The sequence below is a fragment of the Ammodytes marinus genome (genome assembly GCF_949987685.1).
Source record: "Ammodytes marinus genome assembly, chromosome: 11".
Taxonomy (NCBI): domain Eukaryota; kingdom Metazoa; phylum Chordata; class Actinopteri; order Uranoscopiformes; family Ammodytidae; genus Ammodytes; species Ammodytes marinus.
The window spans coordinates 6,818,799-7,046,298 of NC_137215.1; the positions used below are offsets into that span (position 1 = coordinate 6,818,799).

The 227,500-nt window shown below is 41.3% G+C and overlaps 14 protein-coding genes across 17 annotated transcripts; 6 read left to right on the plus strand and 8 right to left on the minus strand.

Annotated features, from left to right (window-relative positions):
• Positions 1-8,170: 8,170 nt before the first annotated feature.
• Positions 8,171-38,629, plus strand: pax2a (paired box 2a; the record flags this gene model as incomplete). Its single annotated transcript, XM_080036921.1, has 10 exons — positions 8,171-8,219; positions 9,790-9,955; positions 11,094-11,291; positions 14,882-14,967; positions 15,415-15,534; positions 24,408-24,589; positions 27,954-28,074; positions 36,030-36,131; positions 38,208-38,294; positions 38,559-38,629. The coding sequence occupies exons 1-10, from the start codon at positions 8,177-8,179 to the stop codon at positions 38,627-38,629; spliced, it is 1,176 nt and encodes a 391-aa protein (XP_079893047.1). The 5' UTR covers positions 8,171-8,176.
• A 49,383-nt stretch (positions 38,630-88,012) lies between these two features.
• Positions 88,013-92,461, plus strand: cuedc2 (CUE domain containing 2). Its single transcript, XM_080036473.1, has 9 exons — positions 88,013-88,114; positions 88,943-89,028; positions 89,132-89,275; positions 89,395-89,456; positions 89,619-89,752; positions 89,894-90,061; positions 90,242-90,306; positions 90,396-90,456; positions 90,579-92,461. Exons 2-9 carry the CDS (start codon positions 88,955-88,957, stop codon positions 90,726-90,728), a joined length of 858 nt encoding a protein of 285 aa, XP_079892599.1. The 5' UTR covers positions 88,013-88,114; positions 88,943-88,954; the 3' UTR covers positions 90,729-92,461.
• Positions 92,462-92,681: 220 nt separating this feature from the next.
• Positions 92,682-101,945, minus strand: hif1an (hypoxia inducible factor 1 subunit alpha inhibitor). 2 transcript variants are annotated; one of them, XM_080036611.1, is made up of 8 exons: positions 101,567-101,945; positions 98,306-98,556; positions 97,207-97,355; positions 96,460-96,605; positions 96,033-96,139; positions 95,400-95,463; positions 95,191-95,301; positions 92,682-94,584 (listed from the first exon to the last, which is right to left on the minus strand). In XM_080036611.1, exons 1-8 carry the CDS (start codon positions 101,744-101,746, stop codon positions 94,528-94,530), a joined length of 1,065 nt encoding a protein of 354 aa, XP_079892737.1. In that variant the 5' UTR covers positions 101,747-101,945; the 3' UTR covers positions 92,682-94,527. The 2 variants fall into 2 exon arrangements, with proteins under 2 accessions (XP_079892737.1, XP_079892736.1); XM_080036610.1 differs by having other exon boundaries at positions 95,391-95,463.
• A 6,296-nt stretch (positions 101,946-108,241) lies between these two features.
• wnt8b (wingless-type MMTV integration site family, member 8b) lies at positions 108,242-113,293 on the minus strand (the record flags this gene model as incomplete). The annotated part of the gene is made up of 6 exons (XM_080037230.1): positions 108,242-108,811; positions 110,196-110,338; positions 110,480-110,605; positions 111,174-111,312; positions 112,380-112,413; positions 113,223-113,293. The coding sequence occupies 6 exons, from the start codon at positions 113,291-113,293 to the stop codon at positions 108,242-108,244; spliced, it is 1,083 nt and encodes a 360-aa protein (XP_079893356.1).
• Positions 113,294-117,956: 4,663 nt separating this feature from the next.
• scdb (stearoyl-CoA desaturase b) lies at positions 117,957-125,438 on the minus strand. 3 transcript variants are annotated; one of them, XM_080036916.1, is made up of 6 exons: positions 125,263-125,438; positions 124,036-124,299; positions 122,421-122,551; positions 121,698-121,903; positions 120,024-120,256; positions 117,957-118,244 (listed from the first exon to the last, which is right to left on the minus strand). In XM_080036916.1, the coding sequence occupies exons 2-6, from the start codon at positions 124,277-124,279 to the stop codon at positions 118,045-118,047; spliced, it is 1,014 nt and encodes a 337-aa protein (XP_079893042.1). In that variant the 5' UTR covers positions 124,280-124,299; positions 125,263-125,438; the 3' UTR covers positions 117,957-118,044. The 3 variants fall into 3 exon arrangements, with proteins under 3 accessions (XP_079893042.1, XP_079893041.1, XP_079893043.1); XM_080036915.1 differs by lacking the exon at positions 125,263-125,438 and adding an exon at positions 124,668-124,767; XM_080036917.1 differs by lacking the exon at positions 125,263-125,438 and adding an exon at positions 124,453-124,518.
• Positions 125,439-129,166: 3,728 nt separating this feature from the next.
• Positions 129,167-131,484, minus strand: trmt2b (tRNA methyltransferase 2 homolog B). The gene is made up of 2 exons (XM_080036458.1): positions 130,554-131,484; positions 129,167-129,928 (listed from the first exon to the last, which is right to left on the minus strand). Exons 1-2 carry the CDS (start codon positions 131,430-131,432, stop codon positions 129,311-129,313), a joined length of 1,497 nt encoding a protein of 498 aa, XP_079892584.1. The 5' UTR covers positions 131,433-131,484; the 3' UTR covers positions 129,167-129,310.
• Positions 131,485-131,694: 210 nt separating this feature from the next.
• On the plus strand, positions 131,695-139,875 carry dnajb12a (DnaJ heat shock protein family (Hsp40) member B12a). Its single transcript, XM_080036636.1, has 9 exons — positions 131,695-131,832; positions 132,212-132,389; positions 133,062-133,207; positions 133,325-133,495; positions 134,414-134,493; positions 134,600-134,709; positions 134,839-135,011; positions 135,678-135,822; positions 139,253-139,875. The coding sequence occupies exons 1-8, from the start codon at positions 131,700-131,702 to the stop codon at positions 135,797-135,799; spliced, it is 1,113 nt and encodes a 370-aa protein (XP_079892762.1). The 5' UTR covers positions 131,695-131,699; the 3' UTR covers positions 135,800-135,822; positions 139,253-139,875.
• A 1,133-nt stretch (positions 139,876-141,008) lies between these two features.
• Positions 141,009-142,512, minus strand: LOC307257996 (DNA damage-inducible transcript 4 protein-like; the record flags this gene model as incomplete). The annotated part of the gene is made up of 2 exons (XM_080037372.1): positions 141,009-141,657; positions 142,347-142,512. 2 exons carry the CDS (start codon positions 142,510-142,512, stop codon positions 141,128-141,130), a joined length of 696 nt encoding a protein of 231 aa, XP_079893498.1. The 3' UTR covers positions 141,009-141,127.
• Positions 142,513-150,299: 7,787 nt separating this feature from the next.
• On the plus strand, positions 150,300-177,560 carry spock2 (SPARC (osteonectin), cwcv and kazal like domains proteoglycan 2; the record flags this gene model as incomplete). The annotated part of the gene is made up of 10 exons (XM_080036531.1): positions 150,300-150,491; positions 163,592-163,637; positions 171,076-171,190; positions 171,631-171,736; positions 172,839-172,947; positions 173,466-173,600; positions 174,209-174,427; positions 175,475-175,537; positions 176,507-176,638; positions 177,415-177,560. The coding sequence occupies 10 exons, from the start codon at positions 150,300-150,302 to the stop codon at positions 177,558-177,560; spliced, it is 1,263 nt and encodes a 420-aa protein (XP_079892657.1).
• A 1,968-nt stretch (positions 177,561-179,528) lies between these two features.
• tysnd1 (trypsin like peroxisomal matrix peptidase 1) lies at positions 179,529-183,616 on the minus strand. Its single transcript, XM_080036311.1, has 5 exons — positions 182,790-183,616; positions 181,722-182,181; positions 181,206-181,336; positions 180,540-180,725; positions 179,529-180,020 (listed from the first exon to the last, which is right to left on the minus strand). Exons 1-5 carry the CDS (start codon positions 183,400-183,402, stop codon positions 179,818-179,820), a joined length of 1,593 nt encoding a protein of 530 aa, XP_079892437.1. The 5' UTR covers positions 183,403-183,616; the 3' UTR covers positions 179,529-179,817.
• Positions 183,617-184,780: 1,164 nt separating this feature from the next.
• sar1ab (secretion associated, Ras related GTPase 1Ab) lies at positions 184,781-188,862 on the minus strand. The gene is made up of 7 exons (XM_080037323.1): positions 188,824-188,862; positions 187,786-187,852; positions 187,189-187,308; positions 187,028-187,093; positions 186,645-186,748; positions 186,409-186,540; positions 184,781-185,684 (listed from the first exon to the last, which is right to left on the minus strand). The coding sequence occupies exons 2-7, from the start codon at positions 187,841-187,843 to the stop codon at positions 185,568-185,570; spliced, it is 597 nt and encodes a 198-aa protein (XP_079893449.1). The 5' UTR covers positions 187,844-187,852; positions 188,824-188,862; the 3' UTR covers positions 184,781-185,567.
• Positions 188,863-189,634: 772 nt separating this feature from the next.
• ppa1b (inorganic pyrophosphatase 1b) lies at positions 189,635-194,706 on the minus strand. The gene is made up of 11 exons (XM_080036433.1): positions 194,438-194,706; positions 193,338-193,402; positions 192,294-192,347; positions 191,506-191,625; positions 191,277-191,363; positions 191,046-191,172; positions 190,808-190,935; positions 190,474-190,559; positions 190,278-190,353; positions 190,111-190,150; positions 189,635-190,005 (listed from the first exon to the last, which is right to left on the minus strand). The coding sequence occupies exons 1-11, from the start codon at positions 194,496-194,498 to the stop codon at positions 189,974-189,976; spliced, it is 876 nt and encodes a 291-aa protein (XP_079892559.1). The 5' UTR covers positions 194,499-194,706; the 3' UTR covers positions 189,635-189,973.
• A 581-nt stretch (positions 194,707-195,287) lies between these two features.
• On the plus strand, positions 195,288-199,557 carry eif4ebp2 (eukaryotic translation initiation factor 4E binding protein 2). The gene is made up of 3 exons (XM_080036236.1): positions 195,288-195,636; positions 197,078-197,245; positions 197,441-199,557. The coding sequence occupies exons 1-3, from the start codon at positions 195,504-195,506 to the stop codon at positions 197,470-197,472; spliced, it is 333 nt and encodes a 110-aa protein (XP_079892362.1). The 5' UTR covers positions 195,288-195,503; the 3' UTR covers positions 197,473-199,557.
• Positions 199,558-200,453: 896 nt separating this feature from the next.
• On the plus strand, positions 200,454-205,508 carry rps24 (ribosomal protein S24). The gene is made up of 5 exons (XM_080036542.1): positions 200,454-200,522; positions 201,217-201,282; positions 201,379-201,588; positions 201,879-201,992; positions 205,422-205,508. Exons 1-5 carry the CDS (start codon positions 200,520-200,522, stop codon positions 205,422-205,424), a joined length of 396 nt encoding a protein of 131 aa, XP_079892668.1. The 5' UTR covers positions 200,454-200,519; the 3' UTR covers positions 205,425-205,508.
• The last annotated feature ends 21,992 nt before the right edge of the window (positions 205,509-227,500 follow it).

The window sequence follows — 227,500 nt, forward strand, 5'->3', positions numbered from 1 at the left end:
CACACACACACACACACACACACACACACACACACACACACACACACACACACACACACACACACACACACACACACACACACACACACACACACACACACACACACACACACACACATTACACACCCTCATTCTGTGCCATCACGGTGCCATATGACACTGTCATCATTTGGTAATTAAACCCTTGCTGGCTTTAAATATGAAAAGCTGGCAAGAGTTGATGATGATGATCCTGGCTGTCGCTCAGCCCAGATTTCCAGCAAACCATCCAGACGTCAGGCAGGAAACATATTGTCCTGTTGTTGTCTCGGTGTCGGCCGGCCATGGCCCTCCAGATGAAAAGAAATGGGATTTTGGAAGAAATAACTATTCAACCATTCATATACTGTAATTGCATGAATGTTTAGGGGTGACCCCAAATGGTCGACTATTCGACAATGCGATTTAAGGTGCCCGATTCGACTGACAATCTCACAGTACAATAGTCGCACAATTTGATTATGAAACAAGGACCATGCTATTCTGACTATGTGGGGGTGTCGTCCTGAATGTCTGGATTGAACATGGAATTGCTTGGTTTCTCCCAATAAATCACGATACATAGCCTAATGTGGTATCAATATCAGCCTATCATAGTATACTATTAATACAAATTTGAAAGTAACTCATGAGCTTTTAGTCAACCTCCTTAGGGTGCATGAAAGGTACACTAAGTCGCAATAAAATAAATTCTTATGCTAAGTCAAAAAGACAAGCTGTAATTGGGTGTTTCAGCCCCTTTGTCTGCTGTAAAAAATGGGAGCCAATGTCGCAAATGAGTATATGGATGAATGAGCAAGGGGGGAAAAAACATTATTTGACGATTAGTCGACTGTAGGCAAGATTCGACCAATCAGATTCGACTATGTAAATTCTTAGTCAGTGACACCCCTTAGTAAGGTTATATGTAAGATGTAGTGATTTATAAAAATGTGTCTGAAAAAGGCTCACAACAGACTTGTGTGTGCCGGTGTAAGGTGTGTGATAAATGACGGGCACAGCCTGGTGCGTAGAGTTACAGTGGCCTCGGAGTGAGGAGAAGGAGGTGGTGCCAGGGAGAGATCTGTGTGTGTGTGTGTGCATGCGTGTGCGTGCGTGCGTGCGTGTGTGTGTGTGCGTGTCTGTTGGGGGAAGGGGGACATGAAGGGTGAGGGAGGGAGGTTTATTTAATGTTCAGCCCCTGAGCAAGTGGGACACTATTTTTAAAAAGGGGGAGAGGAGGAGTGGGGGCATTTTGGGGGATGTAGGAGGGAAGTGCAGGTGAGAACTTTAGCTGTCCGTGGAGAGGAGACAGGAAGAGACGGCTTGAAGATACATACTTAAACATTAAACACTCGAAACCCACACCACACACTCACTCACACACGCACACACACACACACACACACACTTCCTCCCTCTTAGCCCCTCTGGCAATCTTGGAACGAGTAGATACCATTGACCAGTCTAATGGACTATGCCATAAGATCTCTCTCTCTCCCCCCACACACACCCCACTCTCCACACACACACACACACACACACACACACACACACACACACACACACACACACACACACACACACACACACACACACACAACACCATCCAAACAAAATCACTCCTCTCCCTCAATTTTCAATCTGCCTCTCCTGCGGACGCCGGTCATAACCCGTAAATGTGGTGCGCGGCTCTGGAAGGAGCTTAGGTTCCATTACCGGCAGCCCACACAGCTTTATGGCCGTTTAAGCTCCTCGATTTGGGTTCCTCCCATTCCAATGGTCCCGCAGACCCCCAGTGTGCCAGTGTGATAGAGGGGGGGTGAAAAAACACTTATTAAGATCATTAATGTCCAGATTACCCAGGCAGATTCTGCTCTTATACTGTTGGAAATGTATTTTTAATACCCACATCAATAAACAATTGCACTGTAAAAGCAACACCATAGTGTGTCTGTGAGTCCGAGGGTGGAGATTAGCATAAATTAACATGTTGGCTGTTTGCTGTATATGGTTATGCAGCAATAAGGAGTGATTACATATAAATTACCTTTATAAAAAAGGGAAATTGTGTACTACGTATTTGAATTACTAGTTCATAATTCCATGAATTGACAAGTCACAAAGGCCATTTGTGCTACATAATCATATGTGTAATACTTGGAAATATATTGGTTTTACAGTCACGTTTTTGGTGAAAAGATATGTTTTTTTTAGATAACATTATAGATGTATTTAACTTTTATAATGGTTATAAATGTCCATCCCATAATAAAGATCTGATGTTTGCACTGGGAGTGGCAGTGTATGAGGCACTGTTGAAATGACACTTCAAGTAAAAGAGCGGATCCTTTTTTAAGCTGAGTGTCTGAGATATAAAGAGCTTCCATAATATCCATTACTGGTCCGTGGTCCAGTGGCACTCTTATTGCCGTTTCTGAACTTCAAGCACTGTAAAGAGACTTATAATACAAAATGTTTGTTAAATAGCCGATAGAGAAGCTATAATCTTTTAATGTTGAATTTTATGGCTTTACCACGCTCTGCCGTTCTTGTGGATATTGTAATATTGCATTTTTACTGGTTATTCATCTGTTAATGTTCCAGTTACTAAGTTTTATACTCTCCCTTATACTTTCTTCTTTTTTTTTTTTTGTATTCCCTCACACTGTTAAACACACACAGAGAAAGTTTCCTCTGCAAAGTTTATGTGCGATATCTGACTGGAGTGAATCTCTAGAGGAGAGCACTTTGAGATAACTGCAGTGTGGAGCCAAGGTGTGAAAAGCACGTTTGATAAGACAAAATAAATACTGGGTCTGAAGCAATACAACTGTAAAATAGCTCAAAATAAAAAGTGGGATCGGACCTTTAAATGACAAACTTGAGGCCTATTTGAATCAACATCTGAACCCACCCAACAAACAGGTATGCAAGCACACACATTATAGTGTGTGTGTGTGTGTGTGTGTGTGTGTGTGTGTGTGTGTGTGTGTGTGTGTGTGTGTGTGTGTGTGTGTGTGTGAGTGAGTGAGCAAGAGAGAGAGACAGACAGTGTGTGAGAGAGAGAAACAGTGTCTTAATGTAATTTTGTAAATGTGTATCAGTTATCAGTGTTATAAGCCTTCACATGAGAGCGTCAAACAAATTAATCTCGTTTAAAAAAAACATTAATATCGATATTATATATTTCCTTGATCATTACCATGCATCTCTTATTTCTGTAAGAAAAAATATATATGATTTCAAAATGTTTGATTAATTCATTGATTATTAGGTTAAATATGTTCACACTGGAAACGCTGCTCAACCACAAACCAACTAATTACATGTCCACAGCCTAAATGAAGTTTGGGGTTTTCAAAAGAAAATAGCAAGTAGGCTAGTAGGCTAAAACGTTTTTAAATAAATAAACAGTATTTATAAAAATATGGGCCTGCCACTGATGCAAAATATTATGTTTTTAAAACATAAATATCCATGGTATGAGTCAACGTGCTGACAAGGCTACTAAAATCCAGTTCCTAAACACAATATTCTGTCCGTTTTAATTCAGCATCGTCAACGCTGTGTTCTTTGATTTATTTATTTTTCTTTCTTTATCAATGCTTTGGACCAGGGTTGCTTCCTCTTTTTTCTTTCGTCGCCTAAACCGTTTAGTTTTGGATGATCGGTCAAAGATTCTGACAACCAGCCGAGAGAAGCAGCGACGCCCAGCCGGGGAGGGAGCGCAGGAGGCCGGACAGATCTACTGGGCTGCATCGGGGAGACGCACCATTAGACAGGGGAGAGCCATGCCTCACAGCGCTGGTCGATCAGGTAAGGATTTCTCTCCCTCTGCCTCACACCAATGTCAGTGTTTGTTTGCAGGTATGTTGGTTTGCACGGCGTGGGACAAAACTGCGAGGAGGCTCCATGCAGCTCGAGTAGTATAGCCTACATCTGGATTTTTTTTATTTTTGTATATTCCTTTTTTCTTTAAAGATCAAACAAGATCCAGAAAAGTTTGCTTTTCCTTCCATATTGTGCATTGACTTCTTATATTTCAACTTTATTTTGTGTCATGTGTAGGCTATAATGTCAGAAATTAGGGTCAAGAATTGATATTTCGATGTTGTCATAATTATTAATAATATTATTGTTCTTGCGAATAATAGCCTAATAGTCTATCAACATCACCTAACATGCTTGGGGGCTGTAATTGAAAAACATAGATCACAATCTAATTCACCTCTCAATTTTGGGTTTAGATGGGAAGATCAATGGAAAACAGTTGTAATGATCTAATTAATTATGGGCAAAATTAAAAGCAAGTACAAAATCAATCTGTGCTGGTGTCGAGGATAGAGAGTCAAATTGATATCCATCTGCTCCCGTTCTAAAGCACATGAATAAGCAATCTGAGGACGCAGCTGATATCCTGCAGTTTGGCATAGCCTACCCATATGGCTTTGGGTGTCGGGAGACAGCGAATCATGGTGGGATATTACAAGTGACTCTCGATATGATGAGTATTTTTTTTATTATGGAGAGAGAGAAAAAAAATAGATCCAAGGGCAAATTTGTCAAATTAGCTTTTAAATATAGCAAATGCAAGGGTAGGGAATATAAGATGCATCGCAGTGGTAACTTCACTGACAGCCTGGATGGCCTTTGTGAGATTTATAAAGGGCATATACTACAGCTATAAGGAATCAAGATCAGAATTGCTTATATTTTTAAAAGGCTCACATGAAAAGTTATCTAATCAAAATAACTCCTCAATGAGCAACACAATTAGCAACACACTCAAACTTAGAACGTGCAGTGGTCAGGATGTCTGAGGGGGTCATAACAATGTAGGCCTATTTGAAAGTTCCTCCCTATAGTAAAACAAAATGCAATATTGTTACATTTCTATTCTGCTTTCATTTGACTCTCTTCTTGCAACTCCAACGTCTAAAGACACATAGGCCTATTATTCACATGAAATATTAGTTTTAATCAGTGATCAAAGGAGCCTGACACGAGCCCCTGCGTCGTCTCCAAACACGCAGCAAAGACACACAACAGGAGGTGTGATGAAAACAGCAATATTATCGATTGCTGACGTAGACGCGCGTTACAGGCCATATGTTTCCCGAAACGGAAGGAAAGGATTTGTTTTGTCCTCCGTGGAGATTCATCATCCTCTCCCATCCCTCGTTGTCGCCTCTTGTCTTTTCCACTTCAACATCCCCATTAAAAATAGCAATAACAACGCATTTATCATTATTATTTTTTAGCTCATTTGTATCACGAAATATTTGTACTATTTACAATGGGGCTGGTTTATTTATTTAATGGAAATGTATTTATTTTTTTTACTTCAACTGATATAAATTAAAACACACTTTGGTTTAAAAAGCTGGGTCATTTTTGTGATTATTTTAAGTGCCTTGAATATATTGTAACCAATTGTTCTTATTGTGTGTGGAGGTTATTTGTTGTATAGGCCTAAAGCAAGCAAAGGAAGAGAGAGAAAAAAATCGAAAACAATAATCGCATTAGGTCCTCGGTGGCCGGGGTGAAGTCAGGACTAACAGTTTCTTAATTATCACGCCGTTTGTTTTGCTGTAGCGACGTGACACGGGGACGTCTCACGTCATAGTGGCGGTGCAGAGAGAGAGAGAGGTATACGGGGGGCAAATCGGGCTGTTGTGGGGGAAATAGCAGCAGCTTTAGGGCAAAAGTGCACTGACGTGTGAAATTACAGCCCATGGTGCTACATATTGTACCAGAAGCTCCCTCTCCTCTCCAAAAAAAAAGAAAATGAAAAAAAACGACAAAAACAAAAAGAGGAATCGTCCTCAAAGTTGTCCAGAGGGCAGCTGGACGCAACACGGAGTCCAGTGTCCATAAACCCTTTAAATAACATAGTATTATACATTATTAAAATGAAATTAAAATTATATATATTATTATTATTATTATTATATATATTATTATTATTATTATTATTATTATTATTATTATTATTATTATTATTATTATTATGCTGTGTCTTTATTCAAGAAATGGACAACAATTTAAGCATATGCATTGCAGGTCATTGCATTACAATGTAGGCCTAAAAACTTTGCCACAAAACAACACAAACTGTACATACAGAAATAATTTTGAGAACATGACTATGGGGAAAAGCTTACTTTACTTAAATAGCAGTCAGTTCGGTTACAGACATGGCATAAGTTATTGTTAACATCCCATGCTACAGACCATTGCAATGATTAACCTACTTTTTAAATCTATGGGAATCGTCTGTGATTGAGGGTGTTTTTCTCTTTGTTTCCCCATTCGCACTGAGTCCTACCGGAAGAGATTAAGAGCATAATTCAGCTACAGTGGGTTTACCCCCAACCTTTGACCCGGCCCCAGCCTCAGCAGCCCCAGCCTATACCCGCCTATACACCGCCTGCCCTGTCTGCATGAGAACCGTGGGCTGTGTGTGTAAAGCTACTGTATGAGCGCCATCTACAGAGCGAAGCAGCACACAGGCGCTGAGTGAGTAGATATATAGTGATGGCGATGGTGATGATGATGATGATGATGATGACGGCCTACTGACTGTCTCTCCCTCTGCAGGCTCGCGCTCACCTTGCACACATCCGGTCTGACCACACACAGATACAGTCAGAGCGGGAAGCAAGGTAGCGTTTTAGGAACTGAAAAATGGTTTGGTTTTGTGAGGTTTTTTCTTATCTCAAATGTCTTAGAAAGTTTATTTATTTATTTTTATAAATGTGATAACAGGAAGCTTAGGGTTACATGCTGTTAACACACATTATGTTTTTTTTAAAGATTGTATTGCAAACGCACATTATAAATAAGCCATGCTACTATAACTATATTTTTCATGTTTGCAACTTAGCTGTGATATTGAGATTTCACACTTTGAACAAAAAAGTGAGTAATTGGGAATGAGGAGTAATATTTGATTTACTATGAAAAAAGTACATATACGATTATGATTTCTTTGAGTGTACTGTTTTATGATCTTCAATATCACTTTACAAAAACATGTAGCACCAACAACAAAAATCTCCCCATGTGGGCACCACTGAGTGAAAGTCTCCTCGTGCGTTTCTATTGGGGAGAGTCCTCCATATGAAAACAGTTGCTTTTTAAACACCATGAGCGGCCGCTTGACAGTGCTTTACCCCCCCTGCCTTTTAATTTCCTTGATTCTTCACCCCAAAGTCTCATCATTTCCCATTCCGTCTCCCTCCCCTTCCCGGCCTGTCGGATGCAGGGACCTCCTCATCTGAGCTGCAGGTTTTTCTTACGTGGGCGAATCACAAAGTGTTGGAATCTATTGCCTTTGTCTGACAAGTCATCCATCTCTATGCGAGGGGATCTGGAGGTAGAAGGGGTGTGTGTGTGTGTGTGTGTGTGTGTGTGTGTGTGTGTGTGTGTGTGTGTGTGTGTGTGTGTGTGTGTGTGTGTGTGTGTGTGTGTGTGTGTGTGTGTGTGTGTGTGTAAGGGGGGGGGGGGCGAAGAGGGGGGGGGGGCTGATCTGTGGGACTGCAGCTTTTAGAAACAGACACACAGGGAGAGGGGTTTCATTCTCAGCCCAAAGCTTCGCCCAGGCACAGCCCATTGTGGAGGAGAGGGGGACGCACCAAAGCTCCGTATACTATACGCCGTGTCCATGTTGTTGTCATCTCCGCCCCTATCTGATTAAAGCACCGAGAGAGCCCGCCGCTGCTGCTCCTACACGCCGACAGAGGAGAGGGATTTTTCGGCCGTGAGGAACCCTTGGAACACCCAGCTATATATACGCTATAACACTTTCGTTTTTTTCTCACGATGTCCTTTAAAGACGAACAACTGTGACCCGATTTGAGTCAATGTTGTTGCCGCGACTGGTGCGCTCTGGCACAAGCGTGGGTCACGCTCTGCACCTGACAGCCGATTCTGCTGCAGACTTTTTCACTTCAGACACTTTGAGCTCGAGGAAAACTTACTTAGAATCGCCCCGGAGAAGTTGTTGACTGCGGACTCTTCCCACACGGACACTGGACTGTTTTACGCCAAAATAGAAATCCTCTATTTTGCTTTTTTTTTATCCCTTTAAAAGCTGCACCACCAAGGCGAAACGGCGACCTCAGTCGATTACCTTTCTTTCCTTTGCTATCCCATGGATATTCACTGCAAAGCCGACCCCTTCTCTGCGATGCACCGTGAGTATAGTGAATGTGAGTTTATAGCCCAAAACATTTCTATGGTGAGATTTGTCATTCCTGCACGAATTAGATGTTCGCAAAGACTGTGGCTACATTTACAAAGGAAACATGCGGTTAGAAATTTAAAAAATGTAGAAAAGTTTTCTACTGTAATTCTTTTCATTTTAATTCCATTGAGGCACGTTATGTGCCAACGTTTTATCATTGTACCTTTAAATATAGTTAGTCTCAATGACTAAATGTGTCAGTATATGTAGTCTTAAATAAATGACAGTAAAATAGATTTATTAGAGAAAATGTTGATAGATTGATCGTAAAATGTTTTAAAACAGGAATATTTCCCCTTTATTTTTCAGAGCACATGTGCCACTGGGGAGGTTTGTTGTCATTCATATTTTCTCAGGATTATACTGTGTAAATCTTTTATTGAGGTGGATTCATGAGAAAACGTGGGCTGGCTTGAGCTACATTCCCCTTCTAAGTGTCAAAATAGAAAACTCCCCAATTTAAATACAAAGCTTTTATTGCCTGTGAAATAACTCTAGAGACAGGAGCACGTTGTGTGCAAATGGACGTAAAAACGTGTCACTTCGTTTAAACATCTCTCACTTTAGATTTTTAGCAGTTCGGAATTAAACTAGTGGGGGGGTCGAAAAATGAAACAAATTTGCTCTAAATGTTATTTTATTCCATGATTTCCTTCCCATACGATATGGGTAAAGGAGACCCGGACTGTGTGTAAATTATTTACTCCTACCCATTCGCACCATCCGCGTTTGTAATATGAGTTATCAAAGCTCGTTTTAATTATTTACAATAATTGTGCGAGGAAAATTAAACAGGTTGAAACGTAATATCTGCGACATGTGTTAGGCTGCTGCAGTGGAGGGGATGCTCCTGGAAAATACTGTCAAGCCAATGTTACAGGGAGAGAGGAGTTTTATATTGTATTATTATTGGCTGTCAAAAGAACTAGGGCTACTTATTCTATTTTTCAATATTGCTTGTTTTATTTGGTTTATATAGGCATATTTTATAAATTTGTAAAACAACACAGTCCTACTTGAAATTGACTCCCGGGACGATTCAATGTGTTTTAAATAACAATTATTGTTTTTATTAAATATTATTATTATCATTTCGAATTCCACTGATTAAATAAAATATAGGTTTTAGAATTCATTCAGCAAAAAAAGGCTGTTGGACAAAATAAAAATATGTCTGTGCTTAGGCGATAAGTGTGTGTATTATTACACTATACTTGAAACTGTAGGCTAAATGTGTGTATTAACAGCAATTTGATTGAACCTTTTAGATAAGAATAAGAACACAGACTAGATCTCTGCCCACACGAATAAAATAACAAGCATGTATGTTAACAGCAATGTGATTTCCCCGTTTAAATTTAAAAAATAAACACTTAGCCTAGAATCTAGATGTCCCCCACATAAATAAAAAATAGCCCCAAGACGAGTCCACTTCCAGTCCACGTGCATGTCCGCCCTACATGTCAGCTTCAGGTATGTAATGTTATGCTCCTCCTGTGCTGCTGTTGTTTCCCACGCAGGGCACGGCGGGGTGAACCAGCTCGGCGGGGTCTTTGTGAACGGCAGACCCCTCCCGGACGTGGTGAGGCAGCGGATCGTGGAGCTGGCGCACCAGGGCGTGCGGCCGTGCGACATCTCCAGACAGCTACGGGTCAGTCACGGCTGTGTCAGCAAAATACTCGGCAGGTAAAAGGAGGGGGATCCACATCCACTATATACCAAAACAGTCAAGAGCCCTACTGCTGCTGTGTGTCAAACATCAATCTTCGATAGCTCCGTATATATGCCGCACCAAGCTCTATTTCAGCCTCAGTCATCGGTTATATATAGGCAGGTCATTTTTTTTATTTTTTATTTTTTTGCTTGAACACAGCAGTTCTGCGTCCGAGATTTTTTCTATCCATCAAATGCCTTTGCAAGAGGAAATGCGTCATATTCATGAAATACATTTTTGAAAGAAATTGTACAGCTAAAAAACATTCAGGATAAAATAAAAAAAATATCCCAGAAGAATATGAGGCTGTAGTAATATATTATAGGAAAAGATAAAGTGCATACAGCAGGCTACCGTGATCATGTCATCTGAAAACTGAGTTTTTAGACACACATTTAGAGCATTACTCGCAGATTAACAAAAACACCCCCCTCACGTTTTTTACGGCCACTATAAAGTCACCTTTGAGTGACATAAAACATTAGAAAATGCCATAAATAGGAGAACATATACTTTACGTTCCTATATATTTTTTTCCATCAGTGAAAAGTTTATTTTGAAACCTGTAAAAAAAAAATAGGTCTACATCATTTTACTTCAGAGCAAAAATGCTGTGAGATAATATTTTGAAATATATTTTTTTCAGCTATCAGAAGGCATTTCAGAGGTATTTCATTTCACACACACTGAATGTTTTTGTCGCCAACATTTTAATTTGTAACCAATAGGTCATGGTGGCATGTCGTGCATGCTGCTGTATAAGCTCATGGAAACTGGAAATGATGAGGTCCAAACTGTGCTTTGTTCTGTCCGTCTCACTGCTTCAATATTGTGTGATTTTAATTACACTGCTTTTCGTTAAAAAAAAAATCCGCCCTTGTTCACCTACCAGTTGACACTCAATTAAGGCCATATAGAACAGCACACAACCAGACCAATTAATACATTATAGCCGCCATCATATTGTTTAGGTGATAGTTTGCCCCACCCGTATCTGCAGAAGAACGGCGGAAAAAAAATGTAGGACACTTTTTTCCCCCATCAATCAGACTGGATTGTTGAAATGAAGGAAGTATCCATTCAGGAACACTCGCTCTGTCCCCCATGCAGGTACTACGAAACCGGCAGTATTAAACCAGGAGTCATTGGAGGCTCCAAACCAAAGGTCGCGACTCCCAAAGTGGTGGATAAAATTGCTGATTACAAGCGCCAGAATCCAACCATGTTTGCCTGGGAGATAAGGGACCGACTACTGGCCGAGGCCGTCTGCGACAATGACACAGTCCCCAGCGTTTCATCCATCAACAGGTAGGAAGAAATAACACTTTTTAAATTGTAGGCTACTTTGTTATTTTAAAAACGCGTGCGTAATTGTTCCAATGCGCGTAAATGCATTCTAAATTCTAAATGCATTCTAAAAACTAGCTTTAAAAAGAATACTACTATCTAAATATGTGCATTCATGTTATAAGAGGAAATGTTAGGGTAATACAAATACAAAAGAAGAGTCTCAAAAAAGTGGAACCATCCTTGCCATTTGCTGTGCGTAAATCAGCTCCGTAAAAGAGCAGGTAGCTTCTTTTTTTTCTATCATCACATACAAGGCTGAACTATAGTCAGTTGTTCCTGCCGAGTCTATCCGGGGTGGTCTCACAAGGTGCAATTCAATCCCCCCCTCTCGCGGCCCTCCACAACACAGGCAGCGCGGGAGCCACGGAGAATCACATCTGTCTCGATAAAAACCGATCGATACCGCGTAACCAGATCCAGAGCGAGAGGGAAATACCCAACACAGTCGTTCAATACGCGGACCACCACACTGCGACAGAGGCGGCAGCAGCAGCAGCCTCTTTATTGCCAAGCAATTGCTCTGTTTTCCAACACCGGAGGAGCATGTGGAGCGACAGCATATCACACATTTACTCGGCTTGTAGTGGGATTGGACAATTCTGTATTATTCCGGGTTTAATCACATATGCTATTTATAATGAAAATAATAAATCATAATATAATTAGTTTTAATGACGCAGAAAAAAATCTAGAAATCTATAGACTATTCCCGTTTTAAAATAATGTATGTCTGAGTATAAATGGACTATAAAAGAGTTTCTGTTGAAGCAGCTAAAGCAGTAGATAGACATCCTACACCTTCCCTTTTCCTCGTGCAGTGGACAAAGTCTCTTTAGAGGACAGAGGGACGCCGATGCAAAAGTGAAGGAAAAAAATAGTCCCATAGTGGCAGCGAGTGATGAACTTTGGTTAGGAGGCACTGTTCCAGAGAGCTGGTCATCGGCATTACATTTTAATGAGCTGAGGAGAGAGTCTCATAACACATCCAGCTAAATGCGCGAGATGGATAGATCTTTACAAAAACAACAATATTGAACTAGATATTTAAAAAAATATGCCGTGGTGGAATTTTTTGGGCGCAGTCCTCCGTTTTCACCTGTTGCTCATGAAGTCAATATAAATATCTTCAGTGGTGCATTGAGGCAATGTTTTATGTGTTTATTTTAGAAAACAATTTCTGATGATCCACCTGGTTTTGTTGGAAGGGGAAATTGTCCTTTGAAACTAAGTTGGACAACTTATTAATGATTAACTTATTAATCAGGCCTTGTTACAATACCCAAAGCTGCATTTTTCTCTCTCTCTCCAAGCATGGCCTTATCAATCACAACATAACAATATAAAGAATTCACGTTTGAATTGTATTATAGTTGCATTGAAGAAAAGTTTTATTCATATTTTTTTTTCAGTAGCCTATGAAAAAATTGTACAAAGTGTTTTGAGATCTGTATAAAAAGCAACAAACAGTCAAAGTTGCCTGTGCTTTTAAATGGCTTATGTTGTTTTTGTGTCTTACTACCGACCTTAAAGGGAGGATTGGGAAAGATGTGGAGGAGGTAGAGAGTTGTGGAAGAGAAGTTTAGAGAAAGAGAGAGTGGACCCCCTGGTGGTGTGTGCGGTTAAGGGGCTGACCTCTTGCCCCGTTGACTAAAGAGGATGTCCTGGCTTTAAACACATTTTTCCTGCATGAATTATTAAAGATTACACAGAGACTGGGTTGCACTTTGTCTTTGTTGAGAGGAGCACCTCATCCAGTGGACACACACAGGCGTAGTATGACCTCATGCGTTATAAGGTCCCCTATAAGCGTCTTTCAAATCATATTGATCCACATTTTAATCTTTTCTTTGGAGTTTATTTTTTTCTTCTTCTCACAACATTCAAACACCCAAAGTCGTTAATTCACCCATCCGAATTGCTTATTCAATATCAACAACGCAGACTTGAAACAAAGTCCTTGAATTTATGAGGCTCCCTCGAGTCATGAGGTCAGATAACTGTTGTGGTGAGATGTTAGAAATTCAAATAAAATATTGATGTGTGTGTTCTGGAGATGCCTTTGTTGCCCTGCCTGAAGGGGAGAGAGAGAGAGTATGGAGGACACATGAGATAGCGAGGAGAATGAAAACAGTCTGATGTACATTTTTTTTTATTTAGCCCCTGAGGAAGTTAACCCTATGAAGGCCTGATTCAGAGTGTCTTACTGGATGCTGCGAGTACACACACATGTGAGCGTCGCTTTGCCTCATCTGCAGTCTGTAAAAGTCTGTTTTTGTCACACCTCTCTCTCCAGTGAGAAGGAGCTGCCATGTGGGATTTCTTGTCTGTACACACAACGCTGCCTGTTATTCAATGATCTCATGTTCGTCCGTCAATCAAAAGATTACCATAGTCATGGTTTAATAATGTAATGCGATCACGTCCCATAAGAGGCAAAGTTGGGCATGTGTGCAAATCCCACTGTACCGTTCTGTTTTGCTACAATCATTTTAGCAATCATGATGCTTATAAATGTAACCCAAAACTCTGAGGACTCCAATTTCAAGTGTTATGATTATTTTGAGTATTGCCTTTGTATATTTACAGTATATGTATTAAGTGCACCACTGAATTAAATTTACATTGGTCTCAGTTTGGCCCAATAAGACACTATTGCTTTGACTGTCACATGTAATTTGTGGATCACCATTCACATTGGCTGTTCCATGATGCCATTTCGTTCTCAACTTTTTCCTATTCCGGAGTCCAAATCAATAAACTCTGATCTTCAGTGGGTCTGGAGGATAACTACAGTATGTGCTACACTGAGCAACAACAAAAACAACAACAAAAACCAAAACCTACAACAGACTCCAGAGAGGGCGAGCGGGGAGAGAATACAGGGAGAGAGAAAAAATTGAAGAAAATGAAGAGTGAAGAGAGAAAGCGGTGAAAGAAGTGATGGGGGATTTGAAAGACAGACGTTGTAAAGTACAGTAAAAGAGAGAAATGAGAAACAGGGGTTGGGGTTGGGAGAGAGAGAGAGAGAGAGAGAGAGAGAGAGAGAGAGCAAGGCGTGTGGAGCCGGAGAGGGGGATTATTAGAGTTGGCCAGGTAGAGCCAGTGAAGCCCATCATTGAGGTGAATTGATGTGATTTCATGCTTTGTTTGCAAGATCATTCAGACCAAAGTGCAATGAAGACTTTCCCGCCACATCACATCTTTACTGGCTGTGCTGGGGACTTTATCATATTTCTAACCTCCAGAAATCCAGCTAGATTGAATTCACAATCTCAGGGGGCAGCCACCTATTCAGCCTCAACACAGGAGCAGAGAGATTGGCCCTAAAGCCCTGGGATTGGCTATTTGTGACAGAGGGGGCCTGAATATGAGGATACATACAAGCGGCCCCCAAAACGATGGGAGCACTTGTACATGCACGGGCGCAAAGTGGACCTGATGTGCTGATGTGTTTAGTGTCCCTGGGTTGGCTTGGGCTATGGTGTGAAATCTCCATCGCTCTTGAAGCGGTGTATTGATTGATCCGTGTCTGTTGTTCACTTTGCCAGGATTATCCGCACCAAAGTCCAGCAGCAGTTCCACCCGTCCCCTGACGGATCCATCACAACCCTCTCCCCGCCCGGACACACCATAGGTGAGCGAGAATGAGGCCACACACACACACACACACACACACACACACACATACACACACACATACACACACACACAGGTTTCAGAACAGTCAATTGAGCCAATCGAGGCAAGTACACATACAAGGCATGCATATTTCCACAAAAGGAACATTATGCACCTGTTATGAACACAACAATGAGTCAGACACTTGCATACTGTACCGACACACACACACACACACACACACTTGCGCCTTACCCTAACCATCAAAGCTAAAACCTCACATTAACCCTCTTTATAAACCTAATTCATACCTTAGTGTTAACTATCAAACAGTTTTTAAAGGCCTGTCCCAAAAGTGAGAAACAGCCAAAATGTCCACATTAAAACTCAAATTGGTTTCACAAAAATAGTTGTACAAATATATACACACAGACACAGTCTAACCCGATGCTTTCTCCATCAGTGCCCAACACAGCCTCACCCCCAGTGTCCAGCGCCTCTAACGATCCCGTAGGATCCTACTCCATCAACGGCATTCTGGGTATCCCTCGCTCCAACGGCGAGAAGAGGAAACGAGACGAAGGTAAGGGAGACACACAAGATCCCTTTGTTTTCCATCCTTTTAATTCTCTACCACTCGTCTCCTACTTTTTCTGTGTGTGTGTGTGTGTGTGTGTGTGTGTGTGTGTGTGTGTGTGTGTGTGTGTGTGTGTGTGTGTGTGTGTGTGCGTGTGAGGAAGACAGGGTTTATGACAGCGCTGCAGCCAAGAGTGTTTCTGTGTGATGTCTCCAGTGACTTGTTATGTTGTATACCGAGTGTTGAGAGAGTGTTGCAATTCAATCAGTTTTTCGGATGCCCTAACTTTTACCATATACTCTTACAGGGCTGCATCTCAATTGTATACCAGCTTTAGACATGTACTATAGATGTCCCATTTAGCTTTCATACAACAGTAATCCCCCCTGGCAAGGTATCAGCTTTTATTTTTATAAGGTAACAAATGGCAGAAAAAGTAGCTCTGTAGTGAATCTCTAGCATGATATCTCTACCAGTGAGTCATGGAATACACAGTGCTATATACAGAACATATATAAATACATCATGACTGAATAACATGTCATTATGTGGCGCTGAACTAGCATTTAAACATTAAATAACAAGAGTATATTTTTTGTGGGACTGTTTACTAGACTATTCACTACCAGGGGACTGGCAAGAAAATAGAGCTATACATGCTCAAAGATTAAGTGGAAGCCTAGCCGGTCCAAGCCAGAATTTCTCATTCCTAGGCAAGGCAAGGCAAGAGAGTGGACACACACTGCCTGAGGGCTAATAGATTATCGGTTTTGCAAACAATTGGCTTTTTTAATGCCTATGAATTAACATGTCCCTGGTGGAGGCCTGAACAGGTGTAGGAACAGACCGGTGGCGGCAGGGAGGGGGACTGCGCGTGTGTGCATGTGTGCCCGTGTGCTTGCGTGTGTGTGCGTCACTGTGTGTGTGTGTGCATAAGTGTTTCTGTGTATGCGAGCCTGTTTTTTTTGTGTCAGCAACTGTGTGTGTTTCTGTGTCGCCGACTGTGTATGACCATGTATGTGTGTGTGTGTGTGTGTGTGTGTGTGTGTGTGTGTGTGTGTGTGTGTGTGTGTGTGTGTGTGTGTGTGTGTGTGTGTGTGTGTGTGTGTGTGTGTGTATGACTGTGTGTCCGAGCGTGTGTGTGTTTCTGTGCGTGTGCTTGTGCGTAGGTGTGTGCGTGTGTGTGGCACTGTGGCTGATGGGATGATATGGTTGAAAATGATTTCAAAGAGCACTGATCAAAACAGGCCACTTCCTTCTTTTCTGTTTCTGTCTCTTTAGTTCTCTGGACTGGAAACCACATGGATGGAAGGAAAATAGGACATTGTAAGTTGAAGTATTTAGACAACCGTCTTTTTTTTCTTTGGTCAATAAGATCACAAAACTATCCCTTTCAATTACTGTTTTTTCTGCTATTGTGGTGGGTTGTGGGTTTATGGGGGGTGAGGCGGGGAAGATTTTTTCCGATAAATAATCTCCTGGGAAAATTAAAAATAAATGAAGCTAAAGTGACTGTAGAAAATCCTATTTTCCATGTAATGACATTCAGTTCAATATACAGTAATGCACAGTGTAGCCGATTTAGAATCGTTATTGGGCAAAAAGTCACCTGTGGATTTTCAATTACAAGGTGCAATTTTATTGTAAACTAAATGATATTTTTCGTTTAGAATTTCCCCTTAAGTTGTGCTGTTAAGAAACCACCCGCAGTTCTTGTGTTTGGTTATTAAAGGTACAGTTCTATGGCCCACATTTATATGCGGGCCGTTATTATTTCGCAAAACAAAAGTGAAGCTAAAGTGATGGCCTCAGCTGCAGGCAGACCATCTATTGCACCAAAGCTAGTTATGACCGTCTCAGCAGAAAGTAACCTGCTAATATGTTTAAATGATTACTGTTATGTAGATACAGTAAATAACACCTAGATTGTGTTGCATGTCACCTGATTGTGCGTCCATTGTTCCTATGATGTAAATGACAAAAACGTTGCAAATTCCTTGTCTGGTGTTGCGATGTTGATGGTGTGTGTGTGTGTGTGTGTGTGTGTGTGTGTGTGTGTGTGTGTGTGTGTGATCCTGCTGTGGCTGAAGTCAGCAGCGGTTTGCCCTTTGAGGAAGAGAAAGGTCCCCATTACTGGAGGGCTGTAGAGATAATGTAGTGTGACACGCGTTATGTACACCGGGCCCGGGGAAGACGAGCTTCAGGGACACAGGTGCCATAAGAGCCATTAATCTGTCCTTGTCATGTGTTACTGCAAATTAAAAGTAGCATGTTACACTGGCCGGCCTAGAGTGAAGACAGGATGAGGAAAAAGAGAGATACAGGAGCAGGGGAATGAAGGGGGAAAAAAGTGTCTTTGTGAGGGGAAGGAGGGAAGCTTTGGCAGGCTCAATGATAGTTGAGCAAGGATTAGTTTTAGGGATTGTGCATGCGTATACACACACACACACACACACACACACCTATGTGCGGTGATGTGCCTGTGTGTGTTTGTAACTCTTTGGCTTCAGATGCTCCTCACACAGTATAGTGAACATAGTGACATTTAAAAAGAATTTGCAATTCTGCAGAGGAAAGCTATTAATTCACAAATTAACATCTCCCCTCCTTCCCCTCCCCTCTATCTTGGATGTGCAAGCTATCGAAAAGACAAAAGAAATAGCCTTAAGGGGGAGGAAGAGAGAGAGAGAGTCTCACAGCCCTATCTGCGGAGAGATTGGTTCGCATGTCTGCAAGCGGCGATACCAATTATGCCAGTGCTGGGAGAATGCGTCTCAATGCACTCTCCTCCTTTGCCCCCCCCGCCGCCCCCCCCAAACCCACACACACCTCCAAACATCACCACAGCCACCACCCAACCCTGAATCTATCCATAGCCAGATTTATTTGTGTATCTCATTACAGGAAATGGAATGTTGTTCCTGCCAAATGCATTAATAGTGTAGGGGGGAAATTAGCCTGTTGTACAGCATGCTCTCACTCACTCACTCCAGTCATTTAAAGCTATGGCGGAAGTGGAAGCCAAGACAGAAAAGGCAGAGAGGGTTTGGTGACAATTGCTGTGTGATTGTCAAATGAGTTTTTTTTGTAAGTGCTAGAAGTCCACTTGCTCATTTGAAAAGTTTTGGGCCTCTCAGTCGAATTCTCTAACTAGATGTTTTAGCTACAGTAAATATCATGTGACTTACATGCTGTTACTGGTTGTCTATTTTGGATGAAATGCTAATACATCCAATTGTGTTTTGCAGTATGGGAACCTGCATTTTTTTTTAGTATGCAGTATAGTAGAAAAGAATGTGTTTGGAAAGCAGGGTCAGTGTTTTGTCTATATTCAAGTCTTGAACAGAGTGACAGGTTGCTGCTGACCTAGCTGCTGTATAGCGAGTCAGGTTGATGTGACCTGTGTGTTTCTCTCATCGCTGGACAGAGCTGTGGGGAGGACAGGCAGTAGGGAGCACACAGTGATAAATTAGCCATAGAAAGCAAAGGTCATAACTTGTGATTGTAGCGTGGGTGTGTGGGATGAGTGTCGAAAGAGCTGATGAGTGTGTGAGTGGGGAGAGAAAAAAATAATGCCTAGCAGGTTGTTCATTCATGACATAAAAAAAAAAAAACGATCGCACACAGCAGCCGAAAGTCATATCAACCTCGCTCAATAGGTCCAGGAAAAATAAATACAGCCGCTGTTTTGATTTGTTCATATTTGATATTTGGCCCCTTTCGGGAGATTGTCCAGTGTGTGTGTGTGTGTGTGTGTGTGTGTGTGTGTGTGTGTGTGTGTGTAGATCTTTGAACACACCACATGACCCATTTTGTGGAGTTTAAATCAGTTAGTCGTATGGATCTGAACCTGGGCACCACACACTGGTTGGCTAGTCAAGCCAGTCCATGACAATGAGTCAATAGAGGATCACTTTAGAAAATAAATGCATCCAGAAGCGGAGGCAGAAATAAATGGAATCATGAGCGGTGCCATGATGGCCCTGATGCTGTGTGTGTGTGTGTGTGTGTGTGTGTGTGTGTGTGTGTGTGTGTGTGTGTGTGTGTGTGTGTGTGTGTGTCTGTGTGTCTGTGTGTCTGTGTGTGTGTGTAAGAGAGAGAAAAGCCCAGGTTTGAGAGGGGCCACAGAGCGTAACATAGAGACAAGAAGCTGTTAGGGTTCCCGACAGTAGAGCAGGACACAAAAGGGGCGACATAGCATTTCTACCCCTCCTCTTTCTCTCCTCTATCTCTGTCGTTCTTTCTCTTCAAACATTACATTTCTTATCGAATCCCAGTCTTGTGGGTTCACCGTTTGCATTCGGCAACATGGCCGCCGAGACCCCACACATATAGTTGTCAACAATATACAATGAGGTTCGTCACAGAAATATATATACACTGTATATAAGGAGAGGGTATTCACTCAACAGAGAAGAATCATGTCGGAGAAGAAAGTCAATTACGGGCAGCGATGGCGAGAATTAATGGAGCGATGCATTACTCAGCTCGAGGAGGGAGAAAACGGCAAGAGAAAAGAGGGGATACGTTAATTGCATTTCCACAAATACTCGCCACGCGGTGTTGGGCAACGCTAAACGACAGACTGGTCCAGAGGAGGGTATATAGGGATGAAAGCAAAAGGAGGACAAAGAAGAATAAGAGATGGGAATGGAGCTGAAGAGGAGCAAAAATATTCTTCTTATGAAGTCATTTGTGTCTATATAGGCTAGTTGAGTCCTGAAAACATTATTTGATTAAAACAAAGCGACAAGAAGAGTGTTTAAGCTTGTTTCCAAAGTAAATTAAAGCATTTAAGTATTGAAAAAAAATTAAGTTAGATTTTTCTTGTTTATAATGCAGCAATCTGCTCTATATTTCTGGTTCGTTGGCATATTTTGATTTGATCAAATTGAGTTTTTTGCCGTTTGAAAAATGTACCATCAGTTCAATAAAACAGTTTTGACGGATGAAATTGACCAAATTGTCCAAATTGACCTTTTTTACCCCAAGCAAACACACATCAGGAGCAGTTTAACAGCACAATCTGACATGAGGAAAGGAGCAGCCACTCAACTTCATTTACTCTACCACCTAATATACAGCCCCCCCCCTCTTACTAATATTAAAGTCTCACAAACTGCATCCAAAATAGTACAGGCCTGGATCTAACCATTAGAATCAAAGTAAATAAAATAACTAGAGTGCTTTAGAAACACTATCGACGCACCCTCAGTGCTGGCAGTGAATGCAAATATCAAATAAGCATGGCCGTGCCTGCTGACAGTTGGTACACTGGTTGGTGGTGCTAAATCGAATTAATAAAGCTCTTAAACACGCCACAACATAACAGGATCTTAACAGCCATGGCAGTATTGCTGCCTCTCTCTCTCTTTCTCTCTCTCTCTCTCTCTCCCTCTCCTTCTCTCCCCCACCCCACCTCTCTCCTTTCCGCTTCAGAGCTTTCATAAATATAGCTAGCTTACAGGGGAGGAGTGTTCACCCCCTCTGGGTATACCAGTTTGTTTGTGCTCCGTTTTTTTTTTTCCTTATTTTTTTTTCTCAAGCATAACTGCATTTTTTTTAAATATCAACAAATGATGCACAATTTGCGATAGCATCATTTCACCTATCAGCAGAGGACTCACAGCCTCTGATCTCAGGGAAACCCCGTGCCACTGATTTACGGGGAGAGTCAGGCAGTGTGTAGGAATTAATTTGCCTTTCAAACGAGCCCCCCACCTCCACTCACCTCTTGAGTTTATCTTATCAGAGGAGCAGGGGGAGATGAAAGAAGGACATAAAGTGCCAACATGCCACCGCAGGACGTTAACATCCCCCTCGGAGACAAAGACAAACAGAGCAGCGTTTGATACCATTGTGGTCTGTCTCACAGTAGCTGCTGTCATTGGTTAACTAACTCTGTACATGTTAGGGCGTACAAATGGTTAAGAGCGACTGAGTGTGAATATCACTTTAGTCAAAATCTGAACCAACTTTTAAATTTTTATTTTCCACCATATTTTAAGTGTTGTCTTAATCAGAAGAGCTTGTCTCTGGCGCTGGTACAAGGCAGTGCAGTCCAATTAAAATGTTTGAAAACATCATAATGGAATACATGACTTAATGAGGTCAAACGGTCTAGTCAGTGGAAGCTGATGTAAAAAAGGTATTTAACACAGCGTAGGCTACATTGCTTTAGGGTTGGTGTGTGAATGTCATCGCTGGAGAGTCTTGTTCTTATCTCGGTGTGTCTCCTCACACTTTGGTGCTAAAACAAACAGACGCAGTCAGCTGGGGCTGTGGGAGCGATAAGAGAATACCTGCTGAGACACCCAAAGGGGTTGAAGAAACACTGAGAAAATGAAACAAGCCAGTCAATGAGGCGCACACACACACACACACACACACACACACACACACACGATCTGACAGTCGGGCTTCACACTCCACTTGACACACTGACTGTCAAAGGATGAATCTGATTTATTGCAGCTATTTTATGATATATGTCAAACAGGAACCTCTAATGGCAAATTCGGAAAATAAACGCTTTACTAGAATTTCTATTTAAAGGCCAGATCTGTAATTTTTTGACCGGCATAAATGTGAAATTTATGCACATATTTTTTTTATGATTTTTTTATGATTACTCATTGAGTTAGAGATGGAAATAAATGTGTGTATTTTTCTTGCATTTGCATTTGACAAAGTCATTAAGTGTTGTAAATACAGATTGAGTTGTTTGTTGCTTGTTAGTCCCTGTTAAAAATGCCTCCCGGTCAATTAGCAGGTTCGGAAATTGGGTTTTTGATTTAGGTACCGACGCTTTTGTTTACATTCAGATCACAGAAACTGCGCCAAAATGCATCCTATGATGGGAATCTATTTATGTCCTTTTTGAAGCCAGTTCAGAAGGCCTGATTAAGTGTGTGAAGGGCTGTTGAGTATATAAGCATTCTCCTCCATAGTGAATGACAAACAGTTGCTATTGATCTAGCTTGCCTCTTCCTCAGACCAGCTGATACAAGGTAATTAATGACTCCATTTTCTTCTGTACCACAGACAACAATTGAGTTTCATACAGCATCATCACCACCACAAAGCAACCTCAACCCTCCACCCTAGGGAGCAGTTTAAAAAAAAGAAGAAGAAAAAAGAAACAGAAGCCAGTGCTAAAATGTAGTTAACTGATGGTAGGAGAAACACATGTGGCAGGAGAAAAAAACTGATTCCTTTATAACTGTTAGACAAAGCTAAAGTCGATATATTTTAACAGTGAAACACACACACACACACACACACACACACACACACACTGGTACCCAATTGCAATTCTCCCCATGGATCTATTTCTTGGTGCGAGTCGGGGCCGGGTTCATCCCGTGGCCTCAGCCATTGAAAAAAGGTCAAGCAGCCGAGCAGAATGGCAATAACGCCCTCTGAAATGGTACCATCAGTGGAACATGATTGATCAATTGAATTCCATAGCACAGAAAAATGTGGGATTAAGTAGAGTATTATACGCACAATGAGTTGAGGCATGATGTTCATTCCAAGTTCATTTCGCCTCCCCTCCTCTGCCGGCGGATCAGGCAATCAATAGCGGCCTTGCATATCATATATCACCGCCGGCTCGCCCAGGAGAGAACATAATCTGCTGCAAATTTAGAATGACAGATTTGTATGGGGAGCTAAAGCCCTCATCCGCTGGTATAGGGAAGGGAAGGGAAGAGAGGGAGGTATAGGCAGTGGAGTGGAGCTTCCTGGGATGCTGGCTGGAGATTTTTGCCTGCAAATTATTTTTCTTATTTCTCTCTCTCTCTCTCTCTGTCTGTGTTTAGGACTTGATGTGTGAGCAAAGGTAGAGCTGCATTGGTGGCAGTTGTGGTGGTGGTTGGCTACCCGGGCCTGAGTTGATAGGGTCAGAGATCGGGCGAACGAGGGAAGCACAGGCTCATTTGTTTATATAGAGTGTGACCGACTGAGGAAATGCATACGCTTGCCCCTATACGACCCATACTCATTCGGCCCTCAGTATACCCAACCATTCAGTTTTTTTCCAGGAGACAGAAGGCAATATGTAGGGGGGATGGAGGGAGAGAGGGAGAGAGAGAGAGAGAGAGGGATAGACAGAGAGAGACAGAGAGAGAGAGAGAGAGAGGGAAGGCAGGGTAATACGTTCAGGGGGAAATAGTGCAGTTAAATAATGGCTCTCCATTTCCCAGCCCGGCAGAATGAGGAGGCTCTGTATGTAATCGCCCAGCCCTACTTTCTCTTCCGGAAGCACACACACACACTCTCTCCCTTTACAAGTATATATTTGCACTGAAGGTAATCCATCAATTACCATAGACCTATCACATGATGACCGCGCTGATGGTGGCCACGAGGAGAGGTGTGTGTGGGGGGGAGCGGCTTGAGTGAGTGTATGCATGTGAGAAGCAGGGGAAGAGAGGGAGAGACAGTGAAAGACAGAGAGAGATAGATGATAAAAGCCATACATGCTGGTGGTGGGTCTACCTGAATTTATTGCTGTTCCTTGTGCCATCACTATCAGGGCCGTTGAGCTTAAAGAAGAAACCATTCCTGTGTTCCAAAACACATACTTTTTTATTTTTCACTATACTACATACTAACTCGTGGTTGTTTGGATAGTGCACACCCAAAATGCAGTTGTATATATTAAGACATCTGGGTATTGTTTTACATACTACATTTGACATGCATGTATTGGGTCATCCTAAATATTTGTCTGACATAAGTATGGAAGTATGGGTACTGGGACGCAGAGATCTCACATTACTAGCCTCCTAGTATAATATAATACAGTATGAGTAAGAAGACTGTGAACTGATGTAGAATGTTGTTGCCCTCCATCCCTCTCCCTCTCTCTCTAGATGGCTCAGATGGCTCAGGCCCGGGCAGTGACTCTCAGGGCAGTGTGGAGAGTTTAAGGAAGCACCTGCGAGCGGACGCCTTCACCCAGCAGCAGCTGGAGGCCCTGGACCGAGTGTTTGAACGCCCCTCTTACCCCGATGTCTTCCCCACTTCCCACACAGAACACGTCAAACCAGAACAGGTCAGCTTGGACAGATTCCCTTCAACCCCCTGACATTTACAGCTCAATGACACTTTGGTGTCTGGCTTATAAATTATTTCACTGTTCATCACTATGACTTAAAGCTCCCATATTATACACTTTTCGGTTCTATTATACACCATATTATATGGTCTTAGTGGTCCCTAATAGGTTTTTCTTTAATTGTTTGCTGAAAAAAACTTTCAGATAATTTATTGTACTATGCTGATGTTCAGCTAATCTCACAATGGCCTATTTTTTAAAAAGAGCTGCAGCTCCCCTCGTAACTATACAATCTTTGAGCTCCCCCCGCCCCCTGTCCAGAAGCGAAGCCAGATACGCCTCGCCCTCTGTCTGTCAGGGCCGTGGACCAATAAGAAATAGGGGTGTGGGCTGCACAGTGGAAGCTTCTGGCTTTCCAGTTTTTGAGGTCAGAAACGAGGAGAATTCTGACTGGAGTATATTGGGGGGAGGGGTGGGGGTTTCAGAAAGGGGGAGAGTGAGAAAAGGAGAGATTGTTATTTTCTTTAATATTTTGGCAGTCTCTAGGCACACCGTGGACCCATGGATATGTTAGAACACATTTAAAAAGTGCATTTAGCATAATATGTGACCTTTAAAGGTGGAGTCAGTGGTTCTGAAAGAACGCTTCTTGTCAAAATCACTTTTTGTAAAAAAGCTGGTTTTACTACACAGCCTTGGATGTGTAAAAAGGTATGTAAACAAAGGGTATGTAAAAAAAGAAGGCTCACCACAGCTGGCAACATGCCCGCATTCTCCAGAATCGCTGACTCCACCTTTAAGTCCTAGTAGTCAACAATCAAATAATTGAGATCGATTTCTAGCGTTAAATAGTGAATTAACTTGGTAGTGGAATGAACTGGTACATGCACTGATTCAAGTGACAAAAAGCTCGGCGCAACTTCTTGCTCAAAGCAACCTACAAGCCTACAGCCTATTACAGCGGATAACCTTTATTTACATTCATTAGACTGTTAAACAACAAGAGGACTATTAATTTCTACATTGGAGCTGTATGCGGGTGCCCGTTCAGCCTGTGCAGTGCCCTAATTGAGTTCATTTTCATCTCTGCGCGATCGCGGCGAATTACAGCGGCGATAAATCAGAGGGACAGCCCCTCAGCCTGCTATACAGGCCCTAATGCAGCTAATTACCAAAGTGATTTCTATGGCAAGATCAATACCAAAACCAATTGGAAATGACTTGCAATCACAAAGAGTGGAGGAGAAGGTATTAAAAAAAGGCGAGAGGAAGGTGGAGGAGAAGGGGGGGGGAGAAAAACGGCATCAGAATGGTCCAGAAAAATCAGTTTTAATTTAATGTAATATTAATCAGGGCTGCTTTCCACTCGTTCTGTGTGCACCTCCTTCTTTTTCACCCCGTTTCCAACAACCCCCCTCCTTTTGGTAAACTGGTGAAAAGGTGGGGATATTAGGCTATTAGGGGCTTGTCTGGTGTCTGCGTCGGGTGCATTAAAAAGCCATTTTGAAGAGGCCTTTGCTGAATAGGGCCTCATCCCTCCCACACTTCTGGCAGCCATGTGGTCAGGTCATTCAGGGCCCTCTGTGCTTGCCACTCGCCCTCTCCGCCCAGCCCCGGCCCTGCCCACAAGCCCATCTGCATGACAAAATGGCCCTTGTGCTGCGGAGGCCCCGCGGAATAGAAGCGAACATCCAGCCCAGTGCCAGGGAACAGTTGTAAGCAGACAATTAGAGTTTATCTGGGATAGAGGCAGACAAGACTGGGGTCACCAGCTTCGCCCCCTGTGGGACCCCCAGACCATTGAGACAAACAGATGCACATGCACACACACACACACACAGACACGCAGCACTTTGATAGAAAACACAAATGTGTGCACACACACTTATCCTTTCAAAGAAGAACAGTCAGGTCAAGAAGTGTCATCTCATTAACAAAGATTCAAGATTCAATCACAGCTGCTAGAACAGCCTTGATATGAGATTAAAGAGGATAAAGACTGAAGTAGTCCTGTACGGTACACAGGTACTGAAAAAGTACAGTGGTACTTAAGTATTAAAAAATTAACTATACAGCATTTTTATTTTTATTTTATTATTAACCTATAACATAACATAGTCCTATGATAATAAGTCTCTTAAATATAATAAATATTATCTAATATATATTAACCCAAAATATATATTAACCCAAAATAATTAGGGCTTCTGCTAGTATGAAAAATGCATCACTATATTTTGGTTCTACTTAAAAATAAAGAACAATAATTACATTTGACAGTGCTTCGCCTTTTTTGGGGGAAAAGTATCGAAACCCATATCGGAAAAAAAAAATTGGTATCATGACAACACTGTACTCAAAAGTCAACTCGGTTGCTGATCCTTACATGAAGTCTTCAGGAGCAGTACAGCAGAGCACGGCTTCTTTTCATGAGAAATTGCAAAACATGAAAGATGGCTGCAGCGCCACACTAGTGAAAACAAATCCAGGGAAAACCTAAGTTAAAAAAAAATACCAATAAATGCATAAAAGGTATAAAACAACATACACTGTTGTATCATTGTATCACCATAGTTGCATGTGTTCATCCTAAAGTAAATGCACAAAGGTTGATTTTTGAGGTTGTACTCCCCTTTAAAAAAAAATGAAAAAAACAGACCACATGTCTCTCCTGTAACAAAGCCCTGAATGTCTCCTCCCTTGACTGGTCACAGGGATGACTGCAGTGGAGCACAAAGAGCCAGCTGACACCCTGTCCTTTCACTCCTCTCCCCAATCCCTCTCTCATCCCTCTCTCCCTCTCCTGCCTTCTCCTCAGACAAGCCCTAATGCATGCATACATCATAGGTCCTGGTAGAGCATATAGGGAGCATATAGGGAGTCCGTGTGTGTGTGTGTGTGTGTGTGTGTGTGTGTGTGTGTGTGTGTGTGTGTGTGTGTGTGTGTGTGTGTGTGTGTGTGTGTGTGTGTGTGTGTGTGTGTGTGTGTGTGTGTGTGTGTGTGTGTGTGTGTGTGTGTGTGTGTTACTCACAGAATTCACAGGAATTATTCACAAGGTAACACGGTGAGAGGATCACAGACAGCTTCCGTCAGATACACCAGGGGTTTCATATCCATACCTACAGTATATCACACATTGTCTACTAAACTGGGGGATCTGCTCTAAATCTACAGCACCTAAAGTGGGCTTGAATGTAGCGATATCATGACCCAATATGGTGGAATTTGAAATAACTTTATAAAGGAAAGAGTGATACTTTACTCACATGTTCCCGTCTCTGTTGACATATTTTAGCATTTGTTGTGTAGCTCTGTGATTGAAATAAACTAAACTAAACATATGTGTATTTTTCTCAAACAGGCGAATGAGTACTCGCTCCCATCTCTGAACGGTGGCATAGAAGACGTGAAGCCGAGCCTTGCCAGCAGCGCCAGCTCCGACCTCGCCTCCAGCGTCTCCCAGAGCTACTCTGTTGTGACAGGTACAATCTGACTCACGCTACATTCATCCCTAAAAGGCTGATAGTACATCAAGCAGCAAGGCGGTCAAACCCAGGGCCCCGGAAACACAAGCATGTATAGCGAGTATGTACAGTAGCTATGCTCTCAGCCTTTCCATATTGTTTCAATGGAATATCCCCCAACTGCTCTCCTAAAGTTTTGGAGCTTAAATCAAGACCAAGCATAACACTCTACGTTTCTTTCTTCTTTAACTTTCAACTCACTGTAGCAAAAATTCACCTTTGTTTTCCAAATGTTTCCCACATTTTTGTTATATCTCCCTGATATATAAAAATAAATTAGTTTAATTCAATACCATCATCAACAGAGGCTCCATATGAACTATGTTGTAGTTGTGAGCTTTTTATTCAACTATAATGCACCTGACCAAACACAAAAATACCTTCTAGACTTCCCTCAAGCATCAAAGCACTACACCCATTCAAATTAACTTTGAAAAAAATGTGCTATTTGTCCCAAGTACTGGAATCAACCCTCTTGATGATATGGCATCATCATTACCTCAGGATTTTGACCACCACTTCCTTACGCCGCACACATTTGTCCAGCGATATGAAACACTCATCATCAAATGAAAAAAGCTCTTTCGGGGGCCACTTTTCTTTCTTTTTGAGGCACTCAGAACTGTGTGTTTATTTCTGAACGTGAGAGAATGAGAGAGAGAGAGAGAATGAGAGAGAGAGAGAGAGGGCGATATATCATCTGAGCCCATTAAATCCTACAGGCCTTTCACACGGCGCTCCTAACTGGCTATTGTGTTAGCCTGGATTGGCCCGCTAACAGATTGACTAGGGAGCACTTCTCATAAGAGACAGCTGCTGTTCTCGCCCGCGACACGACGTTGTCATCAAAGGGCCATGATAGCCTGTTGATTGACAGCGGCTGGAACGGCACCGGGGCTGGCTGGCTGCCTCACGCTGTGTGTGTGTGGAGAGAGAGAGAGAGAGAGAGAGAGAGAGAGAGAGACCCAGACTGTGAAAGAACCACTGAAATTACAGTTTTGTTCTTTTTCCAACCTATGAATTGGCTTGCTGTTTTCAATAGCAACTCCCACTGAGAGCCAACAGGTAATGGCAGGTGCGGTGTATTGAATATCTTGTAGTATATTAACTATCTGTATCATCATGTAACCCCATATGAACCCGCCACTGTATTGCACTATGGCTTCTTTTGCTCTGCTGTCGAGGTTGATGGGCCAGGAGAGGTTATAGGCTTACTACTGATGGCCACGAGAATAATAAACTAGCTTTTTAATAAAACACCCATAATTATGTAGCGTGCATCAAAGTCAAAGAGTCCAGTGTGTGTGTGTGTGTGTGTGTGTGTGTGTGTGTGTAAGAGAGTGTGTGTGATAGAGAGGGAGAGAGAGAGAGAGTAAGTAAAGAGGAGGACAGCATGATTGAAAACTGCGGTGCGGCCCTTCTCAAATGATCCCTATAGTCCAGGCATAGCGACGGGGAAAAGAAAGACCCCTTCTTTAGTCCTGAATATGTGGGAGGTAGATTTTGCCCCCCAGAAATGGTTGGGCCTCAGGAGAAGAAAGGTGTGTTTTTGTCTTTTTATGCTGGGGCTCCTCCTATGAAAGCGGTCTCGCTCCGGGGAGCACACTCATAGCAGGTGGGCCTTCAAGCCACCTGGGGGAATGGGGGGAGGGGGGGCCTCCTAAAGCGCTACACTTTTATAATGAGGAAACAACTTTTTAAAGTGGAATATAGCTGGGTTTCCAATCACACTAAAGAAAAATCCTCTAATTCACATTAAAGTGTATACGCTCACTTGAGGATGTGTTTGACTTATATTATAAGAAAAATGTGCTTAATGGGAGATGGAAACAACATTTGTAGGATGTTTCGGAAGAAGCAAACATAGGACTCACATGACTACTGCCATTAGTGCAGCTGCGTGCATCATAATCTCTGTGTAAGGCCTTGGATAGCAGTAAGCATGGCTATCTATTGAATTACTTTTTACCATGATACAGAACATTGCCTATAGTGCCTTCTTCAGACCAGACTAGTTAAATTTATCCGCTCTAACAACTTAAAGGAAACGCATCTAATTCCCCATTACTTTTTTTTCTTGTTTGCGAACTTTCAAATGATTAGCTTCACATTTAGATGGAGCCCTGACTTATGACGACACACTTTGGCGCATGCATTAAAAACCGTGTCTCAAATTGAACTCAGAAGTCATCTCCAATAAACTTTTATGGCTTAATATTTAACGACTATGCAGAGTAATGCATGAGGCATTTGATTGGGTGTAGGTTTTCAGCGCATAATATTATTTTTTTCTGCCATTAGCAAACCCTGTAAATAGGAATGTGTGCCAAGGCTGAAAAAAATGCTAAATTACCTTCCTCACTTAGGCTGGGATCCAATTATCAATAAATTATGCTCTCTGGATGGAGCTGCGAGATTATATTCACTCTTTAAATGTTTTCTGCTCCCAATTAAAATGCATACAGTTATTGATCTTGTTGATTTTTATGTCCTGAAATTTGCATAATCTATTAAAGATGAATGATTAATGAAGTGCTCAGTTTTGCGTTCCAAGGGCACTATAGCGAAAGCAATGTCGGCCATTTTCGTGTCCTCTGTAATGTGTGAAAGAGACGGTAACCTAGGAAAAGCAAAATCTGAGAGAGTTTTAGGGCACTGAAACGCACCGCTGGCTTTAACCCATTGATGACTATGGCAATCTAGGATGCATGTCCTTAATGCCTGAGGGTTTTCTGAAAAAATAGTACGAATTGTCAAGTCTACCAAAACCTTAATATCTAAGCCTGTGTAGCACATAGAAACATGAAATAAAATACATTTAAAAGTTAAGGTTCACAGGTTTTATTTATGCTCCCTTAGCGCTTACAAACCAACAAATATTTCTAAAAATCGTCAAAATTAGATGAATTAGAAAATTATTAAATATTGTTAATAAATAGATGCAATGTGTTGTGTGATTTTCGTCAGTAGTCTATAGTAGACCTTGATTCTGCGCACCAAACGCCACTAACTGTTCTGTCGCCGACATAGCTGGCGTATTTTTTTTATTATTTTGTTTTATTTTTTTATTTTTTATTTTTTTGATTGACATGATTTTCGGCAAACCGCACAACTTTTGGGTGGTCACGTGGTCTTAAAAAATCAACAAAACCCACCTCATGTGTATTTGAACCAATGACAGTGCATTCTATGCTGGGAATGCCATGAAAATTAGATAAAGTAATAATGCTGTGCGACGCAGCATCAGGCAGGAGAGCCAATGTGGCATCGCGCAGCAGCCGTCATCAATGGGTTAACAAAGATTCACCAAATAACAACAAACGATTGCCATTACCGCGCAATGACTTTTTCTATTGATAATTAAATTGATTATTGAGTAACCAACATGCTTTATCCAGTGCATATTGACTATGGTTATCCTACTCCTGAAAAAAAGCATGTTTCTTGACTCAATAGCTAAATAGGGTTATGCCCAGTGAGAGTAGAGTAGTCTCTGTGCAGGCTGGACTCGATAATCACTACCACCAGAGCCTGCGGGTTGGCACGGTGTAAATGGCCATCCCTCTGACCTACTACAACTCCAGCAGATCTGAAGAACCAATTCTTTTCCACCTGTCTTTATATCTAACCACCCTCTTTTTTTATAGATTTCCTTCTCCCCCTATGAGTGGAAAAACTATACAGATAAGAGAGCAAAGTTGAGGGGAAAAAACACCTTTATTTTTAGATAAAATGTTACCTGAAATCTACACCACAATGGGCTCAGTCTATGACTTGGCAGTGGCAGCTCCTCTCTGCTGGATGGCACACAACGATCTGCCACCTAACCTGCGGTGCCTGGTGTGTGGCCTGGTGACAAACGGCTTGTCTCAGCTCAGTTAACGCCCGCAGCCACGCGCTCGACAACGCATGTTTATATTACCCCCCCGCAACAATAGCACACTGCTAACCTTTGAGCACACATCTGATAATGAATGACTTTAAACTTGTGGATGGGGAATTCAAGCTATTTTGCCTTGCAGATATTCTCTCAATTGGACAGTTTAGGCCCTTTGACGGCCACTCTTTTTTTTTGCTTTGTAGTGTAAGTGGTTATAAATGCCCACGGCTACAATGCAGGAGAGTGAAGGCAGAGGTTTAACTGGCTGCACTTGAGGCAAACACAGCAAGACATGACGTTGAATGAAAAAGTTCTCCGTGGATTGAATGTCAGCGTTTTGAAAACAAGAGTTCTGCCAGTAATTTGGTTTTGCGCACCGCCCAAAGTTCCTCGGTGTACGTTTAAAAAAACTGAAATGTTCACTTGAGAGAAGGCTGTTGCAGCTATATCTGGACGCAATCACTCCAAGGACTGTTGTAGGTTCTTAACAGTTCATTTTCTATGGTTGATGGGCTCGGTAGACGTGGGGTATCGGTGGTGGAGAAGAGACAGATGTTGGGAGAACTCTATAGCGTCTCTCCACTCTTTTCAGAGATGTGTTTGCTGGCAAGAGGAGTCCCCCAGGACCCTGAGTTTATCTTCCATCTCCATCATCAGGGCCTGCGATTTGACAGGGCTCCCTTTGCCCGGTGCTCTGCCTCGTCTCCAGGACAATAAGCAACACCATGTCTGATTAGTTTCAGAGTTCAGTGGTCTTGAACGTTTTGCAGCGTTCTGTATCGGTTTGTTGTTGCGTCGTAACCCCCTTGTCTGTTTGACAACGCTTTCTCCCGGGGCGCTGAGACAAACACAAGCCTACAGTAACAGATACAGTGTAAACAGACGTGCCCTGGGCTTCGTGTTTGGAACCATCCGTCTTAAAGTATAAATTCAGATTAAAGTCCCAAGGTTAGGTGGGCCATGCAGTGTGTAGCTTTGATTTCTTTTCCCTCATGGGTTAGGCTTGCTGTGATCGTGAACTTGAGTAGTATTTCCTATATTGTCTTCTACCAATGAATGCTATTCTCTGGCCATGGATGGGGGTTGGTGTGGAGACATCCAATCAACCTTGGGTAACAAAACTTTTTAGAACCCTTTAAAACTTCTTAGGCTTTAACAGACTACATGTTAGAAATAATGAACTGAAAAACAGAACTGAGTGCTAGCTATTTGCAGTCTAGTTTTGATATCTGGATAGATTTATGACATACTTGTACAGCGCATGTGACAAACTTTAAATCCCAACCAATTAAATGCGTAGCCCACTCATTAGACTATTTCTGTTCATGCCAGTGATTTACGTCAACCATTCCTTTTTAACGATTTGATCATAAGTTAAAAAAAATGTACATTGTTACACGTTGTGTTGTTCCCTCTCACGGCATTTGTCTCAATTCAGACCAAAGTAGTCGGTGTAATTGCATTTACAGCTGTCACAAAGACAAAGAGATTTAGAGAGCGCCCTGCTATATACTTCTATGGGAAAGCAAGTCAAGTTACGTTACCCGATTCTCTCGACAGGGTTGTACCCCCCCACCCCCTTATATAGAACAACCCTTATCTTAATGAGGAATCAACCAACACACAGTCCTGTTGTAAAATAACAATGATGTGGGAAGCAGCTAATGAGGCTATCATGGTGTCGGGAAAGAGCCATCTCTTCCCCACAGGCCCCTCCCCGCGGCAGACGTGGAGACAGAGCTCACATTGATTGCATAGGTTCAAGAGGCAGTGCCGGGTTGAAATGAAAGATGCCAGGACTCATCAGGCAAATTAGATCAAAGTGTAGAGTTTCGAACTGTCCGCGAGGGCCGATTGTTTGCTTTTATTTGTAGTGGGTTGATTTTTTTGTTTTTTTTTGCAGCGATAGAGAAAAGCAGCCGTCAGATAATGTTGTTTGTTTTCCCCTATAAACCTTGGGGAAATTTTTCAAGCATTTGAGCTTGATTGATCAGGCGCATCGGTGTTGTTGCGTCATTTCACCGGTGTGTGTTTCCACTTAGTTGGAATGAATTACTACCGGGTGCATATGAGATTATTATTATGAGCTATGTAAATGAACAAATCAAGCCGCTTATCTGTTCAGAATTCATGTGAAATGTCGGCTCTGGAGTTAATGTTTGGTAGAAATTGTACCAATCTGCTAGGGAGTTTGAGTCCAGTCACTGGTCATTGTTGATTTATTGTCCTGAAGTAATGTTCGGCTATGTCCCAAGCCAAACTTATTCTGCGACAAATACGATTTTTTTTCACTTATTTGTAGCCGTTTGTTACCATTTGCACATTAAGAAATATTTACCATACATCTCCATTTCACCAACCGTCTGAATGACTGAAGTGAATGCATGAACAGTATAGTATGTGTGGAGTTGCATGTCTACATCATATCAGGTTTTTTTTGTTTTGTTTGTTTTTTCCACCTGGCAGACTCCCACCCATCATATCCACCCTCCATGTGTGTAAAGCGAGAGCCCCATGAGGCGTCCTTTGCCCCCTTCACCCCCTCCTCCTCCTCCTCCTCCTCTGTTGGGGACTCTGCTGACATCTTGTCCCAGCAGTCGAGCCTCTCTCCCAGATACCCCGCACATGCCCACGGCCCCTGCTACAGCCAGTATGCCAGCCAGCCCTTTATAGCAGGTACAACTTGCCCAGTAACCAAATCAGATACAGATACAAATTAGTTAATTTAATATAATAATAATACTCTATTCGGTTCATTTGTTCTTAATTGTCTGAACTGTTAAAATATGTGGAAAATGCATTCGCAAGACCTGCACATAGTATTATTTGGGCTGTATGCAAAATATGTTCAGTTAAAACCTTGGTCACTAATAAGTTGCAAAAAATTAAATTAAGATTGAAGCTCTGGCTTTATCCAACATTTCGATTTTGGGTATTTAAAGAGATGCAAATGCCTGCATGATAAGTTAGATATTGCCAAATTTGAATATTTGTTTAAACATTTCTGAAAAAATTATAAATAGAAGAAAAATGTAATGTAAGTAATCAACTGGCAAATATGATGGATATTCTCTATGCATAATACCCTATCCCCCTGCAGTGGTTCGCCTTGACACACCTGAAATCAGCTTATTAACCTGTGTGTTTATTGTTCACAATTAAGTAAATCCCAACATACACCAAATTAAAGCGTCTGCCGCTCACGTTGCAAAGCCATCTATCCCATCATGCTTTGTGGCCCTGCCGTTGTCTCTATTGAGTGTTTGCCCCTCATTAACAGCGACTGCTTTCTCCCCCTTTCCACCCTGCTTTTCTCCAGCTCTGACCCCTTGTGCGTCTCTCGGGTTAACAATAGGCCGCAGGTCCCTCCAGCCTCGTGACAGGCCCAAGGTCTGAGGGGCCAGAGGAGGCCAAAAAGAGGGGTGTGGGGGAGAGGTATATAGGGGCTGATGCTGGGGCCTGCTTCCCTCAGCTGTGAGCCCTTTCATCCAGCCGGGCCTGACACTGTCACTGTTAATTACAGAATACTGAATGTGGAGCAGAGGGAGCTTCTGATGCTCCTGTCAGTTTAAGCCGCTTACAACGTTGGTATATTAATGTTACAGCAATTCTACTCTAATCATTTCAGTAAGTTACTTTCTTCAATATAACCAAAATCTCAAGCCCCCTTGTAACCACAGGCAGTTCAGAAAACCGATGGACAACATGCAACTAGCAGCATATTTGAACTGTTTTTATTTTGATTATTGCTGTACGAAATGATGCATTGAGTGGGGGGACGGTGACTTTGCTTTTTGACCATATGTGTCCCTTCACTGTTGGTGACTTGTTTATGAAACATCATGTGCAGCCTTTAGGGTGCAGAGGAGGAATATTGGTTTTCCTACCAAAAAAAGTGGAAAAAAACACAAATAAACACAATGAAACTTTTACTTTAATGAAATATATAAAAATGCCTCGCTTTACCAACTTATATTTAAGATGTCTGTATTTCAAACATCCTTGTAAGCATTTCCCTCCTGTGTGCCTGCAGGTCGAGACATGGCCAGCACCACCTTACCCGGCTACCCGCCTCATGTCCCCCCCACAGGACAGGGCAGCTACCCCACCTCCACACTGGCTGGAATGGTTCCTGGTAAGTGACATAACATCTCATTTGACTTTGTACAGATATCATTTTCACAAGACCTTACCCTTCTCTGGATTTTATTTGAAGATTTTGAAGTCAAAGGTGGAGTCAGCGATTTTGGAGCAGACTTGTTGTCAGAATCAGTCAATATCTCCCCACGATCCTCTACCTGTACGTACTTTGTGTGTACTGTACACTGTAAGAATCCAGTGTTAATACACAGCCCAAGCTCTTTGAAAGGGTATGTAAACATAGGGTATGCAAACAAAGGACACCCACCATACCTAGCAACATACCCGTTTACAGAGCCTAGGCAGTGTATTAACATACCATATAATAGGTAGCGGATCGTGAGGAGATTTACACTGATTTTGACAAAAAGTGATTTTGATCACAAGCATTCTCCAGAATCACTGACTCCACTTTTAACAAGTGTTTATTCTTTTCCGTGGCGCCTTTGACACTACACACTCTCTATTGAGAGACTCAAGAAAAGCTTAAAGCAATGCTCTTGACCCAAAAGGATTGAGGCGAGCTTGTTATAGCAGTTGTTAGACTGCGGTTAGCGTGTGGTTAGCGTCTGCGTGCTAGGACATTAGATGAACTCGATAAGGCGATCACCCACAATCAGTGGCCGTGAGATAGGACAGTTCCTCTCAGTTACACTCCAGCTCCCAGCGCTCATTACCCCCGCCCGTGTCCACAAGGCGCACTCTCAACCAGCCCCATCGATAAACACTGCTTTCTGCTCCTCTCCTCTCCCCGGACACCCAGGGCTGCAGAGCGTATCTCTTTCCCCTCTACTTAACCTGCAGTTCAGGTTCACAGCAAACAGTTAAGGGTCAAAACACAGCGGCGTGGAGGGCCTGTAAATATTTAAATCACTATCTCTCTCCGGGATGAGCTCCAGTTACACCAGCAGCAGCAGCAGTAGTAGTAGTAGTGAGGATGCTATATAGCTGCCAGTGTGTGTAGATCTGCACACCCACAACAACTGAAGACAGAAATCACTTTGTTTGTAAGGACTCGGAGACATGTAGCTTTCACACTGACACCAGTAATCAAAGCAGGTGTAAAGCGATCACAAAGGAGCTCAGTTTGCATGAGTCCTGAATTCAACTTATACTGTAGATATCATGTTGATAACTTACATTAAAACAATAATTTTTCCAGAAAAGTTTGAATAAATATACAATCTTGGCAACATGAACAAATCCTTCTGTAATAACCTTCAGAATAGTTATATGATTATGAAACATGAAGTTGATGTGAGTGCTTTAGAATTTGTGATTTGTGATTAGTATTGAAGAAATAATAACTAATTTGAGATAATGGCCATTGAAGATGGTTTTGCAGTAACGCAACAGACAGACAGGATCTAGTCAAATGTACATTTTGGACCTTTTTTACTAATATGAAAGAAGATGTGTTATGGAAGCAAAATAGACAAATCTCAAATTTGACCAGTGCTTGAAAAAACAATGCTTTTGCCTTCAGTGTCTCGCCTTACGAAAATGACTTGCGCTTTTTTCGATAATATGCAACTGGAGAGGGCACACACACACAAGCACAGCCTCCTTCTTAATCCAGAGGGCTGTCGTTTCTTTCTTTTTTTCATCTGTTGGTGAATGACTTAGATTTAGTGACTGGCCCCAAACACTGTTAAAGCAAAGGCCATTCTTCAGCAGCTCCATATAAAACCCGGGCTTTATAGTCTCATAAAAAGAAAGAAACCTGTGTGTGGACCCACAGCATTGCTCTCCTACATCCCCCCTCTTCCACCGCGGCCAGCCCAGGGACCACAAAGAGCCAATGAAAGTCTCACACAACCTATTAAGGAGTTTTGAAGTGAAGAATCATCACCTAAAAGCACACTGAAATTCTCACTTAAGGAAAAGAATGGCGGAAATCCCTTAAGACCAACAGAGGATTAATAAAACAATCGAGTTCACCTGAAGGGACTGTGCAGACAAGCTGTACAAGCAGCCAGGATCAAAATGCCCAAGACTCATTGTTGTGTGTCATTTGAGTTTGTTAACTCTTTGCTAATGTAAGTGGTGTTTTTATCGATTTGTTCCATAGGAGGGGACTTTTCTGGAAACCCTTACTCTCATCCGCAATACTCCAGCTACAACGAAGCATGGCGGTTCAGCAATCCAGCATTATTAAGTAAGTGACTTTCTCTCATATAACAAAATCTGTAAAATATACTGTTACATTAATGGACTTTCATTTCTAGACATGTATATATTAAAAGATGGGGTCAGCGATTCTGGACCCTTGTCAAAATCAAAAATCCAATTTAAAAAGGATGATAAAAAAACTCTAGGCACAAAGTATTCTCTGTCTATGGAGTTTTTTTACACACTTGTCTTAATGACATGATGTTTGACCTCGTGGTTTCCAACGGCTCGTTCTTCTGTTAACTTCCAGGTTCCCCTTATTATTATAGTGCCGCGTCCCGTGGCTCGGCACCTCCCACTGCCGCCTACGACCGCCACTAGTTACCATGGAGACCAGCAGCTCAACATGCAGGGCCAGGGCTACGGCCTCCATATTGTCCCCGTCTGAGAAACTCTGAGGATACGAATGGGAAGGAGGAGAAAAGGTGGACTCCTAAAGGAAAAGCCCCAGGATGTTACTACGTGATGTGGAGGAATAAAGATGCTGGTGCATCTACAACCCAGCTGAGGCGTTACACACACACACACACACACACACACACTTGTGGGTCAAAATGGGGCCCTTGTTCAGGGCATTCAGAACTTACCCATCATGCCCTCGAATCTCTCACAGGCCCTGACCATGTCCAGAATGACTTTTAAGAGATTATATAAATAAATATATTATAAAATATAAAATTGAAGAAAAACCAAGTGTGAAGAATACCATGTGGAAAAAAAATGTTGTGGGTTTTTTTTTTCTTTTGTTGATGTTGTTGTTGTTGTTGTTATTTTATTCACGGATCTTCACATTCCTTTCATGTGATGAACTGCAGTATTTTTCTGCTCTAAAGAGAGAAGTCCAAGGGAGATGATAACGGTCCCATAGCTGGATTGGTGCAGTGACTTGAACCAGTGTTGTGGAGGGCTGAGGCCATATTTGACACTTAAATAAGATCCTGGCTCCACACTGTATAGGACGGGCTTGACTCTGGTGCTTTGACTACTTTGTCTCCTGCTACCCATTCCTCCCAGTCCCACCTACATCATCAGATAAACACAGCATGTCCTACAAACGTTTACTGACCCTATATAGACCAATGGCAACATCAACGCTCCCTGTGGCAAACAATCAGATGTAAAAAAAAAAATGAAAAAATGTAAATTGTTTTACAAAGTATGAAGAAAACATGGCGGCCACAAAATGGTCTCGCTGGAATTTTGAAATACTTTAAATTATTTTTCCCCTGTTTTTATTTTTCAATGTAAAAATAAAAAACGCTATCAAAGATTTCTTGAGAGTTAGACGTCACATTTCCCTCATTGTCCAGTCATGTCCAAGGCCATGTACGATGTTGCTCTTTTTTTTTGCACTATACCCTCAGCTAACTTTATTTATTCGGTACATTCACAAAAGATTACGTTTGATAAACCTACCAATTTTGAACTGTTTATGTTGCATACTGTGAGTGTGAAAAACACAAAGCATACAGACAGACAGACAGAGACATGTTTTTGTGTGGACATCTTTTCATGAGTAAAAGCGATGCTTTCACATTTGGGGAGTTTGTAAGCCATAGCCCTACGGCTACACAAACAAATTCAATCCTCCTGGGTTATACTTCATTCAGCTTCTTAGTCATACCACTAGATGCCTACACAGTTTCGAAAGCTGTTACGCAGTTTGGGAGAACCAACTGTAAATTAGCTTAAAAAATTGCCTTACAAACCTGTTTTTTCAACGTAAATCCATCCATGCCTGTTCAGTGGAATTAATTGCCTTTACACACACGCATACTCCCCACCCTCCTTCATTTACTCTCCATAGGGACTGAAAGGAAATACTGATTCAGTTTGCGTTTTGGAAGATATTTTGTGAATGTACTTTTAACTACATTTGCCAAAGACTTAGTTTGATATTTAATATTTTATTTACAGTATATGTATGCATAAATAAAGCAGTATTATCTTTTGAAATAAGTAGTCAACACTGAACATTGTATGTTGTAACTTTTCAAATGGCGGACAACATCACACTTATGACCAGTGACTCAATATTCCATCAGTTGCAACAAAATGCTGCTTTGTAGGATGATTTGTGAATAATGTGAAGACAATTCTTCTCTGTAAATAATATCACACGCACCATTGCAGTATCATACTAATGTACTGGCTCCCTTTGTAGATATACAGACCGTTAAAAGAAAAAAAAAACATGCATTACGCATTACATTTGTGTCTTAATGTAATGTTGTGCTCTGAGTTAAGGCACAACTACCTGTATAACCTGTGGCTACGCATACTGGCAGTGGCAGGTTTCAGATGCTAACATCATCACATAGCTTGTCTTTGTCTTTTGTTTTGTTTTCATGATACTGTCATTATGATGTTTTATGTCACTATGCAATGAGTTAAATGGCTTTCTGTATCATCTTTTGTTGTTGGGCTCAAAACAAGTAAATCCCCCCCGATGGAGAACAACATAAAAAAAAGTTCAGACGTACAAAAGACTTCCAGTGTGAAATGGTTTCTCTTATGGGTTTTTTTTCCGCTTTTGCTCCATAAAACCGAAGATGTGATCAAACTGAAGTCCTTGGCAACAATCAAAGATATTGTCCTGTTTGCTGTTAGTAGATGTTGTGACCATTGTGTTAATCCAAACTACCTTCATCTGTGTACTTAAAAAACACATCTACACTTACTCCCAGTCACCCATCTCTCCCTCCCTCCCTCCCTCTACTCTCTCAACCCTGCTACAAATCTAGCATGAGTCAACCAAGATGAAGTTTACTTTAATTTAACACAAGCAAATCTGGTTCCAGGGTTAACGGTCATTGCTGAGGGGCACAGGATGCCAGAGAAACAAGACTGCGGTCCTTGCTTTTTCGGGAGAAGCTATCCACTACAAATTGCACTTGGGATTTGCTTATTTTCTGTAGCGCGACACACATTTCAAAAAAACGAAACACACTGGCTCAGAGTGCAAGCCACCCAGTCATTCTTAGGAAGCGGAGCACCTTCTAAAGGAATGGGTCTTCTTGCTGTTGTAAAAGATGATACAGGAGATGTGTCATGGACATAAAAAGGATTTCTGATGAAAATCTATACGGAAAGCCTTGTGGCCTCAATCATTGTTCTGTTTCAGTTCTGTTCCAATTCTTTTTGTGCACATGAGAAATAAATTCTTTTATATGTCAGTCGTTGACTCTGTGTCCCCCTCATTATTAACCCCATAAGAAAATGATTCAGAGTTCAAGGTTTTTTCCGGGGAGGGCGTTCCCATTCCCGCAGCTGGTGTGTATTGATGTTTGAGTTTTTTTATGAACAGCCAGGATTACAGAAGGCACTCATATGGGTTACAGCCCTCAAATAAGAATAAAATGATAGCTGGGGAGCACAATGTTTGTGTGCATCAGTGTGTGGAATCCAGCGGAAATCAGATCATTTATTATAAAATGATTCTTGATATAAAGGTAGCGAAAGTCTAAAATGTGTAAAAAATAAAAAAGGAACAATTGCATTATGTTTATGAATGCCTGCGTGAGTGCAGGACAGAAGGACAGATGAAAAAATGCATAAAGCCATCGTGCGTAGCTTTTTCATATAAATGAATGTCGGTTACATTCAAAGCCATGGCCAAACAAGTTGACACAAGGTTGATTAAGGCTATCAGCTCCACAAAATTATCTCTGTATTTCTCAGTGTGGCAGCATTTATAAACTGGCGCTGCTCCCCGACACTGGCGCAGGAGCTCAGAAAAATCCCAAGAAATGTTTGAGTTGTTGATTCTTCTGCTAAGAAAATAATCTGTACGAACAGCAGATGGATTAAAATCCATGCGCGATCACTTTAGGCTTACCTCATGTAGATGCTCCGACAGTGTTGTTGTAATTACTCAGAATTTCTCATGGGGGCAACAGAAGTTACACACCATAGCTTTAAAAAATAAGTAATAGATGGAGAGAGAAGAGGGTTAAACAAAGATGCAGTGCAGGACAGTGTGGGGCAGGAGAGCAATGGCCCAGATTCTGACTCCAGTATATTTAATGATGCATTGGTTTCATCCTGCTATACCACACTGCTACTGCCTCACCTCCTCACTACACACTCTACACTCTGAAACACACAAGCCCAGCCAGCTGTAATTCAATTTCCCTGCTTCCTCCTCTGCCTATTGTTTATTTCATGGATCCCCTGTGAAGCATCAAAAGCCGCTGTTTCTGTCAGCCCCCTAACTGTCCTATGTGTTTGTCATTCAGGCCTTGTTAAAAGATGGTAAAAAAATACGCACACACTCACTCACACACACACACTCACATACACACTAACACTCCTCCCTCCTCCCCAGCTGAGAATTCCCAGTGGTAAAATTATTCCATTTAGATGGGAACTTTTTTTGTCACTACCCAGTCTAAATTGGCATATCTGGCTCTCTCGTAGAAACCAATAAACTGTGAACCCCGGATGCATCTGTCAGTCAAGCTCATCTTTACTTTAGCGGGCCAGATGACAACAACAGGAGAGGAGACACACACACACCAGCAGAATGGGGCGCACTGATTGGCTCTCATCAGATAGGCATTACGAAAAGCACCTGTCATCCACAGGGCTTCTCAAAACTACACACACACACACACACACACACAGAGAGAGAGAGCGGGGGGCCCTGCCACGGGGGCCAATGGGCCTCGTTGTCAACGTGGCTTGGTGATGCCCTATACAGCCAGGCCTCTTTGCCATGATCCATGTCTGTCACTGGTAATGTATACAGTGGAATAAGCCCATTTTAAAAGGGCTTCTATAGATGGACACAGTCTGAAGCAATCCCTGGCAAAGTTAAAGCTTCAGCTAAATAGCTAAAAAAAATATATATAATCTTTAACCGTGACAACTCAAGCATCTTATTGGTGGTGTATAAGGGGTGGAAAGTAACTAAGTTATGTGTACTTGAAGGTCCAATATTTATTGATTTGGCATCAAATCTCATAAAATGTCATAAAAAAATATATTTGATGAGTTGAAAAGGAAGTATTAGCTTCATAGCGTTGTTTTGTTGTTGTTTTTATTGTATTGTTTGCGGCATCGTGATGGACCAGGATTATGCCTTACCCTCCTCTGTACATTCTCTCCCTGAATGTGTTCCCATGATCCCGTGCAACTTCATGACCTCATCAAACTCCGTATTTTCTTACTGTATTGATTGTGAGCCCCCTAGCGTCGGAATATTACATATTGTGCGTTCAAGTACAATTGTGAGATAGGCCTACTTAAATTTTTTCTATTTTATGCAACTTTAGACTTCTACTCCACTATGTATGAGTTTGAACACCCACAATTCTACATTTAATAATTTCTCTTTGTTTGAAGATCTGAGAGCAAGACTTGATGAATCTGGAGTGCTGTATTGTTGTGAGACGAGGAGTGGTGGTGGTCTCTAGCAGTGATGTGCTGTCATCTGCCTGCATGGGAGCCTGTCATCAGCCTCATCATGTGGCTGTCAGAGTTGATGGTGGCGAGGGGAGAGGCCAACCCCACCGTGTCAATCAAGCCTCCCTCATTAGAACAGGCTTTAATTAGTGGCTGCACGGGCGCTGTATTGTTCACGACGCCGCCTTCGTTAACTCTGTTAATCCCAAATGGATTTGGGTTGAGGAGAGGCAGCAGTACAGCAGTACAGCGGTATAATGTGAAGCCACCTCATGTGTTGCTGGTTGACAAGAGTTGTTTTCGTATGTTGCAGGTATCTTGAAATAGAAGGTCTTGAGGTGTGACACAACAGGCAAAATCATGGACTGGTCAATTTTCAGATGTTGGCTATTTTACTTCCATAACATGTCTTCTTTCATATAAATTGTATGTGGTAAAAGTACATTTAGGTGTTTATTTGATTAAATCTCATCTGTGTGCATCTGTATATTTCTTTCATAATACCATTTTAACGGCCAATATCTCAACATAATTTTTTTTCAATACTCTCAAACAATATCCTCAACTTCTAAAGCACTGACATCCACTTAACTTTTCCATAATCATCTTTAGCCTTAGCACTATTCTGAAGGTTATTCCAGAATGATTTGTTCATATGTTGTTTATTGTTTGATAAAGAATGAAATATTTTCTTCTTTAAAAAAAAATGTCAAAAAGGCCTTTTTAAGACCTATTCACAGTATTTCTGTAATATTCTGTTCAAATCTGTATCCAAAATCTGTTATGTAAAAACTTTGGACACTAATGTGAAAATGTCTTTGTGGAAATAATATAATATATATATAATAATAATATATTATCCTACATTTATTTCAGCAGCCAGGCAATCAGTCAGTCAGTTGGAGCCCCGTCTCTGAACCTGACAGAAGGAAGATTATAAGGTTATTTTCACTGTCGACGGGTGAGACCATCCAGGCGACAAGAACACGACTTTGTGATGTTTGTAATGAGTGAACATTGATTGACTCAACACAGGCCTAAAGAGCTTTCCCTACCCATACTCACACTCAAAGGGGATGCTAGGGCTCTGTGTGCATCTTCCACTGTACCATATAGTTCGCAATTAGAATAATGAGCAGTCTCGGAGCTGTCTGGAATAAATGCAATTGCTGTGTTTCTCAAACCTGGGCCTCATCTGCCAACTATAGGCTATTACTATACCGCTCCTGTTAGATCAAGTCAGCAGTGCAGAGCAGTTTCCCCTTCAGGAGCTAAATTATCGTTTTGAATGGCCATTGTGCGACACATTGTGTAATTAAGCACTAAATATGCCTCTGCTACCTGATTATGTCACTCTTGTAAAAGGGCTGAGGAGCTGTGGGGCGAGGGATGGTGTGTTTTTGTGTTTTGCGTGTGTACGTCAAGTGTCGGGGAGGGATTTGAAGATGGAGAGAAAGTGTGTACGGTCCCAATAAAAGGCCAAAATGTGTAAAAATGGGGTAGCAATGACCTGCGTGGGCCCCTTTAAGCTGAGAGAGAGGGTCTTCTGTCTGTCAGAAGCACAGCCTGATGGGGTGGGGGGCTTGATTTGTTTGAGTCCCAAATGAGTTTAGGTAAAAACAGTGCAACAAGAGCATCCAGCCCTTTGCAGAGGAGATGAGAAAAGAAAAAGTGGGAGTTCACAATCAACCAACCCCCACCACCTCTGACTGGCTCCCCACACACCACTTCACCCCCAAACACACACACACACACACACGCGCGCTCACCCTCCCCTACCCAACACCCAGTCACTGTCAGGCCAAACACATGATGAATTGCCCTGTCAACAGTATTCATTCAGGGACCAATTAATTCAGCAGAAATGAACTAGAGCCATCAGTCGCTGAAAAACTCAGTGCAAAGAGAGCAAAGTAGCCCCACTTCAGGAGAGGAGGAAGCGAGGGAGGGAACGAGGGAGAGAGAGAGAGAGAGAGAGAGAGGGGTGAGCGCGGTGGAGACAAGAGGGCAAGCTAAAGAGAGAGGGAGAGAGGGAGCGTGGTGGAAGTTAGTCTGACAGAAATTGGTCATTTAATGCTTTAGCGCACTGGAGACAGCCCCTGTCATAGACGAAGGCATGGCAGGGGCTCCCCTGGTATTTTATTTATTAATTATCCTATGCAGCGAGGGGGCCTTTAACTGTCTCTGGCCGGCCCCGTCAGACTGTCATTTTCTCTCCACAAACAGATCCTTTAACACCGTGCTCCAGGTTAATGGAGACAAAGCCAATATCCAACCAACCTTGCCTTCTCCACCCAAATACAGTATTCATCTGTTACTTTATCCAGGTAATTATGCCTCAGACGATCTCCTGAATATGTCGTTGGGATGCTAATAAAGCGCTTTGGAGACGGCGTGCAGAACACGTCTGACCTTTTCAACTCACTGCTTCGTGCGGTTTGGCGGCAATTACTTACACCTTATTGGGAGCGCCGTGTCATTGGGAATAAACACACATACACTCCCAAATAATTTGATAATGGCTGCAATTACGATTCAAGAAAAAATAACGAGACAAACTCACGCTTAGCTCCTCATAATTGGCTGTTGATACATAACATGATTCACTGTGAAATCTTTGTTGATGAAAGGAAATGCTTTGCTAAGTAGAGCTACCTGTTGGAGGGTGGGGATGAGAGGGGGGGGGGGGAAGTGGGGTTCCACTCGACTAATTCAAATATTTGTCACCTCCAAAATTTCTCCTCCACCTCTGCTTCCTTCACAGCGTCGACACAATCCCAACAGAAAGGCGTTTTGCCAGAAGCTGTTTTTTTTTTTGTCGGCGTTGACGAATTAGCGGTCGGTGTGAAGGGCGATATCAACACCAGCTAATTAAGGTGTCGTGTGATTTTGGGCTCCAGATCAAGAATCTGCTGATTCATCCCACGGGTGATTACGACGTCCATATGGTCAACGTACAGCTGAGGCTACGCGCACAGGGAAACACTATCGGCCCCTCTGCGTGCACAAGGGGCTTTGCCAAAAGTTTGATCTTGTCTATTGTGGCGGTGTTGGGTGGTGTTCACGGAGCCTCTGAATTATTAAAGCCACCTTTTCTTCAGGCCCTGGGATCCTCTAGTGGAAAAACAGGGGATGAGGGGCAGCTGGGAGGCTTGCCTGCAAACCCGGCTACCCTCTTCACCTGACATCAGGAAGTGAAATCCAACTCCGTTTCCACTGTCGTTCCATTGATGGGCTCGTGTACCTTGGATGCCCCCTTCTTAGTGTCACTTGGTCATTAAAGGTGCACTATGTAACTTTGGCTGTGTCAGAGAAGTGAACATGTACTATAAGGTATATTCTCATAACTGAATAAAGAATCTTTCGTCACACGAAAATTGGATCGCTGGGACACTGAACATATGTGTTGTAAACTAAATGCAGGCTCTGCAAATGTAAACAAATCCCCTTGAAACTGCATAGTTCACCTTTAAGGAAGCATCACTTATCATGCAACAAAAGCAGGATTTCGGGATAGGTGTTGAGGTGCTTTCAGTGTCAGATATTGCAGTGTATTTATATAATTAAAACTAAAAATAGTCCTTACATTTCTCGCGGCCAAATGATGAGTAATTACTCCAGGGCCTCAGGGGGCTAATAAACTAATTTCTTTTCCTTTCTCTTTTCTCTCTCTCTCTATCCATTTCTTCTCAATTCAGACCTTTACTGTAGTGCTAAGCACAGTGAAAATACACCTAATAGACAACAGTGGCACACGGGCCAAGTGAAGCTGACAAATGGAACAGAAAAGCTAACAGAGAAGAAAGAGGTGCTTAGGCCGACTGTCACAGGTAAAGTGCTTCCCTGATTTCTGTTTACTCACCGTGCCTCCAAACTTGACTTGTTTTCCTGCAGCTTACTGGAGGGATTCTGTGTGTGAGTCAGCTGGTTGTCAGCGTGCGAGAAAAAAAACAAAAACAACAATAACATCAATTTCACTTGGACTGATGAAAAAGTTACCAAGTGCAGGGTTAGGGTTGATATTATGATAACATGGTAGGCTAAAGGAAACATTTTTATCCAATGTATCTTGTTTCATTTAAAGGTGCACTATGTTACTTTGAGGGTGTCAGAGAAGTTCAAAATATTCTCAGGTTTATTCTCAAGACTGAATAAAAAAAAAACATACTCTGAAAATTGGATCACTGGAACACCATTTGAAGATAGAAATCTACCTTTAAAGATACTGTTTCACTGTTGCATCAGGGCCCACAGTTTTCTTTACAAACATATTCTAGACTCTAGACTTTTGTTTTGTCTGATCTATGATGATATAATTATGCAATACCAAGAATTATATGTAGAGTAAATACAACTGCAGGCTCAGCAAATGTAAACAAATCCCCCTCCTCTGAAACCGCATAGTGCACCTTCAATCTAAAAAGCTGGTATTGTTATGAGTACTTGATTCAACCAGAGGACAGCTTATTAACTTCTACTGTATAGCTCTAATACAAACTCCTATGCCTTTCACAAAAAAAAAAAAAATCCCATATTACCACATACTGCACTGTAACACATGGAAAGCCTCTTATATTTTGTGCATATAAAGTGTAAGGAATTAAACTGCATATGAACAGAGTGGAGATGTGCTGTAGAATATAATTAATTAAATGAGACTAATTAGGAACATGAGAGCAGGTGCCAGGCTATGAGCTGACAGGGAAGACAGCGAGACAACATGCCAGCACAAAAAAGAAAAAAAAAAAGCACAGCCACAGACACACACACACACAAAACACACACACACACACACATCCGAGTACACAACTAAACACACACACGTACGCACACATATGCACACAAACACACAGCTGCGGTTATGAGGGTGTATCGTGACAGGCACAGGGACAAAACAACTTTCTGCGTTTTGTCATGTGAAACCCCGTAGGAATACTCCTGACAGGAAGCAGAGACCCAGGCACTGTGGGGGTCTCTTGCCTTTGTCTCAAACGCGTTTGCTTTATTATTTTGTTCTGCTGCCGCGGCGGTGGTGGAAGGAAGTTTGCACCAAGCCAAAGATTTCTCTCTCCCCCCTAATTATTTCTACACTTGCTCAAGACTGCGAGCAGGGTAAATTCACACACTTCTTTTTTTACTCCTCTAAAACATCTGGGAATGCATTTAAAAAAGGGATGGATTTGGATTTGATATCGTGGAAATTGATTGGAAAAAGTTTTTTCCTGTACTCTCAGCTATAATACATTGAATCCTTTCCTATGGAATTATTTTGCTAATACAGCTAAATGTGGACACATGAGGCATCAAGAATTGTGAACTTGATGTAACAGGGAAATTGACTCTTTAATTAAAAAAATCTATATTTATTACTGTGGTACTCAAGGTGTTAAGACATTGAATGGAGCGAACATTGACAAAGACCTTACCCAGTTTTAACCCTATAACCTTAACCCCTAATCATAAAGTAAGTAGATATGTCATAGACTGGCAGTAAATATCAATGTTATATAGCACAAAAAGCAATTTGAATCATTGTTATGAATCTACCATTCATCAAAAATAGTATTGGTTAATTTCTATTTCTGAACAGTATACAGGAATTCAACTTGGCATGAATTGGAGTAGAGCTGGTAATGGATGCTATTACAGGTCATTCATTTATAATCAGAGAAAAAATTAGACTGTTTCATTAACATTTACAAGTTCCTCATAGGAGGGTTTATATATATGATAGATGTCCAACTGGTAAGCAATAATGTCTATGACTGATGATTTTACACACTTAATAATGGCACAGAAGTGGTTGTTTTAGTTTTGAGTGAGACAAAGGTGGTAAAACTATTTTGACAGAAAGAACATGATGAAAACTTAAGACTTTTTGTTGTCAATCACGGCCAAACGCCAAGGATCTATAGCTAACTTTCTCTCTGGAAAACTCACAACACAACAGCATTTAGAAGGCTTTAAACATGGCCCTGCAGCCAAGACTCTGCCAAGCGGACAGCTCAATATCCAGTCTTACTGCGGCCTGTCAATGCAACACCAAACTCAAGACAGAGAGAGGGAGAGATGGGGGGGTTGGGGGTGTGGAGAAGGCTTTTTTAATTATCTGTGGTTGGGTCGGACTGTGCATCATCATTAGAGAGACTAAATAGCAGTGGTCACTGACTCAGGTAGTGGTAAACGGCACAATTAACAAGCTGAGGAGGGAGAACTGTATTCAATTTGAAAGCCTTCTCTCCTAATCCATCTCCAGTGATCAGCAATGCTGCTGAGCTACGCCCTTTTACATTCAATTACATTAATCAGGTTATTACCCAGCAAAAAGTCAACATTTTAATCAAGAACTGGCAAAGTAGGCCAGGACATTATACAGAGACAGTTCCCTAAGTGACAGTCCGAAGGGAGGAGTGATGATATTTCTACTGAAGATCATCTTTTTTACGCGTGGAAAAAGGCACAGCATGGAAAGGGTTGTATGTTCTGGATGCATATATTTCGTTCTTTATACGAGTTTAAAATGCACTTTTGTCAGGAATAACCAGTGTAGCTTGTATCACGTCTACATTTGTACAAGTTTGAATTAATCTCATCTTTTAGGGCGGAACTTCATGAATGTGTATACAGCACACACATAAAGAATCCTGGCCCTTTCTCAGGCTGCAAATCCTCTTGGCTATAATCCTTGCAGCGGTGTTGTTGGCAAGGCAGGTGTGTAAGAAATGCGAGAAAAAAAAAAAAAAAAAAAAAGGGTCTCAAAATCCCTTGATGCGCTTTATGGAAACTCTGGAAATGTATTCTCTAACACAAGCCATTATTCATATATGGATGGAAACAACTTGTCTAAATGTATGTAGAGCTAGTAGTCACACTGTGGTCAGGTAGTCTAGGGGATTATTTCATTCACAGCAGAAAAGAAGAAAAAAAAGGCCAATTTATATGAATATGTGCTTACTTCTTCACAAGCGGTTCGAGATGACTTTGCTGACTGACTGCTGACTGCACACACAAAGTGAATCTAATTTAGTAGAACCTCTGGCTAAGCAGTAGTTTTCTCGCCCGTTTTCTCCAACTAACAGGGGGAAAAAATCAATTCTCTGGCATCTACTGTATGACATTCAGTAGATGCTTTTCTTGTTTATATTTTTTAGTATAAGTATTGTTTTTTTATAGTTTTTTCGTCAGTTCTTTTTGCATATTGGCTCGTTAGGACTTCTGTGATGGCTGACCCTGGAATCGGGATCTGATTAACGGAGGGAAATTTGTGTTGTCCACCTCGTAATGAGAGAAGACAGAGGTGAGAACAGCTCAATAGGAGAGATAACCACTCTTTGATCCGAACGCTCATGCAGAACCCTCACTCGCTGCATCGTCAGAAAGTGTAAAGTCCAACGCCTGGCTTTGAAATCTCTCATCAGAAACTTTGAAAAGGACTGGGGGCAACTGCGCTTTTCATATAGATAAGTTTGTTTTGACAAATTATAACGTAAAAACCGAACCAATTTGAATTGAAGTTTGTCTTTTTTTTTTGTTAATGACATAGTTTGCAAATGATAGCAAAACTGTCTTCCCCTTTGAGCGTATTGTTTCCAGATCACAGCCCTGTAGACATTTTCCAAAATAATAATTGTCTCCTTACACTCAGTTACACACAAACAGCGATACGGCATCTTCACACACCATTTTCAAAATATTAAAACTGTCTGAGTGCCATTTCTGAACCCCCTCACTAACAAGACCCATCTCAACTTAAGATGTCTTGTTAAATTGAGACCTTGTTCCCCAGTGGACATAAATGTAAAACATATCTCTACCCTTGACAAGCAATGTTAATCCATTTAGTGTAACGAACTAACATGTCCCTAATTAAAATATGCCTTTTAATGATACTTACTGACACCCTGGAAAACACTGTCACGCTTCCCTCCTTTAATACAGAAATATGCTAATTTCTTCAGTAACACTGGTGCTCAAAATCCCGAGGCTACCACCACCACATCCTGGGGGAGTTGGTGTGTTGTTGGGGTTCTGAAACCTCAGATCAGTCACGAGAGCCTTCAATGGTGCATTGTTTAGAATGTATTGAGCAATTTAGAAATGTATTTTAGAAATTAAATATAATATTCATAAGTATGTTTTAATTAGTGTATAATGGCTTGAAAATAACAGTTGTTGTTTACCTTACGACCTTAGAATGAGCCTTTTATACGCATCTCTACGTAATATGAGCGGGTCACCTTACATGGAGGCCGCCAATTTACACCGCCATGTTTCTACAGTAGCACAGAATGGACAAACGGCCTTATGTGTTTTTATATAGTGGTTGTGCTAGGGAAATGCACCTGATGAAAGAAGTATTATTATAGAAAAAATAACTAAATACACCTTAACCTCATCACTCGATATTGTGGAAAGACTTGAGGCAGTGTTGGATGATGCCATCTTTAGTAACTAGCTTCTTGTCCTTGAAGGCCACCGTAGCGTCTGTAAATTCTCCCAAAGAGGAGTAAGCCAGGGAGCTTTGCAATCTAGAATTTTCCCCACTAGATGACGCTGAATACTCCAATTACACACTGCACTTTTAACGTACTATTTCTCTAGAACAGTTCTGCCCATCAGGAAAACGTAAGGGAGGTTGCAGGGACACAGCGTGTTGATTTCCATTCATTTACAGACAGTCAATTTGCTCTCCAGGAACCTCCCGGCCCCTCACTCTACTCTACACACCACTTTCAGTCCACCACTTCACCCTTAGGCGCTGGAGGACATACAGGGCATCAAGCTTTCCATCCCCGTCCCATGGCAGCTCATTTAAAACAAATCAGGCTGATTGCTGAGTTGCCGCGCTCTCACACAGCCCAGGTGATAAAGCAATTAAAGTCCCCTAATGCTTCGGTTTCGGAAAGGGCCAGTAGGTAATTAACTATATACAATGAAATCCTTTTGTTGCCCGGTCGTTTTCTACCGCGTTTGATTTTTTATTTATTTTTTTGCCTTCCTGATGTGCGAGGCTGTTTCGTTTGATGGACAGTATAGGGACAGACAGGTTCATGTGGGTGGGGTCTCCTGCCCTCTGTGGCAGGGACCCTGGATGAAGAGTATAGGGCTTTAGTTAATAGGCTCTCTCTGGACAGATGAGGTCTATTAGGAGGTTAATTTAAAAATTAATAGAGGACGTAGAGAGAGAAAAAGAGAAGAGAGAGCTGAGTGCAAACAACAGAGCACAGAAAAAAAAAGCAAAATACATCGTCGAAATTGAGATTTTTCTCTGAAGCTATGCTGCTAATTAGGCGTGTAATAATTAAATAATCGCTAATATTACAAAGGTAACATTTTAGCAAATTCTCACAAATAACCAAATGAAGACAAGGAAAGCCTGCCGCAGTCCAGACCAAACACAACAGAACCCTATATCACTTCCTATCCATGAGGCCATTTCTTTAAACATTGAGGCATTGTTCAGATGCATGGACTGCAGCCCTTTGCCTCCCCAATTTCCATTTCTCTTCCCCCCCTCATACAGAAAGACTGAATCTGATCCGGACCCATTGGTGTGTGGATAATGAAGGGGTTACCGGGCGCTGGGAGAGGCCCAGTAATTCCCCGCACCAGGGGAGTGGGTTTTTGGGTGGGGTTTGGATGAGTAGCCCTGCTCCGTGATGCATGCACTCATGTGAGCTTGTGACAGCCTTTACCCAAATCCAAGGCCAGACATAGACGCTGCATGTATTATATAGAGATATACAGTACAGAACTCGGCTTCAAACATTTTCTTGCTGCAGAAATTATTTTTTGTCCATACAAATTGGAGCCCATGCTGCAGCATTTGTAAAACTTTCATCTATATAAGAAGGGGAGTTCCTCAGAAATCATTGCATGTATTTCGGCTACATTGTAAATGTTGGCAATATGTGTTGCAGGATGGATTTTCCTGATGACTTAAAGTAGCTACAAGGAACTTTTAGTTTTTGTTGATTCTAGCAGTCCCTTTGGACAAAGGCGGTAGTGTTTTTACAAATTAATTTGTTAAGAAGTGAGTGAAAAAGAGACCGCAGGATGCATTGTGATTAGGTAATGTATTTATATTTGACTACGTCATATTAATAATGGTAATATGATGATGGTGTAGCAAACTTTGATTTAGTACCATTCGGGAAACACAGAATGTTTCACCATGAATGGTTTTGTCTATGTTCCCGAGTCATTGTACCCCCAGCAAAGTAATTAATATACAGTAACTATAAACAAATAGCTTTATATTTGCCAATGGTCTCTGTTTGTTACATGTCAATTATGATCATCACAAGAAAATGATGGTGGTTATGTTTCATTCATAACAATTTTAAAAGTTCCTTTAAACAACTGAGAACAGAAACATGAAATTCACATGAAAGATGTGTAAATAAACTCTAAGTCCCTTCATATGTCGTGCTGAGTTCATCATCCTCTTTTTTTTCAGTAGACGTGGGAGGAACCCAGCTCGATCTAAGGTCACAGAAATTTGCATATCATCTGGCAAAAGGGTTAGCCAATGTGTGGGCGTCTCCCCGAGGGGGGTCACCTTAAACATCAGCGTGAGGCACCCGGAGACCCCCACCTTCTCCAGGGTTAAGTATCTCCACTTCATTATGATAAAGATGTTAACAACTGCTCAACCTACCAATGCTGTCAATAGACATCCAGTGCTGGCGCTATCCAGCCTGAATAGCCCTCTCTCAGGAGCCTCCATCCATCATCTGAATACCCCAGCCCCGAATCATTGCTGATCATTATGGTAACAGAGAGAGTCCCCATGATTGGCCCTGATTGTTAGATCAGGGGGATCTGAAGGGTGATCCATCACGCGGGGTGGCACACTTACACCTCTGTGTGATGGGGTTCACCTCAGGGGGTCAGGGCCAGGTCAGCCAGAAGAGACAAGAGCCCCGTCACCAGAGAATACCTCCAACACACACGCCTACCGACTACAGCCTGACTGATATAGCTTTGTTGGGGGCAGATGCCAATTGCGATATTAGGGAGGAAAAATTTTCAATAAGCGATATAGAGTCTCTTTTTCCAAAAAATATATATTATTTACTGATTCCTTAAATAAACTGTTCTTACCGTTTGTGTGCTTAAAAACACTTTGTTAACAGAGCCAAAGCTGTGTATTAACACAAGATTTTTTTGGACAGGCAGCGGATCGAGAGCAGATTAACTGATTTCGCCAAAAAGTGATTTTGACAATAAGCATTCCCCAAAAATCGCTGACTACACCTTTAATCGCTCAGGCTCTACTACCTACAGAATGCTCCTGAAGTGCAAGGTTAATCATTACTATTTACCATTTGTTCCGTCTTGTTGCATTAGAAATCATAGACAATATATTTCAATTTCAATCCTGACACAAACTAAATCCTTCACTTGTAAATTAGAAGTGCTCTCTCTCTGCCTCGCAACAAGATGAGCCACTGACCCCATCCGACTTGTTCTTCTAAATCTGGTGCAGACAACAACACAGTTACCCGAGGCTATGTGTTGTCATCCAAATGAGATAAGTTTATTTTCCCTCAGCCCAGCATTTGTTCCATCAGCCTGTAGGGTCGCAGGCTCGCAGTAGGAAGCAGTGGGGAGTCCCGCTCAGCACCTGCAGCTCCAGTGAGGTGGCCCGCTAGCGACGGAAAGACTTTGGCCGCAGCCCAAATATCTGCCTGTGCCTTCTGTGCAAACGCAGCAGCCTTAGGAGAACCAGGAGGCAGCAATATTGTGGAACAAATGTCCTCTAATCTGAGCCTGCTGGTCTGGGGGTCCGGGGTGGGGCCTCCTTAGTTGTCCCATCTAAACACTTAAAAGTCTGATTCTGAACGGTGATCACACAGGCTTTGGTGAGTTAACAGAACACAGAAGGGCCACAGCAGCAACAAGAACCACCACCTTTAATAGTGACCAAAGAAGATGTATAAATATTTTCTGGTCCTACCCCCTCTTACTTTTTTAAAGTTTTCAGAAAAATTAAGTTCAATTGACAGCCATCGGTGTCCTTAATATTCAACCCGGTCAACTCAAACACATCAACCCTTCTATGTTTAAACTACAAGACAAGGAATGTAAAAACTAAAAACACTTCAAATAAACTAATGAATAAACACAAGCATGCCAAATTGACAGCAGTAATAAATTGTGCTTTTTAACTTGATGTAATATTGGATACTTTACAAAGAATAAATATATTTGCACATTTTTGCCATAAAGATACACAGTGTTGACTTCCGAGCTACATTCTGTAATTTATCATATTCCCCCATGGTATTAACATTATTTTCAGGAAATATATACACAGCCTTCAGGCTTCAAAATAGCATAACACAGTTGGTTTTCATGTCTACATTCACCCTGACAGAGAGATGCATGCTGGGTAAGCAAGGCCACCCGGCGACTCCAGGCGTGTGATATTGACACCTCTTCATAAATCTCCAGGTAATTTCTCATATCTTCATTAGCATGCTCTTTTAAATGCATCATGCTGAGTCTTTTTTATTTGAAGTTAAAAAAATATATAAGAAATGTGTCTACACTCTAAACACATTTTGAGAAGTCTCTTAAGCTTTAGTGAAAAATAAAATGCAATAAAATAATATCATAATTTTGCACCACTACTGTCTCATGTGTATAAAACTGTATACTACACTACGACTAATGGTTAACATATTAAGGTTAACATATATTGATGCCACGTGCCTTGATCTGCCTATATGTTTATTCATCAGGCTATTCAGCTACTTTCATTACTTCCATGTGCTTGTTCCTTTATAATTATGAACTGCATGCCAAATAGTTCATTTTTCATCACATAAAAAGAAACATTTTAACTAGAGCATTGTGTGAACAAATAAAAATGTGCGATAGAAAATCAGCACAAGAATAACATCTTCTGAGCTAAATTTGGTAACTAATACATTTACAGTTATTAAGAATACTGCTTTTAAATGGGAGATTAGCAATATGCTGATGATGCCCAGTGAGGCAGAGTGGCCTTTTAAGCCTTTGTCCTCATTAGTTTCTAGAAGAATAAAAATGAAAATATAACATATGCTGCAATATTACCTCAAGATATGAACAGGTTCACCTTTGTAAAAATATATATTTTTCTTTTTTGAAAAAATTGAATTTATCAGTAATGATTATACAACATTTCTTAATTCAAGCTAAGATGCTGGTGTGTTTTTAACTTTCACTTTTAACAATCTTGGTCCGTTATTTAAGGATTAACAGATGGCTTAAATTCTGTCTGACTTTTCTCATGTTCAGTTCCTGGGTCTTTTGATTTCTCACTGAATGGTTTTCTGTGTTCCATCTTTTATAATCTAAGTGATTAGATATATTTGATACAGTTGAAGATATGCATGAACTATTAGTGGATATGGAAATAAATGATCCTATAGTCTGCATATGTTTCCAAACTTTAGAGTTTATCGCTCAGAGAAGGTTTCGCATATAAAGCAAAAATCCCGGTCCCTTCAATCAGTGAACAAGACCTGTGTCTCCTGTAGCCTGGCACACACAAGAAGTTGCCCCGCGGAGTGTGTTATTGGAAAATAATATTTGAAAATTATTTTCCTGATCACTGGTTTATCTCTTGGAATTCTTCCACCTTCCAGTGGAAAAAGTTCTGCAATTTGAGCAAAACAAACAGAAAACGCAGTCATCTCTAAAGTGACTGAAATTTATATTTACTGTTCCAAAAACTGACTTTCCAATTTTTCATAATCATTTGTAATAGATAACAATTAAACCTTGGAGTGCATGAAAAGGAATAGAAGTTTTCTTTCAAATGTGTTATCCGTGTGTGTTGTTCAATGTTCACTTTTTATTGCAGTTGCCGAGTGAAGAATTTAAAAGACAGACAATTGGTCAAAAAGGGCCAAAAAAAAATAATCATCCACCCCTGTTGGCCTTCAGCATATGATCTATATGTATGTATATATATATGTGTGTGTGTGTGTGTGTGTGTGTGTGTGTGTGTGTGTGTGTGTGTGTTTACTTCAAATGAGCAGTCGACTGGTGTGTGTGGGGGGGGGGGGTGTATCTATGGCAACGGCCTGGTCCCCAGCTGTCACAGTGTAGAAGAAGATGGGTGCCATGAGCAGAGGAGACCACTTAACCTCAGCTGCTCCTCAGCTTAGGGGAGTCAAGATGCTGCCCAAACCCTCACAGAACCTCACTTAATATGGAGACAATAAGCCCTCCACTCACACACACACACACACACACACACACACACACACACACAGCAACACACACACAACCAGACAAAAGATGACTTCAAACCAGCCAGTTAAAAGAAAAATACACACAGTGGAAGAGAGAGAGACAGAGAGACAGACAGACAGACAGAGAGAGAGAGAGAGAGAGAGAGAGACAGGAGCTGGAGTTCACAATCATGATTTCCAATACAACAGATGGAATGTTTAGGGGTACAAGAGAGAGGGGGAAATTGGAAAAAGCTAATTAGATCCGGTTTAACTGGAGAGTCGCCTTAATTGTTAACTGTTAATATCTGATAGAGGGAGGCCATTTTGCAGCAGATTTTGTAACTCTGCTGCTGTAACCATCTGCTAGAGTTACATAGGCTGAAAGTACACAAAATGATTAAGCTACAAAACGAACCACAGCTATTATTTATGTCATCTATGGAGCCGTCTTGAAATAAATGAATAAGCTATACTTCATGCAGCTGAGAAAAAAATCTCGCAGGAATAACATTGGGTACAGATTTGAAGGCCAACTAGCACAGTAACACACACACACACACACACACGCACACACACGCACACACACACACACACACACACACACACACACAAGTCTATCAGTAATTTGAGAGAAAGTAATGCTGTCTGAATGATGGTTTTTGTCAAACATAAAGTAAATACTTGTAGTGAGTGTAACTGCCCAGTAACACATGTTCATTCAGTGACATTGTGTTTATTTCCCCCTATGTTTTGACTGATTTGTTTAGGTTCTCACAGCCCGAGCTTTTCGTACACGACAAAAAACTGCGCAGCTTTATTGATTACCTAAAAACTTTTGACAGTAAAAAGCATGTATAACAGTAAATAGCAGATTCTTACCGTTTGGTTTTAGGCTCCTGAAAGCTAACAGCTGTGCAGTTCCCATGCCTTCTTCAGTGTAATTGCCCTTACAGAACCTTCTCTATCCAGCCTGGAACTCCTGCTTCTTTTCAAGGACTTGTGCAACAATGTATCCATACTCTTAATTGCAAGATTGACAGTCTTTATGTCCATATTTAATCCATTATCAATCGTTTCTTGCTGTTAGCTTTGATGCCTGACTTGGTTTCCCATGATGCTCTGGGAGAGTCTTTCACCCAATCAGCATTTTTTTTTCACCTGTCCGTTTTTGTGTATACTTCAAGGCCCATGAAAAAAAGTTGGGCAACTTAAATTTGACCGAATAAATGTACTTCTGTGGCCTGTGCATTGTGGAAAAGCATAAACAGTTTATGGGAATGGCATAAGGAGAAGCAATAAGGGAAGAAACGTTTGAACTTCTTTTTGAAGTAGTGTAAATCTGTCTGTATAGCTTATAGGCCTATTAGTTGTGAAGTTTTTTTTTCACTTTCTGACTCCCAAAAAAACAGCAATAGCCTACTCGTATTTTTAAAGAAAATGTTAAACTCCTCTGTACTAGTTTGGAGGGTTAACATATTCCCTATACCTCTCCTTACCAACACTGAGGAGTTTTTCAGCAACATTGTACTTTATCTTTAGTAATCAAAATATAAAAATCGAATCAAAAAGCTCTTTTCACACTTGCTGTTCAAAAAGTGAATAATTTGGGGTTGGTAAGCTGACACAGTTGGACTGACAGACTTGAGGTAGGAGAGAGAGAGAGAGAGAGAGAGAGAGAGAGAGAGAGAGAGAGAGAGAGAGAGAGAGAGAGAGGGAGGGAGAGAGAGGGATGGAGGGAGGCAGGGAGAGAGAGAGAGGTGTCTCTGACAGGGTGTCGTCGCGGCTGTGACACGTATTGCCGGTGACAGAGGTTAGGGGGTCAGACAGGAAGGTCTGTTGTTATGAAGGGGAAGCTCACTGCATTGTTCCCTCCCTCACTGTGTGGCGATGGCCCTAATCAGGCATTGTCGCCGAGCGCTGCCCGACACAGACAGCACAAGCTCAGTCTGTGTTTTATTCTTTATCTGCTATTGTCTCTTTGTCTGTCGCTGTCTGTCTCTCAAGCAATTTGTCTTCCTTTCTTGCCTTCCTTACATGTTTTCACTATTTTTCTCTCTCTCCACATCTCTCCATCCCTCTGGCGTACACACATCGCTCCCTCTGGATATCTTCATGTGCATGCATTTTTGTGTGTATGTGTGTATGTGTGTGTGTGTGTGTGTGTGTGTGTGTGTGTGTGTGTGTGTGTGTGTGTGTGTGTGTGTGTGTGTGTGTGTGTGTGTGTGTGTGCGCGTGTGTGTGTGCGCGTGTGTGTGTGTGTGTGTGTGTGTGTGTGTGTGTGTGTGTGTGTGTGTGAGCGAGTGTGTGTGTTTGTCTCTTGCCTCAGGCCATCCCATGGGAGGCTTCACAGGCTTTAGAGGCCAAATGAGGTGTAAGTCTATTAAAGGGGCCGAGCCAATGTGCAGATTCCCCCTCACGGCATGTCATTCAGGTGCAGTTAATTTCCACTTGATCAACAGTAGATGTGTTGCCGGGGTGAGTGACAGCTCACCATCAGTATGTCCACCATCTTTCTTTTTCCTGCCAGCCTCAGGTGAACCATTGAGGCCCGTTCTACTCTGCATTTTACGGTTTATGTTGCAAAAAACATGGTTCTGGTCTAATTCCAAACACTGTCAAAGTTTTCCCATAAATTCCGAGAATGACGGATTGGTACCGCATCTCTTTTGCAGTTCATTTGCAATGGAGATCCTGTTGATAACCATTCAGTGGAAACAGGGCAAAGCAAGCATGTTTGTAGGCTACACATTTAGCGCGCTGTTAGTGTATATGTGCCACGAAAAAAAACGAGAGATTAAATAGGCCTGTTTATTAATATGAAGATGACAAATGTGTATAGTAAGCTGGAGGAAAACGAAAAGCTCAGAAGATAGTACTCTATTCATTATGATAGCGCCTGTGGGTCATGGTATTTTTTTTATCTAAATCAGTTCCCAGACCATTTTTCCAAACCGTACCACCAGGCTAGACCTAACCTACTTCAGGTGTTCGGTTAGTGTTTTGAATACATGTGTGCTTTGTCTGAGCCCATAAAGAACATAGGAAAGGAGCATGGATGACATTTTTAATTGTAATCAGCAGCTGCTGTGCACAGGTCTATAGGCGGTGTGAGGACTGGGAGCAAAGTGACATGAGCGCTGTGTAACCAGAGTCTGTCAAAGCTAATTACAGGTGATTCTGAGCGTCGCTTGCACTGCTAAAAAATTTAATTTGCTATTGATTTGATTCTTAAATGGGCTATGTCTATTCCTATCAATACAGCATGGAAGCACGGCTGCCAATACACAAAGACCACCGACTCTTCTCAGGGTGACTCCCAAATGCTGTGAGGGAGTTTTTATTTACTGAATTCCGAGTCACATATGCAGGTCCTTTGCTTAAATACGATGTGATGTGGAACAAAAAGGCGTGGGAACTGTAGAATTTTGTATTTATTTATTCGGCATACTGAAAACTATAGAATTGAAACACAGGCCTAAAAAAACAAAAGCATACTTGTATTCAGATACCAGCTTTATATACTTCCTGATCATAACCTGGAATAATAATATCCATCTAAATGCCCTCCTTGTCCACATGCATACTGCCAATACAGACATCAGCTCACTCACTGAACTGCCAAATCTATGCTGCCATGTGAATGTAAAATGTACATTAGCAGATAAGTAGACCAGCCAGGATTAGTCTGGCTGCTTTTTCACTTAACTTGAGTCTGACTTGTGCTTCTCATGCATTGGAATCATGTTTCTAAATAGGAAGATGATTCATACATAGAGTACCTATATAAATCCCCCCACCCTCCAAGAAATTAAAATGAGTTCATGAATTTTAAAGCCTCATTTTACATGACACTAAACAAGATGGCAAGATTTGTCGGACCGTGCGGCGATGATGAGTTGGATGTGGAGGTTTTACTGACACGACTGCTGAAGGTAAATTAATTCCAGAAAGTCCGTGCGTTGGCATGTTTTGATGAAAGGCGGGGGTGGACACCAAAAGCAGACACCTGCCATCAAACGGAGTATTTCGCCGTGGTGTGCGTATATAGCCTGCTCTATATCTATCTGTATGCGGTGGCTGAGGTCAGTAGCCCAGCTCTGACCTCTCTGGGCCCCATTTCTTTGACAGACATTTGTCACTGCGGAGGGCTGTGTGCCGTAATAGATTATTGACCACCTCAGCAAGTCCCATCACTCCACACACAGCTCAGATCCCCAACACAGCCGCAAAACCACCTTTATCGCCCCCCACACACAAGACTGCTATAGAAGACAGGGAGCATAGGCATGAGGAACCCATGTTATGATGAATGAAGGGCTGACAATTTAAACTGAAAAACTCAGTGTTGAATTATATGCATGTGAAGTATGGTGTCCGTACCAATCAGAGCAAGCTGACATCAAAACCTCACCAAATAGCCTACAGTGGAATTAGTTGGCTTTTCAGAATTAAAGGTGGAGTCAGCGATTCTGGCGAATGCTTGTGTCAAAATCACTTTTTGTCAAAATCAGTGAATCAAGATCCGCTACCATTGTGCACTGAAAAAAATATGGTGTTAATACACAGCCTGCAAACTATAAATTGATCCACCATAGCTAGCAACATGCCAGTTTACAGAGCCTAGATTTTCTAGTCTGACAAAAAGTGATTTTGACGACAAGCGTTCTCCAGAATTTAATCCAGAATCAAAATGATCTGTAACACAATATGGACAGAAATCAGCACACACTAAACAAGCGTGGGTCTAAATGGGCAGGAAAGCCAAAGCCTGTTCCTTTAACAGAGAATGGAGCACTGCTCTCTCTCTGAGGAATTAAGGGGAAAGTAGGTCTGTGCTCCATATTGTGTGTTTTGTGTTTTGGCACATTCTGGGGTCCTTAATTGTATGATAATTCATCTCGAAGCACTAATTTACCCCCTGCCAGTTGCTTTAAATGTTGGAGCATTTTGTGAACCAGCACTCAGAATTAGCAATGAGCCGATGGCTCAAAGAAGCAAAGGAACTTACTTGTTTCCCAATTTTTCAGTGTTTTTTTAACATCAGGGCTTTGGGCCTATGAATTACCATATATGGTATTCTTTTTATAGAAAGGCAATGTTTCAATGTGTCATGATTTGCCTCTCTTCCTTCTTCCTAAAAAGGTTTAACAATAATCATATGATGGGAAGTAATGTTCTGGCCCTTAATAGTTAGGCGTACTGTATACTCTGTGAAATAATTAGTTGTAATATTTCAAAACACTGCCACACATAAAGCAAGAAATAGCAGGAAGCATTGTGCAGCAAATGTGCTTTGTCTCGCCACTGAAATGTATCACGTGCACACAATGAATTAACTCCAGTGCAGTGTAATGGTTTTGATGTGGCATGTTGGGTCTGCAATATGTCCCTCTCCAGCAATTCATATAATAACTACCTGCTGTTCATATTCTTGGGCCCCTGTCTGTCACGCGATCGGGGGACATTTAGGCTTATTTCGCCATTGCTTATTTAGCCACGGGAGGCCTATTAATTTCAGCAGGGCCTGTCCTCTCCAGGGGCGATCCCTACCCGCAGCACGCGCGTCCCATTGTTTAGATCCATTTACATCTGTGGTCAATGAATAATGACAGCTCCGGCACACAGCATAGCAAAACATACTTGCACTGAAATGCATGGGGACACAAATATACACAGATTTCCCAAATGAAGGGTTAACAAAATAAAAGGAAAATGAAATATCCGCCATTTCTACACTTTATCTGTGGTGAATTATGATTTAAAAGCTGCACAATGCCAAGCGGAGCCGTAACTTTCCCTTTGTGATTCCCTCGGCCCCTGTTAGAAATGCTGCTGGTACGGCTGTTATTTTGGCACCCTCCCAACCGTATTTGACCCATTAAATTAGCCCACATTGGTTGATATGGCGCCATGCTAATGTTGAGGGGTTTCTCTCCATCGGGCGCACAGACTCCTGGCACCCGGTATGCCTCACTCTGGCTGTGCAAAAGAGGCTGTGCCACTGCTACCACACATCATAGAATATTAACCCTTCTCTGTTCCCTGGCAAGCGCAGCAGATGGCACAGCACAATAACAGCTGTCAATTTCAAGGCGGTTCCTCTTTGGTGGATTTTTCTCTCCCCCCTTTTGCTCTATGGGACGCTGGGAGGGTTTTTTAAGACATAATAAGTGAACTGATGTGCTGTTTCAGATCGTAATGAATCAAATGTTACAGCGGAGCAAGAAGCGTGATTCCTCAATGGGGAAGCACAGAGGTGTGAGTGTGCAACAGTCAGCTGCATCAGAAAAACATGTGCACAAAGACAACCATAGACATTTGTGCAGCTATACTTGTGAGGACATTCATTGACATAATGCATTCCCTAGCCCCTTACCCTAACAGTCAAAAATAATTCCCTAACCCTAACCGTAACCTAAACCTAATTCTTACCTTAACCTTAAAACCTAGTGTTAAGCCTCAAACAGACCTTTGAAGGAGTGCGGACCGGGCAAAATGTCCTCACTTTCCAAAAATGTCCTCACTCCAATGGTTAAGCATATAGTCCACACAAAGGTACCTGTACAAGTACACACACACACACACACACACACACACACACACACACACACACACACAAACAACCTGTGATGGAGAGCTGTGGTGGCAGCGAGATCTCGCACATTGAAATGTACGACACCACCAGGTTGAGGTTTTCCCCTCCTTCCAGCCAGAGCGACAGTAGCAGTCATGAGACGAGGTCCCTGGTGCCCCCTCAGCTGCCACTCCGGTTAAATTAAAAGTGAGGCCTCCAAATACATTCCTCATTGTGGGCCTAAAGCGCAGGGAAAGTTGTATTTGGCTCAAGTGGCGGCTGGGGAATTGTCCCTCCTAACCCAAGTCCCGTTCGCCGCCTTATTTACATGATAAAAGCTGGAGTCAGGGAAGAGCCACAGGGCAGAGGGTTTTTTTCTTTTTCATTTTTTTTTTCATTTATTCATTTCTTTACCAATGTCACTTCTCCTTCATCAGAGGCAGAGTGACGAAATCATACTGGCAATTTAGATTTAGTTTAACACACAGTCCCTTCTGGAAAACAAGGGCTGGGAATTGCCTCTGTGTGCCGGTCACGTGCCTATAACTCCATCTCTCTGAGGAGGAGGGAGAAGGGGTTTAACATACCTCTGCCTGTCCTTATCATTTTGTGAGTTTTGCTAACAGCAGCATGGCTTTTCCAAGTCATCTCTTGAATGGGGTCCACTTTTTCTGGTACTTCTTATTCTCAAGAGGACTCCACCTGCTTCGAGATGACAAGAGTACGAAAAGAGTATTATGGATTTTTTTTTTACCTTAAAGTCTATACTTTTCAGTTCAATCATCTGACTTTCTTCAGATGGACTTATGAAAGGCAATACAGACCCATACTGCATAACTGTCATAAGAGGTCATCTGTCCCCTCTCACGCTTTTTTGCTTTGTGACTCAATTTCCCACCTGGCTTGAGCTGCGGGCGACAGACACACAGCAGTCAATTCCAATAGCGACTCTCTTCCACAAAGTGCGTGTTTCCAATCGAGAAGAACTCTTCGGTTTAACCTGAACGGACTTCATCAATCGCAAGAGTTGAGGTAAATCAATTTAGAATTGACCCGAGTACCCCCCCCCCCCCCCCCCCCCCCCCCCCGCGCGCTCTCTGTCTTGGTTGACACTGCACTGTCTATAACGTGCTGGCTGTCCGCACCTGACTCTGCTAAATGAATCTGACTTAATGACATAACACTGGAGCGTATAACTACACAGTGCTTGCTTGCATGCCAGACATTCTTTCATTTATTTTCACGGAGAGTCTTGTGTGTTGTGAGGTGCCACAGGTTTTTCAGGCCCGAGGCTAAAGAGGAGAGAAGTGCAGTCAGCAGGAGGGGGTAAAAAAAAAAAAAAAATCCATACACATCTCCCGAGATCTCATCACACTCATCAGTGTAAGAACTCATATAATCCTGCTAATGTCTGCGTGGCTGTCAATAGCAACTGTGAGCGCTGAGACAATAGTGTTCCTAATTACAAAAGCAAAGTGCAAACACACTTTATCTGTCCGTGTGCGCGTGACGGAGAGAAAAAGGGAGATGATGAAATGCCAGTTAGGTGAAGGGAACACTGGCAAAGACACACTTCATCGTCGAATTAGCATGAGTCAATCGTCTGTTTGTAATTTTCATAATTAGCAGTATACCTTTCACATCTAAGAAAAACGCCCACTTCGTATCCACCCCCCCTGCCATTCCTCCCGAATGGTATCCTCCCCCTTAAAGATTAATTGAAGCCGGGATAAAACAAAATGGTTCCCAGGGGGTGGCCCACTGTTTGTTATTCATGTGGGCCCTGAAAACAGCAACAGTAAATCCTCTAAATTGTTGTTAAGCTGGTGGATATTACCATATGTGTGCCATTTCCATAGACTGACAGCTCCCTCTGGATCAACTGGGGACTATTGATCTCGCAGCACTTCATTTCAAGTTAATTGTGCTTGAAATGAGGTCCACACTCCCAGGCATATACCTTTGTTTGAGAGGTGGATATTCAGTTTTTTATTTGGCAGGATGTTGATATGAAAGGTATATATTCTATATTTAGTTTATGTTTATCCTGCAGAAACAGTTTCTTCTCAGAGCGATTGGTCAAAACAGTCAGACGCTCATATTAGGCTGAAGACTGCCAGCCAGCGCTCGCTTTAAGCCCTGGGTTTTTTCCTCAATTGTGATTGGACAGAGACGTCACTGATGGAAGTGGCCAATAGGAAAGAGGAGAACATTGCTTTCATCACAGCAGCAGAAAATGTTGTGTAACTAATGAAGTGAAAGTTATGATTTCTCATTGATTTCAGTGATGGAGGAGAGGATGAGATGGTATATCTTTGATGTTTTCAGACAGAAACGTGCATTATTAGAGATAATTTCTATGGCCCTTATATCTAAAGGTGCAGTTAGCGATTCTGGGGAATGCTTTTTTTCAGCGCACACACAGTACGGACAGGTAAATATTCACAGATTTTGACAAAAAGTGATTTTGACAAGAAGCATTTTTCAGAATCCCTGACTGCACCTTTAAAACACTTCATTAATTAAACATTTATGAGGATGCATGTATAGATAATTACAGGGTTAATTAATTGTTGTGTTTGAAGGAAATGCCTGAGCCAGAAGGAATTAGTTGTATCCGCTCACACACTGTTCCAAGTAAAGAGAGCAGATACTTTTCCCAGAGACTGGCCAGTGCACAAACAAACAAACAAACACTTGAGCAAGTATTTCATCTACTCATTTGCGGCGATTATGAAAAGGCAAATCCTAAACAGGGAACCATTACTAAAGCTACTTATCCAGGAGCTATTAGGATTGTCTGCCCCTTTCTAACTTGTGGCCGGCCTCACGGAAAAGGTGAACTATATGCCGCGGGAAAACACCGAAAAGAACGCTGGAAGTTTCACAGCTTTGTGGCTACTGTACGCACAGTATAATCCCTGTCATGATTAGGGCGCAAATCGGATTAGGATATGTGACACATGTGTGTTTTTCAACGGTTACTTTTGACGGGTCAGGCAGGAACAGAGTGTGAGAGGTGGACTCCCAAGGGAATAAAAAAGCAAAGTACAGCCAAAGATTACAGCCATTAATACATAAGAGAAAAAACGGCGAGGTAAGCTCTGTTACGGCCCCAAATACTGCCACGTCTCAACTGCATCATAATCCTGCCTGGAACTTGTGAAGGAGAATTCGGGAGGAGAGAAAAACAAACATGCAGATAGGATATACTACACAAGTGTCAGTCCCAATCTGAAGAACCATAGTGGAATATTCCCTTCACTCGTTCCTCCGAGGGGCAGAGCACTTTGTCGGCATGATAAAAGAGGCAAATTCCATCTTCCCCAGTAATCACTCCCATACCAGTCTGATGTCCCCTGACTGTCGCTAGAATGTGTTTGCAAAATATCAGATCACAACAAATAAAAGGTGTGTAATGGAGGACATTAGAGGGCCCAGTGCATAGAGACAGGATTTAATTTGCATGGCAGATTAGCCTCCTTGTTCCACCGGTGGGGACACAGCCTTGGGGGGTAAAAGTCACCCCCCCCCCCCCCCCCTTACCTTGTTTCCTCAGTCCCTTTTATTCCTTTATTAATAGGATCTAGCCCTTTCAAATCCATTAAGTCAATTGAGCAGGCCCGTATATAATCTGATTTCAAATCCAGCATGAAAAATGCTTAACCAGTGGCGCTGGCTACATGCTGGTTCTTACTCTGAGGGCTATGGAAGGTCCTCTGAGGGGAGAAGGCAAGGCAGAGTGAGGAAATACAAATATATGTCTACTGAGAAGATGTAAGGAAGAGGGAACAGAGCAGCAAATGCACAACAACAGCTTGCTTTACGTTCAACAAACAAAGCCCTCTAGCGGCTATGACTATAGTCCATCATGAGCCTAATTTCATAGCCACAGAAGGAAGAGGTCAGGGCTGTTTCCTTCCAATAATTTTGTATCAAGTCATTAATGCATTTGAACGGGTCCGATTCTTCCCAGGAACCATCGTCGTACCACAACTAATCTTGCATAGTCACATATAAATACATTACCTCAGCACGGCCTCATAAACTCATTATTTTATTATTTATTTAAAATCTTTATTTAAAAGGGACAATGTACAGTTAGAACATAAATGTTGCCATTTGATGCACTATACCAGATTATAGCTTTAAGCTAATTTGCATTCATAACGATACACACGCTTTTGCCCTGCCGCTTTTGTCCAAAGGGGCCGCTAAAATCAACAAAAACTGAAAGTTCCTCGTAGCTACTTTACACTTGCTGTTTAAGACAAAAACATGTTTGTGACTTGTAACATACCAATATCATCAATCTGCTGATGCATGTTGGATCATAAAATGCCTCTGTGTCTTCTGAAAGGCATTTTAAAAACCTAGCATTTTGCCGTTTGATATAAAGAGTAAAGAGTATATAAAAAGTAGGATGCTTCCTTGAGTATTATGAAATTGGCTAATCTTATTGAATCATTCACAAAGTTAAGTTTTTTTTTTTTTTTTTTCCTGCCAACCACTGCACGGTCAGTAAAATGTACTGCATGTGCATTTACAAAAAGCCAAAGAATCCCTGAGTGTTGTGTACAAAATAAATACATGTTACATCTTCTGGGCTACATATTCCAAATCCCAGTGGAAAAGAGAGAGACTGAAAAAGAGAGAGAGAGAGAGAGAGAGAGAGAGAGAGAGAGAGAGAGAGAGAGAGAGAGAGAGAGAGAGAGAGAGCACGGCTGGAGGCTTTTTGGTCTCTGCCCCCTGCGCATTGACCTGACTGGGGCCAAGTTTCGCCTCAGTGCCCCGCGAGCCTCAGCTTTACACAAGCAGACAAATACACACACACACACGCACACACACGCACGCACACACACACACACACACACACACACGCGCTCACAGCTGGGGTTACCAGTTATTAGACGGCAAGAGGAGAGAGCCAAGTACACACTTTCACAAAATCATGCATTCATAAATACATTTACACTCCCTGAACTCTTCTCTCGACAACACGTAACTGTGAGTGACACGGAGGCGAGCGGCTTGACAGCTGCATAAAAGGTGCAGCCATTACAAGCACAGAGGGCTTGTAATGAGCTCGCAGGGCTTTCCGTGTCAAAATGTTATCGAATATATGTTTTTTATGAAAATAATTTGATATCCAAAATGTCATGCTTAGTAATAAAACTTGAAATATCTCATCTGAAATCATACTGTCATTATTCACGCGGGCTGCCTCATGTACAAATCATCATCTGCCTCTGACGGCAGGTGTGCCTTTTCTATTGACTTTGAAAGTTGGCCTGAGGTGTGCCAAGAAAAAATGCACGATATGTCCCCCCTCACTGTAGACGCATTATGAATCTGGTGATGTCAACCTTGAATTACATCTGTGCACCTCCCGACACCCTCCACCCCAATCCGCGTCCCATTAACATAGCAGCGGCAACAATGTTTTGCCAACAGTTCATGCATTACTACTCAGGGGAGGGTTAGCACCATGCATCCCTGCATCTCAAACACTCAAACACACACACACACACACACACACACACACACACACAGAGAGAGACACATTCCCCAGTGTGATTCAATGTGAAAAAGAAAAAGAAATCACACAACACTGCTGATCAGAGCTGCCTAGCACTTTGGGCCCCTGACAGAAGCAGTGATGTTTGAGATGCAGGGAGCCCTCAGTTTGTCTATCGCTGATTAGTAAAAACCCCAGCTCCTCTGGCCCTGCTACAGCTGATATGTGCGTCTGTTAGATCTTCGACATAACAACTCTGAGCAAGCTTTCTTTCTTCTTACAATAAGACATAAGTGGACACACAACGGCACACATAAACAAAGGCACATTAACACACACACACACACACACGCACGAGCCGGCGTGCACACACAGACAAATGCTGTGCAGTGTTGTTTAATTTGTAAAACACTGTTAGGGGAAGCTGGAGCAAAGCAGGCAATTAGAGGCTCTTCTTCCTGAGCACTTGACTGTATTCCTTTAACCTTTTTTTTACACAATGATTTATGTCAAAGGGATTTGTCACCTTCGCAGTGGGGCCTTCGCACACAGCTTTTCAAAAACACACAATAGGGAAACGGGAGGTTGGGGGGAAAAAAACTTAAAATCCTCCTGTGAGGATTTTAGAAACTTATATAACTCCCAATTATCAAAAACTTCTTGCAGCCCTTTCCGCGGGGCCTTCCCCCTTCTGTTTGTAAGACTCAGAAAAATATCTACAGTGCCACTGAAGAGTGTATAATGCCTGTGTGCCCACATGACTGGCGAAAACACTCCTGCTCTTTCTGCCCCGCTGAGTCCTGCTGCATAATGGGGGTCTTGAAGGCTGTGGGCTCAGAGCTGGGGCCTGCCTAACAAAGCCTTGGTGGCTTGCAAGCAGACAGGAGAGAGTGTGTTTGCAAGCCCGGATGCCAAAAAAACTAATTTTCAGGATATTTTTTTTTTCCTTTCTGAGGGATGCTAGTGGCAGCGGCATGACATAGTGTGAGGTTTAGATATGTGCTGAGCTGAGGGAGGGCTGGCGTTGAGATATGTAGGTCTTTTGTGAAGGTCCAGAGACTTGGTTCAAGAAGAGGAAGTTCACAAATTGGCGGTTCGGAATACATTTCAGAAGTGAGTTGGGTTTGGATTTATTTTTCGTCTGTTTGTTTTTTTGTACTTTCTTGTTTGTTTCGTTGCCATTTGTACATCTTCGACCAATTCACAAAGTCATTTTTGGAATTAATTTCAGATTAACCGCACTGGGTAATCCAATTCCACCAGTCTGCCAGTATTGTATTTATTTCACTCAATCTGTATCCATCTCTCATGAGTATTTTTTTGTTAAATCCTTTATCCCCCTAACCATTCCCTTTCCCCTTTTTTGCTCCACCACAGTAGCGTACCTGTTTACCTGTTGGGTGGTCCTGAGCTGGGCTAAACCAAAGCCCCCAGTCCCTGCAATGTAAGTGTAGAGTAGCTGCTAATCCGATTTCAGGAAACAGCCAGGCCCCCCTCCCTCCCTACCCTCCAGACCCCCCCTTGCCTGAACCCTCTCTCCTCAGAGAAGGGAACAAATGAAAGAAAAATGAAGGAGCAGTGTTTACTATACCAAATTACATCATAGTTATAATGAATAGATGTCCGTGCAAAACAATAATAATTCAAAAAACTTTTGATTTGAAAATATATATTTTTTTTTTTTCTAAATTAACAGAAACATTATAAACACATACTGCTTAACCAAGGAGTGAAAATCAATGAAGGAGTCTTAGCGAGTAATATCTAACCTAAAAGTGTGTTTATTTCTTCAGTACAAGCTGTATGAAACTATATGTAACTGTCCCTTTAATAAGGTGTGACACTGAGGACATATTACCTGCTCACTGACTGGTTTCTCCACTCTGGCCTCTCTGGGACGTTACCGAGGCCCAAACATAAAGCGTTGTTTCATGGTGCTGGGGCTTATCTGGCCGAGGAAAGTATGTGAGGGCGCACTCACACTAGTGCCGTTTGCCTGTTCCGTGCTCAGCACGATTCAGCACGATTCCCCCCCCTCCCCACTCCCCCCGCAGGCCCGTGCTCACACTGCTCGTGGCCTGGGCATACTTGCACCGTGCGCGTTTAGGATTTGGAGCGTAGTCTACTTGTAGGCTACGACTGTTTGTGAATATTTTCATCCGGCCAAATTTGCATCAAATATTCCACTTCCACATTAGAGCAACGAGAATCCTTAAGCTATTGTTTTTTTTAATGTAGCCTTGACGTAATAGGTCGCGGTGGACAGTCTCATATTTGTGCAGCACGCTGTTTATTATTAATATAACGGCCCGTCATCAGACCATACGTACCGGATGGTTTTATACACATCGATCGCTCCATCAAATCCAAGTCAGAACTTTTTGTATGGGCAGAGATCGTTTTTTTAAGTGTCTTTATAAAGTTTCTTGTTAAACCTTAGCGTAGGCTACTGTTTCCTTATCACCGGGCCGCGGTGTGTTGTTTTGGGTGCGTCTCCACCGCCATGCGTAAATGCAGTTATGACAGCTGACGGGAGGAAAAAGAAAAAAAATCATCTGACGAACGTGAGTAAACACGAAAACATTTTTGCTTTGCTTTCTGAGCCGACCTAATTAGCTCTCTCCCTCTTTTATTAGCCCACACCTAGGCTTACACACACGTCAATTCTCACACATTATAGCTACAAGTCCAAGTGGTGGGCAATTCTGGTGCCGACTAGTAAGGCAGCGGACGTTAACGGACAATGCATCCTTAATAAATTCACGTCAGGAACGCCGCCTGTGCGCTTGCTTGTGCGCGTGTCATCTCATTAGCATCTGTACTTTGGCCACGGCACACCTCTCCCAGGTGTGCCGTGGCCAAGGGGCTGTTCCGTGCTGGAATACAGTTGGCGTGGTCACACTAGCCAAACGTTCTAGACTTTAGTATGCTAATGAGCTTTGGCACGGGGCCGCGGCCCTAGTGTGAGTGGGCCCTGAGACATGCCAGGAAACAAAGGAGCGTCTCTGCGCCCGCTAGCAGGGTGAGCATATCCCTTTCCCGGGCCACACATCTACCTGCCTCGTACTTATTTGACAGGCTCACAGTGGCTTTACAGAGAAGAAGGTAGGACCTACTGCACCTGGAGACTGACCACAACAGTAAGGCAGAGAGGCACACACCAGAGCCTGCAACAAATTGGTGGTGTTTTGTGTGTTATGTGTGGATATGTGAAGTTCGTAGGGTGTTTATTTGAAGCTGCATACATTGTTAATACTTATAACTCAATCGGCTTTGAGACATTTATAAATTCAAACACATATTTAACTTCTCAAACACTTCAATGGTCCTGGTCTTAAAATCTGTGCTAAAATCTTAATTTTGTTTGGTTTATTTCTTCATTTTATTTAACCTTCATTCAACTTGGCATGGTCATAAGAACACATTCTTATGTTGAAAACAATATTTAAAAAAATAACAAATCATGAAATCTATAGTTCTGGCTAAAATGTGAAGATTATTCAGATTTCTAAGTATCTGTTAAAGGTGATTTCATCAGGGCGTGTTTGTTGTAATGACTGCTTTACTTATCAAAGGAAATATGTCTAAAATCGTGAGTCAAATTAACAATACAATAATAGGAATAGTCCAACTGACCTGTATTCAAAACTCAACTTGAGTAAAAGTATAAACATATTTGCATTCACGTCTAAGTAAAAGTACACTTTCAGACAAATGGCCCCTTATGGCTTGTTTTTTTTAATAATCAATGCGCTGACCTGCAAAATTATTTTAAGGTGCAAAGCATCTTATTTCCTGAGCCTAGCATATGTTTTGCAGATAAAACCTTATTCAACCGAGTAACTTGTCGTAACTATAAACACAGTAGACGCATATAAAGAAAAAAAAATAAGTTGAATGTAATGGAGCAAAAGAAAATACTGTGCTGAGAAACTGTACTTTTTTTTTCTTTCTTACTACTTACTTACTCCACTGCTAACCAAAGAAGAGAGATTGTGAGAAGATTTTGCAAATGCCTACAATTGCATGACCCATATATCCAGCTTGGTTGTAAGGGGAGGAAGTGGGCCACAGTGACAGTAGCTATACACACTGAGGCTGTAGTCTCACCCTGAGGAAAGCATGGCCTCAACTGGCCAAACATGGGCAGTACAACAAACAGCTCTCCCCCAGCTTCCCTCCTCTTTGTACAGACAGACACTGACCACAGAGTATGAAACATCACAAATAATACAACGACAAAAAAAAAAATCTTTGGTGCATGGATTTCTCAAAACCCTATTTTTTTAAAGCAATGGAATAAGATATTAGGTTGGCAGACGTGTTGTTAAGGTGCAAAAAGGCGGATGGGGAAATGCCTTACCACTGACATGAATAAATCTGCTCTCGTGTATTTGACATGATTAAATCCCACAACACACACACACACACACACACAGTGGTGTTAGGACAGCATTGTGTGTGACATGAGGGGATCGGTGTCACCGTGTCACAGCTGATCCCTGGTGTACTGTCAGACAGCAGAGACCCTCAGGGGCCCTCCTTTACTGCTGAGAATACAACAGTCCATACGGCATCTGTCGTACCCACTGAAACACAAGCAAGGGTGGGTGGGTGGGTGGTTGGTTGTGTGTGTGTATTTGTGCGTTTGTGTGTGTGTGTGTGTGTGTGTGTGTGTGTGTGTGTGTGTGTGTGTGTGTGTGTGTGTGTGTGTGTGTGTATTTTGCATGTCTATGTGAGCACATTTGTATGTCTTCTTGTCCAGGCATGAATGTGTGTCAGGGTATACATTTTGTTGTGTGTTCCATGAAACAGTCATATTTTTCCTGTGATGATAATAAATGACCTGTAACAGCAAACGAGACCATCGGCGAAAACAATGCTATTCTCATGTAGTTACTACTACTAATGCCTTTGTTAGAGTCTGATTTTTAGGAACGATTTACGGCAGGCAGACGGGAACGACCTGTGTTTATGAATGGTACTAAGTCAAAGTCATATTCTGATTATCATACTCATCTGCGGTCTCTCTTTATGGATGTATTCATTCGCTTCCTAAACAAATGCACACGCTGCCGGCACGCTTGGGGGCTGGTGTCGTAAAAACACTACTGCCTTTGTCGGACCTAAGGTGCCATTACATTGAACAAAAACTGAGAGTTTCTCGTAGCTACTTTCATCATCTTGTTGCAGTGCTTGCATTTCACTAAAATACTTTTCCCATCCGTTCTTCCGACCTCCTGTACCCGCTTTATACATTCTTTTTGTTTTCTTGCTCATCCTAACCATCCAGCCACCTGCCATTACGGCTCCCTACCTGATAAGCCCCCATTGTCCTCTTGTGTTTATTGGGCCCATCTTTAACGACAAGTAACTCTGGTTGCAGCCACTGATGACCTTGGTCTAGCCCTGCTGCCACAGTAGGATTGAGACCATAAACGGTGAGTAAAGACTGAGTGTCTGAGGGTTAAAGGGCTTCACTGTGACAAACAATGGTTAGTAACAGTGACTAGGTTGTGATAGTGGTAGCGCTTCTGTTCCTACTGTTTCCTCAGGTTCCTTTTAAAGGCGCACTAAATTTCAGGGGAGGGGGGTTTGTTTACATGGCGGCAGTGGCGAAGTGGTTAAGGAGGTCGCCTCTGAAGTGCAGGGTCGGAGGTTCCATCCCACGCCTACCCGCCACATGTTGAAGTGTCCTTGGGCAAGACATTGAACCCCAAATTGCTCTCGATAGTTAGCTTGCACCCTGCGTGGTAGCTGCTGCTGTGTGTGTGATTGGGTGAATGTGTACGAAACAATGTAAAGCGCTTTGAGTCTGTGAAAAACCAGGGAAAAGTGCTAAATAAGTGGAGTCCATTTGCAGAGCCTGCAGTTATTTACTATACAATGCTTAGTATTGAATAATTCTTTGATCATAAATTGTTTAAAATTATATCTGCACACCCTGACCTTTCATATTTATTTTGAGGCACCTGGGACCAAAGGTAAGGGTAAAATATGTTTGTAAATAAATAAATAATGATAATAATAAAAACATGGGCAGTCAACGTCAACAGTGTAACAGTAACTTATCAGGTCGTTTTCTAACTTCAAACAGTGTTCCAGGGATTTTAATGTGAGGAAAGTTTGTTTATTCAATTCAGAGAAAATACATAAGATATTTTCCACTTCTCTGACACACTCAAAGTTACATAGTGCACCTTTAACATGATGCACATGTTGTAGTACATTGTTAGCATCATTACTGTGAGCATTCTCTCTTCAAATTTGAAAAGTAATATGATAAGGCCTTGGCATATGACTGAAAGGGCATATAGTGATAAACGCAAACTATTACAGTAAATAGTGAATTTTGTGTACTTAAATAATTATATCTGCAACATTTTCAACAAAGCCTTCAAACTCTCGAAACAATGACCCAAAAAAAAAGGCTAGACACGTATTTGTTTAGCCACTGTGTCTTCATCAGTGTGACTGAGAAGAAAGTGCTGATCAAACACTTCTCTAGTTGCTGGTGAGGAGAAACCCTCTTGAGAAGGCACCAAGGAGCTGGGCCCACTCCCCGCGTGTAGACAGACAGAATGCTCCAGATTAACTGGTTTTCTTAATGTCTCCTCTCTGGCGAAGTTTTTTTTTTCTTTCAGAGAGGCTGAGAGGCAAAAGAAAGACTATAGCTCCCCCCATTAGTGAAAAGGTAAAAGGCTCTTCTGTGAGCGACCGGTTAAAGCAGGGCCGGATAAAGGGCCACTCCACGCACTTCTCCAGACGGATTAGAGAGGTGACCCTTATCTGGAGGATGTAAATGTTTATACGCGCCCATGGGAGCACTCTACCGTAAGAAGCACTGCAGCAGTGACAGTGTTATACGCTCGTCATCGGGAATTCAAGAGGCTCTGGTCCTCAGCAGTGATACAGCTCATTATAATGAATTTTCTGCTTTTTATTAAAGGTGGAGTCAGCGATTTTGGAGAATGCTTGTTGTCAAAATCCCTTTTGGTCAAAAGCAGTGATTATCTCCTCACGATCCACTACCTGTCAGTACCAAATCTGGTATAATTCCCAGCTTAGGCTCTGTAAACTGGTATGCAAACAAAGGGTATGTAAACAAAGGAGGCACTCCGTAGCTAGCAACATGCCCATTCAAAGCAAGGAGATATTCACAGATTTTGACAAAAAGTAGTTTTGACAACAAGCATTCTCTATTCTCAAGTTTTGTGTGAGTTGCCAGACTATACAGTAACAAAACAAATGTTCCCCCTCCCAGTTTCTCAACTCAAACTCTTCCTTAGTTCTTGAGTCGAGGGGAGAGAAAAAAAAACAGCACCTTATCTCAGGCTCATTGCCTGCTTGCCAGCTACCAGCCCCTGATTGCATTTCAGCCGAGAAGTAAATACTACATGCTCAGTTACCAGGTGAAATCAAGCAGGCAGATGTGTCTGCAGCCTCAGTAGACACCCGCTGGACCCTGCTTCTGTCTACCTGTGCCACAGAGATTCTAGCCAAGTCAGCTGCTGCCGATCCATGGCTGCTGAGTAGGTCTGTGTGTGTGTGTGTGTGTGTGTGTGTGTGTGTGTGTGTGTGTGTGTGTGTGTGTGTGTGTGTGTGTGTGTGTGTGTGTGTGTGTGTGTGTGTGTGTGTGTGTGTGTGTGTGTGTGTGTGTGTGTGTGTGTGACATACAGAGAGAGCGACAGAGTGAGTGAGAGAGAGAAAACTATGCGAGAGAAAGAAAAACTAAGTAAAATGTTGGAGTGAATTAGCTGACTTTTTAAGAAATAACTTAAACAAATACAACAAACAGGTAAGGGGCATCAAATTTGTCAGCTTCCCTGAACCTCTTTTTAGTCACTAAAATGATTGCTCAAAGTTATACTGATAACTTTTTTAACTTATTATTTTCCGCAGAAATCCCATGAGATCTGTTTTGTTATGAAGAGTGCACTATAAGGAAGAGAGCAGCGGAGGTATGTTTGCCAGAGAAGTGGTGAGAATACAATAGCGCTCCTTCCAAGGGTTCTGTAACCGTAGACTCTAATAAAGTCACTGCCTGCTGCTAATAAAGAGCCACTGCGCAGCTCGCGTTACAACAACAAGGACGGCATTATACAACTCGACTCTGTTTTGAAGTTAACCACCAAATGTTAGAGGGCGACAAACAGAGCACAGTGCACACTATGTAATATTAATGATCCAGTAATATCCTGTTGTTCTCATTTGTAGAACAGCTGATGATGAATTTATATTATTGATGCCACTGCCTGGTGTGAGGATACTTAGAGCATCATTGTGTGTAGTTCTAACCTTTTTTCAAATACATTGTTTTTTGAGTGATTCATGCACTAAAAGGATTACTATAATAATAACTTTCACACAGCTGTCAGATCTGAATCATGGGATATAATCTGTACTAGAAAAATACTAACATTAACATTTACTCACCAACAGATAGTCATAGTGTGTTTCATAGTTAGTATATGACTTATCCACCTACAATGTTTAACCTTTAACATTTTTGAAAAATTAATAGATCTGACTGCGATAGACTGACTAAATGGATGGTTCATCTCTTTTAACAACAACCTGCCAGGGCCTTGATAAGAAATTGATTACTATATCACAAAGCTGAATGTTGAATTAATACAACTTACAAACAGTTGAACACTACCTAGAAGCTTATAATGAACCTGCAGTGCATTTTAAAATTCAATTATAAAAATGATGTAATGTAATCGGGTGTTGTGTTTCAAAGATAACTGATTTCATCTCATATGAAGTACTAATGCTAATAGATCGATGTGAGACAAAAACAAACAACTGTGAAATTGGCGGGATCTTCCTTTAAATGATAACGTTCCCATACAAACACTTGTCTGTATTGTGTCAATAGTTGCATCCAGACCAAAGTTTGGAGGAGCCTCTATTTGCAAATTTCGAGGCCTCCCCGTTGCTAAAAGGTTGTGACCCCACTTTTTATTTTCCCGGGGCTGTTGGGTTAATGAAGTAACAACAAACCTGGCCTACGGCTAATTTGGAGTGGCACTTCCTGGCCCCTTCTGTCTCCCCACCTAGACGTATTTCATTTTCTCTTATCTCCTCCTGCCGCGGTCATGTGGCTTTCCGCATGGACGCCCATGTCTCCCCCTGTTGCAGCACTAATGGAAACTTCGTTAATGTCATTAATCTGCAGAGCAGGACAAGAACCAAACACGTTTAACCTTTGTGGGCTCCGGCCCTCTTGCCACGGAAGCTGTGGTGACTGTCCCACACACTCTGTACTTGTGCTTCAGTGTGAAATGTGACAATATGAGATACTCTTTTCCACATCGATTTTAGCCACCACTTAAATCAGGGTTGTTGTTTTGTTTTTTGTTTTTTATCTATTCATTCTTAGTCTGCTCATTGTTATGCCTTTATGTTGAACAAATTTCAATTTCTTTAGTTTTCGATAGCATTTGGTTTTGCCTTACTTTTTGCACTTTGTACTTATTGCACCATGGGTCGGAGAGAAACACATATTTTAAATTCCTCTGTATGTCTGGCACTTATTGCAGAAATGGACAATAAAGTAGTAGACATGACTTGACTTGAACTAACATGGAGCGTACGTCCAACCTATTGGAGCCCCTTAAGAAAATGAACTTTTAAAAATGATTTTAATTGGTCCACTGATACCAAAGTTTCACCCTGAAAAAGAAGATGTTGTTTTCTGATGAGATTCCTGCAGTTTACACTGAATATCTATCACTTCTAATCAGCCTCACTTGAGTGAACGAGTGTTTAAACACGACAGCACTCTCCCTTCCACTATGCACATTTAAACAATGGTAACGTCAAAAGACTGCTGCTTAATGACTAATCAGGTGGCTGTGGTTCGAGCCTCATTCAAAGCCCTTATTCACACATTCCACCAGCGCCATGAATGGACACTGTCAGCCCCACATGTCATATACTTTCATTCATAAAGAAGAAAACAGGAGAGGGGGAGCGAGGTCGAAAAAAAAAGAAAAAAAATGAATCTCTCTGGTAAGGATGGGTAACCCAGGGGACATTTTCTTTTGTGTGGCGCTCAGCTTATGGGGCCAAATGCCAGCAGGCTTACCTTCACACTGTCTGTCTCTGTGTGTCCCCCTTTTCCTTTGCACACAGTAATTAGGAGGATCTTAATGGAGAGGGGGTTTATTAGTGTCTGAGGAAGGCTTTAAAAGTCACTTTAATTAAGGGGGATTCTGCAGACAGCTTGTGTGGCGATGTCACCCGTTTTATAAAATCCTTGTTTGGGCACAACAGGAAAATAGAAATGGTTCTTTAAAAGGAAGTAGGGGGGGAGAGAGAAAGGCTTTCCAGAGAGGAAGGCCGTCTAGACCTGTGGTGGTCGAAGACAAAATAGATACTCTGACCCTGGGTGAGCATTAAGATGACGGTCATTATCTGCCAAGAAATTCCACATGTGTGCATGGTGGGAGCAACCCTCCCACATCCAGAAGAAAGATCAGCTAAACAAACCGCCCGCCCCCTTTGAAACTGTTTCATTCAAAAGATAACATCACCGCTCAAAATTTTTGGGGGGGATTAATTTATTCTCGGCATATCCTATGACCATTCATGCAGGATATAAAATCCTAGATTATTTCCTGCTTGGTTAACCCGCATCCGGCCAGTCCCCTCTCACAAAGCCATTCTAATGTTGCCATTAGTTATGCTCCTCTGGTGGCCAAAAGATTGATCCCGGAGACTCCGAATCCAATAAATGTGTACATGAATGGCGGAGGGAGATAACACGTTTCCCACAGATAGTGCGAGGGACCGATCAGTGCCCAAACATGATTGGAAAAAGATGACTGATGATATAATATTTGAAAAAAATCCAAAACTTATTTTTTCAAAATCAGAGTAAATCTCTTCACGATCCACTACCTGCACATACTGTGTAAACTGAAAGAAAATCCAGTTTTAATACACACCCTAGGCACTGTAAATGGGCATGTTTCTAGCTATGGTGGGCACCCTTTGTTTACATACCCGCCGTTAACAGAGCCTAGCCTAAGTATTAACACCGGATTTATTTTTCAGCACACACACACACAGTACGGACATATGATTTTGTCAACAAGCGTTCTCCAGAATCACTGACTCCACCTTGAAATTCCTCAATAGGCCTTTCTTTATTCGATTGTATTAGATTATGTGGGAGGAAGCTACTCAGCCAAACACACACACACACAAAGTACTATCATCCGAACGACCAAAAAGACAACAAGCACTCACTTCTAAAAAAGCTAGTGTTGTCACAGACATCATGGGGCTATAAAAGCAGAGTCTTCCACAATAACTGCAGCTGCTTGTGAGCCTACAGAGGGGATCTGATAATGGGCCCGAGGGGAAACGACAGCGCGCTCAGGGACCTGTGATTGTCAGGAAGACAGATAAGAAGACACAGGAACAGGTTATCAGCTGCTTTATGAGGTGTCACTCCGCTCAAACACTCACCTGTTCTGCAAGGCAACATCACAGCATCACAAACAGGCATCCCGCTAATGCATGCAGGGATCTCGCTGTTATGGATCATATCAAATCTTTTACACCTCTTAAAACCAAGTGTCGTACATAATGTTTGGACTCTTTCGTGTAGAATTTGTTCTATTTTATAAATAATAATAATTTTTTTCAACTTTATTTACATGATTATAATGATGTCAAAATGGAAAATTGTTGCTACATTCAGTCACATCCTTGACATAATTCTGAGAGTAAATATATTTGGATTTGAACTGTGAAACCCATGTGAAATTCTGGTTTCAGACATTGTGTGTGCATAATTATAATGATATAGACACAAACACACACACACACACACACACACACACACACACACACACACACACACACACATACACACACAATTATATTCAAAGCAGTGAATTATTTTGGAAGGACATTTCTTTCAGGGTTTTTTTGTGGACAATATTGGTGTTGCATTGAAATCAATAGCTGAAAGAGCAGCTTGACTGAGATGAATAGCATCTGACCCGGGAGCTGTGATGTGCCTTGTGGCGCTATACTGGACAGGTGAACTCAAAACACTTCCTGTATAGGTGGAGAACCAGGTTTTCACACACACCCTGGGCCATTCTCTAACAAAGTCGCAGCGCAGAGCTTTTGTTTGACGATCAATTTCAAGGAGCACAACAGCACTTTGTTATAGGTATCCCTTCCAATGAGCGGGTAAGCATTTAGTTTGAGTTACTTTGTATTAAATTACACTGACTTTTTCATTCACTCATATTATATATAACCCCACTACGGTGGGTATTTTGTTGCAAGCACAAAAGAGAAATTGCCTTTTCCACATTGAAATCGTTCACAAGAGACAATGAAAAATGCCTCTTTTTCCAGTGACTTCTTCCATTCATGATAACCATCTCCACATCATGAATAATTATGGAGTATTTTTTCTTATCATCTTCAAGCAGCTTGTCCATAATGCTAACATACAGTGAGTGTACGCTTACAGATATGGTTAATTGCAAAATATTTCTAAAAAAAACTTCACTTTGTCATTTGTGTATTGTAGTTTACTTTAACATTAAATAGTGGCAATGCATAGTTACATGACATGCATCAAAGCGCAGACCGTCGAAGCCACTCAAATAAGAGAGAAGTGTTCCTTTTCCTTTTAAAAACAAAACAAATAAAACACTGTAGACTGCTCAACTGCATGGCTACGTTTTTATCAATATCCTCTCACCCACATTAATGATCAAAAACAAAATGACAATCTCTGTGCAAAGAAAGAGACGGAGCTCCACAAAAGGGGGAGTCTGACAGCCATTTCCACAACAGATGTTTTTACAGAGGGGTGTCTTCTCTCCGCTGAGCAGTCTCACACATGAGGGACCCCCAAAAGCGCCAGAGAAACGTCCAGAAAACCAACATGTAAATTTGTAACTGCCATGCTTAGGACTCGCAGGGCCCACACCAATTGTATTGGATAAAAGAACTAGGGAAAAAAATAAGGCGAGAGAGTTATAAAGGCATATCCAAATATACACATCAGTATGGACGATTTTTTTTAAAAGGCGGGGGGACGGAATTAAAGCTTCAATACAAGAAAAAAAACAGACAACAGACAACATCGTTATGTGTTATCATGAAAAGATAAGTCCCTATTGATCCGGGTTGGTGGGCAAAAGGCTGCACTATTGACAGGAAGACGGACTATGTCGGAGGGGGCCATATTTCATACATTTGGCCTGTTCACTCCATCACGGTGAGAGGGTGTTTTTCCTTGGCTGTATATAATAACACGTGTGCTCTTTATTTCCCTCAGATCAATGGTAATGTGAGGGGGGGCCACACAAGATGGATGCCACAGGGCAGGTTAACCTATCGACTGCTCAACAGAGACACACAGAGAGCAAGACAAGGGGACACCGGTGCAGTTACTGAAATGAACATAAGCAAGTCGTTTTTTTGATTTGCCCTACTTATTGAACCCATCGGTTGTATCTTATTAATCCTAATGAAACTCTTTTTGTCCTGCAACTAAAATATCTAACCTCTTACATTGTATTATATTATGTGGTTCATTGGTTGTTTGGTTGGTTGGGGTTGAGTGGGAGGAGTTAAAAAGAGTGTCAACTGGCTGCCTTGGTGACCAATTCCTGGGGACAGACGGGAGGGCAGGCTAGCCCACACAGGTGGCCCGGATCTGGATCAGGTCAGTCGCACACCCTCGGACAACCAGCCAGCCAATATCATGCTCATGCTCCAAGCCCCCCTCCAGTCACTAGAACAGACAGATCTAGATGAAGACAAATGACATTTGTTTTGGGATTTTTTTAACACTTGAAAAGATGAAGGCACTTGCAAATGACAAAGTACGATGAAATGTAAACACTACTTAGGTGTTTAATTCTCACCTCTTTACATGAGATCTCAATAAATGATCAATATTATTATTTTAAAATAGGACAAATGCGATACTCTCCTATATCAGGGCCTGTGCAATCTCCTCTAGGCATTATTTAAAGAATGTCCTTGTCCTAAAATACATTGGTTGTCATGTACTGTCATGCATCGTACTGTCTAATGTTACGGAATTATTGATTGATATTTAATGTATTGTTTGTTTGCAGCTTTGTTTAGCACTTTTTCCCAAAACAAATGTCCTTCTGGACAATAAAGTTTATCTTAGTAAATCTAAGATATCTTTGTAAAAGTGCAATGGTAAAAATGTAATTAAAAATATCTGCCAACTTTGATTTCAGAAGTGTAGTTAATAATGTACTTTTGAAGAAGAAAAAAAAATCTACACAACTGAATAACACAACCTTCAAAACCAAGCAGCGAGAGGTGAAATGATTAGTTAATCTGATTGAAGAAGGTTTATGATTGTGAAGGAGGCCTTACAATGTAAAAGTTTCCACTAATTAAACTGCACTGTGCTTGAATTCACTCTGTAAATGCACCTTTTGTGATGCTTTGGAACAGATAAGTTCAATTTTTATTTAATTTTTTGCACAGGTAATTCAACTGTACCGATAACTAATAATTCCGTGCCGTTCTATTGTGGATGCTACAGTGCTACACATTCCACTAAGAAAATACAATCAAATCTAAATATGAAGTCACTCTGGCTGAACTGCAAATCTATAACGTTAATAGAATGAGTCTGTTCCGACAGACAAGCTCTGAGCATTATTGTCTAAAGTTGGGTTAAAGGGTAATTAATTTGGCAGGAAATTATTCAGTGTTTTGGTAACTCTGATGAGAATTGTAAAATCTTTTTTTTTCTCGCTCAGACTTCCCCCAAGCCAACCCCCAGAGTCCCCATTGTCTGTGTGAAAATGGAAATCTGTGCCACCAGTACAATATCCACATTATGTGCCCTGCCTAGACATTGTTGCATGACATGCTTGATTGTACCCAGGCATATAGGAACAGAAATAAGTCGACATACCATTAGCACATATTACCGTTAGTTTTCCACTTACATTAATGTGTAATGTATGAGTTTGGCAAGTTTTTTTTAATGATTTCTACCATTCTTCAAGTCAAATACCAGATATTTGTAAAACTGTCTTGTTGTTAACCCTAAGAGCAAAAGAAAAAAATAATTCACTCTTCCCTCTTCATGTATGTCGTGTATGTTTTGGTTCAAACTGACACAGTCTATTTCAAACTTTCATTGATTACATTTTAATAAAAGTATACAAATATATTGTATGTATTTATCTATTGTATTGGCATACACATGCGAATAACAATCGCAAAGATAAAGCTCTGTCACACCATTTTAACTCAACCATTCTATTCGTATCAGTGGCGATTTTATAGCTTGAGGTGCAATTTGTTCCTTGTTCTTATTGGAGGTATATGACATTTGTATGTATTGATTTATCTTATTGTGTGTACGTGTGTTTGTGTGTGTGTGTGTGTGTGTGTGTGTGTGTGTGTGTGTGTGTGTGTGTGTGTGTGTGTGTGTGTGTGTGTGTGTGTGTGTGTGTGTGTGTGTGTGTGTGTGTGTGTGTGTGTGTGTGTGTGTGTGTTGACGGTTGGATGGGGGGCGGATTATACATTATACACACTGTCTTTTTCTTGCAATAGAGTAGACCAACACAAATAGTCCGAAAGAATATTAAAAACAGTTATTGTTAAATGGTTGTATCCTTCAACTGAGGCTAATTTCCCCTTGACAGCAGTATTATTATGCCCTAATGTAAACATTGAATTTCTGATGGATAAGTGCATCACTGGCTAAGGATGCTTCAGTACAGTGAGTGCATGCATGCTCAGTATGTCTCCCTCTCTCCCTCAAATACACAAATGCATAATGTAATCCAGGAAAGGTTAATAGGCCCTAGCAATGAAACTTAAAAAATGGTTAACTGCAGTTTGTTAAATAGGAGCTAATCCCAAGATGCTTTAACATACTGTTGGTTAAACATTAACAATTAATATTTGGTTGTTTTGTTTCTACTGGCTCTAGATGGTGGCAAGAGCAAGCCGTCTCTCAGAGATTGTGGATGATGTCCTGCTGTCACTATTGACTCAATGCTGCCACCTAGTGTTCAGACACCTGTTACAGCCTTAGCAGGTCTGTCAGCATGAGTCCATATCCACTACTGAATTCTGAATTGAAAATGACAATTGCTGTTGTTATTTTGTTTGGGGTGTGACATTGCAGTTAAGATCTTGTTTTGTATGTATAAAAGCAAATGTTGGAGGAAGCGCAAATGGGTACAATTTGAATGCAAAGTCTGAATTAGGGGTGTCCTCAACGAAGAGTTTACTTAGTCGAATTTGATTGGTTGATGTTTCCCTATAGTTGGGAGAAACCAAGTAATTCCATGTAAAATCAGACATTCAGCACAGCATCCCAATATAGCCAGAATGGAAGGATCCTTTTTTCATAACCAAATTTTGCGACCATTCGACTGTGAGATCGTCAGTCGAATCTGGATGGTTCAATCGAATCGACGACTATTTGGGGTCTACTAGTCTGAATATATATATAATATTATTATAATAAATAGATGCAACTCAATGTGTGCAAGTGTATCACTGTGTGGTGTATGGCTTGCAGCAGGCTACTTTCGACGTCAGCTGTTGACGAGAAAACCGAGACGCTCTCCTTTGCAGTAGATTTTACACGCTCTGCCCTGATACCTCAGCCCCACCTGTCTAGCCATGAGCTCAGAGTTGAAACAGAGTTCAGCCAAGTTTAGAGAATTGTTCTTGGTTGTTTTATCAGTGGCGTGTACCATATTTCCCCCATGAAATACTACAGCCCAGCAAGGGATACTGCCAAGGGAGCAGGAAACAATTGAATGGGCATTAAAGATTTACAGGTACATATCTGCTATAATACCAACACAGGCGGTGGTAACTGAGAGCAGGATCTCATGACATCATGGATGTTGCCTCAGATAACACCCCGATCATCAACTATGTATGGATCTAAGATAATGTCCAAGTGAGAGTAGACTATTTACTGGGGTAATGTAGGCTAGACCACGGGGTTAGGGAACCAAACATGGTTCACCAAAAGCTTCACATTTACTGAGCAGAACGTTAGAAACAAATGTGTTATTAAGTAAAGTAAAGGCCTTGGTTTTCAGGTTTTTCAACACGAGAAAAAATGACAGGTGTTTTTATAACAAAAAAGTGCCTTTTATACGTCACACATTATTGTAGATTCCCTTGATTATAATACGTTGAGGGCCTATAGATATGACACAGTGTTGTGACAACTTCTATCATGTGGACAATTATTAACTGAAAAGCTGCATTTTTAGTACGTTTAGTAGGCTAAGGATAAAACTGAAGAAGAACGGAATTTTGGGATGTAAAATGGTTTTCAATAATTCGAACATGTCTTGAACATTTGTTTAATCACATAGGCTAGCTGTTCAGCCAAAAAAAAAGAAAATTATGAAAAACGCCTACAACGGTTTCCCATAGGCCTAGTTGATGCCTTCAACTGTCAAAACCCATACACATTCGTTTGCAATGCTATAAAACAGAGCAAATAGGAAATCCTCACAGAGGAACAGGAACAAGTCATTTCTGGGTATTTTCTAGAAAAAATACTCAATGAAATTGTATTTTTGTTAACTTATGTGTAATACCTGAATAACAAAATGGCACTTATGTGACTTTATTAGCCTTTATAATATTTTTGTATAAGTTCATGTCAAATGTAGCCTAGGCCTACCTATCTACACATTGTCAAAAACAAAATATTACAAAGTAGTTTGAACAACGTTTCTAAGTAGCTTTAGTTACCCAAACTGGATTGTGTCCCTATGGTAGCTTTGGTGTTAAACTTCTTCCACCGTGAATTAGTGATAGTTTACAAATAATGCTAAAAGAAGCTTCCTCACACTGCCTCCACCTTCATCCACCAAAAGCTGCATTGATTGTAACCACGCTCGGAGGAAATGACGTACTAATGTTTTGAATCGTGCGGGGCTAACAACAGCACGGATAGAAATCCTGTAACCACCGACGACCTGCCTCCCCCTGTTATATTTGGGGAACGCATTGAGCTTCATGTCCCGCTAATATCTGCCACAGTAAGTTTTCACTCCCTTAAAAGTATCTTGCATAAATGTCCGAAGCTGGTTGGGCATTTAGCGTTAATCGTTAGCTAGCAGTTGTTTGTTGTTAGCTCACACCATCCCACTTCGCTCGCGTTATACATTCCGTTATTTCTCCTCGAGGATACAAACATTAATGGTAACCTCGTAGATGAATGAACACTGACATTGCTGAGAAAATATGACAGAAAGTGGGACAGTTTACTGTTATTTGACGGCTGTCATGTAACGGGTTAGCTAGCATTAGTAATTAACCATTAGCTTAGCTGATAATGTCCAATCAAATGCAATGCTAGCTCTGGGTACCAAAACAAATGCTAGCAAGGATATTATATTGTTCGTAAATGTATTGATGTAATTACATAATATGGTTACATTGCATATACCTTTACCTACTATGTTTGGAAAGGAAGTAAAGTTGCTTTCTCGACGAGGTTAATGTTAGTTAACGTTGCATCCTGACAAACTTGACTGGCGACTTGTGATGAACTGAAGTCTGATAAATTCATGTAACGTAGTACGAGCATAAAACTGAACACTTATTTATACACCACCAGCGCCCTTCCGTAACAGCGTTCACATTTCTCTCATAACCCAAGCTTTCATAAGAAATGCTTTTGTAACATCTCCATGTACGGTTTAAGTTGACGGTGTTCCATATTTGGTGCAAAGATGACAACTGTTTCGCTTGGTTATTTAAGGTTTGCAGACACGCCCTGCTGCTCATTTCATAACTGCCTTCACCATCTGCTATCCTCCTGCAAGTCCTGTACATTGACTCATTATTTTTTCTCTACTGCACAGTAGGAGAACGCAATGGAGCTCCACAAAATAATCCACAATGCACTGCAGGAATTTATTCAGGCATACATTCCTCATGCAGACCTCAGGTAAAAAAAATTACCTTATTTTTTTTTAAATTGGTATCCTTACAAAAAAAGTCAAGTTGAGCCGGTTGTCTAACAAAGTATTTCTTCTCACCAATCAATGCAGCATTCTGGATGAGGTTCTTCTGTCCTACATCACTGGAGTCCTGGAGGATCTTGGTTCCCAGCAGAGCGTTGAGGAGAACTTTGATGTGGAGGTGTTCACCGAGATGCTAGAAGCTTACATACCGGGCTTTGCAGAAATTGACAGGTGAACACTCTTTTCAGTTAGGATTGTACAGTGTGTTGGTACAGTATGGACAAAACAAGAGTGGATTAATTTGTCATTTGTTTTTACAAGTGTTTTTCTTTGTTTTTTTTATTTTGCAGTGTCAAAATCTGTGAACTGATGTTCAGCCTGGCCTCAAAACTAGCCACCGCTCGGACCTCAGGTAATGAGTTTATTGTTATTTCATATTATTGTCTAGCCTTACCCCTTTCTAAAAAAAAAAAATCCAATACATCACCTTCTTTATTCTACAAATGTTGCCAAATGATTTAACAGAATACTGGGCAGTGACACTGATGATCATCAAAAACTCTTCTTTTTTTAGCTGATGAAGAAAACAGTGTGCCCAAAGCAAGGACAGAAGAGATCTCACTGAAACTCAGCAGCCTGCCCATTGAACCTCCAGCTGAAAAAGAAACGCAGTGCCTTAAAAGTCCTACAGAGGGAGCCACTGCCAAGGTTTTCATTTTAACACGTTTGGCACATTCTTTCCATTTGACTTGATGCATTTGATTTGTTGAATGACTTTGGATGTCCCACCCATGATATTGTCGACATCCATCCACATTAATGTAATAATATAATTATGTTTGTTTCCAGCCACCAGTGTCAGAGTGGGATTCCCTGGAGCAGCACCTGCTAGAGATGTTTCCAAAGTGTAGTCTGTCGGAGGCTCGCAGTGCGCTGTGTATCGCCAAGGGAGACATAGAGGAAGCTGTACGTCTTATCATAGAGGGTGATATCCAACTCAACCAGTCTCCTCTTAATGTGAGTCTGAGCTACAAACAGAAACACTGCCACTGTGTTTTTACCTTGTCATTTATTAGCAGTCTGATTGGATGAAATTACTACAGAGGGACATATGCTTATAGCTAACTCTGGTACTGCTAAAGATCTGTGCATTGTCCCTGTCAAATAATCAAATCAAATAAAATTCTGTTTCCTCAGGCAAACCATGGGAAGAGTGTGTCATCACAGCCAGACCACAAACTCAAAGAGAGCATCCTTGAGAAGTGAGTAAGATTACTATTATCCTGTGGAAAGCATGACTGGCCTCACTTCTCGCTATACTATACTACTTTATTGTGTTTCATCTCCATAGGTACATGCACGTGGACAGGGAGGAAGATAAAAAGACACACCGGCCCGTCACCCCTAAAGATGTAAGCTTCTTGTTTTACTCCGTATTGCCAATGTAGCGTTATCCAATTGAATTCAAATGTATATGCTTTATCAAGTCTCTAACATGCAATACAACTTGTGCATGGCGGTGTGGTTTATGCAGGCTCCAAAGAAGCTAGTTCGTTACCACAGTAACCGTGTGGTGACCACCAAAGGAGAGCGATTTCAGCTTGTGAAGAAAGACGAGGAGGAGGAGGACATGAAGAAGACATATGTCAACCTCAAGCCGGCACGGAAGTACAGATTCCATTGATGACGATTACAACACTGTAAGAGCAGCTACTGACATTATTGTTTACTCTTTTTATTGTATTTATTATGTTCGTATAGCTGGTGGCATTTGTCGGATTTTAAAAGGAAAACATTTTTTAGTGTCAGTGACTTATTTTTTTTAAACATTTTATGCCTTGGTTATAACTTATTCACATTGTTTCAGTTTCATCACTTCCTTGGGGAGATTTAAATTTTTTTGTGTCATATTTTGGTGGGGTTCTTGCTTGTGTAACATCCTAAACCCGTCTACGTTTTTGCTATCTCAGCAGGTCTGATGTTGCTGTGACATTATTTTCTTTTTTATAACATCTCAATTTTCTCTTCTTTTTTTTTCTCTTATTAAACTTCTTTAACAATATATAATTATAATCGTGACATGTAGTTAAAGAGATGAATCCGTAGTATTTTCTGTAAATATTTTCTCGTGGTGCTGCTGTTTATTCTGGACATTAGAGGTCTCAACTGCTTTTTTATGAACGTATTTAATCATCGATGGCCAGTTTCATTTATAGCTCTATTTTTACAGTATACAGGACTACAGTGGTGTGTTTGGTAAAGCCTTGTGTTGTGAACAATCTGTTACTAAATGGTTTTCAAATGGATTTTTTTTTATTTTCATGAACATTTGTATGGCAGATATCCACAGAGGCCCTCACCTTGAGTGAATGGAGTATTCCCTGTCACATGTTTCATGAAGGACAGGAAGTTAGTTGCTTCAGGAATTAGAACACATTTTCATTCACAGTGTTCATTTTGTTTATTTTAGGATACCTTTGGTGTGCTACAGATGTCCTGTGTATACGACTTATGATACAGCCACTGCACTGAAAGTTGACTCGACAGATGACGGATGCTTAACAGTTTTTCCGCTCCATGTTCAAAATTTTAGTAAAATTATCCAAAAAAAAAATTGATAACAAAGGAAGTTTAATGCTTTTCAGGAATAGGTTTTTTTTAAATACTTGGTGAGACAACAAAACCCTGAGAAAACGAGGAGTTCCCTTATTTTCCCACACCCTGAAAAAAGTTTATTCAATTGTAATGAAAACCGCAATAACTTATCAATGAACAAACTGGTAATACATTTTCTATTACAAGAAATGTAATTATTTTAGGCTGCAGTGCACTATAATTTTTAACATAATGAAGGACTGTGTTTGCCCCCTAAATGGTAAACTAATTATGCTGCTGGAGGACTTGATTTAAAAATAATCTCAACAGCATTGTCTTTATATTTTGTATAGATTTGTCCCCGGTCATGTACATGTTGTGAAGAGGCCCCTTGCTTTTCAGGGTCTGTTTACATGGTTACCAAAGTGGTCCTCTGTCACGACTCCTTTTTATCTCGTTTGTGCTGTGGGAATTTTGTTTTGCTTACGATTGTTCAGTTTGGATTTTTTGGATTATGATTGGATTCATCTTTGGTTCCTACTTATTGGTGATTTTTATTTTATTTTTATTATTTCCTTTTTTTAAACTGGTATATAACTGCTGTATTTGTGTTTACCTCTGCATCCATATGGAGCAACTATAAGCAATTGTTCTTTGGTAGAATCATTTAGTTTTGCTGAGAGCTACACACTTGAGTGTTACTGAAAAGATGTTACTGACACTTGAGCAGCAATGTTGTACTTACTGTGTGGCAGTGTAACTGTAGTGCATAGAATGGTTTTACTGGAGCTGTTTAGTCACAACCCTGCGCTTTGACGAACCGCTAACGCACAATTTATAGTAAATAAATACTCATTTTTGTAGATCAATCACTGTATTTTTTTGTATTATTCACTCATGTTACAAAGCTTAAAATATTAATTGCGCCGCGTGTGAGAAAAGCATAACATCTCGCCATTCAGAGGGTAAATCTTTGCCATCAAACTTTATTCAAAACAATGAGAGCACATACTTAATATCAAACAAGAAACTGGCAACCATCAATAAAAACACGCCTCTATTTCTATTAACCCTGTCAGTCCCACCTTTAAAGCTGTTTAACGCCAAAGTGAGCATTACACATAAATCAAGTCCTTGCAATGTTTAGTGCCATGTCATTGTTAAGCAAGGCACATATAGTAAACAGGGATACCCTTAGCAACAGAAGAGAGAGATGAAACATTAATATTATATTATGTCAATTGTTTTTACAGGGGACATAGCCCTGTTCCATCATTGTGCAATGTAGAAATGCACATTATCAGCAATTAAAAGGTTGAACCTTTATCAGACGGAACAAAACCAGTTTGTTCTTGGTAAATGACATACTGTGGTATTCTTGCTTAGCAGATTACCATTGGATAACCATCTACTGATTTGTATGTTGGTTTGGCACATTCAGCACAACAATGATCTTCCCCCTTTTTAAATGTACATTTTTACAGTAGTTCCAGAAATCACTTCTAAGTTACAACATTGTTAAAGGTCTTCAGAATATGGCTGTGTGGAAGCAAAAAAATAAGTGCATTTCTGAATCACAAGAGCAAGTGCAATTTTTCAACTGGAAACCCTTTGCAGTGTTATTTCATCTCAGATCTGCTGCAACATATTGAACATTTCATCTGCATGATAGCAGTATAGTGCATGGACCGGGTATCAATACATCAAGCTTACCATGCAGCTGCAAACTTGACCACTAGATGGTACAATATGGTTGCACTGCAATGTCTGGTACATCAGCTTCATCCCAGCATTCAACATATTTATATAAATGTATCATATATATAAGCAGTTCACTTTTAAAAGAATTTCAACTATAACATTCCCAAATGATCATGACCTGTAATCACGTTTTTCCCGAAACAGTAACTTACATTCATTTAAATTCTTAAAGTTAACTGTATTTGCAACAACAATTTCTGAAAGTCATTTATTTTCAGTGTCCTCTCACCTATAACTGGTATATAGAATAGCAAATCCAAGAAAGTCCTTGAAATATAAATCAAAACAAGCTAGAGCATAAATAAAACCCAAAGCAATCACACAGCTAAAACAATTTAGCTGCAAGCAATCACGTATTCCTTCAGCTGAATATATGGGACCTCTTTTCACACCCACACATATTTTTGTTCATATTTCACCACAGTTTTTAAAATCACTGTACTTTTTTTGTTTTATTTCCAGGCCAAGGCTATCTTTCTTTGCAACAGAACATTCTTTCTGATCACTCCCTAAAACCATGTAGGTAGGCGTAGAGATAATGCAGATAACATAAATATTTCCAAAATACTTGTATACCATCTTTAGATATATGAACCATATTAGTTTTATAGCTGTCTTTGTGATAAAAATGGAACATGCAGTATGGTCATTCTACATTTAGGATTCAACCCAAAACTGTTATCACATGTATATAAGAAATGTCCTGTATTTTACTGGTACCGATCGCAGAAACTTACCACTAAGGTGATGAGTGAATGCACCCAGATATCCATTGTTTTGAATTAAGCTATTGTTGAGAGAGCAGTGATACACATAAATAATATATATAGACTTATACCAAATAAGTCCTCCTTTTTCGAGACATAAGAAAGAAAAAAAGTCTTCTTTAAGTAGGGCGAATTCCCATGGGTGAGTGAGGTGTCTCTTCCATAATTGATGCATTTGCAATGACCATGGCACTCGCAGACGACTGAAGCAGGATGATTTTCAAGATGGCCGCTTATTGCCATGCAGAGATATGAAGCTCCAAAAGTCAAAATGCGCATTACACACGCAGAAGTCTCACATTCACGCACATACAGTTTTTTTCCCAAGCAGTCTGATTGAAAGTTTTAAGGGTCGGTGCTCTAACTGAGACCTTGGTCATATCGCCCAGTCATCATGGTTTTCAATAAGGGTCCAACCTATGGAAAAAAACAAAAGGGATTAGGATAAGCTACTACAGACATAGTGTCATATATAATACACTGTCCTGGACTGCGTGTATCTTTCCTTTGCACTAAATCAGGTAAGCCAAAAATATTCACAGTAATTGGGTCGCTGGAAGGGGTCAGCATGCCCCGGGGATTTTCCTGCAACAGGTGACCTAAATGTGGATCTCCTTTGATGTTCCAGAAAATGGCAGTGTGACTTTCATGTGTGACTTCTGCAGAATGTATCCTGTAAGGCTGCGCGATATCAGGAAAACATGCAATGTGCGATAACATTGTTGAATATTGCGATTATGATATCCATTTAAAATGATATTCAAATACTTAAATATACAGTGTTAATGTCTTTCTGCTTTCAGTTCACTAACAACATAAACCCCAGACAGTGAGTAGCCTAGCATACGCATATTATTTGCTCTAGGACAGGTGTAACAAAGCAGTTTTTTAGTATGACCCAGTTGTTGAGTTCGGTGGCCTTCAAGCAGTATTTAAGATACAGTATGTATACCTCGATATCAACATTTTCAATAACGATAAATTAAATCAAAGAGGATTTCTTTTAAGGCGAATGATTTTTACCTCTTGTGGGTCTCCAAGTGCTTCTCCGAGCATCTTCTCAATATTCCTCATGATGGCCACCTTCTGATGCGCTCTCAGGGGGTATTCTATCCTCTTGGGTGTGGGGGCACCCTGAACAAATTAAGCAAATGGGTGAGTAAGCATACAGACACACATAATCCAAGAATGAATGTTAAAAGTAATGCTTGTAGTGACTCAACTATGCCTACTTTGTACCAGAAGTTTACAGTGATCGTCACTCCGCCGTTCAACACTGATTCAATGTGATGCCACCTGAAGAAAATGGAAAAAATACATAACTAAATTAATCAAACTCTGGCGGTCAATGAGAAACTTTCTATAGTCTCTTCACATGGGAACTGTTAAGTTAGAGAACACCATTTTCTGTCACCAAAGCAAAATAAGTCTAGTTTACTTTAGAACTAAAGCTTGTACAAGGAAGGTTTCAGTTTTATTTTTTTCTCCCAATTTTTTTTTCTTACTTAGTATTTTATGCTCCAACACATCTACTTAATCACTAACAGTTACCACCGCATTATACAGTAGCTACTTTTGACAGCACATATGTCTGTCTACCCAATTCTGGGCCAGTCAATAAGGTCTCGTAAACGCGCAATAATAAAACAATTATATAATAATAATTAATCATTTTCTAACAGTATGTTGAGCAGTTACATCAAATAATAGCACACGGAAATGCAGAGAGCATAATAACAAAACAAAAACGACTCAATTTCTGAGAGATAATTACCATATTCAGTGTTGGAGCTGATTTTTCTACATAAGTAATGTTAGCAATGATTATGTCTACAAGGAGCAGGCCAAAGAGAAGTACTTCTTACCAATACATCGGGATGTAAAGCACATCTCCTGGGCCCACAACAGCCTCATAGCCAACAACATTTTTAAAATTGGGGAACTTCTCATAATCAGGGTTATCAAAATCAACCTATGAATGAAAAATATGAATTCATTACCAAACATAAACAAACCTTGTACATCTGTCATTATTAGCTGTAAGAAATGTAAGTCCTTAATACTGTCAACATTTGTTTGAAAATAAGTCTTACACAAAATGTTTATCGGTATTTCAAGTTATCCTCATAACAATATCTTTGTAATAATAAATAACTTTAATACGTAGACCTCATTGTATAGGGAGAGCGCTGTACTGTGAATTATTTCTACTAATATAATAGATACAAAGTTAACTAAACTAAATGACAAATAGTCTAAGTTAGAAGTTAACATTATAGGAGGATTTCTTACTTGGCTTTGTCTGTCACAGGGGTGATGCACAGGATATGGATAGAGACACTCAAACTGGTCTGGAGGGAAGAGGATGCACCGCTTATGGCCTTTGATTTGTGCAAAGAAGTTCTGCTGCTCGTCATAATGTGCCGGTGTTACATTGCCTGTGTAAGACACATTGTGATAAGTGATGTATGAAAAACATTGTGTAGGATGACAAATGAGGAACTACTATACAATATACAGTCACCAGCCACTTTGTTAGGTACAGCGGTTCATTTTCTTGTTAACACATATAACCTATCAGCCAATCACATGGCAGAAACTCAATGCATTTAGGCATGTAGACCTGGACAGGACAACTTATTGAAGTTAAAACCGAGCAACAGAATGGGTAAGAAAGGGGTTTTAAGTGACTTTGAACATGGCAATGTTGAAGGTGCTAGAAGGGCTGGTATGAGTATTTCAGAAACTGCTGATCTACTGGGATTTTCACTCTAAACCATCTCTAGGGTTTACAGAGAATGGTCCGAAAAAGAAAAAATATCCAGTGAGCGGCATTTGCGTGGACGTAAAATGCCTTGTTGAAGGCAGAGGTCAATGGAGGATGGGCATACTGGTTCGAGATGATAGAAAGGCAACAGTAACTCAAATAACCCCTCGTTACAACCAAGGTATGCAGAACACCATCTCTGAACGCAAAACACGGCCAACCTTGAAGCAGATGGGCAACAGCAACAGAAGACCCTACCAGAAGTCTCTTACCCTCCATGCCTACGAGCAGCAGGTTGGATGTCAGCTGTCCCCAGTTCCTCTTGGCTTGCTGCTTGTTGATCCAGTTCCAGTTGAAACCGAGGAAGTCCACGACAATCTTCTTGCCCACTGTGTCATTCAGGGTCTGCTGCAGATAGACCCTGTAGAAATGCACCAGAAAACACACAGGCAATATGAATAAGCCAAGTATTATGTATCCTAAAGGGCCATTCAGTTTTAGCAGTCCACCCAGACCATACATACATTTACAAACAACAGACATATTTATATGCCAGAGACCATAAATAAAAACAATCAGTAAGATGACAGATGCTCACTGGCACTACACCTTTTGAAATAATAAATAAATAAATATATATAAAGCCTTGTTGATGAGATTAGGCGTATAAAGATGCATTGCACAACTTGGACTACATCCAGAGAACGTCTGAACAACAAACAAATAAATGACAATCAGGCCGCTGATAAATGTGTCTGCAGGACAGTAACTTGTTTACAAGGTACTTCTATTTCAGCAGACTGTATTTTCTCCTCATAGCCATGAAAGCAATAATATGACACTGGAGGAAGCGGAAGGTGTAAATCCAGATGGATATCCGTCACTGTGTGAGTTATGTGATCTATGTTTCAGCCTCCGGGACAAGTGAGGTCACACAGTAACAGGCTTCTCCCCTGAATCTCCCGAATGCTTAGTCATTGGCTCCACTTTCCTGTTCTGATGCATTACATATAGCGTGAAGAAACAATGGCAAGCACACCTGCAGCACAGTCACTTGTTCCTGACACTTGTTCTTACTTGACTGTTTGAGCTTTCAAGGAATAGTTTTAGCTTGTTGCCTATTTTCCCTTTAATTGTGCATGCATTCTTGAAGAAGAAATGGCTAAAGGTTGCTCATTCATTGGGAGCGACCTTAGCTCAAATACTGTTAGTCTATGGCTAATATGAGCTGAGGGCAAAAAAAATAAATGTTGTACTTTTCCTTTAAAGAGAGGATTTTGTTTAGGTTGAACATCAGCCCAAGCAGAGTATAATATAAGCAAGTTTGACTAATTATTACTGAAATACGCTTATAAATACTGTATGTCTTACCTCTCCTCTCCTCCCATTTCCTCCGTCGCATGCATTTTATCCACAAACTCAGAGAATTTCATTTCCATCCGTTGTGACTTGGGGACGAACTGATCAAAATTAGACATTTTCTTCTCGTCGTAGTAGAGGAATTTGTGGTTATCAGCGGTGTAAACAGAAAAGTCTCCATTTCCAATGTTCTCCTGAAGGTACGCGATGTCCCATTTGAGAGCAGGATACACCAGGTTTGTGTCTGTTAGAACCACCGGCTCCTGGAAACAGACAAAGGACATTTCAATACAAGAATAAAACAGGAATGTATATTATTGAGCCCAGATCTCTCAAAGGGATGATGCACTAAGGAATACACTGCTCGACTGCTAAAAGGTGTAGGGTAGATTTTTTTTTAAAGAAAAGGGTATTTTAAAATGATTTATCAGTTTATAGGCTACTGTAGGATTTGCATGGGCTACATGCATGCAACTGTAATGACTAGTTTGCCTTTATCATTTTATCTAATATGTGGTGCATAAAATGGGTTACATTCATTTAAAAATGCAACAACAACAAAAAGTGTCCTTTACATTAATATATTTTTTAATAATAGTAGACGTTACATGAAAACATTAACAGCTGTTGCACATTATCTTGATTGCATCACATTGTTCTTAAACCAGAAACTAGTATAACTCATTAACTATAGAATGACATCTGAAACAAAACGGGAAACATAAATCCCAGCCGCACACACCAGCGCTTTGCACCGGCAGTGCAGTGTATAGCATCGCATCGGACACACTGAGCTCCGTGGGCTACGTGACAAACTGAACGTAGACGGCTGTGCGCGCTCCCGCTGCATCTCTCGCTCACACACTGCACAGGCTCTGGGTTTCACTTTCGCAGCAGACCTCTGGCAGTGTGCGCTCCCGAAGGCTTAAAGTGATGCTGTGAAGAATCCTTTATATTTATATATCTTAATATGTATGGTTTTCTATAGAAAATGCAGTTTTTGACCATTTCTGCTTCTTTGCAGCTTCCAGCACAGAAACATCCGGCCACATCCGATGCGCTGACACTCATATATCTTTGTGGCTTTCAAGTTTTGTTTTGATAGTAAAATCGGCCTTGTGCGTAGTTTTTAATATTAAAAATGTATCTCAACATCTTAAATTCCGACTTGACACGACTAGCAGGCATAGGACGTGCCCTATGTGTGCACACTGGTTTTAGAGGGATGTTTTCTTAACATTACTCAACATTGTGTAATGTAGGAAGGAGCCTTCTGTGGACATATCAACGCTATTCTTATAACACTCGCACGCGCACGTGTGTGATTGGCCGTTGGGGGCGTTCTAGATTAGGCTCGTAAACATTGTGAATGCCAATTTTTTTTATGCTTCGAGGGAAAACATAGACGGTCACTCCTACTCCATGACTGTTTTATAGGTGAATCGTGCATCTACTCATGCATTCATCAGGGTTAACGTGTGAAACTAACAGATGAGATGGTCTGAACAGCTCCGGATGCAAATAACCCCATGACCTCATCAACCAATGTCCTTGTTCCAAACTAAATAGCGTTCACGTTTGGCCTGTTTTGAATGATTCAAAGTCAAGCCATGCCTAGCCTAAAGTGAATAGGCTAAATGCTACGTGATGCATACATGCACGTGATTTTATCTTTCACTTTTAAGTTCCTCAATAAAAATGTTGTTCATTGAACTGTACAATGACACATAATAGAACACCATTATTATTTCCTTATCTCTGACTGATTGTGTTATGTTGTGCCCATCATAACCTTTTTCTGCATATTCCAGCTCACACACCATTTTTTTTATTGGTGACTTCTTGGAAGCACACTTAATATTAAAGTAAGTATTAAAGTAAAACTAAATGACATTTGTAGATCTCACAGTAAACTTTTTAGTGCAAATCATGCATCTCATTGTTAACAAAGAAGCACTTCTCAGGGTTTCACATTATGGAGGAATCAAATAAGCATTTGTTAAGAGCATTTCTACATAAAATGTAAATATGGGAGATTTCTTTTTTTGTATGTTCTTTTTTCCATAACATGTTAAACTAAGAATCTGCCAGTTCAAAGGCATGTGTAAAGGTAACTCACTTTGACAACACTGTTACTGTTCTTGTGAACCATTTCTAAAGAGCTGAAATGTTTTTCAGCATGCAATACAGTCAACTAAAGCTGCATAGAGAAAGGGAAACCGGGTCAATTTTGAGAGGTATGAAGGGCGACACACATTTCTATTCCCGTCTACACTAACACTTGCTAGATAAAAGAGTGAGGTTCAGTTCTGATGATTCACAACATAATGTGTTATGTTAACAAATATTCTGTCATTTTGGTCTATATCTAAACGAGACACACCCACACACTGTACTGCTGAATGTGTCCATTCTGCCAGGGACTGCTAACATCAATAATTAAACCCAGGAAAATAGGTTTCCTCATGAAAACAACCTCAACTAAGACTGTACATGTACAGTATATAGATGTGATCTTCAGTCAGCCATCACCAACCAAATGTCAAAGGCACACAACGTGATGTGCCACACCGCTGATTGGATTACTGTTGAACCTGAATCCCAATGGGCTGTGAAGAGTCATTATGCAGCTGTCATTCTTAAAACTACGAAACCTCCACTGATGGCAAGAAAAGTCACATGATTGCATTTTACCATTGGTCTGTTTACTTTAAAGTAGGCCTGCATTTTCTCCAATGGATGACAGATATACCCATACTTTGTAACTGGATGTAGCCTAATGTATTGTCTCTGCTGCAGGTTTAAAGGGCTAGATCCTTATGACTGGGAATTTGGAGATATTTTTGCTTGAAAATTGACTTGAAATAAATCAATTAGCTGCACTTATGTTCTAGTCAATCGACACATATCTTATAATTTAATAATTAATTTGACTGTTTGTTTCATGTCTACATAGCATAGCCTACTCCTAAAATAAGTTTAAGTGTGATCTCACCATTGCAAATTGAGCAACTTGATACTCATATTAGCCTTATTAGGTTACATCTCTGACATATTTCCCTGGAATCACTTATAATTAAATCTCACTCGAGACCAAGCTAAGAAGAACGTGCACAATTCACTCATTTTCAGCACCTCACTATTCCTTAATAATACAGCTTCAGGAGCCAAAACATGGTTTGTGTGGATTGTCTTCCTTCCATCTCTCACCTGACAGGTCAAGTAAGTTGTGTCAAAAGTTTCATCTAGCTAACTTAACTTTAGCCGGTTTACCTCGTTGTGTATTAGCATCTCTGCTCTGGGGTCCGCGTGAGACAATCTGGGAATTGTCTTGGTGGGGAAAGTGTAGTTCCGGAGCTGAGACGCATCCCAACCCGGGTACTGGACGCCTGCGGAAGCCGAGCTGTCCTCACTCGTCTCCGGGTCAGCCTCCACAACTGTAGCCGCTTCCATGGTCCTCAACTAGCTGCAGATTTAGCTGCCTCCTTTCCCCGTACAATGAAACCACCACACACGGGCTTTTCTTCCGCACTCTAACCCTGATATGCTTTAGGGGCAGCAGCGGGAATATCATACAATCTTTCCCATTCACGCGTGAGTGAATTATTGAAGGGGAAATGTGCACTGTGCTGCCGTCGGCAACCGCTCTCCCCGGCTCTGTTTCATGGAAGTGTTTACACACCGTGTTGACAGCATAAAAGCAAACGACACCAACTGAAACAGTCAAGGAAACGTTTATATACGTTTAAATGCCTGAAATAACGGACAGCGACACCTAGTGCAGTGGGTAACCAAATGCTCATGTTGTAATAATTCGTCTCTACCGCTAGATGGTGGTATCGTACCTGATTGTGTTGCAACTTTGCAGAATATCTGATGTATTTGTATTACAGAAACTTTTACAGCTCTCTAATTGGGAATATTACATCGCTCTTCTTGGCCAATGGCAATGATACAATTATTAGAATTATTTCAGAAGATTTTGACTACCCAAATAATGTAGGCTAGGTGAATAGGGTAAACATTTTAACTAATGGATAATATCATGACACTTTGCCAGCTGATTACTTACATTAAAACAGTATTTTTGGTATGAATTTTTTTCAAAAATGTTTGAATAAACATGCAAAATTTGCATTATTCAACTAATCATGCCCTTAGCCTAATTTTCATCTATTAAAAAATCTAAATGCTGGATAAAGCGAGAGTTAAAATCTTTTTTCATTTTTACCACATAATCGTGTCCAAAGTAGTGTTGAAAAAACTAATGTTGAGATAATGGCCGTTAGAGATGGTTGTATAGGAGAAATATGCATATGCAAACAGACACATTTGAGTCAAATAAACATCTATGAATATTTAATTTCTTGTTGTATTAAAGCTGGGGTATGTGATTTCTGATTAGTCAAAATTAACATGAGCTGTACACCTTGACCAACCAGAGCGAGGCTCCGATTCTCTGTTCTTATTGGCTGTTGGGACTGTCCATTCACTTTGGCACAACTTTGTTGGTGTAGAGCGAGTCAGGGAGGGACCATAGGGGAGGGACCAAAGAGAACAAGTGGAGCGGTTGAGGTATTTGGATTCGAATCTCTATCCCAACTGCCATTTTCTCCCCAAATCCTCCACCCCAGCTTTAATACAAATATGAAAGAAGACATGTTATGGAAGATAACAAAATAACCAAAATGTTATCAGTGCTTGAAAAAAAAATTTGATTGTATGTCAAATTTAGAGGTAGGCCTACTCATGTATTTTCTATTCTATGCTATATATATATACTATTCTCCACAACATTTCAGTGGGAAATATTGTACATTTTACTGCACCATAATTATTCCACATTTATAGTAACAAGTTACTTCGAAGTAAAGCAGTAAGAACAAACTTCTCTTCACTAACTACATTTTTTATTTTTATTTTATTTCCATAGTTAAAGTATAACATCAATATAAAACAGAAGTATGACAATGGGAGTGCAGTATTGCTACTTTTGCTCAAGTAAACAATCTTAATCTGCATAAGCCTACTTCTTCCAACAGTGCTGTTCAAAGCCATTTTCTGTATAGTAGGAAGCAATGCAATGTTTGCAGAGTCATGTCACTGATGCAGAACTCAAGCCAGTACTTTCTTTCATCAGACAGGTTGAGAAGTCCATTTATCTTTCCCTCTAGGAAAGATATGGCATTGATAGGCTAAGTAAACACTTTTGAAATCATGTGCTAATATTTGACTATCATTGCTAAAGCATTGCTGTATTGATCAGTGGGCGATCGTTCTTCATGAGATAGCCTTTCACACTGTACCTTGCCCAGTGGACTGATCAGCTGATGGAACCATGGCTCTGTTCTGTCAATGTCAGAACTGAAGATGAAGCACACGTTATCAACCATCTTTGATCATCTGTGTGAGGGAATTCTAGGTCTTTAGGACAGCTAATATTAACAACATTTGAAGCCTGTATGCTTGACGCCCACGCCTGTATACCTTTACAGATAACACAAAGTTAAAACACTGATCTCAGGAAGTGTTTGGCAGCATTGGGTGGCAATACGATTTGTTCATTCACTTGTATTTACCAGGGAAATTCCCATTGAGATTTATTATGTATTAAAAGTGTGTCCTGGCCACAATAGGAGCATACAAACTAAAAAAGTTTACATTCAAAACATGATTTCACATTTAAAAATAAATCACAATAAGACAAATCAAAATTTAAAAAATTCAATTTTAAACAAGTCAATGTTCAGTAACAGGACTTGTGCTGTGTTGTCCTCATTCTAGCTTAAAAAAAAACATTGCTGCATAACTCATCCCATTCTCCTGAAACCTCCGTCCACCTGAGCTGACCTCTGACCCCTGAAGAATTTCCACCACAAATGGCATTTTTTTTTTACCATTTGTTACAGCTTTTTAAAGGCCCCCATACTGGTGCAATCTTAGCTTTAAAAAAAAAAGTAGGTCCTACAAAAGCATTTTCTGACTTTCCTGTAAAAAAGCCGTCGCATCCTGTATGTTTTTCTGTTGCGTGGGGCTTAATCAGCAGATTTCCACTGCGGGGCCTATGGTTGTGGCTCCCCGGAGTGTTCCCATGCTCTGTGCTTCCTGTGCAGATCAGTGAGCTGAGCTGAGCTGATCCCTCTGATGCTCCTGTCTCTCACCATTCACGGCAGATGTATGCGTAGCCGGGAGACTGACCACCCCGGGGTGAGCCTCAAGAAGCTTGTATATATCTCAATTCTGCTGATAGCGGCAAACACATGCACACCAATGCTGTCTTCTCCAAAAAACGTATGGACTACTGTCAAATCACAATCACAGACTTTCTCGAAGAGCTACAGTTACAATGACACGTTTTCCTGGTCAGTGAAAGCATGTGATTACTGCTGTAAACATCTAGTTTCTTGAGTATTGGTTTCTTTGGTCAGTGATTTTAAGCACGCACCTCTGTATGTATATATATAAGTGTGTGTGTGTGTGTGTGTGTGTGTGTGTGTGTGTGTGTGTGTGTGTGTGTGTGTGTGTGTGTGTGTGTGTGTGTGTGCGCGTGTGTGCGCGTGTGTGCGTTAACCTCATTTCCACCTTTTTGCTCAACAGACGTTTGAATTAATTACTCAAGCTCTATGAGAAAGAATCTGCCTGAAAGCCCCTCTCCTCCTCTGTGGTGTCGGCTCTCTCTCTCCGCCACCTCGGGCTCTTGTGACGTGGCAAATTGAAGGTGGCAGGGCCCGTCCGGGAGACGGAAGTTCAGACCCCTCGGTCGGAGGTCGCGTCACTCTCTGGGTGGGGGCAAATTGTGTTGCCTAATTCACGAATATGTCTTGTTTCACATGCCACGTTGTAATGCATCAGTGCATCTCTCTTTCTCCATTGGGTGTGTGTGTTATTTGTTTATTTGAGGTGATTGGGCTGATAATGTTAAAGGTGCTGTCTGGAGAATGCTTGTTGTCAAAATCACTCTTTGTCAAAATCAGTGAATATCTACCTCACTATACCGCTACCTGTAGCCTATGGACTGTTATTGCGCTGAAAAAAAGTGGTGTTAATACAAAGCCTAGGCTCTGTAAACAGGTATGTAAACAAAGTGGGCCCACCGAAGCTAGCAACATGCTCGATCCTATGCTGTCTACATGGATTATCTTTTAAGCGCACACACAGTATATGGACAGGTAGCGGATCATGAGGAGATATTCATTGATTTTGAGGAAAACTGATTTTGTCAACAAACGTTCTCAAGAATTGCTGACTCCACCTTTAAAAGAGAAAAGGTGAGAGTAACAGAGACAAAAGAGAGGCATATTTATGCTTACAAATGGTTCCCTAGTTGTTATGTCGACAAGAACACAGACAAATACAAAAAATAGAGTACTTTTTCCCAGTCGAACCTGCAGTCCAGCACCTGACATTAGGTCTCCAGGTTAAGGTTAGCATTATCTTCACATAACATACTGCCCACTAGACCAGAGGCCTTCTCTCTTTCATCTGGGCTGCTGGAGCACAACTGATCTTGACTTGAGAAGCCAACAGCATCACAGGCGTGTCAAACTATTGCATGTTAAAAATGGCCAAACGTGTTTTTCTGCCCTGTGTTCCCACACATTAGCTGATTACTGTGTCAACAGGCTTTCCGTACCGCGATTATCTTTACATGTCGATTTAAGTGGAACATTTTTCTCCTGGCAGTAAGCCATCGCATGACAGCGTGACTCACACAATTAACCAAAATAAATCAAATAGTCCAAATAAGGAGCAATGCATTCTGCACACCATGTTTAAAGCAACTTTTACTCTGAAATGTGTGTGCAAGTTATGATTTTGTTGTGCATTTTGAAATGAGGTGAATGAACAATTTCTGTCTTTTTGTTGATTGATTGACGGATTTTAATTTATTTCCCGCATGTACAACAAAATCAAAAAATTTCATATAGAAAATAATGACATTTCACAAAATGGTATAATGAGATATATATATGAATGAAACATACTTCATGATATGAGTTGCATGTTTGCAAAGGAGTGGGAAGAGGACATTGCGTGTGTGTTTTTGGTGTACTTCCCCTATCACAGTAAATTGCAGAACCTCCACACATACCCGCAGGGAAAAAGCTTGGTATGCTGGTTCTTTTGTTGGCAAGAGGGTTTTACTGCAAACCAGCCGGCCCACAGGGGGTCATCTGGGGAGGGAGGAGTTTTGATTATGATCATTATTTGTTAAATAAGATGTCAACAAGGTGTTTCCTTGACACTTTATTGAATAGAAGGAGGAAGGTGCAGAAATGAACGCCCCCTTCTCAATGGGACCTTGCTAATCTGCTCTTTCATGTCCCATCTCGTCTTGAAGGGGTATGGGGGCTTGGGGGCTGCCATGTGCTAGTCTGTCCTGGGCCCTGGCACCTCTCACTCGCAGGTGGGGTGAGTATCCTGGCAAAGCATGTGTTTATAAAACCCACTTGTTTGGGCACAATACTTGAACTAACTTCTTTTGAGGGAACAGTGTGAATCTGTGCAAAGCCTTTTCCCAAAGTCCTTTAGAAGGCGACGGCCCATTGAGAGCCCGAGGAGAAGGGATTACCTTCCCTCGACAGTGGTGCATTTCCGAGAGAGCTGATTAGCTCGGCATTCATTGTTAAATCGAGCAAAGGCAGGCCCTAGAGGAGTGAAAGGATCCAAATAGGTGGGCCCAGGGAAATAAAACAGCCGCAGGAAGCCCCGACACAGGCCAGCCCAAAGTTTTCCCAACACTTTTTTTCCCCCACTCCTAAGGAGGTGCGGCGTGAAAAAGGAGATTAGCATACAAAATTAGAGGCGGGATGATTTTTTTATTTTTTTTTAAAGGGGCAACTTGCCTCATGCCCTCCACCCCCACAGCCCCTATACTCTGTCTGGACAAAGTTAATTAAACTAGTATTAAACAGTAAAGAAACTTCCAGGCGCTTGGGGAGTTAGGGGGGGCTCTTTGAGGATTACCATGATGAGGGAGAGGACGGGGAGAGGTATTTGTTGAGGCGAAATTGAGAAAGGCGTGATGGAACCAAGAGGACGCTAGCTGGGAAGTTGTCCTATTCTTGCTGCTTTGGCCGAGAGTATCCTAACCCCAACCAGAACAATGTGAAGGGTAAGGTTGTGTTTACTGCTAAACCCCAAAAGGTATTACTGTCACAAAGAGTATGTTAAAGAATGGTGGACACTTTGTTCAGACCGATTGATATATAAGACTGAAGGATTTATTATTCTTTTTTTTTTTTACATTTTAATAGGATAACAAACCACAAAAGGCGACTAACAATACAAGCAAAACTAGGAAAGGCTGTGCAATAAATTAACAATGTACAGTACAAAGTGCTTCATTTTATATACAATTAAATACATCAAGAGGGCAGCAAAGGTCGGGGTGGGGCGAGCCAGTTAGTGGGAGAGAAGACTATCCCCCAAATTGCTTCAAAATGCTTCAAAATAAAATCAAAGCCTGGCAGTGATAGTTGAAATACACAAAGATTCTTGATTTCCTTACGGTCATAGACGTTCATGGGAAGACAACCAGACAGGTTCCTGAAAATTTGGATTCTAACAAAAGCTAATTTAGCCATTGCTCAATAGTCATATAAACTTTTTATTTTTTGAACTTTTTCTGTGTATGTATGAAAATAAATAAACATGTTATGGAGAATGTTTTAAGTAAAAAATATTCAAATGCCCAATGACTTCTTTTTTTAAATGTTGCAAAAAGTGTAAAAAAATATATCTTAAATACATTTGTACCAAAAAGTCTAACAAAGATGTATAACCTCCCCTCTTCTCCTCTTCTCTATCGTGTGGCTTCACGCACATCCCCACTGTCTTTTAATACACAACTGACAATGAAGATGTTCTCAAATTGTATTTTTTCCACAACACAAAAACACAGTGGACACAACTTATAACGACGAGAAGCTATACGAAGCCTCTCTCTCAGTGCTTCTTCCTCAGCCTGAGGTTCTTGCGGCGGCTGCCTGCGCTCTCGTTCCTTCCCCTCTGGCCTCCTCTCTTCACACAGAAGTACTTGGTGACTGTCTTTCTGCACTGCTCGCACTTGACCGCGCAGCACCAGTGGAACTTGCAGTTGCAGCTGGACACCGTCTCTGCTTTCCTCTCCTCCACGGCCAGCCCGCACTCTCCACACAGCCTCTTGCAGCTGCGCTTCTCCCACTTGCTCAGGCCCTTGCCCTTCTTCAGACACTCTCTGCCCTCTGTGCCCGTTAAGCCCAGAGTGCGGTTTTCCAGGCAGTAGTCGGGGGAGTCTTCTAGATGGACCAGCTCCTTGCGTGATATGGAGTTGAAGGTCTCTGTGATGGCCCCGCGGCTGGCAGCGCTGTTCCCGGCCCCTCGGAGGAGGTCCACCTTCAGGGCCCGTTGGTACTTCTCCTTCAGGTAGATGCCAACCTCCCTGAACTCTGGCAGCTGCAGCCAGCAGGTCTGAGTGGTGCAGCTCCCAGACACGCCGTGGCACTTACAGGTCTTCTGCATGGTGCCCTTGACAGCCTGCGGACACAGAGGGGAGGAGAAGTAAAGAGGAGATTATATTGTTAATAACAAGTAAAATGTTAGTTTCATATGAAAAACTGTGTCAACAAAGCAGTTTGAGGTATGCATATGCACACATATGTTTGTTTGAATTTGTGTGTGTGTGTGTGTGTGTGTGTGTGTGTGTGTGTGTGTGTGTGTGTGTGTGTGTGTGTGTGTGTGTGTGTGTGTGTGTGTGTGTGTGTGTGTGTGTGTGTGTGTGTGTCCAAAGAAAGACATTGTGAGGAATTGCGTTTGCACACATATGCTTGTGTGTCTTTGTCAGTATATAAGTGTGTGTCAAAGACAGGATATCCAATTGTTTCTTGATTGACGTGTTGTCAAATTAACTGATTGTATCTCAAAGTTCTCCGGTTTGATGAATACACTGAAAGAAAGAAATGATAGCTTCAAGGTCCATTGCTGGGTTTCTTTGTGGCCCCTCAGTGTTTCCTGACTTTGACCCCGACACAAAACAGCTGTCGGTTGAAAAGGGAACGTTTTCTTTTTGGGCAAGGAGGGGATGAACCCTCTGTTGAGGTTAGTCTGAATCAAAGTTTCACATTGAGCCCCATTGTCCCGCCAGAAGAAATAGGAGTATGTATTTAGCATGTTCATTATCAACATGTTTTCTACTGTGAGAAGACCCAATGGAGAGTCCCATTGAAGGAAGAGTAAAGAAAAAGGAGTTTTTTCTCTCTTTCTATCCCCGTTTTTTTCTGTTACAATGATGCTCCAGGTGCCATGGGGATCCTAGGGCCCGACAGGGGGGACACAAGGCACCGTAAACAAAGAGCACTTCAGCTGCACGCCTGTGGTCCCCTCAGACTCCCTCAGGGGCCCAAACAAAGACCAACATAAATGTGGGATCCTTATTGCAAGAATAAAAACTAAACACTTATATTAAAAAAGCAGCATAATGCAGAACGCTGTGCAATGTCTGGCTCCCCAGGATCACCAATTAAGCTTGCACCAGCGATCCCGAGATTCTTGAGTTGAGGTATTGTCATAAGGGGCATTCAGCACTGGTTAAATAGGCCCTTCTGGTACACCGAACACACTGTTATTATTGGGGACGAGTGGCACCTCACTTATAGCGATCGTGAAAGGGACGCTTGGGTGGCACACTCAGTGTAATTCTTAGCAGGGGGAAAAAAATTATTCAAAAGGTGCTTTACACTCTGCAAACAGTCGGAGGGCCAAGAGAGATTCCCCAAAAATGTCAGGCAAGCCCCCAACCCGGTTTGAATACTGTATGGTTAAAATTGAGGCGTTAACATTGCACAATTGAACTACATCTTATATTAAGTGGCACATATATTGCTGCCAAGTTGGCGGAGTGAATTGGGAGCACCTACTGTACCTTACGCCCAGCCTCGTTATTGTGGAGATTCATGGCGGCGCGTGCATCCTGCCCGGTCTCCAAGGCGTCCACAAACTGTTTAGAGATGGCCTCGCCAAAGCCCACGTTGTCACTGCAGCCGCCCCACAGCCAGCCGTGACCGCCTAGAAGAGGAAAAACACAAAAGAAATTCAATTGAAATGGTATTTGCTATTTGATTTTTTTCTTTTATTAAAGAAGAATTTCCCATATCAAGCTCAGCCATGGGAAGTTATGTACAGGTTTGATTTGGGTGATCCTCTTACCTCGTTGTCCGTTCCTGCTGTCGTCACAGCCACAGTTGTCAAAGTCTCCCAGACTGCAGTTCCTGGTCAAAGTGTACATGACTCCAGCCGAACTGATGGCGTGAACAAATGCCGTCTCCCGATTGGCTGTAACAGCGAGAGACTCATTAACTATCTTGATACAAAAGGAATTGTATACATATTTTAATCATAACCTCCTTCTCTCAGTAAGGTCACTTCTTGATTTAATAATGAAATCCTACTTTTTATTTTATGAAATGGCTTGAAAGAAATCAACTTCATTAATACAGTTGTTTTACTTTGACACATTTGACTCTTTTTCTTGTGAAGCTCTGTTTGTTGCAAATGGAGTCAGTGACTCTGGGGGATGTTGTGAGATGGATTAGTGTGTGTTTGTTTTGCCTCTAGCGACCGTGCTCTCTGTAAGTATCCCAAAGGGTGGTGAATGTTTTAGGGTAAAATAAGCAAATAATCCCTGGCTGTTTCACAAAGGAGAAGAGAAAAGAAAAAAACTCTTGCCTTGTTCTCTAACACTGAAACAATGCAGCACATGGCTTCGAAACCCATTTTAAAAATCCATAATATTTCTTATTTAAAAGTGGGATCTCTTTCTCATCCTATGTGCAGCGGACTCTATAGATGTTTGAGCTGGTGTTGAGGCTGGCCGTGTCTCCACCGTGGACCCTGTACTTACCGCTGCGCAGGCTGCTGTGGGTGGACAGCTGCAGAGCTCTCTCGGGGCAGTTCCAGCGGTCCCACGCAAACTGGTATTTGCACTCCTCTATGCCACTCTGAGCTCCTGCCGCCACACTGCTGGAGTAGATCAGGTACGCCTGCAGCAGCACAGACAGGGGAATAAATAAACCCATAATGCAATGCACCTAAAATGAACAGGTTGAATCCTGCATAATTGATCCAACACAATCAGTAGAATACAAATGGCGTCTTTTGAATGTATTAAACAAATGAATGCCCGGAACACAGAGTTCAGATGGATGCCACACAAAGAGAGTCGGTAGTCGCAGATCCAACAATTCATTCGAGGTGTTGTGGTACTGATGGACAAACCCAGGGTTCACCTTATTGAATGTTACATGTGGGAGAAAACTAAGGTCATTTGAAGCAGCCTTAGCCTCATTTGCATTCATATATTTTCTAATGGTGTCAGACATTATACATTTTACTTCGAGACAAGTCTTACTTAACAAGGGAAAAAAGATATGACGGAAGTTGGAGAACTTAAAATGTGTCTCTCCACTTGCCTTCTAAAGAATTTCAAAGTAGACAGCATGTATATCAACCATATGCTTATGATTTTGGAGACTTTGATGCCAATAGTCAGTTTCATGACAAAAGCAATGTGACCGGATAGAAACTGAGCTCCAGCATCACATAAGTTCCCTTATAGCCTCTCATCTGGCGCAGTGAATGCAATGAATTGTCGACCTCTCTCAAACTAGTATACACGCTGTGTCCTTGGCTTTTGCGCTCGCTCCCTCTCTCCGCTGCTTGTTCAGGTCTGTGTGAGCGATAATATAACTAATATGTCTCAAGTGGTCTTGGGGGGAGATTGGAGTACCACCTCTTTCACAGGGGCCTGGCTTCGCTAATGATGACCACCCACTACAGCAATAGCCGCCTTCGCCTCTCAAAAACATTCAACCTCGAGTTACAGAGCCTCTGAATAAGGTCAAGTGTACAGAGGAGGGTGGGGGGGGGGAGAGAAATGACAAAGGGCCCAAGAATATCACTGATTCTATAGCATTAGTGCCTGTTGTTGGATACACACAGGTAACAGAGCTTGTCCGTACACCACAGTTAAAATGTCTTTTTTTTCTCCCATCTCTCTTTTGGGGGAACAAATGCCAGAGGGAAAATGATCAAAAGAAAGTTGGCTTACCTTGGGTCCAGTCATCAAGAAATTATTCACTGACCTGGAAAAGGAGACAGCTTATTCACTCAGGGAAGCTCAGTGTCCTCCGCAAATTCCTCTGCTAACATCTCTCATTAGTGCCTTGTAACATGTTAAACCGTGACACCGATAAAGGCATCCCAAACCTCACTGAACACCGCTGCAGAATGTGTTAAATAGGTGTTCTAGGAATGTAAAAATGGCAACTTGTTTTTTGTTACTTGATTTCTTCCAAATTTGGTTCATAAAACATCCATTGGCTTTCGTAATAAATATAGGTAATTCAGTCATAAACGCCCTCAATTTATTATTAAGCCTTAAAGTCTGCCGGTATAAATGTTAACAAGACATTGACAAATGGTTTTAATCAATTAAGTTTGCATTTTTAAGTTTATATGAGTTGTTGGACAACTGGATTTTGGTCTAGATCCTCTGCAGCTCCAAAATAAACATCAGAAGGTAAAACCAATCAAGAGGGAGTTTCCACTACCTGGCAACCCAAACATTGTTCTTAAAATGGCTTATAACTGATCTGTAAAGTATTATTCACCATTAAGTAAGCCATTGGTTATTGCTTATAAACCTTATATACGAGGTTCCTTATTAAAGGTAGTGCTGATAAAACTAAAACAAGTCCCTTATTGAAGATATTTTCTTGTTTCTAATTTGGATATTTTAGTAGGCCTATAGCCTATGCATTAGACCCTACAAAAAACTATTGTAGGCCTATGTTGCATCATATGGCGACACTTGCCACTGCCATGAACACCATCATTCTTGACACTAAATTAATCTGCAGAAAATAATAAATAATATTTCATATCAACTCACCAGCAGTAGCTCGACCTCATATTAGCCAGGAGGATGAACACGTAATAGAAAACCTCCAAATGCATGAACATCCTGACAGGTGAGGCGGGATGACGGAGAGCGAGTTGCCCGTCCGTCCAAAGAGCCTGCAGAACGGTCAAACGATGGAGAGGAATCTGAGGCAGCAGCACATGGGACTACTTCACCATAGCGCCTTACGGGGATTCAAGGAGGGGGCTTCTGAAATGGAGCTGCTCTCGTCCCAACAAGAGATTATCTGCTTAATTAAAGATTTTCCCCCCTTCTTACTCTCCCGGCCAATCAGAAGTATTGCACCGAGGGGAGACTGAAATGATCAAAGGGGCACCCTGGGCCTTCTAGGGCCGGGCAACGCTAGGTTCCCTGCCTCCATTCAAGAGCTAAGGAAGATCTGCTTAATCCTATAGGAAAAGTGTAACACTGATCCCTTGAATATCTGGTCAGGGAGAGAAAGAAAGAAAAAAGTTTATTTAAGCTATCTAACAGCGCAGCTGATGGTCGGGGATTAGTGAGATAGACATCTGGATGTCGAATTGTTAGTTTGATAGTAATAGCCTACAAACATTAAGCCCGGAGTGTTTGTTCTAGAGGAAGTAGGCTAATTCATGGAGGTGTGATTGAATCAATCTGTATCAGCCCGAGAAAAAAAAGACAAAAGTAGCCTACTATTCGGACGGAGGGCAGTGACAGCTTCCAACGTTTCATTTGATCATTATATCGCAAACTGCCTCGTTGAATATATGAACACATTAAAATGGCGACTTACACATCAAAAAAATAACCGCACAAAATGGATCACCTGCAGGTGGATGCGTGTCTTTTTACTAATTATCATTAGAGATGTAATTTATGTTCCCCAGATCTACGCAGTTCTAGCCGTAAGATTGTTTCATGACGATGGTTTATTTATTATTCCGGACACTTGCAAATACAACTACAATAGGCTATATGAAAGTGTCGCCGATACACTTAATGCCGTGAAGGGTGAAGGTGTATTCACTTTATTGGGACTTTTTCGAGGTTCTTATCTTGACATTTATTTTGACAATTATTTTTCATGCTAAATTATAGGATAATATTTTCATCATAGGCTCATATAGGCAAGGAAAAGTTGCCATAGGATGAATTTTAATTTAAACAGATAATCGATTCACCCCTCCACTCAACAGAAAATAAAAGGCGGATTGGGACTGAGTGAAGGCCCGGCCATTGATCAGATGTATGGGACATTTGCATCACTAATCCAGACGGTCCCTACCTAACACTGGACGAAGGGTTATTCCCCCAATAACCCCGTCTGACCCGTAGGACCCTTTCCTTTAGCGCAGGCAGCCCTTTAGCAATCTACTTGTGTGCAAATTAGGATTAGAGATGGAGTTATTTGGGGATGGGGATGGAGGGAGAGGCGGGGGGACTTCTGAGGGATGTTTTTGGATTAAGATTTAAGAAAAGGAACGACAAGTAAAATGAGACAACAGCAGGATCCATCCTGTTGTTCTGAGCATTAAAGGTGCGAGGCAGCGATTTTAAAGAATGCTTGTTGTCAAACTCACTTTTTGACAAAATCAATGAATAGTCTCATCACGATCCACCTTTAAGACATGACAAGAGAAAAGTAGCCTATCAACAGACTTCCATAGCTAATTGCCTTAAGCAGTAGAAATGTGATCTAAATAAATGTAACATCGCCCCTATTTTTTATTTTCTTTTTTAGTTTACTTCAAAAGTCATTCTAACTAGGCATACTGGAAATTCAAACACAAACCATAAGCATTCACCAACAGTAGGCTAACATATGTTCACAAGTAATCTGTGTTAGCAAGCTTTAACTATGTGAAACAGTGTGGTTGTCTTTTAGAAACAGTGACCACAGTGAGGTGTCTGCGACCCAACTGGCAGGGCGAGCACACCGAGGTGTTACATGCCGTGTGGAGGATGGCCTGACGGGCAGCAGCCAATGAATGGACAGAGGGCTGATGTCACTGTTGGGCCAACACAGATCTGGTGTGGTGGGGCCACTCTCAGACGCTCAGTAGTACATTTGTCCCAGACTGTTCACTTTGTGGCAGATTGCAGCATCATCGCAGGAAGGCATCGAGTGCGACAAGAAAAGAAAGAAAAAAACATGTTCTGCTTTTTATATAGAGGAAAAAGAAGATGTAACTTGTCAGTTGTTTGTTTGACATGCCATATCGTTATTCTCCAGCAGAGGGAGCAAGTGTCACAGGTCCTTCAAGAGGTTAAAAGCTGTTTAATATACAGTACTATGGTTGATAACAAACACTAGACTAGAGCCTCTTTATTGACCTCCATCGGGGAGTTTTCTTTTTGCTTGCACAACGCTTGAGCAAATCAGTTCGAAAAGTTCGTGACCACCCTGCTTCTCAAATCATGACGTAATAAGCATGACCTAAGTGTTTAAAAAAAGAAAAAAAAATATTACATAACAGCTTTGTAATAATACATAGTGTAATAACTGGTCCATAATGTGACAAAATGCTTTGCACAAAACATAACTTTTTGCCCATAATCTATCAATTTATCACATTTGGTTCAAATATTACATTATGGGGGGGGGGGGGGGGGGAATAATCTCATTCCATTGTGTAATAAATTGTTACATTATGGGCAAAATTATAGATTTTATTTCCATTTTTGTATTACATTATGGATTGTAGTTACATTATGAGATCTTATACGCCTGTTTGAAGATTAACTTATGCGGTGAGTGGAGATGTAAAGCTGCAAAACATCTATCTACAGATATCGTCTGGTATTATAAGTATGTTCTGGTGGCGTCATGAGCGCAGAAATCTCCCAACAATCTTTAGTGTGTGGGTGAGACGGGTGAGCCAAGCATGACCAGGGGAGGTAGATCGCCATCAACCAATGTACAGTATGGAGACACTATGAGCAACGTGCAAGATGTCCAAAAGCAGGAGAGGGAGTCGCTAAAGCTGTAGTGCATTGATTGTGTCTGTAAATTCTACTTCTATTATTTTTCCCATTGACTTGTGTTATATTCTTTATGCCAAACTTTGTAAAGTACTTTGTTAGCTTTGAATATTTTTTATAGTATGGTTCATATAATAGCTTTGACAATCAGTCGTGGTTATTATTCATCATATTTTTTTTATTCAGAATATGACTAAAGGAGTATTACAGAATTCAAACATCGACAACAAAAAAACAGCAAAAACATACTTTGTCACAAGTAGAAAATTTGGTTTATTTACGGTACATACAGTGGGCAAAAACATTCTTTGAAAAAATGTGCCATTTCTTAAGGCTTTCAAACTTCACGAAGGTAACACTGTAAAAAAGCGTTGCTTTGTAAAAGAGCCTGGGTGACGATATTACAACAGTATCATTAATGATATCACAAGTTGGGATTTTTCTTTTGTGGTAGAACAAAGTATTTTTTCTTGGTTACAAAAAAGTTGAAATCATAGTAACCCATACTATTTTTTTTTTTCTTAAGGATTTGTTGAGTTGGTCCCTGTTTATCCATTATAAAGAAGAGACTGCAGTTTTTCATTGAAGTGTTCCTTTGGAAACAGATAAGACACCACATTACCGGGATTAGACAGAATATGTGAGCCCTAATTAATTCCATAACTTGCATTTACTTACTTATTTTTTTCTGAACAGGTGCGTAACCCTCATAAGGCATTTAGGCAAGAGTCCTGACACATGTTTAATTTCCCCCACAGCACAAAATGTAAATGCACTTCTTCCTACACATGCCTTCATAGGCCTTGTCAGAGGGGAGAGGGAGACCTTATTATATGCTAGGTGTTTTTTCAAGTGAATACAAAATAAATGAAAAATAGCTCTCTCTCTCTCTCTCTCTCTCTTTTCGGAATAAGAGTGAGAGGTCTGGTTCTGTGTTCTGAGGCCCTAAATGAAGTCGGAGACGGCTTCACTTCTTGACCAGAGGTACGCACTGCGTCACACCAGAGTACTTCATACTCATTGGGATAGGCAGTGGGTGTGGAAGTATCCCAAAGGATAATGCATTTGAACTGTATTTACCCAGGGCTACTCCGCTCAATAGAGTATTGGCTGTCTTGGCCATGGCCATGAACACAGCAGCTTATGGTTTTAGTAAATCTACTAGCTGACCTAAAATAAGGAAAAACCTTATCTCAAAATAGACAGATATCAATATGAAACTCCACTCTCTCTCTCTGGAATGAAACAAAGCACTTCTGACAGCAGTTAGAGCAAAAGGCCTCACTGTTAAGGGTTCCGATATAGCTCTCAAAGTGCAAAAAACTATTAATAAATAGCACATTAACAAATATGATATACAGTAACAATTTTCTGTAATTACTGCTTTCACACACACACACACACACGCACACACCGCTTACATCAGACCTATTTGGTTGTCCTACTGCCTGTCCTACTAATGGCCAAAAATCCTGATTAGCCTTTTTTTCAATCTCTTGGTGACCCTTTTTTAAACAGTATGGTGGAAAGAAGCTGTGCTTGCACATGAAGCCAAGTCACTGGCTGTGGCTGGCTAAACAGTCGACGAGGACAAAAACCTAAAAGGAGACCCACACGATTTATGGAAAGGTCTACAACTCTTCAAAAATACTCTTCAATATTAGTCTCGGGAGGAGCTTTTAACTTATAGTCAGAAACATGGCAATCACCCCCCAACCCAACCAACCCCACCCCTAACCCACCCCCCACCCACCACCATCACTGAAATGCTGCTATACCTGTAGTTGCTACGATCTGTCTTGATTCGATACATCTGTATCATTTTGCGGGGCGTTCGTAGCAGTCTAACTTAGCCACTTTTGCAGCTGCCTTCACCCGTTCGCTGCTTGCGGGCCACGATCATTTCCTTGGAAACCATCTTGCAGTCCTTGGCCAAACCCAGGAAGCACATGGTGTCTATAAAGGCCGTGGTGAGGTTGAGCTTGATGCCAAACTCGCTGGTGGCGTAGTCATAGGGGAAGGTGTGGTGGTAGTTGTGGAAGCCTTCTCCTGCAATCAAAAAAAAGAGAAAAAAAATGTCAACACAGATATGTGTTCGCATGGCTTCAATAGAGTAATATACTTCATGAGTCATAACCAGGCTGATAATATCAATAGATAGCTTTGCACTCATTTGAATGCAGCCGTGGACTGTGGTGGAGACACTTACAGCTATGTGCAGAATGTGACATGTGATAATGTGACTTGAGTCTGGGTTAAGAGAGTGCAGTGGGAGCTGATTTGAGGATTTGAAAATCTAAGAGGGTGACTGTCATTTGATGTACTTTGCAAGCAACCACAATTTGATTACATGATTAGAGCAAAGCTGCACCCAACGGCCTTAAGAGATACAACAACAAATACCACAGTGCATTGCAATAGAAAACATCCAGCTGTATGAACCACCAATGAGACTATGTTGTGTTGATTAACATTGAGATTCTCGTCAAAAACTTAAGATCGAAGAATGTGATGAAATAAATGCTTCCACAACAAGCAGCTCCACTTTATAAGAAGGTGTTGCTCTGGTTGCTTAGGAACAGGAACAAAGAACTACAATTACACAAAAGGGAAGACCTAAAAAAAAAGCTTGAAAAGGGGACTTTAACTTGCACTCATAGTTGCTACAGTATCTAGTTAGGTAGGTAACTGCAAAAAAAAGAAATCTTACTTGCAAGCTTGTTAGATAAAATGGGGCAGACAATGATTATTCATGTAAGACCACCATGATATACAGTTGAAAACAAGGGCAAGAAGTGCAATAATTACTTACGCTTGTGTAATTTACTGCTGTTTTGCAACTAACAATGCTCCGTGCTGTTTGCTGCATGATAGCCCCGGTGGTGTCAGCCACCACAAATGGAGTCTCGTCTCATTGGGAAACAACTGATTATAACATCAGTATGACTCAATACACAGCTTGAAAAAAAAAAAAAAAGCTGCCCACCTCTGAGTTTCAAAGCTAAAAAGGGGGCAAAGCCTGGTGGACAAAATCAACAGCAGCCAGTGGATTAGTGCACAGGCCCGCTACAGATGCAGCCAGACTGGATCAGCTTTGAGAGTGAGAGCCCCCACTGTGGTCGGCTTGACAACAAGACAGGCTTTCAACAACAAGTGACGAAAAGATCATCATCAATGCTCTGCTTATGGAGCCACCAGCACAGTCCAAGCACATGACTGTAGGAGGAAACACGCTTATTTAAACCAATTAGATTTAGATCAAACCTGATTTTCCTTTTTATTTTTGTTTAGAGAAGTTTGGAGTGTGATTTAAATGTTCATATGTATTCTTATTATTCTCCCAATATCTTCCTCTTTTTGTCAGTGTTTTGGTTCATGTTTGTTAAGAAAAAAATAAGAGTGTATTGAAATCTCAAGTAAAGGGGTAAAAATGGGGGCAGCAGTGGCGAAGTGGATAGGGCGGCTGTCCACTGGAGTGCAGGGTCGGTGGTTCGATCCCCCGCCTCCGCGCTACATGTCAAAGTGTCCCTGGGCAAGACAGTGAACCCTAAATTGCTCCCGATAGTAAGCTTGCACCTTGCATGGTAGCTGCTGCTATTGGTGTGTGAATAAGTGATTGTGTAGAAAAAAAGCGCTTTTGGTCTGTGAAAAACCAGGGAAAAGCACTATATAAGTGAAGTCCATTTGCCATTTAAAAAAAATATACACAGTTTACATTGAGTACTACCTTGCCATTTAAGTGTCTCTATCAATTCAAGTGTTAAAAAAAAATCAAATGTCCTTTTTCCCCAGACAGTGGAGAATATACAGTGGGTGATGTGTCTTTACCTATGGCGCTGAAAGCCACCAGTGGGTTTTCCCTGGGGTTGATGGTCTTGTCGTAAGGTCTGTTGCCCCATAAGTGTGCGGCGCTGTTGACGCACCAGGTGGCATTGAGCATCACAGTGTAGCGGAGGAGGCCCGGGATGAAGTAAGCCACGGCCAGGGACTCGCCCCAGAAGTACCAGGGCACTACAGTGGGCACCACGAAACAGAAGATCACCACCGAGAGCTTGTAGTGCCTGAAATGAAAAATAAATAAATTGTATCTCACAAAATGGGAATGAAACAAGAATTTTTCATCTATCTCGTGTTTCATTTAAACAACACCATCACATCTTTACCCATATCAGGGCTAAAGGACCCCATAAAAAAGACAACAAATTTAAATCCTACATTGTTTCGAAGGCTATTCTAAACATGCTCACGTGTTTATCTCCACATACAGTTCACTATACAAGGTTTTTTTTTTTTTTAAAGATATTTTTTGGGCATTTTATGCTTTATTGATAGTGCAGAGAGACAGAGGTGAAATGGGGCAGAGAGGGGAGTGACATGCAGAGAACGACGGCGGGTGGGAATCGAACCCGGGTCTGCTGCTGGGCCCGGCCCGAGAGGGGGACGCCTTACCAACTGAGCTAAAGGGGCCCCCCTTCACTATACTAGGTTGACAGAGCCTTCAGATATGGTGGCTCTAGGTGGAGTCAGCGATTCTGGAAAAATCACTTTTTATCAAAATCAGTGATTATCTCCTCACAATCTACTTCTGCCTATCTACTACCTATCCTTACTGGTGTTAATAGACAGCCTAGGCTCTGTAAACTGGTATGTAAACAAAGGGTCTCGGACCAAACCCGCCGTAGGCCATAGCTAGCAACAATGCTATCGATATAGGCTAAAATGTATCACTTTGAAAATACAGGTAGCATGTGTGTTAAGCAATACCGTAGCAAGTGTGATAATAAGCCGGTCAATATTTAAGTAGGTGTGGAAGCCAAATATTTATCAGAGCCAAAGTATAAGCCGATTGGTAGCACCTTAGCCTATATCAATTTCATTGTTGCTACGGATATAACACCGGCCACTGGCTCGAAGTGTTACCATGGTCACAATAAACCAGGCTACAGCTTCATGAACAGCTCGGGTCAAAGAGGAAGTTCATTTTAATAAAAAGACACAAAGCAACGACAAACGCTGCAAATACGTTTGTATGCAACTATTGTACATTACCCCATGAAGGCAATGCTAATGCAGGTAGTAGGGTCACATTCATTTATCACTTTGGGTAGAGTGAAGGACAAGGTCCAGGGCATTGTGACTTTGACGCCTAATGGTGAAAGGTACACAAATGACTATTCGGCAGTTTTGACATTGAACCATGATCTCTTTTTCCAGTGATTTTATTTCCAAGCAAGATTTAGTTCTGACAATTATTTGAGCATTTTGTCTGGCATGTTGCAGAAAGATATAACGTAGTTGATATTCTACTACTACTAACTATTCTACTACTGTGAACCATTAATGGAGTTCCAAATCTTGTGAATCCAGTAAATCTGAGTGAATTGCTGATCTGATCACTTATTATGGCCAACTAGGATCTGTTTTAAGAGCGGCCACACATTTGAAAAGAACAACAATAGTAAACACCCTCCCCCCCACCCCAAAATAAATTCTCCTGCTCACCTTTTCTGGAACATAACCACTGGGTCGGCCAACAGATCTGCCACTTCCAGTTTTTTGCCCTTTGCGATGACGTCGGGATGTTTGCGGACCAGCAGCCATCCGATGTGAGCGAAGAAGAATCCCCGCGTGGCGTTGTGGGGGTCTGCGTCCGTCTCAGAGAACTTGTGGTGGACGCGGTGGTCTCTCGCCCACTCGAATATGTCGTTCTGATCCAGGAGAGAGAGAAGTTTACGTGAGTCACCCCCCATAGGTTTAGTTATGCATAACAGGGACCATTAGATTAGGATCAGGGATAACATAATAAAAATAACTTTTTTTAATGAACTCCTAAATCATCATTTGGAAACCGTTCACCTTCTTTCACCTTCATTGGATGATATAGAATGTATGAATAGGCAAGTACTTTATTTTTATTTTTTTAAACTTCGACAGCTGTTTGCTGGAAATCTCTAAAAATCTGAAGACTCCATTTTCAGTGTGTGTGTTCTGGAGGAATTGAGTGAGCCACACCTTACTTATGTAAATTGCATGGCTGCTAAACTAGTTGCTTTGTCCATCTTTATGTTTATGTTAAGGTTGAAGGTGCAGGTGAAGTGGACTAATGTTTGCTATGCCTGCATAGTCTGATGCAAACACACCCTTTCTTCACAGTGAAAATTTCAACAAAAGGTGACTTTCGGATAAGATAGCAACTACTGTCACATTTTCTTTTTTCACTTTTACCTGAAAGGCACTTGAGTTTGCGAGGGCGAGGAAGATTCGCAGGGGAGTAGAAGCCTTGTAGGATCTGTGGCTCCATAATCGGTGTGCGCCGGCAGTCACGCCGAGGGCACTGAAGAGGTAGCACACTGCGGCTGCAAGGAGAGAGGTGGAGAGGACAGATGTCTTAGGGGGAAACTGTCACCACAATGCAGAGATTAATTATACACCCGTGAGAGGGCAGAGTCACTGGGACGACATGTTCTTTCCATAACACCCAAGCCCTCATTGTTCGAAGAAGTCATGTGTGTGTGTGTGTTTTTCACATGTTTGTGCACCAGATGGGAGGGTGGGCGCATTGCAAGTCTGCCCATCCTACTTTTGTTGTTATAAAAGTGCAATAGAATGTGTTTCTATGTGCGAGAGGCGAGCCCTAGACAAGACAAACCCAGGATTTGAGAAGCCGGGGGCTTCTGACTGGCAAAGAGCATTCTGTTGTGGTGCCACACGGCTCACAATGGGACGCCTATGGGGAATGGGTGATTGTGCTTTGTCTTGCCCGGGTGAAATAATATGCAGCTCAGCATTGCATTGCAACGAGAGAGGGGGCAAATTATGCAGAGCCAGAGTGGAAACAAAGTTGAGACTGTTCTGGAATTTGAGTCATCATGCTCCAATCGTCTACAGAATATATATGGGGCACAAATTGAAATTGTTCAGCAAATTTTTTTTGGGTTATTATTGTTGGTCGTGGATTTAAATAGGTCTAATTTGAGGTACAAGTTACATAACAAGGGCGTAACTTATGGTTCAACTTTAGGAGGGCGGGGGGTTTGAGATCTCCACATATCTAGGGAGGTCCTATCCGGGGAAATGTCTGCCCAAAATAGGCTGTTTCACATTCATTTTAAGACACTATAGCGAAACAACATGTTGTACATATCCCAACTAGTTCAGGTGAATAGCATTACATAATTCACTTTGTATAAAAACACAAAATGTATCCAGAATTAATTGATATTTATCTTCAGCCATTTGATAGTCAAAATGTAACTGTAATCCTACTCAATACTATTCTTTGAAAAGAAATGTCGCAGCAGCATTGTAGGCTATCAAGAGCATGTCAGTTGTCACACCTACCGCTCCTTTACACCGTTTTGTAAACCATGCTAGAAATAGTCTTCAAGTTCTTAAGGTTTGATCATCTGCATTTAACTCATAATAACTGTGTTTTGATTATTGGGAGGATATTGGGGGGTTTCCAACCCCCTTCCTCCCCATAAATCACGCCTTGATGCTACACTAGAGTAGACTATAAAACTCAAATAGTTTACAGTGAGCTAAAGGTTTGAGCTCATAAATAAATGAGTCAAAACAGATCTGTAGGCTTACACGAATGAATGGCATGCGTGTATTGGTAATTACAGGCCCAGAGTGACTCATTCTCCATTATTCCCAATGGCACGACCCCTTCGGGACGAGCAGCACACTGAAGGCTATGTAGTTAGCAGCAAAGATCACACAACATCAGCACATTCTGTCCTCTTTCTGACTGTGGCCTGCTACGGGGCAGTTTAGAAACACAAACAAGAGCTGTAAAAGATATACGCCTACAGTAATTTACAGAAGCTATACTTACTCCACACAAGAGTTGAAAACGAGGCGTGGGGGAGCAAATACAGTCCATAAAGCCCGCCGAGGTGGAGGACAACCATCCCGATGATATTTCTCCACACATAGATCCTGGGCGGTTTGGGACCTTCTTTCATTTTGTAGGTGTCGTCAAACACGTCCTCAACCTTCGATGGTTCTGCCATGGCACCGCCGTTCTGCTGTTGCTGCTTGCCAGTGTCATGGTTCCTGGTTTCCGTTGTTTCGGTCATGTTTGCTGAAAGAAGTGGTTCTGTAAGAGAAGAGCAGTGCGCAACGGGGGATAGATAGAGAGAAAAGAGAGAGGGGGAGAAAGAGAGAGATGTTGCTCAGTTGAATTGAATGCGTAGCTTCAGCGGGATGCAGAATTTTAAGAGGAAAGTACGGCGGCTGGCTGTGAACATACAGCGGTGGCGAGATCGCAGCGTGGCTGACAGACAGCACGCCTACCTCACAGTTATGTCACTGTTGCATTCTTTTTTTTTTGTTATACAAGTGCGCCGCTTCCGCTACAATGGATTCATGCGGTTCCTAACGGCATGTAACACATAGGCCCATCTCTCTGTTATTTCTGAAAACATCCATACGTCACATTGGTATTTCCGGAAATTATTAGCCTACCATAGGCTATGCTTTTAAAATGGTCAAACGACGGTTGTTTCCATTCAGTGGCGTAGCAGTTTTGCCTCTTCCTCATACGCAGATTCCTCATACGCAGATTCTTAGCGGAGCGCATCTTTGACTGCTTGACCTCCATATATGGCACATATGTCACTGACAGATGCTATTGTGCGTTAGGAAACATGCTGGATGAATAAATAGCTTACATAATAGCAATTTGCTGCAGCTGACAACGCCCGATTTAATGTAGCCAAATTTTGAATGTAGCCTTTGTCTGTAGGCTATAGGGTGTTCGTCGTTTGCTTTGTAAAGCTAATCTGAGTTCTTGAAAAGCACTAGGCTGTATCATAGCCTGTATTATTATTATCATTGTGCATCACAATGTTTAGCCTGAGCCAATTAATGAGAGCGAAAAGACATGATCCATGTAAAATTGTTACAATCTATATCCCGGTAGACCTGATCTGCAGGTCGAACAGTGGTGACTAATCCATAGGCAAATACCCAAACATACCTATCTATGCAAATCCCGCGTACATTTTTGCATGGCACTCAGTGTAAAAAAAAAAAATGTCTTTGAATGGATGCTGCTTACCCAAGTAGTTCAGCCAAGCGTGAGCTGTCTTAACTGCGGAGGATGAAGCAAAGCTGGCAGGCGCAGATTAAGGGTGAAGATGGAAAAGAATTAACAGCTGTGTAGTGGTCCCAAGGGTCCGATGATCAAGTGCCCTTACTGCCTACTCCGAAGCCGTTTATAAACGCAACTGGTGGGATGGGAAAAACTAGTGCAACAGGCTCTGAACACCCCATTGGCTGTTTGCTTGACTTGTGTTTACCCCCCTCCTAAACAATCAGTGACACTCATTGTGACACTCTCATTTTAGCAGGGGGATCCACGGCCGTTATCAGATGAAAACATTGCCAGAGAGGTTACAGACCGACACGAGGCGACTCATCCGGCACCCTGATGCCACATGAAGAGTCAAAGTCTGATATTTGGTGTCGTAAAGAATAACTGTGCACCTATACAAACACTAGTATAATAGGTTATATGCAAGATAGTGCAGACATTCTATGATCAACTTTGTAATCTGTTGTTTTGCGATCTTCATAACAGGTCTAATCCTTTTATATTTCTATGGTCTTATCTGATGCAATTGTGTCCTCGAGGCAAAATACTCCCAACCTTTGGTAAATGGTTATTTTCCAAAGCAGTGACATATTTGTGACCAAAACATAATTTTAAAGATAAGTAAGTTGAGGAGGTATGGTGTAAGCCAGCGCATACTTGAGATGGCAAACATTTACATACTTTTAACATAACTGCCTGGTACGGAAGCCTGAGTGTGACAAATTGAAAATAAATTCCACAAATTGTTAATATTGCAGGGAAGGCGATTGGCAAGTCAAAAAACAACTTCCAACAATATTTGATGGAGCAGTAGGCCTACACAGGAAGGCTAATGGCAAATATCGCAGACCCTTCCCGCTCACTACACACAGCATTTGAGCTGCTAGATTCAGGAACAGAGCTCGCCACAACATGTTTAAGAAGTATTTTATTCCCTCTGCCATTCAGACATTGATTGAACACAATCTGATTTTACTGAGAACACTAGATATTTCAGATTACTTCATTTATTAGCTTGAATTTCTATTTGCACTACATTCTGTCTCTGATGTGTGATTTGTATGTTTTATTGTTATGTTGTGCCATCTACGGTGCTGCTTGAAAGTATGTGAACCCCTTGAGCCCTTTTGAATTGTATTTATTTTAACCATTATTAATTCATTTTTATCAATACCAGTATTTTTTATATGAAATAACAGATGTTTGTTTATCAATTCAAACATTTTCTTTTCCGGAAATCAATTGTTAAAACAGAAAAAACAAATGATTTACCAAGTTTTGTACGTGCAAAAGTTTGTGAACCCTGAGCTGCATTGCTTAAATTGAGCAGGTAAACACAATCAGGTGGGCCAAATTGAGTGATGGAATGGACCAATGTAATAGGAGATCTTTGGGGAAGAAATTGGGCAGCACTAGACAAAACAGAGACAAAACCAGGTCAGTTTAGGCTCAACAAAGTGAACCCATACTGGTCAGACATCCTAAAATGGAAAGAAAATTTCAGAGGATCTCAGGAATAGAGTTGTGATGTTACACTTTTGTCTGGGGACAGCTATAAATTAATTTAAAAAAAAGGTTTGAGCTCAATCGGTCCACCATGAGAGAAATTATCTACAAATGGAGAGCTCTAACAGTGACTGAACATCTGCCGAGAAGTGGATTTCCTTCCAAAATATCCACAAGCGCCACAAGAAAAAAATATTTTTCAGTTAAAAGCCAACCCAAACATTATCACATCTAGTGATTTGCAGACCCCTATTGCAGCATCTGGGACAGATGTGCATGGTTTCACAATAAGAAGACAACTCAGTCAACATAGCTACCTGTCTGTCTGTCTGTCTTTATTTTATTTTTTTTTGTTATGCTGAGGAAGCTGGGAAAGAGGGTGGGTATTGGAGGGGTTAAGAAATCATAATTTGGAAAAAACTGAAAATGCCTCTAACAGTAACTGTTTCTGAATGTATACCATACTGCCTCATTTTCTTCAATAAAATGTTTAAACAAAAAAAAACATAGCTACCATGGGAGGGTTGCTGAAGAAGCCTCTGCTCTCAAAAAAGAACAAAACTGCTTGTCACAACTTTGCCAGAGAGCCCCTGGAGATATCTGAAGTCTTCTGGAAGTCTATTCTGTGGACAAATTAGTCCAAAATTTAACTGTTTGGTCATAACCAAAACCGCCATGTTTGGGCAAAAACGCAACTCTGCATATCACCAAAAGAACCATCTCCCAAGTGAAGAATGGTGGTGGCATATGGTCTGCACATCACTAGATGTAATGTTTGGGTTGGCCTTTACCAGACAAATCTCTTTTCTTGTGGCGCTTGTGGATATTTTTGAAGGAAGTCTACTTCTAGGCAGATGTTCAGTCACTCTTAAAGCTCTCCATTTGTAAATTATTTGCCTCACGGTGGATCGATGGAGCTCAAACTTATTTTAAAATGAATGTATAGCTGTCCCCAGACAAATGTGCAACATCACAACTATTCCTGAGATACTGTGAGATTTTATTTCCCTTTTGGCATGTCTGACCTACAGTATATGGGTTAACTTTGGTGAGCCTAAACTGACCTGGTTGTATCTCTGTTTTATCTAGGTCAGCCCAATTTCTTCCCAAAAGATCTCTCATTACATTGGTCCATTTAATTCACTCAATTTGGCCCACCTGATTGTGTTTACCTGGGGTACAGGGTTCACACACTTTTCCACATACATAAGTTGCCAAATCAATGGTTTTATCCGTTTTAACAATTGATGAGAAAAAAAAAAGTTTAATTCATAAACAAACAACTGTTATTTCATATAAAAAAATACTGGTATTGATAAAAATGAATGATTAATGGTTACACTGAATAAAATTCCAAAATTCTCAAGGGGTTCAGATACTTTCAAGCAGCACTGTATGTGTAATGTGTGTACTTGTGTTCATTGGGAGAGGCCAAAGACAATTTTCCACCATGGTGGACAATAAAGTCAATGTTATCCGATCTCATCTAATCTAATCTATGACTAAATCAGCAGTAAAATTTGTGTCAAACTCTGCAGCTAAGATTTGACGAGACTCGGTTCTCTAAAAAAACACAAGCTTTTGTTCGAATAGCCACAAAAGTTTAGCGCATTGTGAACAATTTTTTTCTTCCAAAAGTCAGTACAGAAGCAGAAAGGAGCAACATATGACACAACTCATCCTCATTCATTCATAATGTACCCTGGCAGTTTTTAAAGTTCATCCCGCAGACTTTCTGCTAGCCCATGTACAGCCGGGATGATCAGACATCATCCCATGACTCCACTCAGTAGATGAAAGAACACTTTGTCATCCAAGAGCAACGTTTCACAATGTAAGACTCCACATACACCATAGTAACCTCCCAGACATAAACCTTTGCCAGTCATGCTTTTTTGAGTTGTCAACCATGTGTTACTGACCTATAGTAACTGCAGTGAATGGGATGTGTCTTTTAGGGAGGGATCATGGCTCTTTTAAAGATGTACCGGCACCATCTGCTGCACAAGTAGAGCTACTGCAGGGACAGACAAAGATGCTGCACCACAGATTCAGTCTCACATCTTGAAGCAATAGGTGAGCTTGTGAAGAAAAACTCTGACTGTGAAGATACCTATCTTTTTCAATGAGCACACACAAACAACTGAAAAAGTGAACACAAAACAAAATAAAACAACCAGTACTCTTAATAAAAATTTTAATAAAAATGTCCCGCTGGGTGACATTTTCTGACATTTTACACACAAACTGAAAGCGCAAAAAATAAAGAATTGACCGATGAATCAATATTCAAAATCTTAATTTGTTGCAGCCTTACCACGTAGTCCCAAAAGAATGTCTAGACCTGTGTGTGTCGAACCACAGGTTTAAGATTATTGTCAGTGGTAACAAACCTCTCCGATATCATCTAGCATACAGTACGTCATTCAACTCCATATTAGGTTTCTAAAGCAACCAGAGTTACTGTTCATGGGTCAAAAAAGCCAACTCTGAAGAAAACGTTTTGCTACCTCTCAAAAAGCAGCACCAGTTCACAATGAGGCGTGTGGGGGAACATGTCCACGGGCACAGCCAGAGTTGGAGAAAAGGCCTCCCCTGTGAGTTTCTTCTGTGGGTCGGGCGCACAACAGAGCTCCCTAAAGTTCCTCATGGCCTCCCCGTCCGGTTTACAGGAGACGTAGACCAGCCTGCGGATAGCCGGTGTGTTTCGTAGGGCCCGGACCACTTTATGGTGCAGGCCGCCTCGGGCTGGGTTTACTACGGCCGCCGCTAGTCCTCCCTTCAGCTGAGACATCAGTCCAGGCAGCACCACCTCTGCTTTCCCTGGTATAAACTCACAGTTCAGTACGTTGCTTAGAGCCGCGTTGTGCCTGGCGTCTTCCACTGCCTGCTCTATTAGCTCAACGCCTATAATTCTGTCCACTCTGGGGGATGCAGTGATCCCGATGGCCCCCGTGCCACAGCACACATCCAGGAGGGTCCCACCAACCTTAGTCCTCCCTCCTCCGCTCTCCCCGTGGATTGGGACACACAGGTCTCTCACTGTCCCGTACAGCACCTCGGCAGCAGCCTGGTTCACCTGGAAGAAGGCATCGGCCGAGATGCGGAACTTGAAGCCCAGCACCTGTAAGAGCAAAATGATATTAGGAACAGCAATGAAAACACAAACATAATGCAGGGATAACCCTTGTAGGGAGATCATAATAAGCCAAAAAAAAACTATTACAAATGGCATGTAGAGTTTGGAACACAAGGGCATTTACGAGGCAAAGATGGTCTAAAGTGAGATGCTATTGCAATGCATTATTTATGGGAACTGTATGATTTAACTTCATCTTGGTCTTGACTTGGTGTCAACTTCTCAAAATCTCGGCCATGACTTGGTCTGGGTTTACATGATCTTGACTACAACTCTAGAGCTGAAGGTCAAACAGTGTAAGCAATTTTCCTTTACGTTGTTCCAGTGTTATAATTACTGATGAAAATACATCGGGATTTTGTCATGTATTAATTTAGCAAAATAAAAGCTTCAACATCTGAAAACACTTTAAAAGTGTAAAAAGGCACGACCTATTTTGCACTGTAACTTGTGTGTCACCAAATAAAGGCTCCACACTCTCCACGTGCTCTACTACAGTAGGTGAACATGAGATTACGAAATCGCAGTGCTTGAATGTTTTGGGAAGTCCCCTGCAGTGACACATCCTCTGTACCTTTGCCCTAATTATGACAATGTACTAATATATTACCTCCTCGTAAATGTGTGGCTGACCGTGCAGCAGCTGGTAGGGGGATTCCTCGTGGGTGCAGCGGGTCATGGTGCACTCCTGGAAGAACAGAGAGTCCAGCTGACATACCGATCCATCCCCACGCGTAAAGTAATCCACCAGCTCTGCCTTATGGGCCGCCACCTCTTCCGGGGTGAGTGTTTGTGGATGGAAGTACACTATGACCATGGTGTGGCCCTTTGCATTGGTCCTTATTGTTATCTCTCTCCAGTGGCCCCCATCATGGAACAGCAAACAGGGCTCCAGTGGGGAGAGGCGGAGGAAGTCCTGGTAGCACCTGGCCACCAGTTTGTGTTTCTCTGGCATGTTGAGAAGGTGGTCTCCATTGATGCACACTAGGTTCCCCTCCCTGCCCGTGCCAATGTAAAACCCCACTGTCTTGGCATTTCCATCCGCTCCCCTGTTGACAGAAAAGGTGGACTTGTTGCGGTAGCCTTCTGTCACAGGCGATGGCAGGACAGGCAAGACAGGGAAAGTGAGCTTACTTCTATAAGGTGTGGAGGACTGCGATTGGATGTCACCTGATAGATGAGAACAGAGCCGGGATAGTGTCCTCTCCTGGTGCTTTTGCTTGGTCTCAAGCTGTTCCTCGTAACTCAACCTCCACAAAGGGGTCACCACATCAGCCAGCCTTTCCTCCAAGGACGTATGCTCATTCCAGAGGGGATTCTTCTGACGTTTTCTCCGAGTTTTCCTACCTGGTGGCGCTGGTCTACTCTGGTCAGCTATAATCGAGTCATTTGTCGACACATTCAGACTGGTTTGCCTCAGAACATGCAGAAGCTTTCGTTTAAGAAATGTGACAGACCTGCTGCTGCTGCATGTAGCTCCCAAAGTCATTCTTACTTTTTTTTTTAAATAGCTTTTTTATGGCTGGAGTTGCTGCAAATGTGAGCTAATACCACGTCGAATATCAGGGCAACTGAATGCATAAAATGAATACTTTAAACTTTAAATATCTGTGTAAAAACCTAGCTTTAGCCGGGTGTTAACGAAGCGCATGCTGAAGGTGCCTGTCAACTGTTATGAGGTATAACATAGGAGTCTCCCGACGTCATCTAAGCGCGTCCACGGGCAAGTAAACATTTCCGCTGTGTCGCGATCGCGATGGACTCAAACAAGGACGAAGCGGATCGGTGCATTAAAATAGCCCTGATTGCAGTCAGCAACAACCAGCCGGACAAAGCCAAGAAGTTTCTGGAGAAGGCAGAGCGTCTCTTTCCGACAGATCAGGCCAAAAGTACGTCGAGTGAACGTCTGTTTTCGCCGGTGATTTCGTCTAAAGATTGGGGGGCCATCGCTGTGTAACCAAATCAGCTAACGTTAGCATAACCGTCCTAACGTTACACCAGCGGCCCCTAAACGGAGCTGGTATTTGTAGTTTTTTGTCCGACAACGCCACCACCCGTGACTTCTGTAATATATCGGGTGACTTAATGTCTTAAAATGGTTCTTGCTCAATCGCAGTTTGCATGTATATCTTTGACGTCTTCGCTAGCAGCCACAGTGCTAACCGTTAGCTCACCGTGCTAGTAGGGAATTGGGTAGCAAACTCAGACAGGTGTCATCCTTGAATAATATGGCTGACCCTTTTCTCCTCTCTCTCTCTCTCTCTTCAGAATTATTAGAGTCGTTATTGCAAAATGGAAAGCCTCCGGAGGAGAACGGCGGTCCTGCGAACGGAGATGGGTCGAGTACGAGGCACCGCGGGCGGACAGAGGAAGGTGATGCGTCCGGGCCGAGGGCCACAGACACGGCTAAACCGTACACGGCTGATCAAGTGGAAGCTGTCAGAAAGTCAGTGGATATGTTTATTCTGTTTTATTGACACCGTAACTACAATACAGTAGAGATGACTAAATGAAGTGACATTGCATGATTTACTCAGTCTGATATCAATCAATTTTGTGGAGATTGACTGATTTATTTCCCATAGGGGATTCATGTATACTGGGGTGATTGTGTCGTGATCAAGCATTCAAAAATGAAGCACTTTAAAATAAACATGCCATTGGCATATTTGAAAATGGCTAAATCAATTGCACAAATTGTATCCAGATTACTTTCTTCTTTTTGATTGCTGACCGTCCATTGTGAGACTGCAACTTTGTTCAATGTTTTATAAAGAGCAGATATCACTCTTTTGGATACATTGATAAGAGTTACTTTGTGTCATGACTGCTATCTTAATAAGGTGTCAGACATCATGTTATTAAAGTGTTCCTACAGATTCTTAATAAGTCTCGAAAAGGCATTGAATTAGTTAATCTAAATAAGGCCTCAATTTGTATTAAAATGTCTACAATCAATGTTTTTTTCCTATAACTCGGGTGACATAAACAACAGTTTTAATGTCGTAAACCTAATTTGCCTAAACCTGTAAGAGCCCTGTACTATCTCGGGGACTGTTGTGTTTTTAATGTTTTATCAGTTCTCCTCAAGTTTGTTTTCTGTATTCCTTTACTTCAGGATAAAGAGCTGTAAAGATTATTACCAAATTCTTGCTGTGGAAAAGACCGCCAATGAGGAGGATCTTAAAAAGGCTTACAGAAAGTTGGCACTGAAATTTCATCCCGATAAAAATCACGCACCTGGAGCTACAGAGGCATTTAAAGGTAAATGAAAAGTTAACTCCTCTTCCATTTTATGGAGTAACATTTTACTGTAAACCAACTAAGTGCAAAATGTTAGTGTTTTTTTTTAATCGTATTAATAGTTTTCTTGTGCTGTAGCTATTGGTAATGCCTATGCCACGCTGAGTAACACTGATAAGCGAAGGCAGTATGACCAGTATGGAGAGGAGCGAACACACCCAACCAGACAGAGACAACATCGTGATTTTGAAGCAGACATCTCACCTGAGGACCTCTTTAACATGTTCTTTGGTGGAGGCTTCCCTTCAAGTAAGTAGAGGCCGTATTAATGTAGGGTCTGACAGTATGTTCACCACTAGATGCCACTAAACATTCCCATATTAAACTCTGCAGCTTTTACTTCAAGAACAAGGTTTATGTGATTACATAGAGGTATTGCATACCCTGCTACTGACTATGTCAACGATCATTCAATATGTTTTTAGCTTGGCTTTGTGCCTGTCAAACAGCAATCAGTTACACATGCTAAACATTTTGTATGCAAGTCAACTTATTTAGCTTATATTACATATGTTTTTTTGGGTTCATCTCGAGGTAACGCATTTTCTAAGAGGGACTGTCTTCCTTACATACTGAGCAAACAGTTGCACACTAGTCGATGGGCCTCGTGCGTGTAGTTCCTGTGCTGTCTCCTGCAGAGTTGCCTCGGCTTAGCTCTTATCAGAGATCACTCTCTAGTTACAGTCAACAATATGGAGCCGTCTGATTGGCTGTCTGTTGAGCCCTGTGAATCCCTTTCATTTATGATTTCACCTTTTTTTCACCTTTCACGAGCAAGAGAAGAAAAAAAACAGGCATTATAAATACTGCTGTTTATCCTATCCTTAAAATCTCCAGTAAAAACACAGAGCTATTTCCTCTCATTTCCTGTATATATATTTTTTTTTTCATCCAATCACAGCATGATGTAATTCATGCTCACTTTTTAGAATGGACAGGCTAAAACCCAAAGTTAATGTCCTGAAAATAGATTGGACTTATCAAACGTCATGGGCTTGCTTGACTAGCATTGTTGAAAAATGTAAACCCAATTCCTAAATGCTTCCTTCTCCCTGGCTGATTATGTGATAATCAGTGATAACAGCTGCTGCTTTCACATGGCCTATAGTCACAGCACTTTAACTGAATTTCTTCTTCTTCTTCTTCTTTTTTCAAATTCTTTTTTAGGCAATGTCCACGTTTACAGAAATGGAAGAATGCACTTTGCACATCAAAACAGGCAAGAAAGACGAGAACCACAGAGAGAGGTGAGTCTTTGTCCGTACATCCCATTTGCATTGTGTACCAGCGGATGTACTGTACACTCTACTATTGAACACATAATCGAATGTTTTCTTTTCTCTGTCCATACAGGGAGGCCTGGCTCTCATTGTCCAGCTGATGCCCATCGTAATCCTCATCATTGTGTCTGCTCTCAGCCAGATGATGGTCACCCAGCCCCCCTACAGCCTTAGCTACCGCCCGTAAGTGCACTTGCGGTGTACACTCGCCACTCACTCACATTATTTTCTGAAGTTGTGTTAAAATATCTCTACGTCTGTTTAACTCTCTCTTTTTATTTTTTGTTTTCTAATGTCTTCTCCATACATCAGGTCAGTCGGACATATTAATAAAAGGCATACAGCGAGCCTGAAGGTGCCTTTCTATGTGGGTGACCGTTTCAACGAGGAATATTCTGGGAATAACCTGCGGAATGTTGACAGAAGTGTAGAGGAAGACTACATCTCCAATCTCCGGAACAACTGTTGGAAAGAGAAGCAGCAGAGTGAGTTTACATCCAGGACGAGCCCAAGATTATTTATTTGTTTGTGATCGTTTGATTTGCTGGTCATCTTCTTGATTCATTGTTTAGTCTTTTAAAATGTTGGTCGCAACTGTACGGTTTGTATGCCACCTAGATTTCAAGTGGTTTTCTCTAATATAGGGTAGGTTTGATGTGCTGTAAATTCATATTCAAAATGAAATAAGTTTTTTTGAGTTCATAAGTTTTCCAAAGGAATAATTTAACACTATTGTTTCATTTCATATTTAATACCTGGTTGAGATGTGTATTCTACTCTCCTCTCCTAATATTTTTTTACTTCTTAAGATAGATCATATTTATTTAATCTATTAAAAAAAAAATTCATATTCTGTAACTTGTTTTATTGTGTCCACCATCATACTGTGTGTGTGTGTGTGTGTGTGTGTGTGTGTGTGTGTGTGTGTGTGTGTGTGTGTGTGTGTGTGTGTGTGTGTGTGTGTGTGTGTGTGTGTGTGTGTGTGTGTGTGTGTGTGTGTGTGTGTGTGTGTGTGTGTGTGTGTGTGTGTGTGTGTGTGTGTGTGTGTGTGTGTGTGTGTGTGTGTGTGTGTGTGTGTGTGTGTGTGTGTGTGTGTGTGTGTGTGTGTGTGTACCTGGCAATAAACCTGATTCTCATTTCCTTACTTTCAGAGGAAGGCTTGCTGTATCGTGCTCGTTACTTTGGGGACTCTGAGTTATACCAGCGGGCCCAGCGGATGGGCACTCCCAGCTGTTCAAGACTATCTGAGATTCAAGTGATGCTGGACGGCTAGCAAAACCACTCCCACACATAAAGGTAAGTGTCCTCAAACAGCAGTGACACCACAGTATTAATGCTACTGTGAACCGCACAAGAACCACAAAGACTCCAGTGTTTTGCATGTTAAATCCCACTGTCAGATCACACATGCCGTTTGTTGCTTTTGGCAGTTTCTTTAAAGCGTACCAAATATGGTACGCTTTAATGGATTCTTTGGATGGATTCCTAACCCTCCAGGCTAATGTTGCCCTTAATGTGCATAATAAAATGTTCCTTTGTTCTTTAATTCATTACAGAGAGCATTTAGTCTATATATTGGTCCGTTAGCTTATGGACGTTTGTTATTGCAGTTGCATTGCAAGGCAAGGGCCGACACCTGATATTTGAGTCAGCTGTGTTGTCTCACATGTCGACTTTTCCCCACAAGCTTTTCTCTATACACCAACGAGAAGAGACTATTTTAACAAGGCCCCCACTCACAACTGCATTATCACGTGGTTGCTAGAACTTAAAACCAATAAAACGGTGTCAATAGAGGTTGCTCCCTATCAAGACGCTTTCACATTCATAAGGGAACTAGGCAAGGGGACCCAATGTCAGCGTTGATCTTTGCTATGTGTATGGAACCTCTTGCTGAAGCAATCAGGCAACAAGACAACATAAAGGGATTAACTATAGGGCAAGAATGTCATAAATTAGCATTGTATGCAGATGACATTATTTTATATCTTACTTCCCCTGAATACTCACTCCCAGAACTAATGGAAACAATAAAAGAATACAGTGACCATTCAGGATACAAAATTAATGAAAATAAATGTGAGTCTATATGCATAGGTAAACAACTGACAGATTACTCTAAAGGAAACCTCAGATTTAAGTGGAACCAAGATGAACTGAAATATTTAGGAATAATAATCCATACAGATTTAAGTAAAGTTCACAAAGTTAATTATCAGAATCTAGAGAACAAAATCAAACAGGATCTGAACAGGTGGAAAACTATACCGGACTCTCTTTTTAGTAGGGTAGACACAATTAAAATGATGATACTCCCACAATTCCTTTTCCTTTTTCAGAACCTGCCAACATCAATTTCTTCCCAAAGTTTTAAAAGATGGAATGGCATAATAACTAAGTTTGTATGGAATAACAAAAGGAAAAGGGTCAAATTTAAAACATTAATAAAATCGAAAGAACATGGTGGACTAGCACTTCCAGACCTCCAAACCTATTTTCATGCCACACAAATAAATAACATATTGAAATGGACTAATGATAATATTAAAGCGAAGTGGCTTCCGATAGAAAAGGAACAAACTTTATTTTCAATAAAAACATTACCTTTCATTGATAGAAAAGATATGACACAACTGAAAGGACAAAACAGATGGATTAACAATACTTTATGTAATTGGAAACAAATTTGTAAAAAACATGATATAAATAAGGAATTACTCTATCTTAGAGAAATGGCATGGGATCCACATTTCAAACCAAACAAAATGGACAGTGTCTTAAAAGTCTGGTCCTTAAAAGGACTACAAATATATTCACAAATAATAACTAAGTATGAAGTAAATTCCTTTGATGATATTTTAAAGAAATATGATTTAGTCCAGTCAAATTTCTACAAATATTTACAACTTAGAAACTATATAAAAACCTTTCAAAAAAGAGCAGGCATTCACGAGCAGCATCCCTTAGTACAATTGATGATTAAAAACTATAATATTGACATCAAGAATACACTTTCCAAAATATATAAAGTACTACAAGAAAAGAATGAAACACAAGACACGGTGGCATTGAAGTGGAACTTAGAATTAGGGGGACAGTTAAAAGAAGAGGACTGGGAAAACATTTATAAAACAACAAACTCTAGGTTTTGGAGGGAGTACACATGGAAAATATACACAAGATTCTTTATCACACCAAAAATACAATCAAAGTTTAGGACATTAAATTCATCAGATTGTTGGAGAAATTGTGGGGGAAATAACGCAGACCATTCACATGTTTTCTACTTTTGCCCATCACTAAAGACCTTCTGGCAACTGATTGCAAATTCTATTATGAAAATTTTCCAAATTAACCAGGTACCTGAACCAAAATGTTTAACTTTAGGTGTAACACCGGCTGAACTCATATCAGAAAGAGACAAATACTTATTTAGGATACTTAGGATAGCAGCGTTTAAACAGATAACAAGGAACTGGCTAAAACCTAGTCCACCATCTTTTAAAAACTGGAAGTCAAACGTAAATAATATTTTAGAAATGGAAATAATTACCTATAGAATTAGAAACTGAGTTTTCGATACGATGGAATAAATGGTTAACATATATGGATTGTAATTAAATATTCTGAAGATAGTCGTGAAGAGTTTAACTTGTGTATATATATACTTTGTTTTCTTTTTTTGTGTTATATTTTATTTAATTTTTTTTTTCATATGTAGTATATGTGTACTGATGAATATATTTTGGCCTAGGCATATATGTGGATGTACGTGTACATATGTATATATATATGTGTGTGTGTGTGTGTGTGTGTGTGTGTGTGTGTGTGTGTGTGTGTGTGTGTGTGTGTGTGTGTGTGTGTGTGTGTGTGTGTGTGTGTGTGTGTGTGTGTGTGTGTGTGTGTGTGTGTGTGTGTGTGTGTGTGTGTGTGTATTATTTATCATTACTGTATTGTGTTGTTTTTGTTTATTTATTTACTTATTAATTTATTTATATTGTTTACATTTATAAAAAAAAAAGTGTAGAATGATGTAAATGTAAAAATAACTCATCAGAATACTATATGATCCTTCAATAAAGTATAAAAAAATAGAGGTTGCTGCTGATGGCTAAATGTGATGGGTTACCTATCTTATATCTTGAGCAAAGGGTCAAGTCTCTTGTCAGTTGCTTTCTGTGTTGAGATGAGCTTAAGCCTGTGGCTGCCGCAATAATGGGAAATGCATTTTTTTATAATTGCAATGATTTAAAGGACAGTTATTTATATAAGCTAAGCCACTGCAGCTCCAACAAATGTACAAACAAAAAGGAACACAATGTTAAAGGCGCAAGTCAGTATTTAAGTTTCACATGCATACTGCGTAACACATGTAGCTTACCACCACCAGTATGACTTTGTGTGAATGAATGATACCTGGAACCCTGTAAAGCTCTTGCAAGAAAAACGCTATATAAATCCAATCCATTATTATTATTAACCCCTTAGGTATTGAACAACAAGACACTTTTTGCGATACTCGATGGTATTGAGGCATTTTGGTCGATGCCAAAAAGGCACCGAACTTTGATACCCACCCGGCCCTAATAATGATTGATTTTTGTAAAAGTTCATGTGGATTATTTTTCTGGCTGTCTGTGCATGTTTACAAATCCAATACAAGTCCATCCTAATGTAGCTTTACAACCCCTTACACACAAATTTTTTTTTTTTCTTTTTTTCCCAGGTCTGTCTGTACTTGAATCTAATTTGAAGAAAACGGCCGGAGCCCACTCAAATTGGAGCAAATATCTGCAGCAAGACCAAGAAGAGAATCATAAAAATGCCTTACGTGCAGTTGTCAGCAGACTTCATAATCGGGGAACCTCTCTGCAACCTGTAGGCTGTAGATTGACTCCCTGTAGAACTGTGAGAAAACCTTTTTGAGTCGACTGCTGACATGTTTCTTAACTCGAGTGTCTTCAGGGGGGATGGCGAGAGAGTCTGCCTGACGTTGCAATGGAGATGTAAGAGCATAGTTGTCTATTTGAACGGTAAAACGCAGCTGCTACGATTTTAGCGTTCTCTGTCCCAGTCCTTTTTTTCTTTTTTTTTAATCCTTTCTAACATTTTGAGAAAACCCTCATGGCCTTCTCATAGACAAGATGTCTGAGCCACTCACAAAGGAACGTGTGTAATTTTTATAGTTCTTACCTATGTAAATATTATTCATTTTACTTTTAACAGTGCAGGGTTTATTAGAGTTAATATCATTTACTATAATGTTATTATGTGGATTTGCTTGTAGCCTGTTGAATCATAAAGTATTGAAAATTGTTGCACAAATAAAAGTACACCATATTTATTAAATTAACATGCTAAAATTGTATGACATTTTCTTTGAAATAAATTTGTCCAATGACTTGAATCGTGCAAATGTTGTCTTTTTAAACAATGCTAAAGAATGTACAGTCGGGGCGCCCTTAGCTCAGTTGGTAGGGCGTCCCCCCGGGCCGGGCCCAGCAGCAGACCCGGGTTCGATTCCCGCCTGCGGTCGTTCTCTGCATGTTCCTCCCCTCTCTGCCCCATTTCACCTCTGTCTCTGCACTGTCAATAAAGCATAAAAATGCCCAAAAAATATCTAAAAAAAAGAGTGTACAGTCACACTAACATTTGTAAATAAGTACTGAACTCAAAGAGTACAGCTCAGGCTGATTACTTTTGCTGGTATTTGTTCCTGATGTTTGCTCTAGATGAACAGCTAAAGAATCATAAAGTTATTACAACTCATCCTGTGGGAACATGAATGTATGAACTACATTTCATATTAATCTAACCAGCAGTAGTTGAGAAATATCATTCTAAACTGAAAATGTGATCCTGTTGCTGGTGGGGCTATAAGAAGCATAGCAGGGATCACCAAAATCAATAGGGTCCATTGTCTTTGCTACAGACACACACACACACGCACTCTACAAGCCTTTATGATTGCATACTAAGAAGGAAAACGCATACAGAAATAAATTGTATAAAATAATTTATTTGTTTCATGTTCTTGAAGTTGCTGCGTTCAGAATACAAAACACACAAGTTTCTGGCAACATTTGACTATCAAATACATAAGCCTTGTTCCTTTAAAAAAAGTGGGACTTTACATTCATAGGAAAGCAAACTGATGCATGTTCTTAACACCTGCAACAACCAGGTGAGTAGCTGGCATGACATAGGAGCTTCCAACAAAATCTCAACAAACACAAAATACACCAACAAAGACAGGTACACTACATGTAACTTTGTGACCATCTTGTCAGTGTTTTCATAGTACAGTTCATCTGATAGGGGACAGAGGTGTGTATCAATGTTCCTAGGGCTCAATGGGATAATAGGTTGGGGGGGGGGGGATACTATTTAAAGACTGAGTGTTGTTATAGATAGAGATAAATCAATCAGGGAAAGTGAACACATTGTCAATGTCACATCAATATCAAGTCAGTGTTGTTCACTTTACAATTGTATTTCCCCCCAAAATGATATTAATTAAAACCTTCCATTTAGTGCCCTATAAATCTTGTAACACTAAACCCTGGGAACATTGGGTTGAGCCCCTCAGGGACAGGAGTGGTCAGCAGCACTCCTCTATCAGCAGCTCCCCTGAACAATACAGTTTCCTCTTGATCGCCCTGAAGCCCGTGCTGAGCCGCAGAGTGCTTTGGTGCCTCGCTGCTGTTGTTGTTGGAGATGTCTGCGGTGGAGACTTGCTCCTCTTGAAAAGCTTCTGAACTTTGGGCCATAACCCGCTGGACTCCGGCCTAAGAACCAGGGTCACGTGGAAGGTCGGTACCAGGTCGGCATCCACCGCTATTTGGTCCACAGTACATAGTGAATCCTGGTCCCCACCACGGTCCACACACAGGTCAATGAGCGCCCCTCGGAGGCCGCACGGTTCGCTCACGGCCAAGTGGAGCAGCTCTTTGCCGATGCAGTGCAGCAGATAGTCGTGTAGGATGAGCTTGGAGCAGCCCAGTGTGTGAGAAGCGTTCTGGAGACTTTGTGTTATGGCTGCTACAACGTCTGTGGCCAAGGTTTCCTCCAGTGGGTAACAGTAGAAACTACTGTCTACTGATTCTGACAGGGATATGTCTGCCACAGAGCCTGAGAGATAAGAGAAGGATACAGGTTAGAGTCTTGTCTAGTAGAGTAGGCTATGCCTCAATCTAAAAATGTAAAGAAATTAAAGTAAAGGGAAAAAATATAGGCTATATATAATTCTGGGTTGCAATCTCAATCAACCCAAACAAAAAAACAAAATCTAAGGAAACGATCGGAGACAAGCCAGTTATGCCTCCCCTTATCCCCTTTGTGTTATTCCCTTCTCGGTCTCCTCTTTTAATAAGTGCAATTCAAAAAATAATAATTCTGGGTTACCATGAGAATCAATCCAAACTCAATCCAAAACAAACATTTAAAAATAAATCTAAGAAAAAAAAGGGAGATTAGTGAAAGCCTATGCATCCCCTTAACCCCCTTTGTACTATTTCCCTTTATGCCTATACTCTTATAACAAGTGCAAGTCACAAACAATATGCTTGGTTACAATCATAGACTGGTATGTAAAAGGTTACAGTGTGAATAAAACTAAACTCACTCTAAAAATGAAGAAAAATAAGATCAGCGATTTAAGTCTCTTGCCTCCCCTAACCCCCTCTGTATACTCTTTCCTTTGTATGCTTCCTCTTATAAAAAGTGCACGTCAAGAAAATAAATAATCATTCTTAGTTGCAATGTTACAACCCCAAACCAAAGACAATAGCAGACAAAAGCCTGCAGCAGCCAGCACTCACCAGTGTCGCTCCTGCTGCATCGCTGCTGATCTGCTGTGACCCTCGGGTATAGCTCGGTGAGCCTCTGCAGCAGATTGCCCCAGGACAGTCGATTTGAGCCCCGGCTGTCCTCCGCTGGAGACTGGGGGAAGCTGCCATCCAGAGAATGGTCGCAAGAAAAAGACATCTTTACGAACTAATAAAAAAAAATGGATACAAACAGACAGAGAAAAAAATAAAGACGAAGAAAAGTGCAATGGTGTCGCGTCCCCGTGACAGTGGGATCGCCTCGTCTTGAGCCAGACCAGCTGGAAAACACAATCTGCAACAATGGAACAAAGCCTTAAATACACCAAGTCAAGGTAGACACGCCCATTGGATTTCTGTGCCAATCAGGTTTCAGCTCGCCTTCTCGGCCTCTCTACCCTGCCTGGTAACATTTATTGGTCCCTTTGATGAGGCAGAGACCCACAACCCCCACCCCTCTACGCCCTCGACCCCCTGACCTAACAGACTGACCAACTCCCAACCAAACATACAGACAGCGTAACCGATTGTCCAATCAAAGCCAGTCGCAAGAAACAATAAAAAGACACACCCCCGGCCCATTCAAGCATTGTGCAAAAAAAGAAGCTATGGTGAAATAGCAGTGGAATTTTTTTTGTGTTAATCGCAGTTCAAAATGACACGTATCGCACGTTTGCAATTGATTGTTTTTTTTCTTTTTATGATGAGAAACTCGAGTGCTGATCGTGCACTTTTTGAGCTTGCTTGGTGCATCCAATGTAAGATCCGCTTATTAGATGTGTTACAAAGCTAACTCTAGATAGGCTACAGAGAATGCAGTGAGATTGTGGAATATGTGGCCCAAATAGCTTACAGGGAGATTTTTCTGTATTAAAATTATTTATCAAGATTACTTTTTGTATTTAAAAGTTTCTAGTAGCCTATATGGACAATACTTCAGCCTTATGTGCTCAGTTTGTGCGTGACAGTGGTGTCGGTGTCATCTTCTCGTAAGTGCTTCCACAAATCAGTCATTCCCATCAGAGCAATTCAATTCTGGAGAGTTGCAAAAGTTGCCTATCCGGTAGGCCTATACTTTACTCTTCTGACTCGCCTGATTCCTGCTTTCAGTCACGTAGCTTTAGCACACCCACAGACTATCCCCCACCACCCAGACTCCACTCTCGGTCAGGATCAAAGAAAACATATTAACACCAGCCAATGATTGGTTCGTCGGATTTATAAAAAGCAACAGTGTTTGATTAGGTATTCCTGTCTAAATTTGTTAAGACATGTTAGAGGTTATTTATGCCTATTGTAGGGATTTAAATGGGTTGCTGGTCAAAAGTAGGAAAAGTGTCCTACATGAATAAGGATTGCTGTAGCCCAGACCCAGGTCCATTGAACGAAACTAAAATGTAGGCCTATCTGACCATTTTTGCAAGGAAAATGATATTAAATGAATTGGTGGTAGAGAACAAATGCTCTAAATTTCTATTTAACAGTCTAACATAACTTTCAAGTTATTTATTCCTGTAAAATGTTTTTAGATACATGGGAGAATGTGAGATTTGGAATAATATAGAAGTATTTAAAGGGGGTGCATTCAGAGGCTAGCATGTGAACAGAGATAAGAGCTAAGGGGGACTTGAGCCCCTGCCCTTGTGCCCCTCCCCCTCCCCCCCAAGAGTCCAGAAGTGCCTTTAATAATATAAAAATATTTGCAAAAATATACAAGTAGGGCCTATATATAGATATCTGTTTAATTATATCAAATATAAAGACAGATATGTAAAGTAGTATCCACAAAAAATATGCCACATCAATTTTGAAAGTAGTAAAGTGCTTCCCCAATGCCCTCACCCTCTCAAACTTACTCTGGAAAGACCCTCCAGACCTATGCTCCAGCCCCACCCCATTTCAGTTATGGTAACAATTGTGTTGGACACTGTTTAATGCTTACTTTTATGTTATTCAAAAAATAATAATTATTAAGTAGAATTAGGTTCGAATTTCATCAATGTTTATCTGTAATTGCTTGTACTTTTTTACTCTGGAGCTACATTTTGTGGACCAGTCCGGCAGTTCCTGGAGCTCAATGGGATAATATTGGGGAAAAAACTAGGCTTACTTCATAACATAACTCAACCGAGTGGTATAGAGATGGATCAATCAGGTAAAGTTAACACATAACAAACGTATTATCATGAATATCAAGTCAGTTTTGTTAACATTACAACTGTATTTTATCCACAAAACCACATTCCATTTTCTGTTTCATTAGAATATGACATTAATCATCCCATTAAACATCCCATTTGGTGCCATATAAATCTGGGAACGTTGAGGAGACGCCTCCTAAATGGTGTAATACCCTGTTTATACACATGATGGCGCCACCGCACAAATAACAGACAATGAAGCTGTTTCAACCAGTGTCTTGTATGTGCATGTTAAATGTTCATGCCTGATTGCACCTATCGTTTTGGATTGAATGTGCCTGTGAACATGCAGCCGTTGGCATGCATTCATCCATTTTAAATATTCACAGTTGTGTTTATATGGACGGCAGATGTTTCATTAAAGTCATCTTGAAATTGGACACTGCACCTACAGAGGTAAAACATTGTTTGTGTCACTGGAAAGAAAAGTAAAAAAAAATGCAGGAGAGGAAATAAAGCGTGACAGGCGCCGTGTTTTACAATTCAAATAGGCCTGAGAGAGCTCTTAGGCTGGCCAGCCTCAGGCGATGTAATCCATGTATAATACATCTACCACCAAATGGATTGTTATAAGAATGGATTTTTTTTCCTTTTCTTTCCTGGAACAATTTGCTTTAATCTGAAGTGCATTGGAGTGAATAACAACGGAAATCCTCTCCTGCTGCTGCATATCATTTGTCATTCAAGTCATTCCAAAGAACTATTTGTTTTGGTAATTGGTGTGTAAATAGCCAGAGAAATTGTGAGGCACTTACACAGAGAGAATGCAATTTAATTAGCCACACCTGAATTAGCTCAGATACAACGAGCTCCTTCTCAAGACCCTTTTGAGTATGCTCATGTTGTTTATTCATTCAGCAAAGGGGTAAAAAGGTCCCTGGATTGTGTTTGCCAGGCCGTAGCTATAGCAACAACGTGCTGTTGTGAGCAGGGTGCATCTCACTCAGAAGGCTGAAGTGTTTTTGGTGAAGCTATAGTGTAACGATCTGGGTACGCCTCATGTTTTTATTATAGTTTGTGGACGTGCGAAGTGGGGTGGTGTCAGCCGCTCTGACAATATGATCTTAACAAAAGAGGAAATAAAGTATCACTCCATGACAGTGGTGTATAGCCTTTCACAGCCTGTAGCCTCTTATTCGTCTGCCACCCGAGCCCAGTGTTTATATTGAAACCCCTTGTTTGTGTGTGTGTGTGTGTGTGTGTGTGTGTGTGTGTGTGTGTGTGTGTGTGTGTGTGTGTGTGTGTGCGTGTGTGTGTGTGTGTAGGAAGACTTTCCTGCGTCCCCTGCAGTTTGAGCTGGGACACCGTTCACTTTAGGTTTTGATTTATTGCTGGTGGAAGCAGAAACAGACCCCAACCCTCAAGGGGGGGTGGGGGGGGAGGGGGCAGGGTGGCAGGAGATACTGTGATGTTTAGCAAGCAAAGCATTAACGCTTCACACACCGATTTCAAATCGGCTTTTAATTTGATCATTCTTGGAGTGTTGGCACATTAGAGAAAGTGGACAATAACTTTCTTTCCCCACATGTTTTACTGTACTTCAACTTTAAAGCTATAGTGCGTAGCTTCTGTTGCCCCCATAAGGAATACTGAGTAATACCAACACTGTCGGTGCGTCTTCAGTAGATGAGGTAAGTCTTCGTTGACCTGACACAGATTTTATTCCTTCTGCTCTAAACGCTGCCATATTGAGAAATACACAGAGAGTTTTGTGGAGCTGATAGGCTAATTCAACTTTGTGTCAACTTATTTGGCAAACCGTCATTCATTTATATGAAAACGTTACGCACTATAGCTTTAAACAGTATTTCAATCCGTCTCTTTTTATTTTTATTTTCTAATTCTTTTTATTATTACAGTGACAGGACATGAGCACTGAAAAGATAACATGTTATCCTCCCTTTCACTGACTGCTGTCCTGACCTGAAACATCTAAAGGTTCTTGATTATTTATCGCTTCTGGTTTATATTGCTGTGTCTGATAATGAGCCTTATTATTGATATCGATTGAATGTCAATAGGGCTGCACTGCCAAGGGATAGGAGCAGGAGCAGGAGAAGCATACACCTCAATGCATACATGATGAATGTGACCACATGACATCAGACAGAGACAAGGACCCTGATCATTATTTATAAGTTCTCATACTGTGACTCATCCTGAGTGAAGCTATCTCTCATTTTAGAACCACTTGAATTATTTAGCAGTGCTGCCAAGGTTTGGATTTTTGTGTTTTTGAGTTAAACACAATCTTGTGACTGGTGGATATCATCCACGTTTACCATATGAGTGTTTGGGAAACTTCTTTTAAAGCATTGCTTTGCAAACTACCAATGGATTCACACTTGAAGAAGTTAAACTACAGCAAAGCTACGCTAGGGAAAACCAAATTTGGTTAACTAAATTGTTTTAACTGGTTTTTGCAGAAACTAAGTGCAAACATACATTTAAATAACATTTGTTAAGCAAATTGCAGCACTGCAGGTGGCTTACTTACTCATGCTTTGCCTGGGCATGTCTTCACAGCGGTCAGGATGAAAGGGGACATGGCTCATCAATGGGGGTTCAGTTGGAGAAGCAATGGTCAAATTAAACAAAAAAATAATATTTTTTCTTTTACGGCCCAAAATGTTTGTCATTTGTTCCAGTTACACATAAATGGCAACCAAAAAAAGAAAGAAGTCATTTAAAGTAGGCTATAGGCTACTTGAATGTCTATGTTAATGTGAATGTACAGTGGTTAACTAGATGCTAAATGTAGGCTACTAGTTTAATAACTGAGTTCCATACTCCCCAACACTGAATATGTCACACTATGGACCTATGTTTAATGCGCATTATAGTTTATTTTATTTCATATCAAAGGAAAAGTTTGAAACTTAACTTCACCTGTTCACTTCTTTTTGCAGAGAATTAGACTCGAACCTTGACTTCTAGTCTTTCTTAATCTAAGCAGTTTTGTAGTCCACCCTTGACTTTCGACTCCATGACTAGCCCATGGCTACCACGCATTATATTATGTCTAGACACACAAGGGAGCCGGTGGATAACAGAAGCCAACATGTTTTGTCAATGAGCATCATCTGATATTTACATTTGTCTGCCCTGCAGCCACTGCAGCCCTCACAATTATACTCCCTCGCTCTGCTTCATAAAAGCGTTAAACCTTTCGGGGCAGAAAGAGCGCTCACATGACCAACAGGGCCGTATCTTCCCCTAGTTTTTATAAAGAGATTACCTGAAACCCCCTATGGCTCTGGGACTCTAGGATTACTCCGCCATTTTCTCTTTAACTGGCTCCAATAATTGAGACGAGCACGGTCTGCCTGCCACGCTCTGCCCTCGTCTCTCTGTGACAGTCACACCAGTTGTGCCTGAATCCCATTCCTGCATAATCTGTGTTGGGTCCAAAAAAATCCCTTAATGTATATAGCCTATATATATTTTTTTAAAGATATGTTTTTGGAATTTTTATGCTTTATTGATAGTGTAGAGACAGAGTTGAAAATGGGGGAGAGAGGGGAGTGACATGCAGAGAACGACCGCGGGCTGGAATCGAACCCGGGTCCGCTGCTGGCCGAGGCCCATGGGGGGGACGCCCTACCAACTGAGCTAAGGACACCCCCTCTTATTGTATTTTTAACAGTGCCATTGCTGAATCTCCTCTCGTCAGCCTCTGTCTGAAACGCTCCGTTTAAGATCCTGTCTCTTTAAGCCCCACCTTCCAAAAAGCCCAGTCTGCGCTGAATGGCCCTGGATCTAACTGCTGGTTTGAATTTAACTGCCATTTGGATTCAGGGTTATCTGAGGGTGTGCTAGTCAAAGAGGATGTAGTACTAAATTAGGTTGGTAATGGGGCGTGGGGACCTGTATTAATGTATTAATGTTGAAAAAACATGTAAAAGTGCATGTTTTGAACAGGTAAAGAAGGACGCGTGGAGGCATCAAGAAGGCGTGATATTCACCACGCTGCCATTTTTGCTTCATTTTGCATCACCGACTTCACTACTCTTTGATTAATGTCAGTGAGAACAGAGTTGGCCGATTACAGCCGCACTGTGTTAAAATGAATGACTACACACAGTTTATAACAGGGAGTACATACTGAAGACTCGCTGTTACGTACCAAATATATATGTGGATTTAGGCACGCTTTGTTGCTTTGAGACACTGATTTATGCATCGCGTTCAATCTAAACAACTTCCTCTCGCTTTATCTTGGCTCGTAAACTTGATTGCGTTCGACCGAGAGATTAGATGACGCCCTGTCTCGTTCCTGGCGTTATTACGAAGGGCCCCAAAGACTTCACTTCTCAGGATGGAAGAGAAAGATGGCATCAGTTAATCCCGGCATTTCAATTACAAGCTGCCATTCAGTGTGTCTCTCTTGGGGGGGACCGGCTCAGACTCTAAACAGGAAAGAGATACAGCATATAGTATGGCACTCAGATTCTGTCAGATACTGTTTGGAGTGACACAATGCAAATACTCTGTGACACACACACACACAAACACTGCCATTATCTGTGGGTCTATGTGAACACAGCCGGACACAGATACACAGTAAGATCATTAAGAACTACCAGTCTCCTTTTTAGGCCTCCACACCGGCGAAAGCATGAAGGATGGATGCATTATGTTTACGGGTTGTCCATCCATCCAGGCCATGTCTTGTAAACGCGACATCTAATCTAATGAATATCTAGTATTTTCTTCTGTTTGCACAAAGGTCCACTCTAACTCAAGAATAAACAGATTTTGGAGGTCATAGGTCAAATGTCAAGGTCACTGTGAACTCATGCCCGTCAGGTACGAGGGATGTTCTTCAAATCTGGCACAAACTCACACACACTCGAGGATCAACTGATTAGATTTTGGAAGTTATAGGTCATTCATTCTTTCAATACTCTGAACCAAAAATCGCAACTTCTAAAAGCACCAACGTCAACTTAACTTTCAATAATCATTCGTAGCAGAATCATGAAGGTTATTACAGAAGGATTTATTCATATGTTGTTAAATGTCTCATTTATTATGATACATGTTGTTCTTACAAACGTGCCAAACATGCATTTAAAGACCTGTACATAGTATTGGGTTTTTTTTTATTAAGAAAGGCTGCATCCAAAATATGTCCTGTAAAAACTTTGGACACTCATATTTTATATATGAAATAAAGAGTTTAACTCTGGTCTTATCCAACACCTAGATGTATGGTTTTTAGATGTTCATATTTATTCAAACATTTCAGAAGAACAAAAACTTGCACCTGAACAAACTATTAGCAATTAGACAGCATGGGCATCACGTGACATTTGAAGGTAAGGTGCAGCATGTAAACCATGAGATGTAAACAGCAACTTCAGCATCAAATGCAAATGTAGGCTACCTGTGACGTCTAGCCTACATACAAACATAGCTTCCAAACACAAACAGTGTGAGCAGCACCGGGATTCACCCTGAATACATCCAAGAGGCGTCTCTCTCTCTCTCTCTCTCTCTCTCTCTCTCTCTCTCTCTCTCTCTCTCTCTCTCTCTCTCTCTCTCTCTCTCTCTCTCTCTCTCTCTCGGCAGCAGAAGGAGCATCCCATAGGCTAATCATCAGTCGGTGTACTTTCAGTCCAGCCTCAGCATCCTCCCTCCCCCCTCTTCTTCTTCCAAGAGAGGAAAACCTGACAGCCGGCAGTGTGTGCGCAAGGTGTCCGGTGTGTGGTGTATTTTTGTTGTTGTTGTTCTACCGCTACCAATGATGGAAATTACGGATCTCGTGTGCCTCCTCGTCCCGCTGGCGATGCTGGCAGGGTCTTCCTTCCAGGCGGACGTGAAGAGCGCCAATAAAGAGGCGGAAAAGACGGGGAATTTCATGGAAGACGAGCAGTGGCTGTCCACCATTTCACAGTACAGCCGCAAGATCAAGCACTGGAATCGCTTCAGAGACGTAAGTCCGACCGCCGTGTGTTGGTGATCGAGGGATGCATTGCACACGCGGTAATGCGGTATAATAAGATGCACGCACACGCACGGCCCATCTAGAGACCATGGCACTATACAGTAATGCTATCACACACTTTCTTAACCTGGTACCTTTACTAGGCTTCACAAACTTGGGGCTGGTGTTGGACTGTAGGCTACTGCACTGCTGTAGACACACACACACACACACACACACACACACACACACACACACACACACACACACAACACACACACACACACACACACACACACACACACACACACACACACACACACACACACACACACACACACACACACACACACACACTTTGGGATACATGTTTAAAAATTTGAAATTCTCTGGAAAAATAAGCCCATTAAGATTGTATTTGGGTGTCTAAAATCTAAAATATCTATATTTGTGGTTTACACAATTGCATAAGAAGATGATATGAAGGAGTGTGTTTACGCTGTTTACGATGTGCATTGTTCTAAATGAATGTTACGATATATAGGCTACATACATAGGCCTACATGTTTAGCCTGATTCTGTTTTTGTTTTTAAGTATATACTCAAATTACATAGTGATGTAAGATGTGAATTGGTTTGTTGTTGTTGGTAAGGTAAATGCCTGTCCTCATTCCAAACACCGACAAATATCCATAACATTTTTCTGTCTTTATCTTCCAAATTCAAGGTGTATAAATTGGCTCCTACTCATTTTCACTGTTAGTGTATGGATCCCTTGGTATAAGCCATTATTGTATTAGTGGCACTAGCGCAGCAGGTGCAGTGTAGACCTATATTTCATCAAACTGCCCTTTAACCTAAGATATGTTTTCTTTCGTGTCCCGGGGCATTTCATAAACAAGAGAATAAAGGCATTATAGAGCAGAGGGGCGGTGATTGATTGACGTGCATATTCACCTATACTAAACACACTGGACTGGGTTGCCATGGGGATTGATTGAGGCCTGCAGGGTCCTCAAGATGATATATTGCCGTGTCTGACTGAACGTATGGATGTAGCTTTTGCCTGCAGCTCAGTGAAATGATTACTAATGATCCCAATAGGATTAGTGCAATATAGTGCAGTTGGATTATGTTTCATATAGCTCCTGTTAATTGAGTTTTAATTGACCCTTGGTGGTTACTAGCACGGGGTAGCCATAGGTATCGTTATTGGATTTGAAATGTGAGTGGTTCGCTCAATCTATACTAGTACAATGCCATATCTTTCTCAAGAACCATGCTAGAGATGCTGCATGTGCTGTCATTTTTTGATAAACCCCCTCTAAATCATGGGTGGTGGTGGTGGGAGGGACCGTCCCTGAAGAAATGGAGAAGGCGTGTGAAAATTGTCAGCGGCCGCCCCTCCTGCGGGGACGGATTACTTTTGACTGTGATGAGAATGTCCTATGTACTTATATATGGGAAGTAATGAAATTTTCAGGGAATGGAAAAGATTAAGTCAGAATTATTGTGGGATTATAACTCACTCACTGCATTGCCGCTCTGTATTTATTACACAAGCTTTGATCCGAGATGTTTAGTCAGCAGAGCGGCAACTTCAGTCAGTGCATCGTGATTGGCTTTCCAAGAAAACAACAACAACAACAACAACAACAGCCTGCTCGCTAGAGTAACACACATGGAATAGGTGGAGCAACCCAAGATGTAAAACTGTTCAGGGAATTGGGAGCATCTTCTTAACATTGCTCAAAGGGTTGATCTCCTATATAAAGACTTTTTCTACTTTTTTCATTTTTTTCCTCAATTTAACATCAAAGCTGCTGTATAACACAAACAGCCCCTCTACACAGAATCACACTGTATCTCTCTCATGATCATTATTCCCCGAGGGGGGTCGTCGTAGCCTTAATAGGTGAGTGTGCACGTGTGGGCTCGTGCACGTGCAAGTGTGTGTCTGTGTGTGCGTTAAAAGAGTGGTGGTGTCTCTGGCGCTGATGTTGAGGACAGGAAAAACATCAAAGAAGCGAACCTCTGTGAACCTCCCAGAGGGAATCGCCCGATAGCAAACCGCTTTTGATTTTTCATCTGGCTGCCGTAGCAACAGCAGTCTGTGTCTTACAGTTTTGAAATGGAGAATATACCACGGAGGGTTTGATGACTCTATCTCTCTATCCCCACTTCGCCCAGTCCTGCTTCAGGGTGGAGGAACCAGTGGAACACATTCCCTATTGGGATTGTTTTCCACATCGTTCAAATTGTAAACTTTTCAACTGAGAGACCATTCGTGCAACTGACTCGTGTTATCTTGATGATATTTAACGAGAGCTAAATATGTTATATAATGAACGTTGCATTTTATGTTGCTTTATGTTGGTCTTTGAGTAAAAAAATAAAAATAAAAATCTGGACTAGAAAATGAGCAGTTCATTTCAGTCTCTGGGAATTATTTGGTTGATCTGGTGTATAAAGAGGCTGCCAGTGACAGAGTTATTGGTTTTCAGATTACACAAATTGATGTTGACTAGCGCAGTCCTCCGAGAGCTGAATGTTGAATTTTAATCCAACACTGGAAAGCAATAATCAGAGCTGTGCACGACATGAAAGACGAGCTCTCTCTCTCCTTCTCCCTTTTGCAGACACACACAAACGTCTCACACACATCTACACACACACAATACAGATGTTGCAGAACCTACTAGCCTATACTGTGAATCTTTCATCTATTGTAGGCCTATTCTCTCACAAAATGTAAAATGAATAAATAAAGCAGAGTCAGGATATATAAATATAAAAATAGCTCCCGCCACTCCAATTCAATCTATTTCACAGGAAGCGATTAGATTCAACAGTTACAGCCAAGGAATAATAAAAATGGGATACCTTCAATCCTTTAATCTGACAGGTGCACTCAGCATTTCATTCCACTAATGCATCAAATCCAGGAGGAAAAAAGGGAAAAACAGGCAGGCAGTTAAAGCAGTCACGGTAACTGATAGCAGAGTTATTTGAACCCAAAGGCTGGTGTTATTTCATCCTATTCCTATGAGACATCTATCAGTTTTATTGAACTTCAAAATGGGAGAAAAAAATTGAATTATTCAGCTTTTGTGTGTGCTGATTTATTTATCATGGTTTATTTATGACTAGAGAGAGTGACCAGTCAGAAAGTTCACTTAATAATGTGAGTTTCAAAATAGAGTTAGGCAGCTGAGCCCTTATAAGGGGCCAATAAGAGATGAAGAGACAGAGAAGTGAGGGAAGAAAATAGCTAATCCAATTATACACATATAGGCCTACTGTTCATCTGTTGTTCACCATGGGAACATATTTATTTAAAGCACCATTTTTAAGAACAGATGCTGAGTAAAATGTGTTTGTCACAGCCATTTGCAAACCTCAATTATAGGGACACTTAGATGTCAACTGGGATCATGTCTCTAGCCGAAGGGGACTGTCTATTTTCATTTTAGTGTGAAATTAAATGGCTAGAGTCCACTGCGTTGATGCGACAGCGTATCCAATTGTGCATGTCTACTAAAGGCAAATCAACAGTCAATTCAATGTTTTGCTCAACTTCCCGATGTAAAATTGAAGCTCTCTGTGTGAAATCGCCAAGCCATGAAATTGGTCTAATGTTTGACTCCTGTTCATTTGAGATAAAACTGGGATAACGGGCCTAAGAATAGAGGAATGATTTGGATCGTAGCAATGCAAGGTCACCCAGGAGGAGGCTGTTCACTGTCAGCATCCGTCACGCATGCCAGTATGAACATAGCAGAAATAATGTGATTTTTATTTATTTATTTTATGAATATTTTTCCAGCGCCTTCTGTGCCTGGTAACTCCTTATCTTAAAAAAATGCACGCCTCCCTGAACAGTCAGACAGCTCTGGCCCACCCTGTGCCAATGCTGCCTGCACCTGCTATCCATTCACTTCATTTTTAAGGAACAGAAAGAAAAAAAACACTCTTTGCCAGCACAAAAAAACATCAGATCCCTTGTTGATGCCTTGTCGATGAAATATTCAGAATGGAGGACGCGCTTGCAGCAGGTTTTATGCAAACTGGCAACGACTTTTGACGGGAGGTTTTTACTCCTGTTACTTATACAGTACTGGCCTGCCAGAGTTTTAGCCTCTAGTGCTCCTGAAGTGGCTACAGTCCAGTCCAGCAAAATTTGTAACACTTTGCGATTGCGGTAGCAGCCGCCATTTCTCCTTTTTCTTTTCTTTTTTTATCATTTCAGCATTGAATATGAAACATAATTGCGGATAATGGCATCTGTAACGCTGGAGCCAAATACTCCATTAAACACTGTCAACACGGACAGTAAATGATCATGGCTAGCTCCGAGCTATCGCCCAGCTCAACCAATCACATGCTCCCTCATGTCAGAATAGGTCGCTACTGATGCATTAACGCAATACATGTTGATAACAGCTTATCAGAAAATCCATTTTTCCATCCAGTCATGCTTCGTTCTGCCACGAGTCATTACCTCATCACCTTCCAGATTGTCTGTCTAAAGACCAGAACTCTGTTTTCGATTCAGAGAGAGGTTTGCTAAGGTTGCTTACGGGTTTGAATGGACTACTGGTGCGCTGTGGGAAGTCTTGGCTGGCTTCCAGAGGCCTATAGGTGGGCTGTAATTGAGTAGAAAATGTGGAGAAAAAAACAGCCTTTCCTCACGCTCTGCTTGCCCAGGCTATACAGCTGCTTCCCACTGCAGTACGATAGCCACAGCTGAAGGGCACAGGTGCTGCAGAGGGACAGCGAGAGGATTTTCTAAGTAGTGAACAATGGTGATACATATCCTATTCCTAGGTAAATGCAACTGTAAACCAAACTCATTAAATATATCTTCACCCATACATATTTTTACTTGTAGAAAAGTCTTTATGAAGCATCTGTTAGGGGCCGAGCAGTGAGGCAGTGAAAGAGTAGGAGGGTGGTAGATGGAAAAAAACTAGGTTTATGAAATGATCATTAAAATGATAGCTATCCTCAGTATAACAACCACTATACAAGGTGTTTACTGAACAAACTGGCCCACAATGATGTTGTACTGGCTTGACTTTCCGTACATATGCCTCACGCATTTGTACCTACGTATATACCAACTATCTACTGTGCAAAAAGGGAAATTACAAAAAGTCAAAACATTCACACACATGATGTCCTCTTCCTTTGCCATATAAAATAATGTCAGGTCCAAAAGCAAATTTCCCAATCAAACAAACTGTGATGTTAATTGTTTGGTCATCACATAATCCTTTTGTACACTATTCTTTCTTACGCTTGAATTCCCCCACCTGCTAGCAGTTCCACAAGGGAGTTGGTATGCCGAAGGTGTTGTTTACTTCAGAGAGCACCTGACATCCAGGAATCTGCCTGTAATGAGGTCTTTGTGGGATACTTTCCGATATCTTTCTGTAGTGTGCTTGAGGTGTTATCAGTGGTATCGTAGTCTATATGAATTCAGAAGCAAAACAGGACAGGTTCAAAACTCAAAGAGCTGCATTTGTTACATGATATAAATGCACCCTGTCTCTTAAATTATTACGGCATTGTGTATTGCTTTCAAGATACGGAAAGGCACTTCAGATAAATCACTTTTTTTTTCTTTTTTTTTTTAGAAAACGAACAATAACTCTTAGTGGCAGTGGCTGTCCCCACAGTAAATGCCACCCAAGTGTTATTACCTTTGGGCTGGAGCCAGACTGAGCCGCAGCCAGTGCAAGATCAGAGCTGGTAGATATAGCTGATCCAAGAGAAATTGATTAGAAGAAGATAGAAGTGGTTAAAAAAAACAACAGTACATTTATATCGACAAAAATATGGGTGTCAAATTATATGCAACTTTTAGGATATTCTAAATGTGTGGTTTACAAAATGATTTAAAATACATAACAGTCATATTCTGACATTCAGCAGCATAAGACGTGAGTAAGCCCGATGACAGGACTTGTTAGGCACCAGAAATGTCATCCATCCAGTCTGCCTTTTCCGCATAAAACACGAACCACGTTTCAGTGCAAGTGCTGTTGGCTGTTAATCCGATTGTGACCCTCTCATTCGATTACCTTGTTTTAGACTCCCCTGTCTCAAATCATTGGCTGATTCATTTCCTTTTGTGTAGCCCCAACCTAGGCAACTTCATTGATTTTCCATTGTTGTACACGTCTGTTTTTCAGTTGAGCTCTGTGGTGTTTTCAGTGAAGTGTGAAGGTTCTCGCTGTTTTCTACCAGATTCTCCTGTGAGTTGCAGACTGTTTCTCATTCCCCGCAGGGCGCTGAAAGGCACAAGGTCTGACTTTATTTATAGATCGGGAGTACCGGGCTGGTGTGAGTGCACAGGGGCTTTGTGGACTATGTGTGATTTTTATAGCTGTATCAGTGTGTGTGCGTTTGTGTGTGTGTGTGCGTGCGTGCGTGCGTGTTTGTGTGTGTGTGTGTGTGAACTCAACACTCTAATTCTGTGAAACTGGTCTTTTTTTGCCCTGCACCTTTGAATATGTATCAAGTGGTATGGTAAAAAAAAGCAATTTATCCGTCTTTTGCTGTCACTGTATTTCTGATTATAGTATTTTTCATCTCTGCTTGAGTGTGAGGAGTGACATTATTAGAGCCTATCTTGAGCTAGGCAGGGAATGATTATGCATAATGCACAATGTCTATCGTATCAGCTGTGAAGACGTAAATGAACACCTTTTGTCCACCATCTTCAGTATGAAAGAGATTACTCATGTATGAGCCAGTAGGGAGAAGTTCAACACAGACAATATGTCTATTGCCAGCGTGTGATTTACCACAGAAATCTATCTGCAAACTGAAGCGTAAGAAATATGTAAAGCACTCTTTTTATATTAGACTTTCAGTATGCCTTACTCTCACTGTTGTAATTGCTTTTTTGGTGCACCTATTGTATCACAAACACAATCCACAGCTTACATTGTGTGCACACAAAGATGGATTTTGTAAGTAGTGTGAATTTTCTACACTTCTGTATGTTGAAAATCTCCCAGGGAAGAAAAATGCTAGAAAGCCAGTCAATGTTGCTAAGGCTCAAACGCTTGTGGCATAAGTTCCACTATCATTTCTGTTAAGTGTTTTTCGCTCCTGCTATCTGGTTTAATGCCTCCCTGTTGAGAAATACTGTGGAGAAAACGCATCAAAACTTCGATACCCTGGGTACTTAAACAGCTTCCTTAGCTGTAAATAAGGGGATTTCATCCATTTTAACTTGTATTTATTTAATCATTCAGTGACAGAAGAATATCCTTGCAACAAGAATAAACAGAGTAAAGCATAGAGAAACACACATTAACATTAACCTTTTGTAACTGCTTTTCACTCATTCCATGTGTAATGCACATAGTATTTCAAGTCAGTTTTTCATATAGCTTCACTTGAACTTGGCGATTTACAGAAACAGGGACACTCTGTCCTAATGAAGCAGAGGCAGCAGTCACTAGACCTTCTCCCAGGCAAATGTTTGACAAAGCTCAAAGCTCATAATGACATCAAATAGAGCGACACCTGTGCTATTACATGCAGGTACACATGGGAAATGCAGTTTATAATTGTGGTCTGCAGAGTTGAAACACATCACAGGCTATACATATAAATATGGGAGAACATGAATGATGAATCCACCAAACTATCTATAGCATAATGCCTTTTTAACATCTACATTTATATCCACGGAGAGCAGACAGTCTGATGCTTGTATCCTAGGGCTTACACTAGGTTTGATTTCACGACCCAATGAACACACAATGATGACACACACTATGCTTTCATGGTTCTGATAATAATAATGATAGCGTTACAAAAAAAAACGTGAAGTAAAGTGCTTTATTTTATCTCTCACTTATGTTTTAATTTAGATTATTTAATATAAACTGTTAATAGAATTATAACTCAAGAACAACGAACGCAGCACCTTTTATTGGGGCTAGTAGAGTAGTGCCTGGAGGGATTCCTTCCAGGCTACATAAAACAACCTTCAATTGTAAGGTAGGGCAACCATACAGCCTGAGAGTCAAAACTCAGGACGAAAAAGTCCTGAAGCAAAATTTTAATAATTGAAAAAACATTTATTATTCTTTCCTCTGTGTAGTATCACATCAGATTTATCTTGCACCTCCTTAGTGGGAACTGTATCATTGCGTCATCTCCGCCCCTATTTTTGTCTATCCATCCGGTTCCCAAAAGTGCAATCCCCCCGTTTCACCTTTTACTTAACCCAGTCCTTTGAACATTCTTACATAAGCCAAGCTTTTGACTCCATCCGGTAAGGGAGGCAGAGCAGTTTCTCCCCGTTCAATGCTCTGACATCCTTAAAGGTATAGTTCACATTTGACATTTTTAGCTTTTCGCCTCATTCTCTAGCTCAAGAAAATGAGACAGAATTCATTCCTTTTACTCTGTGTTGTATTTGATTGAAAATGGGCTAGGGTCGCTCATCTAGGTTAGCTTAGCTCAAACACTGGCAGTCAAGGGGAGTGTTAGCCTGCCTCAGCTGACATTAATACTGACATTAAAAATGCAATCAATGCTTCTGCTTTATGCTTTAAGCTCTATATTTATAAATGTTGTGTAATTTAAGAATCAAGTACATACTGGAAAGAAACCCGGTACGGCCCATGATGGCCCCCTAAGCCAACGTGGGGAAGTTAGTTTTAAGTTGGATATTCAACAGACTTTTATCAGCTACATCTTCTCGTCTTCAACTTAAAAGTAATTTCTACGTGGGTTCAGTTTTGAAAATGTTGAACTATTCCTTTAAGCATCAGCTCAGAGCTCCGTGTGCAGGCAGAAATAAAGCAATCGCACGGCCTGCTTTTCATGCCCTGCAGCCCAGTCTGCAAGAAGATAAGAGGAGAACGTATAGCACGGGAATATTATAGAATGGGTTTTGTTTCATCTCGGGCGAGTCTCATGTGATCTGTAAACCAAAGCTGAGAGTCTTTATGAAACTCTAGGTGGGCGGAACTGTATGATACTGTATGCTGTATGCAGACAACCTCCGGGCAATGTCATTTCTTATTTGAACCTTTTTTTCATCAGGGGGTCATAATTTGTAATACAACAGAATCAGACAGTTTATTTCAGTCGTAGAATTAATTTGTCTCAGATAATATACAGTAGTTTGGTTTATTGCATTGTTTTCTTTATTTTTTTGTAATTCATTTTTTGTGGCATTTTGTTTCAAACATCTCCACAGCATATATCATAGCTACTGTGTGTGCTCACCGTCGTAATATCAATTATTCAAATCAGAAAATTGTCTCTCAAAAGAACACACATACCGACACAATACAGTAAAGATATAGATGTATTCCTTTTCTGAGAGAAATCCTCATTGTACATTGTACAGGGTCAGCCTCTCTGCGCTCTCCTGTCTCAGTGAATCTCTTTCCTTTGAAGGGGTGCTTGTATTTGCCTAAGGACCTTTGGCAGATGTCAGAGTTGACGGATGAGAGGAGGAAAAAGCATGTTCTCGGCAGTAGAAGTGGTGAGCATGAAGGCCGGTCCTCCATGTAGCCTGGAGGGAGATTATAGTCAGGTGGACCTTCAGTCTAAAATGACTTATTTTAGAAAAAGCAGGCCGGGTGACATCACCTTCGTTACATGAATAGTGAATGTTGAAGATTTTTCTTTTTGAGGCTGTCCTTTGAGTCAGATTTTAACAAAGGAGAACGCTATTAGTTTCCCGTTTACCGCCAACAGTCAAATTGGTTTATTTGAACCATGGTGGGGGATTGTTCTGTTTCATTTTTCAACAAGAAACAGACAAACAGAAATAAACATTTTCATCAAATTCAACCATAAAGTTGGAATTGGCTTACATTAATGCCAGGGACCTTCTTTGATATTGTATTTACTTTGGAGCTGCTAGTTCAAAAGGGGGTTTGTTCACCGGTACGCTGCCATATGTGAAAACCAGAGACTGGGGTCTGCATGGGTAGGAACTAGTTATGATGTAAATGTAATTTTTTTTTCTTTTGATACAAAGTGCTGTATTGCATGGGTTTGATCATGAATCCATTGATGGCAAATATCAACATTAATAGTCAGAAAAGGTCAAGTGTGTTAACCTTCCTGCGGCAGACCAGCCCACATCAGAGTGCTATTAGTTTGCCCTTTGTTACTGATGAGGCAGCAATGCACTGCACATCCAGTCACCACCAACAGACCCCCCTAGAAAAAAAAACCCACACAGTGAACACAGAGTGAGTGTGACAGCTGACATTGACCTATAGACACACACACAATAGCTATCAGATAAACATACATACAATTCTACGTATTTAACACACTTTTATTGCAACATTTTCACAATGGACAGGCTTATAGGGTTGTAGCCCTCCTCACACAAACACAAACTAATTGTGGTCTGTCAATCAAGGCAGCAGGGTGAACAGTATAGTGAAAGCTTAACCTTCCATCTTAGATTCGGACGGTAAGCTTCCATCGCTCAGTCTGACAAGAGGGGATCTCTCTGATGTTATCAGGTAGATCACAGAGCTATTGGCTGCATCTGAACATCTTCAACTCTCGGTAATCACTCCTTGTAATCACTTCGGTGTTAAACCCGGCAGGCTTTTGTTCAGATTTATTTTGTGTGTGTCCGTGTCTGTGACGTCATACATATTATGTCCCAGTGATATTATAACCCCCTCTGCTGTGTGCCAAATTTGCCGTTGTTCTCTGCGTCTCACACTCACTTTCGCTGTGTGCACTCAGGAGAATTTATTTTCCCCGAATACATTTTTCAGCAGCCGTCTTCTACTTCTCTTTTTTTTTTACACGGAATCATTGATTTCCAGTCCTGTCAGCGCAGCAGGACACTCTGCGTATCGGCGCTGGCAGGAACACAAATACAGAAAGGCTGCTAAATAATGCAGGAGCTGAGGCATCAATAAAGAGAGACACGGAGAAGGCGTCAGATTAACGGCCCGGTCATAAACCCTTTTGAGGGGCCCTTTTCCATGCTAATACATGACTCCACCAGGCCCAACGAGGTTAAACAACATCACCGACAGTCACTCAACTGAAGGCTGAGTTAAAATCCCTGTTCAAAGCCAGAGGACAACAAAAGTTGACCAATTTCATTGAATAAGACAGAAATTTTGACGCAGCAATGAGTTCTTTAACTTTCTTGCTTTTGATCAATTGTTTCCATACTGCAAGCGTGTGCACACACACACACACACACACACACACACACACACACACACACACACACACACACACACACACACACACACACACACACACACACACACACACACTGTTTTACTGGAAGTGAGCTGAGCTGATGGGGGAAACGAGGTAGACGTTGGAGCTATAGTACAACATGAGCAATGCAACAGTAGAGCAGTGTTGTACTCCACAGTGATGAAAATATTTACCTCTGCAAAACAAATAAAAATCTGTCAGGGTCACAGAAAAAGGTCCCAGCATTCACGAGGGGAGGCCTATTCTCAGCGTGTCGTGCCTAGATTTATCTCCTGCCAGGGAGCTGTTTGGCACACGCTTAGCAGTGTACAGTAAATGTTTACGGTGATGAGTAAGTCAACGCTAAGGAGGGTTCAAGAAGGCTGATTGTAAATATCTAGAAATGACTCATGTTTGATATTTCAGATAAAGCAATGTGCAAAAATAAATGTAAATTTTACAGTACTGTCTTTTGTGGGATTCCCCTTATATTTGAAGAAAGTACAGTGTCTGATTGAATGCATTTAGGCCTACTGCATTTTGGAGTTTATTGACACAAGTTTTTAGCAATAGAAAATCAGTTTGACAATGTCCAGTCCATACCGTCAGTTTTTATATACTTATATTTACTATTATAAGACCCTGATAAAATAAGCAGAAACATGCCATTGTCTGACAACGTTCAAACCATTTTGCTGATTTTACAGAGGAGATTTATGGCTTAGTGTTTTTTTCCCCTTGCTTTTCTTCCTGGTTTTGATTGAGCATGATTGGGAGAAGGTGATGTCATGTATATTTCCGTGCACCAGTCAGAGTTGAGCAGCTTTTCAATCCAAAAAGCGGTGACGGTTGTGCTATTGTTTCCTAACGCACGCAATCCCACGTTTTTGAATCTTCAAATCTTCTTTTTTTTTCTTTTTCTTTTACATTGACTGTTGGTTATTTTGCGAGGACATTTAAAGATAGTTTTTAATGAGCTTTTTGAAATGAACACAGGGCTCTACAATGTCACTGAATGTCACTGACTGTCACTGAATGCAACTGAATACCCTGTATCTAAAAAGACACATTCCTCCTTCACTAATACTGGCTCTTCTTTTCTCTTCCTTTGCTGTCATTTCACCAGGAGGTAGAGGTCAGTTCTCTCCAGTTCTTTTTTTCAAACGTTCCTCCAGCAGCTGCCTTTGTACCAATGTCTTTTTCATTCATGACTCATTCCCCTGTCTTTTTGTGTGTGTCTTTATCTACACTTCTCCATCCATCTCTCTCTCTCTCTCTCTCTCTCTCACTCACTCACTCACTCACTCACTCACTCACTCACTCACTCACTCACTCACTCACTCACTCACTCACTCTCTCTCTCTCTCTCTCTCACTCTCTTCTTCAAATCTCTTTCAACTTGCCCATTTTTAATAGAACCATTAATGTTCTAATTGAGCAGAACAAAAAGATAGTGCACTTTAAAGTCAGCTGCTCAGCCCCATTGCCCATATGTCTTGCATATAGGCACCGGGTGTAGATTTGTTTAGCTCATTTCCATACAGACGTACAGCCGCGATACACACACCCATCTGTCTCTCTCTCTCTCTCTCTCTCTCTCTCTCTCTCTCTCTCTCTCTATCTCTCTCTCTCACTCTCTCTCTCTGTGATTTGCTTGGCTAATTATCATTGCCGTAAGACTAATGTACACATTATAATCCCTGTGCAAATGATAATTTAAACCAATTCACTTCTTTATGAAGATGACAGAGTGCTAATACAGTCAGTGTGCTATCAACCACACTGTGTGCGCCCAGGCCTGCAGTACTGGGAATCATGTGGTTTCTCATTGTCTAGTACTGCTGCTAACGAGTGATTGTTTTCCCCCATGTTTTCTGCAGGATGATTATGTCCGTACCTGGGATGAAAATCAAGCTTCTAACGACAGTAAGTCCTCCACCATTTCATCTCCCTATCCTCCCTGTGTGGTCGGTTAAGTCCCTGAATGCGATTGTATATTAAGTATTTATTATAGGCTCATGTATATGGGATTATGTTTGTGCCTTAATCCTGACTATGCATTTATACATTTTGAGTGAGCAAATAAATAGTATTTTGGAAAATGAATTTGCATTCTCTCTGAGCAATAAAAAATGAAAGATAATTACATTGAAAACCACGCTGTACTTAGTTAGTCTAAGGATGAGATAGTCCTCCTTCTTGATGCTTTTTTCTCTCTGGAAAGATGGAATACTTCCATTTCAGCTCAAATCGAGATGGACGTTATGAAATGACGTTACATCGCTGATTGTTGGCTGGATGACAGTCGGTTCAGAGAGCGGTCAGTTCCTGCAGTAAGGACGCTTTCAACTCGGGAATGAATTTCTTCTTTTGCAGAAAGAGAGACAGTTAAGAAACTCTCTAGCCTAACAGCATGAAGGTTACAAACAACGTAGAATGTTTGTTGTTCTCTATAATATTTTTAAAGGATCTTAAAGATAACAGATAAGGTTTAAGAGCTAAAAACCCAAAGTATATCCACATACAGTATCTCGGCCCAAGATCAAAACCAAGTAAGTAATCCATAGTGGGTAAAACGAGACCAATGGCGGCATGAAGATGATATAGGTGGTATTGAATCTTGTGCAAGATCTCTCTCCCGGGCTCTGTATAATTTGGTCATTTATTCATAAGACATCAGGCTCATCACATGCTCAGGATCGAGGCACACACCCCATTTCCATACATGATGGCCAAATGAGAAAAAATTAATTATAAATTGGTAGAACTGCCGCATGCTGGATGCATGCTGATGCAATAAAAGCGAAAGCCGCATGATTTATTGAAAGTGAATGTCATTAGCCTGTACTGTGTGTCCTGTGTGGAAACAAAATCTGTGGCCCTCGTTTGAACTGTGATGCCTTTCCCACCACCGCCGTCAGTGGTTCATCGTATGAGACAGCGCCGTGTATGTTTCTTTGCGTTTGTATTCTGGGTGTCTTGTAGCAGTTTTTCTCTAACGGGAAAAAAGCTTGAAAGATGTTAGCGTTCTGTTTCATCTGCCTCAGTGGATGTGATGTGCCTCCACCCAGGAGACGCTAAACATTGGCTCGACTTCAAACTGTTACCACTTTGTCCTGCCTACTCCTTTCTTCTCTAATGCACTCTAGTATGAGCCTCGCGCGTGCAGACCGTCTGTCTGGGGGTATCCTAACCCAACCCCTGCTGTGACTATACAGCCCTAATTGAGCCACCGCCAGATGAAGTCATGACAGTGCCGTGTTCGCAACCATTGTCGCTTGATTTGCAGCCTAAATGAAGCCAGCTGAATGGCACAGTCCATTAGTGAGATTTCCGAAAGGCTTAATGAAAGACTAATTATGGTTTTCCAGTGAAAGGCCAGAGAGACAGAAATAAAAAAGAATGAGACAGGGGTGGGGGCTAATATGCCCTGATTTAGTGTAAAGTGACTGACATCAACATTATTCCTGCCAACGACAAGGCAGCACGCTGATGAGGGAATTGTGGACTATAGGGGGGAGGGAGCTAGTCAGACGGTGTACTAGGAGAGTATAACTGGAGGGAAAATGGAACAAGGAAAAGTGAAAAGATGTCTTTGAGGACGAGACCGCTCTTTGTTTATGGTCATTAACCTTCACAAAAACATGATACACTCAACCTGTGATGAGCTGAGTGTTCTAATGTGTCATGTGTTGATGCTGAAAGTCTACATTCATATGTTGAAGTTTCTTAATCAGAACACATCTAGAACGTTTACATCAATATTGAGCTCAATGCAAAGACACTGTACACAGTAAATTCCCCAGTGTTAAATATGCAGTGTCAAACTCCATTAACTCTATCTGAGTTAATATAACAACAGCTGGAGTAGAATGCCTCCTAGTGTTGGTGTCAATTTCGGTAGTTAAAAGACGGGGTGTAGAAAGTACTCTATAAGGCTTTAAATAACACTATACAGTGTATTTTTAACTCTATTTTGAGTTAATTTAACTCTAAAATTGTAACACTTTGAAGAGAGTTAATTTAACTCCAATTCTGAGTGGGACCAAATACACTCGGAAATGGTGTTAAATTTAACTCTTTTAGTGTTATTTTAACACTTCAAAATTTACTGTGTAGCAAATGGTAAAGCCACTACTAATTTACATTTAAACACTTGCTGGACTTTCAAATTTAAAATTGGCTGTAAGATGGAAACTGAATATTTCTGAAATCTTATGCAGATTTCTAGTGAGTATTGAGTGTTTTTTTAGTTCTGTACCTTAGCTATAATGTATTTGCCATGACCACAATTCCTAACCTTTACCATTACCCCATTACCATGTTTAAATGTTGAAAACACTGGCATTAGATCATTATAAAAGGTATCTGAACATAATCCTGGGTTATAGCAACGTTCTTGTATGGCAATGGAGGTTGATTTTATCCGTCAACTTTGGGTTAGGGGTCTATTTAGCTGACTTGGCATCTCTTTAATGTACAGTAGGGGTTCATCTATGTGTGATCAGCTTTTAAGCGTTTCATGCTTACCTTAGGTTTTCAGATGAATAGAACTTCCTTTTCACACAGATAAAGCCCTTCATCTATATCTATTTCCCTTTCTCTCCTTTTGACGAGAGTGTGCATGCTATCTCCCTCCATTGATCTGTCTTCCTTTATGAGTGGCTTAATGTAGCAAAGCAGCAAAAAAAATGGAGATATGTTCCCTTGAGACACCACTAAATCAGTGCGATGTCTTCAACCCCCCCCCCCCGAGCTAGGACGAGCCTACATTTCTCAACCAATACTGTTACAATGACGCGCATTGGAAGACAGAGCTTTTGAACTATCTACTGTGGAAATTTACATTCAGTTACCACACTCCTCTTGAGCCGGCATCGTGCTGACTGAGGGAGGGAGGGAGAGGTCAGGGCAATGTGGAGTCGATTTCTACAGTCAATCCATCAATCAGGCAGCTGATTGAATCACCTGGCTCTTAAGATCGCAAACACTGCAGGATAATGCTTGTGATTTGGGCCACGTACAAACAAGTGCATAATACACAAAAATACACTGACACTCAAGTGTTTGCCTCAAGCACTCACAGAAGACCTGATTCTTTTAGACGTATGCTTTTGAGTGTATACCTCGGTTTTTACAGAAGTTCATCTCAGCCAGAGAGGCCCAGGTGACGAGTGACACTTCACAAAATCAATGTGTTTCCAGATCAATGGCAGACACTAAGCAGATAGGAGAACAGCTGAGTCCACACTCAACCAGGTCTAGAGTTTGATACCACTTGAGCCTATCGATAGATATGGGAGATCGGGTAGCACACACACATACACATGCAAACGCACGCACACACACACACACACACACACACACTCACTCACGCACGCACATACACACACACACACACACACACACACACACACACACACACACACACATACACACACACACACACACACGTACGCACACACACACACACATACACACACACACACACACACACACGTACGCACACACACACACACACACACACACACACACACACACACACACACACACACACACACACACACACACACACACACTTGTATTCTTATGGTAGACTACCATCGAAACGCCTTGCTGAAGTCTTGAGCTGGATGTCTGCCCAGGAGCTCAAAACTCAACGTCAATGCCGATCGAGCATTTTATTTTTTTGGTCCCTGCCCTCTGTGCGATCTCTCCACTTCTATTCACACTTTTTTTTTTACTCGACAGCATCCAAAATCAGACTATTCTTTCCACCAGGGAGTCTGCTGAACTCTTTGAACACACTGTGCACATCTTGTGTCGGGAGCACTCACATCGCTCAACCTCCCAAAGAAACAGCCACTACAATCCTCAAAGGGGGCTACTGCTGTTCCCCTTCTCACCTCAACACTCCACACAATCTATCCAGTGTCAAGCCTTCCAACTCACCCTTCTCAGCAGGGGCTGCTTCTATAAGATTTAAAGTCTCAGTCCCATCACCTGCTCTACACACCGAACAGCAGATGGAAAAAGTTAACAGATACAGTAGCTGGCGAACATGGCATAACATAGAATTTACCAGTCAGGTATTTTTCTCACAAGTTGGTGGAAACAAAGGATGGGTCCGATCCGATCCAATATCGGACTGAAGCCACCCATCCACAAACCGATCCAAATTGCGTACTTTTTTTTAAACATATATTTTTTTAGCTTTGAAAGAAAATTTTAAAACCATACTGTAGCTACGTTATATAGCCACACACTAAAAATGATTCAGCTGCAAATATAATTGTTGTTGTTGCTCCCTATCAATAAAGCCCTACTTAATGTAACACTTTCATCCAGCAGCTTATGGTATAGGGATTTTTTTTGTAATGGATATTTCTATACAGATAATTGCACACTTTACACTTTCAAAACCTTGTTGGGGAGTTGAAGTTCTGAAATGCTGAAATCCTTCAAAGCAGTTCAAATAACTGTTTTTTTATAGCTTGTTGCACTCGCCTGAAAGTAGCTGAAAAATCAATAAATGCAGGTTTACGTTTAAACCTTTTTATTCTCCCTTTCCTGGTTATGTTTTGTCAGTGTGGGAATTCAAGCCTTGGTATTTTCCCTTTAACTCAACTAACAATTACCAATTGCAGCAGACATGGCCAGAGCCTTTGTCTGGCTTCGCTGCTGCCTCCAAAAAAGCAGATAGCACTGATGATGTTAGAGGCTGAGTGTGTAAATAGCGGATAAGAGGTTTTGATGAGGAGGATGTGGCCTGAGCTCCGCTTCCGTTATCCCAAAATCCTCGGGGATAAACTGCGCGCAAATCTGGATTGGATTAGACTGAAGCACAGGGAGCCTAATTAGAGAGAGGCCTACACTACCGCAAGGCTTTAAAGTTTAATGCCAAAGGAGTTACTTTTTTGAAAAAAGTAGGTAGCGGGGTGCATGAGGGGTTAACATAGGGGAAAGTGTGGGATGAGAGGAGAAAAATATATAAATGTGCAGACAGAGGAAGAGTGACAATACACAGGCAATATGTCTGATTTGAGAAAACAGAGGATCGTGATTTGAAAGAAGGGAGTGTGGATTGATAGACATGATTGCACAACGGGGGTTTTACAAACAGAGAGAGAGAGAGAGAGAGATGGAGAGAGAGAGAGACAGAGGAGGAGAAGAAGCCAGTTATCAGAAAACACCAGATTGAGCCGCAAATCACCGTCGAACCCAAGAAATGTTTTCCAGAACAGGGAGCCTGTTGCTATGGAAACGTCATCATCTGCAGACACCGCTTTAATCCGTGGAAGCCTGTTAAGTTAACATGAGGCTCAGGCAGCCACCTTATGCTTCTGCACTCACAACAACACAAAGCTCTGCCAGCATTGTGGTCGTCTGTCTCGCTCGCTTATATACCCACAAGATTTATTTACAAATGTTTTTGCTATTAGAAAGGAAAGGATTATATGCTCTACATTTTGCACGCTGCTTCTTTTCATTTTCTTTTAGCCCATAAGTATGAGTTAAATCTTCATTGGGCGGATTTGCAAAAATACATTGTTTCACTTACTTACCCCCTCTAGCTACTGTGCTGTATACACATTAGTAACTTAAGCTCCTTTTCATCCTTTTCGCCAAAAGTATAGCAGTGGTTTTTAATTGGCTGCTGCAGCCTGATCCTGCTGATGCACTAGTGTGAAATCTCTCATACATTTTCCTCTTTTATATATTGCATTGTTGAAAGGGAGCCAGAATGTCTTTGCCAACGACTGCAGCTGTAATTGTTGTGCATATGACAAGTAAACCATCTTGAATTTTTAAATGGATGGGGGTGAAACATCAAACATGCAGGAGAAAAAAGGCAGAAAGTGGATAAAATAGAAGAGAGTTAAAGGTGGATTCTTGTTGTCAATTTAAAAAAAAATCTAAATCAGTGAATATCTCCCCACGATGTGTTATCTGTCCACTGTGTGTGTGTGTGCGATAAATAAAACTGTTATTACACAGCCTAGGCTCTGTAAACGGGTATGTTGCTAGCTCCCTTGTTTACATACCAGTTTACAGAGCCTAGGCTGTGTACTTAACCCAGATTTTCTTTTAAGCGCACAGTACGGAAAGGTAGTGGACCGTGAAGAGATATTCACTGATTTTGACAATAAACATTCTCCTGAATCTCTGACTCTACCTTGAAGAAAGAGCAAGAAAAGGCCATAGAGACAGAGAGAGAGACAGAGAGGGAGAGAGAGAGAGACAGAGAGACAGAGAGAGAGAGAGAGAGAGAGAGAGAGAGAGAGAGAGAGAGACAGAAAAGCTTGAGGACGTGTGCGATACACTGAGATCCTTCTCACAATCAATGCCAACTGGGCTATAGCAGAGAATCAGGCTCCACTGTTGACAGTCTAAATGGATGAGGAGTCTGTATCTGGACAGTAATGCCTTTTGAATCTCTGTGTCTCTCAGTCAGTCAGTTATACAATCGGCTCAGCCATGACAGCGGCGTGGGTGTATTGTTTTGGATTTGCTTCTCAAATCAGATTTCTGCCGTTTTCGCATCAATAATCCCGCGATGTCGGCAGCATTAATGTATTCCAGCCACCGGAAAAGGACACGAGAGGAGATCCTAAGCCTGATAGCTAAATTATAATTGTGCCGTCGAACACACAGGACACAGTCAGAGCAAAGGGGGATGAAATCATACAAGCTGCTCCGTGTATATGCTGTGCTCTGGTGTATACTGTATTGATGGATAGTGCAGGTGAATAAAGGCTGGGGGAACATGAAGAGAATACAGTGTGACATACAGGTCGGGTCTCAAGGCCGCCTGCTATGAACAGACAGCTGTGACATATGAGTGTGTGCGGGGTGCTGACACACTGTCCAGCATCAGGGCGCTATAGTGGAGAGCGTGATGGATGGGAAAGAGGGAGCTATACTGTAGCCGTGCCAGCTTCAGCCTATAGCCTACACTGTGGAAAGTATATACGTCTTAGCAGGTCAACTAAAGTGTAATATTCAGAATGTATGTAGGTACATTATTCCAATGGTTACTTTGACTAAAACAAATTAAACCCAGTGTGATTAATCAAACAGACTAATCTGCTTCATTGTGCTTGGAGGTCTTTTAATTTTCACGTTCAGAGCACAAAATGACTCAAGATGCAGATTTTTGTTACAGAGCAATACCAACAATTCTGCATAATCTTATAATATATAATATCTAGTAACCCCGAGCTTATGCTGAGCAAATATAGCGGGAGAGATTTTGGAATTGTAAAAGTAGAGTGACTTGAAGATAAAGATGGAGAAAAGGTTTTAAAGTGAAGCGAGGTGTTACTTTTAGTTTGCATCTCATTTTCGACTTTTTTTTTGACAGATGTCGACACCACCAAGGACCCCTGTCAGAAGGTGAAGTGCAGCCGACACAAGGTTTGTATCGCCCAGGGCTACCAGAGAGCTGTGTGCGTCAACCGCAAGAAACTGGAACACAGGTGAGTGTGCGTAGCCCCTGTGCAAAAAACTGACTAATAACTCCCCTAGACACACATAGTCAAAACAATTCTCTGTTAGCACACACTATATACAGTATAAGGTCTACACACAGTCAGACAGTGGCTTGTGCTGGCCTTGGATGAGTTTCCAAGTGATTGTAATAAAGCTTGTTTGTGCACCAGAGCATTGCGACTGTCTGCTGTTTAATGATAAGCTAATACATTCAGACAACATGGAGGAGGACTGCCGGGCTCATGTCCTTGTTGGTGCTGTTGTCTTATGCAATGTGAATTAGCACAGCGGCCTCTATCTTAGCTGGACTTAGCGAGGGCTGAAGTGTTTGTGTGTGTGTGTGTGTGTGTGTGTGTGTGTGTGTTTGTGTTTGTGTGTGTGTGTGTGTGTGTGTGTGTGTGTATGTGTGTCCTCTGTTGTCCCACAGACTGAAGCAGCCTGCTCTGAGGTCTCCTGATGGAAACTGTCAGCCCTGTCCCATCTCCTCCAACGGGCCCGTGTGTGGATCGGACGGACACAACTATGCCTCAAAGGTACACTGGAGCATAAAGCCTAGTACCCACCGGGCTACTCTATAATTCAATTTCCTTAGTGTATCGTGACTGGATTGATGTTGAATCATAATGAGAGTAATTACAAACCCCATGCTGTTAGTATTACTCAACAGAACCACAAACTGCATCGTCCAAAATGGTCAAAGGAACAATTTCCTAAAACAGAACAAAGTCTGAACATTGATACCTTCGTAAATACAAGAATTTTTTGCAGGACTGTTGTATCAGACTGCATTAGTTTAACATAACTTGTACCAAATAATGTCAGCCAGTCAGTATATCAAAAATAGAAAATACAATTTGATTAACATTGTGATATTGTTTTCAGCCATATGCTATATGTAACACAAAGTCAAATGGTGGGAATAATTGGCAGCTAAACTGTAAAGCTGAAGAAAGTGAAATGTATGCTCCTTTCCTTTATTTATTCAGCATCACATATGTTCTTTATGTCTTGAGATATCATATGGCGTGTTGGCAAGAACTGCTCAAATAGTCTTGACACCTATAATCAATGTAGTTATACTAACTGACACGTGTGAAATGCCGTTCAGCGCATATGTATAACAAGGTGTGCTGGTGAAACATTAATTCACAGCTTAGACTTTGAGATATATGCGTTCCAGCTTGACATAATGTACTATGCATTGTTAATAGTGACACACACCTTGCACATTGTGGAGAGACTCTCTGGGGGAGAAACGGAGACAAAGACTGGTGATAAATGGCCTCAGAAGGACCAATCGCTTGCCCATGGTGTGTTTATTGATTTATGCTTTTGTCTTTTGGATCAGTTTTCCTGACCTTGTGAGGCTGGAAAATGCATTCAAGAGCGAGTCTCAGATTTGAATTAAGGCGTACAATCGGTCACCTCATGAATATTTGATTGTATCGTCGCAATAACTCATTTCACTTCACCTTTGTGTCGCCTTGTCGATGTCCCCGATCTATGTGTGTACGTGTATGTGTGTATGTGTGTGTGTGTGTGTGTGTGTGTGTGTGTGTGTGTGTGTGTGTGTGTGTGTGTAATGTATGTGTGTGTGTATGCTAATACATGTATGTGTGTGTGATTGTGTTGCAGTGCAAGCTGGAGCAGCAGGCATGTCTTACGGGGAAGGATCTCACTCTGAAGTGTTCCGGTCTCTGTCCATGTCCAACTGCTGCCCCTACAACCACAGAAAGTAAACAAGGTGAGATACACACACACAACCAGTATGATAAAGGGTTCATATATTTAATATGAATTCACTGGTAAATTCAGTGGAGATTTAGCTCCCTGGACAATTCTACTAATGCTATGTTGGATGTAGGATAATTAATGTTGTGATGGACATATTATCTTTTTTACAAGTATGACCCTAACATATTGTCAAACAATATAAGTTATGGATCAGTTATTTAGACTAGTCATTTGAAGAAAGAATTGTGTTTGTATGTTTGTTTGTTTGAGTTTAGTGAGTTAATGCTCACAGTTAAACAACAGAATAAAAAGCAGAATTCACATCAGTTCAGAAAAATAGAAAGTCTAGCCCTTTTGACCTCAGTATTTGAAAAATCCTGGCTACGGCTTTGGTAATAACTGTTATCCCTTCTCTCTTTCTTTCCTCTGTATACGTAGACACATAATAAGTTCAACAATCATAACAACAACAACTTTAATGCAATAGGTGCAACAACACATATCATATTGTCCCTGTGTCGTCCTCAGAGAGCTGTACCGGGCAGGATCTGTCTGATCTCGGGGAGCGACTGAGGGACTGGTTCCAGCTGCTGCAGACCAACGCCAAGCAGAACAACAACAGTAAGCCCGGGGCCAGGGCCACTGCAGCCAGCTCCACTTCAGGTTAGAGCTACTGTTTAATGCATCCACAGTGCATTAGGAGGGGGCTTACAATACTATAGTTACCGGTAGTAGACTATAATACAATTTCTAAACATGTCTTGTTGATGTTCTAACTACAGAACTCCAGATGTCATAAAAGACCCCTTGGTGCCTCAGAATTAATACACTGGCAATGTGTAATTGTACCATGCTGCGAAGGCATTGGAAAAGCAATAGAAATGTTTCTTTATGGTTCTGCCGCTGCAACAAAAGCAGTTACAGGGGTGTAAACGCTCAGAGTTGTTGGTGTATAAATCCCGATAAGGCAGCTTTGCTGTGCTTTATAGCAACAGGAAGTGAGCCACTGTATACAACTGTATTGTAACAAGAAGGTGCCTAAAAAGCATTCAGTCTTAACCAGGCTAATGTGGAAAGCTATTGTCCTTATGCCATCATTTCATAGAGGAAACCATTTTCTTTGTTGGAACATGATGAAGAAAATAATAGGCCAGATTTGCATTGGAAACAGGAGATGTTTTGGAGTGTGTTTCATTTGCAGTTGCAGCTGAGCCCCTGATAAAAAATTAATTTGTATTTGTTTGTCTGTCTGTCTTTGTGTGTGTTTGCAGTTCTGGACAGGAGCCTGGGGGCCAGCTGTAAGGACTCAATAGGATGGATGTTTTCCAAACTGGACACCAACAACGACCTGTACCTGGACCAGGCTGAGCTGGCAGCCATTAACCTGGACAAGTACGAGGTCTGCATCCGGCCCTTCTTCAACTCCTGTGACTCCTACAGGGACGGCAAGGTTTCCACCGCAGAGTGGTGCCTCTGCTTCTGGAGGGAGAGTGAGTATTAAGGGAGAGTAATAGAGTATACTATGGTGTATAGTAAGCAATAGAGTGAGTACCAGGTCTTACTGTTTATTTTCTTAAATTATGAGTAGCCTATTAGTTTTCATAATATGTAGATTTTCTTTAGAAAATTGCAACATCTCTAATTTACTATTATTTATTTCTTAGAATTGTTCTTACCATTATATCATTTTATTTTAAACGGGCCACCTGTAATAATTCAAGGGTACTATTTTATGTACTATTTTATTGTTTGTATTATTTAGTTGTTCTGATAGTTCTCGTTTATTATTTGTAATATCTGTAATGCTTTGGAAATGCTGGTTTCCACATTAGTCATGCCACTACAGCTTTCTGAATTGAATTTTGTTTTTTTCTGGGGATGATGGGTGGTTTCGCTGTGCCTGTGTGCCCACATTCAAAACCCCCATCAGGCTCAGCTCTGCCCTTAAGGTGTCACCACCTCTGTGTTGCTTGCTGGTCCGTCACAATTTGTCTTCCTACTGATCCTCCTGTTCCCTTACGGGTTGAAGCGGTCAAGGCACGGAGCTAAAAAACATTCCTGCTGCTTGTCGACAGCCTGGTTCTCCCACAGCTCTCTGAGATTGCGCCTGTCAGCTCAAGCAGCCAAGCAGAAACTAGTGTGTCTGGGTCCCAAGCTTATAGGGCTCTTGTTTGGGAAGGATGATAGAAAACATTGATCACACTCTCAGGAGCATACGACTGTTGGTTGTTTTTTGTACAATTTTGGGTTGTTTTTATCTATTTCTATTTATTTTTATCACCATTAGTTACCACCTTAGTAACAATCATTCTTTCTGGGGTCCACATATAAGATAAAACGAAACAAGGCATTCAAAATTACATAAACACTTCCACATTGTCCATAAAACAAAGAAATAGGTGAGAGAAACGTAGCACTACTGTTTCATTCAAATTTCCCTTTTAACAAACGTTTGAAACAAGCGAAGCCAATTGTGCTTAGTAGTGTGCTTTATTGCTTTGTTTGTAAAAAAAAAAGTGTTTTGTTTTCATTTTAAGAGCCACCATGCCTGACTGAACTGGAGAGGATCCAAGTACTCGACGGAGGCAAGAGAAAGTTTGGTAGGTATCACAGTCCTCGTAAGAGCATTTCAACCCAATGCAAACTGTCTTTTACGGTTGAGGGTTTTTTTTCGAGCAGATGCCAAGCAGGAGGCTTGAGGGTTTGTCCCTGATCTGTCTTGTGGATTAGAATGCGATGTGGACAGACGTGCATGTGAATGTCTTCTCTGTAAGTGCGAGCGGGCGAATATGTGAGTGTGTGCCTGCCTGGTCCCGTGAGCACGCACTTGCGCACTGCAGCTTTTTGGCTGGCTATCAGGACTCTCCAAGGACACAGACAGGCGAGCAGGGGGCAGTCCGCCAGCCCCACGCTTAGATGTTCCCTTGAAAGATTGGACGGACATTTGTTTCTTTTCCCCTCCCCTTGCTTGTTTGACATAATTGTAAAAGTAGCCTACAGAGTTTTTAACGTCATGACAAATCCCTAGATTTCTGATGAGCAAGACAATTTATCCGCTTCAAGAAAAATAGCCTTCTAGGTTGAGGTTTGCCTGGGTGACACATGCAATTACGTATACCGTATGTATATTGTGTCCCTTTCGCTTACCTACTGCACTGTTATGTTTGAACACTGGCTGGATTCCATATGCATGTAACAGACCAGAAATTGAAAACTTTTCCATCTTGTGTGCTGTCCTCCCTCATCCCATGCTGATTAGCTAGCCACCCCCCATACACACACACCCTGCACTGACCTAATATGCTGCAACATACTGACTTGATGCCTCTCTGCCCCCGTCTTGCTCCTGTGAACAGATTTGTATTCATGGAATACGGGATTGCCTGCCACATATGGCTGCATGCATTACATTCTCACTTGGGCTCAGTGCCATGTGTGATATATACAGTCTATGGTGATGAGGCGTGATTCATAGGATTGGAAGAGATTAGAAGGTCACTTTACCATACCATACGCGACTTCATTTGTTTGTTTGTTTGTTTGTCTGTTTGTTTGCGTGTGGTTGCCAGGTCGATTCATCCCCAGCTGTGATGAGGACGGCTACTACAGGAAGCAGCAGTGTGACAGGGGAGAGTGCTGGTGCGTCGACCAGAACGGAGGAGAAGTCGCCGCGTCTAGGATTCGTGGCAAGCCAGATTGCGGTAGGTCCCTCTAGGTTTCAGCTGTCACTATACAGTGTTAAATGAGTAGAATTTAAAGCTATAGTGCGTAACTTCTGTTACCCCCCCATGAGGTTAACCTTCGGTGATCCCTCTTGGATTTTATACTTTCTGCTGTACATCCAGGTTTTTTCTTAGCAAATTTGTTGCCAATTTTGGGTCAACTCGTTTGGCGATGGCATGAAAATAAAACAACATTAATTTACTGTATATGAAAACTATACGCTATTGCGAAGTATGGCTTTAAAAAGCTGAATGTAGCTCCAAAGGAAAAGGAGAAAAAAGTGTCAGCTGCAGATAGGCCCACGTCTCCACATGCATTCTGCACAAGGCTTTCTTTATGTTAAAAGGACTGAGGCCCGCTGCGACATAACTCACTGCAGGGACCGGTGCCACATTCATGCGTCCGGAGTCATTTGCATGCTAAAGCGCCGCTTGTCGCTGTGAGAAAAGTCTCTCAAGATAAATGAGGACTGCTTGGACTGAACCTGCGCCTGATAAGAATGGCTCCCCTGGCAAGGTTTAGAAATAGCTATTAAAAAATCCAGACAAAGTCAAACACATGCCCCCACCTTTTTTTTTTTGCCATTGCGCTCAATGTTTTTAAATTGATTTTAAGCATTCGTCATTGGTACAGAAAGGAATACATTAAAGTGGAGAGCAGGACATGCTGAACAGAATGTACTGCAATATGTAAGCGGGACACAGTGGGTAATTTAATCCCCCTTTCATTGTTTTTTCTCTGCGTCTGTCTACAGATGATGAAATGACATATTCGGGGGATTTGGGCAGCGGGGTCGGATGGGAAGACGAGGAAGAGAAGGAAGGAGAGGAGACTGCAGAGGAGGCTGAAGAAGAAGAGGGGGAAGTGGGAGAGGTGGATGATGGGGGATATATCTGGTAAAGGGACAAAGTGTAGTCCATTGTTTCAACAAGAACCTATACACACACACACTTGCACAGACACAGACACACACACACACACACACACACACACACACACACACACACACACACACACACACACACACACACACACATACATATCGTACAAAATTATGGACATGGTGAAACGTTCACACTTAGAACAAAACCCACCTTATGAAAAAAGCGTGGGTTGCACGGGATGGGGTAAGGGAAAAACACATATGTTAAGGGAGTATTTAAATGTTACAGGATGTTCTTAAAATGGGCAGGGGGTGTGGGAAAATATCACTATTGAAAATGATTGGTCTGGAGTTAAGACTTTTGTCCCCCTCCATACTTTGTGAATATTTGTTCTCTTCTGTTGTATGTCCTTTGAACCAGTTTTTAGCTGATGCGTAAGGGAGAGTTATAGCAGTCGCAGGTGCTTGCATAAAACATTAGATTTTTTTGGGGGGGTGCGTTTCAATAGTCCAAATTGGCCTCTTTCAACTATTCCATGTGACAATGAAAGAAATATAGATAACCGGTTTTATGCAGGGGACAAGTGGCAAAGAGAGGAAGCCACATTAGAATATTGAAACCCACCGTTTCACTTCACCGTTCTCATGTCATATGCTTCAGTTCATATGTGACAGTAGTGCTGTCTCAATCAAGACTTATTAAAAAAAAAAGAAAATGTCACGCATCACTCTTCAGCTTGTATATAACGTGTATCCGAAGACAGATTGTCACCTATTAGTCCCGTTATCAATGCCTTGAAAGACTAGCAAAATATACTGCTTAGTTAACAAGTGTCTATCGTATCATAATGTGGATGAATTATTGTGTTTATTATAAAAAATAAAAAATAAACTGGTCTATGTGGTCCATCCGGCCGCCGTACGTCTGAGTCTGTGCTTTCATTCTCTCTTTGTTTCTTGTCAAATGTTAGCGCAGGCTTGATCCTTTTACATTGTTTCCCTAAGGTAAACCTTGCTAAGTAAACTACTTTAAATCATTTAAAAGGTCTGCACATTCTATACACAGCCTATATTAAGAACTACCATTTCAAATACATGAACCTCTTCTCTCTGTTATATATCTTATTGCCTTAGCTCTGCAGTGGAGTGTGGCTTTTAGCTCTGGGAAACCAGCCGAAATAAGATACAGAAGGATGTCTGCACATCAGCACTTCCAATAACACAATGCCTATAGAAAGCTCTGTTCAGCAGCAGCCTCCTCGGGACATTGCTCCAGCCCTTCCACTGTGAACTATTAAGTCTGGGAACAGTGAAATAGAAAACCTCACAGCATGAGACTGTGTATATGCATAATATGCTTGAGAGCTACAGCTGTCTTAGCATTGAAAAAAAAAAGGCAACAGTAAGCCATCCTCTGATATATCATTTTTTGCGGTTTCATGTTTCAGTGATAATGGAAATCAGTAGCAGTAATATCCCTGTGGGTGAAACCCTAAATGTGTTAGCTGCGAGTGGGTACGCCTGCCAACAGATGTCTGAATACATAATACCAACTGCAGGTATCCGGGCTACCCAAAGGGACCAATCATTTTCAGTAACCTGTCAGACTATTACACTCAATATTCCTGCTGAAAAACACGCCATAGAAAAAAAAAACAGGTGTAAAACCTTATACACGCTTCCAGGAAAGGTCTATCATCCTTTTCTTGATGCCATAACTGTCAAATAAATCAGGATTAGGTGTTGGATGTGGAACTTAATGCCGTTATTTAATCTTACCTTTTATCACTTCACATAGGGAGAAATGTAGGCAATTAATCTTGCTTTATTCAGCCTTCTAGCTCTATTCATGTTCTTTTTATTCTAAAGTATTCGTAATGAGGATGATTTATAAAGAAACATACCAAGCGTTAACTAAAATGTCACCAGAATAAACTATTTATTAATTTAAAATAATTGCTGTGCATTAAAGTACAATAACACAATCACACAAGTGAGTGACTTTAAATTGGCTATTAACATTAAGTAGTCTTTAACATATTTCACATATTAATACTCCATGATTCTTGGCATCAACATTAAGAATTAAAACATTCTTTTTGAGTTAGTAATCTGTGACTTTGTGCCTGTTTGGAGCACATTAAGGCAGGAAACATAAAGTAACCTAAAAAAAGAAAATATCAATTTGTTTTAAATAATTACACAAACTCAATTTGAGTGAATTAAGTAACCAACATTTTTCTCTAGCGTATGTCAATGTGCAGGGTTTGTCTGTTATAGTTTGTTCTGAGCCCCTTGTAGCCTCCACACCCTTTTGACTTCTGTTTCCGCGGTGTCCAGCTGCTTGAACACGTTAACGTCCCCCGTGTGGTGAAAGTGCTGCAACAATCCCTGGAACACAGTCACTGGAATGCTGAAATTCAGGTGCGGGTAGGTGACTTTGGCAGCCATGTCCCTCGTGTTGCTGGACACTATACCTGCAAAACAGCAAATAGCAGTTAAAACACTAATTAACGGTGGAGTCAGCGATTCTGGAGAACACTTTGTTGTCAAAATCTCTGTATATCTCCTCTGGATCTGCCACCTGATCGTATTGTGTGAACTTAAAAAGGTCTGGTGTTAATACACAGCTTAAGCTCTGTAAACGGCATACAACAAAGGGTATGCTAATAAAGGGGGCCCACCATAGCTAGCAACATGCCCGTTTACAGAGTCTAGGCTGTGTATTAACACTGGATTGATTTTGTGCACACAGGCAGCGGAGGGTGAGAAGATATTCACTGATTATGACAAAAACTGTTTTTGACAACAAGCATTCACCAGAATCACTTTATGCAAAAGAGAGCCATGCAGAAAGAGCAACCTTGTCATGTAAAGCTGTATTTTTCCTACACCATGTGCAGCATTGTTAGGGTGAAAATGTATGTGGAGATCTTATGCCCCCCGCTGTTAGAAAAGAGAATACATGATATTGTAGTTGCAGTTTGTTTTCCTACCGAGCAGTTCTCCAGAGCATGTCCGCACCACAGCTCCCCCGCTGGCCCCAGCTTGTACTGCACAGGTGGTCTGAAGCATGACAGGCTGCTCACTCAAGCTGATGGCTTTGGACAGGACACCAGCGGTCAGGGACGGACCACAGCGCCGACCCAACCCACCATATCCCAACACAACCACAGACTCCCCTAAAGCCAGAGAAACAAAGCAAAACAACTATTAGAAATTCAAGAAGTTTTGTGATATTTAAAAGAAAATAGCCCCCAAGTCTTAGCTTAAGGCTGACCAATGTGCCACCAATTATTGCTGGAGCTGATATAGGAACAAGTAGATTAGATGTAGGTTTGTATCCACAGGGAGAAGTGCGTTTTGTAGGATATTTTGGATTCCAGTGTACTGTTTATAGTCATGACATATGCATCGATTTATATTATTTTATAGTGATTGTGAAATATTGATGTAATGTATTAATTCTGTATTGTTACATCTGCCTGCCCAGGCACTACAGATGCATGTAAGCTACTTGCTATATTTTGTGCAAATTGTTTTTTAAATGTGCGCTGTCGCTGTAAAAAACATTTTTTGGTAGATAGTACTAGGTACATTAGCATAAAGAAAGCATAGATCTAATTGGCACAGAATAAGAAGCGACAAGAAAAGAACCTAACCTAGATGGAAACTCTGAGCCATTCGAGGGAGCGCGGCGGCTGTGACTGAGCCTCTCAGCTGCACCAGAGCCAAATCATAAGGGGAAGATGATTTAGTGGAAAACAGCACATCACCCGCAAAGTCACGGACTCTGGGAAACAGAAATTGACAAAACAAACCGCAAACATCACATATTCTGTACTGAATAGTCTATTATCAGAAAAATTACCTCCCGCTAGGCCCTGAGCTCACACAGGTGTTTTCAATTATCTAGGCTAATCAAACCTCTACTAAAGGCCTGCTATATGGAGGTGCTCAATATCTGATTTGACATGGAATTGCTTGGTTTCTCCCAATAAAAGGTTATTTTGGAGAGAGTTTTTACTCAGTCGAGTTTAGGGTATAAAAGGGCAAAGGGTGTCAAATTGTGTACAGACTGTGAAGCCCACAGAGGCAAGTGGCTGTTAATAGTATTGGGTTTTATTTATAATACTGATTTGATTTGAAGAGTGTGGTAGGGGAAAATTAACTGTCACCTGTCCCTGTGATGGAACTTCAGGGTGACCGTCTTCTTCCCATTGACAACGTGCCGGCAGGTGACGACCAGCTTAGGGGTGAGAACGACCCCCGAGCCCCAGAAGGGTCCACTGTCCACCAGGCACACAGTGGGGTACGTCACAGCGTTTGACTCCTGGGCTGTGGAAGTCATGCGGAGTAGGCCCCCTGTCTCCCTCGGATTGAGCCAGGCATCTCGCAGTGGATCTTGGGCCTTAACACAGCTCATGATGCTCTTGAAGATGGAGTGGACGGAGCAGACTAGAGTGAGGCCAATCCACTCATTGGCCTTCCAACCGAACGGAGACACGATCAGTCCAACGAGACGCACATTGTCTGGGCTGTTCACCACAAACAGCCCTCCTCCCTCTGTGCCTGGCAAACATCGGGCGTCTGTTAGGATGACGGCGTTGTCTTCTCCGGTGAGGTTGCTGATGATGCCTGTGGGAGTCAAAATACAAGTATATTTAGACTGTGTAGTTTATTTGTAAATTGCTCACACTCTTTTTGGTCATGTCACCTCTGTTTATTTGACAAATGTCTGGATGTCAGGATGTCCGTCCTGGGAGAGGTATCCCTTACTCTGTCAACTCTCCCTGAGATTTCTAAAAAAAATCCCGATAAAGGGTTTTTTAATGGGTGTTCTTTCTCAGCCGAGCTAAGGGTCTAAGGGCAAGGTGTCATACTGTATGGAATGTAAAGCCCACTGAGGCAAATGTTTATTTGTGATATTGGGCTATACAAATAAAACTGATTTGATTTGATTCAAATGGGTGTGGTTTCACCTATATACTGGGGCAATGGAGCAGTGGGAACGGTGGACAAAGGGGGTTAGTGTGTGTTATTTTACGTTATCATCAAAGTATACCTTTACTTGATTATTTCAGTACCATTATCATACATAGCCAACAATTACTCAACAACTTATGCACTTTTATGTCCACCATATTTATTGATCTCAAATGTAAATGTGAAAGTTTGTTTTTATGGGTTTTTAATGTGACTTTGTTTTAATGTGAAAATCTTTTGGAAAGTTTTCGCTACAATACCTCTGCTCAGGGTGCTGATGAAGAGGTCTACGCACAGGGAGCCGAAAGGTGAACCACACGCAACCACGGGGCAGCCTTTGCGGAGAGAGGAGCTGCTCTGCCACGGTAACGTCCTCCATGGATATGAACCAGTCCCGTCTGCCACCACCGCATCACTGGCCTTCAGGACCGCGAACCAGCTCAGGAAGTTTGCATCTCTGATCAGCTCCTCGTCATCATCATCTCCATCTCCATGGAAACGCCACTGCTCAGCCTCTTGGAACACAGCCTGGAACGCCTGTTTGAAGTCCAGGCAGTTCACTAGCATTAGCAACTCGGCTGCAACTTCTGGTCGCTTTGTTGTTGTTGTTGTTTTAATGTCCAAATCTCGCTCAGGAGAAAAGATGAGGTTTATTTTGAGCTTGTCACTGAAGCTGTGGGGCGATAGGGACTTGACGTTTTCCGAGAACGGCTCTTTGTCGGTGATGAAACGTGTAAACGGGAAACCAGCGCATATGACAGTTCCAGTTTGAGGGTGGACGATAACACCGCTGCAGCTCATGGGCTTCTCCGCTGAAAAATCCTCAAATACCTTGACTACACAGCAGCACCTCTCCACCTCTTTTAGCTCCATGTCGTTAGCAATGTTAGCCTACTACATGAACTTTACACCATAGGGCGATAAGGGAGCTTTTAGCCAAAAGACACCGTTGAAATGCAGCACATTAAAAACAGCGAAAGGCAAGTGCCGAGACACGTAAACAAACCTCCAAACAGGGCTGGTAGAGCAGTGACTTTATAAGTTTAAGCTAATTTCGTATCGCCAATATTCTTCATGCCAGTGTTTGACAAAGTTGATTGAGTTGTCAATTATGCTTCCTGGTTGACACTGATTGGTCCACGGGAAAAGAAACGTCATCTATTCATTTGATTGGTCAGAAGGCCACGTTCAGAGCCAATGGGAGTCAAGGAGGTGGGCTTTCTTACACAGATAATAAAATGTAAAATAAATCTTTCAGGAAATCCTTAAAAAATAACGAAAATGTAAAAGTTGTATGTATGCCCCCTAACCTTTATTTAGTAAAGTAATCTAATTTAAGTAAAGCAGTAAAGTGCTTACAATCCAATCCAACTATGGAAGTGCATGTTTAACTGTGTTTTTAGGCATTTCATTACATTTTGAAAAACGTATTATCCTAAAACTTGTAGGTTTGGGGATGATGATCATAATATATTGTGGGTAATACTAAAATGGTTGTGTTTACATAAAACCTTTTCCCACTTAAAATAAAACAAAAATGTGCCAAAAAGAAATATTTAAAGGATTGTCAAAAATATTTATTATGCTCAAACTTCACACGTTTTATTGCAATCCGACCCGACCTTTGTAACAGATACATTACTCCAGAGCTTAATACTTGATGTAACATAACACAGGCCACATTTTCAATCGCAAAATATAAATAAGAGCTTATATACAAACAAAATGTATAATATTGCACTAAGAGGTAACTCCATGCATATCTCTTGCATGCCTGTATATGTAAGCATCACCCAAGTACTCTCATAATATCACTGCTTGTATTGGGCAGGCATTAGTCACAAAGTACTCAAGCAATTTCACAGCACTAGAACCTTCATGAAAAAAGATAGTATGAGTTTGTTACATCACTTGGCTGTGCTGATGCAGTTTATAAAGACTGCAATTATTTAACACTGTTCTATGAAATAAAATAAAACTCCTCACAGCAAAATATCAGTTCATTATGGTCACATTTGTGTAATTACCCTGTTATCGTAAGCCCTTCCATTGATTACACAAAACAAAACATGCAACCAGTAGAACTGTATAATGAGGCACTTTTCTGGTTAAAGGTGCACTATGTAACTTTGCGTGTGTCAGCAAAGTAAACATGTTCTAAGGTATATTCTCATAACTGGATAAACTAACTTTACTCACAGGAAAATTGGATCCCTGGAACACTGCTTTAAGTTAAAAAGCTTCCCTAAAAGTGACTGTTTCACTGTCCAACAGTTTGGTTTAAAGACATATTCTGGTCTCATGTTTGGTACCAGGTAACTCAAAATAAATGTTTTGATTTATTATAAAATAATTATCCAACACTAAGAGTTACATGGAGGAAATGTGTTTCGTAAACTAACTGCAGGCTCTGCAAATGTAAACAAATCCCCTTCTCCTGAAACTGCATAGTGCACCTTTAACACATTTTGCAACAAATCTCCATACCACTTCCAGACAAACTAGGAAATGGGTTGAATATAAAGATGAAATATTACTACTTTCTGTGCCACTGCCAACACAAGTTTTGTCATTCTGATTCAAGGAGGAGTCCCTCCATGCACAAAATGTTAACCAAAATGACCTTCACTGTAAGTCTACACCAGCAGCTAAAAATAAACCCGGGTCAGGAACCGGTTCACAGCGATGACATGTTCTATAGACAACATTCTCCGCAGGCGCTCAAAGTTAATTTAAAAACCAAACCATGGAGATTGTTCTCCACACTCGATCTGAATAATACAGACTGGTGATTCACAACTTCATCCTATGACTTGCTGTTCTTTGATAGATGTGAAATACAAATGTCTTTCAGTGCTGGAAGAACATGGGGGTATATTTACACAAAACTCTAACACATTCCCTACTGGCACAGTCAAAGTCCTAAATATAGTGTGTTTAGTTAAACGTCTCTCTCTCTGCGACAGGTAGTTTTGTGTGGAACATGTCTTTGAGCACTTGAGGCAACATGGTAAATCTGGCCATGGTTGTTAAAACAATCAGTCAATGTACTGGGAGAGCCAGCGGAAACCGTCACCGTATCCTTGTCTCTTCAGCACGCTACACATGTAAACCTCCATGGGCCTCAAGTTCAGCTCCTTCAGTGACACTTTGCCCTGAAACAGAAACAAAAACACTCTTTTTAATTCACAACTTATGACATTCAAAACATCCTTTTGCCATGGACATTGAACATGTACAATCCTAAACCTGTAACTTTTCGCATGTTGTACAACGGAGAGTTGAGCATAGTGTGATATTCATTTTTGGTTTTTGGGGTCAGGGATCTTCTTGTTTTCTAGTGTCGTGCCAAGAAAAACAGCAGGCAGTCAACAAGATGTACACTAATGATGAAAAATTTGCATGAAACAGCCAAAGTGCCAAATGATTCTCAACAGCATATTGCATGCTGCCCCCCCGCCACTGCTGCCACCCCCTACACAGCCGTTATCCTCACACGCCTGCCCTCCTGCCCTTGATAAACCAGATTTATTTTCGAAAACTCAAGCACAGTTGGTGCAAACAATTTTTCTTCTGTGCTTGAAAGGTTGGGAGATTTGTGAAGAACACTGATGTTATGCAGCAGAAAGGTCCTTGAACGAACAGGAAACATGGTCACAAACATATGACGCATTCATAAAGCAAGTAAGGAGGAGAAAGACAATGTGCCATTTTGATGTTTCTACTACTTGGATGGACTGAACTTATATAGCGCTTTTTCCATAGCCCTTTATAATTTTGTCTGATTCACCCATTCAAACACATGCATGCACCTAAAGCAGCAGCTACAAAAGTAACAGGTGGAAGCAATAACAGAGATAACATGGTGATGATCCTTACCTTTCCGGTTGTATGTCCATGAAGACCAAACATCACTCTGAGCCCATCCTCACTGATGGCCTCTGGACGGTCTATCTTATTCCCCAGGATGAGAACCGGCACGTTTGAGATGGTTTCATCTGTTAACAGGGCCTGAAGACAGCGAGTGTCATAAGTTAAAGCAAGAGGCCATTGCTGTCAGTGAAATCATTATACATCTGTGTTGAATAATCAGTCAAATCAATATAAAAACTTACATCCAGCTCAATTTTAGCCTCCTGTAGTCGTTCATGATCGGCACAGTCCACCATGTAGACTATACCATTAATGGCCGGGAGGTAGTTCTTCCAGATCCTCCGCGCTATGAAAGCAACAAGTATTTATTTTTTATTTATTTTTTTGGCATTTTTATGCTATATTGACAGTGCAGAGAGACAGAGGTGAAATGGGGCAGAGAGGGGAGTGACATGCAGAGAACGACCGCAGGTGGGAATCGAACCCGGGTCTGCTGCTGGGCCCGGCCCGGGAGGGGGACGCCTTACCAACTGAGCTAAAGGCGCCCCCAAATATTTCAATATTTAAAGCAAAACACAAACGGTCAACTCCATTGTATCAAATTGAATTGGTCCTTCTTCCCCACCTTGTGTATGACCTCCGAGGTCAAACGTGGTAAAGGTCATCCCGGCTATGGTCAGCTCCTCGGATGCTGAGGACAGAGAGGGGAAGCACTGACTGTTGATAAGTGTTGGAGCGAGTAACGCAAGTGAACTAAGTGACAACGTGTCAAACGGCAGGACGTACTTGGATGTAGCGTTGGAACGTGCTGCCCTAGCCTGTCATCTCTGAGCATGTGCAAGAGAGTTGTTTTCCCAGCGTTGTCCAGGCCGAGGAACACTAGCTTGCCCGTCTTCTTGTACAATCCTGAATATCAAAAGTGAGAATTTATTATAAAATCAATATGCACTTGAAAAAAAAAAATTCAAAGAGGATGATAATAAACAGACAGAAAAGGAGTATTTTTGGCATATTGTACACTCATAAATCTGCCTTGAGCCTTTCATTTAATACACAGCATCTTTGTCAAACTCTGTGTTTTCTACTGTTTTCAAAGATCTGCTGCTCTGTTTCTAACAATACATTTTTTTCCTGACAATTTTACAAATAACTTCTGGCATGTCAATATTCCTGCATAAAGTCAGTTTGGTTCGTTAGCTAGAGCCATTCTAGTTTGGTTCTGTCAATAAGGCCACATTTTTGTTCCCAAACAGGGGCAGAGTGGAAGAAGGTTATGTCAAATCGCATTATGTTGATAGAACTGTTGTAGTTGATGTAATTTATTTTATATGAAAAGTTTTGGTTAAGGTTGCACACTGTTGTTACTTATGCACAATACTCTACCTAATAGTTGCAAGACACTGCTGAAGCTCCTGTAGATCCAGTCAAATATAAAAGACATGTTGCTTGCCTGTGAAAACAGATATAGAATATAACTATTATAATGCTACATTAAAGAGGAACACATACAGCATCTTTCTTTGATTAGTTCATGCTTAAATTGCTTTCAGACCTCTCTCTGTCGTAAGCATGCATCCCAATTAACAGAACAGCAAACAAGTAGGCTATAGAAATCATCAAGTATAGAATGGACTGCACTGTTGCAAATGGGACATGGTTTCATTAGCCTACAGAATCCAGCACTGAAGCTCTTTGTTAATAATCATTGCTGCCCCTGGATTACTCAGCTGGTATGTGAAAATCTCTGTGTAGCCTAATCACCATAGACTGTATGGTAATCACACAGGCTTTAAAGCATGAAAGAAAAGCAGGGCAAACACTAAGCAACAAACAGGCTTTGGGTGGGTTTTTTAAACGGTAGACTGGAAGGTCTGACTATTTTTATGGCAGGTTGTGGCAAGGACACTTGATCTCGGCAGTCACCCCCTGCCTCCCTCTCTCGCCCGCTCACACACACCTGTCACTCTCTGAGGGACTTGATGTGCTTGAGCCAGTGACTACCGAGGCCTTCAGTGACTAAGGGTTCGGGAAAATGTTGATTACTTTGACTCGTACGAGATTTTAGCTTGGTCCTTTCATTATCACCTAACTCTAAATATAAAGTTTGACATTTAGATCCTACGTGTGTGGATTAAATATTATCATTACACAACAGGCGCTGTGTACCGAGAAAACCGTTTAAGGAAAATCACTGACACAATTCGGCTCATCACGTGCATCTAGTAGTAACTACGTGTCGACATCAGCTGTCAAGGTGTAAACAAAGATGTACCTAACTAGTAAACAACATTGAGCGCGCGAACAGAACAAAACTAAAGCAGTAACTTTATCATTTCAGGGAAAGTGGTTAAAACAAGAATTATGTGGGGAAAAAAGACGAACAGAAACAAAGTAAAGTTAACATATAAAGTGAGGTGTTACCTTGGCGTGTCGACTTGATTAACTGTCTGTCCGTTAGTTTCGGGTCCAAGCCTGTCCCGTCGAGTGACGTGAAGCGCGCACGTTTGACAGCTAACCGGAAACACGTCACGATGGGGGGCTAGAAAAGAGGGAGGGGCGCACGGGGTTTTATCTTTTTATTCACTCGAGTGACTCCACTATACAATTTTAAATGACATTTTCCACAACATTAACACAATTCATGGTTCAAGATATGTATTTTTTATATATTTTACTTTTGTTATGTTTTGTTGAATGCATAATGCTTTTAAGGTGCTTGTATTGTTTTCATGTTGTGCATGCAAGGCCCTGTGAGCTGAAATGACTGTATGAAGGGAAGGGTGCTATTCAAATAAAGATTATCATTACATATTAAATAAGTTATTACGCACAAATGAATGCTCAAATGTATTTTTGAATGAAAGGACCATGAGAAAATAATAATTTGTCATTTTTGATTGTATGTTATGATCCTGTTGAGTAGAGTGCATTCACAATTTTAATAAATACCCATTTGTACAATTTTACACATTTTCTAACAATTGTAATCAAAGTATCTACACAATAAAACATGAATGCACATTACAGTGCAATAAGGTAATGTAGGCTGCTGAACATTAGGTGGCAGCATTGTAACAATGACATTATTATTTTTTCTATTCCATAAAATATTGTTTATAAAAGAGAAAACTAACCAACCTTTTCAGTGCAGTGCTCGGCACCTGATTTAGAATAAAGTGTTTTGTCTTATTTTCCAGTGATTGGGGAAAGAAAGAAAGAAAAATCACATTGATAATTTAACCGGAGAAGCTTTATTAAAGCAGTTCAGAGTCTCATACATGGCACATGTATATTCAAGGCGAAGTATTCGTACTTTCTTCATGACATCTCCAATGAGATCTATGTTAAATAAGTGAAAATTGAGTGGTGGAGACATGATATTTTTCTTGTTTTTTCTCTTTCTCTACAGTATCTATCAACTATGTCTCCATCTACAGTAATACACCCAACCAAGGCACAACCATCCATATCCCATCCCTTCATCCGATTGGTTGCTAATGTGAGACCATCTTCAAGTAATGTTGCGACAGATGGGCCTCTCACTCTGATCCAATCCAAACAGCTCCTGGATTTACTTCTTCTCGTAGTAGAACCATTTATCAACTGCAAATGAAAACAATACAATCAGTCTCACATCAGATTAATCAACCTTGCCAGATACTCAATATTCTGGACAATATTTACAGTAATACTTTTGGGAAACACTACCTGTTAAGGGGATAGCTTCTTCTTTTCCACAAGGAGATGTCTACAAAAAAAAAGAAAAAAAGAAGAAATAGTCTATCAGTTGTGAAATAATATTCCAGACGTAATGATGTCTGGTGCTGAAATTTCAGATGTCGTCATGTTGCAAAAAGTGAAAAACTAGATCTTACTTCACCAACAGCAACTTTAGCCTCATCGGCTGAGCAGCAGTACGGGCTGTCACCAGACGAGACACACGTGTTTTTGCTGTATTGAGGGATAAAACATAGGTCATTCATAGTCAAAAAGACATTAATGTTTACATGTGTCCTAAAATCACTATATTTTTTTTAAGCTTTAGTCAAATGGAGTTAGAACAGTGTTTACCAGTTCAGTTCACCAGCGTTGCTCTGTTTGGAAATGAGGGCTTTCCAGAAGCTGTGTGTGCTCTTGATTACTTCAATGGCAAAGTCCTGAAACACACACAGAAAAACAAACAGTTGGTGCTTAGTTGAAAACAGTTAACCTAATCAATCATGCAAGAGTTATCTCATTATAATCTACTCATACTTTTAGTTCAAGTGATGTTGATGTAGGACTTTTATGACTGTAATGTAAATGACGCCAAACATCCTTCACATCTGTTTACTAAAATGGTTTGCACAAGTTTGACAAGTGCGCAAACTGCCACTCCCAACATTGACCTAGAAGCATTTGTCACCTTGTCTTTGAACTCATCGTTGAAAGCAAAGCAGTTCTCTGGTTTCCCATCGGGCACCTTGTACCTCCTGAACCAGTCGACGGTGGCCTCCAGATAACCAGGTTTCAGGCGCTGGACGTCGCTTATGTCTGAACGGGGACAAAGAAAAAAAAAATCCAGTATGATTGATGCAGAATTGCTCCCAAACAAACAGAGAAAATTGGTGGATTTTGGGATTTTAGTAAAGCGAGGTGCTTACTGTTAAAGTCTTTGGCTTCAGGGTCCTCTACGTTGATTGCAATCACTTTCCAATCAGTCTCCCCCTCATCGATCATGGCCAGGACACCGAGCACCTTCACTTTGATTACCTCGCCGCGGGAACACACCTGGACAGGACATTTACAAATCGCAGCTGTAGTATCCACTTTTTTCCATGTAATTAAAGGTACACAACAAAAAATCAACAATCAGCCCGCGTTGTATGTAGTACCTTGCTGCCGATCTCACAGACGTCAATGGGGTCGTTGTCACCACAGCAGTCGGTGTCTTTATCTTTGTGTGCGGGATCTTCCCACGTCTGAAACATCACAACACAAAGCTTGTCGGTTCAATTCATTAAAACTACAATAACAATTGCTGTTTGAATATGTTAAGACTGGTCTTAAAACATCACAGATTTTAGGGGGCATTGGACATCTTTCAAACAATATACAACTCACCTGAGGAATGGCTCCATAGTTCCAGATGTAGCCTTTATGGGGGAAAACATTGGCTACGTATCGCAGCTTGCCCTTCTTCACGTCTTGCTTGATAGGGTTCAAGAGGTCTTTTGTAGCAATCTGAAAACAATCATTAAAACTATTTTCAATGACATTTCATTCATGTTTAAAGGGAATCCATGATGTCTTATTGCAAAATATTACAAGAATATGCACTGAAATCAAATTAATCATTCACCGTATTTAAAATAAAGCGACATGGTTAAAAATGGCTCATCTCAATATTCAATCTTGTCTAACTTTCAGCTGCAGGGCTACATGTTGTAGACATTAAGGTTGCGTTCCGGATCGCATACTTTCTACTATATAGTATGTAGAAAAAAGATTTAGGATGTCCCGATTCTTGTGGCCAGATTTAGGATGGTTAGAAGTACCCGGATGTCCTACTTCATGCGGCCAAGATTGTTAGTGTTGAAAACGGCATCCTATTTGGGCGATTCTGACCCACAATCCAGTGCGCACGTGAAGTGACGTCACATCGACGAAGCCTCCATACGAAAACAAACGGGGATGCGACGGATATGAATGCAAGAGGCAAGATCAAGGCGCAATGTTATGATGAAATAAGAGAGTAAAGTATGTCCCAATAGTATGCCTACTGCATCCTAACTAGATTATTTTTATCATCGGATGTAGTATGTAGAATAGAAAAAAGAAAGAGTATGAGATTCGGAACGCAACCTAAATGACCTTTTTTGGTTTCAGGAAAACCTTTTAAAACAACATACCTCCATCTTTGCATTCGTCCATCTTGGTACTTCAACAACCACGTGGAAGATGTTCTAAGAGACAACAAGAATCTATCAATCTTTTAAATTATTTTTAATTACTGTGTTACACAACTGATGGCGTTTTGGGAAAAACACATACTGTACTACATTCCATTACATTACCTTTAACTTAGTTATTACTTTGTTCAATTCATTTCTAAAACTAGGATTGACTGAATCAGAAGGATAATAGATAATCTACTGCAATCATAGACAGTATTGACACAGCTCTGGGAAAATAGAGTAAAGGCCATTGCCTTTCGCAAATAAATTACGACCTTGCCGTTCTGGAGAGGATTACTTAAAACAGTTCATTGTGTGTGACTAATACTTTAGCTGTAGTGTCCACAAAACTAAACTTTCATGGCAAAACTGCATGTGGCATTTAAATTTTTTGTTTAACTCTTAACACAGGAACACACCTACATCACACAATTAGGAAATGTTCTGCTTAAAACCAACATCCTGTTCATTAAATAAAAAGTCAATATATTAAAAACACAGCAAAACTGACTCAATGTCAAATGATTATTTTTTCAACACACCAGCCAAGTTCAGTGTCATTTTATTCTGTAAACTTCTCATTTTTTGTGCCGTTTTTACAAAATACTATTTGAATTGCTGTTGTTGCAGAAGTAGAATAGTAGTAGTAGTAGTAGTATAATGCATTTAAATAGGTTTTGAACATTAGGTTTTCAATTGTGGCTTGCTCTATACAGGGTTAGGTAAATCACTTCAGAAACGATAGATCCATTATTCTGAAAACTGGTGGTTATCTTGTTCATAAAGACAATTAAAGCATTTGAGAAACTTGTTAAATGACTGCATATTATTTGAAACTAACATGAATTGTGTTAATGGTAAAAAGTTCCAGAACAGGCATATGATGTGCTAATTGTGAAAATGTCATTACAGATGAGGAATGGGTGCCAAAAAGTAAGTAGAGTTAAAAAGTTACACACAGTTCCATATTTAATTGGGCATAGGGGACAGGTGAATTACCTGGCTCTCATCAGCAAACATTGGAATGTCATGGAATGGCGAGACGTACTTTCCTTCGGCATTTTCTGTAAAACAGTAAACAATGTTACACCTGTCACACTGCAGGGAGATACTTTCATCATGTCGTGGACTGACATTGATTACACAGGTTTTTATTACAGATTACTTTGAACTCTGGCTTGTTGATATTGCAAAACAAAACACAACAGTATGCCTGCAGTTTCATCTGTATAGCAGGAAATATGAGAAACTGTACATTTCTATTAGCCTTTTCCCATTTACAGTTCAATAACCAATCTTGTTCAATAACCAACGCTTGGCAGTGCACATAGGCTTATTCAACCAGCATGCTATTATTGCAATGAATGACCATGGTCTGCATTTAGAGACCTTCAAAGTCTGGCATTTTGATGAGGAAGACTAGTAGATAGATCCTGAAGTTTGATTTGTATTACAAACACTCAATTTGTCTCCACATTGAGAAGGAGCTCCAACAAGTTACACAATGAAACATTGAGATAACCAGTAAGCTTTCAGACTACATTTGGTCCAATAGGTTATCAGCTTGCCTTGCACTCTCGCTTATCCATATCAATGGGTTTATTAAGGCGTAATAATCAAGGGAGGGCGTTGTCCTACCAACCGGCAAGCTTTCATGATTTTAATGTAGGTGACGTGTAATTGTTTGGACACCTTGCGAGGTTTCCCATAATATAACCTGCTTCATTCTGCAAAGTTCAGGTAAGAATAATGGTGTAAGGTCGACTATATGAGACATGCCGTTTGTCAGAAAGTAAAATGATCTCATTCTCGCTTGGGACCGGTGTGGTAGCCGGTAAAACAAGCAGAACTGGTCAGCGTGCCTTCAAATTGCTCAATGACCCGGCCGAGCAATGACGATTGTCCCAACAAGTGGAGATTTGCTTTTATTAAGCACAATGACGTCACGTGAACACCACTATTGATGATTAAACACACCAGACAGCAACAATACATGAGCAAGAAGTGACACGTGGGAAGTTTGCGGCTGGCTAGTGGAGAGCCCTCAAACTAGCGAACAATGACGGAGCAGTTTCTATTTCTTCACAGTCTCTACTTACTGAAGAACAGGCGATAGGTCAAGGAGTTAGGGTTTCCCCTTTCTTCCACGGTGAAGCTCATGTTTAGGTGCTGGCTGGTGTTGCTGTCTGCCACTGGGATGGAGGATGGCGGCGGAAGAAAGCGTCAGCGAGGGGGTTGTGGGTAGTTAGACGGAGAGGGCAAAGCGCATGCGCACTTCACCACCCGATGCATTCACGGGCTATTGGATTATGACAGCTGACCCAAAAACATCATAACAAATATGATGAAGTTGGAATGCAAGAAAGTTGAAGTTAAAGTTTCCATTGAGTTTAAAAATAGATGATAGTTATACGATTGGATGGGCTATAATTTGTGGGCCTTTGTTATTGCATGGTTATTGTTATAATTGCTATTGCATCATCTACCCCAGTGTGACTGAGAACTTGTACACTAACAGCTGATGGAACAAGGAAAAGAAAATGTGTATCTTCTCCCTAGTGGCAGTAGTCAAATCTCTGCATGGAAAGGATGTTGACTTGAGGCTCAAACAGCATAGCCTTTTCCTTCTGTGTGGCTGAGCTCATCCAGGTCAAGGCAAATAATCTTCTGGCTAAAAATGTTCATCTTTTTTTTTTTTTAGCTTTTTTTTGTTACCAATGCCGAGATTAAACAAAAATTCAAATGTTGTGTCATCCATAATTAAACCAAACTTGATAGCCTTACTTTCAATCAGGGTTTAAAATGTCCAGATTATAAACCATGATCCAATTGCGAAAATCATCCTAGAATGAGTTTGATATGTAACAATGTATCTATTCCTGAATTACAGATCGTTTGTTTTGATTAATTATGAAAGGTAGGATGGCACTATCGCCTCTGACGTCACATCCGCCCGCAGCTCTTCGTGCTTCCTGCCTTTGCTGAGGGAGAGGACGGTGTTGACGGCTGGGAGGACGAAAGGAGAGACGAGAAAGCTTCTGGGAAGAAATAAGAGAGCGGGGAACGGCCCAGGTTTCCACCGTCCGTCGGGAAAAAAAAACAGCACCCCAGTCCTTTTTTTTCTGCAGCTGCCTTAAATTGTCACCCGAAGCGGCGCTGAAAAAAATGTCGAACAGTCGTCAGTTTAGCGAGAGCAGAGCCATCCCGACTAGGACGGTGTTGATCAACGACACAACGCAGCTACCTCATGACTATTGTACCACCCCCGGAGGCACTTTATTCTCTACCACTCCCGGAGGTAAGGCCTTTTGTTGCATTGAAAAGAGAAAAGAAAAAAGATAAGAAAATGGAGGATAATTCGCTTTTTCTGTGCTCTCATATAACCTTTTACCGTTTATGTCACAGTGGCGTAGGCTGCCTTGTCATCCTAATCAAAACAAAAACAATGCTAAGCACCGCCCACTGGGCTCCGTGCCTGCTGCCTGATTGGCTGGTTTGCAGCGCAGTGCTACCTAGTAATGTTAAGCTATAGGGTATTATATTTAAAGCAGGTGAAAACCTTTCTTTATAGGTCCATGGTGGAAACCCCTGCGTGGTTACTTTGCACGTGAAAGCATATAGTCTAACGTAAATATAGCTTGTCCCCTCATACAGCAATGTGTCATTGTTTGGAGTACAGCCCAATGGAATTGTTGATATCAACCACCAGTGCATATCTATGTCCATGGTGCATATAAGGCCCTCCCAAATAAGGAAGTGCAATAAAAGTTGCAAGGATAGGCCTACTGTTATCCTGTAAATCAAACTGTAGGCTTGGACTGTGATTTGTTATCTCAACACTGTGTTGCAGATATGACCTCTAATCTGTACAGGAACTAAATGTTGAGTCTTTCTGCCAAGTGATTTTGTTTGTTGTATTGATTGTCCGTTTTTATCACTTTACCTATAAAATGTCAGTCAATACTGTCGTCAAGTCCAAACTACAGTGTATTTTAAATGTCTTGTTTCTTGCAAACAGCAGTTTATTGCATTAAAGAAGCAGACACTCTAACCATCATAGAAGCTGGAGCATGGGAAATTGTGCTTAGAAAATAAGGTTTTAATTCAAGATATTTGCTTGTAGATTTCCTGTCCATTAATTAATGAATTAATTTAATAAAGAATTTCATCTTTAGTTCAAAACAAATTCAGCTTGTTATGAACAGGATAGGTATTATTTAACACAGGGGTTTCCAAACTGGGGATGTAGTAGAGACTTTGCAGGGTGATACATAATAACCAAAATACAACTATGAAGTGAAATTAGAGATTTTTTTTAGAGCAGACATTTTGACCTGTCAAATACGGGTGTTACTTTGAAAAAAAAAATTGCAATAGGTGCTTGAACTGAAGAAGTTCCCTTTTGCCTTTCTGCCATGACATGTTAAAATGCTGTGATGACATGAAAATGAAAATCAAACTAGAAATTCAAACTGCAAAGGAGTGTCTCACGCTGTATAAATAGGAGCATGTTATTATTATTTTTTGTGTGTGTGTGAGTTTGTGATCATGCGTGCATGTTTGTGCGTGTTCTCTGCTTCCTAAGAAGGGCGTACAGTAGATGCCAAATAGGCAGGGTGGCTTGAATCTGCTTGCCAGCTTTTTGACTCACACAGCACATCTGTTAGCAACCCACATACATAACATATTCCCTCTAATTGAGCACAAATAACTGAAACTTGATACGTGTCCTGCCGCAGGGACCCGGATCATCTATGACCGGAAGTTCCTCCTTGACCGGCGTAACTCCCCCATAGCCCAGACTCCCCCTGCTCACCTGCCTGTCATCCCCGGGGTGACCAGCCAAAATGTCCTGAGAGAGAACAAGAAGAACGAAGCCAACAACCACATCCACAAGCCCGCCGCCGGTAAGAGTAACATCACGGATAGAGTCTGTAATAGGAAATGTTTTATTTCTATAGACGCTCTCATCAAACGCATGATAAACACACCCTTTGTTGTTGTAATGTGATTATTCCACTTCATAAGCACTGATATAACAACCCATCCTGTTGAAGACGTGTCTCAACAACGTGCCATCTGTCTGTTTGTTTGTTTCCAAGGTGATGATTCTCAGTTTGAAATGGACATCTGACAGACTGGAACCTCGCCGCCAGCAACAAAAAAAATTAAGCAAATGACCTGGCATCTCCTATGGCAGTGGCTTGGCTTGTAGAAAACCAATGTTGTGAGCCCTCATGGCAGCCATCTTCTTTAGCTCTCTTGTCTCTCTGCTGTTGGATGTAATGTGTGTTTAAAAAAAAACAAAAAAAACACGGGGGTATAATTCAGTATATACTGTAATACAAACAGGTACAACTCTTTGAAAACTCGGTTTTATTCGTAAGGATTTCCACGGTTACAAGTCACCGTGCAAATGGAAAGCCACGCAGTGAGGGATTGGGCCTGATTAATATTACGTTAAGTATACCCAGACACAAAAATGACACAATAACACATTGCTGTGCTCATCTTACAGCTTTTTCTGTGAGCCAGGATACCTCATAGAGGTACAACTGAGAATGTTCCAAGTGAATTGGGGAGGTGGGTGGCCATCTCTTATTGCCGGTCTTAGAATCAGTTAAGCTTTGATATTCATCAGACTCTTTGGTTTAGAAGACCCCTGTAAAGTTTATTTTATGTTATGGAAGTACTTGAAAAGCTCCACCATCTATGATTGGTTGTTTGCACCGTTTAGTTTCCTGTGATGGTATGTAAAGGGATGCTGTGTTTTCATTATTTTTACGAGATTTTATGCCATTCCAAATCATAGTTTCCATTGCCGACACACACCCGCCAGATCGAGTGAGAATTTATTTTAAAGTGGACAAACATTTTTAGCAAACTTAAGGCTGAGCCTGTGATAGACTTGTTTTTAATGATCAAAATACTGTATTTCCCCACTATAACGTAAAGCTAATTACAAATCCAGCAATTGAAAAACAAGCTTTTTTTGTTAACTTTCAGTATAGTGCAACAATATCATGCCACATCACATATTCCTCACTATTGTGACCTTGCTATGAACCTATTTCCACATTACTCTCCTGCCTACACCAGTTTAAACACTTTTCCTCCAGATTTGACGGTTATTTTGACCCAACTGGTTTGTGTTCATAATTTGATAAATCTAAGAAAAAAGGGAGGTAGCACTTGGCAACATACGCGTTACCCTGACATCCAAACATTAAGATTATCGTGGAAATGGTTACTATGCCTGTACTCATTTTTGGAGTTGAATTACAAGAGGATTTTTTTTAAATAATCCAGATGTTTTATATGCATTTTATTTTTTGAATACAGTTTCTTAGTATTGAAGGTATTTGTTAAGGTGACACACCGGTCGAGCCTTTGGATTTTTGTGACGAGACTCAAGGAACCACATATTAGTTTGCACCCGGTTTGATAGACACAGTCCCCTTCATCTACAAAAGACCTGTCCCCAGGGACCTTAATCCATTTATCGTAACCCTTTTCTGTCCATGTGTCATGTCCGGCCATGCCTTATGTTACACCAAATGCAGTAACAACAACTAGGTTCCTTTTGTCTTCAATTTGTAACTTTCCAACAGAGGTTTATTTTTTCACTGTATCATTGAGCAGGTAACATTGTTCTTTAGAAATTGAGCAAAACAAATACTTTTTATAGTTTTTTCCCCTCCACTTTATTTATTCTACAAACAACGGATGAGTTTATAAACTGATGAGCTCTGAAAATTAATCACCAAGAAGAAGGTCCTGTTTTCTCATTCAAAATTCGTTCACACCATAACTTTGTTTAATCTGTGTGAGTGGAACCACTGAATGGCTGAAACGATGTCTATCAAGGATTTCATTTTTTGGGGGGCTTTGCAATTCATTACGGCCATGTTTGGTGACACACACACACACATTGGGCGAGGGAGGGACGTAAGGAAGGAGGGAGGGGGTTGCTTGAACCCAATTTGCATTGCACTTTCTTTTGGCGGTAAAAACTATATTACGGTGTCATAATTCTGAATGCAGGTTTTTTTTTTCAAATCAGTGTGGTTTGACAATGAGGGCTTTAACATTGCGAGTTGAAAAGAGATTTGAAACAAACTTACTGTAACTTTCTGTTTGGGTTTTTTGAAATAACTTTATTTTGAATGAAACTCCAATGCCAGTCGACACTGTTGCTGCAAGATCAATAAAGTTCCGTAAAAAACCTTTGTCAGTATTTGGTGTTTTTTGCACTCACTCATTTGCTCATTCATAGCATCATAGCAATCAGCACATTTTCAGAATACTAAAGAATAGTTCTCTAACAGACTAATGCAAGAGATTTAGTAAATGGTTTATGTGAAGAAAGAAAATGCATGGAGATGCTGTACGAGGTTTCTGCAGGTTGCAGCAATTTGATTAGAAGACTTTTTAAGACCATAATGACAATTTAATTAATATCTATTTCCCATCTTTACTGGCAATAAAAATGTATGTAAGGAATCAGATATGAATTCCCAAAATTCCTTGCAAAGTAAATTAATATTCATACTAAACATACATTCTTACACAAGTCACTGATTGTGCTTCTTATGTCTCTTTATAATTTTTGTTACACAGACTGTATATAAAAGATGCCATAATATTGAATGGGCCTACTACTGTTTACCTACTTGCTGCCCCATCCATTCAAACTAAATGGCAGCTAATAGCGTTGCATGACTGACGCCAAGTGGATTAAAATGGAACAGCAGGTGGCGTTTTCCTAAATGTACGAACTGTACACAGCTCTGTACAATTTAAACATCCAAACGCGTGGGTTTATAATATGGGTTCGTGGTTTTTGTTGATCTGTTAGCACGAAATCTGACAATTAAAGAAAAGAAAATTGTTTGTGGTGGAAAAAGTAACAAGCTTTGTATAAACACTAAAGTGTTAGGTGAAATGTCCTTGCAACGGGTTTAAAAAAAATACTATATCGTGTAGGAGCTTTTTATTACGTTCACTGAACTGAATAAAAAAATAAAAACTATTTCGCAAAATGTTTAAAAATTAGTTGACGTGTTATTTTTATGTCAGGCAAAGTAAGTACGTCCCCACTCGGTTTTTCAGCAGGCATTAATCCGGTCGCCTGCTGGTCCTTCCTCCTTTTCTACGTCCCTGAGCAAGGCCGGCGTCAAGATGGTGAGTCTTTAGTCAAAAAATAAAAATAAAATCCGTCTACCATCGAGGCCATCCGTCCATCTACAGACAATTCATGTCCACAAAATGATAGTTAATGTCTGCCCTCTAGAAACATGCCAGTATTGATGCGGTACGAACGTATCTGAGTGGAAATTCAGCAGCACAATCAAAATGCTATCCGGACATGTACACACTGTATTTACCTACTTTGGGATGCGTCGTGCAGTTACCCTCTTTGTGTTGTATTTACTTTACATGCCACACATTGTCTCTTTAAATGACACCGTTGCTGAAAGACGCATTATAGAATTTAGTTAGGAATTAAGTTAGTCAATTCAATACAGGAACGTAAAGTTGTAGCTCCCAGCGGCTAACAGTAGCATACACTACACTGCCATGGCGGGGCCCTCATTTTTAGTGAACAAGCATGTTTATTACAATGGCACACTGACGTTTCAACTAAGGGCACATATTCATTCAGAAAAACGGATTTTAGTCTCCCGTTGGACATGCTCCTTTTAGCTTGTAGGTAGTAAGAGGCTGACAGATAATGATGTCATGATGTAGTAGCACAAAATGTTGCTTCTGGTTTTGAGTTGAGACTTCAAATTTAAGGCTGCAAATTAAAGTAGACAAATGTTCAATGAATATTGCCTGACCGCAATCATCAGCTTCTACTTTCTCCCATCTCCAGAATGACACAGTAACAGTCAGGACCCGCAAGTTCATGACGAACCGGCTGCTTCAGAGGAAGCAAATGGTAAGTGTCTAAACTCCCAAATGCAATGTTAAGTGTGTTGCTGTCTCCATGAACTGGATATCCCCTCATACTTTGGCTCTCTGTCTACTCTTATAGGTCGTCGATGTCCTGCACCCCGGCAAAGCCACAGTCCCCAAGACTGAAATCAGGGAGAAACTTGCAAAGATGTACAAAACTACCCCTGATGTGGTGTTCGTGTTCGGCTTCAGGACTCAGTTCGGTGGCGGCAAGACAACAGGCTTTGCCATGGTGTACGACTCTCTAGACTACGCTAAGAAGAACGAGCCCAAGCACAGACTGGCCAGAGTGAGTTTTGATTCCATGTGCTTGAGTCTGTGCATGAATGTTTTGATAGTTTTATGCACTTGAAATTATCAGAGAGCTCTTTTTAATGTGTTTATTAGGAGATTTTATCTGGCATACACAATATTATGACATGGAAAAACAGCAAAACCAGTTTCTGACCTATCTATGGTCCATCTAATGTTAAATGTTGGCAATAGTGATAATTGTGAAAGCACTGTTAACATCAGTAGGTTATGACTGCTCAAGTAAAATATTGTTAAATTAAACGCTTGTTAATTTGTGTTCCTCAGCACGGTCTCTATGAGAAAAAGAAGTCCTCAAGGAAACAGCGCAAGGAACGCAAGAACAGAATGAAGAAAGTACGAGGCACCAAGAAGGCCAGTGTGGGCGCTGCAAGCAAAAAGGTATTGTGACTGTTTCTATATACTTTGTGCCAAATAAACTGTAACTTTATATGCAGGGGAAATAGTGTAATGATAGTGATGGAGTAAGGAAATATATGTATTAGGGTTGGGCGGTATCAGATTTTTATTTATTTATATACATCTTCCCCAAATGATATCTTAAACTACTTTTTACAACATTTCATTGAACTAATCACCATGACCTTACCTTCGTCAAGTACTAATTTGAACTGAACAGCACTTGAACACATCACAATGTAATTTAATATAAACTAAATTCCAAACAAGGAAACAATATCACAGCATGTTATTCACCTGTAAAGTATAGGGCTGGCCTGAATGCCATTTTTCAGGCTTCGAATATTTGTTGGTTTTTCCGAGCGAATATTCGTTCCAGAAAAACACACCATCAAAAACAACATAAACATTTAAAAAAAAAAAATTTAATTTAAAAAAAACCAAAACGTTAATAATCCCTATATACTCCCTGGAACCGATTTTGACAGTATCTGCATATTTTCTTGAAGATTTACGCGCTTGGAGGTGAAGTAATGGATGCACTATGACACTTATGCCTCATTTCCACCGAGTAGAGCGGGTCGGGTCGGAGCAGCTCAGAGCGGGACAGCTCACTTTTAAGAATCTCGGTGTTGTTTCCACCGCCGACCCTAACCTTACTGGTAGGGCGGGGTTTATGACCATACCCTTACTGGTAGGGCGGGGTTTAGGCTGGACTGCGATAGCCGCCGCCAGAATGTGGGTTAAACTATCGGGCTGTGGAACAACTGTGGTCAAGCCAGTGGTCTCTTGTTTTTGCATGGTCAAACCAGCCGCTTCTTTATTTATTCCCCCCGTGTTGTTGTGAGCACAGAGACGGCTCGGTGCAACTGATAAGAGACAGTGAGCGAACAGCGCTGGCTGCTGCAGCTTCGTGACATCGTAGCAGTGGGACACAGTGTAGCCAACTGATTCATTTAATGACGAGGAAAAACACCACACAATAAACAGTGCCGCGCTCACATTTTCGCCAAAACACACTGACTCTCTTCACTCTAGCCGAGGTGACTACACACGGCGGAAATGATTCTTTCGACCAACTGTGGTCAAGCCAGCGGTCTTTCGTTTTTGCTCGGTCAAACCAGCCGCTTTTTTATTTATTCCTCCCATGTTGTTGTAAGCATGTATTTACTTCTATCTAGGCTATGGCGTAAACACACAGAGACGGCTTGGTGCAACTCATATAGACAGTGAGTGAACAGTGCTGGCTGCGGCAGCTACGCAGCGATTAATTTATTGACGAGGAAAAACACCACACAATAAACAGTGCTGTGCTCACATTTTCGCCAAAACACAAGACTCTTGCCGAGGTGACTACACATGGCGGAAATGATTCTTTCGGCCAATCAAATGACGGCAGTGTGTAGCTCCGCATTTTCGGCACCCTTTCAGGCAGCTAGTACCCCTACGGAGGAGTACTGAGATTTGGAGCGGCTCAGAGCGGTTAGGTGCGCTTAAACCGTACCCTACCCAACTTTTGGTAAATGAAAAGCCAAACTACCCGGACCGAACCGCTCCGACCCGCTCTACTCGGTGGAAATGAGGCATTAGTGATGTAATATCCTCCTAAATGAGCAATACTACTACTACTACTACTACAATATTACTAACTTTTATATCCAAATATAAAATTATTTTATGACATTATATTGCAGTACTAGCTTCTTGCAAAAAAAATGTTGAAAAAAAAAACGAAGCTCCGAATACTAATTTAAGCTCTGAATACTAATTTTCCGAACGAGTATTCGAATAATTCGGGCCAGCCCTAGTAAAGTATATTAAGCTACATTGTTATGTTTTGGATGCTTGACACAATGAAGCAGCAGTGTCGTTTGTGTTGGCCGTTTTTTCTTTCTTATGATTCCTCCTCACTCCTTTTTTGACGGCTTCTTTATTTAACAAATTAGGCCTCCCATCATTAACATGAGTTCTTCTTTATTTAACAAATTAGGCCTCCCATCATTAACATGAGTTCTGTCATCACTTTTATGCATCTTCAAACATTGGCATTGCTGCCTCTGTATTGGGACACACTCGGGCAATCATTATAAAGGCACATTACACGGCAGATTATTTTATGATGCTTATTATTACCGCCCAACCCTAATATGCATAGTCTTTGATAATCTCAACACATTCATCAGAAAAATACTTTGAGTCTTCATTTAAGTCAGTTCACTTGAGCTTTTCTTGATTTTCATTGTTCACTTTTCCTTCCCTTCTAATCTTTTACAACTTTTACTGTTTTTAATTTCCTCTGTCATCTTTCCATTCGTATCAAATGTTCTTGGGGAACTGTAGAAGGTAAATGTTGTTTATGAATAGACTAACTGCAGTGTGCAGATAATCCAGGAGTGATAGTTACTAGCTAACTCCTCCCTTTACATCCTGACCTCCCCATGTGAAAGCTGTAATGCTTTCCGTTCTGGATGTATGTGATGCATCCAATGTGAAAGGATTTGACCCACTGGTTAATACTTACCTGGTGATTCCCTTGATTTAATAGTCATGTTTACTAGTCTGACCTGAAAACTAATAGTGTTGGAAACCTAATGTGTGAGGTGATCCCACAGACAATTAAAGAGAGTACTTCTCCTGTACTAATGAGTGAAATCTTTTGGTGGTTTTGATTTATTGAAACCCTGATTACTCATGTTCCCTCTTCCCATCAATAGCCTTAAAGTCTCATAGAATAGATCTCTGAATTACAAAGCCCAGCTGTATTGTGTTTGACACAATACAGTTGCAGCACTTATAGCTGCAGCACAACTGGCATGTCAAATATTGACACTTGGTTCTAACTGTGGTTCATGCCATGTGAAGGACAGCCACTGCAATCCAGAGATCTTTTCTATTCCTGGTTTCAATCTTCATCATCTTATTAACATTATTTTGTTCATCTTTTGTTCTTGATTTTGCTTCCCATGGATTACTTTTGCAGAAGTGAGGTGTCGGTCTGCAGGTATAGAATCAGACAAAGCATGGTGTGCCATGTTGTAGCACATCCAAAGCCAATAGACCTGAGCTTTGTTGTGCATGTTACACCCTACTCTTCTCCTGCAGTTTTCCTTTAGTCCTCTCCTTTTAATGTTGTTTCAGACTCCCTCCTAATAGGTTTCTCCTTTGCCCCTTTCCACCTTACCAGTGTCTATGCTAAAATATCCCTTAGCCTCTACCCACTCTGACTTTGAACAAACACGAGTGCTTTGACAATGCTTCACATCTCTAGCTGATTGAAGCATAACACGAGTGTATTATGTGGTAATGTGTTATTGAGTGTGAGGCAGTTTAACTAAAAGTCTTTCAGTGTGTGAATTCTTTACTAAAATGTGTGCTTTCCATTCATTTTGCTCTTGTGTTCTCTCTCCACAGTGAGTCCGGACTGCCTTGGAGGGTCTTCCTGCTCAAGATGTTCTTGTATATTGTCACCAAATAAACTTTGGAAAAAAATCAAAAACATCTTTGGTCCTTGGCTATATTCATTTGAACCTGTTGCATATATTTTTAGTTCAACTCATATCTTTTTAGATTCATGATTGTAAATGAGTCAGAAGGTGTTAAGTCTATTTCCTTTTTGTGTTTAAACCAGATAATCGACATCAAGGATTCACTATTATTTTTGTAAGCTCCTGGATGATGGCTACCCACGAGCTAGTTAAAGGGCTTTGTCGTCAATATATTGCATTTTTCTCAAATCTCTGATTTCTTGTACAATTTGCACAATATTTTCTCCAAGTTGGTTTTGACTGAGTGGTGCATAGTCTAACCTTGTTGATGGTGACATCCAGTGGTTTTTAATGACATTACTCCAATGCAACCAGCTTACTGATCTTGTTTTCAGCACATTAAGTTTTATTACAATAAGATAAAGACAAATACACACGATTTATAGTACCCGTTGCATTTACACAAAATATAAAGAAACTTGACAGGAAATGATATCCTTAACTCCTAACAATAGTCCGAAGCTGCCAGTCAATAGCACTGTAGGCACTGATGCACTATATTGGGATAAATAATTTTTTTAAATCTGTTAAGATATTTAATTTGCTTATTAATATTAATTGCTGGTAGTTTTTCCATCCGTCATGGACCTGTTCAATTAGTATTACAGAAATGGTTTTCAACTAAAGATTAGGATGTAGTAGTGCAAGTGGCCACATGAGGGCACCCTTCATTGATGCAAAAACAACTAGTCCAATACACTGAAGCAGTCACTAGAAGTATTCACTGTGACTAAACAGTACAAATGCACAGGTTGGGGTTGTATTTTTCCATTTCCTGTTTATAAACACTGTTGGAACAGAATAAATATCCCTCTTTGTTGTGTGACCTTTTAAGATCATTTGCATAGAAATACCCTTAGAGAGTGTGTAAATGAAGTGATTAAAATGCCAGGGAATGGTTTGTCCTCAGGGTAACCCCAAACCTACCTCTCAATGTCCTCTATTCTTTTATAGATATCAGCATTTCCTCATGTCAGGGACGTGGGCGCTCCAACCCTGTCTGCGCTTATGGGATTTTCCTTTGTGATTTCACAGCAGGAGAAAAAATGTATTTCCTCCCAAATAGCTGAAGAGGATTGCAAAAAATATCAACGGATGATGGCATGCTCTCTTTTAATAATGAATGATGGCATGCAACATGAAAATTACGACCTGCCATGCAATCATGTTGAGACGCTAAAAATAATAACATGCAGCCCTCCAGTGACATTCACTTGCTCTCCCAAAGCATTACCCAAAGTGCTGCGACTACTTTGTCTGACTTAATGCAACACCAGCATGGGGACTGCACTCGAGCTCTACTTTATACATATTAGATATAATTGTTTTCAAACCTTAACATTTCACACATTTTTATGCTTCTTGAACAGACTTAAATGTAGGCCAGACATTTTCTCCATCAGGAAAAAAAAAGGAAAACGTAGCTTGGAGGCACTTCCATTGACACATTTTGAGTTGTGGGCGCTTCTTTCCCTTTAGAAAGGCCTATATACCGTATACACACACACACACAAACACATGCAGCATCCCCCCAGGCTGTGGGCCTTTCTCCAATCGATGCCAGGCGTCCAAGATTAAACACTTGACAGTCTATCAAGATAATTTGGACTCCCAACACAACCAAAAGGGGAGTTACAGTATCAACATGCAATTGATTACACAGACAGTGAACTGATGTAAAGTTGAATTTATTTAAGTCAAATCCATTTTCCTGAAGAACACAGGGCCATCTAATGTGTTGGCGCCTAAATAATTAGACTTTATTTTTCTTCCTCAACTGAATCTTAAACCCACTGTGACCCAGATAAAAGCAGGCAGTTTATTTATCTCCACTAAAGTAGACTTGGCTACGAGATAACGCCATTGCATGAGAGTGGGTATAGGTGGTTGACTGTTATATAGGCGTGGAGGAGAAAAGGGTACCGGGCAGGGCTGGACTGGGACAAAAAATCGGCCCTGGCATTTTTGGCCATGGCAGCCCACCGTTTATACGATATGCGGAGGAAGGGGTGTTGCACCAAATTCTGGGCCCCTATACAGAAAGTCCTGATGGGCTCTCTGAGAGGCGGTCTTACAATACAAACATGTAAAAGCTTTGTTTGTCTATAGTCCAAAACGTATGAGTGACTGGTCCCTCTCTGAGCCAGATAACAACACAATGTTTCTATTGATGAATGACCAGATTATTACGCGTACTTGAACACAACCCCTGGTCTAATGACTCTTAATAAACATGCACACACACAGTGTTTCTCACAGGAATTTGGGAGACTGTGTCGTGGACCCTGGACCTTCTAGGGGGGTCCGGGGGAATGCTCCCCCGGAAGATTTTTTTTAAAATGTTAAAGTAAAATTCATCAATCTGGTGCACTTTGAGAAGAAAACTAAGGCTAAATCAACTGTTTCCTATGTAAGCTATTTAGTACTATTTTCTGGAATGATTCAAAGACACAGAATGACCAAAAAGCAGAAAGAAGAAAGTTTAAAAAATCCAGTCAGCTTCGGGAATTTTTTCCCTTCGTTTGTATTTTTTAATGGCCCAATATAGGCCCCTGATCTTCATAGCCCCTAAATAAAAAATGTCGGGGCCTTCAAAGATCAGGGGCCTATATTGAGCCAGTAAAATTAATATAAATCAAAAAAATAATTTATTTTTTCTTGGGTGCAGCCCCCCTCTGCCTTGGGCCCCCCCAAGCCTGTCCGCAGTCCGACGGCCCTGAACGTAAAACTGACCATCGTCAGATGCTCATAATTACTGAGTACAAGTTGAATGCGTGATAATACAACTCAATGCAGCCTCTGAATGGGCGGCCCTCTGCTGTGTGTGTGATTGGGCCAGGCCTAACCTAGAACCAATCATAATGAGTAATGGCCTGGTAACTTTCAGGTGAAGTTGACAGCCTGCACGCACATTTATATGTCCATGGCACTCCCGAGAGGGAAGGGACCTCGGCCCTCGGCTGTGTGACTTGGCCGGGCCGGGCCGAGTCACACAGCCAAGGGTCCAAAAAAAAAAAAAAAAAAAAAAAAAAAAAAAAGATTTTTAATTTTTTTTTTTTTTTTTTTTTTTTTTTAACCTCACCGGCCCAAAAGGCTGCCGGCCCCTCGGGCATTTGCCCGGTATGCCAGATGGCCAGTCCAGCCCTGGTACCGGGGACGGACGAGGAACAGGCAGTGAGGTCTCTCACAGCCATGCGGTGTTCTAACTGGTGTGTGTGTGTGAGTGTGTGGTTGGTGGGAGGTTTGACATAAGTGGAGCTTTCAACCCAGGGACTGGAAACAGATGGTGTTGGGAAATGAGGCTCCTCTCTTCACAGCCCTGTCGGTCCATCCCAGGAGTTCCTGCCTCCCTGTCTTTGACCCTCTCTCTCTCTCTCTCTTTTTCTTCTTCTCTTTCTCTCTCTCTCTCTCTCTCCCCGCAGCATCAGTATCTCTCACTTGTTCTTTTTGCTCCCATTTCTTATCTGCACACTCCGCCTGTGCTTTTTTGTTAAAGGTCACATACAGTATTATGGTTCAAAAATGTAATTTGGGTTTCTTCTAGAATCACTTTTCATGGTGGAGTTTCCCAAAAAACCTTTTATTATTTCTCACAGGGCCACTGCTGAATCTCCTCTCTTCCGCCTCTGTTTGAAACGCTACGTTTTGGAATCTGTTTTTTTAAGCCCCGTCTTCCAAAAAGCCCAGTCTGATCTGAATCTGGTTTGAATCCAACTGCCAGTTATATTCAGTGGTATCTAGGGGTGTGCTTATCACAGGTGGCGATAGTAACAAGTTAGTTTGGCAATGAGGGGGCGTGGCTTCCCCCCTTATGACATCATAATGGGAGATAAAACTAACTGGGGTTTTTGAAAGAAGGAGGTGGAAAAAAGTGGAAAGGATACTTTGGAAGTCTCTAGTCACACCGGGGGACCCATATTAGTCTTGGGAAAAAAACCTGAAGAAGTCCATTCTGCATAATAGGGGACCTTTGAAGCAGAATAGCAGGTTGACATCAGTAGGATAGTCGGCAGGCTAATGCTATCAGCGGGATGTTATTGAAAAGAGTAACGGGAAGAAATGAGAACTAAAAAGATGGGTTGATGATGTCATGGGCGAAAAGCTAAAGGGGTTGAGGATGGAGATGAGATGATTGGTCGGGTGTGTGTGATGTAGACAGTGACCTGCGATGCTAGTGTTTTACAGGCCAGTGTGTTTTGCAGACACGTTGCACAGTAGATAGATACAGCATCACAGCATCAAAAGATTGTTCCAAGCGCCTCCAGGGACCCCCCTACCCCTTTACCAAATCATAATCAGAAATGAAAGCAGATAAAGAGCTATAGTCACCTCAGTCGGGGAGAGGAGTTGTGTTAAGACAATATTCCTCATCTTGCTTGTACTGCAAAGGTGTTTTTTGCAGTCAGGTTTGTGATAGACGGTTACGAATAATGCATGTTTACGCCCTCACAACAGGTGCAGTTTTAATGGCCTGTCTCTCTCCATGCAGAGAGTGGAGTTTTGTTATTATGAGGAGAAAAATGGACAGAATTCCTGATGACTCGCTGTGTGTTTTTTTTGCCAGCACGTCTGTGCTCAGAGCAGCGATGGATGTCAAATACAATAGTCTTGCAGTTTTTCCCATGTCATAATATTGTGTATACCAGCTCATTAATGTGTACTACCAATGCTGTTCAACACTAGATATTATATAGCGATATCGTTTTATATTTCTTTCATATTTGATCAAATTTAGGGTTATAATTAACAAGCTGGCCTGTGTTTGTTTTCCCTTCCATTAGCTCCAAACTGTATAGGTTTACAATGGGCGCTCTGATAATTATTTTTGCAAACGGGGCTAAACTCGGTGATGTAAAGTGTGTCCGGGCCTTTTTGGAGGATTGCTATGCATCTTAATGAGCTGTGTCTCTGTTGTCGGGCCTCAGCGGGGGAATCATCACAGCTCATTTTGCAGTCCTGCAGTGTCCTATCAGCGTTTGGCAGCCCGCGCTAAGTTCACTCCATCTGCCAGTTGCTAGGTGCCGATACATAAAATGATCTGTGCCTCGGTTAGCCCCCCTGAGCACCACGGAAGTCATTTGCTTTTTGAGGACAAACTGTGTTTCATGAATCCTAATGATCCTCTTCTTTGCATCACCAGAAGCCGGACATGTTTTTTTTTTTGTGTCATTTATCCTTCTCAAGGAAACACACAAATCACAGACTGCAGCAAAACTACATCTGTCCAAAATCAGACAGAGCTCACATGGATGTAGGCCTATTGCTGTAGAGTACAGATGCTGACATTTTCCATCAATTCATTTTCACAGGTTCAGGGAGAGGTTGAAAAAAAAATTATACCTACTGTCTGATTCTGGCACTCTGACCACAGTGGGCACATTTGTGAAGAATCACTTCTCGGTTGCAATCACGGCAGGTGTATTGAATCTACTCTGCAGCCTTTATATTCTACCAGACTGCGTACATGCTTTCTGAGGATCTAAGGCGGACACCAGACAGACCCGTGTAAAAGTGTGTCAGCCCATCTGCCTCTCTACCACCCACTTACATTAGGCTTACATCCTTAGGAATTATGTTCGTTTTTCATGGCATTGAAGGATAGTCTGTAGAGCAGGTACGAAGAAAGTGTGGCAGGGGAATAATGTATGGGAGACAGAAAAGTATATAAAAAAGGTTTGAGTGAAGGAGAGAGGGAGAATTGGGAGGGTGTGCGGTAATGAGAAAGGGCAGCAGATGTGAGTGACAGTATGATGGAATGCTCTGTGTGATAGCCATGCTGTACTACTCTCCAGACTTGGACACTGTGTGTGTGTGTGTGTGTGTGTGTGTGTGTGTGTGTGTGTGTGTGTGTGTGTGTGTGTGTGTGTGTGTGTGTGTCCTTGGGCTTTAGAGAAAGGATAGTTGATGTAGGCTCATCGTCAGGTTTTTGAAATAATATAGTAACATGCCCTTCACATAATTTTTGCAGACAATTCCTCACGGTCCATCATTCAGCTAATTAAATTGAATCACACCCAAATCTCTCTACATCTATATTTATAGATAAGCCTATATTTGAATATATTTGGTATTCTGTGGTATACTGTTGCTGATCTGATCTTCTCTTAATGAAGCTTATATTAATATACTTGGTAATCACTGGCTCCTTTTTCACTTTATTGCCTTGTAAGTCAATGAAAATATTATCAAGCACTCTCATGCAGCTGCTAGCAACCGGCTAACTTAGCTTAGCACAAAGACTGGAATAGAAGGACGCAGCTAGCCTGGCTCTTTGAAAAGGTAACAAAATCTGCCTGCCTGCACCTTTTAAAGCTAACATGTTCCATCTAATTTCTTTAATAACTAGACTAGAATTAGTCCAGCAAACAAACCAAATAGTTTCTTGTAAAGGCTTTGCAATTAGGCTACATGTATCCTACGTACTGTATGTGTATCTAGCAAGCCCCAACCTCAGCGATTTCTACCAGCATCCAATAAGGAAGTGACCACAACTGTAGTAACCGGAAGTGCCACTGGGGGGGTGGTACCAAGACTGAGCAATTTTTCTTTGACTCACTTGTTAGACAGGCCGTTTTCAAAGTCTTATTAAACCTATTAACAGCCTCGTCCACAAAACCATTGTAGTCTGTATGTTTAGGTCATATCTCCATGACAACACTGAGGGGGGTGAATTTTTTTGGACCACGCTAGTTTTTATTCTTTTGGAGGTTAAAATGTATTGGCGCGATCTCTTGAGTGACAGCTCTGCGCCCGTTGTCCCTCACTTTTCTCCGGAGGTATACGTCAGCTATCTCCCTCCCCCTCACAAAATGGCGACGCGCACAAACCAGGATTATTGGATGCCGTATGAATAACTGAGGTCAGCCCGGATGCTAGCAGTAGGGATGACAAAATAAGAAAACGAAAAACAATATGAAATGCAAAGAGAAATGACATCCCACAAATCCAAATGGTTTCTAGCTTATCCTTATTCCAGGGGCGTCAACTGCATATGGACAAATTTATAGATTCAATTTATGAACAAAATGCTCCCTGGAGCACGAGCCCGGTCCAGTTTTTCTTCAATCAATAAAACAAATTTGTGTCTGGAATTAAATGTGGCATCATGCACCTTCCAAAGTACCAATATGACTCTGTGGTACATGGTTTTCCAATAGCAGTCTTAAACCAAATTGTCTCAGTCTCTGGCGGGCACACAGCATTTTGATAAAGTCCCTGTATATCATCGGAGTGTGCGTTCAAATTGTAACAGACTTCAGGATGGGGACATGGTTGTTTTTGGACTGCACCATGGCGCTTGGCTTTCTGTCTGTCTGTAAAGCTAGAGTTTCATCTGCCATTTTTCAGCCCCTTTCACATTCCACCACTCATTGGTATTCCTGTTCATATTACGCTCTTCAATCAGCTGCAGAGAGAAGCTCTGATTAACGGCAACAGTGAGAGCAATCTCCCAGTGATTCATTAAGCGGGACTGGCATGAATAAAAAGGCAGATTTGCTCATATTGCCTCTCAGATCCCATAATGTGTTCTGTCGCTGGAAAGAGATGCATAATTCATGGTGTTGTTAGTGGCCCCTCGACACACATCCACACACATGTGGCGCACATAGAGTCATCCGAAATGAATTTAAAAATAAAGTCAATTTACTCATCATCATTATATCAGGTCAAAGTTAATAATTGATAATTGCTCGGAATAATTGACCTACCCTGTTTAAGTTGGGGGGGACTCTCCGCTTACTCACCAGTGCTTTGCGTAACTCTTTCCCAAATAATTAAAATGTAATAGATCCTATAATTGCTGTTTGACTTGTCATCTCATCACCGGTACATTCTGTGGTAAATCCAAAAGGCCCTGCACACGTCCAGATGGGTCCAGAAATAGCAAGAGGCTTATTTGGCACAGGACACTGTCGAGAAAGAAACTATAATATTATATTCATATTCATATAGTCATATTCTAACCCATGTCATCTTTGGTTTCTCTTGCATCTATACATCTATCGTTCCCTGTCCTTTAACCTTTTTTTCATTCCCTTTTATTTATTTATTTTTTTCAACTTACAAAACCTACTTTGCAAGTTTTAAGTGCATCAGTTTCATCATCTCGACACTGCTGTCAAGTTTTAAGTCATGGAGAGCCTCTTTATTCATCTCGCAAGGCAAGATTATAAATATGATTTATTTTTTATAATAAGAATAATTGTATTATTTTGCAGTTTTTCTTCTGAACTTAACGTAAAATACTACATCACAAGCCAAGCCCTGCTAAAAAAAAAACATGAGGTAGAAACACAATAAGGTTTTTGCAATTTGCATATAAGTGGTGGTGGGGTTAAAAAATACTTGATTGCTTGGCTTGCGAACTGATTTGGAAGCCAAAAAGAGACATCCCCGGCGTCTGAAAACCATTGCATTAGACAAAACCCATCACCAGAAAATCACCTCCGTGCTACCATCCACCATATTATCACGGATTGATTTCTATCAAACATTACCCCTGCAAATGTGCATGAGCATGGGCCATCAGGCGAGTGTCATTACTGCTGCTCATTTACGGCGGTGGGAGACGATCGGATGTGACAGCGGTGGAATTAGCTTTGTGTTGGCTCTCCGTCACTCTCGTCCTTAAACCGCTGCTGGGAGGGAGGGGGAGGATGATTAAAAGGATATATAATTCCATCCCTGCACATTAAAGGTGCAGTGTGTAGAATGTATTGCCATTTTTCTGAACAGACTTGGTAGAAATGTAATATAATATTCATAAAGTATGCATTTCACGTATAATCGCTTTAAAATAAAAGTTGTTTTTCATTTCCTTAGAATGAGCATTTTTTTATATCTACATAGGAGCGGGTCACCCTACACAGAGGCCATGTTGCACCACCATGTTTCTACAGTAGCACAGAATGGACAAACTTAATGGCTATATGTGTTTTAATATGTAGCCTAGTGGGCGTCCTGGGGGAAATTAACCTGTTGGAAGACGAAGAAGTACTATAGAATATATAAATAACTAAATACATCTTCACTTCATATTGTGGAAAGACTTGAGGCAGTGGTGGATGATGCCATCTTTAGTAACTATCTTGTCCTTCAAGGCCACTGTAGCTTCTGTATTTATTCAAAAGGGGTGGGGTTACCAACGGAGCATTGAAATCTAGAACTTTTACCAATGGATGCCACTAAATATTCCAATATTACACACTGCACCTTTAAAGACCCATGCGTCCCACTTTCCCCTCCCACCTTTAATGTAGACAACACACAGAGGCCATAGCCCAGGCTGCTATGCTGTAGTGCATGGTGCTGCTATGGAAGCCTTCTGCTGCCTTTCTTCTTCAAGGTGATTGCTGATCTGAGTGATAAAATGGATGAAAGCGTCCAGGTGGAAAGCCAATCATACAGAGATTCCCCATATTGCTTTTTCATTACAGCACGCCTACATGAAATGGATGTAGCGGCGCAGTGAAACCGAGCTGACGCCATGTTTCTCTACACCGGCTCCATAGTGTATCTTTTGCACAGAACAGCCTGCTGTTTCATTGAGCAGTGTTAAAAAATCAATAGGCTCTGACCTTACCGCTGTCAGAAGCTATGTTGGAGACCCCCATCAGGACACAGTGTGTCCTCCGCTGTCTCAGTACAAGCGCCAGTCGACCACTAAAGCTGATAGTCACTACGCTGTGGGCGGCGGTCAAGTACTTGTGGATCATTTCCCTTTAAACAGTATCAAAGCTATCTCAGCAGTTAATTTGTAAAACATTGGCACTAGCCCATTTAAACATATTACTTTCTTTAGCTTTATAATCTAAATGTTGCTCAGAATAGCTCACTTTCATGTTTTTAGCCAAACTAGCTTTATGGCTTTAGGGACAGCAACATCACTTGGTTGGATTTTAGTGACATTTGGCTGTACCAAAGTTCCCTTCAGCATGATATGTAATAACTTTAGTTTTTCCTTACCTTTTTTCGACTAGCGCTGCCATCAGGTTGAAATTCCAGTTCTCAGTTGTTCTGTGTTCAGTGCTTATCGGCCACTGTTAGCATGCTAAGACGCTAAAGTTAGATGGAAGCTGATGTTAGCATTTAGCTGAAGGCACCTATGTGCGTAATGCTGTTCCTAGTTGTAAATTCAGATTTTCAACCTCCAAGTGTTCCAGCAGCACTAAGCCACACACAAGAAAAAAACATGGCTGACCTTGACAAACTGGTGTTCAATGAAGTCGACTTTCCCATTGGTTGCTATGCGTTCAAGCAGGGAATTTACATTTTACCACATAATTACCTGAAGTGAAACAGTAGAGCTTGGAAAAACTATAGCTCAACAATAGCTATATAGAATTTTCTTGAATGTTTCTGATTGAAAAGGGTTTCAAGCCTCATACTACGATTCCAGAGGGGACTGCATTAACTGCATAACCATGGTGAAATTGGGTCAGCCTATAATCTCATAAGGGAAGTTACACCTCCGAAAAGAGTGATTTCTCCCCATGTCAGTATTTCAAGTTGTGTAGATGGATGGGGCTACGTGTTGAGAAGCCCATTAATAATTAAGAGGAACTCAGAATATAAGCTGCTCCCTGTTGTGCAGTGAACTGCACTGGCACAAAAAAAGAGGAGCCGGGCTAGACGGGAAGGAGGTGGATGAATGCTGAGAGGTGCTTATAAAATATAAATATCAGGGAAGAGAGCAGTTCAGGAGACGTTAGCAGGGAAATGCTCATTCGCTGGTTTAATGATGCAACGTATAGGAGTCAAAAATAGACATGGAGAATCACCTGGTGTCAGAAGGCCATACGTATTTCTTATTTAAAGATTGAGAACATGTGAAAACATTATAGCAGTCGCAACGCCTTGATATCTACTAAAAGCCAGGTGTAAATGGTTTACCATATAGGCAATACAATGTGTGATTTATGACACACTTATATGCTCTCTCTATGTGGCATGGTGTTCATCTAAGACTGCAGTAATTGTCTCCATAGATCTGTCTAATATATATCAATTTATTCATTAGCATCCATTACAGAAGTAACAATAACTTAAAGTACTTCCCTATGTGTGTTTGTTGGTATAAAATAGAACACCTCCTAGGTAATCCCTAATGAACGCTGTAACGTATGCATCATTTCATGCCTGCTGGCACAGCTATTTCCATGAGCAACAGCGCTATGATTAGCGTCCCAGCGGTGATGTTTATTCCCAGTGAGGTTCAACCCAGAATCTCAGACATTTGATACAGAGACTCAACATAAAACCCTGATCAAATAAGACGGAAACCAACTTGTGTTGTGAGTGTGGTGCTGCCACCGTGGAGCTCATGTTTAATGCCAGGGCAACATTGTTCATGCAACGGTGTCATTGCTTTGGGCTTCTTGGGATAAAAATATATTTATTTTCCTAAGAATTCTTAAGAAATGCGGTGGAAAAAGAGCAGGCACAATCTTGAAAGTGAACCTGTGCCATCATGAATATTTACTTAAATAATGACTTAAGCACCAGGATTTTTGCTCGGCTTTTGGTTATATTAACTTGAAATGAGTCGCATTAAGAGCTACTTGAGTCTCTTTATGCCAAATGTTGCAGGTTATGTTGAGCAAATGACCGAGACTTTTTCACTGGCCTCGCACCGCGATATTAAGATTTAACATCACTGCTGACATATAGTTCGGAGGGAAAAAGCTGTTTTGTATTCCCTCCAGCCAGGGCTGAAGACGGGCATCCTACAAACTATAGCGGGGAGGTGGGGGGAAGAGTGTAGCACCATATCAATGGGCTGACTGGCCGACCGGCTCTGGCGTTCAGCTTCAAAGAACCGCCTGCGGGCATCGTTTCTAATATTGTCTCAGAGTCTGTGTTTTTCACAAAACTACTGATGCATGAGTGTCCTGGAAAAACAGAAAACATCAAAAGTGCTTTTGAAGTGCGGGGGGATTTTTCTCGTTTTGTCAGACCAGGACTAAACGTTTCCACCTGAATCCTGATTGTTGTACGGCCATCAAGTGAAGGAGATGAACAATCTCTTATTTTTTTTGGGCTACGCTTCTGTCCAAATAATATTTAGATCGATGGATTGGGCAGATAGTCTGAGTAGAGAATGTGCTCCTCATCCTCAAAAACAAGGTGATTTTTCACAATTGCACATGCTGAAAGAGCTGTAAAGCCTACCTCCAACAGCTGTGTTTTGCCTGTGCACCGTTCATGTCTGGCATGTTAATCGGCAGCCGAAACAACAGTATCAAAGTGGAGCATACGTCTAATTGTATCATCATTCAGCCTGTGCACACAGCTTGAGCAGTGTGTGTGGATCCCTCCCCCCCTCTCCCCCATCCCTCAACCACCTCTCTTTCTTTCCCACATACAACCCTGCATGCACGTAGCCTACATTACGTAACCCATGGGCTGGGTGTTGCAAAGAGAGAGTGGTCCTCACTGGGGGAATGTGTAAACAGCTGCAATGTCAGTGCTGGCCTGGGCACGGTTGATCATCGCAGCATAACACAAGACCCCAGGCATCTTGTGTAGCAGAGACTGTGTGAGTGTACAGAGAATCACAGTATAGTGACTTTCCTGCACTATTTCATTTCCTATTTCCTCATATTATAGCAGAGTTGAGTTGACATGTGTAGATGTATTATCCATGGCTTTGTGGTTAAAATACCTGCACCAAATCACTGTTATTGTGTTGTTGTTTTTTTTACCCCTATACACCCACTGAGTTAGACAGACACGAGTGTCACTGCTGTACTCTGGGAAAGTGACTGGTCTGTCACGCTCCGGTTGACTTCCATCTCTCGTCCCCTCAATCCCCTCCATGTTGTTTTCTGTCTGTCACATTGAATCGGCCTCACAGAGTGTAGTAAGTAAGCCTCTGCTCATGTCTAATTGGAAAGAAGACAGAGATGCATCACAAGCCCCCTGGTGCATCTGAAATGCAGCTACTTAAGCACTTAGAAACTCATAAAAAATTGCCAACATGGTGCTTTAGCTCCACCTGACATTGTCATATCAAGTCTCATAGATCAGGTATCATCAACATTTATGCACTGACCCAACAGTTAAATGTGTCTATGGATATTTATTTTTGGCAATGGGTTCCAACACAAATATGAGATATAGCACAGACTTCAAAGTGTTAATTATAGAGTTTTCCAGTGTATTTTCCATACACACACACACACACACACACACACACACACAAAACTTGACTTGAGGTGGAAAAGTTGACGTATCGATTAAACGAAATGCGACAAAGTGGGACGGAAACACTCTTGAATCACACAGTGAATAAAACCTGACTTCCATAAAGCATGTGATTAAAATGTCACTCAAGCTTCCGCTCTCCCGAAGAGAGGAAAATGGCTGCATACCAAAATGTAATTGTGTTAGATGCAATTACGAGATTGTAAGGTCACATTAATACACAAAACACATAATATTCATATTTAATTCACATGACATTTTCACATGTTTTTCAGTAGTTTCGGCTGGCACTCACATTCTATTTAAGTTATCCCGTCTACATAGTGACCATGTTGGAGTGTCAAGAGCCTTTGGACAGAGAGATTTGGAGGCAGATTATTAAAGGTAGGTTGGTTCCCTTGGGTCACTGCGGTGTCTGAAAGGGTTCAGTGAGATGGACTCTCATTCACCTGCATGTCATGGTTCACAGCACCTCACTCTGTGGCAAGTAGATCATTCTTTAGTGTGTATATAGGCCCTGTTAAAGGTAGAGTCAGTGATTCTGGAGAATGCTTGTTGTCAAAATCCCTTTTTGTCAGAATCCGGGAATATCTTCTCGCGTTCAGCTACCTGTCCGTACTGTTAGTGCGCTGAAAAATAATCCAGTGTTAATACTAAACTAAGGTTCTGTAAACAGGTATGTTGCTAGCTACGTTGGGCCCCTTTGTTTTCGAACCAGTTAACGGAACCTATAGGCTGGAGTTTTTCAGTCCACACACAGTACGTACAGGTTGCAGATCGTGAGGAAATATTCACCTGACAAAAAGTCATTTTGAAAACAATGGTTCTCCAGAATTCCTGACTCCACCTTTAATCTTCCACAGCTATCATGCTACACTGAAATTCATCCCATCACTGTATTTATTTCAGAAGGTTAATTTCACTATATTAAGGCCACATGTGTGGAAATATCATTAGTGGAGTTGCTCTATTATGAGCCCTGGAGTACCTTTTACCCTTTATTAGGCATGTCACGCAGGGGTGTACCCACACATGTGCCAACAGATGCCGACAAGCGCTCACACACACACACACGCACACAATTAACACAGGAGGAGGCAGTAGGAGAATAGGCCTCGGACACATTTGTCACTGTGGCAGGCAGGCAGGCAGGCAGGCAGGCAGGCAGGCAGGCCTCCCATTCTCTGGGTTGGTGGCCTGGTTTCTGCACGGGGGTTGGGTATCTCCCCGCCTGCGCTGCCTAGTAACTGTCAGATCTAGACTGTGATTTATGCAAATTGGCAGGAGAGGGCTTGTGGGTCAGCCGCGATATGTGGTAATACCATCATCGGGACAGTGTACAAAGGCAAGTCAACAGAGGCAGTCGTGCTGAGTACTGTATCTAGCCATGAACACCTTATACCACTACCAACTGAAACACAACATTTGAAATTGACACAATATAGTAAACCAATTCTTTTTGACATTGACATTAGATCATAAATAACGCATATAATCACACTTGGATTAAATTGAAAATATAGCATTTAACTGCAATATCTTTATATGTTATATATTAAGTCAAATTAACTTACTATCATTTTAACCAAAGATGTGTAAAAACTATCCTCCATACAGCTAAAACTATCTCATAAACAGAAACAGTAAAAGTTTAACATAACTCTCACATATGATAAAGAACTCGTCCAGAAAAGCGGCAAGTCGTTACTTTGTTCAATAGCCAATCTTAAAAAAAAAACATAATCTCCGAGCAACCACCCAATAAAACCCGCTACAACAAAGACAGACCCTTCCATTTTTTTCTCTCTGGAAGACCAAAATGGGAGAAATATCTTTCAATCACGCCTGCTGCCAACTTCTGGACTCAAATCTGTCCCAAATGGATTTCTCACAATCAAACACCTGCCCACTTTGTTCCCCCCCCCAACACTTTAGATGATTACTTGTGTGTGCAATATGGCCCTGTCCAGCCGTACAACACTTCTGGAAAGAGATCACTAATAAGCAATCTAACATATTGGACTCCTGCTTTCAGCTCTCCCTATCTTTGTGTTATCCAGGCAACCACACAGCAACCAATCTCAATCACCTCTCATTGATCGCCTTTACTGACAGCGAAGAGTGCATCCTCCTTCACTGGAGAAACAGAAGGTGGACTGCTTTTGAGACATGATTAATACCTGCGGATTAAAGACTAAAGCGAAATGAACAATACAACTCACAATTTATATGGCATGTGTCCCAAACATTAAAGATCTTTGTTTTTCTTTTTTCATACCTACTTCATCGTCACGATAAGACCTTGTCCAGTCTTCTGCTGTGCCAAACCACAATTCAAAAATACCGTAAACCCCAACCATTTTTTAATGCAATGCCAAACCATTTCCTGACATAAGACCTCATCCCAACCTCGGAAGGCAGTGGCACTGGAAATGCATGGGCTAATTATGTCTGAAAGGAAAACAGACTTTGACACACGGACCCCAACTGTCCAATCTGCCCTTATCTCCCCAACGCAGCTCCTGAACTGTACATCACCTTGTGGGGACAACCCGTTCATGCAAAGTAGTCACTTCTGTGGACAGCTATTCAAAATGGTTGTGATTTTGTAGCATCTTACTATCATCCCTGAGAGATTCCAACTGATTTTAAGAAGGGTTACTATCCTTTGCAAAAAGGTCAAATTAAAGGCACCCCCATTGCACACAGTAATGATTGAGTTCCCTGCTCCTCACCAAAGCACATTGTGAGCATGGGTTGAATGAATTTCCCTCAGACAACATTTTCGAAAGCAATTTTTCAAAACATTTTAAATTAAAGAAGCAGTGGCACGAATGCCACGATGTCACTTGTACTAGTACAACATAATTGCTACATAGTGGGTAGTTCTGGTCAAAAACTCCACAAGTTACCTTTAATTTTCTTGGATTGTGGTATGTAAATATAAAGTTTTAATGCATTTTTGATATGTTTACATGTTCCGCAATCCAGATTCATATAGATAGAATAGGATAGATAGAATATTTTAGTAGAATGTATCCTGGTTGTTAGATTATGGTGTTTCTCTTTATCTACTGTATCTATCTCTCTGTCCGTTCTCTACTGTCTTCAATGTTTTAAAATCCAAATCAAATATATTTTTTCGAAGAATATGTTTGTAAGTATTTAAAAAGCATAACACAACTCTGTGTGTTTCTTTCCAGTTCCAGGTGATCTGGATGGCATTGGTGCTATACGAGTATGACATTGCCATCTTCTGTTACAAACAGTTGGTCTTTCGGTTTAGAACAGCTGGGCGCTTGTGGTGCCTGGCACAGTTTAATTAGTGTGAATACATTAGGGTCTGTGTGCGAGAGCCTGCTACCTGGCAGGGGTTAGAGCTGGGCAGGGGGCGGGGGGGGGGGGGGTGGGGGGGGGACTGCAGTGGAGCAGGCTGCACCAGTGGCACTCACAGACCCTGCGGTAATGACCCTGCCAGGATGACACAACCACACTCCCACCTTGGGGGAGCACTGCGGCTGCTGTGTCCAATGACAGATGGAGGGCTGCTGAGACAAGGGGAGAGAGTGGGGCTGGATTATACTGCAGGCATAACGGAGCAACCATTAGACCAGATCTGCCAAGCAAGCCAACATGCCTTTGTGTTGGCTGGCTCCACCTTTGCCTGGTAAGTAATGTAATGTAATGTAATGGTGTGACCGGACAGACCGCCAAAACACTAAGTACATGTTTACCCCATCATCATGTTGCATCAGTGGTTTTGTTTTGGAGTTAGTTACACATGCTGGGTGATCAGGTTCAGCTATTATTTCTGTGTATTTTAGATTGTGAACAGTGTAATCAGAATCACTAGACTCTAAAAATGCTTTGGGAGTTTCAAGGAGAGCCTTTTTTTCTATGATTTCTAAGTGCATTTATGGGTGTTATTTCGTAATGGAATTTAACACAATCATATCCTTGGAAAGTGTAAGTGTCACACATATGTAACAATACATGTTGATGTCTGTGTGTGAGATCGGTTTTCTAGCTCAAATGACTTTAAAACAGCTAACAGTTTTAAAGTAGGCTATACCTTAATAGACTATAAGCAGCTGCAAGAGTTATAGCCCTGTTAAGTGGGCCAAATCAGGTGGCACAATCACAGCTACTTACTTCTTTGTCTTGCCGTTTTGAAATCCCTGCACAGTTCAGTGGTTTCAGCAAGCATAGAACAGGCAAAGGCATCCTTCCATGGGACATTTAAGATTTTGTGTCAGACTGGTCTCATGCATCAACACAAGAAGAAAAACATCTGACAGGTTTTGATCACAGTGCGGCAGTTAACCTGTGGCTTCTGTCTCAGAATGCAAGAATGCAGACCTCGAATATAAAGCTTCTTTCTTCTCTGCTGATGCAATGATCAGAGAATTCATACAGAGCCATCAAATCTCAACCATGTGGGGACTTCCACTGTTGCTTCTGATGACCAGGGCTGCTTTGTATGTGTGTTTCAACCAATAGAAGAAGAAAAAAAATAAATGGCAGCTCTTTGGTCTGGTTTGTGTTAGTGATATAATCGTATAATAAATGAAAGCTCTTCTATCACACGCCCCGAGGCAAAGACTGGCGGCTGGCTGGGACTTCACTGGCGGTAGGAGCGCAATGGGGGGAATGAATGTGACAGTTCTCATAAAGAAAGAGAGAGGGATGGAGAGATGAAAGGCGTAGAGAAGGAGGAGAAGAAAGGAATAGACATCGCCCTTAATGTGCACTATACTGTCCAGAAAAATGTTGGAATCTAAAACGGGGTGGAGGGACAAGCATTGCACACACAAGCCTCCTGAAGGTTGTACAAGCAATTATGCCACTTAGGAGTCTTTGACAGACAAGGTCGTATCGGCAAAACAGACACGAGGAGCATTATAATATAATGTTCTGTATTCTGTGTGACACAGACCCTTTCAGCTAAGACGATATCAATCTTTTGAGTGTGTCACTTGCTCAGCCTGGGTCCACAGCGACCTTACATCCAAAGGAAACTTACCTGTGCTGTAAAGGGTGTGGTACCGAGAAAAAAAAACCCACGGGTGGTTAAATTGGTTTCTGGTCCTTTTTCTATAAGTGCAAAAAGAGACATTGACACACGCACGCACGCACACACACACACACACACACACATTTCCTCGGACACCACTCTAACCCAACAGAAGGGAGCTCCTTGGAGGCGATAACAAAAGCAGATGTGGTGGGAGAACGTTGCCAAAAAAACGGGGTTGTTGTAACAGTTTGCTGGGTGTTTCTGGTGTTCATTTCATTCACTTTGTGCAAGCTGTGCTCTGTTGTCAGGGGAGACGTTAGCTTGAGTGCATGTGTGTGCTGTGTGGGTGTGTGTGTGTGTGTGTGTGTGTGTGTGTGTGTGTGTGTGTTTGTGTGTTTTTGTGTGCAGGATGTGTGGAGGAAGAGTGCGCACCTGAGCTCCTTGGTACCAGAGGAAAACACGGTTGCCATGGACACTGGAGATTATTATAGGATGCAAACGGTTACATCTGCAGGCATGTCGAAAACCACTAAGTGAACGTGACTGAAAGGGAAAAGTACATGTAAATGTAAGCCAATAAACTACCCGCCTTACAGACACACACTGCTGCAAACAGTCAATTTGTACTCGCACAGTGCAAATGTGAAATGTCAATGCATTTTCCTTACCTTTCCTTTACATTCCTGTACATACAGACAGTACATTATATATAAATTCCCATATGAGTTATGTGAGAGAAGACTTTAAACTGTAAGCGCTCATGATGCTAATAGATTATAAGAACAAGATAAGATCCTGATGCATGTTTTCTCAAGTGTATCTTTAATCTGACAATCCCATGTCTTTATAAAAACAAATGAGGATTAAACACTATCATTTTAACACTAATAAGGCCTCTCTCTCTCTGGCATACAGTTTTTTGCCATTCTCTAAAGGATACAGTATGCCAGTCTATCCTGTGCTGCCGGTGTTGCACTGCTTTTTGTAGCTCGATAGCATTTCGGTATCAAACACAAGCTGCTCCTCCCCAGCAGGCAGCGTCGGCTCTAAGTGTTCCGAGAGGTGACAAAGTATCCTGCTTGGCGCCAGACTACAGAAGCGTGTGCAGACACTTTGCACCGAGGGGACAGATATATTAAAGTTAATGGTGTCAAAACTGGAACCTCTCCACTTTTCCATATGGCCCATTGACTGCCTGTAAACACTCAGAAAAACAGTGTCTCTCGCAGCCAACAGAGGGCGCTGCTCAATGTGTTTATAGTGCACAGTATGGTACTGTATATAGCTCTGAGGGTGTGGAGGTTGAAGATACAGAGGGAGGGGATAATTATGTTTAATTAAGCTCGATGCTATCTTTTCAACCAGTGCCTCCCACACACACACTTGAGCGCTGACAAACCAAGGCAGGCATCTTGTTGGGAGGGAATAATACAAAAATGACAGAATAAAAGCAAGGCAGGTTTTTTTAGCATTCCTTCAAGGTTGCCTGATCATCTGGAATGCATTTGTATTGTGGGGTTCTATTGCCTGTTCCCTGGGTTGAATTAGGGAGGGAACTTGTTGAGATGGAGAGAGCGTTAACGTGTCATCTCAGCCTTTTTTTTTCTGCTATAGAAATCTGGTGTATCCTCTCTCGGCGGTTCTATACCTCCGTGCAGTCATTCCACTCAATCATCAGCTATACGGCTTCTCTAACAACCTTCCAGATTCTCTCTGTCCTTCCATCCATCTTCCACCTCTTTCCCTTCAGCCCCCCGTCTCCCCCCTTTTCATACACCTCCCATCATCCTCCCCACACACACACACACACACACACAGCACGCACACACACACACACATACACGCACACAAGCACGCACACACACACAAAAACACACAAATACACACGCACGCACGCATGCACACACATACACAAACACACACACACACACACACACACACACACACACACACACACACACACACACACACACACACACACCACCTAGCTCCTTTTCCACTGCCTATATGCCTGAACCTTCGTGCTGCTGGTAGACATAGTATCAGCATGGGATGAGATTAGCCAGACTCTTGGGAAAAGCTCTGAATATGCATTAAAATACCCTTTCACTCAACTACTTCTTTCTTTCTTTTGCTCATTCCCTGGGTGTATTTATGAATATTGCCCTCTTGTCCCCTTTCTCTTGTCCTATCTTCTATTGTGTGTGCTTCTACTATATGTGCATGACATTACATTGGGCGGCAGTGGCGAAGTGGGTAGGGAGGTTGCCTCTGGAGTGCAGGGACGGAGGTTCAATCCCCCGCCTACCCGCTACATGTCGAAGTGTCCCTGGGCAAGGCATTGAACCCCAAATTGCTCCCGATAGTTAGATTGCACCCTGTGTGGTAGCTGCTGCTATCGGTGTTTGAATGTGTGTGTGATTGGGTGAATGTGTACGAAACAATGTAGAGCGCTTTGAGTCTGTGAAAAACCAGGGAAAAGCGCTGTATAAGTGGAGTTCATTTACCATTTACTATCACAGACTGCAAATAAACAGGTCTTCAAAAAAATGTCCACCTTAACAAGTTCTAGAGCGTAAAAACAAAAATGAATGTACAGTTAGATGATTGTAACTGTTTTCAAATCAGGTTGATTTCTAACAAACGGGTTGTAATAATAGAGCAAAATCAGTGTGATTGTTGAAGTGTATTGACTTACATTATCACTGTCATTCTATTTTAGCCGTGACCATAGCCACACGCATGCATTATCATAACAGTTTCCTTAACCTTCTCTTCGGCCAACACAAATGCAAAAGCCACAACGGAAGTGAGCGGCGGTGCATTCGTGTTGTGGGCCTTTTGCAGTTCTGTTGATCCTTCTGGGCCACCGTATTTAACATTTGATAACAAACAAATGTCCAGACTGGGGACACTGTGGTTCATGGTTGACCTCTTAACCCCCTTAACCACAGGGGCACCACCTTTAAACCAAATCCCTTATTAGATCAATGGTTAACCTTGTGAGGGACCATTTTGTTTAGCCCCAGAGGTGAGTCCTCATGTGATGGTGTGACCACATTACACAACTCGATGAACACGTCAAATACAACATTTCACCCCCAGCGCAGATGAGGCATGCTGTGCTTCTTCTCATATGTTGGTAGACAAATAATCTTCAGTGTAAATGTGTGTGTGTGTGTGTGTGTGTGTGTGTGTGTGTGTGTGTGTGTGTGTGTGTGTGTGTGTGTGTGTGTGTGTGTGTTCCCCAGAGGCCACTATGGCAATTTGGGCTCATTGTTCCGTGTATTGTTGTACTATATCTCATTCACACAATGTTTACACCCTCAAGCTCAATATCTAAACCCGTGGAGGTCCCTACATATACATCTGTGTGTTGATCAGAAGCAATTTCTTTTAGTTGGCTAAAATAGTTGGATAACCTTAACATGTTTGCTTTTAACTAACCCATACAATATTGTGGAACCTGTTGTCAAAATAAATGTATAAATAAATTTGTCAAGTTTTTACTTGTTTAGGTATAGGGCTCAAATAAAAATAACAGGCCCCAGTGGCCTATAGCTGAAGTTGAAGGACAAGAAGCTACTGCATAGCTTCTGGGAGTGATCAAGCTGTAGCATCTTAAGTATCCCATTATTAGTCCCACCAGTCTTGTGCACATTAATCGCCTGTTCGTCGCTGGTGTCATATCGTGTGTGTAGACGCCGCCTGCCTGTGTGTGC

Coding starts and splice junctions, on each gene's coding strand:
- cuedc2 (XM_080036473.1), top strand. CDS start 88,955: ATGGAGCTCCACAAAATAATCCACAATGCACTGCAGGAATTTATTCAG. Junction 89,029..89,131: donor ATTCCTCATGCAGACCTCAG/GTAAAAAAAATT, acceptor CAATCAATGCAG/CATTCTGGATGAGGTTCTTC. Junction 90,457..90,578: donor GGCCCGTCACCCCTAAAGAT/GTAAGCTTCTTG, acceptor TGGTTTATGCAG/GCTCCAAAGAAGCTAGTTCG.
- hif1an (XM_080036610.1), bottom strand. CDS start 101,746: ATGGAAGCGGCTACAGTTGTGGAGGCTGACCCGGAGACGAGTGAGGAC. Junction 97,356..98,305: donor GAAATGGGAGGAGAGGAGAG/GTAAGACATACA, acceptor GCATTTCTACAG/GGTCTATCTGCAGCAGACCC. Junction 96,140..96,459: donor CCTGTGACAGACAAAGCCAA/GTAAGAAATCCT, acceptor TTTCATTCATAG/GTTGATTTTGATAACCCTGA.
- scdb (XM_080036915.1), bottom strand. CDS start 124,758: ATGAGGAATCTGCGTATGAGGAAGAGGCAAAACTGCTACGCCACTGAA. Junction 121,904..122,420: donor CAAACTCAAGTGCCTTTCAG/GTAAAAGTGAAA, acceptor CTCCTGGATCAG/AACGACATATTCGAGTGGGC. Junction 118,245..120,023: donor GGTGGCTTTCAGCGCCATAG/GTAAAGACACAT, acceptor TTTTGATTGCAG/GAGAAGGCTTCCACAACTAC.
- trmt2b (XM_080036458.1), bottom strand. CDS start 131,432: ATGACTTTGGGAGCTACATGCAGCAGCAGCAGGTCTGTCACATTTCTT. Junction 129,929..130,553: donor AGCCACACATTTACGAGGAG/GTAATATATTAG, acceptor TTGCTCTTACAG/GTGCTGGGCTTCAAGTTCCG.
- dnajb12a (XM_080036636.1), top strand. CDS start 131,700: ATGGACTCAAACAAGGACGAAGCGGATCGGTGCATTAAAATAGCCCTG. Junction 131,833..132,211: donor TCCGACAGATCAGGCCAAAA/GTACGTCGAGTG, acceptor CTCTCTCTTCAG/AATTATTAGAGTCGTTATTG. Junction 133,496..134,413: donor TGGTGGAGGCTTCCCTTCAA/GTAAGTAGAGGC, acceptor ATTCTTTTTTAG/GCAATGTCCACGTTTACAGA.
- tysnd1 (XM_080036311.1), bottom strand. CDS start 183,402: ATGGAGCTAAAAGAGGTGGAGAGGTGCTGCTGTGTAGTCAAGGTATTT. Junction 180,726..181,205: donor GGCTCAGAGTTTCCATCTAG/GTTAGGTTCTTT, acceptor CTCTGGCTTTAG/GGGAGTCTGTGGTTGTGTTG. Junction 180,021..180,539: donor ATGCTCTGGAGAACTGCTCG/GTAGGAAAACAA, acceptor GCTGTTTTGCAG/GTATAGTGTCCAGCAACACG.
- sar1ab (XM_080037323.1), bottom strand. CDS start 187,843: ATGTCTTTTATATTTGACTGGATCTACAGGAGCTTCAGCAGTGTCTTG. Junction 187,094..187,188: donor CGTTCCAACGCTACATCCAA/GTACGTCCTGCC, acceptor CTCTGTCCTCAG/CATCCGAGGAGCTGACCATA. Junction 186,749..187,027: donor CCTCGGAGGTCATACACAAG/GTGGGGAAGAAG, acceptor TTGCTTTCATAG/CGCGGAGGATCTGGAAGAAC.
- ppa1b (XM_080036433.1), bottom strand. CDS start 194,498: ATGAGCTTCACCGTGGAAGAAAGGGGAAACCCTAACTCCTTGACCTAT. Junction 191,626..192,293: donor GGACGAATGCAAAGATGGAG/GTATGTTGTTTT, acceptor GATTGTTTTCAG/ATTGCTACAAAAGACCTCTT. Junction 191,173..191,276: donor TCTGTGAGATCGGCAGCAAG/GTACTACATACA, acceptor TGTCCTGTCCAG/GTGTGTTCCCGCGGCGAGGT.
- eif4ebp2 (XM_080036236.1), top strand. CDS start 195,504: ATGTCGAACAGTCGTCAGTTTAGCGAGAGCAGAGCCATCCCGACTAGG. Junction 195,637..197,077: donor ATTCTCTACCACTCCCGGAG/GTAAGGCCTTTT, acceptor GTCCTGCCGCAG/GGACCCGGATCATCTATGAC. Junction 197,246..197,440: donor CATCCACAAGCCCGCCGCCG/GTAAGAGTAACA, acceptor TTTGTTTCCAAG/GTGATGATTCTCAGTTTGAA.
- rps24 (XM_080036542.1), top strand. Junction 201,283..201,378: donor TGCTTCAGAGGAAGCAAATG/GTAAGTGTCTAA, acceptor CTACTCTTATAG/GTCGTCGATGTCCTGCACCC. Junction 201,589..201,878: donor CCAAGCACAGACTGGCCAGA/GTGAGTTTTGAT, acceptor TGTGTTCCTCAG/CACGGTCTCTATGAGAAAAA.